General features: G+C 44.2%; 2 protein-coding genes across 7 annotated transcripts; one reads left to right on the top strand and one right to left on the bottom strand.

Moving 5' to 3' along the window:
- Positions 1–5220: 5220 nt before the first annotated feature.
- CTXND1 (cortexin domain containing 1) lies at positions 5221–193043 on the bottom strand. Of its 3 annotated transcripts, none has more exons than XM_083712982.1 (5): positions 192606–193043; positions 12018–12137; positions 9868–9939; positions 7853–7939; positions 5221–6890 (listed from the first exon to the last, which is right to left on the bottom strand). In XM_083712982.1, exon 5 carries the CDS (start codon positions 6834–6836, stop codon positions 6657–6659), a length of 180 nt encoding a protein of 59 aa, XP_083569108.1. In that variant the 5' UTR covers positions 6837–6890; positions 7853–7939; positions 9868–9939; positions 12018–12137; positions 192606–193043; the 3' UTR covers positions 5221–6656. The 3 variants fall into 3 exon arrangements, with proteins under 3 accessions (XP_083569108.1, XP_083569107.1, XP_083569106.1); XM_083712981.1 differs by lacking the exons at positions 12018–12137; positions 192606–193043 and adding exons at positions 14137–14490; positions 16582–16916; XM_083712980.1 differs by lacking the exons at positions 12018–12137; positions 192606–193043 and adding an exon at positions 42442–43217.
- ARNT2 (aryl hydrocarbon receptor nuclear translocator 2) lies at positions 62151–206923 on the top strand. 4 transcript variants are annotated; one of them, XM_083712633.1, is made up of 19 exons: positions 62151–62563; positions 97547–97658; positions 104809–104856; positions 110789–111002; positions 113631–113844; positions 135271–135373; positions 139785–139850; positions 142606–142691; positions 160225–160301; positions 165838–165972; positions 168219–168293; positions 172694–172845; positions 180105–180177; positions 182547–182670; positions 191689–191788; positions 196290–196428; positions 197839–198004; positions 205179–205315; positions 206381–206923. In XM_083712633.1, exons 1-19 carry the CDS (start codon positions 62533–62535, stop codon positions 206477–206479), a joined length of 2151 nt encoding a protein of 716 aa, XP_083568759.1. In that variant the 5' UTR covers positions 62151–62532; the 3' UTR covers positions 206480–206923. The 4 variants fall into 4 exon arrangements, with proteins under 4 accessions (XP_083568759.1, XP_083568758.1, XP_083568760.1 ...); XM_083712632.1 differs by having other exon boundaries at positions 142606–142700; XM_083712634.1 differs by having other exon boundaries at positions 62529–62636; positions 142606–142700.
- Positions 206924–207995: the final 1072 nt, after the last annotated feature.

Here is a 207995-nt window from a genome sequence, read left to right as displayed (position 1 = left end):
GAGAGAGAGAGAGAGAGAGAGAGAGAAGAGGAGTCCCTGAAAACTCTTTGGTATCATTTCAAAAGTGAGGAATTGTAGCTGTTTGTTGGATATCATAAAACCTTCTATTTATTGCCAACGCATTGAAACAGAAACATGATGCTTTACAGAGGGGAATTTTGGAAAAGAGCCGCCCAGATCAAAATACAGCTTCAGGCCTGCAGCTGTCAAGTTTGCAGATTTCTACTGGCACCAAATTGATTTTTCTAAACGGTGCCAAAGGAACAGAATGAATCTCCCTCGACTGGAGCGTTCATTTAGAGGATGCACAGGCTCTCTGAAAACACCGCCTGGGATAATTTCACAGCATGTGAGAGGTGCAGGCACAAACATCTGTTAAGCAAATAGCATTAAAGCTTCATCTAATGATAGCATCAAGGACCAGATAGCTCAAAGCTTCAGTACTTGCAAGGACATACGTCCGGCCAGTTTATGCGACACGGCATCCCCTGTAGGGCACGGAAATTGTGCTAACAGTACATTAGCAATATCTTTACATTTTGGAATGCCAGCGAGAAAGCAGACCTTGCTCTCGGTATTGGAAATCTGGTGTGCGGCATTCAATGAGCCTTTCCATGCTTAGGTGATGGCTTATTGCAGTTCCTCCTTGACCATGTACAGAGATGCAGGCAGTGGCGAGTCTTTGGTTGAAGGGAAGATAGATGTAATGTTTTTAGAGCAGTGGGATAGAATTGGAAGGAGCTCCACTCCATTCAGTGCAAAATTACCTTTTCCAAGAGAAGCCTGGAAAGAAAACAAGTTTTGCATATTTACATCATGCCTCGGTTTAAAAACGTCTCTCCCCGTCTCCTCGACACATGCTTTTTATGCTCACAAGAACGATAGTGTTCTTCAGGAGCTCCATTTGTGTAGTGTTATAAGAATTCTAAGATCCCAAATATAAAATAAATGTTCATAAATGTACAAGGCAAACACATAAGTATATAAACCACGTGTCTGAAATAGTACAGGAGTCCTGAAACCATTTTGACTCTCCCAAATTGGCCTCTAATATTTCTCTGCAAGGAGGAAGGAAATGGGAAAGCCTTCCCCTTTGTCTTTTTGCTTACAAATCCTGTCTTAATCCTGTGACCTGGTTTCAGGAATTAAAGTATTTACCATCACAAAAGAATGGCCAGGCTGCCCAGGTAAAGCAATCAGTGATCATTAACAGATATCCTGGTGTTATGTACTGAGTTGAAATGCAGCAGTCTGATTGGTCCTGAAACAATAGGATCCAAAATGCAGCAATCTGATTGGTCCTAGAACAATAGGATTCAGAATGCAGCAGTCTGATTGGTCCTAGAACAATGCAGCAGTATGATTGGTCTGCAGAAGCCACCCAATCCAGCTCCAGATGGAAGTGAATCCACAACCTGATTGGCCTACAGGAGAATTCCGGAATTAGCCAATCACGTGCAGCCCATTGTGTAAATAATGTATATAAAGCAGATACTTTGGGGAAACTTTCATTCCTCCTCACCACTATGAGCTGAATAAAGAGCATGAAATCTGCTCTAGACTCTGAGTATATTTCACCTGGCAAACAGGATTTCTGCTTTAGACTGCCTCCTGTGATGTATGTATGATGTTTTTGGGGGTGGTCTTGAGCTACAGGGTGGGCAATTTCAAAAGTTTATATAAGGGTTTGCACACCATTGTTCTCGGTCCCTCCTGCCTCCAGCATGTGATAGTGAGCACCCTGCTGCACCAGTTAATAAAGATCAGGATTACTAGCTGCCTTGCTTCTCAATATTATCTGGTTGGCCTCTGTTATTTTCTCCTACTGATAGGGGACCTATCTCTATATGGCAGCCTTTCTCATCCTTGGGTCCCCAGATGTTTTTGGCCTACAACTCCCATCATCCCTAGCTAGCAAGGCCAGAGCTCAGGGATGATAGGAGTTGTAGTCCAACAACATCTGGGGACCCAAGGTTGAGAAACACTGCTATATGGGCTCTTGGATACCCCATAAGGGAAAAGGAGCAGGTTTTTCTTATAACAGTAGCATGAAAAAATATATTGTATCTGGGGATGCAAGAAGGCAGCGATTTCTGTTCTGACCTGAACTTTGCCACTTATCACATTCCCCCACCTTTTATCAAGTAATAGGGACAAAAAAAAAGCAGTAACAGAATCGAGGGGAAATACACTGAGCATGCATCTACCTTTCATCTCATTAGCTCAATGCAACATACAGTGCTGTGTTTTGATCCCCACAACCACACTGTGAAACAGGTGACGTTGTTATCAGGGCACCTCTGGGATTTGAACCCAGGTTTTCATAGTCCTAGCCTAATCCTTTCCCCACCACATCGCACCATGTTCACTGTGTGTATAGGGGAAGATCCATTGATATGCAATGAAGAAAGAAAGGTGTATATGAGGTGAGGCTTCTTTTTAAAAGATTTTTGATAAATGGATGACAAAGCACTTTAGTTGTTGGAGGCCATTTATTAGATAATACATTCACTACAAGGTTTCTGCTAGGTGTTCTTTCTCTGAGTGCAACTGTCCCCAGTACGGAAGAATTATTTAAGACTTAAAATTCATTTTATTTTACATTAAAATAAAATTAGCAGAGGCACTTTGTCTCATGCAGTTCAGAATCACTACCTTGTCACCCAAAGCTGCAGCCCTTTCTGGATGTGAAACTTCCATTGATATATATATATATTTTCTTCAACGGAAATTTGCACCAACGAGAGGGCTGTCTTTGGGACTTGTCTGTGCGTTGAACAAGGCATCTTATGGAGGAGCATAACCAGAAACATCAGCAGATGAGGTATTTAGGAGGTCCAAAATTTGCTTTCCTCCTTTCCTACTGGTCTCCTTTGTGTTTTGTCCCCTGTGAGAGAAAAACCTGCCAGACAGCTGTTAAAGGCAAAGGAGCCCCCTGCCAGAAAAAAGTTGGCAACCCTCATCAGCAGCCACTGTTTTCTTCTTCAGCTGCTGAAGAAGGTTGCCAGCTTTAGTCTGCATTTAACAGCAGCCTTACAGGCAAAAAATTAGCAAGCAAAACTGAGCCTGGAGGTGGAACTGATGGAGAAAAAAATCCACCTGCTAAATTTCTGTCAGGCTGCAGTTAAAGGTGGAGGAGCCCTACCAGGAAAAAAATTGGCAACTCCTACCTACTAGGGTAGGAATCCTCATTCAGAAGGCATATGTCTGGCTGCAGTTCTGGATAAGCCTGAGTTGGCCTGATTCGAGTCTTAGGTGGAATAGAATTACTTAATTCCCCTACTCTCTCTGGGCTTCTCCTGGTAGAAAATGACATCCAGCCTACATAACAAAGAGTACCTAACCTGTGGCCCTCCAAATGTTGCTGGACTACAGTTCCCATCATCTCTGACCATTGGCTGTTCTCAAGGGGTGGGAATGATGGGAGTTGAAGTCCAGTAATAGCTAGAGCCGAGTTTCCCAAGTTTTTTGGACTACAACTCCCATCATCCCTAGCCAGCAGGTAAGGGACAATGGGAATTGTAGTCCCCAAACAGCTTGGAGACCCAAGTTTGGGAAACCCTGATCTAGGGGGCGCAGACTACCCTCTCTTCTCAACTTTACTTCTTAGAATTACAGTGGTACCTTGGTTCTCAAACGCTTTGGTTCTCAAACGCCAGAAACCTGGAAGTAAGTGTTCCTGTTTTTGAACGTTTTTCGGAAGCCGAATGTCCGATGTGGGTGTCGGCTATTGTTTCTGGGGCACCTGCACCAATCAGAAGCTGCACCTTGGTATTTGAACGTTTTGGAAGCCAAACAGACTTCCAGAACAGATTAAGTTTGGCGCTTTTGCGTTTTGGTTTTTGAGGCTTTTTTGGTTAATTTGTTTTTGTGACTGTGTGGAACCCAGTTCAGCTACTGATTGATTGATTGATTGATTGATTGTGTGACTGCAGAAATTGATAAAAGCCTCCCATCCAAATAATGACTATAATAGTGCAGGTAAGAAAAGAAATTAATTTTAACTTTTATCATCTACAATACTGTCTTATTTATTTTATAGTGCAGTACATTGATTATTGCTTTCTTCTTATGGATCAATGGTGTTGTTAGATAGTCAAATTCATATTAAATTACTGTTTAAGGGGTTCTTTTTTTAAGGTCTGGAACAGATTAATCTGTTTTGCATTACTTTCTATGGGAAAGCACGCCTTGGTTTTGGAACAGACTTCTGGAACGGATTAAGTTTGAGAACCAAAGTACCACTGTATGTAGCTGGAAGGAATGTAGGTGTATATGCAGTAGCTCAGCCCCTCCTGCACTGAACATGCCCCGTTAAACATGCCCACAGAGGTGCAAAGAGTTTTTCTCTGTGAGAATCCTCTTTGATGGGCAAGGCTGTGTCCCCACCCATTTGTGGTCCCGTATCTTTTAATGCTTATTTAGATGTGGCAGCCATTTTGCAATTTGTCACACTCTGCCACGGCAGCCATTTTGTTACCGGCACCCATGGTTCTTTCTCAGCAACACTGCAAAGGTGCCCACTGCCCCCCCCCGAGGCTGGCTTTCATAATTGTCATGTGACATGAGGCCCCCTCCCTGCTCTTCATCCAGATGTGGCAAGTTTGGTGAAGGCCATCTTGTCCAGGGGAAGGCAGAAGGCAGATGGGGAAGCTTTGCAAGGGCTTCCAGATGTTCAAGAACAGCAGTGACAAAATGACTTGGGCCCCATCTGCACTACACACTGAAAACAGTATCATAGCACTTTAAACAGTGGAGTTTGATAAGGGATGTTGAGAGTTGTTAGGAGACCCCTGTTTCCTTCACAGGGCAACAGAGTGGTTTAACAATAAATCCTTATTTACAGGGTACTCTGGGAATTGTAGGTCTCAGGGGGAGGGGGAAAGGGGGGTCACTTAACGCCTCTCAGCATCCTTAACAAACTACACTTCCCAGGATTCATTGGGGGAAGCCATGAAGCCATGTCTGTTTAAAGTAATATGCTTCTTTAAATGTAAACCAGGAGAGGACTTTTGTGTGAGGGGACTCCCAGTTCAGTTCTGGTACAGAAAAACACATTCATTGGCTCCAAATGTGCTCAAAGGAACCTTGCATTCCAATTGTGCATCATTTGCATCTGGCTCCAGTTGGTAGATCTTGAGAAGATGATGATGATGATAAAATAATAATAATAATAATAATAATAATAATAATAATAATAATACAGATCCTGGAGGCCTGAAGCCTGCTCACCACCCCAATCTAGTTCAACTCCTTGTTCAAGGTATGATTCTGGCAGCTGCAGCATCCCTGACAGATGACTGTCTAGACTCGGCTAAAAATACCTCCCGTGAAACTGGGAACAAGAGGGGAGTCATTCATTTTAAGATCAGCGCATGTTTGGTGGCCTATATTTTATAAGTAACCAATGCCCATCTCTTTGAAAAGCAGGATATATATGAAGGACGGGTTTATTTATTTCTAGGACTCAGGGGAAGTGGAGGGGAAATGTGTCTTTGGGTTGTAGCCACTCAGAGTTGACCCACTTAGATTAAGGAACATGGCTATCTTAGGTTCATTAATTTAAATGGGTCTACTCTGAGTAGGACTAGCATGGGGCACAATCCTCTGACCATTGGTGCTGGGCCTGCCATGGGCTTGCCCCCCTTTTGGTTTGTGTGGATATATAGAGATGCTTCCCTATACCTCAGGGTTCATCTGAAGATGCTGATACTTCCCTCTGGTTTCATAAAAGTCCTGCATCGACTCCAGATCCATTTGCATGGATCCACTCAGTTCACTATTGGAAGACGTAGCCAACAGCAGACTCTTCCTCAGAGGTCACCCAATATTAACAGAAGCTCCAAAGAGACTTCATAGGAGAGCTTCCAAGGAGAGCTCACCTAAATGCTATCAGAGATCCAAACCAGGCATTTAAACAGATGGCTTCCCTGGGAACTGCATTTTACTCCCCACACAGCTACTATTCCCAGTGCCCTTAACAAACTACAGTTCCCAGGTTCTTTGGGAGAAGCCCTGTGCTTTGAAAGTCAAGGAGCAGATGTCCATATTCTGCACATCTGTTACGACAGTGGTTTTTAATCAACCTTGCAACCCACTCCAGTTCCAACGCAGAGAAAAACAACAACCCTTAAGGTTTCTTTATTATTATTGCCAATCTTGTAAAGAGTGCCCTCGTTTTAAAATGCCAGCCCCCCTCGTCTTTGACCCTCATACCGCCCTGGTATCTCTGCATAGCATCTGCCTGTATTTATAGCATGTATTTGCCCATTTCAATTACAAATAACGATTTAAAACAGAGAGAAGGTGCTTAATAGAGATTATACTAGAAAAAAGCTTGGAAGGGATTTTCTAGTGCCTAGAGAGCTTTTGTGCTACTTGATATACAATCATAATCATTTCCTCATTAAAACCTGGAGGTCACTCCTTCGGAAGGAGAAAGGACACGGCGATGTATCGAGGCTGATAGGCAGAAAGCTATCACCAGTGTGCTCTCAGGGGGACCTACACTGCCCTGTGCATCTCGGAAAAGCTGTATAATATTTTGTGCCCTCCTCCAGGCAAGGCAGCTGTCCGTGTTGTGCTCTCTCGCGCAAGCTTTTGGTTGGTCCATGTGGCTTCATGATTGTTGCCCGCCTCCTCCCCTCTCTCCCCTGTCAGTCATCCAGGTGCTGTTCCTCCCACGTAGACGTCGGGATGGCGCTGTAAGGGTCCATGATGACTTTTGCGCAGCGGATAATCATGACGATCAGGAAGAGGCAAAGGAAGACGAAGCATGCTAGCGTTAGTCCTTTGTCCACGTCGACAAAGACGGGTTCGGGTGTTGGTCCTTCCATGGTTTATGTCTCTCCACATCAGGGTTGATTCCCACTGCTACCCTCATTGTACACCTGTGAAAGACGACAAGGAGACGGGACTGACTGAGCAAAGTGTCATGAAATCTACAGCCCATGTCCTTGGCTGGTTGTTGTTTTTTAAAGAAGCAAGTTAAGGTGCTTATGAACCTAAACATACCTGCCTAGACTTGGGACTGACTTCAGAGTCAGGACACCAAAGTGTGGGATAACCAGCCTCATATAACCAACATGCTCAAGTTTAATTAAGGCACGAAGGGGTTAATACCATAGAGTAAGCTGTCCTGCCAAGCTTAGATAATGTCCACTTTCCTCACCTTGGGAAGAAACAGGCAATAAAGCCTATTGTCTCCCACCTGTCCCCCACGGCCACTCTACCTGAGAAGCTCTGCATGTGAGGAGGTTGAGCTGGTCCAACTCAGCCGCATGGCTCTAACCAGCCACTCTTGAGTCCCTATGCCAATAATTTAGGAACTTTCACCACTTTTGCAACTAAGCCAAGTTTTACTGCCTGTGCATCCCCTGTCCCCGACTCATTAATCTGGCCTTTGAAGAGTTTGTAAGTAAACAATTTTTTGAAGTCACCAAGCATGTGACTTTTTCCTATGCTGCGGGAAGAGGGAAACTCTGAAAATAAACTTTTAAGGGGACATTTTGGATCTCGCTTTAAAGGGCATATTTTAAAGGTTGAACAGCCCATATTTTCATGCTTTACTTTGCTGCATATTTTGTGACTTTAAATCTCTGCTGGGAGAGATTTCGCTCACCAAAGAGTACTTGCAGCAAACTTGGATCTTGGTATCCAGGAATTATCTTTTTATACCTATTTTTTTCCTTGAACCAACATAAAAGTCCAGCCGAAACCAAGGCCCCATCTGATCTATGCCTTTCAATCATACCATCAAATCAAACAGTCATGGCTTCCCTCCCACAAGGTCCCCATGTCCCTTCACAGAGTTATCAAAGTGATTTAACAGGGGCTACACAAGGAAACTGACCTGATATACTAGATGGGCCACTGCTGTGTAAGAAATGTTTCTTTGTCATACGCTCCAGATCAGGCTGAAAGGCGATGGGTACGGCCCCTATGGCAAAAGGGACAAAAATGTTAATTTCACTCTCCTGTGGCCTTAAAAATGAACATTTATTTCTCTGTTTCAAATCTGTCGGGCTGCTACCCTGAAAATTATTAAATCTCTCGCTCACATTACATAAATAGGGCTGGCACTGGATACTTTTGTGAGGCGCAGAAATACAGTATCGAAACCATGTCAGCCTCAGGGATACGTCCATCAGTAAGATATGAGGGACAACCAGTGCAAAGAATTTAAAAACAGACAAATGTCAAACAGAAAGTGTTCCAGTTAAATCACAACTTTAGCCATCAATCAAAGTCTAAAAGACACCAAGAGGCTTATTCTGTGTTTTTCATATTAATATAATAACTTCTCTTTACACACCCTGATTTATTTTGCAAATGCTAGGATCCTATCAATATGTTCTAGCTAGGGCCACATTCCCACTATCCACTAAAGAACTATGATACCAGAGTGCTTAACAATCAATCTTTCTTCCCACGGAATTCTGGGAATTGTAGCTTTTTGGGGGAAGCCATAACTTTTTAAAAAGTGGTATCATTGTGCTTCAAATGGATGGTGGGAATGTGGCCTCAGGGTTGCCTTTATAGAGCTGGACAGGGAGGAGAGTGGGGAGAAAACTAGCATCAGTTGTGATTGCACCTGCCATTGGCTCTAGCGCCACCTACTGTTGGCCTCCCTGGCTTGCAGCCTACCCAATGGGCACCATGCAGCAATGCACAACCTTAAGCTTACAGTATTGGCAAATACTGCACTAGCAGATGATGTTATCACTCCTGCTATGAGCAGAAGAGTGACCGAGTGAAGCTCCCTCCCTGTTCCTGCACCACTGCTTTAAAGTCCCCACACACATAGGGTTGCCATACGTCTGGAATTTCCTGGATGTATCCGGAATACTGCAGCTGCAAGCAGTGTCTGGGTGGAGATCAGCGAAATGTCTGGATTTTCACTTTTTGAACTATGGCAACCCTACCCACACAACTATGTAGAAATGAATTCTAGGAGAAAAAAGACTCTCTTTGCTGTAACCCCCAAGCAACAATAGCAATCTGTCATGCGCCATTCCTCCTGCTGTTTCTGTAATCCATCAACCATAATGTTTGTCCCCAGCAACAAACAGTCTGCAGGCCTGGGCAGGGGTGAGGGAACTTGTCCCAGGCTTTAGAGGGCTAAGCCAGCCAGGGGCCCCTGCCAGGAACCAGCTGCTTTTTGGCTTGAGTTTGTAACTTTATTCTAACAAAACACCTTCAAAGAAGATGTGCAGAGGCCTGCCAGTCTGCACATTTCCTGACCCCAAACTGGTGACTACAGAGGAAGTGTCGTTTTTGTTACGTATTCTGTGGTCTGTGTTTGCCTGAGCTTGAGTCTGGACCAAGGATTCTGAGCCCCTGTGTTCTGATTTGATACATGATATCCAATCACAGAACATTTCAGGATTTGGGCCTCTGCCATTGGCCCTCGAACTCTGTCTGAGTTATGATTCACAGTTTGGAAGTTTAGACAGCCAATCACGTTGGGAGTGGGAGTGGCCCACGACTTCAGAAATGTATATAAGCAGTTGCTTTGACCCTGTTGTGCAGTTCTGTTCATTCAAAAATGGTTCTTGTTCTTATTGCTGTGTCTTGCCTCGTGGAAACCCACCTACACTTCAATTTCCCTTTCTAATTTAATACAGTAAACTCAGTGCTTTTCTCCTAGAAAAAAGGTGCCGGTATTCACCATGAAGTCGTTACTGTGTTTCATTTTTAATCAGTGCTTTTTTCCTAAAAAAAATGGTGCCAGGATTGTGTACCCTTGAATACCTTCAGGGGGAAAAAACAACACTGAGCAAATCCAATCTTACACAATTACAATTATTCAAACAAACTCTTGCATGTTGGAGGTGGGCATCTGAGCAAGTTCTGGTGCTTACTTACTCTAATGCTTGGTGCCTTTGCTTCTCAGCTTTCTAACATCGAGACTTCACAAAGATTCGTTCAGGCCAAGACCTGGAAGAATGGTAATATCATGTAGGTGTCATTTGTACGTGCACTTAAAAGTATGATAAATCTCATTCAATTACGAAAGCAATTAACGGATGACTGTCAAACATCTTGGTGATAGAGAGAATTAGTGGTAGAGCATGTGCTTTGCATGCAGAAGGTTCTGGATTCAATTCCTGGGCTCTCCAGGTAGGACTGTGAATGTCCTACCAATAACAAAGTACAGGTCCCAGGATTCTGTGGCAGAAGCCATGACCGTTTAGGAGGCCACAGTCTAACACTAGTAGCCATGCATTGTTAGAGATGATCGAAAGTGACAGGTAAGCTGCCTTTCCGACGAACTGCTACATCATCACATATCAGGAGGACTGCCTGCTGAGGGCCTGAAGGACCCTGCCCTTGCCTCTTTCCACCTGGCTTGGGGCAAGGCCTGAAAGTCTCCACGAGGACTGCAGCTACTTTTAAATTGTTTTAAATGTTTATCTGTGTTGTTTTAAATGAGACCATCTTGGCTGTGAGCCCTGGCAGACCTGCACCCTGCCTTGCTGACCCTTTCCCATCCTGCCTGTGAGAGTGGAGTGCTGACTGACTCCAGCTACAAAAGCTGAGGCTGTTGAACAGATTCTTGGGCTGGAATATTGTTTACGTTGAGAGAGCTGTCACTGTTATTGATATTATTGTTATATCTTTAGTTTTAGATCTTATGATTTACATGGAAATGGTTTCCATTTGGTTGTGTCCTTTTTGATGTGCTTTATTTATTGATTATGACTTCTGTTATGTTTGTAATTATGTAAATCTTGTCATGTTATAAGCCGCCTTGAGCATAGTTTCAGCTATGGAAAGGTGGCATACAGATATGATGATGATGATGATATATTTTCATTGAGAGGAACACCTGCTGAGTTTTTGAGGAAGAACACCATGTGCAAACCATTTATCTCAATAGAACTTTAGGAGCCAAATTTCCATATCCATCACAGGTTTATACAAATTCCATCCTAACACTGGCAACTCTCACCCCATGCAGACTTTAATGTGAAATGAATGTTCTCATGAGTCAGTATAAGAGCCACTTAATTATCTGCCACCTATTCAAAATTATACCAATGAATCTGCTTCTAATTTCAGTTCCAGGTCCATTAAACTGCAGGCCTGATGGTTTAATCATATTGCAGTGTCTGTAATCATCCTACTTTGATTTAAATAAAAAAATCTCAGGCTTCTCTGATTATGAAGCGAAATCCTGTTGATTGATATAGACAGGGTAGTGACTTCTACTGCCTAGAGAGAGCAATATGTTTGATCTGCAACATTCCCCAGCAAACTTAATTGTATTTTTTCTCCTGCTAAAGTTCTTTCAGGAAAGAAACCAGTCTATTATTACATCAGCAAAGCTGACGGCAGCTGTGGGGTTCCTTTATCTGTAGCCCCTTTGGGGCATTTTCAATTCTTCTGTTCGGCTTCTTCTATTAGCTGTGTAATTTGCAGAGCTGCATCAGCTCTTATATGCCTCATTTAATTCATGACAATTCTCTAACTCATTTTGTCTCTGAGGCCCAGAGACTTTAAATAGTGTTTCCCCTACAACCTGTGAGGTTTTTCCCCCTTCTTCTGGAAATGAAAGAGTATTTATAGAGTAGCTCGAAATTGGGAATTTCACAAATCAGTAGACTAGAGAAGGACATTCATTCATGTGATGCCCTTCGGGCAATCCATGCTAAAAGAAACTATGGCCTGTTGCTTTGAAAGCTCCATCTGCACTACATATTTAAAGCAGTATCATGCCACTTTAAAATCATGGCTTCCCCCAAAGAACCTTGGGAAGTGTGGTTTGCTAAGGGTGTTGGGAGTTGTTAGGAGACTCCGATTCCCTTCATGGCCGAAATCCCAGAGTTCCTTGAAAAGAGGCATTGGTGGTGAGAATGGTAGCTCTGTGAGGGGAATGAGGGTCTCCCAACAACTCAGAACCTTTAATAAACTACAATTCCCATGATTCTTATGGAGAAGCCATGACTGCCTAAAGTGGTATGACAGTTTAAATTTATAGTGCAGATAGGACCTAAACTTGCATTAATAGCTACCTTGATGGGTGCATCAGGCCTGGAGACATTTTTAATTTTCTACAAAAACAAACCTACATAATTCTGAATAAGTTAGTAAAGCAACAAGTCATACATAGATATATAATTTGTTTCGTATTCCTGTTCCCAACCTTTTTTTGGCCATGCCCCACCTAAGCATCTCTAAAATCCTGATGCCCCCCTTCCCTGTGATGTATAATTCTTCTTATTCAAAAAGTGAACTCCTATTCACATGGAAGAAGCCTAAAAGGCTTGGTCTAAACATTCTCAAATTGCCCACCTGTGGGGTGTGTGCCAGGATCCAAGGTTTTAGCCATAAATTCCATATTTTAAAACATCATTCAGAAAGTAAAGGAATACCAGCCTTTTCTCCAACAAATGCTGGTTTTTACAGCTGTTAGGTTAATTACAAGACGGATTTTGAATTAGTTAACGGCTTGTAGACAGGATTCTCAGAGCTCTTAAATGTCTAAGGACCAGGTTGTCTGAAAGACAACGTGTGCCCAGATGAACACCCCTACGCACTGAGATCGGCATTGGAGTTTCTGCTCTCTGGTCCATCATTAGCAAGGAACAGATTGGAGGTTACCAGGGGATGGGTCTTTTGACTGGTGGCACCACAGCCGTGGAACATCCATTGCCATGAAATCTTGTAATTAATGATGTGGGGCGGTGGGGTTGCCCCAGCTTTTCTGGGCAGCTTCCAGAAAAATATAAAATATATAAAAACACAATAAAACATCAAACATTAAAAACTTCCCTATACAGGAAGTTTAAAGTAAACTATGGTTATATCGCGAACAAGTGGTTAAACTATGGTTTAACAAAACGTGGCTTCACAAACTATGACATTTCGTGCTGATTTTGCTATGATATTAAAAAAAATACATTTTGTTTTAAACTGCCATTCATACTGTACTTCAGATTGCTGTAACCTGACCTGGGGACCTTATAAGAAATCAAACAAATAATAATGATAAACTTTCTATACTGATCCTTGTTCATTCTCTGATTGCTTGGCTGCCATTAGTCATGTCTAGAACATCTGCATTGTTCAAACGTGAGTATCCTTGAGTTCTTTTTCAGCTATAATTGGTAGCCAACCTCTTCTCTCTGTGTACCCAAAGGCAGACAGAAACAGCTCTTTCCTAAGCATCATATCTGCTATCCGTATGATCACTTGGCTGCTTTGTTGGACAAACTATTATTTGTTAAATTTTGCTTACAAATGGTAGTCTGGGTAGGGCCAGGGGATGGGGGGAGATGACGCTTCTTTTGCACTGCAGCCCTGGAAAGAATATCAAATGAATGTTTTTGGAAAGTTACATGCGTAGGGTTCAAGTTTCAGTCATCATATTACGAAATCACCACCAGTATCCTTTAAATCATTTCCTGGTAATTTGCTAAATCAGGATCCCCTTCAATAGTTCTAATAGTGTTTTGGGGGTTTTTTAATTGCTTTTCCAGCAATTGACTTAACTTGATAATTGAATTGATGTTTCCCAGCAACAAAATGGATTCTAGGAATGAGAGGTATGAAACCGCTCCAGTTGAGGATGGCTCGTTCTCCCTCCCTCCCTCCCCCCCCTCTCTCTCTGTGTGTGTGTGTGAGAGAGAGAGAGAGAGGGGGGGGGGAGAGAATTGTTGTTGTTTGCTTTGTATGATCAAAACAATACAGCTAACTATTAGGATTTCCTCCTCCAATTCAAGCAAGGGCGGGCTTTGGAACTCTGCTTCCTCTCTCTGTAAATAGGGGGTTTTAAGCACCAAGCTAGACATGATGTAGAATGCATAGTTGCATTGAATATGTTCTTAAAAATGCAAATGGTGCCACCTTTTGCGGGCGGGCGGTTTTACAATTGACATGTATCCGGATCAGAGGAGGTCCTGGTGGAAGGGACTTAAGCATTTCCTCCTTTGCTTCATTCTTGATGAAAATGCCTTGGTCCAAGACAAAATGATGCTCCAGGAATGGCAACCTGGAATACCGGGGCACTTGCTATGGAACCATGCACCTTAGCTGGGCCCACAAGGACCAATCTTATGGCCAGTCCCCATGTCTACCACCTTTTTGGCCCCCATCTTCCAGTTTCTCCTGTGCACTTGCTAACAGGCTTACCTGGTGTATCACTGTAAAGGGCCTGGAGCCAAGCAACCCATTATATGTTGTAATATACAGTTACCAACTCATACTTATGTGCATGAAGGGGTTAACCTGAGCTCCAGGTGCCAGTGGGTGGGGCTTAGCAGGCTCCCAACAACCTTTGCTTCCTCCCTTTTCTCTGCTTCATCAAAGAAGCCAGAATTTCAGCTGAAGAAAAACCAAGTGGATGGAAAACCTCTTTAACAAGAGATTTTTACTGCCTGATTCTTTTGTAAGGAAACCAAGTTATTTCCTTTAAGTCATTTGGAACCTTTCTTCTTCATTTCACCGCCAACCGATGAAGACTTGCTTGCTGTAACTCCTGAAACCCTGTGAGTAAAATCTTCACTTATTTGCAGAGTTAAATGTTTGTGATTTATTCTAGCCTAAGTAGTTTTGTGGGGAACATTTGTTTAGAGGTGGATGAGGGCAGATGCAAATTGTAACAAGTTTTCACGTGCTTGGAGCAATCACCATTGTGCTATCTCTGCTACAAAAGAGTAGGAATTTCTCTTCCAAACCTCCCTCTCTAACATTATAGTACTGCTTTGTTAGGAGGGGCTGATGCACCACACTGCTGTTGCACGCAAGTGGGCTTAACCAGTGACAGTGCTGGAATGGACCAGAAAACCAATTTAGCATCTCACCACAGGCAGCAATCCCCCAGGTTCCATCATTGGCATCTCCAAGTATGGTTGAAAAATGTCCCTTGCCACTGCCAATCAGGGTAGACAATACTGAGCTAGATGGACCAATGGTTGGACTGGGTATAAACATGGAAATAGTATTTTTTTAAAAAAAATATTCCATAAAATAAAATGTGTACTTCAGACAATTAAGAATGCCCTGCTAACATCGCTGGCAGAAATTGTCGCAGTGAAAAAATTAAATATGAAAGAAAATTGGGCTACCTATAAAATTGTATTAAAGGAAGAAAACGGAGAATTGGAATTAAAGGATTATACAGAAATTAAAGCTCATATTAGTGATTGGTTCCAATATATTCAAATTAAGTATAGATTAGCGAAAGACAAAAAGTTAGGATTTGAAAATGAAATATCAAAATTCGATAAATACTTAATACAAGAAAAAATATATATCTAAATTGTATAATCTGATCTTAGAGTGGGAAACAAAGGATGAATTAGTTAAAGCATCAATAATTAAACGGGCGCAAGATATTGGGGAAAATATAATGTTTGAACAATGGGAAAAATTGTGGAAAGAAGATATGAAATTCACTATGTGTTATATATTGAAAGAAAATTAGCTCAAAATACAACATAGATGGTATTTAACACCTGAAAGAATAGCAAAAATGAATAAAAATTGTAGTGATATCTGCTGGCGATGCAACACTGGAAAATGTACTATGATACATATATGGTGGAATTGTTTAAACATCAAACAATTTTGGGAAACAATATATAACGAAATGAAAAAAATGTTAAGCAAGTGCTGCTTAGAGCAGGCATGTCCAAAGTCAATATCGGGGGCCTACTCTGGCACACTGGTTGATTTAATCCGGCCCTTGTGGCAGTTTATTTCCTGGGGTAAAATCCTAAATATTAGAGGGGGATTTTCCTCTGGTGGCAGATGACAGAGTCTGTGACACCAGAGACCGGTGTAAAACCAAACTAAATAAAGGTTTTATTATAAAACAACAAACAGCAAAGCTTGTGGGTGTTTTTCCTGCAGGCAGAGTTCAAACTGCAGCTTTTCTCCTTTTGTAGTCATGGCCAGCTGTATCCAAGCAGCCCAGAGCTTACAGAAACTGTTCTTAAACCTACAAAAATTCTTACTGTTTCTATGCAGAATGACTCTCAACACTAAAATCCTAAAAAACCCTCAACAACTTCTTCAATCCTAAAAGAAGCTCAACAATGCCAACTCTAAAAAAAAAGCTTAACAACTTTGGAGTAAAATCCTAAAAAAAAAAAAAAAAAGGTCAACGGCCCTTCACTTCATCAAATCTGGCCCTCTTTGAAAAAAATTTGGACACCACTGGCTTGGAGGAATCAGCCAGTCGTCAGTGATTACCAGCTGCTATTTTTGCCTTGAAGTTCCTTGCAACGACTCTGCCTTTCCAAAGCTCGGACTTCCAAGATCTTTAGGAAGCCTTTCAGGGTAAACAGCCAGTAAGAGGCACAAGCAGATTTGGGCCATAAACACTGATGTGAAATATTTCCTTTTCCTCTGCATTTCCCATCTACTTCTGATCTGATTTTTTTGCTTCTCTACCTCAACCAGACTGGCTTGGAGATTCAGAAATTGGCCCTGGGCCAGGGAATCAGGACTTCGGAGAATGCAAAAGTGTTATTTCAAGATGGCTGGTGTGGAGGAACAGGAAGTGACATTCTTTCTGTTGCCTCGGCATCAGAAGTTGGTATTTCCGAGCAACTGTGAAGGTTCAATGCAAACCTCTGATTCCTGGCCCTGTTCCTCCTCTTCCTTGTTTTTCGTGCCTGTTTGCTGGTGCCCTCTAAGTGAGAATGGGGTGGCAAATCTGTCAATTTTAGTTTTTCTCAGTTTGTCATTTCCCCTCCAATCGCAAGTTGAGTTCTCCACATTTCAACATCATCTGGTGTGGGTTTTTCTTAAAAGGGCCTCACATGAAATTGGCAGCATTCTAGTCCAAGCTTTTTGCTGGGATTTTGTGGAATTCACAGTGGGGCCAACTGAACGTAAGACTGAAGGGGGAAAAAACCAATAAATGGAGAGAAACAAAGGCCCCATTTGCACCCTCAACACTGCAAATTGTTAAAGGTGCAAAGAGTTGTTAGGAGACACCTGTTCCTCTCAGAGAACTACAGTTCCCAGAGCTGTATTGTATTGTTATTGTATTTTAGTGTTTTGTTGGAAGCTGCCCAGAGTGGCTGGGGAAACCCAGCCAGATTGGCAGGGTATAAATAATAATAAATAATAAATAATAAATAATAAATAATAAATAATAAATAATAAATAATAAATAATAAATAATTATTATTATTATCCATGGCAAGAGAGGTTGGTTGTTAAATCACTCGGGCATTGTAAGGGTCTCCTGACAACTTTCAGCACCCTTAACTGCAGTCTCCATAATTCTTTGGGGAAAGCAGGGCTTATTTTTCAGCCGGAACTCAGTTCTGGCATCTCTCAGGTGGGCGCCATTATAAGAGAACAAGGGAGGCGTTCATGGTGACCTCTTTTCCTAGAAAAATAGCCCTGGGAGGGAAGCCACAACTCTTTAAAGTGGTATGGAACTGCTTTAAAAGCATAGTGCAGATGAGGCCCAAAGTTAACAGATTCATGTGTCCCTGGGAGCCACATAAGCGCACTCGCTTACTTTGGTGCAGTACCACTTTTAACCATGCTCATCCAGGACAACTGTTTTGTGGCCCCGTGGTTTTTGGCTCCTTACACAACGGATCAGCTTCGCGTTGGCAGTTAATGAGATCAGAGGTAGGAAACATCTATCATGCACAAATTAATAGACTAAAACCAAATCTTTAACGCTCCTTTAAAATACTCCTCATGGAAGACGGCACATCCATCTTAATTTTGTCATTAAACAAATAACTGTCCGTGGATTTAGGAAATGGACCTTTGATTCGCCATTTTTAAAATGAGGAAATGTCAACGCCTCTGTGCTGGGTTGCTCATAAAACCCCTTTTGAGTGATGGTCTGCTTTTGTCTGGTGCAGTCTGGAGCGCTGTCAGTCTTTGGCCTGACACAATTATTCATGTCAGTTATGTGCTATAGTTCATACATCACAATCAATCCGGTGCTTGCATTTTAATAATCCTTGGGGGTGATTCATAATATGTTTTCCATTCTCCAGCATTTAAAAACCGTCCAAGCATTGAGCCATTCAGGCCATTACTTTAGTCCACAGCATTATACAACTTGCCAAGATTAACCTTCTCTCCTCTTGATATACGGTTTGTTTACTCTGCATAATTCTGCAATATGGACAGCATCCCAAGTCCATTGACACATTGCATCCCGTCTAGAACAACTTTGGCTGATCCCCTGTTATCAGTGGGAAGGCCCATTGTCAGAAAATCTACCTGGCTAGCTGCTATTTTTGCCTTGCATTTGGGTTGGTTCAGTTCCTATTGAAAGTCCAACCTACTTAATTTGCATTTCCAGTTACATTACAAGAAACAAAATGCAACCATCCTTCAAAAGCCACACTTCTCTCACTCCTTTTCAATGCAGTTCTCCAACCAAATAATATGTACAATAATGCATATACTAAGATCCAGTGTGGTTTTAAAAAAATGCATGTACAGTGGTACCTTGGTTTAAGAACAGCTTAGTTTATGAACAACTTGGATGAAGAACGCTGCAAACCCGGAAGTAGGTGTTTTGGTTTGTGAACTTTGCCTTGGAATAAGAACATGTTCCATTTCCTGTTGAGTGTAAATTGAGTCCCCTGCTGCTATGGGAAAGCACGCCTTGGTTTAAGAACGCTTTGGTTTAAGAACGGACTTCCGGAACGGATTATGTTTTTAAACCAAGGTACCACTGTATTGGTGAAAACAACACTAAAATGCTTTTGTATAGGGGAAATTGCTTAGCCAAAAGGTGTCTTTTAGGCAAAGTTGCATATGCAAATGTATATATTAGAATAAATTTGTATGAAAACGCTGGGTGAGGTGAGAAATCTTTTTAAAATCCCAGAAACGTATGTGCAAATGTGGAGAATTGAACATTAGACTGGAAAAATGAGAAACCAAAATGACAGATTCATCCATCTCTAGGTTCTTGGTTTGTTTGTTTTGCAGAATATTACACTCCCCTCACAAATTGCTCCAAGCTCCACTGGTGGTTCTTTCCAAACTCTAAATGTCACACTTAGGTTTTTTGGTTTAAAATGCATTTAATGTCAATCTGTGCCAACAAACTGCAATTTTGTACTTTCCTTATCAACAAACGTATTCGGGGAAGCCAATATGAATGGTATGAAATAAAAGATGCCTCAGAAGGTCAAATGGTCAAAGTAACATGGAATATTCAGCCATCTTGTCCATCAATTAGACAGGAGTAAACTCTATCGTACTTTACTGTAACTTGTGCATGAGTAATCTGTGCATAGGTGAGCAAACTTAGGTAAAAAGGTTAATTGCTGGTCAATTGCAGAGAGCCTCTTTGTCAAAACAAACTGAGCACAGCTATAGAGGCAAGGTTAATGTTCTTTTAATGGGCAAGCCCTCCGGTTGTCGCTTTTGCATAGCGTGTTGGACAGACTGTCATCTAGCAGCACTACATTTCTCAGGACAAAATATATTTGGTCCCAATTTCTTCTTTTTATATAAAAAGGCAAGGAGGAGGCAGAGGAGAATAATTCTGCCTTCACTTGCTTAAAGGATACATGCTGCAAAGCCAAGTTGGCACCTGCGATATGTAAAGCTTGTCAGTTTCCTTCACTTTTTGGTGTACATCGATGCATCATTTACAATATATGATGCCAAACAGCTGATTAATGGGAGCCAAAATTGTTGCAAATCCAAACTGGTCAGTAAAGCAGTGGGAAAAACTTGTTTGATATACGCTGGGGAATAAATATTCTTAAAAGAAGAAGAAGAAGAAGTCTGGGTGTTGCTTGGTTCTAAGTTATTTATTATGCCTTTGTTAGAAGATGCAAAGAATTTATATGCCAGTACAATACTGTAAAATATGAAAAGGTAAATGACATCCACAAAAACATGGAGCGTCATTGTGGTGCAGTGGTTAGTGTTAGATTAAGACCTGGGAGACCAAGGTTTAACTCTCCACTTGGCCATTCAAGTATTTATGGATATATTTTAAGTCTCACACTTATATGGAATGGACCAAGTGAAGTGTAAGTGTGGGAAAATGAGCAACTGAGAGAAGGCACAATTTACAATTTCATCCATCCCATATCCATTTCATGCCAATCACTGGCATGGAAGAATGGCAGCTTATCACAGTTTGTATTTAACAACAATCATGCACTTCATGAAAAGAAATTGAACAGTTATACAGTGGTACCTCGGGTTAAGAATTTAATTCGTTCCGGAGGTCCGTTCCTAACCTGAAACTGTTCTTAACCTGAGGTACTACGTTAGCTAATGGGGCCTCCCGCTGCCGCCGCGCCACCGGAGCACAATTTCCATTCTCATCCTGAGGTAAAGTTCTCAACCCGAGGTACTACTTCCAGGTTAGTGGAGTCTGTAATCCGAAGTGTTTGTAACCCGATGTACCACTGTAATATGGTGACTCTCATAAAACGTGTGTGTGTTTGTTTACAAAAGCACCAAATCGACAGCATTTGTGGGTGAATGCTTATTGATGATTTCAGCTGGCTGTGCATACATATAAATTAGCTGAGATTCCTGAGTTGCAGGGGGCTGGAATGGATGATCCTTGGGGTCCCTTCCAACTCTGTGGTTCTGATTCTTGACGATTGCTTGTGCAACACCGCATGCCTCTCTATATGAAAAGAATCACTAAGTCTCCACCCCCATTGTTCAGGTCCAGCTCTGAGGGCCTTCTGGCAGTTCCCTCACTGCAAGAAGTGAGGTTACAGGGAACCAGCCAGAGGGCCTTCTTGGTAGGGCGCCCGCCCTTTGGAATGCCCTCCCATTAGATGTCAAGGAAATAAACCACTATCTGACTTTTAGAAGATATCTGAAGGCAGCCCTGTTTCACCAGTGTGGTGTAGTGGTTAAGAGCGGTAGTCTCGTAATCCTGGGTAACCGGGTTCGCGTCTCCACTCCTCCACATGCAGCTGCTGGGTGACCTTGGGCCAGTCACACTTCCTTGAAGTCTCTCAGCCCCACTCACCTCACAGAGTGTTTGTTGTGGGGGAGGAAGGGAAAGGAGAATGTTAGCCGCTTTGAGACTCCTTAAAGGGAGTGAAAGGCGGGATATCAAATCCAAACTCTTCTTCTTCTTCTTCTTTAATGTCTGATGTTTTATTGTGCTTTTAATTCTGTTGGGAGCTGCCCAGAGTGGCTGGGGAAACCCAGCCAGGTGGGCGGGGTCTAATTATTATTATTATTATTATTCAGTGAAAAGGCACTAACATCAGTGCCTTTCTGGAACAGTGCATGAATGATCAACTACGCTATTACACTATAATGGGCCGGTTGGATGTAGCGTCAAGAGTGTCATTCCAGATTGAGGGACAAATATCCACTCAAGCCATGAAGTTTAAGAATATCCTTCTGCCCTAGCTACTATCTCTCAGCCTAACCTATCTCACAGGGTTGTTCTTGTTGAGTGGAGGCACTTGTGTAGCCTTCAGGGCCATGTAGGGTAGCATCCAGTCCTGAAGCTTTTCACCCTTGGGTGGAGGGCTGGGATAAGCTTCCTCTTTGACCACAAGAGTCTGTAGTGCCAGGAATAGCGCCCTCCCAATTGTCTCTCCCAAGGCACCTCTTGCTTCTGTGTTCTATGGGAGTATTCCACTTTCCATAGATAACCGGTTGGTAGATGCTGAACTAGGTGGATCATTGGCCTGATCCAGCGGTGCTCTTCTTATGTCCTTCCTGATTTCAGTGCAAGCCATGTTGAACAGAATCTGCCCTCCGTTGCATAACCCCACCGTACGTCCCCATTGCTAGGTGCGACACCCAAGCGTGATTGAACATTAGAAGCTCACCTTTATATGCAGAGAGTAAGTGCGCTTAGCAGTGAGTTTAATGGACTGGGCGAAACCAGCAAAAAGCCATTAATCTTGAGCACAAAACATGACCCACTTAACTTCTCACCAAGGTTAGGGGCTCGTGTGGCGAAAGGGTAAGTGTTTGTGTTCAGAGTGCCCAGAGGCATCTCGGCCTGAAACATTGTCCTTGTACATTTCATCAACGCATGTGTTGACAGCAGACATTCTTCACCCTTGAAGCAGGTGATATGGTTTTACAAGCATATTTATGCAACTCTGCCTACCCTGCATGGATTGAAAACCAAGAGGGTGGGTGGGTTTTTGTTTTGGTTATAGGTTTACAATAAAGAACATAACTATCTAAGTGTTATGTGTTATCTAAGATGAAAGTGTACTCACTGCAAGTTGCCATTTATGAATCTCTTATCCTGAAACATCCCAAGGCGATTAACAAAAACAAAAGACTCAAATTTTTGCAAAGCAATTTCCCTTAATAGAATGCATTTAGTGTGTTATTTACACTAATAACCGGAATTTTAAATGCACACTTTTCACTTAGTAGATACATCTTTGTACACATTACTTGACTGGAGATATTGCAGTAAAATGGATAATTAGGAGAAATTAGCACTAAAATGCTGATAAATCTTTGTGAGAAGTTTTTTTAAAAAGCGTGGAGAACAGAAGATGGGAAAAATTAGAAGCGGAGAGAAATGAAAATGGACTAATTTGCCCATACTCAGCGACCAATGAACTGTAACGTGAAAGCTGGCAAAGAAAACTGAAATTCAGGGAATGAAGAGAGTGGAATGCCCTGCTTGCAGGGAATAACTGGTTATAACCCCCGAATACCCCCACTTTTTTCTGGAGCTCACCTTTATATATGCTGCAGAGCATTTGATTTCTGCTGTAAGCTGATAAACAGATTTACAGCCGTCGTGACTAATTCCACATTAAATTGCTAATAGTGTTTCAAGGTTACCTGCCTGGGAAACTTTGGAGGCTCTGTATAATTAGCGTGCACTAGAGACCGCCTTTGAGAAATGGACATAGGGCAAAAGTATTTAATTCATCGGGGGAACTACAGGTTTCAAAGCAATGTGGGAAATAAGAAATGACCTGTGTACACAAGCTTTTCCCTGTTTATTCCACAGAAGTTTCTGTTTTTGTTCGGGCTGCTTTAACTGATCTAATCACCAGGAATGATTAACTCAAAGCTTTGGTATGACACCTGCAACAACACCAGTACTTCACTGCACAGTGATATATAAATGTAATTGTGGTAATTTGCTTTCCGTGTAAGGTTACCAAATGACTTTTAAAAAAAGCAGCAGCCTGGCTCATGCGCTTTTAACAAGATCTTGGCCTGCAGACATCATCAGTATGTTTTGTGTCCGAAAAAGCCTCTCCTGCACATGGGTAGCAAATTATGGATCACCAAAAAGAGGAAATGCAAGATTTAGTCTAGATGCACACCTCAGCCTGCGTACCAGATGGAGCTGGTAGACCGATGCTATGGCACAGAAATTAACCTCCACCTCCATGGACAGCTGTGAGTCCAAAATGACTCCCAGACTGTGCACCTGGTCCATTCATGACCACAGAGTTCTCCTGGATATTACCATGTCCGGCCCCTAGGTCTCAGGTTTGGGCTCTGAAGTCTCAGGGTCTGGAATACTCCTGAACTGGCAACCCTAAAAGAGACAAGCAGGAACACATTTTGCACACAATCCAACAGGTAACCCAACATGCTTTGCGGTCCATTGGCACAAGACGGACTTCAGGGCGATGATGGTGGTGAGACGCTAGCAGCGCTAATGCCGTCTTTAATTTCCCCTTCCTCTAAGCTAATTGAATCAATCATGGATTTAATAATGCAATTCCAGGGAGGGCATCATAGCAGCTGCCCTAATTGCACAGCTCTAAAAGGGCTGACATTCAGTCAGCAAACCCAAAATCTGTCTCATCTGGAAATGCATCCAACAGTGCCTTAAAAAAACAACAACAGAGCAATTCTTTATATAAAACAAAAGAAGTAAAAGAGGAAAGAGCAATCTCTAGGTATTAACTTAAATGTGCAGTTTGGCTCTGCTGCGTCTTAACTTTAAACCTTTGTCAAAACAAATTTGCTCAAATGCTGCTCTGTTAGCCTGCTGGGGAATATATTACGGCAGCATATCATGGGATTATTCCAAACTTAAAGCTGGTGAATGAGAGAAGGGTCAAGCTCTTTTATCTATCACATTTATACCCCACCTTTCATCCAGGGAGCTCAAGAAGGCATACATGGTCCTTCCCCATTTTATCCTCAAAATAACCATGTCAGGTAGAGGTTAGGCTGAGAGTCTATGACCGGACCAAGGTCACTCAGTGAGCTTCATGGCTGATCAGGAATTTAAACCCGATCTCTCCCAGATCCTAAACCACCACTCTAACCATTCCAACTCTCTGCTTTCAGGGAGCAGAGTGTGGTTGTGGTAAATGGGAGTAATTATTTCTGTATGAGAGAAACTGGCAACAAAATAAATTCTCACCTCCTAACACAAAGCTCCTCTTCAGCCTTCTAGCTTGTCAACCACCCAACTGTGTTGTCCTCCACCAGATCATTTCATTCCCTCCCTCTAAGAATATGCTTTCCCCCCCCCCCAATGGCCGCACTACACTCTGTAGCTACTAAGCCTCCTCAGTGGTTATTGGACTGTATTGGGGGTGGGGAGTCCCTGTGTTTGTGTGTGTATATATAACATTGATCATCTATAGCCATTATTGATAAGCTTGACAGGCTGTGGTTTCCCCCCCCCCTCTCTCTCTCTCTGGGTTTCTTAAGAATGCTGGTCATGTGTCCTTATTTCTCAGTAGCCAAATATCAGCTGCATATCTGCCAGTACCCAGGAAATTATTCAGTTTACATTTAATGGCAGTCCTATATAATTGATATTTTCCTGAAACAATAAATGAACCAAAACACAGCTACCCATGGGAATTCCTTCTCCAAGTTTTGCTGTGCAGTTCTCCAGCCAAGTGATGGGTACAGAAAGGTGTGTATCAATGCATGTATTTGTGAAAAGAACATACAAAGGCACACATTATTAAGGGGAAAGTATTGCGAGAAATTGGCACTAAACTGCTGGTGAATTTTAATGAGGACTTTTTTAAAAAAATGAACTAATTTTCAAACTGATCTGGAAATGTGGAGAACCAAATTTAAGATAGGGAAAATGAGGATGTGAGGGGAAACCAAAACTGACAGATTTGCTCATCCCTACTCAGCACTCAGCACCTGAGTTGATGATTAGAGGAGGGAATTCCTAAAATATTCTGTACCGTGTGGACTCACATTGGCTCATAGCAATTTTTCCAAAGGCAAATCCTTCTGTCTCTCAAGTGGCTCGTAATCCAAGTAATTAAATGGTTTGGGGCAGAAAAGATGCCAAATGAAACAAAAAACGACAGTGTATGGACAAAGTATCTCTTTAACCCATGACATGCCAGTCTCGGCAGCAACAATGAAAAGGGTGTCCAGTCATCTGCTCCATGGATGTTTGCTGAAGAAGAGGTGCTTCTTGTTTTCTTAGCTGGTTGGGGGCTCTGAATACAGTCCAGGTGTTACAGTGATGGTGTGTCTGGAATCCTGCTGCCAAATGCTGTGTCCTCAGAAAATGAACCAGATGCTCCATACATCAAGGACCTTGAGGAGCAGGCAGGGAACTGGTGCTCCACATCCCTTAGAGGGGCACCCAGGTGAGATATCTCCTGCAGAAACCTTGGAACTGTCAAAGGAGGAGGTGGAGTCATCCTTCAGTCATCCAACTCCTTGGCTGGCAGCAGCGTGGCTTAGCAAAGCAGTGTCGCCGCCGCAGCTTCCCCTGAAGCATTCACTGCGATGCAAAAGCCGTTTCTGCACACCTCCCCAATCTCTCCATCCAGATGGAGGCATAACCAGGAAGGATGGGCAAACCTGTCGGTTCCAGTTTCTCTCCGTTCCTCATTTAACCATTCAGTTCTCCACTTTTCTGCATCAGTTTGTTGACTTTTTTTAAAGTCTTCATCAGCATTTGAGTGTGCATTTCTTTTATTATGGACACATTTTGCACACACGCACAATTCCCCCTGACATTTGTTTTTAAAAAATGTTTTTTATTGAAAGTTTAAACAAAACATATTATCCAAAAAAAATCATCCTTAATTTTTCCCAATTTTTCCTCCCTCCCCCCCCCCCTCACACAAACCCCCATCTCCCCGACTTCCAGTCTTTGGTTTCTCTGTGAATGCTCTTCTCGGCATGTTGCAAAGTTGTATAGATCCTTAAATTGTTTAACTGATTATTGTCAATAAAAAGTTTGCGAATGTTTATTCAAAACCTGCCAAGGAGTCTAATTCACTTTGTTGCCTCTTCAGATACTTTGTAAAGGGTTCCCATTCATCTTTAAAATCAGTTATCCTTGTCCCGTAGCTTATGTGTCAATTTTGCCAGTTCTGCATAGTCCATCAGTTTTTCTTGCCATGATTCTTTAGTTGGAATTTCTTCAGTCTTCCATCCTTGTGCTATTAGGACTCTCGCGGCCGTTGTCGCATACATGAAGATGTTTTTCAGCTTTTTTGGCAGGTCTTTCCCTACAATCCCTAACAAAAATGCTTCAGGTTTTTAAACAAATGTTAGATAGAACATTTTCTTCAATTCGTTATATATCATTTCCCAATTTTTTAAAAATTACATTACAGTCCCACCACATATGATAAAATGCCCCCTCCTTTTCCTTACACTTCCAACATATATTTGAATGAGTTTTGTACATTTTCCCTAACTACACTGGTGTCATATACCCTGTGCACATCATCATTTAAACATGAGCGGAAGTGAATTTCTCCCTAATTCCTAATATCACTGTTCAATAGCGCATTCCAGCCAGGCAAAAGGACTTGAGAGGGGCTGCAGAGCAAGACCACTGCCACTTGGGGAGGGGGGCATGTCTTGGGCACAATCTCAGCTCTCAAGGGTCAGGTAGGAAGGTGAGACTCCCCACGCTTGCCCTAGATTGAGCCTTGCTGCAGCTCCAGCTCATAGTCTTAGGAGCACTTTATTATGAATTCAGATGTGATGCTGTCGCCAGAGCGCACACTATTTGCTGTATCAAAAGTTCTGCTCATCAAATAACTCCCGGCGCATTAACTGTTTTAAATGACTTTGCGGATGGAAACATTTCATAATGGCTTTAATTACCAGTCTGGTTCAGTGTTTGGAACCAGTTAGTTGAACAGAAATGCACAAGGAAGGCTGCAGATCTAAACATTAAATCTGGCTTCATTGCATAGTAGGATAAAACTCTGTTTGCCTGGGGTGCGTCAAATCTCAATAAAAACTATAATTCACATGATGGAAGTTAGCAGGGTTGACTTGTGTGGGAGATGATGCTTTGGAGAAAGTTTAATGTTTAACTCCAGAACGAGGCAGGAATTAATTCAGAAGAGACCACCCATCCCATCCTGGTTACTGGGATTTTTGCAAAAGCGAGGCTTTGTCCTCAAACTCAGTGGCCCCAGGCAATTAAAGGTAAAGGACCCCTGACCATTAGGTCCAGTCGTGGCCGACTCTGGGGTTGCGGCTCTCATTTTGCTTTATTGGCCGAGGGAGCCAGCGTACAGCTTCCGGGTCATGTGGCCAGCATGACTAAGCCACTTCTGGCAAGCCAGAGCAGCGCACGGAAACACCGTTTACCTTCCCACCAGAGCGGTACCTATTTATCTACTTGCACTTTGACGTGCTTTCAAACTGCTAGGTTGGCAGGAGCAGGGACCGAGCAACAGGAGCTCACCCTGTCACGGGGATTCGAACTGCTGACCTTCTGATCGGCAAGCCCTAGGCTCTGTGGTTTAACCCACAGCGCCACCCGCATCCCCCCCAGGCAATTGCTTACCCCTAAATCTGGCTCTCCTATGATTTTGCTCTAGGGTGGCTTTTAAGCAGAGTTTATTCCAGACCTGCTTTATAATAATACAAGCAAAGTGGAATCTGAAATAAAATGCTACAGTACATCTGTGCCTTCCTGTTCTGGGTTCTAGCCAGGGTTCTTGCTCTCTTCCAGAATACTCCATTCCACCACCACCTTTCCATTTCCAGCTGATGCTCAACATACCGTTGCTACTGAGCAGATTTCCACATTCCTGTGAGAAGTATTTTGCAGCTACTTGATGGAATAATTCCTTCCTAAGTCAGCTCCTGGTTCTGCAGTAAGAAATAACTATTGTAGTCTAGCTGGAAGCCCCTCACTTTCACGATTTGTACAGGGTCTATCTGCACCGTCAAAGGGGGAGACCCGTTCTGCCCATGTTGTTTTATGGGCTGCCTCCTTAATGTCGCATTTGTGACATGCCAAATCAATTACAGGAGGAGAGTTGTAAGTGGCTTGGGAAGGGGAAACAAATCATGAGGACGCAGATGAGTTCTCTTCGATATTATCAATTAACGTGGGAAGATTAAGTCATTGATCACAGGAAGAAAGCAACTGAAAATAAGATTCGACACAAATAGCCTCCAACTGTAACTTTCAATAGTTCTGGCATAGATTTTCTTGCTGGGTGTACCAGTTACTAGGGCACAAAGCTTGTGGCCCTCTGAAAGGTGTTGGACTTTCAGAAATGGAAATTCCCACAATTTGCACGTTCATCCAAAGTCAGGAATGGAAAGCAAGCAAGATATATAAGCAGCATTAGCTATCAATCCACAAACATTAGGTAAGTAGCAACATTATTTTCTGCTTTGTTATTTGCTATTTCCCTTTCACTGAAATTAATTACATAAGTGTAAAATAGAGCAGATAGAATTACAAACAAGGTTAGTTTCAGCAGAAGCTAAACTGCAGCAGAACAGAAATGGTGCTGATTGCAACAAACCTCCTTGCCTCCTTGCATCCCTTGTTGGACCACAACTCCCATAATCTCTGACCATAATCTATATGGAGAACCACAGTTTTTTCATAGGAGACCCTTATTCCCCTCACAGAGCAGAGGTGGACTCAGGGGAGCACAGCTGGTTTGTCCACACAAGAGATGTCACAACAGTGACTTAGAACAGAAGGCAGAAGTTGGGGGGCACCAAGTTTTTGGCATTGCCCAGGGCACCACTGCAGTTCGAAAGCCCAAAGCCCACCAGCTCTATCTATAATTCCCAAAGGGTTTAACAGTCAGGCTCTCTTCCCAAGGAAGTATGAGAACTGTTGTTCTCTGTGAGGGAAATAAGGGTCTCCTAACAGCTCTCAACACCTTAACAAACTAGAGTTCCAAGGATTATTTCTCATGAACCATGACTGTTTAAAGTAGTATGCTAATGTTTTAGTGTATTGGGTAGATGGGGCGTGTGTGTATGTGTGTGTGAAAGAGTGTTAGAGGAGGCAGCAGGAGGAGGAGGAGGTGGTGGAGCCACCAGCCATTGAAGCTGTGCGTCTGCCACGTTTGGCTCCGCCCCTGTGTCAGGGACCGTGCTGAGGTGGACCGCACTGAGGAAGAATGGTTGGAGCCACCCCCTCCTACTGATCCTGAATCTTCCCAGGAGCAGGAGGACAGTATAGATTTGGAACCGTGGTTTGCAGATGGGCATAGATCAGATGGCAGAAGCTGGGAAATACTGGAGGGGAAACAGCTAGGAGAAGAAACACTAGAAGAGAGAGAGTTAACAGGTTCACAGTCTCTGGATAGTATCTGCCCCACCCCTTCCCCAAAGTCACGGAGAGCTCAGAAAGTGTCAGAACAGAAAGCGCAGAGGCTACAAGCTCAGATTACAAGACGTAGGAGTGATGTGGATTAATAGGAATGGAGGACGGGTAAGCCTTAATTGGGAGCACCGCCATTCTAGAGGGATGCGTTCTATTGTCTCTCACTGTGATTATTAAATATTCTAAGTGGTAAGAAGACTCCTTTCCCTTTGTTCTGCTTATCTACTGCCACGGGGGAGGAAGTCGATTCCCTGAAGCCTGGCTCCTCCTGACATCATGTGCATGATGTTGCCCCCCCAATTGCTCTTGCAATGTGGTGCCTCTGGACCTTGTAGGGAACATTTCCTCTCCCTGGAAACCTGATATCACAGTTCCGGGAAAAACACACATCAGGCAGATGGCTGGTGCTTGGAAAGTGGAAAGTGGAGTTCAAAAACTTTTGAGTTGCTATCATGCTGCAGTGGAGTTGCTGGCTATCGATTGCCCTTGCCTGTTGAAACAAGAATGGGGTTTGACTGGGGATGCAAACTGCCAGGCAACTGCAAAACCAATGGGCTGTGAAATGCTGACCTCGCAGCATTTCGGAGACTTTGATTGTATAGGTCCTTCCTCATTAAAGGAGACGGGAATTTTGTTTCGTCTCCTTGTTCAAGAAAGGCAATGCCATTTCTGGCTCAGTCATTAATTGTCAGCAGTGGTAGGCATTCAACCTTTGCTGACAGTGACAACCGGGAGATGCCATTATTACAAAAAAAAAAAAAGTATTTCTATGAACCTGCTGTGAGCTGGTTCATGGAGAAACCAAACTCCTCTTCCTATGGCAAGAATGTTAATAGAGCCGTATTTCACTCAGAGTACCCCGAGGCACCATTCCGAGTGCGAAGCTTGGCACCATTGATTTTTCCATTCTGCAAAGATCCCCTTTTGAATGGTTTGTAATTTACAGAAGCTAAAGGGTCAGCTCAGAGGCTTTCCCTTCCTGCAGCAGCTCCTCTATCTGCCCATAGCAAAGTTTCATTCAACTCACTGCACTTACAAGAGAGGTACTTGCGATATTTATCCCTCTTGCCTATTAAGAGCAGAACTCCTAAATTTGGAATATTATAACGACGGGCAAATTTCCATCTCTCGGTTCAGTTCCCCACATTTCTGCATCACATTACAGTTTTTTAAAAAAGTTCTCATGCAAATTGTCAGCATTTTAGTGCAATTTTCTCCTAGTGTACAATTTTTGTTTGCAAAAGGGGGTGGGAGGAGGTTATTAGTTTGTCAGGGTTTTTTCTTTTTTTTAATGTATTTTTATCTTGCATTTTTATGTTTTGAACCATCCTGAGACCTATGGATGAAGGGCATTCGTTGGCAATAAAAGTTGGGGTCGTGGCTAGATCCAAATGGCACTCAGTGTGTGCAACACGTTGTTTTATGAGAGCTTTGGCCTGTTCGTATCCCATGCTGAGTAGAAAACCTGGGGAGAAGCCCAGGGTTGAGATTTTAGAGGTGTTACTAAAACAGGCTCCTCCCATTTCAGCCTCACTCTGGGCTTGGTGGCGTAGGAAGGGGAGTGCGGTGGGTGTGGGCTGCCCTGGGTGTCATCACGGGGGGGGTGTGTGTGTGTGACAAAATGGCAAAAAATGTGTTTTTAAAATAAAATAAAAAAATTGGGTTCATGAAACTTTTTTGTGAAAAAATATTTTTAAAAACGAGTTTAATAACTTCACCTGACAATTAATTGACTTCAACAAATCAACATAATACGTACTGAAACTTTTTAGTTCAGTCAACAAATGCAATGAAACGCGGCTGAACTCAATGCTGTGTAGTGGAGAATGGATGGATAAGGAAGGGGAGGGGTGTTTCTTTCCGCTGAAGTCTGTCTCTGCAGTTTGTACTCGAGTGGGACATATTTTTCCTTCTTCTAATACAGGGGTCACCAACCTAAGGCCCATGGGCCAGATGCTGCCCGCAGAGGTTGTTTGACCAGCCCACGAGCCGCCCGCGAACTGAGCCGCCCGCTCGCACACTGTGCTAAACCGGTGCAGTGTGGCGCAGAGACTCTCTTCCACTGCGCCGGAAATCGTGTCTGCGCACACGCAGACTCCAAAAATGGCATCTGTGCAGATGCTGAAAATCGCAGGCACACACATGATCTGGCCCACAGAGGGATCTCCACGGGACAGATCCGGCCCAGGCAAGATAAACCTTGCTGACCCCTGTTCTAATAAATTCAATGTGTGTGGGGGGGGAGGGTGACAAGAAATTTTCCACACCGGGTACCACCTGACCTTGCTATGCCACTGTCTGGGCTTCGACCACCGGCACGCATGCCTCTGTTGCCTGCCTCTGCTCTTGCCACACGCAAACAGGTAAAAGGTGTCGGTGAATTCACTTTGCATAAAGAGACTATTATGGCTTGAAAGAACCAGAGTTCAGGGGCTTCCAGGCGGTCTGTTTGCTAAGCATTCATCCTGTTGCGTTTGTAGGGAAATCATGCAACGTCGCATTGTAGCAAGTGTTACCTCACACCTTCCGGTGCATTCCCTAGTCACTTTCCTTAAAATGCATTTTTGTGTGTGAAGCATGTTCGTTGTGCAAAAACCTCCCAGTCAACTATAATTGGACAGCGTGAGTTTGCCAGCATGTGACTGCCGTTGTTTTTGGGTGGGATTCACATTGGAAGCGCCCATAGGAAATACAGGCGGTTTTTCCTCAGTTGCCTGAAGGTCAGTTCATGGTCGTGTGAGGCATTCAGCTCAGGAATCATTAGCAATCACTCCTCTAGACGCTCCCTAATTCCCCCCACCCTTTTTTTTGCACATGAACTGTTATTCTGAGCGACGCTACAATTTTCGCTTAGAAAATGGAGAGTAAATTATTTTTTGCTTCCCTTTAGGGGAAACTGCTCAGTCAGCAACATTTGGAAAGTGTTCAGCGGGAGCCCTTTAATGCTCCTTGAACATTACTGCACTGCTGTTTGAAACACACCCTGTCTAGAGATTTATTTTTATTTTTATTTTTGCTTTTAAAGGGGGGGACTGTAGCATTAAAGGCAGTTGTAGGGGGTTGAAGTGAGTTGCCTTATTGGAAAGAATGGAACAGCAAACTTTGCAGCTGAGGAGGAAAAGCAATGATAATGGATGCATGCAGGTTTAATTAGCTAAAGAAGAATTGCTAAAACATCTCTTGGGAGCCAAAGACTCCAGATGGTTGTAAAATCACCCAGAAGTTCCCTAACGTTCAGAAACAGAATTGGAATGAAAAATGATTATTACGTCACACTCCCTTCTCCAAAGGCCGCAAGTTGTTATATGTATGTGTGTACAACTGCAACTTTTAGGCAGCTAGTCTCTGTTCAGACGTAACAGGAAACCAATAGTTTTGCCCCAGCAAATGAATGAGCCTGCCCAAGTCTTGGGCTTGCATATTTCTTTCCTTGCTTTCTTCCTCTTTCACACACTGGAGGAAAAGATTGGAAGCGTCCACTTTTAAACTACCTACAGCAGAGCTTTCCAAACCGTGTGTCATGACACATTAGTGCAGGGGTCAGCAAACATTTTCAGCAGGGGGCCGGTCCACTGTCCCTTAGATCTTGTGGGGGGCCGGGATATATTTTTTTTGGGGGGGGGAATGAACGAATTCCTATGCCCCGCAAATAACCCAGAGATACATTTTAAATAAAAGCACACATTCTACTCATGTAAAAACACCAGGCAGGCCCCACAAATAATCCAGAGATGCATTTTAAATAAAAGGATACATCCTACTCATGTAAAAACACGCTGATTCACGGGCCGGATTTAGAAGGCAATTGGGCTGGATCTGGCTCCCGAGCAGTGGCGTAGCATGGGTTGTCAGCACCCGGGGCAAGGCAAGTAATTTGTGCCCCCTAACCTGTGGATTGCGCCCCCTAACCCGTGGATTTGCGCCCCCTAACCCTAACCCCCAGATGTTGCGCCCGGTGCGGCCGGCACCCCCGGCACCCCCCACGCTACGCCACTGCTCCCGAGCCTTAGTTTGCCTACCCATGCGTTAGTGTGTCAGTTGCAGTGTGTAAGTGTCCCTCGTGAACACTCCCCACACTCTTCCCGGGGCTGGAAAGGGGTTAGTTTAACCTCCGATTTGCTAGTAAAACTGAATTACTGTGTCGCGAAATGATGCATGTCTAAAAAGTGTGTCACCAACACGAAAAGCCACCAACATGGAAAGCTCTGGACTACAGGAGACCATATAGCTGAACTTGGTGATTTGTAAACCATGGTTAAACCCAAGATCTGAAACTTGGAGCAGCCAACACAGTGCCCTCCTGATGTTGTTGTACTCCAACTCCCACCAGCCCCAGCCAGCATGGCCAACAGCCAGGAATGATGGGAACTGTAGTCCATCAATGCCTAAAAGGCCATAGATTTCTCATCCCTGGTTTAAGCAAACCATAGTTCCTTGGATTCTGACACTACGGTCAATAGTGGCTAGCTTAAAAGTGGGAGCTTTAATTTTGTTATCTGGAGTGAAAGATGTAGAGAGGGAGAGGTTCACCTTGGGCCATACATTATTTCTCAGTCTAATCTACCTCAAAGGGTTGTTGTGAAGATAAAATGGAAGGAAAACCTCATTGTTCACCATTCTGAGCCTTTTGAAGGAGGATGGGATGTGACCATAATAAATAATGATGATTCCCTGGCTAGAAGGCAGAGCTTTGAATTGGAAAATCCTCTGTTTGGTAGGGAAAACCCTCCCCCACAACTCAGTAATTCATTAAATGCTTTTTGCTTATCTATAGCAATAAATCATTAGTCTACAATCTCACCAATTTTCTTTTCCTCTGCCTGCATTATTTATTTTAATTTTCTTTCAGTAGATTTATAGCTATTTTTTTTCTGCCCAGAAAAGACAAAGCAGCTAAGAATCTCATTACATCAACCAGACATACAGTAGAAACATTTAAGATGCCATAACAAAAACAAGTAGCATTAGCAACAAGTTGTTTGCAACCAAATAAAAGGAGTAATCAATCACAGGCCCAGAAGCTGCTAGAAAATGATAGGTACGTCTTAACTGTCCATTAAAAAGCAAGCAAAGATGACACCTGGTGGATCTCCCCTCAAAAGTGTTCTACAATCTTGGGGCCACCACAAAAAAGACCCCATCTCCTCTGCCCATCTACCCTGCCACTCATGATGATGGGACTCAGAGCAGGATTCCTGATGATCAGGAACTTTTATATGGAGAATGGTGGTTCTTGAGGTTTCCTGGGCCTAAGGAAGTTTAATTCAGTTTGCATTTTAAGTAGAACGTTCATAATTCACACTTTCCCAAAACGACAAAATAAGCGAAAAACAGCCATACTTTGAAGCTCGCACTTCTCTAAATATTGCACATGTCAGTTGTGCGTAAGTGGGGAGATGCGTATACGGTATGCAAATTGAGATCTCCGGTGTTGAATTAGGATGGCTATGTAGCCAAAATAGGGCTGCTAAGACAATAGGGAGTGTTGCATCCTTGAAGGTGGAGACCCTAGATTTCTGCAAGTAGGAAAAAAAATAGTGGGGAAACCTAAGGGGGCTACTTTTCTCCTGGGGAAAAAAAAAAGAAATAGTGTAACGAGGGCTGAGCGTTCTCAGTGACCACAGAATGCTGGGTGTCTGTTGTGGGGAGGTGAAAGAAACTACCCTGGAATGGAGTATCCCCCAAAAAGGGCTTGGCTGGCTGGTGCCTTAAACAGGATGCAATATTAAGGAAGTTTCGACAGCAGGCAAGTTTCCTTGAAAGACGGTTTGGCTGCTGCTTGTGATCTTGTTCTGTCTGCTGGGGTGAACTTGCACAGCTTACATGATTTATGTAATTAATTAACGTAAATTAGATCAGTTACATTGACATTAACATTATTCCAACCCATTTCTATACCATTCCATATGCTTAAACCAGACTTCAATGGCAGTTCAGTCTTAGTCATCTGTGATGGGACACCATCCTCTGCCACATCTAATGGCCACAGGCAGGCATTCGGAGCGCCGGACTGGCCACATGGCATACACACCGCTCTGTTCTCCTATATTTTGCTGCCTTTTCTGCCCCTCAGCCTCTGCCAACTGAGGCAAACACCTCACTCTGTCTAACAGTGATGCCATCCCTGGCACAAACTGGTATAAATTTTTCTTTTCTTTTTTCTTTTTTGGTGAGCCATTTGTTTTATCTATTTACTTCTAAAGAAAATACCATACTTTCCTGTATATTAAAGGTAAAGGGACCCCTGACCATTAGGTCCAGTCATGGCCGACTCTGGGGTTGCGGTGTTCATCTCGTTTCATAGGCCGTGGGAGCCAGCGTACAGCTTCCAGGTCATGTGGCCAGCATGACTAAGCCGCTTCTGGCGAACCAGAGCAGCACACGGAAACGCCGCTTACCTTCCCGCTGGAGTGGTACCTATTTATCTACTTGCACTTTGACGTGCTTTTGAACTGCTAGGTTGGCAGGAGCAGGGACCGAGCAACGGGAGCTCACCCTATCACGGGGATTCGAACCGCCGACCTTCTGATCGGCAAGTCCTAGGCTCTGTGGTTTAATCCACAGCACCACTTGCGTCCCTTTTCCCGTATATTAGATGAGGGTTTTTTTACTCCAAAAGAAAGTAAAAAATGGGTGGGTCATCTTATACATGGGTAGTGCAGAGGGGGAAAGGGTGATTGGTTGCATCCGCAAGCAGGATCTAGTGATTGGGTGGGTGAATGGTGTCTTCTGCAAGGGCTGCTTAGGATTGGCTGCTGCTTTGTCAGTTTGGCTTGCGACACTTGCGATTGTGAGCGTTTGCCAGTTGGGTGAGTGATATTCGGGGTTTGGCATCCACCCCCCCCCCCAAAAAAAGCTCAACAACTCTGGTCAATTCCCTCAACAACTCTATGCCATCTCCCCCCATTTTCTTGAATTTGAGCCCCCCAAAATAGGGGGTGTCTTATACACGGGGGCGTCTTATAGACGGGAAAGTACAGCACTTATATACAGGGCTTTTTTTCAGCCGGAACTCGGCAAAATGCAGTTCTGGCACCTCTCAGGTAGGCACCATTGCCATTCTAAGAGAGCGAGTGGGGTGTTCACAGTGAGTTCTGACACCTCTTTTTCTAGAAAAATAGCACTGAATACACACAGAGAGAGACCGGAGTTATGTTGCTTCTCTAGTTTTGAGAAGGCAACAGAAATTTAAAGCCCTAAACGGCCTCGGTCCTGTATACCTGAAGGAGCGTCTCCACCCGCATCGTTCAGCCCGGACTCTGAGATCCAGCGCCGAGGGCCTTCTGGCGGTTCCCTCATTGCGAGAAGTGAGGCTACAGGGAACCAGACAGAGGGCCTTCTCGGTAGCGGCGCCCGCCCTGTGGAACGCCCTCCCATCAGATGTCAAAGAGATAAAGAATTACCTGATGTTCAGAAGACATCTTAAGGCAGCCCTGTTCAGGGAAGTTTTTAATATGTAATGCTGTACGGTTTTTAACACTGATTGGGAGCCGCCCAGAGTGGCTGGGGAAAACTCAGCCAGATGGGCGGGGTATAAATAATAAATTATTATTATTATTATTATTATTATTATTATTATTATTATTTAAGTGCTTGCACTCGTCGAATAGGTCAGGTCCAGGAAAAGCGAACAAGTTGTAATATAATGCCAACAAAGAGTCACCTATGGAAAAAACAAATGGTTGCAAGTTCCCTCAGTTCAAATTGCATGCAGATTTGACATCCCAATTTTTGCTTTGCTCCCCACCCCCGCACTCCCAATCACTTTAATGATTCACATTTCATTTCCCCCATCTGGAGACTTTCAGCCGTATAAACAGTTTTACCTGTCTTTCCTAACTCTCCTTCTGTTTCCTCAGGTCACAACAGATTTGACTTCTAGAGAAATGCTTTTCAGAGGTAAGTGATACATGGAATAATCTTTTGTACAATGTTGTTCTTTTCCATTAAAGTACAGTGGTACCTCGGGTTGCAGACACTTCAGGTCACATACGCTTCAGGTTACAGACTCCGCTAACCCAGAAATAGTGCCTTGGGTTAAGAACTTTGCTCCAGGATGAGAACAGAAATCACGCCGTGGCAGCAGTGGGAGGCCCCATTAGCTAAAGTGGTCTTCAGGTTAAGAACAGTTTCAGGTTAAGAACAGACCTCCGGAATGAATTAAGTACTTAACCAGAGGTACCACTGTACTGAAGCCACCAGATCATCACTTACACCCAGTGCTATTTTTCTCAAAAGAGAGGTGCCAGAGTTTACCATTCATTAATTCATTCATTTATTGAATTTATATACCGCCCTATACCTGGAGGTCTCAGGGCAGTTCACAAAGAAGATCACAATATATAACAATGAAATAAAAACAATAATCCAATAACACCCCCCCCCCAAAAAAAAGAGCCACCTTTTAAAGGCTATAGGATGTTGACAGTGCTGGATTTACGTATAAGCGAAACAAGCTATAGCTTAGGGCCCCACTCTCTTGGGGGCCCTCAATAAATTTAAAGGAAAAAACAACTGGATATAAGATAATATAAAAATAAAACCCACATACAGCAACAGTGTAGGCTCCTATGATGTAAGTAATGGGCCCCGCCTGCTAGCCTGCTCCCTAAAATATCACTGGTTTGCTATTATTATTTTATGTTATAGCAAGTTTCTAGAGACTAGATTATGAACCTTTGTAAATTGTGTTTCTAAAGGAACTTTTGTTATTGCCCAATGCCAATGTGTTTGCATTATTAAATTTGTTATGAATAAAAAATCATTTTAAATTAGAGCTTAATTTTTCCCCCACCATTAATATACTTCTTATTTGTATTTCACTATTAATATACTTCTTCTTAATTGTATTTCAGTTCAACAATTACTTTGATAAAATACATATTTTGTGATGTGCAAATGGCTTTAGATACCTATTAGGTCTATAAATTACCATACAGCATATATTCAACACACAAAAAACCAGCAACAATTTGTTGTTGACAAAGGACAGCTGGACATATAAAGGGCCCCATTATCTTCAGTAGCTTAGGGCCTCATCAAACCAGTGGCGTAGTGTGAGTTGTCAGCACCCGGGGCAAGGCAAGTAATTTGCGCCCCCTAACCCGTGGATTTGCGCCCCCTAACCCTAACCCCCAGATGTTGCGCCCGGTGCGGCCAGGCCCCCTGCACCCCCCCACGCTACGCCACTGCATCAAACCTAAATCCAGCCCTGGTTGTTGATCAGGTCAAGGGAAGACCTGGTAGAAAAGGAACATTTTTGCCTGGTGCCTAAAGATGTACAATTAACTCTTCCCTTGTTATCATTATCTAGTTCTGTATTGACTGGCAACAGCTCTCCAGGGCAGGCTTCCTCAAACTCGACCCTCCAGATGTTTTGAGACTACAATTCCCATCATCCCTGACCACTGGTCCTGCTAGCTAAGGATCATGGGAGTTGTAGGCCAAAAAATATCTGGAGGGCTGAGTTTGAGGAAGCCTGCTCCAGGGTTTCAGGCAGGGTTTTCTCCCAACTTTACCTGGAGATGCTGAGAGCTCAACCTGGGATTCCTTGCAGGCAAGGCAGATGCTCCAACACTGAGCTATGGCCCTTTCTATCAAAATTCTCCAACCTATTTGTGGGTGGAGAAATTGGGGGTGCCATTTCACTGAACTTCTCCAGGGGAAGGAGAAACTCGCCAGCACTTTGTCAAAGATGGAGGCTCACCATTAGCAGGGACAGTTATTGCTGTTTTTTTTCTAAAAAAGACCTAACATTTGTTTTCACTGCCACTTCAATGAAGGAGAGAATCAGCAAAGGCGTTGGCAGCCTGGCAGCTATTTTGCTTCCTCCACAAACTCCCCAAACCTTGCATCATTTTGGGGGTATCGTTTGAGTGAAATGGTCACCACCACAAAACATGGTGAAGAATATTCTGCCCAGTGACCACCTTTTTTCTGGAGCAGGGAGGGGGGAGAAGGAGAAAACTATATCTCCATAAAAAGGCCTCTGTGAAATGTTGAATCAGATCCACTTGCAACTCAGGGAGGGGGGCCTCCAACTTTTGTAGGACTCCCCCCAGCAAGCTATTTATTTATTTAACAAATTTTATATTTCACTTGATTGTAATAAAACCTCTAAGCACCATACAAAACTATTTAAAAAAAATGACCTATGAATGATGGGAGTGGGAGAGCTCCCTGCTGTAATCAATAAAACACATTGATAAATTGTGTGTTAAATGGTTATTCACTGCTGAATGTATAAAACACATTCAGAGACCCTTGTGCATGTTAATACGTATTGTGCAATACGATAAGCCGCAGTCCCATGCCCACAAAAATGGGAGTAAGGATGGAAAGATCTGCCCATTGTGGTTCACTAAGTTTCTCATTTTTCCAATTTTAAATTCAGTTTTCCACATGTTGCAGCCCTTTGTGAGATATATATATAGACAGACAGACAGACAGACAGACAGATAGATGATAGATAGATATAATCCTCATGAAAATTCACCAGCCTTTTAGTGTGATTTTTCCATAACAAACACACTTTTTTATGCAGTTTTGACCAACGTACCCATTTTTGGCGAGCAACCTTCCCTAATAGAATGGCTCTTGTAGGTTATTTTCACTAATATATTCATTTGTTATGCACACCCTCCTTTGATATATGCATTTTTGTAAACGTTGGCTGGGAAACTGCGTCGCGAATTTGGATAAGGGCGAATTTTGAAGGATAGCTGTGTTTTGGTTCATAAATAGTTTCGGAAAGTGTGGATTTGATGGGTTCGGCTTGCAATGCATTTTCAATCAAATTTCTCCTGCATCCCTAACTTGGGGGTAAACCCCACTGAAGGCAATGTGAATAACATCTGGCTAGGCATGCATAAAATTTTGTTGTATATTATCATCCTGCATTTAAGCAGCATCCAAACCCTGGCCATCCTGGTGTCTCTGAGAAGCTAAGGGCATCAAGCAATTGGACATCATCTTCTCATCCCAATGCCCACAATTCATAGGCACCCTGCCTCTGAACATGAAAGTCTTATCTGGGTACCCTGTTCCTCTTAGACCATGAATCCATTTAACTCATGGTCATCCATTGCTACCTCTTAAATGAATTAACGGCACATGTCGAGTATGCACTGTGTGATTATCAGTGGGTAGTTAAGGACATAGAAAGTTGCCTTATACTATGCCAGGCAGTGGATCTCTCTAGCTCCATCATTGCCTACACCAGCTGGCAAAAGCTCTGCCTATGTGGTCCAGCTGAAGATTGACGCTAGGACCTCTTGCGTTCAACACAAATGCCCTACCACTGAGCTAATCGCTCTCTCTTCTCCAAATGAAAGGAACATAAGAAAGTGCCTTATATTCAGACCATTCGTCCACCTGGTTCAATATTCTCTATACAGGCTGGCAAGGTTTCTTGGGGGTTTCTAGATTACTTTCTCCACCTTACCTGGAGATGCCAGGGATTCAATCTGACACCGTCTGCAAGCAAGGCTGCAGCTCTAACCACAGGTGCATTGCAACTAAACTTGTTGTTCCACAGGGCAATACAAAATGTCACCAGATTCTGTGGAATCAACTCAGTAAATCTGGACTAGGGGAAATTAACATATTCCTTTGCAACAGATGAGGAGAAGGTCCATTGAGATTCAGATTATCACCCTTTCTACTTTCTCATTGTTACTTTCACTGTTGCAGTGGAATAACTTTAATGTCTGACTTTTTCTTTTTCTGCAGTTTAATGGGTTTTGTCAGACCGGGCTATATACAAAGTCCCATTTGAAAGGGAAACCTTTTCTTATTTCTCCATCACAGGAGAAAAGCTATTAAAAACTTCCTTATAACCACTTAATTAAAAAAAAGAAACTGGTTATACACACAGTATATGAGAAGAAATAGCTATAAGCCCTTGATGGTGTAGTTTCTCACTACAATTACTTCTTGAGAGAATCCATCTGCAATCGTGTGAATATTTACTTTGGAATAAGCTTTGCAGAAAACAGAGGCATTTGTATTCCAATATAAAGACACAGACTCAGGCTGTAAAGCTAAATAGCATTCCCTTCACAAAAATAGATTCGAAAGACTAACGTTATTGTTACATTTAATGCTCCTTGCTGAATTTTGGCAGCCAAAACAAATACATTTGTGTAACAGGAATAAATACAGATCATTCACTTTCATTGTGTTGAGACTTTAACAGTGTGATTTCCTCTATACATTTTTTAAAAAATGGCTATGTGTGGTTTTAAAAGATGAACATATTTCAAGCAGTAAGATGTTCTTTTTTAAAAAAAGAAATCCTCATGTTGGTCTCTTTAGTGATGTAATGATGAATTAATATCATGAATTCGTAATAAAATAATTCTAAATGGGTTCTATAGTTTCAGAGTTAGAGACACACACCCCAAATCATTGAGGCTGAGATATTGTTGCAGGCCTACTTTAAGAATCCAAACTCTTATCTTCTCTGCAACACCTACTTCATTGAAAAGAAACAGATTCTTTGCTCCATTACAAACTTTACATCCCACCATGACCCACTCTCTGTCAAAACACTGGTAATGCCATTTCTGAACATCTGCTTCAGTACACAAACATGCATTTGCTTGAAGTATCCTTTGCGTGAAAGCTTATAACAAAATTCACCTGCAACACACACCCTCAGGTAGAACAAACTGGAAACGGATCACAGGCACTGTAGTCAAATACAGAATCTCATTCTCCATCAAAGGAGCCATTCCCGGATATTGACAAATGGAACTCAGCGACTGCCTGTTTTTCAGTGGCAAAGTCCTTGTACAGTCTCGGAGCTTCAGTGCCAATCCATACACACAGTTTTGTCTCACAGTCAACGGCTTTTGCTATTTGCAAAATGCAGCGTACAGGTGAGCAGAGCTAGCAGGCTACAAAGCAACCCCTTTTCTCTAGGAAACAACTGGGGGGAAATAAGAGTTACCAACCTCTCAGAACTTGTTCAGTCCAGGAGTGCCAAGCAGCGAGCTCTTCCCTGCGACGCGTCGACGCGATACAGAATCTTTGAGCATCCTTGCGTAGCGGTGAAATTCCTCCAGCTGATCCAAGAAACCCCAGAGGACCAATGAGAGATTCCCCTTCTCCTCTTGACACCAGCCTAGTCTGGAAGCTGCCTCCCCACTCCCTTTGTTGCCACAAAGCAGCCAGGTTTTCCCAGTTGCTAACTAATTGCAGGAAACCGTCTCTGCTGCAATATCAGAATCGCTTGCTGCATTGGGCTCGCGGTGGATCGAGCGGGGCTGATCTTCCGAGCGACACCTGCTTGTGTCAAGCCAGAGGGGCTCTCCCTCCTCCTCCTCTTCTGTTCGGCACAATTCACCTCCTGGGGGGCTGCGTGTTCCTGATTATCACATCCACGCCACTGTCCAGGGCTTTGCTGTCTGCAGTCCCTTGCTTGCCCTAGCCAGAGGCTGTGCAAACAGCCCATTGAGGGGAAAGGAGCTAGATGCACAGCACTGAGGACCAGATAAGAAAGATGGGGAGATTTTTAGTTTTGCATCAGCCCAATGGCATTGCCGTGGTACCATTTGAAAAAGACCCTTCGCCTGCTTTATACCTTTATCCCTCTCCCCCACCCCCTTATAATTTGCATGCAGAGCCAGAAAGCCCAATTTTCCAGCACTTCCCCCTCCCTACATCATAACAAGCAATAGAGAGCAAAGGAGGAGGGTTAAGTCTTGTAATGCATTGTATTTTGAGTGAGGAGGAGGAATTAGAAGTTATTTCTTTGTCCAGGCTTGTGCACAGTGAACGAGTACAGGAGTGGAGGGGTCAGGAGGAGAAAGCACATCAGACAAAATCGAAATTGAAATCCAAGGACCAGATTACCATTTTGTGCTCTTTAATACATGTTTGAAAGCTGGCGACTTGTCTCTTGAAGCAGCAGCGGCGGGTCCCCGATCCAGAGCCTGCTTTTAACAGCCGCTGTGAATCATGTAGCAATCTATTGTGGATTTACACTGCAATTCTATGCATATGTTTTTTCCTTGTAAGTCCCTCTGTGTTCATTCCTAGTAAGCATGCTTAGCATAGCAGCTTCATTGTCCAAGGGCCCCTCCAAACTGGTGTCTTGTGCAACGTGTCACGGACACAATCATGGTGCATTCATGCCGGAGTTAAACGGGACTATTCACACATCATTTCGCTTTATTTGTTGGCTCTGTGATGCTTCCCCAATGTTGCTGCAACATTGCCATCATTGCCATCTGGAAGGGCAGTCTTGTACTATATTGCAAAAAACCAACAATCCAGTACAAAATTGTGGCATAAAAAGTTACAGGATTTCAGCAGGATGTTATGGGACATGCACTGATCGAAAACCCAGCAGTGTGTCAACCCCAAAACTTTTGCAGGAACATACTGCAATAGTGTGATGACTTATAACTGCCCAGATGCCATCATGATCACAAATATTCATGGATGCACAGTAGAAAGGATACCTAGAGGAACCCTAGCTTGAATAATAAACTCTGTTTTGTCCTCCCCACTTCCTTGAGTGGAGAGAAGTTCCAGGACCACCTTTTGGCATCCTTTCCCAAGGAGAGATCACAAGACGAGCTCAGTATTACAAAGCAGAGCATATAGGGGCAAGCAGTAAAGCAGATCTAAGATACAGAGGAAAAAATCTGCCCCTGGCTTGGTGCCTTCAGCTCAAAACTTCTCTGGCTCACTCTGTTTCAAAAGTTGGGTTGCTACCAGACGGTCAGCATTTTGAAGGAGGGATTTAAGCACATCCCAGAAATGTTGGCTTATACAATTAAAGGGAATCGGAGAGCTCTGTTACCCTGGTGCAACAAATCCACTTTAGAAAAGGAACATGCTTTCTGCGGCTGAGATTGTGACAGGGAAATGCATTGTAAATGGTGGAATGAATGAAGAACAGAAAAGCATATAAAGCACACACACACATAAACACCCAAGCAAGGAAGGGCTGACAGTGCATCTGCCTCATGTGCAAAAGCTCTTAGGTTCAAAACTTTGCAAATGCCCCCTTTCTGAAATTCTGGAGAGTCGCTGCCAGTCAGTGTAGACAATACTGATCTAGATGAACCTATTCCAGCCCACTATATACCGTAGTATGACTCAACATAACGTTATTGCCAAAAACCCCAAAACAAAGCAAATTTGCATAAAAGTGGCATGTGCTAATTGATATGAATAGATGCACATTTTGCAATAATTACTGTAATTTAAGTAAAAATGCAAAAGCTGTCACCACGGTGGGGAAGAGTGATTAGGTGACCTGGGTCCAGGTGTTGCCAGCTGCTAATGGGCCATGCCAATTACTCTGATGTCCTTTCTTACGGTTCTTGATCTTTAAACCAGACTTAGACTGGGGACAACTCCGAAGAAGAAGAAGAGTTTGGATTTGATATCCTGCTTTATCACTACCCTAAGGAGTCTCAAAGCAGCTAACATTCTCCTTTCCCTTCCTCCCCCACAACAAACACTCTGTGAGGTGAGTGAGGCTGAGAGACTTCAGAGAAGCGTGACTGGCCCAAGGTCACCCAGCAGCTGCATGTGGAGGAGCAGGGAATTGAACCCAGTTCACCAGATTATGAGTCTACTGCTCTTAACCACTACACCACAGTGGCTCATGTCAAGAAGTGCATGGATGGGCAACTGAGGGCCAAGTGGGACTTTCTCTTTGGCCCATGGACTCTCTCCAGAGTATGCCTCTCCCCAGACCTGCTTTGCCCCCTCGTTGGGTGTTTTTGTCCGGCTGGAACATGTCCTTGAGCTCTGATGATGCTTCTTCCCTGCGTTGATGGAGAGAGATGTGCGGGGTATAAAGATGCTAGCCTAACAAACGAAGGTAAGATCAACATCTGTGGCTTCACCTTGTTTAACTCCAGCCCTGCTCATAAATGACACATGACCCTCAGGACGTTGCCCATAATGCAGCCCTCAGGTTCCCTACAGAGCTGTCCTCTGTCAAGTAGGACCCACAACTAACTTATTGGTGGCACAGAGATCTTTCTTGCCTGGGAAAAGCAACGGAGAAGCCTCAGACTGCCAGAACATGGAGAGAGCTTGTTTTATTAAGGGAAACTTGCCTTTTGTGTTGCTGATAAGAGTGTTTCTCATATCTTGGCAGCAGTTGCGAAGGGTAGGGAGAATACTGTGCCTTCTAGTAAGTGTTGCATTATTTGAAGGGGAAGAGATCCGTATTTCGCATCTATTTTTCTTTTTCTTTTATTATTTCGCTCACTTGCTTCTCATGATCAGCTAACTGAAATGGATGCCTTGGCACATAGGGTCAGTGCAACATTAATCCAATCGTAGCCCCTGGCCTATTAGTGGGATTTAGCTTTAGGGATGTTTTGAAAAACAAACTGAAACGAGCTCTGATTTCTCAATTTGTGCCTTGAGACATAGCTTTACGCCTGTGGTATGGAAGTTCGAGGGCCGCATTCTAACATTCCAAGGGCCACATGTCAGTGCTGTGCAGGGCCAGGGGCAAAAGAAGAAGGAGCAACAAATGTAAAATTTGCCTTCCTGAGTTAGGTTAGTTGTTAGGCACACGCTCACATACCTCCTGATCCTTCTCTCAACATCAATTGGTACCACAAGGAGCCAGTGTCTGGCTGACAGTATCCTACCTTTAAAAGCAGCAGGTATCCTGTTCTGTTGGGTCTTGAGGTCCTTGAGGTGGTGGACATGGTCTGGCAGAATCAGGTCAAGAAAAGCAAAGTGACAGAAGCCAAGCCAGCAGTAAATCACACCAAGTAAACTGGAGTTAACTCTTTATTAGCAAAAAAGCAATCTGCACATGAGTGCAGCAATCCATCTCTGGTAGGTCTTACCCCCATGAAGCAGGTGCTGAGACTGCCTCCCCACAGCTGCCTAAGTCTCCTACCCTCCAGGGTTTCCCCCCAAGCAATCAGAGACTGCGCCTGCATGTCTGTATTTGCTCCTCTCATTTCATGCCTCTTCTGGTTCTGGAAGACTGGGAGCTTGCTGCAGCAGGAGGGGTAGACATCTGTGACTCTTCACCAACCTGACTCACCTCTGCCTCTTGGTCTCTCTTTCTTCAGCTTCTGTCTCCAATTCTGGACTTCTCTCTGCCACAGACTCTCCCAGCTCACTAAGCCTTGTAACCTCTTCAGCTTCCAGCACTTCCTCTTTCCCATCTTCCCCCTCTTCTTCCTCTGCCCACTCATCATTGACCCACCACAACTCCCCAGGCTCTGAGCCTTCTTCCCAGCTGGTTCCTCCCACCATTCCTCTGCGTCCAACCAGTCCATGCCTCTTGCTTGCTTGCGTGGGTGGAATTGCGAGTGATGAGGTGAGCTGGGTATAGAAGCTGCTGACTTCTGTGGGGCTGGAATGTCACCTGCTGTACAAAGGTAAGAGTCATTCTGTTGTCCCACCTGTCTTTGGCCCTGGTCCCCCCGCCCACCCTTGGCATGTGGACCCTGGAAACTTGGCCTCGAGGGAGCCCTCCTGCTGAAAAGGTGTAGATGTTACAAGAACTGAAGGCTACATCTTTCTTAATTATGGAAATGAGGTCTTGATGCATTGCGTTTTTACACCGTAGGCAGGAGACTTTACAAATTCTGTGCCACCAGGGACCTACAGGCTGTTTATTCTGAATCAATATTTGCAGAGGGGCTGCATTTCAGTGATAAAGCACTTGTTTTGCATTCAGGAAACGCCAAGTCAAAAGGTGATCTTGGATAGCAGAACTGGGAAATACCTTCTCCTGATGCCTCTGCCAGTTTGAGTGGTCAATACAGGGCTGGATGGACTAACGGTCTGATCTGGTGGTCTAAGATCAGCTTCGTAAGTTGAGCAATTCTTCTTTGTTTCATTCATTACAGTGGTACTTCAGGTTAAGTACTTAATTCATTCCGGAGGTCCGTTCTTAACCTGAAACTGTTCTTAACCTGAAGCACCACTTTAACTGACATGGTGGCTTACGCGCCTGCAGATTCCGTGTTGCCTGAAACGGCAGCGCGGGACTTGTGTCTGCCTACTGCCTCTCCCTCAGCCACCCTACAACTGAGGGGGAGGCGGTGGAGAGGCTCCAAGCTTTTTGGGGGGGGCTTGTCCCACCCCCACGGGCGGCTCGCCCCACCTCTAGCTGCAGGACATGCCCTGCACCAGGCACCTGAGCGACTAGCTACGCCGCTGGCTCACCGTCCTCCCTCTCCCATTTCATCCACACAACAACCCTGTGAGGTAGAACAGTAACTGGCCCAAGGTCACCCAGTGAACTTCATGGCCATGTGGCGATTTGAACCCTGGTCTCCCCAGTCCTAGTCTGATCCTCTCACAGTGTCTTCAGCACGCACTCACAGGCACTACAGTGGTACCTCGGGTTAAGTACTTTATTCGTTCCGGAGGTCCGTTCCTAACCTGAAACTGTTCTTAAACTGAGGTACCACTTTAGCTAATGGGGCCTCCTGCTGCCGCCACGCCGCTGGAGCACGATTTCTGTTCTCATCCTAAAGCAAAGTTCTTAACCCGAGGTACTATTTCTGCGTTAGCAGAGGCTGTAACCTGAAGCGTATGTAACCTGAAGCATAAGTAACCCGAGGTACCACTGTATAGCAAACTTAGATGCTGCTGTTCCTCCATCAAGTACACCTGCTCCCCCCTCCCAGCATGTTTTTCACAAAGTTTGGGAAAGTGGCTTTGTTGTTATTTTTTGGTTGGGGGTATGACTGCTTTTTTTTGTCTATGACTTTTGAGAGAGAGGTTATTCTGCCTGGTGTGTCTGTGCATATAGATGTCAAAGCTTTTCTGTATAATGGGTATTTTATGGTTGCCCATGACAATTCCCCACCCCACCCCGATTTCTAAATGGGCCCTCTGGGCTCAAAAATGTCTGGGTTCCCTCATCTCTATCCGCTATCCTATAGGTTTAGGATTCCTACGCTGCACCATCCCTCCTGTTTCTGGGTCCTGTTCTCCCTTCCCTTGGGTCCACAGCAGTCTTTCTGCTGACTGGAAAAGCCTTATATCTTGCCATCTCTGTATTAGAAGGTATAAGCAGATACAGGCTCATTTCCATTCAAAGTGTCGAGCTTAAGAACTTCCAATTTCTATAATCCACCCAGTTTGCGAATGCCGCATGGAAAAGATGAAATGAATCATAGCATTTCATTCCTGTTAGGGATGTGGATCGGTAAATACTGTGCCAGGTTGTGTGAGCTACATTATCAGTGAGTTGTCAGGTAGGGAATTACCTCTTCAACTTGATATAGGTTGAATATATTCACCCACGCAGAAGAAGAAAGAGAGAGAGAGAGAGAGAGAGAGAGAGAGAGAGAGAGAGAGAGAGGAAACACTATTTCCTTATTGCGAAGTGGCTTGGACCTGACAGACACTGGCCTTTGCAAGAGATTGCTAAGATTCATCACAGAGTAAGGAAATTCAAATGGAGATAATCTTTATTTCTTGAGTCTGCAGAGTCAACTTATTGTACTGATGATCTAGAGTGGTGTGTGTGTGTGTGTGTGAGAGAGAGAGAGAGAGAGAGAGAGAGAGAGAATGAATAACCATGAAATTGGAAAAGTTTCCTTAAAATGCCTGTTGACATTTAAAAAGCTGCTCCCAGACTTTGGAACTCAGTCCCTAAAGAAGATAGACTGGCTCCCTCCTTGTTGTCCTTTTGCTGGCAAGTGAATACTTCGGAGACCTGAGTTGGTGTTATGCTGTTTTTATTGTATTTGTATACAGTGGTACCTCGGGTTACATATGCTTCAGGTTACATACGCTTCAGGTTACAGACTCCGCTAACCCAGAAGTAGTGCTTCAGGTTAAGAACTTTGCTTCAGGATAAGAACAGATATCGTGCTCCAGCGGTGTGGCGGCAGCAGGAGGCCCCATTAGCTAAAGTGGTGCTTGAGGTTAAGAACAGTTTCAGGTTAAATATGGACCTCTGGAATGAATTAAGTACTTAACCCGAGGTACTACTGTAGTTTTCTTTAGGATAGAGAGAGAGATTTAATTCCATCAATATTTGTTTTTAATTATTGTTTTTCTATGTTTTTAGCTGTTCTTATTTTTACCTGTAAATCACCTTGAGTCCCTGTCAGTAGGAAGGGTGGTGTGTGTGTGTGTGTGTGTGTGTGTGTGTGTGTGTGTGTTCACCAAACAGGAAGTTGGCCTGTCTGATCTCAGCCAGAAGGGAGTTCCACAGAATTCATTAATGAAATTTATATCTTGCACTTGTTGGCAAACAACAAGTGATAATGCAATAACAACATATTTAAAATAAATCCAGTACAGATGCAGATGGGAAAATAACTCAACTTAAAAGGTTTTCTGGAAGGGGAAGGCTTTTGGTAGGTGCCAAGAAGACAAGTGAGATGGCCCCTGTCTAATATTCCAGGGGAGGGAATTCCAAAGGGCAGGTGCCACTACGCTAAAGCCATAGTTCCTACATTGTGCAGAACTGGACCCACAGCACTAAATGCTTCTGGTGGATGCAAGTCATACACACAAGCCCTTCACCCAAGACCTTGGTGATCAGGCAGAGATATAAGGCATCAAGCAGTCCTTAAGGTATCCTGAACACCAACAGTCCACATGACACACCTGGAGACTCCCATTTCCCAAACCTAATGGAGAAGGAACCACAGATCAGTGGTAGAACATTCAGTGCTTTGCATGCCAGAGGTTCCAGGTTCAGTCTGTGGTGCCTCCAGTTTAAAAGATCAAGCAGCAAATAACATTTATGGTTTGCCTATTGCATTTTTAAACCACCTTTCTGTTGGAGGAAAGCAAATACATTTCCTTTTTTTTGAGATTCTAGTTAAAACATGTGTTAGTTTAAATCACACAAGGGCATGGTTTTGTCTAGCAAGCTAACCAGCGCTTGTTTGTAAGCCTCTATGTCTTAAGTTAGCCCCACCTCTAAAAGCTGAGCCATTTTTTGTCTGCTGTTCTCTCCAAACAAGATGTCTGCTATTTCTCTCCTACTGTCTCCACTTATCCTGTAAATATTTCCTGCATGAATATAGCCTTTGGTCAACAGAAACTATTGATTATTCTGACCTAATTCAACCAAGCTGCAAGGTCCCTAACACTTTCTGATAAGGTGCCCTAGGTGGTTTAGTTTTAAAAGACTAAAAAATATCCAATGGAAAGACTTCTGACTGAGACCCTGGACGGGTGCTGTTTGAGTAGACAACACTGGGCTAGATTGGGGAGGAGGCTGGTCGAAGGCAGCTTTTATGTTTCCAATCCAGCCAGCACTTACAAATAAAACTAAACCTCTCCTCTTTGATCAACCTATTTGTTCTCTAAAGCTGAAAAGTCCTCGCGTTTGATCTTTGCTACACTCAGCTACATAAAAAGGCATGGTAGAAAAGGCAGTAAATGTCAAAAGCCTCTTCTTTAATGGATATTGTCTAATGAAAGGCTTATAATTAATGAGAAATTTATATTTGATATCTTGTCCCAAAAGGATGTTTGCGAGATAAATTGCTTCTCTCCCCCCCGCCCCTACACAGACCAAAATGAACTCTGTGGAACGTTTTGATGTGTGAGATCTATATTTGCATATGGGCTGAAGTGATTGTGGCTCCCTCTCGCCACTTCCCCAAAATGTCAGGCTACAGGGAAATTGCTCAGGAAGCACAGGCTGTGGATGGAGAATCCCGTTGTCAGCTGAGGGACTGGTCCTTAATAGGATAACGTGAGTAAATGAAATTACTTTGTTCACCAAGGAAACAGGGAAAGACTCGCCACAGGCTGAAAATGCTAGAAAAGAAAGAGAAAAACCGAGCAACCTTATTTCAGTTTATCTGCACAAGCGATTCTCCCCATCTGCGTGCTTAGCCTTCCTGGGCTCCTTTGGGAGGAAGGAGGTGAGATATAAATTTAATAACTAACTAGTAAATACTTTCCTACCTTTAAAGTTAAGAACATATGTAGAGCCTTGCTGGATCAGCATTTTGTTTCCAACATTGGCCTAGCAGATGGCACCAGCAACCGCCCTCCCATTTTGCTAAGGTACAGTGGTACCTCGGGTTACATACACTTCAGGTTACATACGTTTCAGGTTACAGACTCCGCTAACCCAGAAATAGTGCTTCAGGTTAAGAACTTTGCTTCAGGATGAGAACAGAAACCATGCTTCAGCGGCGCGGCAGCAGCAGGAGGCCCCATTAGCTAAAGTGGTGCTTCAGGTTAAGAACAGTTTCAGGTTAAGAACAGACCTCCGGAACGAATTAAGTACTTAACCCGAGGTACCACTGTACACTGCTTCTGACCATGGATGTTCCATTTACCAGTCATGACTAATTGGCAACGATAGGTCTATCCAATAGAGCTTGTGACCCCAGCATGGGGGCAGGCGAGTGGTGTTGTTGCTGCTTAGTCCTTTAGTTGTGTCCAACTCTTCGTGACCCCATGAGCACGCCAGGCACTCCTGTCTTCCACTGCCTCCGGCAGTTGGGTCAAACTCATGTTGGTAGCTTCGAGAACACTGCCCAACCATCTCGTCCTCTGTTGTCCCCTTCTCCTTATGCCCTCCATCTTTCCCAACATCAGGGTCTTTTCCAGGGAGTCTTCTCTTCTCATGAGATGGCCAAAGTATTGGAGCCTCAGCTTCAGGATCTGTCCTTCCAGTGAGCACTCAGGGCTGATTTCCTTCAGAATGGATCGGTTTGATCTTCTTGCAGTCCATGGGACTCTCAAGAGTCTCCTCCAGCTTCAAAAGCATCAATTCTTCTGCGATCAGCCTTCTTTATGGTCCAGTTCTCACTTCCATACATCACTCCTGGGAAAACCATAGCTTTAACTATACGGACCTTTCACCTTGCCAACAAAGGCGAGTAGTAGAGGACATTAAATCTTTGCCCCTTTCTTTTGACCTGACCCTGATTAGGGCAATTTTTCTTCAATAGTGTAGGATCAGGGCAGCAGCCCATTTTGTCCAGCATTCTGTTCTCACAGTGGCCAATGCCTCCAACATTGGAAACAGGTAACAGCCATCCAGGTAGCCACTGATTTTCTGGAATTTGAAAAAAACCTGCTTGTTTTGGATGTACTGAGCGAAAAGTTTGCCATTATCTGCATTCACTGAGCAAAATAACCAAAGGGATGGGTGGAAATAGGAGGCACAGATCTCAGAGAGAGCCACTTTCTGTAAAGATTGCCTATCTGAGTTTTCAAGATATTGGATTCTAAGCCATGCAGAGCAGATAGGTTTCAGCTTGTAGCTTTGTAATAGGGTTGGTTTTAATTGAAGACAAAGCAAACCAAGTTAATGCCTGTGAAATGAGGAGGTGGAAAGATGACAACAAACTATCCAATAGGGTAGCACTTTTGCCTACGCAAAGAATGAAAAAGGGGACACTGATTTGCATATGCTAATTTATTTGAATAGATGCAAATTTATAATTTAAATAGAAATACAGGTGTAGTGACCAGGTGACTTGTGTCCCTGCTAGGGATGGGGGGGGGGGGTTGAATGTGATTCCCTTCACATTTAAAGACAAATCTATCTAATATGCATTTTGGAAACCTTACACAAACTGAAATACATCCATCCTTTGAAATTTACACTTCTCTGGGTTCTGCAATGCAGTTCTCTAGTCAAGTAATGCGTTACAAAAATGCATATGCCTCTGGTAAAACATCCATAAAAACACTCTCATTAGTGAAAATGGCACATAGAAATGCATCAAATTAGGGGAAATTGATTTGCAAAAAATGTGTAGATTTTAGTCAAAATTGCATACGAGCACATCTGTTGGAGAAATTCACACTAAAGCACTCATGAATTATTCACATGGGCATGTTGTTTTTTAAAAAATCCCAAACTAATGTGGAAGCATGGAGAGTTGAATTTAAGGTTGGAAAAATGAGAAACATGGAGAAACTGGAAGTGCCTGCTCATTCTTCTGTCTTGCAACCGCTCACTTCTGGTGGGAAGGTGTGAGGCCCCTGCTCTTCCTCCTTATTCATTTTTCATCTCTTTGCCTGTACAGGCCTTCAAACAGTGGGCCGTCCTGTGTAAAGCAGGTCAGAAGGTCCCCTCTGCTAACCCAATGTCTCAATGATACCACGCAATGAAATAAACATACTTAAGAAGTAAAGCTACTCTGGTCTTTCCAACAATCCTAGCCAATGAATGCAAAGACGCTGGGAGATCAGTCAAGCAACAGACTTTTTGTTTCTAAATATTATGAAATTTAAATGAAACATCTGTCTCCTCATCAATCTCCCTTAACGTGGGATTTATTTATTTATTTATCAGGATTTATATACCTGCTGCTCGAGCATCAAAACCCATAAACAGCTGATATAAAATATGCACTCCAATTGCCGATAAAAATCGGAAACATGTCGGAAACAAAAAAATGTCGGAAACAAGCCTAACGTTTTCCTTCTCAGGTGAAAGGGTGGCTAATTTTCTTTTCTTTTCTAAATAGAGTTAGCAGGTTTTTAAATATTTATTAAAAATGCGTTATAAGAAAAGATTATATATCCCACCGCCACACCGCCACCCAAAAACCGAAGAAAAAAGAAGAAATAAAAATAAAAGTATGTACTAGAACGTGCATCAAATTTGCATCCCTGGGTTTACCACACACACAAAAATGGTTTTAGCAGGTGCCCAAAACAGGCAGGGAGTTCGAAAGTAAGGTTAAAAAAAATTAAAAAGGTAAAGGACCCCTGGATGGTTAAGTCCAGTCAAAGGTGACTATGGGGTTGCAGTGCTCATCTGGCTTTCAGGCCGAGGGAGCCAGCGTTTGTCCACAGACAGCTTTCTGGGTCATGTGCAATGGAACACCCTGACGGAAACCAGAGCGCACAGAAACACCGTTTACCTTCCTGCCACAGTGGTACCTATTTATCTACTTGCACTGGCGTGCTTTCAAACTGCTAGGTTGGCAGGAGCTGGGACAGAGCAACGGATTCAAACCGCCGACCTTCCGATCGACAAGCCCAAGAGGCTTGGTGGTTTAGACACAGCGCCACCCGCGTCCCTTAGTCCCAAAGGATAGGTGCTGCCACAGCAAAGGCTCGGTTCCTTGCAAATGCAGAACAAATATTATGTGCCACTTGTAAAATGCTGATTCCAGTGCTATTTTTCTATAAAAAGAGGTGCCAGAACTCACCATGAATGCCTCCCTTGTTCTCTTAAAATGGCAATGGTGCTCACTTGAGCATTGCCAGAACTGAGTTGCAGCAAGTTCCATCTTAAAAAGAGCCCTGCTGATTCCACAGACCAAAGTACTTGTGTGGTCACAGATGTAGTGAGGTGGTGATGATGATGATGATAATAATTTATTATTTATACCCCGCCCATCTGGCTGGGCTTCCCCGGCCACTCTGGGCGGCATCCAACCAAATATTAAAATACAGTAATACATTAAACATTAAAAGCTTCCCTAAACAGGGCTGCCTTCAGATGTTTTTTAAAAGTTTGGTAGTTGTTGTTCTCTTTGACATCTAGTGGGAGGGCGTTCCACAGGGCGGGCGCCACTACTGAAAAGGCCCTCTGCATGGTTCCCTGTAGCTTCACTTCTCGCAATGAGGGAACCGCCAGAAGGCCCTTAGTGTCCGGGCTGAACAATGGGGGTGGAGACGCTCCTTCAGTAGAAAGGAGCTGCAATGGCCTCTCTGCTCTCCCTTCTGCTATGCAGGGGAAGGGAGACTTGGATTATAGTTTCAATTTTTAATGTCCACATATTTATTTTTTAAGAGAGTAAAAGAGTAAATAAGTGCCAAGTCATAGCATTCAGCACACTACATTCCACAATGTTTTATATTCTCTCTCTCTCTCTCTCTCTCTCTCTCTCTCTCTCTCTCACACACACACACACACACACACACACACACACACACACAGTATTTGTGTCTTGATCCGACTGCCTCTGGTCATGCAGAGCTCAGTTAAATTATTCCATTAGAGCAAGACAGGTTGTTGTTGTTTTTTCTGGGGAGAAAACATATTAAGGTTCATGTAGCTGTTTATGTTGTTACACAGTCAGATGATCAGGAAGCACCCCAAAGAACCTGGATTCATATTTAATGATGTGCAATAAAACTGCAAATTATTCATCGTGGTCACCAGCGTAGGCTGCCTTTGCCTCTTGGCTGTTGGCTAAGGTTGAGTGTGGGTAGGGTTGCCAACTGGCAATACAAAACTGCCGAGCTATTTTATTTATGTGCACAGTTATAATTTCTTACACCTCCTTTTTCAGCCCAATCATCTGCATGTCTGCCCAGAGGAAAATCCCATGAAGGGGATTTTCAAGGGGTTTCCTTCCAGGTCAGTATGTCTAGAGACCATAGCACCTATCTCTTGGGGAAGGGCCACAGCTCAGAGGTAGAACATCGGCTTTGGGTGTTGAAGGTTCCAGTTCAATCCCCGGCACCTCCATGTTTATTTCTATTTTTTTAAAAAAAGATAATTTTTATTTGATTTTAAAAGTATAAAATTATAACAATACAACCATACACATACACATTTGGAGATTCCTCTGAATCGCTGGACTTTCAACCTTACCCTCCGTGGGTCCTGTTATTAAACCTTTTCTACTGCATCTTTTTCAATAGTCCATATTTTATATAAATCCATTATCTCCATAGTATTTGCTACATTACGAGTGTTCTTGCAACCCTGCTAACGCTTTCATCTCCTTACAGTGGTCTCCAAGATAAATTCTTTGTTAAAGTTCTGGTCTTCCTAGTTCCTGAGCTTTCCGGTCAGTTTTGCCATTTTGGCATAGTCAAACAGTTTAATTTGCCATTCTTCTCTGGTAGGGACTTTATCTTCTTTCCATCTCTGGGCTGATAGCAACCATATGGCTGTCGTTGCGTACATAAAAATTTTCTGCTCCTTTGGAATATTGGTGTTGTGTATTGAGTCAAAGGATTTTATATCTGTATTATTATTGTCTGTATTTGCATTAGGGTAAAGTAACTGCCTTTTGGTTCCAGAGGGTACAGCTACTATTGGTTCATTTAAGCTGCTGTATTTGGATCCTCTGTCTTATTGGTTTCCTCCAACAGGCAGGACTGTGATTGCCTGATATTGTTCCCTCCAAAATGTATCCTTTCTAGCTAGTTCCCTGTCCCTATAAATGTAGCTCTCCCCTCCTCAGGTCTTAGTCTTGTTTGCTTTAATAAAGAAGTGTTACTAGAGAACTGTCTCCAGCATATTATGTCAAGAGAGCTGAAATCACAAACCCCACGTCATAACAATTGGTACATACAATTCCTAAAAGAAAAGCTTCTGGTTTTTTTGTAAGACATAAAAGTAATTTAAACATTATTTTTTTCAGTTCGCATTTTATCCCCTATGTTGGAGCAGTGAGGTTACTTTCCAAATCACCTGCTGGCTTATTCTATTCACTGCAAAACAGCTTCTCCTGAGTGTCACCCATTCCTTTCAACGAGGGTTGCACAGAAGAACTTCACAGGTGATTGGGCCCCGTGGAACGGGAAGGAGATGCCTTTTATATTATCGTGCAGAGACACAGAAATGTCTTGCAACTGCCCTAGGTGGAAGCCCAAGCCTATGTCCCTTCACAGGGGTAATGTTTGAGCATTTCTATCCCACGAGTGCTGGCCCAGTTGCATGCAGCATTAGCATGCCATTGCCAAAGGTCCTCATGCATATCCGAGGGTGGCACTGTAGTCTAAACCACTGAGCCTCTTGGGCTTGCCAATCAGAAGGTCAGCGGTTCGAATCCCCCCGACGGGGTGAGTTCCCGTTGCTCTGTCCCAGCCCCTGCCAACCTAGCAGTTTGAAAGCACACCAGTGCAAGTAGATAAATAGGTACCACTGCAGCGGGAAGGTAAAACGGCATTTCCGTGCGCTCTGCTTTCCGTCACGGTGTTCCGTTGCGCCAGAAGTGGTTTAGTCATGCTGGCCATGACCCAGAAAGCTGTCTGTGGACAAATGCTGGCTCCCTCAGCCTGAAAGCGAGATGAACACTGCAACCCCATAGTCGCCTTTGACTGGACTTAAATTTCCAGAGGTCCTTTTCCTTTACCTACAGTAATGCTGCATGCAACTGAAACAGTACATGGAGGAGGAGAGCTCGATGTGTTTTGTTGATGTGCACAAATGAGTCTTTTGCAAGGAAACCCCGTATGTTCATTGAGGCGTCAATGCAGTTTTGCAAAGCTGCTACTACACTATGTCCTATCATTATTAGTATTGATCAGCATCACACATTGATTAAGAGACTAGTTGGTGTGTTTAGAATCTGTCCCTGGGTATACTGAATATATTGCCATACATTGGGGTGTCTTGGTCAACATAAATGATGTCTGCAGTGGATCGATCCGCCTTCGGTAAAGAGGTGGAAATGCTGTGCAGGTCAATGGCGATTTTCTTTCTAGCAGTTACACAAAGATCCCTTTGTTTCATATATTTGATTCAGAGGCTAACTCTGCACTGCAGAATTTCTCAAGGTATATAGTATGCAATTTTAATTCACTTTTTTTTTAGTTGGGGGAAGTAATCTCTATCTCATGCATGTTTACCAGTTGGGTCATAAATAAAGAACTCTACTGCTACACAGTCTGCTCAAGATAAAACAATACAACTGAGGGGTTTGATTAGGACTGGAGTGTTGTTGAGAGTTTTTCCTCTCTCCTTTCATCTACAAGGCTAAATTGAATTACGCATGAAATGTCATTGGCATCATAATAAGAGTTGCTGTTAGAAAGATGGAGAGGCCAAGTCTCATTTAAAACCAGATTTCCAAATGCTTACATCTTATAAGGGACTTGTTTACAGTGCTGCTAAGAAGGGGCGGGGGGAGTCATTACTTTGGGACAGGAACCCCCAAACTCAGCCCTCCAGCTGTTTTGGGACTACAACTTCCATCATCCCTAGCTAACAGGACCAGTGGCCAGGGATGATGGGAGTTGTAGTCTCAAAACAGCTGGAGGGCCGAGTTTGGAGATGCTTGCTTTAGAAGATAGATACAACCTTTAGAAGACATCTGAAGGCAGCCCTGTATAGGGATTTTTAAAAATGTTTAATGTTTTATTATGTTTTTATATATGTTGAAAGCAGCCCAGAGTGTCTGGGGCAATCCAGTCAGATGGGTGGGGTATAATAATAATAATAATAATCCCTCACAATATTCTGGATCCCAGCTGGCAGGGAGGATAATCTGTTGTTGGACTACAGTTCACATCATTCTTGCCAGCTATCTGGCTGTGGATGATGAGACTTGTAGTCCAACTACAGAGACCATCTTTGCTGTACACATGTAAATCCTATAGAAATATACCCAGATCTGTGAGTCTTTGGAAATGTTTTGTTTGGTGGAACAGTCATGGGAGTCCTTCTGACTCCTGCCCCAGAACTGCAATAGATTTGTAGTTCTAGGGGATTGGGGGCATTGATCACAGATCACCCACATCTAATTTTGTTCGGCTGTTTCTAAGGCAAACCCCCTAGTTTAAAGGAAATACTGTATATTCATTTCTCCTTTTATAATTTTCGAAAGAAGGAAGTTCATTAACCTCCCAAAGAGAGCGGTGCAGAAAATATATTGTGCAATATTCAATTGTTTTTAATTAATCATTTTCTTAAAATTGTATATATATAAAACCAATAAACCACCAAGGGGCTAGAGTTTAAGCACTTTCTCAGGATGGTGCAGCTCATTATTGTTCTGCCAAAGCTGACCTAGTGTGCGTGATGAAATATAGCCCTCTATACCAATTTGCATCTTAATGACTAGGAGACTGTAGGTTACTCATCCAGTAAATGAAAGGCCTATCCTGCCTTGCATTGCTCCTTACTCCTGTGAGTTGGTTCGCTTCTTTTAGCAGCACCTACTAAACTCCATTCCTTATGTTTAAAGCAGTCCACTTTAAACAGCCGCTGCTTTCTGCAAAGAATCCTGGGAACTGTAGTTCGTTAAGGATGCTGAGAGTTGTTAGCAGACCACCTATGCCCCTCACAGAACTGCAATTCCCAGAGTTCCCTGAGAAGAGGGATTGATTGTTAAACCATTCCAGGAATTGTAGCTTTCCAAAGCATAAATAGTAACACATTTCAGACTTTTCTGTTTGTTAGAATTTAAGTTCAAAGTAAATGCTCTCAACAGAGCAATAATTTTAACAGATCAATATGTAGTTAAACAGTAAGCATTGATTTTGATAATGGGATAAATTTTCAACTAAGCAAGTTTAGGATTGCAGCCTTGTTTGGATTTTTGAGTTACATAAGGTCTCTGAATAGTGCCCTTTCTTTAGTTAAATCCTGGTGCTGCTGCAAGGGAGAGGGTGGGACAAGCTACCGGTTTGGGAGGAGGGCTTCTGGCACAGCCTAAAACAGCAGTTCCCAAACTCCACATCTGTCTGCCCTGCTGGACCACTTGAAAATGATTGATGATCTTTGAGAACTATTTAATGAATTTTCTGCCTATTGTAGCACTTTTAATGTGCCATGCTAGATGCTGCATGGTTTTTAATTATATTTTTATTGCTTCTTTTCTTTGTTACCTTGTCTTACAATTTGCATTTAAAATCAATATGATTGATATATATATATATATATATATGCAGGTTTTGGTGTCCTCGGGTGTCTTCCCGTGTAAAAGTTGGGGTGTCTAGGCGACGTTTCGACGAGGTCTCACTCGTCATCTTCAGGCTGGTGCTTTCGGCTTCTTGTTACTGGAACAGAGCGGGAGAAGAAAAGGCACACTAGCCTGGGAACTTCCTCTCTGCCCAGAACATTGGAGGCTAGACACCACACCCCCTCTACAGTATTTATAGGAACTCAAACATTGAGATCCCGCTCTGTTCCAGTAACAAGAAGCCGAAAGCACCAGCCTGAAGATGACGAGTGAGACCTCGTCGAAACGTCGCCTAGACACCCCAACTTTTACACGGGAAGACACCCGAGGACACCAAAACCTGCATTCCTGTACCCGTGAAAATCTACGAAAGCATATATATATATATATATATATATATATATATATATATATATAATGCCTTTATATTTCATGTTTCCTCCAAGAAGCTCAAGGTGGCCTACAAATTATTCCTCCTCTGCATTTTACTACTCAGAACAACCCTGTAAAGTAGGTTAGGCTGAGAGGCAGTGACTGGCCCAGGGTCACCCAGTGAGAGCTTCATGGCACAGTGGGGATTTGAACCCTGGTCTCCCACCTGGTCCTAGTCCAACACTCTAACCACTACACCACACTGCTACTCTCATTTAATGCAAACACACCGCAGACCACCTGAATGAAGCTCACTGACTACTGTGGCTCACGGGCCACACTTTGGGAACCCCTGTCCTAGGATAATGAATGGCGCCCCCATTTTATTATTTACACTTCCTTTTCCACCAGGCAATGAAGTTCTTTGTGCTGTTTATCAAATCATAAACATAGTGCACTCAGAATAAACAGGTTCAGAAATGCAGGATATTGGCCTATATATACAATGTGAGCCTATGCTGGAGGGGCTCACAGGATTAACACACCAAGAGAGCCTTGCTTCTCCCATAGCCACAGCCTTGGATCCCAGCAGAGATCAGGCATGGCTCTGTCGCTCCAGTTGCCCAGCCTGCTTCCAGCTTCACGCTTCTAGTTCACACACCAACTTTTGCCTTTGCCTTCTGACTAACAGAGAGCTGAGGGAGGCCCCCCCATCTATTTCTTTTCTGGCACAGAGCCACTTCCTTTGCTACCTTAATGAGCCATACTTAAGGGGCCATTACCTCCCCAAGAAGCTGCCCTGGCTATTCCAGCAATTGAATTCTTGTTGGATCCAGGAATTAGAAAGGGGACTCAGGCATATAGCCTAACCCTGCCTCTCAAACTCACAACGTTAAGTACTATAATGAAATATAAATTTACTTGTTTGCGTATTATATTTAAAGCACTTTCATCCCCTCAAGGAATTCTGTGCCTCGTAGTTTGTTGAGGGTTGATGGCAATTGCAACTCCATAAGGGTTTGCGGGTGGTGTTGTGGGTTAAACCACAGAGCGGGTGGTGGTGTGGGTTAATCCACAGAGCCTATAGCTTGCCGATCAGAAGGTCAGCGGTTTGAATCCCCGCAACGGGGTGAGCTCCCATTTTTCGGTCCCAGCACCTGCCAACCAAGCAGTTCTAAAGCACGAAGTGCAAGTAGATAAATAGGTACCATTCCAGGGGGAAGCTAAACGGCGTTTCCGTGCGCTGCTCTGGTTCGCCAGAAGCAGCTTAGTCCTGCTGGCCACATGACCTGGAAGCTGTACACCGGCTCCCTCAGCCAGTAAAGCGAGATGAGCACCGCAACCCCAGAGTTGTTTGCGACTGGACCTAGTGGTCAGGGGTCCCTTTACTTAAGGGGTAAACTACAGTGCCCAGAATTCTTTGCAGGAAGAATGTGCTTCAAAGGTATAGCGCTCGCACACAACCGTCTGTATTAAGTTTTCTGCATTTGATACTTTTTTTTGCTACGGGGTAAAAAATAAATCAGCAGGACTTTAGCAGTAAGTAATGACACTACTGTAAATGCATTAAATATTACAGCGTTTGAGGTTATTTTTTATTGCGTATTAGCGGCATATGACACTCAGCGGCAGCGTGCGCCCTTGATGGAGAGGTACCCAAGCGAGCGAGGCTGAGGGCGCAAAGTGAGGGCAGCAGCTTCACTTGGCCAGCGCACATGTGCGGCTTCTTGGCACATGCTCACTTCGGACTGAGGTGGGCAGCGAGGGGAGGGGTGCTCGCGCGCTGAGCATGTGCAGAAGCAATTGCAAAAAAAAAGGTAGAGGGGAAAAAAAGGGATTCTCATCAGATCAGACATCTTGGCTAACCGCGCGCAAGCAGCCCGCGCGCCCCGAGCTGCATTTCCCAGCCTCGCCGCGCGCGCGGATCCCCTTGCGCGGACGCCTGCCTTTGTGTGGCTGCGGGCGGGGAGGCGGCTCCGACCCGTCCCTCCCCATCTTCCTTGGGCTGCGCGGCAGAGCATCAGCCCTCCTCCTCCTCCTCCTCCTCCTCCTCGGTGGTCCACCTTATAGCCAGCCCCCTCCAGCTGCCCCCAGCTCGCAATTTATCTTAGTTCTTCCAGAGACAAGATGGCAACGCCGGCGGCTGTTAATCCACCCGGTGAGTAGCTGTGGGCGCTGCTGCTGCTGCTGCTCCTGCTGCTGCTGCTGACAGAAACGCCTTGGCTCGGAAGGTACCGGTGCGATCTGGCACATACACACGCACACCGGCCACCCCGCAGGGGTGTCCCCCCACCCCCACCCCGAGGGATGGCCCCCGGGGGGAAAGCGCCGCCGTGTCACCGGCCCTCACCATCTGCGCCCTTGGTTACTGTCGCCCGTTGCTGCTACTAAGGTTCCAGGCGTCTCCTCGGGAGAAAGCCCCGCTGGACTCGGTGGGGCTTGCTTCTGAGTAGGCATGCTGATGTTCCCACGGATGCATCCACAGGGGGGACATTTATAATGCTCTAGCGGAGACCCAGGCAGCAGGTAGCCCCAGACTCCTTCCTTGACATATCCAGTTCTTTTGTCTGTTCTGATTGGCCCTTTGGGTGTCATCTTTCACACAATCTGATCTCTTTCTGGAAGCCTGAAGGTGAGGGAGATGGAACCTGGGATGTTCAGCATGGGAAACATGTGTTCTGCCATCTGAGATAATAGGCCCGTCCCCTTACAGGTGCCAACTGATAAGTTAAAAACAAATCCCAATCCTGTTCCTTTCTTGTACGTGCTTGAAGTGCAGGATCTAGCAGGTGGAGCTTTTTAGTGCGAGGAAAGGTTGAAAGTTGCCAGCTGCTAATCTCTGCAGATCAGGTATCTGTAGAAGGCACAGGAACTGGGGATGCTTAAAAAGTTGGCAACTTTGCAATCCACTTCTTCCTCCATTGTTTTGGACAAAACTGATCAACAGGACTGGCACTTAGCCCAGAACAAAATCTGTAGGAGCCAGCCTCCTGCAGCTATTGAGAAATGTAGGCACCAGCCTTTACATTGGTATGAGCCCTGGAAGAAATGTTGGCCTTTTGTGATTATGTTCTCAATTTGTTGACCCAGAAACCCCCTCAGACCTTCATGTCCTCCTTTGATGGGAGGCAATTTCTACACTAACTTCATCAATAGTTTCATGCATTTTTAGAATTCAGGAGGTTTGATGGATACGGGACCTAAATCAATTCTGCCATAACTTTATGCTTCTGTCTTCTAATAATTATTATTTTGGGGGCAGGGAGAGAGAATTTATGACAAGTGTGTGTGTGTTTGAAAACTGTTACTGCAGTATGGGCCAGCTTTTATGGCAAGTGTGTCACGTGTTTTCCAAAGCCTAGGATGGTGGCACTTTGATTTTAAGAGAGGATTGGACAAAGGCATGGAGGAGAAGCCTGTTGGTTGACTACTAGCCATGATGGCTGTGTGTTACCTGCAGCACTGGAGGCAGTATGCCTCTGAATGCTAGTTACTGGGTACCAGGGACACTGGTGGCACTCTGGTCTAAACTACTGAGCCTCTTGGGCTTGCTGATCAGAAGGTTGGCGATTTGAGTCCCCGCCTCGGAGTGAGCTCCCATTGCTCTTTCCCAGCTCCAGCCAACCTAGCAGTTCGAAAGCACGCTAGCACAAGTAGATAAATAGGTACTGCTGCGGCGGGAAGGTAAATGGCGTTTCCGTGAGCTCTGGCACTCATCACACTGTCCAGTTGTGCTAGAAGCAGTTTAGTCATGCTGGCTACCTGACCTGGAAAGCTGTCTGTGGACAAACACCAGCTCCCTTGGCCTGAAAGCGAAATAAGTGCCTCAACCCCATAGTCACCTTTGACTGGACTTAACCATCCAGGGGTTCTTTACCTTTACCTTTTTTACTGGGGACTACAAGTGGGAAAAGAGCTGTTCTGCTCATGTCCTGCTCCCTGGTTTCCCACGGCCATCAGGTTTTGAGAACAGGATGCTTCCATTGGTTTGGTCCAGCAGCCAGCCTCTTCTGTGGTTCTTCCAAGTTTTGGTGCTTTTCAGTGCCTTGGCTATTGAGCCTGGAAAATGCCACCAGCAGTTCACTCCAACTCTATGCTTCAACATAGCCTATGTTCCCTCATGCTGTAGCCTAGGAGTGCCACTGCCTCCCTCTATCCCTGACACAGGTTGCCCATCCATATCTTATCAAGCTTCTCCTTAACATCCTCCCTCCTTTCAAGCCAGGGGTGGGAAACCCTTTTCCAGCCTGAGGGCCACACTCTCTTCTAGGCAACCTTTCAGGGGCCACAACCCAGTGGTAGTGGGGCTAGAAGCAAATGGGGGTGGCCCAATGAATGTACATTTGTATACCTTTGTACACAGTGTTCGAAATTGGCCAGGTGCCAGGTGTATTTTGCACCTGACTATCGGCCACTTGCAACCAAGTGAAGATACCCGAGCACCAGGATGGCACCTGACATCTCCACCATCTGGAGCAGGGCTGGATTTAGGTTTGATGAGTCCCTAAGCTGCTGAAGGTAATGGGGCCCTTTATATGTCCAGCTGTCCTTTGTCAACAACAAATTGTTGCTGTTTTTTATGTTGAATATTTGCTATATAGTAATTTATGGACCCAATAGGTATCTAAAGCCATTTGTTTAATGTTTGATGCATTACTGTATTTTAATATTTTGTTGGAAGCTGCCCAGAGTGGCTGGGGAGGCCAAAACTAATATAATTATGTTAATATTATTATTTCTTGCCACATTGTTTTTATCGGTTTTCCAAATTTTTACGAAATCAGCCATAAATTGAGACACATTTTAAGTCAGTTTCCCCCAAAATTGGTTTCCCACACTTGGTTCTTCGTGTGTCCAAGATTTCCTCTTGTCGCTGCCTTCAATTGATTACCGGTATGTAATTCAATGGACTTCATTGGAAGGAAAACATGAAAACCATGCACAAGACAACAACGTTATTTATGGACTGAAACCACAACAGTAGTTTGCATTGGCTTACATGATTTGGGTTCCAGACTATGGGCGATCATGTAGATTATAGTGGTTTTTCTCTCTCATTTCTGATGGAATTCTCCCAACATCCCTAGGTGTGGCCAGCTGATTCTCTCCAGATGTTGTTGGAATATGACCCCGTCATCCCTGAGTCCATTGGCCATGATGAAGTCCAGTGTTCTTTCCTCTGAAAGTTCAGGAACAAGCAGCCTAATTAAAGGGTCCCTGCTCCTGCCAACCTAGCAGTTCAAAGTGCAAGTAGATAAATAGGTACCGCTCCAGTGGGAAGGTAAACGGTGTTTCCGTGTGCTGCTCTGGTTCACCAGAAGCGGCTTAGTCATGCTGGCCACATGAACTGGAAGCTGTACGCCAGCTCCCTCGGCCAATAAAGCGAGATGAGCGCTGCAACCCCAGAGTCGGTCACGACTGGACCTAATCGTCAGGGGTCCCTTTAGGTAAAGGTAAAGGTACCCCTGCCCATACGGGCCAGTCTTGCCAGACTCTGGGGTTGGTGCGCCCATCTCACTCAAGAGGCCAGGGGCCAGCGCTGTCCGAAGACACTTCCGGGTCACGTGGCCAGCGTGACATCGCTGCTCTGGCGAGCCAGAGCCGCACACGGAAACGCCGTTTACCTTCCCGCTGGTAAGCGGTCCCTATTTATCTACTTGCACCCAGGGGTGCTTTCGAACTGCTAGGTTGGCAGGCGCTGGGACCGAACGACGGGAGCGCACCACGCCGCAGGGATTCGAACCGCCAACCTTTCGATCGGCAAGTCCTAGGCGCTGAGGTTTTACCCACAGCGCCACCTGCGTCCCAAGACAGGGGTCCCTTTAACTTTACCTTAATAGAACAAAAGCCTCAACGATTTAACACAAGTCTAGGGCTATCATTGTTGGGGTCAAATCCTCTTGAATTCCGTGGAAGGACTTAGTCCTATGTAAAAGTGAAGACTGGATTGGTCTTCAGAACTGCAATCCTAATGCTGTGTTACTAGCTGAACACATTGGGACTTACTTCTGAGTAAACACACTTAGGATCAGACTGTTAATCAAGGAAGAATCTTGACATTTGCCCGTTTTATGACCCTTAAAAATCTGCCAAGGTTGAAGCGGAGCCAGTTCTCTCGGTAAGGAGTCCTGCGCCATGACGATTAGTCCAAAAAAGATCACTGGCCTGGAGATCCATTTTTAATTAGAAATCTTTAAATCTTTAATTAAAATCAATATTTGATGAAAAGATGATGAAATGCATATTTCCTAGCCTATGTTTTCATGCCTTTTTTTTTTTTTTAAAAAAAGAATATTTAAAAGGTGGAATTCGTTTTACGTCCATAAAAGCCAAGTAGATGCAGAAAAGCGAAACGGTGAACGGTTTTGTTTTTCCTATTCTTAATTGCAAGTAAACCTCACAAGATCAGAGATCTTGTTCCAGCAGCTGATCTTTACCAATTTAGCATGTTCATTTGACTTATATTTAGAAAGCAGAACTAAACAAAAAAAGCACACCACATTAATTTCCCCGTGCTGTATTATATTTTTCTTTCCCAGTGGCCAAAGTAGTTGTGCGAAATGCATGGCTGTGATTGGGGAAAAAAATAAAAATGCATTTATAGTATAATCTTATGCATGTTGGCTACTCAGAAGTAAGTCCCACTGAGTCACTTTACTTAGGTTGCAGCCTTAGTGTGGTTTAAATGTTTTATACTAAAACAAATTCAAAACCCTACTTGGAAATTTATTTTGATTGGAATGATTCTTAAAATATTTAAAGACTTTCCAACTTAATAACACAAATTTCCCTTGTTCAGATTTTAAGGGTGAAAGGCCATGAAAGCTGATAACATACTTATTTTAGGGACTTCCTAGGGATAGGAAGGACGCGGGTGGCGCTGTGGTCTAAACCACAGAGCCTAGGGCTTGCCAATCAGAAGGTTGGTGGTTCGAATCCCTGCGACGCGGTGAGCTCCCGCTGCTCGATCCCTGCTCCTGCCAACCTAGCAATTTGAAAGCACGTCAAAGTGCAAGTAGATAAATAGGTACCGCTCCGGTGGGAAGGTAAATGGCATTTCCGTGCGCTGCTCTGGTTCGCCAGAAGCGGCTTAGTGATGCTGGCTACATGACCTGGAAGCTGTACGCTGGCTCCCTCGTCCAGTAAAGTGAGATGAACGCCGCAACCCAGAGTTGTTCGCGACTGGGCCTAATGGTCAGGGGACCCTTTCCCTCTAGGGACAGGAAAACTGAATAATTATAGATTTGACTACGATTGCATCCATTGTTTTATTGATTATTTTAATGAAATGATTAATGCATTTCTAAAAATGGAATTCATGTAGGTTCAACAACAGTCTTTTGTGATGCTGAGCTTGTGTGGTTGGGAAACTTGCATGTAAGGCATAGTTTGTGTGTGTGATCCTGCAGTTTGATCTCTCATCAAACTCTCTCATGTTTAGTGATCGGGAAGGAATCACAAAATTTTGCAGAGTTTTCTATCTTCTTTTGATCCAGATCAGTTGAAATCTTGGGTACAACAGACTTTTCTTCATCTCCAAGTTATGCTGAAGTTGGTAATAAAATTTTAAAGTGTGTAGGAAGCCTAAATATGTGTTCTTATAAAGACTGAGATTTCTCTCTCATTAAATTAAGGGTGAGACATGAAATGAAAGACAGGTTAAATGCAGCCTGCACAAGAAACTCATGAAGGTGTGGCTGTTTTTTCAAGAAATTGTGCAATCATTTGAATTTTCTCTGGGTTCTGTGGTTCAATAAAAATTTGTTCAGGCCATAATTTCTCTCAATTTGAGAATTAAGCAAATTTGCTTAATTTGGGAATTAAGCAAAATGTGATGGGTTGCAAATGGCAATCTAAGGTGCAAGCCTATACATGTCTACTCAGAAGTAAGTCCCACTGAGTTCAACAGAACTTACTCTCAAGTAAGTGTGTGTAGGATTCCAGCCTTAGGGTTGGATCACCCATTGTTAGTTCTGCTCAGAGTAGAGCCATCGAAATTAATGGATGTATGGTAAGTCAGCCATGCCCATTCATTTCAGCAGGTCTACTCTGAGTAGGACTAAGATTGGCTACCATCTTTTGTATCTTCCTTGGTCTTATGCATGGGTAGGCAAACTAAGGCCCGGGGGCTGGATCTGGCCCAATCACCTTCTAAATCCGCCCTGCGGATGGTCCAGGAATCAGCGCATTTTTACATGAGTAGAATGTGTCCCTTTATTTAAAATGCATCTCAGGGTTATTTGTGGGGCATAGGAATTCATTCATTCTCCCCCCCCCCCCAGAAAATATAGTCCGGCCCCCGACAAGGACTGAGGGACAGTGGGCTGGCCCCCTGCTGAAAAAGTTTGCTGACCCCTGTTATGAAACAAGAAACATGGGGTTGTAGTCAACCTTAGTCCTACTCAGAGTAGACCCACTGGAACTAATGGATGCAGCTAACTTAGCTCTGTCATGTTCAGTCGGTCTGCTCCAAGTCAGACTTAGTTGGCTACAACTCAGAGCAATAAAAAGTGAGATAGTATACCTGTTAGGTTTCTAGGTACATTTTTGGGCTACATAGGACTGTTATTTGGGCATAAGGGTGGGGCCAGGGTACCCCCCCCCCAGGACCACATGTCGCCTCCAGCCTCATTTCATGTGGCCCTTGGCCCAATACCAAAAGCTCTCTGCAAGTAGTTGGTTCAGATCTGTCGAGAATGATTGGGCAAGGCCTGTAGCTCAGTGGAAGAGGGTCTGCTTTGGATGCAGAAAGTGCCTGGTTTATTTCTCAGCATCTCCAGATAAGGTTGGGGGAAGACCCTAATCTGGAATCCTGGAAAGCTGTTGACAGTCAGGGTAGACAGTACTGAGTTATATGGATGAATGGTCTGACTTGGTAATGGGAAGCTTCCTATGATTCTGGGTAGCTTGGGAGGAAGAGTTTGGCACCATCCCGTCTGCAATCAATCGCAGGAAGCAAGTGCTATCCCATAATGTTCAAACCCCTAAATGTTAATTACAGAGGACACGCCAACAATTTTAATTTTTATATTTAAAGCCTTGTTTTATTCATATTGTCCCTTGTATTTCTGATATTTTTTATGATCTGTGATATTGTGTGTGTTGACGCTGGTCTGTGACCGTATTAATAAATTCATTCATTCATCCCGAATGACACCGCCTTCCCCAAATTTAAGACCCAACTCATCAGAACTTGCCATGTCTTACATGTTTGATTTCAATATATGTTTATATATCAGTCTTCAATCATGCTTCAGTTACTGTCCACACCCAATGGTGCCTTTTGTGCTGAATATAACCAAGGAAGTATTATCAAAGGCATTTATTAGCTGATTTCCCAAGGTTTAAGGAGTTCATAGTTTAAAACAGAATTTAAATAATGCAGAAAATGCCGATTTAATAGCACCAGGAACACCCAAGTATACTAACCAGCCAAGCCAAAAGTTACTGTTTTGGTGTTTTGTTTTTAATTATTTACTTGTTTTTATCTTGCATTCTGTCAACCACCCTGAGATCTTATGATGAAGGGTGGTGCATAAAACTAATAAATTAAATTAACTTAAAATAATTACAGTGGTACCTCGGGTTAAGAACTTAATTTGTTCTGGAGGTCTGTTTTTAACCTGAAACTGTTCTTAACCTGAAGCACCACTTTAGCTAATGGGGCCTCCCGCTGCCACTGCGCCACCGCCGCACGATTCCTGTTCTCATCCTGAAGCAAAGTTCTTAACCTGAGGTACTATTTCTGGGTTAATGGAGTCTGTAACCTGAAGCGTCTGTAACCTGAGGTACCACTGTACATGGCGCCTAGGTCAACTTTCATGAAGTCTAGGACCAGCCTTAGAACCTTGGAATGCTCACCTTTAGAAGACAAAATGGTCCCTCCAGAAGCAGGTTAAACCATTCTTCAGTTAATTAGGCTTTTGTAGAATTTGTTAGCACATTTCCCCCCTCCTTCTCTGCAGTTTCTGCTTTTGTGTTTTGCACAGCATCAGTGGCGTAGCGTGGGGGGTGCAGGAGGGGCCGGCCGCACCGGGCGCAACATCTGGGGGTTAGGGTTAGGGGGCGCAAATCCACGGGTTAGGGGGTGCAAATTACTTGCCTTGCCCCGGGTGCTGACAATCCAAGCTACGCCACTGCACAGCATAACTCAGTGGTAGAGCACCTGCATTGTGTGCAGAAGGTACCAGATTCCATTCCTGGCACTTCCAGGAGGAACTGGGAATGTCTATTGCTGGAAACCCCGAAGTACTGCTGCCAGCCAGTGTGGACAGTAGTGAGCTAAAGGTAAAGGGACCCCTGACCATTAGGTCCAGTCGTGGCCAACTCTGGGGTTGTGGCGCTCATCTTGCTTTATTGGCTGAGGGAGCCAGCATACAGTTTCCGGGTCATGTGGCCAGCATGACAAAGCCACTTCTGGCGAACCAGAGCAACGCACAGAAATACCATTTGCCTTCCCTATTTATCTACTTGCACTTTGACATGCTTTCGAACTGCTAGGTTGGCAGGAGCAGGGACCGAGCAACGGGAGCTCACCCCGTCGCGGGGATTCAAACCACCGACCTTCCGATCGGCAAGTCCTAGGCTCTGTGGTTCAACCCACAACGCCACCCGCTTCCCCAGTAGTGAGCTAGATGGTCCCCAATAGTGTGCTAGATGGACCCAATTGACTGACTTGGAATAAGGCAGCTTCCTATGGTCCTATTCAATTTTAAAAATGTTTTCGGAGAACATTCTGCGTTTTTCAAAGACCATTGTTGCAGTTTCCTATTGAAAGGCAGTATGCAAATCTTCTTAGTTAAAAAAAATATTAAGAGCAGTTGGATGGGACCTGTCATGTCTTATCTAGGAATCACACAGTTTTCACCTCTGCATGGGATTGTCCGCAAGAAGCTCAAATACGAATTTATTGTATTGCTGTTGTTGTAGCGTTGTGACTTGGCTTTTAGCACAAACCATCCAACAACGTCCCGAAATCCACTGAACTTCGTCCTTGGGGCTTAAGCAGGGTGCTCTTATCACATGAAATATGAGCTGTGATGTGGCTCAGTTGCAAGCAAAAAGACTTGCCAGTTTGCGAAATAATATTTTTGCTGAGATCTTGCCAACTTAGCATGAGCAAGTGAAGAGGCTGTGAACAGAAATATTTTCTGCCTAGGAACTTCATAACTGCCCCTGTGTGTGTGTGTTGAGTCCAGCCATGCGTTACTCCAAGTCATCCAGTGATATAGCTTTTAATTTTAAAACTGTCAGCAAAACCATAACTTGTGATAAAGGGCAGCAATTTCTACTGACATTTTTGATTTACAGGGTAGGAGAGTGAGGGGGGGGGGGGCTTTACAGCTTTTTCCTTTTTTAAAAAAAGGAGACACAGGCTCCAGAACCTTCTTGATGCATGCCCATTTTTAGAGCTTTATAGCTGCTGAGAGCAATTCTTAAATCTGGGCGTATAATTTTTATTACAGAGGCCTAAATTAGGCTCAGTTTTTGAGGAGCGGTGCAGATGTTATGGTGATTCCTTAACCATGTTTGAATAGCCTGCAAAAAATGGCCTTGTGGTGTAAGGTCCATTGGACCGTATGTCTGAGTAAACCCATAGCCGAATTGACCTCATGTCAAAATTACACCACTAATTTAGACAGTTGTTTTAAGGTGGCAGATTTTTGCCATAATATATATACTTACATATCTTACATTTATAGCTCATATTTCTTCCATCGAGGAACCCAAGGCAGCATACGTTGATCTTATCACAGAATCATAGAATTGTAGAGTTGGAAGGGAGCACAAGGGTAATCTAGTGCAACCCCCTTTTCACCCAGTGCTGGACAACCCCAAGATTAAGAGTCTCATGCGCTGCCAACTGAGCTGTAGGTTTGCACAGCAGGGTTTATTATGCTTTAAAATGAAGCATCGGTACTCTTAATCAATGTGCTGAGGGTAGCATGTGTTTTCCTCATGTGTTAGGATGTATACATTTGCCTTTTTACAAAATTATGAAAACCATTTTTATTTTGAAAAAGTGGATTAGTTGGCGCAATAGCAAATCACCCACCCCAACCCCCAGGAAAATGGAAGGCCTCTGAGTTCAAATACAAGGCTATTGTGGGCCTTATTAATCCTTGGGAAACATAGAGACTTTTCTCCATTCTTTCAACTTTTGCCCAGTTCTGCAGTGCTACCTTACTTTTTCTCGCCTCTTTTTCTCTGTTCCCATTTCCTTTTTTTCTGCAGTTCTCTTTGCTACAATCTCCTTGCTATTTCCTTTCTCCAACTTTCTCCCTGCTTTTTTTGCTCAATTCCTACCTCCCCCCTCCACCGCTCCTTATCCAAATCCTTTTACAGCTACTGTAGCTACCTGCCAGAAGTTCTTGCAGGGATTGCAGCGCCAAGCTCAGCAGTCTTCTCTCTTCTCTGTTACCATTGTTTAAATATAAATGAATGCTTGCCTTGTACTACAGGCCCTCTGGAGTGCTTAAACAGCACTTAAGGAAGTCCCAGTTCTGATCAGCGGGGAGAGACGGCCAGCCAGCTTTCTCCCAAGGGGAAGGAGAAAGTTGTTCCTGAACACCGATTTCTTTCACCCCCTCCTTTTGAAATAGATGACATATGTGCAAGGTTTTTATTAACTGTTGGCCCAAGATCAGGAATGGCCTCCCAGCCTAGATCTGCACTCCTCAGATGTATTTATTTGCTTATTTTGTTACATTTATATCTCACCTTTTCCTCTAAGGCAGTACAGTTATAGGTAAAGGGACCACTGACCATTAGGTCCAGTCGTGGCCGACTCTGGGGTTGCGGTGCTCATCTCGCTTTATTGGCCAAGGGAGCCAGCGTACAGCTTCCGGATCAGGTGGCCAGCATGACTAAGCTGCTTCTGGCGAAGCAGAGCAGCGCATGGAAACGCCGTTTACCTTCCCGTTTACCTATTTATCTACTTGCACTTTGACATGCTTTTGAACTGCTAGGTTGGCAGGAGCAGGGACCGAGCAATGGGAGCTCACCCCGTCACAGGGATTCGAACCGCCAACCTTCTGATCAGCAAGTCCTAGGCTCTGCGGTTTAACCCTCGGGTTAAATATGCTTCAGGTTGAGCGCTTACGGGTTGCGCTCTGCAGCGACCCGGAAATAACGGAATGCGTTACTTCGCCACTCGGAGATGCGCAGACGGTCAAAATGACGTCATGTGCATGTGCGGAAGCGGCAAATCGTGACCCACGCACACGCAGTCGCGGGTTGCGTTCGCTTCAGGGTGCGAACGGGGCTCCGGAACTGATCCCGTTCGTATCCAGAGGTACCACTGTACAGTTGTACCACAAAAGTCGAACAGAATCCGTTCTGGAAGTCTGTTCAATTTCCAAAAAGTTCAGAAATCAAAGCGCAGCTTCTGATTGGCTGCAGGAAGCCAACTGGAAGCCCCATTGGACGTTCGGCTTCCAAAAATAATTCGCAAACCGGAACACTCACTTTCGGGTTTGCGCCGTTTGGGAGCCAAAATGTTCGAGAACTAAGCTGCTCAAAAACCAAGGTACGACTGTAGGTTCCAAAGTGAGTGTTACTGCCGGGGGGCGGCAGTGGGATTATGTAGGAGAGCACTAAGAGGTAAAGGGGCAGCAGAGGGGCTCTGCCGGGGCAAATTACTATCAGGTTTTGAAAAGCTGGCATCAGTGGATCGAGTTCATCAATTTTGTTGAATCAATTAAACCAAACAGTTTTAACTGGGCTTCGAATAAATGTGCAATTAACTGTTGCTGTTTTGAATTTTTCTGTGTCGTTATATTCCTTAGTGGGTTATGAAAACTGCTGTTCTGAATGCTTTTTATAGCGTAGGTTAGGGGGCACTGGGGATGAGTTTATGGAACCAGTGGGGCAGTGGGCTGAAAATAGTTTGGGGACCACTGCTCTCAGGAGTACATGGTTCTTCCCTCCCCCACTTTATCATCACAACAACCCTGTGAGGTAGGTTAGGTTGAGAGTGAGGGACAGGCCCAAGGGTACCCAGTGAGTGTTCTGGCTAAGTGGGGATTTTGAACCCAGGCCAGACACACTAACCACTTCACAACACTGTATGCTGGTGAGAAATACTGAATTCTATTAGCGTATGTTGAGTTTAAACCACAGTGGTCTCCTGGGATTGGAAGAAGCCCATCTTCCGAAGTCAAGAGTGGCTTCTTCCTCCCTGGCCCTCCACATGTTCCCTGACCACAGCTCCCATCACACTTACCACTGGTGGTGCCAGATTCAAATCCTGCTCTCCAACACTTTTATCCGTTACACCACTTGGGCTCCCTCTATGTGTGTGGTTTGAAAGCTTTATGTTTATTTGCACGCTGTTAGAAACTTAGATATATAAGCTAAGTGCCAAATGTCTCCTTAAACCAAACATGCAGTTGCCAATACTGAATGTCTAGTTGCCATTCTGGGGCAGCCCCGTGCAGAACAATTTCTTGAATTTTGCCATTTAGTTCTGCAGTAAAAAATAAATAAATAAGCATACAGAAATGCGTATATTAGAAAGTGCACAGAAATGCATTTATGGATAAATTGCTTGCAAAAATGTGTATATTAAACCAAAATGCATACAGAAAGCATGTATAATAAGAGAATTGCAGAAAATGTATATGAATTTTGTGCATTTTCAAATTAAAAAAATGCAGACTGATGCAGAAGTGGAGTGAACTGAACACAGGATTGGAAAAAATAACAACTGAGAGAAACTGAAAAAGGCAGATTTGTCCGCTCCCAGCTGCAGGACAGTCTTTTCTTCTTGTGCACACGTACTAGGGGCTACAACCACACTGTGTATTTGAAGCACTGTGATATCACTTCAGCCATCATGACCCTAAGGAATACTGGGAACTGTAGTTCATTAAGGGTACTGAGAGTTGTTAGGAGACCCCTATTCCTCTTACAGGGACGTGGGTGGCACTGTGGGTTAAACCACAGAGCCTAGGACTTGCCGATCAGAAGGTCGGCGGTTCGAATCCCCGCGACGGGGTGAGCTCCTGTTGCTCAGTCCCTGCTCCTGCCAACCTAGCAGTTCGAAAGCACATCAAAATGCAAGTAGATAAATAGGCGGGAAGGTAAACGGCGTTTCCGTGCGCTGCTCTGGTTCACCAGAAGCGGCTTAGTCATGCTGGCGACATGACCCGGAAGCTGTACGCCGGCTCCCTCGGCCAATAAAGCGAGATGAGTGCCGCAACCCCAGAGTCGGTCACGACTGGACTTAATGGTCAGGGGTCCCTTTACCTTTACCTTATTCCTCTTACAGAGCTGCAGTTCCTTGAGTGCTTTAACAATCAATCCCTCTTCCCTGGGAACTCAGGGAACAGGGATCTCTTAAGAACTCTCAGCACTCTTAAAAAAACTACATTTCCCAGGTTTCTTTTGAGGGAAGCCACGAGTGTTACAGAGGTATCATAGTATGTTAAATGTATAGTGCAGATGTGATCCATGTTTGGGGGGGGGGGATTATAATTTTGCTTAAGAACATGCTGCAGGGTTCTGCATACTGTCCACCTGACATTTAGTGCACAAGGCACTTATGTCACTTATTCCACTAAAACCGGCAGAGAGGAGGAAATGTTTAATTACATGGTTTCCTGGCAGACACTTTGAAACATTTATGGTGTCCCTCCCTTGGTGCTCAGAGTGGCACACTATTTAACAACTTTCTTTGTACCATTGTTTTTAATTAAATATTCTAGCTTGACGTTTTATTTTTATTATTCGTTGAGGGTGCTGCTGCTGCTTCTGGTTTAACTGCTCTGCTTCCTCCCAGCCCAGTCGTAGGTATATTGGCTCAAAAAATATCTTGCTGGGTTCAATGGAGCTTATTCCATCCCATCTTAGTGCCTGTAGAGCAGCAGCCTCGGGGCGTTTGCTTTCATTTAGGCTTGATTTGAAGAGGCGGTTTCTCACTGTTGGAAAGATGAAGTCCTGAAATCTTTTCCTCACGACAGTCGGTAGAGCAAAGAACCCTGCAAAGATAACCTGTTTGCCTTTTTGGTCTGTTTAGAGCGAGGGTGGGAAGGACTGGTGGCAAGTTGGGATCTACTGGTAGATCTCGTAGATCTCTGGGTGATTTGCAGTAGATCAGCAGGGGCTCCTGGCTCCCATTTGTCTAAGGAAGCAACAGGTGGGTCTCCAAATGCAAGTGTACATGTGTAGCTTCCAGATAGACCAGGCATGGCTAACCTGCGGCCCTCCAGATGTTTCTAGAAGAAAAGAGCAAGAGAGATGGACAAGGGACAGCACCAGGAACTGCTCCAGCACCACAGGGCCAATGGTCAATATCAGGAAGAAAGGAAGGAAGGAGGGTTGGTTAGAAGGTTAGACAAAGACAACATTGAGGCCTGCTCATGCTTGGCTTTCTCCTTCCACCACATGCCCAGTGGGAAGGAAGACGAGAGCAAGGGAGGCAGGCAGTGACAACATGGAGGCCTGGTCCAGTCAGGTTCTTCCCCACCTCAGCCCCAGTACTGTCTGTCACCATCTGCCCTGTTGGAAGGAAAAAGAGAGCAATGGAGGTGGGCAAAGGCAGCATAGATGCAGACAGACAGTGTCCCTGGGCCAATTTTACATTTTATGTCATGCATTTGTTTTAGTACTTTAAAATCAGAAAGACAATCTACAAATGCAATAAAATAAATGAAATGACCACCTAGTTGGCCATGCTAGCTGAGGATGATGGGAGCTGTTGTCCATCAACATCCAGAGGGACAGGGGTGGCACTGTGGTCTAAACAACTGAACCTCTTGGACTTGCCTATCAGCGGTTCGAATCCCCACGGCAGAGTGAGCTCCCGTTGCTCTGTCCCAGCTCCTGCCAACCTAGCAGTTCGAAAGCACGCCAGTGCAAGTAGATAAATAGGTACTGCTGCGGTGGGAAGGTAAATGGCATTTTCTGTGCGCTCTGGTTTCCGTCACTGTGTTCCGTTGTGCCAGAAGTGGTTTAGTCTTGCTGGCCACGACCCGGAAAGCTGTCTGTGGACTGTTATGTATTGAAGTTCTCACCCTGGCCACCAGGAGTATCATGTACAGTGATACCTCAGGCTACATACACTTCAAGTTACATACGCTTCAGGTTAAAGACTCTGCTAACCCAGAAATAGTGCTTTAGGTTAAGAACTTTGCTTCAGGATGAGAACAGAAACAGCAGCAGGAGGCCCCGTTAGCTAAAGTGGTGCTTCAGGTTAAGAACAGTTTCAGGTTAAATACGGACCTCCGGAACGAATTAAGTACTTAACCCGAGGTACCATTGTATATAGTTTTCGCTCAGGTCCACGTCAGTTACTTTAGGCGGGAAACCCTGGGTTGTTGTTGCTACAACGTTGACAGCCGGCTGCCTATAAAAGCAGGCTGGCTGAGATGTTTGCTGTTCAGTTCTGTTCCAGCTTACAAAATAAAGAGCTGCTTTGGAGAAACCGCTGCGTCGTCTGCTATGTCTACCCACTATTTAACATGGACAAACGATGGCTCCCTCGGCCTGAAAGCGAGATGATCGCTGCAACCTAGAATTGTATACTCTTGACTGGCAGTAGCTCCCTAGGGTTGCAGGCTAGGGAAAGTTTTTCCTGGTTGACTTTTAACTCAGGATTTGAACTTGGGCCCTTCTGCATGCAAAACAACAACAACAACACAAAAACCCCAACATGGCCAGCCATGGCATTATATAGTCCTTTCCACATGTTTTTACTTGTGACCAATCACTATGGCCATTTAGCCACTGGAAAACTGTTCCAGAGCACACAGTAGAAGGAGCAGCTGCCTGCTACAGACTAATGGCCCCCTCAGATTTTGTGGGGCTTATTGAAAAAGGCATGTTCTATGGTCCTTGGCGCAATAAGAGCCAATGGACACGAGCCAGGATTAATTCTGTTTTCTGTTAGATCCTCATTTAGGATTCCAGAACCATTATTGGCGATGCTAATGTGAGAGCGCTCCTTGATTCCCGGAGAAAGTTGGTTGACCTTAAAAGCGCTGCTGACTATGAATAACTTGGTTCAGCTTGCGAAAATGCTTTTACCTCTTTGTTTTGTGGATACATCACTCATGTAACAGTAAACACCGAAGTCAGCAGATAGGGTTTGGCCCTTGAGGCAAAGTTTGTTACCTCACAAATACTCAGTAGCCATGAAGGCTACTCTTGCAAAAAGAAGAAAAACCTCCTTGCCTCAAAATGTCGACTGGTATGTGGTAAGCTGAGGTGGGATTCAAGACAGAACTAAAATAATAGCATCCAAATGTGTTTCAAGCTTGTGTCAAATAATGTTTTGTTTTTATAATGGGTGGCATTCAGTGCTAGTTCTACTCAGAATATGCCCATTAAAGTGAAAGGATGTGGCCAGTTTAGGTTCATTTATTTCAATGGGTGTACAATGAGCCAGTGTGGTATAGTGGTTAGAGTGTCAGACTGCAACCTAGGAGACCAGGGTTCAAATTCCCACTTAGCCATGATGCTCACTGGGTACCCTTGGGCCTCACTCTCAGCCTGGCCTACACACAGGGCTGTTATGGGGATTAAATGAGGGGAACAACCTTGTATCCACCTTGAGCTCCCTGGAAGAAAAAGGTGGGATAGAAATGCAATAAATTAAATAAAACACTCTGGGTAGGACTTGTATGCATACAACCCAAGGTATACAAATTGTATTTGTTTATGAATATCTTCCCATGAGGTACCCCAAAACAAGTTACGGTGCAATATAATTCTGCCAAATTCCTCCCATTTCCCTGTCGAATCTTCTTTCTTTCACTAGAACTAGCGTTCATTCGTTCTTTGCACACAACTCTCTTCGCATCTTTTTGCCACTTGAAAATGTTGAGTTCTTTTGGCATGTCATTATCTAGGATTTCTGTGTGTGGAGTGGTAGTTAGAAGAATGAAATTGCCAAATCTGACAGCCTGTGGTGTTTTTGTGTGTGGTTTTTTTGGTTTGTCCTTTGCTCTTGTTTTGCATGTGAAAAGGCTGGTTTGCTTTTTTTTTTTTTTTTTGGGGTGTCCATTCTGCAAACAGAAATGGGGGAGGGAAGGGCCTGTTCTGTTGATTTATAGATGAGTATTTAGCTTGCCTGTAGCACCTTATTTACATTCGGATGCTTTTAAGGCCTCTATAAAAGTGCTGTCTTTATGCCTTTTGGAAAGGGAAAGCCTCTTTTTGAATGCAGCCAGAATCATTTCCAGAAAATTGGGGTGGGAAATAAATTTTGGGAGCCATAGCTCAGAGCATTTTCCAGTGAAAATGCTTAGTTAGTAGGTACAGTGGGAAACTTCAGCATGAGAAACCTAGATTGCTCCTGGCAGTAAGAGCAGGCAATACAGGCTTACATGGCCCAGTGGTCTGTTTTGTTTTAAGATATCCTTCAATGCAGTGTTCAAATGCGTTGTATCACAGTTAGACAGAATACCTATCCTAGTAATACAGTTATTTTTACTGGAATGAATGGGCAGTCTTGACAAAAGCGCCCTGTTTCAGCAATTGGAATCAGTACAGTGGTACCTTGGTTTTCAAATATAATCCATTCTGGAAGACTGTTTGACTTCTGAAGCATTCAAAAACCGAAGTATTTTACTTCTGGAAAACTCCATACGGAAGCCGTGTGGCATGTTCGACTTCCAAAAAGTGTTTGAAAACCAAAGCAGTTACAGCCGGGTTTTTGTCATTTGGAAACTGAAACGTTCGACTTCTGAGACATTCGAAAACTGAGGTACCACTGTATTGCAAAATATTCAGTTTCATGGGCCAGGAGTCGGCTTCACCTGTTGAACAGCAGCCTGAAGGAGCAAAAGGCAAAGTGATTCCACCTGCTGCTGATCAGCCTTCTTGCTCCTGATCAGAACCAGCTGGCTTCAGCTTTCTTAAGAAGGGTTTCCAGCCTCAGTGAGTTGCTGGAAATAACATTTGTCGTTCCTGACCAAGACCTTGCCGCTCCTTGATTCGTGTGACCTTGGACCCTCAGGTTTCTTGATCCCCGGATCATCTGACTACGTGAACTGAGATACTCCTGACCTTACCACTGGACTGGACCTTGTATATGGACTCTGCCTCCAGGAAAGTACCCCCCTGAGACTTGGCTGATGGGCTGGTTTCTCTCTCCACTGAGCTTTGCCATGACTGGCAGCTCAGGATTAAGACAGCCATATTCTGTCGAAAAGTCATTAACCCTAGGCTTGCTATTGTTCTTCTGGAAGGAGAGTTATTTTGTCTTTATGTTTGAAAATATTTGGGTCCTCAAAACTGGGGGCTGAATATGTGAGAACAGGATAGGCATCAGAGTGTCAGTTGGAAGACACCAGCTGATGGCAAAGCTATATGTGATGTTTCTCACAGAGGACTGTATCCAACGCTAACCCTACTCATAGTAGATCCATTGAGGTTGATCAACACAACTGCCTTGAGATCATTAGTTTCAATGGGTCTACACTGAGTACAACTAGTACTGGTACAACCAGTAGTTTGCCCTTGTGCAGTTATTTTTTCCTAAAGGGAAATAGTTTGTTTGGGAAACTGGATTGGGACCAAGCAGGAGGGAAACTTTAAACCTTGGACATCACTGTGGTTCTGATTGAAATCTTCCCCCTCTGCTTGCCTCCTTTCCCATTGGTGTTAATGGGACCTTTCCTCTTAATGTGTGGGACAGCTGCACTGAGTTCCGCTTGACATTGGGGGGCTCATCATGTGCGTGTGACATCACGTGCGCAACACACACGTGTGATGTCACACACATCGGGAGGAGTCTGCGAGGCCTGCTGACGCTGTGGGGGAGGCTCAGGGAGGCCTGGCCCCTCATGATTGGGTGGGCTCGCCCACATGCTTTGGGGGTGGCGCATAAGGTTGGTGCCTATGGTGTAGGATGATTTTGATTGTGAGAGTATAGTAAAGGGCTCTCCCCCTGCATGCAAGTCCTGATCCAGCTTGTTCCCGCTCCCCCTCAGATACTTTTTTTTTTTAAATTCTATACAGAGACAAACTACACAAGCAACATAATGTTTAATGCAGGGTAGATAAAAATAAATGATTTCTTAAAAAATAAAAAAATGGACTTTTAAAATGTAAATCGGATTTTTAAAATGTAAATCGGATTTTTAAAATAAAATGGTTTTGGAGGAAAAATCTTTCTAAAGATAGTTTTCTATTTAAGTTACATTATAGTCCAAAGGCTACTCATCAGGAAATAAGGATTTGTTTTAAGCTTTTCATGTGTGCTAAGCCTCAGTCTAAGGTGTGTTGTTGTTTTTTTAAAAAAAATTGTTTAACCACATCAGTTAACAAACATGGATACATATGCTATAATGTTACTGTTTTAGTTAAATAAATCTTGTAAATTGTTATTAAGGAAATGGTTATTTTTCTCTTTCCAATAAAGTACAGCAGAAAAGTTGTCCAAATATAAACAGTTAACTTATTAAACCTCACAATCATTTCATGATTTTCTGTCTATGTGTTTCTAATAGTGTAACCAAATCAGTAATTTTTGATATAACTGTAAAAACTACTCTGAAAATTTATTATTCCAAAAATGAAACCTTCATCTGGTTGTAAATATTAAGATTATACCAGCAAGAATCAGTCTGTCTGTAAAAAATGATTTAAATCAAGTCTTACTGACTAGTGATTGAAATCGATTTGATTTAAATCAAATCCACTCTGGTTTAATGTGACTCTCAGAAGAGGCATTCATCCCAGGGGTGGCACCATTTCTGCTGTGGCATCTTCCTCAACAGACACATGCGCACTAAGAATTTGGAAAGTCTTTGTGTGCCTCTCCCCCGCTTCAGAACAATTCCCCCCTCATATACTAGCTTATGCAGATTTAATTGACCAATTTAAACTCTTTTATTATTGATTTGACAAGACTTATTTAATTGCCTGGCAGTCCTATTATTAACCTTTATGACAAATTCCTTGCTGAATAATGAAAGACTCAAGTGGCTCTGGGGATTCTCCTGCAACACCACAAAACAATAAATGTCTTTCATTAGATGGCCGTGTTGTGTATTTACCGGACGTCTAGAGCAGTGTTTCCCAACCTTGTGCCTCCAGATGTTTTTGGCCTACAACTCCCATCATCCCTGACCACTGGTCTTGCTAGCTAGGGATGATGGGAGTTGTAGGCCAAAAACATCTGGAGGCACAAGGTTGGGAAACACTGGTCTAGAGAGCCTTCCCTGAAGTCATATTCTGAAGGTTGTTCCCTTTGAGCAAAGAGTGGAGTGAAGATTCTGAAGGTGTAATAAAAGAGTGTTGCTACCTTCTGAAAAGTGCTGTTCTCGATTTCCACCCAGACACCCCCGACCAGTGGGCGCGAAAAGCAAATTTGAATGCAAATATGGGCTCCCTTAATGGAACGAGAAATGCCACCGAAGTATTGAAGCTGCTGCAAAGAACTTAAATATTGCAGAAAATGCCGATTTAACAGCACCAGAAACACCCAAATATACTAACCAGCCAAGCCAAAAGTTACTGTTTTGCTGTTTTGTTTTTAATTATTTACTTGTTTTTATCCTGTATTCTGCCAACCACCCTGAGGTCTTATGATGAAGGGTGGTGTATAAAACTAATAAATTAAATTAACTTAAAATAATTACAGTGGTACCTCGGGTTAAGTACTTAATTCATTCTGGAGGTCCGTTCTTAACCTGAAACTGTTCTTAACCTGAAGCACCACTTTAGCTAATGGGGCCTCCTGCTGCTGCCATGCTGCCGGAGCCCAATTTCTGTTCTCATCCTGAAGCAAAGTTCTTAACCTGAGGTAATATTTCTGGGTTAGCGGAGTCTGTAACCTGAAGAGTATGTAACCTGAAGCATATGTAACCCGAGGTACCACTGTATCTGAGTATGCATCTGTGTTGGAATTGTTTTTAAGAAGGAGTTTAAGGCTCTCGATGACTACTAGCAACAATGCTTATGTTCCGCCTCCACTCTTGGAGAAAGTATGACAGTTGCTGTGAATTGCAGGTGAGGAGAGTGCTGTTTCCACTCAGAATTCCACTTGCAGAATTCCCATAGACATTTGATTGGCCACTGTGAGAACAGGATGCTGGACTAGACGGGCCACTGGTCTGGCCCAGCAGGGCTCTTTTTAAAATTTTCTTACCTAAGTACAGTCATGCCTCATGTTACATTTGCTTCAGGTTGCAGGTTTTCAGGTTGCGTCCCACGGCAACCCGGAAGTACCGGAAAGGGTTACTTCTGGGTTTCGCTGCTAGTGCATGTGCAGATGCGCAAAATGATGTCACTTGCATGCGCAGAAGCGGCGAATTGTGACCTGTGCGTGTGCAGATGCGGGTTGCGTTCTTTTCAGGTTGCGAACGGGCCTCCAGAACGGATCCCGTTCACAACCAGAGGTACCACTGTATAAAGGTTATGGTAGGGTTACCAGACGTCCCCGGATTTGCAGATCTGTCCCCGGACAAATTCTGTCCCCGGAATGTCCTCAGATTTGCAAATCTGTCCCCAGGAAATGTGACAGCGGCAGCCTCAGCAGTCTGGAGCCAGCCTATTAGTGCAGTTGGCTTTGGCTGGCTTCAGGAGCTGCTCGCTGCCGTGGCGCCCGCCATTCTTCCTGTGCCACGGCAGCAGGCAGCGAGCAGCTCCTGAAGCCAGCCAGAGCCAACTGCACTACCAGGCTGGCCCCTCCTGGGCAACGACCGCCCACCTGCGTCTCCCAAGCCTTCCCTGATCTGTCAAAACAAAGGGGGAAGGAGATCAGGGAAGGCTTAGGAGTCATGGGTGGGCGGCACGCCAATGCCCAGTTTAAAAAAAACCTGTGCATTTGTTTCACAGGGTGCAAAAGAAGGGCTTTGCACCTTTATACAATATGTATGTGTGCTTGGGCCCAGAGTCTTTTGCCTCACCATCCCCCATAGGTGTCAACCATCCCTTATTTGGGGGGAAACTCCCTTATCCCAGCGCCGTTTCCCACTGCTGTCCCTTATTGATGATGTCCCTTAAATTTCCCAGGTTTCAAAGGAAGCAGCTACTATCCCTCCCTGCCTGCCGGCCAGGGAGGAGGGAGGCTCCAACTGTGTTGCTTGGCTGCATTGCTCACCCAATAAGGAGTCTAAGAATGACTGGGGGGTGGAGCTTGCATGCCTTGTGCCAATCAAATCGGCCGCGTTGCCTGGGGACTCGCCTTTGCTCAGCGCTTCCCAGCGGAGAGGTGACGGTGGTTTTCCTTGCTGCATCCCCTTTGCCGGGTTGCTGCGCTGTGGGAACATCCGCTTGAGGCTTTGTTTGGCTGCTGGCTGGGCTTTCTGCCTTTGGCTCGGAGAGGCTCAGAAGTTGAACATACCTGTTCCCGGAAAATCCCTTATTTTGGCCGCTGATCCCTTATTTTTGAGGCTGCTGGTCCCTTATTTTCAAATCTGTAAATTGACAGCTATGCCATCCCCACTACTGACTCCCTGTTGCTACTCAGCTTAAAAAAAAGAAAAGGAAAAAAAAGTGTCCCCGGATTCACTGGAAAAAATCTGGTAACCATAGGTTATGGTGCTTCCAGGTGTGGAGCACCTTTGCTCCTGCAGATGTTGTTGAGCTACAACTCCCATCACCCTTGGCCATTGGCCATGCTTGCTAGGGCTGATGAGAGGTGTAGTTCAGCAACATCTGCAGGAGCAAAGGTGCTCCACTACCTCATCCTCTGTGGGCTGAGTTCCTATGTAACAGAGCTCTATGCAGAGGGGGATCCCTCTGGGTTTCTGTTGAGCCCTTTTCTTCCCTTTGCCCTCCATCGCTTGTCCCCAGCCAGGCGGGTTCCTGCTGTGCAGGCTGCAAAATGATGCTTGAAAATAGGAGATCCTCTCATGCCTCATATACACTTGATTTGGCAGGCTGTACTCCTCCAGGGTCCTGGCGTGCAATGCAAGGTTTCTCCTGCAAAGAGCATAAACACCCTCTCTGTGCTCTCGGAAACATCATGCCAATTTTCTCCCCCTTCCCAGATTAGGTTTGTTGCATGTGTTATCCACAAAGGAAGGATTCAATTTTAGATTAAGCAGGCGGTGGGGGGAAATGAGTCTATGCCTTTATTTTTTTCTCAGTAGGAAAAAAAAAGTTGATCTATTCAAGGGTGGGGTGGCGGGGAGAGGTAGGGAACCCTGGCAGCAACTGTAGTATCATATACCTTGATCAGAATTAGCTAAATAACTGCATATTAGCATGCAGGCTTTCAGGTTCAGCAGAGTATGTCTTCAGGCTAGATGTAAAGCAAGGCTGCCATACAGGCAGTATTCAGCCCTCATAAGCAGTGTCCAGGTGGAAATTGCTTGAATGTCCTGGAAAATCTGCATAACAGTCAGCCCACCTTTGGAAATATGTTGGGTGGCTACCACAGAAAGACCTGTTTGGTGGTGGCACCGCCTTTTCTGAAACCCCTTTGCCATGTCTGCCTGCTAGGCTTTAAGGTCCACATTCTCCTCCTCCAACTTAAGACTGACTAAATGCAAACTCTGTGGGTTCAGCATCAAGCTAAACTTTGTTTAACATCGAGCCTGAGGAAGGATTCTGGAGAACTTGAAAGCTTGCTCACTTGCATGACAATTGGATTAAGTACTAAAGGCATTTATTGCCCGTCGGTTGATTTTTGGCTCGTAAGGACTAGCATGGCTTCTTTTGCTTTTAGGGGTTTTGTTTTGTTTTTGCTGAGGCAACTTAAAATGAAATTTATGCTTGTTGTAAACTCAGCTCTGTCTTTTCCTGTGCTCCATCTTGGTTATCTTATGTAGATAATTGATTTTAGTTAGGAGTTGTAAGCTGCCTTGGGTGCTTTGCAGTTGAAATGTCATAACCCTCAACTGTCCTGGGAAAACCAGGACATCCTGTTTTTTTCATGGCGGCCGTTGTGGGCACTGCGATCTCATGCTTCCTCATGATTTTGTTGTTGTTGTCATAATAATTTCAATTTATTACCTGCCCTTTAGCATCAGATTCAAGGAATGGTTATGACAATTAAAATCCAGCATTAAACATAATTAAAACAAATTACAGTCCCAAGAATAGGGTAGGCCCTGAAAACAAATATCCCTGGTCAAAGGCCATGGTTAACAGATGTGTGGTAAGCCTACACTGGAAACTTTAGAGTGTTGAACAAATGTTTAATATAAAGGGGGGGGGAAGGATTTTGTTTATGAATAAAATAAGATATAAGCAGTTATGGGTGGGAGGGATCAGCACAGATTTTCAAAGAAAAGATTGGTGGCCATTTTTGTGGCAATGGAATCAATGCAAAACAATGTGATGATTATTGGATGGGTTAAGTATGACATAATTAATTGAATTTCTCTATGGTTTTGAGTATTACGGAAGAGGGGGAAACTAAATCACAAGGCAAAGGAGGGGAAAAAGGGAAATAAAATCCCACACACACTCTCAGCGATGAGCTTGCTCAAAAACACTGTGACAACTGAAATTCTAGAGAAATTCTGAGGTGCCCGTGTATTGAGGCGCAAAAAAGGGAAACCTCTTTGCATAGGAAAGAGCACCATTGCTTTGCTGGTTCCTGTGTGCAGAGCCTTTTGAGTCTCCCTGTTAATTTAAATGGAAAGAAGTGATGTACGGGCAAAACAACAGGCCCTTGCTCATCTTCCTGTAGGGCAGGAGAACCCCTTTGTGTGCGCATTTGTGAGCTAAAAGGCCTTGATATGCACATCACAAAATGAAGCTATGTAAGGAATACTACATCATCTTTTACACACACACACACACACACACACACACACTCAAAAGATTCCACTTCAGAAGTTTGATTCAGCTTGTTTATGTTGATGAATAGGGCCTTAGATGCAGATAAAAGGCGGATTCATTTATTCTAGTGTCAAGCAAGATGCACTTGGCTTGCTGATCCAGCAAGACAGCTAGAGCTTTCCATAAAATATTCATGTGTGTCCCAATATTGTTCTCTCTTTAAGAGTATCGTTCTTTGTTTTTTAAAATGTATAGTGTAACAACAATGTGTTCTCCCCAAATGCAATGAAGGTTGTGTCCCAAACAAGAGGCTAAATTGGCATATGAGAGCCAGTGTGGTGTAGCCGTTAGTGTTGGACAAAGACCTCAGAGGCTAGGGGTTCAACTCTCCACTCAGCCTTGAAACTTAACTTATCTCACTCATTGTTGTGGAGATAACATGGAGAGGAGGAGGAGACACACACAACACCACCTTGAGTTTCTTTGGTATATGAATGAAACAATAACTACTTTATTAAGTCATGGAAAGCTGCGGAGCAGAGAACAGAAATGCTGCTAAATGTATGACGAACCATAATACATGGTACGGTCATTGTGGTTTGTGGGTGGTGATCAACTACATGTTACTCAGAGCAGACCCATTGAAATTGAGGAACATGACTTGGTTAGATCCATTAACTTCAGTAGGTCTACTCTGGAGTACAGCTCAGTTGGTTACCACCCCCACATCATACCCTCCCAACATTTTTCTGATAAAAATAGGGACGTCCTATATTATTATTTTTTATTATTACCACGCCCATCTGACTGGGTTGCCCCAGCCGCTCTAGGTGGCTTCCAGCCTATATAAAAACATAATAAAACATTAAACATTTTTAAAAAGTCCTTCTACAGAGCTGCCTTCAGATGTCTTCTAAAGATTGTATAGTTTCTTATCTCCTTGGCTTGGGGGTTCCATAGCTCCATATAGTCCAACATTTTTCGGATGAAAATAGGGGCTGTCCCACCATACCCTTCAACATTTCTCTGATGAAAATAAGGCCATCCTAAGGAAATGTGGGACATTCCAGGATCAAATCAGAAACTGGGACGGCTTTGGTAATACCAGGACTGTCTCTAGAAAATAGGGAGACTTGGACATATGGCTGAAATCCACCTCTTATCAGCCCCGGCCAGTATGGCCAATGCTTAGCAACGATGTGCATTTTCAAGGTTCAGATCAAATCTGCTGGATAGAACTTTTACCCAGATCCCTTGGGAAAGTGAAGTCCATCTCTCTTTCTCTTTCTCCTGGGTAGTACAGGGACTGATCTAGAGGAGGGGAGAGAGAAATGATAAGCAGGGGTGGTGCCCACAACGCGCACTTGAAACCACAGATGTGTCTAGGACACGTAACAGTTGGCAATCTCAATAGAAGAGAACACCAACTTCCTCAGAATGCCAGGCGCACAGGTATGGGGCGGGGCGGGGGGAGAGTTTATTTTCTTATCAGGGAAACCACTGTTCTTTCTGGAGTTTTGGCAGAGGCCCACATTGCTGGCTTGGCTTACTAGACCGCCATTATCTGTGGTCACCGCCAACTCCCTTTCCAGCTTTAAGTCCTCTGGCATCCAGCAAAGACTTGTGGGTTAGGCAAGGTCATTTCTGATTTCTGATTTGTGCAAGGTATGGGGAAAGTAAGAGGCAAGGGGAGGTCTCTCATGCCATTTGGAAAAGACTTCTGGATTTGAGACCTCTGCGGTAAGGACAGAGGAGCCAACTCTTAGAGGCCAGGGTTCCTTGGCCACCCCATAAAACATTTGAGGGGACCAGGGCCCCCAAAAGTTGATAAGCATTGCAATTCATATGGTGTGTGTGCACTGCGTCTTGTGATAGATTGTGTGGGGTGGGGCTTACCTGCCCCCCCCCCCATTTATTTATTTTTAAGTTGGTACCATTGGGTAGAGAACTGTAGGAACAGGGTGTCCCTCTTGCCAGAGGGCTCAGTGCATTTACACTGGCAACTGGATTTGTGAGTCCCTGCATTTTTGGAAAACTGGCTTGATGCACATTGAGAGGCCCCCCCCCCTTTTTTCCATCACCAGAATGCAAATGGTTAATGCAGAAAATGGCATTAATTTTGCCTTGCAAATAAATTGATCAGTATGCAAGACGCTTGTCACCAGCTGAATCATGGTCCACAGTTAAGGTAAACAGATCTGTGATGACACTTTCTGAGCAGAATACCAATGCCGTCGTATTTCTTCCCAGAGGTTTTCTGACATTTCTTACGAATTCCTTTTGAAGGAGGGTTCGGCTCCAAGAAGAAAACAGCAGTTTTGCAGGACTTCTTGCCTATGAAGGTGGGAGACATTAGGGTGGATGGGATGTGATCTATTGCATAGCATTGCTGAGTCTGGATTTGCTTATTAATTTGTGTGTTTTACTTGTGATGAAACAGAGGTAATTTGCTGTATAACCTGTTTGTCGGTTTGGAGTTTTCTTTAAAGGTATATGCAAAAAATATTCTGTGTCCGTTCATCGTTCCATTGCGCTTGCAGGATTCATTTTTATATTGTGCTGGTAAAGTGCTATGTGATAAAAGCTGGGATGTAATTGCAACATAGCCTTCTGCTGAGTCAGACCATGGATGTATTTTCCTCTGTACTCTCTGCACTGACTGCCAGTGGCTCTCCTGGCTTTCAGGCAAAGGTTGAACCTCGGATCTTCGATATGCAAGGCAGATTCTCTATCGCTGAGCTACAGCCTTTTTTGGAACAATCTTTTACAGTGGATGTTCTCTTGATGCTTTTATTTCAGTGAGTTCTTTGCTGCCAAGTGGCTTGGGAGACTCTCTCCCTCTCTCCCACCCTCTTTAAATCTTTGTGTATTAAACTCTTTCATAAAACTGCTGGCTATTGCTGGTGGCAAAAGGCCTTTAATTTGCAAGGCTCAGAACCCAGTATTATTAGTCTGACTTTTTTAAAAAAAGGATAATTTCATGTGCTGCTGATTCAAGCTAAGAAATATTATCTCCTTGGCATTCATGTAAAATGGAGACTTGTTTGGAAGGAATAGGTAATTCAGGGCACGCAGCCAGATATGTTAAAATTTGTATTATTTTTTTTAAAAAACACACCCCAGATTTATATGCTGCAATCACATGCATGTCTGGGAATTCCATTGAACTTCCACGTAAAGACGTATAGGATTGGGTTGATAACCTGGTTAATTTAGGCTTGTAAACAGCCATCCACAAAGTCCTAAGATTCTTCCTGGGGCACATCAAAGAGCCAGCTTTTTTATTTAACTGATGCCTCTGTACTGTAACACCTGATTACCTGATGTGAACAGAAATTGATTTCCAGGTGACCAGGCCAAAACATAAATGGTAAGAGAGTTTTTGCTCTTAAGGCCGCCGATGGGCCACAAATGAGAGAGGTAGAGGTATCGAGGCAAATGGGATACTTAAGGTTGTTTGTAGCTTAGTAACTATTATGGACTTAATTGCAAAGTTTAATTTTGTGCCTGAGCTCTTGGCATGCAGCACTGGGATCTTTCATCCCAGGGTTCAAAATTCAACAGGTGCATTTTGCACCTGGCTATCGGCCACTTGCAACCAAGTGAAGATGCTGGGACGCCAGGATGGGGCCTGGTGTCTCCACCATCTGGAGCTGCATATCTGGAGATCCTTGGATTTTGCTAGCAACACATCCTGTAGATATTTTATCTGCACAATTGGAATGAATTTCAGGAACCAAAAGGTTGCATTGAAAAATACGGCCCCCACATGGAAGAGACTTAAGGGCCTCAGACATAAGATCACCAGGTTGATGGACTGGATGGAATGGACAGTAAGGGCTGACATAACCCAAGACCAGGAGGAAGGGATGTTGGATGAAAATTAGAAGAAGGTCTATAAAGAAAAAACTTTTTATTTTGGGAATTAGTGTAAAACTAATGAATATTAGGGAAAATGTTGGAATTAAATTATCTGGCTTTAGTAGAAATGATATAAGGAGTTATGTATAAATAAGTATTAAATTTTAAACTTTAAGGTATTTTATGGTAAGATAAGGTCAAACAAATTAAGGTAAATTGAATAACAGAATATGGTGAAAGATGGAAAGGATTTGCTGAGTTAATTAATAGGCTAGACTGTCAAGATAAATTATTCAAATAAAAATTGAGAAAGATGGAAAGAATTTGCTGAAACAACTAATTGAGTTAGAATACAAAAAGGGAGGTGTGAGGAGGTCAAGGAAATAAGCAAATGAAAGATGTAATATGGGATTTGTATTTTTCTTTTTTTGTTGTGGTGTTGCTGTAATGCTTTTTCTTTTTTTTTGTTTTTTTCCTCGTCTTTTCTGTATTATTGAAATTCTGAATAAATATCATTTTATACAGAAAAACATGGCCCCCAAATGGCAGCAAGGCATTCTGTTTTGGCGACTGTAAAACTGGTTTAAGTAGCCATTTGGCGCCTAAGCTTAGTTATCTGAGTTTCTAACACTGCTTTCAGTTCTTATAGATGTAGTATTAGAACATAACAAAGGCATGAGAAGATACCCTTTTCATACCGAATTATTTCCACCTGTCTCCTCCCAGGATCTAGGAAAAGTGGTGTGCCAGCTGACATACATACCTGAAACCCTGCCAACTTTTTTCTTTGAAATTAAGAGCAGCTGGCAATATTGCCTACTGTAGCACTATATATAATTTACTAGAAAGGAAGGTACAGTGGTGCCTCGCAAGACGAAAAGAATCCGTTCCGCGATTCTCTTCGTCTAGCGCTTTTTTCGTCTTGCGAAGCAAGCCCATTGACAGCTTAGTGGATTAGCGCTACAGCGGTCTAGCGGCTTCTAGCGATCAGCTGTTAAGCGGCTTATCAGCGGATCAGCTGTTAAGCGGCTTAGCGGCTTAGGAAAAGGGCGAAAAAAGCGGGGGGAAACCCACGGGGACTCGTAAGATTTTTTCGTCTTGCAAAGCAACCCCATAGGGAAATTCGTTTTGCGAAGCGCCTCCAAAACGGAAAACCCTTTCGTCTAGTGGGTTTTCCGTCTTGCGAGGTGTTCGTCTTGCGGGGCACCATTGTACTCCCCCCCCCCTTTAAAAACCAAACCCAGAAGTTTTCAATTAACCTCAGTTTCCCATTTTATCCAAGGTTAAAAGCTTCAGAACAAGCCAGCATCTTAAACGATTATTTGAAGTTGGTGTAAAATCTTGTTCTGACTCTGATAACCAGGTTGTTGTTTTTTTAGTTTGGAAGAAGCAGGCAAGCACGATTAATCAAAGACATCCAAATTTTATTTTGGTGCGCCAAGAAGAGAAAAGGGAGCGGACTGTGTGTGTTGTCTCAAGGATTGTCCATATCGCAACATCTTTGTTTATATTATTTATTTTGTTATGTGCTGAAGTTCTCACCCTGGGCCAGCAGAGGGATACTGTAGATAGTTTTCACTCAGGTCCACATATGCAAATAAGGGATTGAAACTGACGTTCAGTGATTGGATAGTTACAGAAAATGGTTACTCTTGCGTTCTAGTGAAGCTCTATATAAGCAGGCTGGCTGAACCCTTCAGTTCAGTTCTGTTCTGGCCTGTGAATAAACAAGAGCTGTTTGAAGAATCGCGGTGTCGTCTGATATGTTCACCCACAACTTAACATATTTGGTAATATTTATATACTGCTTTATAGAAAAGAACCCTAAGCGGCTTACATAAAATAGTATATTGAATCAATATATGCAGGCATTGAATTTAGTGAGACTAACAGAACGATCCTAACTATAAAGAGCTGGTGTAAATTACACTGGCATAAGTTTCCTCTGTTGTGAACTCTGCAGTAGGTTTTTGGAGAAATTTGATATACGCTACCCTTTTTGCTGGCTGAGTTCTGCTGGGTTGCTGAAAAGTGTTTAAAATAGATGTAAGTCTCTCTCTCTCTCTCCCATACCTTCCATCTCTCCCCCCCCCCCAGTCCTTTTTTTGGTACTTACAACAGAATAAGTCTCACCTGGTTTCCCTGGCTGAGTCCCTGCTGACCTGGGGTGAGGGACATATGCCAGTTAAGCCCTGGTTCAGCTGGGACAGCCCAATATCCACCAGATCCAAACTATCTCATCTTGGAGGATCTTGGGTTTGGATTGTGCTGCTACCTAGAAATACAGTAGTACCTCAGGTTACATACGCTTCAGGTTACAGATTCCGCTAACCCAGAAATAGTGCTTCAGGTTAAGAACTTTGCTTCAGGATGAGAACAGAAATCGGGCTCCGGCGGCGCGGCAGCAGCAGGAGGTCCCATTAGCTAAAGTGGTGCTTCAGGTTAAGAACAGTTTCAGGTTAAGTACAGACCTCCGGAACGAAGTAAGTAAAGTACTTAACCTGAGGTACCACTGTAAGTGGCTGTAGGATTGCAGCTACAGTATGGCTTCAGTTCAAACAAATGTAAAGCTTTGCTTTTTAAATTAACTTCATTTGAATGCTTGTAAATGTTAATGAAAGCGTGACAGCTCAGTAGCGAGCACTTCCTTGACTTCAGATTTTAAGGTTTAAAATGAAGGCGTCAAAAATGGTTACCATGCCAATTTTAGCATAGATGAATTGCTTCCTAGACAAGTGCATAAAGAAACATTTTTCCTATGTAGAACCACCTGGGGAAAAAGTCAGTTACAACCTTGGTTTTTTTTATTTGACTCGTATCATATATCCATTCCGGTTGCTCAGTTTGACTTGACTTGAGCTTCATGAAATAATCTATTTCTAAAAGTGGAAAATGTTCTGCGGGAAAAATATAATAGCAGAAAATGTTCCGCCCAATGTAATTGGTTCTGAATTGTGCTCATAGAGGACATTGCAAGTATTTCACTTATCAGAGATTTCAGTTGCAGCTTGACTGCACCTCCTGGGCATAAAAGGGAGATGTTTCTCACCTGGATTTCCTCTTAAAATGCATTGTTTCAGTCTTTCTGCTCTGTAGCACTTTTGGCTGATGAAGAGTTCCCCTAATAAAACCTAATGTACCAGGCAAATTTCCTCAAAGTAATATTCAGTAGCAATGATACTACATAAAATGCCCATCATTGCATGGTGACTGGGTACAATATAAGTTGACTTTAAGGAGTTCTCCAGACACAGTGGAACTGCCATAGATACGTGTTGAAATACTGCACTTCTTTCCTTAGTTCAGATCGTTAATTAACTGTGGTTTGATGTGACGCCTGGACTGATAAACCATGGCTTCATTTGGCCTGCAGAGCAAAGATAACATTGGGCTGTAGCCTGACACTCTAACCACTACACCACACTGACTGCTACATCACCCACTATACCACAATACAGGCAATCCTCATTTTGCATGGGGGTTATGTTCCGGACTCCCATGTGCATCTGTGGGGCCCCTGTTCCGCCCTACTAGTGACATTTTCAGGTCACTTTCCGTTATTGTATATATGCATGTTTTGGTGGTTTAGTGACAAACATGACCACTTTAATGGCCTTATCCCAGATGCAGTTACCATCTTGTTGCTTTTCTTTGCCATTTTCCATTGGCTCTTAAAACCACTTTGTTCCATCAGGCTTTTAATAATGAACTGTTCCCCTATGGGCCTTTTCTGTCTGCGTGTGAATTGATCGCTTGTTTTCATTTGAGCTCTTGTCTGCATTTGATTTGTGCCTTTTTTTGATGGTTGCTGTTAGCTTTTGACTTGTTTTAAGGTAAGGTAAAAGGTAAAGGACCCCTGGACGGTTAAGTCCAGTCAAAGGCAACTATGGGGTGCGGCGCTCAACTCACTTTCAGGCCAAGGGAGCCGGTGTTTATCCACAGACAGCTTTCAGGGTCATGTGGCTAGCATGACTAAACCGCTTCTGGCGCAACGGGACACTGTGATGGAAGCCAGAGCGCATGGAAACACCATTTACCTTACCGCCACAGCAGTACTTATTTATCTACTTGCACTGGCGTGCTTTCGAACTGCTAGGTTGGCAGAAGCTGGGACAGAGCAACGGGAGCTCACCCTGTTGCAGGAATTCAAACCTTTCAATCAGAAAGCCCAAGAGGCTCAGTGGTTTAGACCACAGCGCCACCTGCTCCTTTTAAACCTTTATTGTACAGTACTTCATTTCATTTAAACTAAATTATAACATTAGAAAGTTATAATAATTGCAACCACAATAATAATCACCACAGCCACCACCATCATAATAATACCATCAGAATAGCTTGTGATGCAAATTAGGAAAATGATGCAAAGTGGGAAAGGAAAGTAGTAGAGGAAATGCTTTGCACTCCGAAGGTCCCAGATTCAATCCCCAGAATCTCCAGGTAAGACTGGGAGAGACTTTCGCCCGAGAGAAACCCTGAAGAACCATTGCTGGTCAGTGAATTTCTTTGATAAGATTGTTTTTATCCACCCTTTACCACATGTTTCCTAGTTATGGCAATATAATCATACAATTAAAAAAAAAAAAGGTAAAGCAGTTTCTCCAGTTATCTATAAAAGTGAAACAATTATAAGCAAAAGCAACATAGTATAAGCTAAACAAAACAGGTGTGTGTTCCACAAAAATATCTTACCTGTCAAAGGTCGGGTAAAGAGATGTATATTCACACAGCAGAAGCTATGTGATGAAGAAGCTAGAGATCTAAGTAGCATTGCAGGGGTTTGGACCTAGAAGACCCTTGAGGTCCCTTCCACCTCTACAATTTTATGATTCTAGCTCTCTGTGAAGGTTCCTCCACAATTTAGGGGCTGCCACAGAGAAGGCCATCTCCACACGCTTCTTAGGCAGTGTTAGAAACTCAGCTATGTAAGCTCTTCGCCAAATGACACCTTTAAACCTGGATTTCGGTTGCCACAACATAGGCACCACGTTTTCCTCAATGAAGTTTTTTTGTCATTATTAATTTCATTTCCATATACCACTTTACATTTTACAGAAAAAAATCCCAAAGCACTTCACAGCACATTGAAACATCAAACAAAACCATCCAGAATAAAGCAAATTCAAGCTTCGAGGAAAATATTTCAGATCCTTCTCTAAGTGACATTTTGCTTTCCCCATATTTAGTTGCCTACTTGATTTATATGGCTGCTCCGTAGCAGATGTACTCTAGTGAACCAGGGTGGGGTACTGGTTAGAGTGTTGGACCAGGACCTGGGAGATCAGGGTTCAAATCCCCACTCAGTCATGAAGCTTACTCCTTGGAGGAAAAGGTGGGATATAAATGCAGTAATTAAGCCCTTGTGCTTATCTCCTTAAAAAAGCTGGAGGGCCAACCAGGTGGAGATGTCAGTGGTCAACCTGGCAACCAGAGGTCTTCACCTGGTCGCAATTGGAGCTGAGCCAGTCGCAAAAATGCACCTGGCGCCTGGCTAATTTCTAACACTGTTCTGAGGATAGCAAAGCCCAATTTTGCATAGACGGCACTGCACTAAATGAACCAACAGTCTGACTCTCTATAAGGAAAGGGGTCAAGTTCACTGCATGCACGGTGTTAAAGGAAAATATTATGAAAATGATGTATAGATGGTACTTAACTCCTGTAAAATTAGCAAAGATATATCATAATAGTGATAATCTATGCTGCAAGTGTAATGAAAAAGAAGGTACCTTTTATCATATGTGGTGGACCTGCCCCAAGGTGAAAGACTTCTGGGAGAAGATTTATAATGAATTGGAAAAAATGTTGAAATATACATTTATTAAGAAACCAGAGGCCTTTCTTCTTGGAATAATAGGCCTGGAATTGCCCAAGAAAGATGTTAGATTGTTTTTGTATGCCACAACTGCAGCTAGAATTTTGTTAGCTAAGAATTGGAAAACACAAGAAGTCCCAACAGTGGAGGAATGGCAGATGACGATGATGGACTTTTTGGAGCTAGCTGACCTGACTGGAAGAGTCCGCGACCAGAAGGAGGAGGAGTACCAGGAGAAATGGATGAAATTCAAAGACTATTTAGTTAAATATGTTAAGATAACTTAAATGGAAAAACTTGCAAATACCAGATAGGCTTAGGATTTAAATATGTGATGTTAGAGAATAAAATGTTTAAAGTTAAAATGAACAGAAAGAATGATGTTAAGTGATTAAGTTAATTTTATGAGAAATTTGGTTTTGGAAAACTGTTACAATGATATACACTGAAACTCAGCCAGAGGGATTAGAGGAAGTCACCTAACAATGTTACGAAGATTGGATTTATGTTTGTTTGTTTGTTTAAAATTTTTGGAAAATAAATAAAAAAATTGGAAGGGAAAAAAAGAGCCTGACTCTCTATAAAGCAGTCTCCTGCGTCCATAAATGGCTCAGGGCAGTTAACCATCGACACAACCTTACTTGAATATATGGGAGGGGAACCATGTTGTTGGCTGAAGAGTAAAACTGGGAGATGCTGGGTTGGGAGTTTGACTCTCCCCGTCCCCTGCATCAAACTCATTTTGCTAAGTCAGCTCTTTCTTTCCCGACTCCCTTGCAGAGATGGCGTCGGACATACCTGGGTCGGTGACGTTGCCAGTGGCGCCGATGGCAGCTGGTCAAGTGAGAATGGCCGGGCCCATGCCTGCTAGAGGAGGAAAGAGACGCTCTGGGTAAGTTGATTTAGTGTGGTAGGCCCTGCCCTGCCCTGTGGGACTCCCCACCAATAGATGTTCGGCAGGAACCATCCCTGCTTTCTTAAAAACGCCATTACTTTTTATACAGGCCTTCACAATATGAATTTCTCTTTTTAACCAACCTGTGTTTGCTGATGTTTTTTTATTGATGTTTTTGTGTTAAATGGATGCTTATGAACGGTTTAATTATATTGCAAACCACCTTGATAGGCTTTATGAAGATGCAGGTTATAAATATATAAATATTTATGCTTGAAGTAAAGCTGAAAATTTCTTTCCTACAGAACCCCCCACTTCCTGAACAGCACTGACTTGTTTATTTGGCTGTTTTGTTGGGTTCAGCTAGGTTTTACTCAGGGTAGAACCGTTAAAATTCATGGACCTCTGTATGATTATCGTAAAATGGCTGGTTTTATTTATATTTATTTTTTTGTATGTTGCTTTAAACGTTTTGCTTCAATGGTTATTTCAGATGGTTCTTTATAAACTGCTTAGAAGTCTGCTGTCAAGTAAGCGGTATAAAAACTTTGTAAAAAATAAAGTATAATATATAATATGTAATTTGTGATATAAGATTGCTTCCAGAGGAACTCTGGGCAGACTATTCTGGCCTTTGAGCTTGAGGCACAATCAATTTTAGGTTACTAGGTACTAATATTATAAACTTTGGGACGACTTTTGGACCTGAAGTTGTTGGGTAGCTTTACTTAACCTTTGGTGAGCTTTAGGCTAACGAATTATGATGCAACAATTATGTTGTAGTGATATTATACTTCTTTATTATGCACTATTATTGTAGTACTGCATTTAGACCGGGAGTTATCCAAGTGGCCCTGTTCCCCAAATTAGCTCCGGAGGGTTGGCTTAACCCCCAAAACAGATTTAGTGGTGCATAGGCGGAGGAAGGGAGCGGAAATCCTCATGCTCACAGAACACTGGCTAGCACTGCGTTGGAGTCAACCCACTTTGCAGGGACCATTTTGTGCACAGATGTGTTTGTGAGGAAATGGGGCATATCGGTAAATTAACTATGACCATAGAGTCCAAACATGGACCTTTGCTCTTCCTGGATGTGAGACAGGAGGGGGAGTGGAGGTTTTGTCCTAGGTGAGAACTGGGGTGTGAGTCACGTTTTATTGTCATCTTTGTCTCCTTGTGGGTGTTGTTGTTTTTTTTAATTTAATTTTCCCCCCTCAACAACCAAACACAAACAGTGAAACCCTCCAGGTGGCTGATACATTAGGTATGCATAATCAATAATAACATATCCAAATCAACCATATGTGCAATTTTATATATGTTAACACTCCTCCATGCACAAGGTTTATTTAACTTTCAACATTTTAATTGCCCCAAATTGTTCAAACCTACCCAAATAATTCAATATTTTCTCAAACCAATCCTCCTTTTCCTCACTGATCTTAAACCAGTTACAGATAGGTAGCCGTGTTGGTCTGCCATAGTCAAAACAAAAAAAATTCCTTCCAGTAGCACCTTAAAGACCAACTAAGTCAGTTCTTGGTATGAGCTTTCGTGTGCATGCAGGCATCTGAAGAAGTGTGCATGCACATGAAAGCTCATACCAAGAACTGACTTAGTTGGTCTTTAAGGTGCTACTGGAAGGAATTTTTTTTGTTTTGATCTTAAACCATTTCATTCTGTGTACCTTCACAGTTAGATATTCTAAAATTATAATATTCAGTTTTTTCCTCCATTGGTTCACCCCTAGCTCTTCTGCATTTTTCCAATTACTCGCTATAACCTGTCTGGCTGCAGTTATCATCAATTTTACCAATTTACATTCCTCTTTTGTTTTTAACCCGGTGCTACTCAGACTAATAAGAACCATTAATTTAGATATTCCCACCTTCCTACCCACAATTCCCAATATTTCTATACCAATCTGTTTCCAAAATTCATTAACTAACGGACAGTCCCACCACATATGACTGTATGTTCCCATCACTTTTGTGGGTGTTTTTCCTGATGTTCCCCTCTGCTGTATGTCTCTAGTCTTTGTGGGTGCATCAGTGATATTGTGTGTCTTGGTCAGGGTTAGGAGGGGTTATGGGAGTGGGGCAGCCATCCCTGTGGTAGGCAGGGGCGTAGGAAGGGGGGCAGTGAGGGCAGTCCGCCCCAGGTGCCCTCACTGAGGGAGGTGACATTCAGTGTGCCACCTGCCTGCGACTCCCAAGCCAATCTTGAGCCGTGGAATTCCCCCCTTCCCCCTTAGCTTTGACAGCTTGGGGGAGGCTTGGGAGTTGTGGGCTGGTGCTGCCCCGAATGTTCGCCATTGGTGGCTCGCTCCGTCCCTGGCTGCAGGGCTTGGACTCCCAAGCGGCTATCCCATGCCTGGGAGGGCATCCTCTGCGCCACACCCTCCTCGGGAGTGCGCCCACCCTGGGCAGCGCGGGCATATGATCTGCCCCTGGTGGTAGGGGGAGATTCAGAGGTAGAGGAAGATAAACAGGGGAAGGAGGAGGGCTAGTGCATCAAAACCCTTGTCCGCTCTGCTTTGCCAGCTGTATTTAAGTATCTGGGGGTGCTGGCCAGCCTCCCTGGCCTGGTTGTCGTTGTTGCTAAATGCCAGGTCTGTCCAGAATAAAACTTAGATAGTGTGCAGTATGCATAACTGAGACTTGGCTAACAAAAAACAAACAATTAATGTTTTAAAAGGCATTCATTCGATAACACAGAGAAGCTATGCAGGTGAAAGAAATTTGCCTCGTTGATGCTGGTTTTACCACTCTTAGGAAGGGGCAAGATGCCATGTAAGGCTCTAAAGGGAAAATGCTGTGGCTTTTGAACTTTCCACCAGGGACCTCCCATACTAATTGAAGGATGCATCTTTAAACCACAAGGGTCATGTACCTGGTGTCTCTGTGTGTTTTAAATCATTGCTTAGGTTCTCCTCTTACTCTGTACATTCACTCAGACATGACGTCATCCAGGCAAATCCTGGCTTCCTTCTCTCTACCTATGTTTTCATGGGGAAGTTTTCAAATGTTCAAGTCTCCACCTGCAGCCTAGAGATGGAACTGGCCTGAACAAAGCTTTCATCTCTTGACTGTGTATCAAGAGATGGAACACTTTCCTTAAATGTCTTTAAATTTCACTCTAGTGACATTTTAAACAAGTTTTTCCTGCCCTCTCACATAGTATCAAAGAGAACTTTATAATACATGCCTCTCATCCTTGCATCAGTTTACTGTTAATCCTGTACATGGAAGTAGGTCCCATTGAGTTCAACAGGGTTTTCTCCCAGGTAAGTAAGTACCGGTCTATATTACTGCAATCCAAAAGGCTTTGTTTGCTTTTTTTAAAAAAAAATAGCTTGCATTTTTCTTATATTTAATACATCTAGCAGCTTGGAACTGAAAAATTCAAATTAATATAATTATTTCTCTGGTTTTTGGTCAGTCCTTTCGCAATGGGCAATTAGTGTATGAAATGGGAAAGAGAATTATTCCTTCATTTTGAACAGTTCCATTTTTAAAAAGGACCTGCCTGCCTCTCTCTCTCTCTCTCTCTCTCTCTCTCTCTCTCTCTCTCGTGTATTTTGGAAAACAAAACAAAATAAATGTCTTTCTCTGCAGTGATACCATTTGTCTTCTTAGAATTACTTCTGCCGCTGTTGTGTGGTGTGCAATTTACTCGCTCTGGCTAGGGGATCTCATCTGATGTGGTCAAGTGAGATAGGAATTGCATTTCACACACCATGTACTACGATCCTAAAGGTTAATAGCCCAGTCTTCAAAACATAATGGAACGCACCCCACTGATGCAAACATAGCTTCTGTTGGGATGGAATTTTGAGAATCTGGGGTGTGACTCATGTTCTGGGGTGTGACTCAGTTTCCCCCAGGGCAAAAATGAGGTGTAGAGCTTGTTAACTCCACCTCCTCAAAGACATGCACAGCCTCTGATAATGTGTTCTGAAACATTTCCCACCGGCCTCAAATCCTTTGCTATGCCTTGTACAAGTGTTCCTCAAAATACAGTGGTACCTTGGTTTACAAACTTAATCCATTCCGGAAGTTCGTTCTTAAACCAAAGCATTCTTAAACCAAGGTGTGCTTTCCCATAGCAGCGGGGGACTCAATTTACAAATGGAACACACTCAACAGGAAGCGGAACATGGTCTGCTTCCAAGGCAAAGTTCACAAACCAAAACACCTACTTCTGGGTTTGCAGCGTTCTTAATCCAAGTTGTTCATAAACTAAGCTGTTCTTAAACCAAGGTACCACTGTACATTGTCAAATGAGAGAAAATTCAAAGAGCAGCAATAAAAGCAATCAATGAGTTGAAAACCAAAAGATAGCGAGGAGTAAATTATAAGGCCTAAAAATAAAGCGCATATGTAAATACAACTTTTAAAAGCTTTTCAATTTCCCTGCTCGGTATTCTGTTTCAGCGATTTGTTCCAGCACATTGTTGAGATTTTATTGTGTTTTGATGTTATATTCGATAGTTTTTAGTTTGGGATTGCACGATTGTAATCGTGTGAACTGCTTATTCGATTTTATTTATTTATTAAATTGATTAGTTGCTTTTTCTTGCCAAAGGCAACACATTTCCCCAATTAGAGCACTGAATTTCAAGAGGCCATTTGCCCTTGTTCTTTATGGAGGAAGCATCAAATATCTCAGCCAGTCTTAAAATGCATTATATATGCATTTTTTTGGCACTAAACTTTCCCATCTTGTGTTTTGTTGAGGAAATGGATAGATCTAGATTCTTCATGGTAAATAAATGACATACAGTGAAATATAATTGATGTAAGGAGGATATTGAAGATGAAAATAAACGATACTGTGAATATGATTGTTGAAGACCGTCAGAGAAGCAGACATGCTGTCTCAGTTTGACTTAAAATTATACAGTGTTACCTCGGGTTAAGTACTTAATTCGTTCCGCAGGTCCGTTCTTAACCTGAAGCACCACCTTAGCTAATGGGGCCTCCCGCTGCCACCACGCCGCCGGAGCATGATTTCTGTTCTCATCCTGAAGCAAAGTTCTTAACCTGAAGCACTATTTCTGGTTAGCAGAGTCTGCAACCTGTGCGAAACAAATTTCACTTTTCAGTTTGCCAAACTGGCCACTGGATGTCACTGTTTCTTCACCAATATACGTACAGCCACAGCTCCCACTGAGGACTTAAAAGGCTTTTTTGAAAGAATTTGATTTGATGCAGAGAGTGTCATTTTCTCTCTGTGTCAAGGAAAATATAAATGATGGAATTGCAAACTGCGAGCATAATCTAGTTGAAGTTTCAAGTACTTAAAGGCAATATAAATCATTGTGTGGTAACGGTTAGAGTGTTGGACAAGGACCAGGAGACCAGGGTGCAAATCCCAGCTCAGGCATGAAGCTCACTGGGTGACCTTGGACCAATTACTTTCTCTTAGCCTAGCCTACCTTGCACGATTGTTGTTATAATGAAATGGGAGAAGCAGAACCATGTACAGCACCTTGAGTTCCTGGGGAGGCGTTAGAAAATAATAATAATAATAATAGTAATAGTAATAATAGTAGTGGCGCTGTGGGTTAAAGCCTCAGCGCCTAGGACTTGCCGATTGAAAGGTCGGCGGTTCGAATCCCTGCGGCGGGGTGCGCTCCCGCTGCTCGGTCCCAGCGCCTGCCAACCTAGCAGTTCGAAAGCACCTCCGGGTGCAAGTAGATAAATAGGGACCGCTTACCAGCGGGAAGGTAAACGGCGTTTCCGTGTGCAGCTCTGGCTCGCCAGATGCAGCTTTGTCACGCTGGCCACGTGACCCGGAAGTGTCTCCGGACAGCGCTGGCCCCCGGCCTCTTAAGTGAGATGGGCGCACAACCCCAGAGTCTGTCAAGACTGGCCCGTACGGGCAGGGGTACCTTTACCTTTACCTTTAATAATAGTAATAATATGATATTTTTTTATTTGTACCCTGCCCTCTTCAGCCAGAGCCAGGCTCAGAGCAGCTAACATCATAGAAATAATACAATATGAATTTAAAATGAATGATGAATTTTAAAAATAAACCAGGGTAGCATAAGTCCTAAGACAACCTTTACCAACCACTTCAGACATTTTGGACTGCGACTCTTATCAGTTACACAGACTGGGGCTGATGGGTGGGAGTTGTAGTTCTGAAGCCCCTGGAGGGCACCAGGTCAGCGAAGGCTGGCCTAAGCGTTCCTCGCTCGTATTTCATGGGTTTTGGTTTCTGATCTCCACATGGCTGCGAATGTTTCCCTGCAGTTATAAAACCGCCCCGCATTCTGGGAGTTATGTCTGTTCTTGAACCCTTTAGAATCCATAGGAGGCAAAAAAAGAAGGGGACGTAGATGTCAGAGTTTTATTTTGGGTTCTTGGAGTTCTTCCACGAAAAGTTAAAGATATTCCAGACGGTGACTAGAGAGCAGAACAAGAGTTCATTGAGGAACCTTGAGGAAAGCTGTGGGCAAAGAAACTGGTCCAGGAGTTGAGAGTTGGGCCCAGAACTCCCCGAGAAAGATGCTCTGGGGACCACACTGGTCATGTCCTCCTGCCCAGAGCGCCTTGGCCATACCAAGAGTCTAGGCAGAGCCAAACTCTAGGTGGAAGCTACTGACCAGCTTTCCAGCAGTTTCTTCCTCCTTCCTTATGGAAGGTGGAAAGCAGGAACTAAGGAAACATGGGAAGGTCATAGGTGTTCCTGTTTTTGGAAACTGGGCTGGGCTGAGGTAGAATGATTCCTTTACATGGCCATGCAGTATCTGTTTCAAATTAGTTCATTAAAATGTGGTGTTTGGATCAAATCTAGCCCAGTCTGTTTTTTCCTTTTCCTTCCTTCCTTCCTTCCTTCCTTCCTTCCTTCCTTCCTTCCTTCCTTCCTTCTTTCTTTTTCTTTCTTTCTTTCCTTCCTTCTTTCTTCCTTCCTTCCTTCCTTCCTTCCTTCCTTCCTTCCTTCCTTCCTTCCTTTCCTTTCCTTTCCTTTCCTTTCCTTTCCTTTCCTTTCCTTTCGGAAGCAGCACTAGCAAACAGAAAAAGGGGGGAAAGTGTTTTCAATATAAAAAACTGGAAACAGACCACATTGAAGCCGTTGTTTTTTTAAAATCAGAATTACTCATACAGAAAACTTACCATTTTTTCTTTTCCCCTAGGATGGAGTTTGATGATGAAGATGGTGAAGGACCCAGCAAATTTTCAAGGTGAGGTTTTTTCGTTTTTTTAAGGGTTCCAAAATGGGACGTGTTAGTGGAGTTAGCAAACAAACTTGGATTATTGGTCGTCAGGGTTGTTGCTGAAATTTATTACACTTAATAATAGGGCTGCCAATTGAAGATGTCATCGCAAGTTTTAATCCATCAGTTCTACATAAATTTACAAGTGAGGAAACAATACCAGGGCCATGTTTCAGTGATAGATCATCTGTTGTGCATGTGGATGATCCTAGCTGGATGAACTAATAGTCTGTCTGAGTCTCCCTATATTCCAGATAATTCTGAAGCCCAGAGTGTGCCCTGTAGTATTGTAATTGAAACACCGCTTGGGGTTTTGCAACTTTTAAAAATTAACACAGATTCTGGGCAGAGGCTTACAGGCTGAAGATTTTGAGGTGATGCACTCATGTTTTATGGCAGACATTCCCTTAAAAGTGACATTCCCATTTTCATCATACATAGGCCAGGATGTGCCTCTTCTGAGGGAGTACTTTTTATAAATTATTTTAAACTTTTTGAACCTTATGGCGGCTATGATACCACTTTAAACAATTATGACATCTGAAGGCATCTTTTAGAGGACATCTGTTTAGGGAAATTTTTAATATTTGATGAATTATTGTATTTTAATCTTTTGTTGGAAGCCACCCAGAGTTTCCCCAGCCAGATGGGCGGGGTATAAATAAATGAATCATTTTATTTATTTACTTATTTATTTATACATACATACATACATACATACATAAATACATACACAGCTTATAATTGTCAATCTCATTTAGGCACCTCTTTGGACATAAGGACTGCTTATATCAATCAATATTTTTGAATTAGAATTAAAGGAGTATTCTCATTGTTAATGTCCACTGGCAATGTTTTCATCTTTCAAATCATTTTTTAAAAAACTTACTAGTTAAAACAATTTCAGTGGTACCTCGGTTTAAGAACAGTCCAGTTTAAGAACGATTCGGTTTGCAAACTCCGCAAAACTGGAAATAGTGTCCCAGTTTGAGAACTTTACCTCAGTCTAAGAACGGAATCTGAACGGTGGAAAGGCACCAACGGCCAGAGGCCTCATTAGGAAACGAACGCCTCAGTTTAAGAACAGTTTTGGTTTAAGAACGGACTTCTGGAACAGAATAAGTTCATAAACCGAGGTACCACTGTAATACTTTATTCAGCATCACAGCCCTATTTTTATTTCATTAGAGAATTTTATACCTCTCCAATTTCAAGAAAGAAGAGCTCAGTGTAGTAGGTTTATTTGGATATAATTTTCCTATGCTTTGGCAACCTACAGTGCTGCAGTGTATTGAAAGTAAATCAGAATGACCAGGGGTTGTCTTCTGTAATATGTCAAACTTTGTAAGCTTTTATTACTGTAGTTTTACTGCACTGTCATCGCACAACCTGAGACAGCAGTTTCTCTTGAAATGAATGGAATGACAAAGGAGCATTTATCTTAACAGCTTCCCAGGAGCTCTTAGATCCATCAGCAGCATGCAGCGTTAACAACCTCTTGGCTGCTATTTTTTAGGCTCAAGTTTTTGCATTGCTCAGTGAGTCTAATTGCAGCATCATGGCAAAATTCAAAATGTTCTCGATTTCCACCCAGACACCCCCGACCAGTGGGCGTGAAAAGCAAATTTGAATGCAAATATGGGCTCCCTTAATGGAACGAGAAATGCCATCGAAGTGTTGAAGCTACTGCAAAGGCATATACAGTGGTACCTTGGGTTAAGGTCCGTACTTAACCTGAAACTGTTCTTAACCTGAAGCACCACTTTAGCTAATGGGGCCTCCTGCTGCCGCTGTGCCGCCGGAGCACGATTTCTATTCTCATCCTGAAGCAAAGTGCTTAACCTGAAGCATTATTTCTGGGTTAGCGGAGTCTGTAACCTGAAGCGTATGTAACCTGAGGTACTACTGTACATGGTCGCACTAGCCAGGCATGGCCAAACTTGGCCCTCCATATGTTTTGGGACTACAATTCCCATCATCCCTGACCACTGGTCCTGTTAGCTAGGGATGGTGGGAGTTGTAGTCCCAGAACATCTGGAAGGCCAAGTTTGGCCATGCCTGCACTAGAGGAAGGAGTGTGTGAATCGGAGACTGTGCACACAACACTAAACAGTGGTTTGCCATTACGTTCTGAAGCAAGACAATTGTAAGATTGCCAGATGTGTTAACAACAACAACAGTAATTTATTTATACCCCACCCATCTGGCTGAACGTGAGTACATGGTGATATCTTTGTCATGCCTGTCCTCTGGAACCCTATTTATTTATTATGTTGTTGTTGTTTTCTTTTACAGGTATGATGATCAAATCTCTGGGGATAAGGAAAAATACTCAAGGTAGGCGTTGAGAGAACAGTGAGGGACAAGCCTGTCTTATAACAGAACCAAGCTTTTCAGTGAAAAATAAAGTTGTGAACAAAAACAAACTAAAAACTCATCTAGCAACACGGATAACTGCCAGAGCATATATTGGAACGTTAACAATTAAAATAAACAGTCAGAAGATAATGGTTGTAAAAAAGCTGGGATAAATAGAGGGACATTTGGGAAAGGTCTGGCGCTCAGCTGTAGAACTATTGCTATGCATGCAGAAAGTCCCATGGTTCAGTTCCTGGTAGCTCAGTTGGTTAGAGCATGGTGCTGATAATGCCAAGGTTGCAGGTTTGATCCCCGTATGGGACAGCTGCATATTCCTGCATTGTAGGGGGTTGGACTAGATGATCCTCAGTTTCCCATCCAATTCTATGATTCTCATGGTATGGCTGGGAGTGAACCCTGTCTGGAATCCTGGAGAGGAGCTACCAGTCAGTGTAGACAATGCTGAGCTAGATGCACCAGTTGTGTTCTATGCTGACCAAGGATCTCACTTACGGCCATCCAGTAAGTGAATAGCTGGCCTAGCTTCCTGCTTGCATCTTGCAAACCACTGTCTAGACCCGGCTAAGCAATTTTCGGGAGGCAAAATGATTTTAACACTAAAGGCAGCGCGTAGGAAACTGTGTATGGAACCATGGGCGTTGTGTCTGGGATCTGCAGCAAAGACGTCACTGCAATATCTAAATGTCTCTGTGCTTTCAGAAGGCGGGCTCTGGGAGATCTCTGCTGCCGAGGGAAGGGTAAAGAGGAAGGGCTGTAGTTCCGTGGCAGAGCCAGAAAGCTCCTGGTTCAATCCCCAATGGGTTGGACTCTGAGAGAGATCTGTTTGGAACCCTGGAAAGCCATTGCCACGCATTTTAGATAGTATAGTGCTTGATGGACCAGTAGTCTGACTTGTTCCTTTGTTGAGGCATCACTCAATGCTCGGATGCCATCGATGCAAACAAGTGGTCTTGTTCTGCAGAAGGGTTTTGGTGAGAGGAAACTTATGGGATGTGGGTGGAGCTGTGGGTTAAACCACAGAGCCTAGGACTTGCCAATCAGAAGGTCGGCGGTTCGAATCCCTGCAACGGGGTGAGCTCCCATTGTTTGGTCCCAGCTCCTGCCTACCTAACAGTTCGAAAGCACGTCAAAGTGCAAGTAGATAAATAGGTACCGCTCCAGCGGGAAGGTAAACAGCGTTTCCGTGCTCTACTCTGGTTCGCCAGAAGCGGCTTAGTCATGCTGGCTACATTACCCGGAAGCTGTACGCCGGCTCCCTCGGCCAATAAAGCGAGATGAGCGCTGCAACCCCAGAGTCGGTCACGACTGGACCTAATGGTCAGGGGTCCCTTTACCTTTTTAACTTATCATGCATGCAGAGCATTTAAATTCAGGTATACCAAGAGACTAATACCTCTCTGATACCTCTCACAACTCTCTCTCCCATACTCGGCTCACATCTCCCCACCCCACAGGTACCCATTTCAGCATAAGGCACCAATGTCCTCTGTGATATATGTTCTGAAGGCAATAAAAACATATATATTTATAGAAAATTTCTATTTGAACTCTCTTGTTCTCCCTGGAGGGATTCTATGTTTAAAATCTGGCAGAAATTCTGGAATGCATTTTATCCTTTCCTCCCCATTTTATAGCTGCCCCTCACTTAAGTTCTTGGAACAAAATGCAAAAAATGTTTTTCAGCCATTTTAGAGTAAACCCCCCCCCCCCAATATTATTGGTCCTGCCTCTCTCTTGCAAAGAACTTACGATCCAATGCATTTATCAACAAGATACAAGTTTGAACATCATAACCTGCGTGGCTCTGGGCACGTGGCCATTTTGTGTGGTGGCACAAAAAGCGCAAAATGTGTGATTAGGTGCAGAATTGTGCTTCCTGAGAAAGGGCCACGCCTGAACAAACCTTGCAAGCCGAAGGGGTGATGAGATAAAGATTTCCAGTCTTGCTTAGGTTGCCTGGAGTTTCACCACTTTCCATAATTTCCTGTCCCCTCCCTGTGATCTGCAAAACTAGAATGGATTATGCAACTAAAATATAAATAAACTCTGCTCAGTTGTATAATTTATGCATGTTGCAGAATTTGACTTTTCATATTGCATAATTTATTTATTTTTCATTTGGGCTATTTTGATACTTCTTAATCACTGAATTTCTTATCTGGGTTGTCTGGGGGCAGTTAAAAAATAGCATGGAGTTCACTTTGCTTGGAACATAACATTTCTTTCAACTGATAGAAGGTTTCGCTGGACAGATTGGCTCAGGTATGGGGAGTCCTATTTATAAGTGTTTCAAAGCTTCATTTTCAAGCTTTGTAACCCTACAGCTCTCTTTGAAACTATTGGTTCCCTTCTCTCCCCACCAGCTCAGATTGGTTACGTGACCCAAGTGTTCACCAATTTATTGTCTCAATGTCGAGCTCCGTGTTTACTTCAAGGCACGCATGGAGCTCCCCGGCCTGCAGAGACCCATTATTCACTTCAGTGGAGGAGGAAGATCTGCCCATACAAAGAAATGTGAACGTGGATCTACTTCCTCCATTAAAAAAACCAGGCTTTGTGGACGGGGGGGCTCCATCCGTGCTCCTGTGCCTGTAAGAAATCATTAGGCTTGGGGTTGCTTGCCTTAGTTTTCCCAAAATGCAAAACGGAAGACAAAAAAATGCTTTACCTTGCTATGCACTTCGAAAGTCCCTCAGTGAAAGGTGCCTCGATAAATTTTGTTTTCTACCAACATGGCATGGCTCGGACAGGCTGGGACATTGACCTGTGATGTAGGGGAGGGAGGTGCAATGAATCTCTCCCTCTTGGTGGAAATTGGGCCACCCATTGCCAAAGGTCCCTTTGGTCCCCAAACCATTGCTTATTTTTGTAAGAATGGATGGCAGCCGTAAGAAGGCTGTAACACAGTGGTGGTGAACCTATGACCCTCCACAGCTTCCATCATCGCTGACCATTGGTCATAATGTTTGGGGCTCATGGGAGCTGAATTCTGGCGCCATCTGAAGGACCACAGGTTCCCCATCCCTGCTGTACCAGGATAAATGCAGAGCCATCACTGGGATGGTGCTAAAGCTGCCTCAACCTGGTATCTTCCAGATGTTGTTGGATTCCAACCAGCCCAGCTGGCATGGTAAGAGGGGTTTGGGAGCTGTAGTCTACCAACATCTGCAGGACGCCTGGTTGGGAAAAGTTGCCCTAGCCTAGGGTTGCCCAAACTTGGGTCTCCAGCTGTTTTTGGACTCCAACTCTAATCATCCCTAGCTAGCTGGAACAGTGGCCAGGGATGATGGGAATAACTCGAGACCCAAGATTGGGAAGCTCTGCCCTGGTCCATAGAACATATTTGGAACCCGACAGTCTCCATAGCCTTGTCCTTTGGGTTCTCCGTCTCTTGGCCGTGCTAGAGTGTGACGCAACCCTCCTACGTGCTCTGACTATTGTAACGATTTCCAAGCACTGCATCTTTTACCGACAGCATCTCGCTTTCTCTCTCGGTTTGCTCCTTCTTATGTGCGTTTAGGGAGAACCATAGTGAGATCGAGAGACGCAGGAGGAACAAGATGACCCAGTACATCACCGAGCTCTCTGACATGGTGCCCACCTGCAGCGCCTTGGCGCGCAAACCTGACAAGCTGACCATTCTCCGCATGGCAGTGTCACACATGAAGTCCATGAGGGGCACTGGGAACAAATCTACCGATGGAGCATATAAGCCTTCCTTCCTCACTGAGCAGGTGGGTGGCTTTCTTTGGGGGGAAAGGCTGTGGCCCTGAACAAAGGGGTGGGAGCCTTCAGTGCAGTTTCACACTCACGGCAGCAAGCATCTGTTTGCCACCAATGGAGAAGCGCAGTCAAAGGTTGCTCCACTTTGACTGCACTTCCCGGATGGGATGGCAGATCTAGACTTGTTGTTGTGCAGTTGGTGGAAACTGCCCTTCGAACCCCTGTGCCTTTCAGTCTCCAGTCTACTAGTCTTTCCATCTACTAGTGTGATGCAGATGTCTGCCATGCTTGGGGGTGGTGTGATACGAAACACACAGCTGCCACGGAAAATGTCAGCCAGGGACTGTCTCTGGTGTAGCGCTAAGTTCAAGTAACTTAGCCGTTTACCTCTGCTGGTGTGAAATGTTTTAAGCTAGCAGAATGTCATTGTGCAGGAGAATACCGGTAGTTTCGTTGCGAAATATGTGCAATCTGTTGCGCAGCAAGTTTCCACGTGTGCACTTGTTGCATTTGGTTCCCCTATTGCTCAGTGTTGAAATTCACCCGTCTGCTTGTGAATGAGCCCTTGCACTAGCAGAGAACATTAGATACAGGCCCTTATGCCCCCAGCCGCCTTCTGTATGGTATTTGTGTCATGGCATGCCTTGCTTTCCTTGCTCCATGGAATTTTATTTGAGGGAGCGGGGGAGAGAGAAGTCTACATCACTGCTATGTTGCATTGCGAGGTGATTTGTACAGATTAACAAAGGATAGAGGGGTGATCATACTTGGAGTATAGTAGGTTCCAAATCCTGGGAGAGCTGACTGGCTGGTTATAGGGCCATTGCCTTGTGCTGTAGACTTCTGTGAAGCTGGGTATACTGTGAGGGGCTCCTTCTCTTGAGTCAGAGGATGGTGCCAGGGTGGATCCTGAATAAGGTACTGGCAGTTCTCCCCACAAGGAAGTTGCCTGAACCTCATTAGAGGGGTCATGAGAATGTGTAGCCCCAGACTTGCACTTCCTGGTCTGGCAGCACGTGCATAGAACATCTTAGTCTGCATTAAAAACATAAGGTAAAATGAAGGGGACTTCATGTGCACATGGGACTTACCACACCTGCTCCACAGTTGTGGAATACTCCCTTCCTCTGCAGACACATGTCAGCATTTTCAGAAGCACCATAAAAAAATCTTTGTTGTTGCGGCAAGCTTTTGGTTGCTGTGGGTTGAGCTTGAATGAGTGCCACCCTTTTCATATTAGTTTTAGTTTTGTTAGCGATATTGTGTTATCACTAGTTTTGGGAAATGGCTTCTGCATAGTTAAGTCTTTGGTTGTATACTTCAGAGGTTTTCAAACTTTTTTGAGTCCATGGCTCCCTTGACCAGCTTTCTGCGGCACCCCTGTGGGGCTCAGGAGCCCAGTTCTGTCACCCGTTGCGCGCAGAGCTGGTAGCCCCTCACCCTTTTTCAAACACCCTCCCTTGTGGATGGTTCCCTCAGCCTCCTCTCCCCTCTCCTTGGGAATCCTCTGGGCAGCCGCAGCTGCCTCCCCCAGTCTCTGAGCTGCCCCACCCACCCCAAAGAGAGGTGCCTCCTCACACTGCCCCCACAGGACCCTGGGATGCACCCCCTGGCCATCCCTAGAGGCACCATTCCTTGGTAGCTTGTAGCCAGGGCTGCTGCAACAAACAGCTGTGCAAGCCTTTGGGAGGCAGAGACACAAGAGGGCATCAAGGGAGGGAGGCAAGGAAAGAGAGATAGAGCCTGGTGTTGACTGCTGCACCCCTGACCATCATTCAAGGTACCCCAGGGTGCCGGGCACACTGGTTGAAAACCACTGGTATACGTCTTCATCCGTTGAGATCAGTAAGGTAAGCCAAACATATATGTGACTTCATCTGTGGCCCAGAGTTATCTCCCCTGCATTTGATCCAAATGAGTAGATTGTATATGTGTAAAAAGTGGGCGTTGGGGATGCCACAGGTAAGACTAACCTTAGTTCCAGATTTGCACATAATTGCAAACTGTGGTTAGCTGGAGACAAAAGCTTATGACTTCCTTACAGAAGGGGAGGGAGGCAGAGCTTATACATGTAACACTAAACCATGGTTTCGCAGAGGGACAGGGAACCCATGGCCCACCAAATGTTGCTTATTTTGTAGCCTTTGACTTTTGTGAGGCCAGGGATCCATCATCCATACATTTGAAACGTGACTTGATATCCTGACTTGCTATTGTTGTTGTTGCTATTGTTATTAGTATTATTATTAATTTCATTTCCATACAGCTTTATGGTTTAAAGAAAAAAAATCCCAAAGCTCTTTACAACACAGTAATTTTCCATGAGCACAGCTGCTGTGTTGGGTTCCTCTGTTTATCCACATTAATACTTGTCCTTGCGAAAGTGGACAGGGAATATTGAATGCAGCCCAGTGAACAGGAATGACAGACTGAATGCGAGTAAAAGAAAGCAATACACTAAACTACTGCAGTTTTATCTAAATACGTTGGCCGACAAAAGCCGGCCTTTGCTAATGGAAATGAATGCAGTATTGAAAAGAAGTAACACAAAAATAATTAGGCACTCCTGTTAAAAATTGCTTTTCCTTTATTTAGGCTTGCTCCCTAAATTACTTGTTTCTTCTCCTTTTCTTGACAAGGAACTGAAACACCTCATTCTTGAAGCTGCAGATGGCTTTCTCTTCGTTGTTGCCGCTGAGACAGGCCGAGTGATCTACGTGTCTGATTCTGTCACTCCTGTTCTCAACCAGCCCCAGTCAGAGTGGTTTGGAAGCACACTCTATGAACAGGTTCACCCCGATGACGTGGAAAAGCTGAGGGAGCAGCTCTGCACATCCGAGAACTCAATGACAGGTCAGCTGTTTCCTTGAGCTGTGCACCTATCGCTTGGCATTCAGGACAGAACTTTTTCTTTTCTTTTCAAGCAGTATAAAGTTTTTGGCTGTTTTCTGTGTGATATTCCAGCGTGCTCTGGCATCTTTGCTTTGAATGTTGCCGATTTTTGAAGGGAATTTTCAAACGTTCCTTGGGCACTGTTCACAAAATGGCGGCCGTGAGGCTGTAGCCTGTCACAAAGAGCCTGCCACATAGCAGAAAAGAAGACTGGGTCAGAAAAATGTTATGGTCATCTCCCCCTCCACATCGAAATGCCCCAACCAGTAATCCAACCGCAAGGCCAAACAGGCCTGATGGTCAGGTTCTTGAGTAGGTGAGGCAAGTCTGCTAATCATGTTCTCTCATTGGCAAGTTGCTCAAGTCAAGGAAACAACCTTGGGATAGTTGTTATACAAGGCCATCAAGGTTTTCCTCCTATTGGTTTCTGCAGCCAGCTGTGGTTGGTAACCAAAGCTGATGACCACCATTTCTTAGTTAGGATAAAATGGAAAACTATGGCTGAGGCTTCCTGATTTAATTGCTGCATGTGTATAGGCACTCCATGTGTAAAAAAAAGGTTTGTGCATTATCTCTGCTTATTAAGCCGAGATATTATCGTCTGAACCAGCTTGTTCACACTTTTAGAGAAAGAAAATGCTAAAAATTGCCACTTTTCTTTGGAAGAAAAAGCAGGTGCAGGGCCCTGATCCGGAGCATGCCTGTTTCAAGGTGTGACTATAAATTGAACATATAGTTCCGCTGCCCCACACACTACCCTTTGGCCTCTGTTGCTGCTCACAGTGGGCGTAGGCAGGGGAGTAGCCGCCCCCCATCAAAAAAATAAATAAAAACACTTAACTAAGGTTCTTCCCCTCCTAACATGAAGCCTCCCCCCCCCAATAAATCATGGCTATGCCCATGCTTCTTGACTGCATCTCTCTGCTGTCTTCCTCATTGTGAAAATTTAGATAATTGGCTACTTGGGTTTCTCATCTCCCTCCCCTGCCTCCCTCTCTGGCTACGATCAGTCTCCATCTTTGCTGATATAACCATGTTTTATTTCTAAATAAGCAAGTTTTAAGCAAGTTGTTTTGTGGGATTGTTCTTTTTTTCTTTTTAAGTGTGAACAATCTAATGTATTGTTTGCCCTTAAGAAGGGGGACAAGATAGGTATTTTCTTCTGTGGTTTTAATGGGAAATTCAGGTCAAGGAGGACAAAGGAGCAGTCTGACATTTTCTTTCTGTTGGTTTAATGCTGATGTAGGTAGTTTATAATGGTTATCCTTTTTCTCTCAGCCACTGTCTCAAGTTTATTTTGGCTGCTGCCTTCCCATCGACTTGGCTCCGTGACTGAATTTCCATCTAATTGTGTTTGTGTGTGTGTGTGAGAGAGAGTGTGTTTTTGTCTTTCTAGATCTGTGTACATGTTTTCCATTTTATGATTCCATATTCTGTTTATGGGTTTAACTTCCTTTTCCTTATGATTGTGACCTTGAACTTAGTCTGTTTTTGCTGTAAAAAAATTCTTTCAGGCAGTTATAAAAGGGCTTGAAAAGATCTAATTCTTGGCAATTCAGGTTCACATGTGGCTCTGGCAGTGTAAGCGTTCCTGCTCTTCCCTATGCTGTATATCTTAACACAGTCTTTGGTTTTCTTCTGTGCTTCTGTTCATTTTATTTATTACGTTATTTCCCTCAGAGAGCTTAAAGACGTTTACGTGGTCCTCATCATTCTCATATTGTCTTTGCAGCAAGCCTTCCAGGTAGGGTAGGCTGAGAGAGAGAATGGCTTGGCCCAAGGTCACTTCATGACAAGGTTTGAAACCTGGGTCTGCCCAGTCCTAACCCTTCACTCTAACCATTGCACCACACTGACTCCTCATCCATGTTGTGTACCACAGGCTGTCTACAATGATATATCGCCAGCAAAACATCGCAATGTCTGAAATAAGGACGGAGCTATGTCGAGGTGTTGGCTGGCTTCATGGTTTGTCCCACATTGTGTTTTTTGCATAGCACACACATCAAGATTCGCAAAATACTGCCAGGTCAAAAACTGAAATTGATATCATGATAATGGACTTCAAATGGGTTTTGGACGATATATTGCCCAGCCCTAGCATATTCCTGCATTGCAAGGGTTTGGACTAGATTATCCTCTGGGTCCCTTCCAACTCTATGTTTCTGTGAGAGAGACGTGGAGGGTCACATTTCTCCCCCAGGCCTGAGGTTTCCCATCCATGTTGCAGATTGTGCTGGTCCCTCACTGCATCATCCCTGATCTATGCCATGCTGGCTGGAGCTAATGGGAATGGTTGTCTTAACAACAAGTGGAGGACGATAGGTTCCCCACTGCTAAATTTGTTGTTGTTGTTGTTTAGTCATTTAGTCGTGTCCGAATCTTCATGACCCCATGGACCAGAGCACACCAGGCACTCCTGTCTTCCACTGCCTCCCGCAGTTTGGTCAAACTCATGCTGGTAGCTTAGAGAACACTGTCCAACCATCTCGTCCTCTGTCGTCCCCTTCTCCTTGTGCCCTCCATCTTTCCCAACATCAGGGTCTTTTCCAGGGAGTCTTTTCTTCTCAGGAGGTGGCCAAAGTATTGGAGCCTCAGCTTCACGATCTGTCCTTCCAGTGAGGACTCAGGGCTGATTTCCTGAATGGATAGGTTTGATCTTCTTGCAGTCCATGGGACTCTCAAGAGTCTCCTCCAGCACCATAATTCAAAAGCATCAATTCTTCAGCGATCAGCCTTCTTCTCTCCAGCTTTCACTTCCATACATCACTACTGGGGAAACCATAGCTTTTACTATACGGACCTTTGTTGGCAAGGTGATGTCTCTACTTTTTAAGATGCTGTCTAGGTTTAGAAACTCCTAAATTAGAGTTTCTAAATTCCCCTTTCAAAGCCTTCTGAGCTTGTGCCCATCACCACACCATGTGGTAGAGCATCACAAGCATCTCCTCATTTCCAGTCAAATTGTCCTTCATGGATGGAGAAATCTGACCTTACACTGAGTCAGGTCACTGGACCATCTAGCTCAGTGTGCTCTACAGCTGGCTGGCAGCAGCTCTCCAGGGTTTCAGAGAGGCGTCTCTCCCAGCCCTACCTGGAGATGCCTGGGATTGAACCCGGGATCTTCTGCATGCAAAGCGGAAGCTCTGCCACTAAGCTATGGCCCGTTTCCTTTAGCTTCCATCTACTCAGGAAGTAGGTTTTGTTTGGAGCACAGTGGAAACGACCTACTTGTCTTTTGGGGCCCTGTCCATCACACATGATGTCCACTTAAGCCTTGCACTGCAGTTGTCCAGAGAGAACGGAACCGTGTTCCAGCATGCTCTCATGGGCTAAAGTGGCTGGTTTGGGGAAACTGCTGAAACATTCAAATAGGTAGTATAAGCAACTGTTTCATTTTGTACTTCTATGGTTTGGCAAGCTGTGGGAGAGCAGTGGGGTTAACAATATCAAATGAAATGGTTTGGGGAGGGACGGAAGGGAGAGCTACGTGGATGCCTGGACTCGGAACTTTGGCAAACCATTTGGGCAGCCCCTGGGCCTTTCTCATACTTTTTATTCCCCAGGGAAACTAGTTTTTGTACTGAAGGAAAGGTCAGCAGAAGCCTTGAAAGAAGAAGCTTCTTCTTTCAAGGTCAGCAGAAGCCTTGTTGTGTAGCCAGCTGTTTTGTTTTGCTTTTGCCTTTTTTTTTTCTTTCCTTACTTACACACACACACACACACACACACACACACAAGTCCTGTTCTCCACAGGCTGCCGGAAACTTGAATGTGCTCAAAGGCTTCTCCGTGACTGGCAGCTATTCAGGATATAAAGGCCATTCAGGGAACCAACTGGGTTCAGTTTTTTGTTTTCTTCTGCCTGCAGCAGTGCTTTTGACGTGGAACCTGAGAAGGCATGTCCCAAGTGCTGTAAGAATGGAACTGCTGGTTATTTTATTTACAGTCTTGCTCTACCACTTTGCTGTGGCCCTTCTCCTGAACCTTAGACATTTTGCTTCCAATGAAGGTATCCTGCCCATGAACAATGGTCTTTCCCTTAAGCCAGTACCCTGAGCCTTTTTTCAGATCTTCAGCAAGGGGCGAACAGTTTGTAAGGCTTGGAGAGATAATATATGTGAAGCACCTTAAGGCAGGTAGCATAGCTCAGAAGTGAAACGCGTTTCTGTGTGTTCTGGATGTGTTTATTTAAGGAATTCTTACCTTCAACCTCTTTTGTTCATGAAAAAAATCCAAAGGCAGCTTATGGTGAAGTTAGAAACAAACAGTAGGTGCCACCACCAAGAATGTCCTGTCTCAACTACCTGCTTCCTTTACCACAACTGGTGGTGGGAATGTAGAGCAGAGACTCAGAAGATTTGAATATGTAAAGGAGTTTCATGAGAAAGAGATGATTCTAGTAGGCTAGGGTGGGGGATTTGTGGCCTTCCAGATGTTGCCAGACTAAAACTCTCCATCATCCCTGGAGCTGATTGGAATTGTGAGTTTAACAACATCTGGAGGTACACGGTTCATGACAATTCATCCGCCTGTGCAAGACAGCTACTTCCATGTTCTTCTAGGACATACCATGTTGAGTGTTCTTTTATTGCAGGCTAGTGTCAGTTGCTGGTTTTCAAGGACTGATGGGGGAAAATAATTCTAATCCATATTTATGTGTATGATTTATGCCATCTGGATTAATTTTGGAGGAGAATAATGTGGGGGTTTTTTTGTGAACTCTTCCCCTAATCAAGCTTGTGGCTTTGTAGTGTCTCCTTGGAGAAATTTTGATAGGTTTAAGTTTCAGGAAAACAGTTGATCAAAGACGTAAAGTATCTGCGCCTTTTTCCTATTGTGCAACTGAAAAGCATGACTAAGCAGATTTAACCAATCTTATTTTGCTTGGCACGAGCCTGATTGCGCTCCCCATTCACAGTTATTTTGTGAGGAGCTATAGCAGGAAATAAGCTTTTATAATGGAAACAGTGATAGAGAGTGAAGACTGGCTTGTTTTGATTAGACGCCTTTTATTGAATTAAAGAGCATAAGTTCTGCAGTGACTTTGCACAAAAAGCATTAGACTGTAATATTGGAATCTGAGCCTTGTAAAACAGTAGGGAGTTTGCAGAGATCTGGACAAGAGGCGGGGGGGAAACCTTCCATTTGGAAACCATGAGAACTGCAGATGTTGATAGCTTCAACAGCTGCACCCGGGTTCAGTTTTATGTCCAGCTTTCAAGGAATGCTGTTAGCAAGCAAAGTTTGTGCACCCAGAGAGAATCCAGATGTTGTCCGTGGAGTCAGATTGTCTGTGCGTGGTGCAGGATTAATTAATCAGCGGAGCAACTTCGAAGCGATTTGCAACATCAGGCCAGAAAAAAAAGGATGCTATAAAGAGGACGCTGTTAGTCATTGTTGAATAAATAGCACCAGAGATGGAAATTTGGAAATAGTTTTGTTGTTGTCCTTTTAAAGATCAAATAAAGCCTTTTCTGCAAATATTGTTTACTCCAATGCTGTTTCTACACTTGTGATTTTTTCCTCCTGGATGCCGTCTGGTGTAGAGGAAAATGATAATTTACAAAAGAAGTTGTCTTTTACCAGATCCAACCATTGGTCCATATAGTCCTGTATTGGCTATTAGGTTTGAGGGAACCCCCTCCCTGCCCCCTTTTGCCTGTTATTCAGCAGTTTTGTCCAGGACAGAGAGGTATGGATGCCCTTGAACTCTGAAGCCTGCTACCTTTTTGGTTTCCCTTAGCACAGATATTCTGTGAGCTCTTGAATCATATAGGCAGTTCCCCGAGGAAGCGTCCAGGCTCTTCCAGATTTGAAAAAGTAAGAGGAATAAGATTAAATAATTGCTGCTGTTTGTCAAGCCACCACCCCAAGACTTCACCAGCTTGGACATTGATGCTGAGGTAGCAAAGTGTGGCAGATTTCCCAAGGTAGCTTCTGATTTGGACAATTGCCTTCCATTCTCAATGGGCACCACATTTATCAAAACAAAACACGCCTTCGTTATTCCGGAGGCACTTCCCAATATGATTACGGCGTTTTGAAGCAAAGCGATATCTAGGAAAGTCAACGCCAAATCAAAGCTCCACCGGATAAAAACCAGCTCCGGAATCACGCCCAGTTCCAGCAACAATGGTCGCAGGGAGGGAACTTGCGATACTGGAGCTTTCCCATTTTCAGTCCCAGGTGGTCATAAAGATACAAACAGCTGCCTGATGTGCAAGGCTGGTTTGGACATGACACATCCTTCAGAGGCCTATGCCCAGTGAGTTTCCTTTTCCGCAGGGAAGGGGACTACATCTTTAGAGACAGAGTAGAGACTTTGCATATAGGAAGGACCTGTTCCAATCTAAAAGCTGGGGAAATCCTTGGTATTTGCAGGTGCCCATGTGCTTTTAAAACATATTCCTGTAGTATGGGGATGTATGTGTGCACACGTGCTTTTAATCAAACAAATCTCATCTGTAAAAGAATTGTTATTTGGAAGTTCAGGACTAGAAAATTGCTAGAAGAATCTTCATGTTGAGGTACCTGAAGGTGGAATTGTTTTGTGTTCAATAGCAATGAAGGATGGTTGGTTTGATTTTAGGGGAACTCAAGCCCTGTATCCTGCCAAGTTTGACACCAAACTACAGTGGTACCTTGGTTTACGAACTTAATCCATTCCGGAAGTCCGTTCTTAAACCAAAACCGTTCTTAAACTGAGGCGCGCTTTCCCTAATGAGGCCTCCCTCCGTCGGTGCCCTTCCACCGTTCAATTTCCATTCTTAGACCGAGGTAAAGTTTGCAAACCATGACACTACTTCTGGTTTTGCAGAGTTCGTAAACTGAATAGTTCGTAAACAAGGCTGTTCTTAAACCGAGGTACCACTGTATATGCTCTTCCAGGAAACTCCATTTCCTCTCAACAGACAGACAGCATTTTGTGGCCACTGAGCATGATCAGCCTTCATTGTCCCTCCCTCCTTCCCTCCATTATGCTTTGCTTTCTAAAAAATACTTTTGTACTTGTGCAAACCTTGCGATTAGCCCACTGATTACTAATTGTGTGTGGTGGAATTCTGGCTACATCAGAATCCATATTCAGGCAATGAGATTGCCATTAGTATATAGAATAGGAAGGTGCCTTGTAATTGGCCAGTCTATTTGCAAGGTGACTACATCTCTGTTTTGTTGTGTTTTAATTCTCGTGTTCTAGTTCAAATTTCTGAGGTTTAATTTGTGTTTTGAAATTCTGTATGTTGTATATTTTTGAATCACTTTACACCAATTTGAGACCTAGATGGTAAAAAGTGGGACATGTGTTTTTAAATTAAATAAACAAAATAAAAAAATAATTCGGCCACCTCAGGGAAATAGAGCTTCTGTGTTCAAAACAAACATACCTCTGAATGCCAGTTGCTCAAGGAGGGAAAGAGAGCTGTGGGAGGGAGCTGTTGCCTTTATGGTCTGTTTGTTGCCTTCCCAATAAGCCAATTTTGGGAGAAAGTTACTCTACTAGATGGGCCGTCTTCCAGTTGGGCTCTCCTTAGGATGTCAGTGAATGTATTGTGTGCTTCTATGGAGCCTGACCCAAATTCCTACTTGCTAAAACCAGAGAGAGTTTTTGAACCAACAGTTCACATAGCTTAAACACTCACGAGAATGGTGAGTTTAGAGCTTTTTGCCTGGCTTGCTTTGTTGTTGCCTTTTGGATGTAGAAATGGCCAGTGCTGTCCCAACACTACCACATCAGCACATGATACCTGTTTTTCAGCAGAGTTATGAGCCTCTATGAGCTTTCTGGCATAGTTAATAATTAAAAAGATATATAAAAAAGTAACAGTTTCCATATACGCTGGCCAGTTGCCCTTGTTCCAGCCTGAAAAGTGTTTTGGAGCTCAGCGCTGCTAGATTTTGTTCCTCCTAGGCAGGAATGTGTGTTTAGAGTGGGTGCCTCCAGAGTGTCACGCTTTTGCAGGAGGGATTCCAGTGCAAGCCAGAACTTTGGGTTCACACAAATAAAGTGGATTAAAGCGCTCTGTCACCCTAGCACAGCATATCCACTTCAAAAGCAAAAACTAAATAGACCTATTGCAGATGGAGAAGTGATGGGGAATGGTATTGAAAAGCGTGGGGTGAACAATTGACTTAATGGAAAGAAGTATACACACAACACAAGTAAAGGGGGTAGAATGCTTGTCATAGACGATCCCTGCAAATAAATCAGGACAAATGGTCAGGAAAGACTGGGCATAATCTGACCACTGTAAACTCTGAGCAAGCAAAACAGACCAAATACTCAACAAACAGGTCAGCTTGAGGAATCCAATATCCTAACCGTTATCCTATTTAAGCTCCTATAGCTTTGATTAGAGCTCAGCTTCAAACTTGTCCATCTATAATTAAATTACCTGAGGGCTTCCCATTTCCCCCAAGCTTTGATTGAGGTTCTCATGGAACAAGGCCTTTGTGCACATAATAGACACTTTAGAGCCTTCTGAAACTCACAGGGGGTCTATTTAACAAATCATGGAGAAATGGTACCGTGAAGGTAGGAACAACTATGTTCCAAGCCAAGTGTGAGGAACCTTTTCGTCCTCCAAATGTTGAGGACCTGCAACTCCTATCAGCCCCAGCAGGCCTGCCCAATGGCCAGAAATAATGAGAATTGTAGTTCAGCAACATCTGGAGGGCCAAAAGTTCCCCATGCCTGTTCTAGATTAAGTCCCAAATCTGTGATGCATTATTGAGCCCTGATGCAATTCTCTCTTCCCAGACGCAACGGCATTTAAACACAGGATATGAATTCTGAGCTTAGCTTCTTTCCAGCACTGTGTATCTTTTTGGGTGTGATACATGCACAAGATAGGAGAAGGTATTTTTCTGAAAAAAAAATCTATTGCAAGACCCCAAAGGCCATTGGGCAGGTAAAGGTAAAGGGACCCCTGGCCATTAGGTCCAGTCGTGGCCGACTCTGGGGTTGCGGCACTCATCTCGCTTTATTGGCCGAGGGAGCCGGCGTACAGCTTCCAGGTCATGTGGCCAGCATGACTAAGCCGCTTCTGGCGAACCAGAGCAGCGCACGGAAACGACGTTTACCTTCCCGCTGGAGCGGTACCTATTTATCTACTTGCACTTTGACGTGCTTTCAAACTGCTAGGTTGGCAGGAGCAGGGACTGAGCAACGGGAGCTCACCCCGTTGCGGGGATTCGAACCGCCGACCTTCTGATCGGCAAGCCCTAGGCTCTGTGGTTTAACCCACAGCGCCACCCGCGTCCCAAGGCACCCATAGCGTTCTTCTAATTTAAGAATGTAAGAAGAGACTGGTGCATCAGACCAATGGCCCATCTAGTCCAGCATCCTGTTCTCACAGTGGCCAACCAGATGCCCCAATGGGAACTAGCCAGCAGGATTCAAGAACAAAAGCACTCTCTTCACCTGCAGTTTCTAGCAACTGGTATTCAGGAGCATTGCTGCCTCTGGCCATGGAGGCAGAACATAGCCATCAATGGCTATCAGCCATTGATGGCTTTATCCTCCATGAATGTGTCTAATCCTATGACCACTGTCTCCTGTGGGATCACATTCCATGCTTTATTCCATAATTTCATAGGAATTATGCTTGCTTGCTCTAAATGCTTAGAGGAATGACACAACCTTGGTCCATTTGTCAAAAGTCATATGTACTTGGAAAGTCCCTTTAGCCTTCAGAGCAAGATGAAGAAAACATTGGAACGGGCATCCTTGAGGGGAGAGGTGGGGGAAAGCCTGACATAAAAGGCTCCTTTACAATTCCCTTGCTCCAGTTCAGCTGTAGTGGCTGCCAGCAATAGCTATAAATATGCCTGAACTATGCTACATTTCAGTCATGTTTCATTTTGCTTTTATTGCCCTTGATAAGGATCCATGCTTCCTTGGAGCAGTGGGAAAACCATGCCAGTAAAAGTTATACAATGTCCAATCACACACACACACCCAGCCTCATTCTTTCCTTTGCAATCCAATGAGGTCACTGCAAATAACACCAGAACACATGGAGGGCCAAACAGTTCCGCCGAGAATTGGTTTGGTGGTGGATTGTTGGGTCCCATGGTGGTTGGCTACGGTTTGCCTTGTTTTGGATGCACTGAGGAGGGACAGAGGACTACGAGACAGAGGAAGTTTTGGTTCATACAGAAAACTTGGTCCATTGGCAGGGCTGATATGGGGCAGGTAAAATAAAGTTCCATAGTGTCAGCTCTTATATTGGAGGAGCAAATGTTGGAGCCCATTGGATGTTTGTGTGGACAGGTGTGTCTTCTCTGCACCTGCCCATGTTACAGTTATGTGTAAGGGTCAGACTATACTGCAGGGGCTACCGGCCATTTGCAAACCAGAGAAAGTGTTGTGAGAAGGCAAATGAGCATAAATGGTCACAAATCCAATAGATTCAGGATTGGCACAGTCCATAAGAAATTCAGTTGCAGCAGACGTAACCTAAACTTACAAGAACATATAATAAGACTAAACCTTATCATTATAGCACACAGAACAGAGCACTAGAACAAAGAGATAGAAAGAGAAAGTGAGAAATCGGGCTCCTTCTAGTCTGACTATTATAGTCAGCATGACCTTGACAGAAAGGATAGCAGAACCAGCTTAAACCAGATGTACTCAGCTTCCCAGAAGGAACAACCCAAACATCAGACGCCTTCTGCCTGTTTCTTTCACATAGAAAGAAACCACCTAGAACACTCTGGAATTAAGTAGAATAGGAAAGTTCTCTACACATCAGAGCAATACTTTCTGTACTAAGAAATGCAAATTGCCAAGAACCGCACAAACACTGCAACCTTTTCTATTTGCTACAAAAAAAGGATACAATACATTCCATCCTTTCTTCTGGGTGAGCTTGGAAGAGCTTGGGAATTCCTCCTCTTTTTCTCTAGGTAAAGGTAAAGGTACTCCTGACCATTAGGTCCAGTCGTGGCCGACTCTAGGGTTGCGGCGCTCATCTTGCTTTATTGGCGGAGTGAGCCAGTGTACAGCTTCCAGGTGATGTGGCCAGCATGACTAAGCCGCTTCTGGCAAACCATAGCAGCGCACGAAAATGCCGTTTACCTTCCCACCGGAGTGGTACCTATTTATCTACTTGCACTTTAACGTGCTTTTGAACTGCTAGGTGGGCAGGAGCAGGGACTGAGCAACAGGAGCTCACCCCGTCACGGGGATTTGAACCGCCGACCTTCTGATCAGCAAGCCCTAGGCTCTGTGGTTTAGACCACGGCACCACTCATTTTTCTCTAGGCAAGTGTAAATGTCTACATTTTCTTCTCATGCAACTGCTTTAATCTACTTCAAAGCTAAAGTCGTTTTGGGATGATCTTTTGGGGTGCTCATTATGATTGTAGAGAAGCTTATAAACTATCAAATTAGAGACAAGACATTCAGATTTGCATACAGTAATAAATACGTAGGATGCAAATTAACCTCACATCACCACCACTATCACCAAAGTAGCCTGTTTGTGGAACTACGTATCTGCCCCTTGAGATTAGGTCAGATATAGCCAACATGGTGACCTCCAGATGTGCTTCCCTCCATCATCCCTCAACCATTCTGGGTGAGACTGATGGGAGTCCTCCAACATCTGGAGGATACCATGTTGCTGATTCTGGATTAGGTTGACCAATGGATGTATCCTCCGGAAGGTGGTTCAAAAGAGAATGTGACCCTCAGGCGGAAAAAGTTTCTTCATCTCTGCTTTGGAAGCTCCCTGTTTTCCTTTCCTGCTCTCTTGCTAGACATTGTCCAAGGGACTAAGAACAAGACGTGTTTTTGAAGGTTACTAGAATGCTTCTTAGAAGCACAGATGTCAATTAGTACTTTGGTCCAGCCAGCCTTTGAACCAGAGGTCCACTTCTAATTGGAACCACATCAGATAACGTTTGTTGCTGAACATTTTGCTCCCGTTTTTGACCATTTCCTCTTGTTTTGCTACATCTCCGTCTTGGGGGTTCCCCTCTCCCACTTCCCCACCTTTTCTTCTTGCACCAAGAGAAAGATGTTTTTGGATCCTACCAAGATTCTTATGGTAGCTTTCATTCCTGTTTTCTGTTTGTCTTTTCAGAGCAGCCTGTGGAGTATTTTTCTTGGAGTACAAAGCCATCTTTTGTTATCTTGTCCAAACCAAACTAATTTGTCAGTCTTCTTATAACAAGTGAAGGGAAAGCTGGAGGGCAGAAGATCAGGAGGGTGCAAGGGTTGAGATGCGTCAGGATACTTGATGGGAGATTGAGCTTCCTTTTCTTTCTTTGTAGTTAGGTACAAGGACACTGAGTTCTGCTACAGAAGGTGGGGTGATTTTTCTACACAGATTAAGGACTGTTTTACAGAAATCCTGTATAACCCTGGTTGGTTTTCCTCTGTTGTTGCTAAAGGTTGGCTGAAAACTAGGCTAGGAAACCATGGCTTGAAGGTGGTTTGCCAAAAGCTATTTGTCCTGATGGAGGCAAAGTGTTAATGTCTGCGACCGGCAAACCATGGTTAAGGCAGTTCTCCACCTTCTGCTGGAATGCTTCTGTATGCTCTCTAGGGCTAGCTAAACCATGGTTTGGCTGTATGTCTGGGCTCTTGACCAGAATTGAAATTGTTGTTCTTTAGTCATTTAGTCATGTCCGACTCTTCGTGACCCATGGACTAGAGCACGCCAGGCACTCCTGTCTTCCACTGCCTCCCGCATTTTGGTCAAACTCATGCTGATAGCTTTGAGAACACTGTCCAACTATCTCGTCCTCTGTCGTCCCCTTCTCCTTGTACCCTCCATCTTTCTCAACATCAGGGTCTTTTCCAGGGAGCCTTCTCTTCTCATGAGGTGGCCAAAGTATTGGAGCCTCAGCTTTAGGATCTGTCCTTCCAGTGAGCACTCAGGGCTGATTTCCTTCAGAATGGAGAGGTTTGATCTTCTTGCAGTCCATGGGACTCTCAAGAGTCTCCTCCAGCACCATAATTCAAAAGCATCAATTCTTCGGCGATCAGCCTTCTTTATGGTCCAGCTCTCACTTCCATACATCACTACTGGGAAAACCATGGCTTTTACTATATGGACCTTTGCTGGCAAGGTGATGTCTCTGCTTTTTAAGATGCTGTCTAGGTTTGTCATTGCAGAATTGAAATAGCCAAACATAATTAAGTGTTATGCTATCAGTTCCATCGCAGCAGGTGTAACTGCATTGGTAGAACACTTAGACTCTTAATCCCCAGGGTCATGGGTTCAAGCCTCACGTAGGACAAAAGATCCCTGCATTGCAGGGGGTTAGACTAGATCAGTGATGGCCAAACTTGGCCCTCCAGCTATTTTGGGACCACAATTCCCATAATCCCTGACCACTGGTCCTGTTAGCTAAGGTTGATGGGAGTTGTAGTCCCAAAACAGCTAGAGGGCCAAGTTTGGCTACCACTGAACTAGGTGATCCTTGCGTTCCTTTCCAATTCTACGATTCTATGTGTCCCTGGCTTGCATGTGGCAAGGTGGAGAATTTAAGGAAGAAGTGGCTGTTTGTGAAACGAAAGGCTTCCTGGAAGCTTATTTTCTTTATTTATAAAACAAAAAGTATATACTGTAGTGAATTGAGCAGAATGGAAGGTGAGAGGTTGGGGGGGTGCTGAATTTTGGCCTTGTACAGGGCACCACTGAAATTTGAAAGACCAAAGACTGCCCCTGCTACTTTCTTTATTTTGAAAAGCACTTTTCTATCCCTAGTGGCCACAAAGACATGCTTGAAAGTGTGTGAGAATTTGTAAAGGCAGAGAGATGGCTGGGTAAGTTCTGCAGTGGCTGGGAACAAGAAGTGTGTCTTGCAGAGGCTTGTGTTACTAACAGCAGAACACATCGTGCAAAATAGTTTCATAAAATCTTGGGGGTGGGGGTGAATCTGGAAAAGGTGATAAAACTATACAGTTTCTTAGTTTGCAAAATTTGGATTGCTTTGATACAGAATCTTTATTTTAAAGCTTGAGGTATGCACAGTTTTTCAGCAGTTCTACTACTTGCAATGCACACAGAAAATACTCTATCCCAAGTCCGATTGGTCCATCTCACTCGCTACACTGACTGGCAGCAGCTCTCCAAGGTCTTCCACAAGGATCTTTCCCAGCCCTAGGTAAAGGTAAAGGGACCCCTGACCATTAGGTCCAGTCGTGGCCGACTCTGGGGTTGCGACGCTCATCTCACTTTATTGGCCGAGGGAGCCGGCGTACAGCTTCCAGGTCTTGTGGCCAGCATGACTAAGCGAAACAGAGCAGCACATGGAAACGCCGTTTACCTTCCTGCCAGAGCGGTACCTATTTATCTACTTGCACTTTGACGTGCTTTTGAACTGCTACGTTGGCAGGAGCTGGGACCGAGCAACGGGAGCTCACCCCATCGCAGGGATTCAAACCGCCGACCTTCTGATCGGCAAGTCCTAGGCTCTGTGGTTTAACCCACAGCGCCACCCGCGTCCCTACCTGGGGATTAAACCTGGGAACTTGTGTATGCAAAGCCTGCGCTCTACCACTGAAGTGCATCCCTTCCCCCAAATTGGGAATCAATATTTTTTTTTCCCCTTGGGAAGCAGGGAATTACATCTGATGAAAGCTGGCTTGTTGTAGGTGTGCTCTACATTCCTCCCTGTTTTTTCTTCTTTTATCTTTTGGTGCTAGGAAGAAGTGTCATAGAATCTAGGAATTCTAGAGAGAAGGGTGACTTTGAAAAGGAGCTAGATTTAGCTGCCCAGTGGGGGTTGTAGAAGAGAATGGAAACCTAGGCAATAAAACCTGGGCTGCATTTTATTATCAGCCTATAAACTTCAACATGGCTGTGTTTAACCTGTGCTTCTATTGTGTCAAGATGGGCTGGAGCCAGATTGGGAAGAATCCCCCGCTATTAAGGGGGCAGCCCAGCTCTTGATGGATGGACTCCATCTCAAGTGTTGCAAAGCGATAAAAAGAACATTGGAATATATTGGGTGTTCTTTTATATATGTTCTTCAGTTATTCCAAGGAGCCAAGTGGAGAGCGTTTGGCAGGTGACCTACAATTTTGGAATCCCTGGCTTCAGGTCTCGTTCTATCCATGAATTCACTAGGCTGTGTAAGGCAAAGAACCACTATTATTATTATTTATTGCATTTATTAGTTGCTTTTTAAAACAGGAAACTCAGAGCAGCTTACAAAAATGAACATTAAAAATAAGTGTAAAACAACCTAAAATACACAAGTAATATATTTTTAAAAAATCAGGTCCAGCTCCACCACAGTAAATGATAAGGAGAAGATTAAGATCCAAAGACTAGGGTAAATAAGACCATTTTTTTGCCTGGCACCTAAGAACAGATAGTAATGGCACCAGACATGCATCCCTACAGAGACAATTCCATAAACAAGGAGCCACCATATCTCTCAGGTCGAACTTAGCTGTTAAGTGGGGGGAGGAAATAAGGTGGGGAAAGGGGAGAAAAAGTATCAAAGGGATGCTGGGAAATGTAGGGAATTTTAATAAAATGGTAAATTACCCAATGTGTTTCATTCGAAACTTTCCTCAGAGGCACTGGAAGAACAACAAACTGTAATTCATAGCACTATAGAAAAACATATTCATAACATATTTTTCCCTGTATAAGACAATGCTTTTTGCTAAAAAATATTAGGCAAAAATTGGGTGTTGTCTTATACACAGATAGTGAATGCAGAGGGGGGATGTGCGATTAATGGCAGCAGCAAGCAGGAGATTGGCAGTGGCGATTGGGCGGGTAATTGATGGGCTGTGGCAATTGGGCAGGCGATTGGCAGCTATGGCAATGCAGGCAGGTGATTGGCAACTGTGGCAAGTAGGTGGGTGGGCTGTTGGTGGCAGCAAGCGGACAGACAATTGGTGGCTGTGGCAAGGTGTGCTATTGGCAGTGGCTGTGGCAAGCGATTGGCAGTGGCGGCCAGACGGGTGAGCGATCGGCGGAAGTGACCTCCCCCACCCTCCAAAAAAGCTAAACAACTTAATTTCTTATACAGAAAAATACGGTAAGTTGTGTATGATATCCATAGGTGTTAATTGAAATCAGCCTGACCATATTAAATATCATAAAGTGATGCAATATTAACCGCATCTTATTAATGTGTTTTTCACAGCACAGTTCTTCAAAGGAGGCCTCTGTCACTGCCCATCAACAAAGCAGCCGTTACAGAAATCCTCTGTGAACGCTGACAAGTGTTAACAACCTGACTTGGTTGTGATGTCAGGTGATTGACAGGCCAGTGGTTTCGGCCACTTGTCAGAGTTGGCCACCACGAAGAGTGGGGGGGATTGAGGGATCTGGCCCATAGGCTGGATCTATTTCTCCCCTGCCTCCTGCTCTTCAGTTGCAGCCAGCAGTGTGAAGTGGACACAGGAAAAAACCAGGCACTGTGACTAAACTCTGCAAAATTAGACTGGGGAGCAGAACATGCAGCTTCCATTTTGTTTTACCAGTTTGGCCTCGTGCCATCTGCAACACGAGGGAAACATTAACCTGCCTCACAGGGTCGTTGTAACTGAGGTAATGGATGTAAAATACATTGAACACCAGATGGATATATAAATTATTGCAGCAGCAGTATTATATTTATTACACGGAGGGCAGATGCTCCTGTGGATGATGTTGGATTGATGCGAGTGCTGCAGTCCACTGATGCAAACGCACAAATAGTTTACTGGGCTGCAATTTCCTTTTAGCATCTTTATCTGCCCACCCCACCCCCAACCCCCTGAGGGCTAGACACTTCAGAATCACAACTGGATTCTTGGAATTCTAAAAAGCAATTACAGGCCATGTTAAGCACTTTAGGGGCATCGAGTCCAGGCTATATAGCTTGCACCTTGCCAGCCATTGTCATACAGTGGCACTGTGGGGGGTGCGGGGAGGACAGCTGGTTAATTGCTGATTACATATCAGGCTGCATGTCAGTCCCGGACTATCGAAAGCAATTTTCACTGTTATAAATTAGACCTAAATTGAGACAGTATTTTATTTTTCTTTATTAGCCATCTGTTTGTCTATGATGCAAGGAGCAATATAATTTGGGCTGTGCATCTGCTGTGTTGATTATGGGCCTCTCTTGCGATGATGGAACGAGTGCTGTCATGCTGGACTAGGTACCAAACCAGGAAATGGACCCAGCGCTCCTTCCATCCAGGGAAAACGTTTAAGGCCCTAGGAAATCATCATGGCAGAAGCTGCCATCCGACATGTGTCAATTAAAATCCAAAATTCTCATGTTTGGATTTACCTATCTGTTGGTTGACTACAAGCATTTAACTGCCGGTGCAAGTGTTTAGCCACTCGTGCAAATTATCTGTTTGTGTGAGTGGAACAACGTTGGAGGGAGGGGAAATCCCTGCTCCCTTGTTCACTTGAGTTGACCGTACGGTAGGCGGTTAAATTGGTGTTTTTTCATACTTCCTGATAGGTGACGGTCAATTCATTTGATCACCTAGAAGGCTAATACAGTGGTATCTCGGATTACATACACTTCAGGTTACATATGCTTCAGGTTACAGACTCCGCTAACCCAGAAATAGTACCTCAGGTTAAGAACTTTGCTTCAGGATGAGAACAGAAATCATCCTCCAGCGGCGCAGCAGCAGCAGGAGGCCCCATTAGCTAAAGCAGTGCTTCAGGTTAAGAACAGTTTCAGGTAAAGAACAGACCTCCAGAACGAATTAAGTACTTAACCCGAGATACCACTGTACTTCCACCTACCAATCCCCCTGGCATCTCCAGTTATGTGGATTGGGTACCAGGTCGTGGAATGACCTGTCTCTCCTGGAGAGCCACTGACATTCCAGATAGACAGTACTGTGCAAAAGGTCTGAACTGCTTGTAAAGGCAAGATTACTCTGTACTTTTGAAGTGGACCAGAGTAAGAATGACTTCACCCTTAGAGGAGTCTTTATTTTTACACTGTAGCATAGCTGCTAGGAGGGACGCAGGGTGGCACTGTGGTCTAAACCACCGAGCCTCTTGGGCTTGCCGATTGGAAGGTTGGCGGTTCAGATCTACACGATGGCATGAGCTCCCATTGCTCTGTCCCAGCTCCTGCCAACCTAGCAGTTCGAAAGCACGCCAGTGCAAGTAGATAAATAGGTTCCACTGTGGCGGGAAGGTAAATGGTGTTTCCGTGCGCTCTGGTTTCTGTCACAGTGTCCCATTGCGCCAGAAGCAGTTTAGTCTTGCTGGTCAGATGACCTGGAAAGCTGTCTATGGACAAACGCCAGCTCCCTCGGCCTGAAGGCGAGATGAGTCCTGCCCCCCATAGTCGCCTTTGACTGGACTTAACCGTCCAGGGGTCCTTTACCTTTACCTTTAGGAGGCCCTTCTTGAGAAAAACTGTAAAGGCAACCTTCAGCAACCTGCCCTGTAGATGTTTTGGACTATGATTCCCATCACCCCCAGGCATAGCCATGCTGACTGATGCTTGTGGGAGTTGTAGTCCCAAATTTCTGGATGGACACCAGGTTGGCGAAGCAGGTATGGATGAATGTGTGGATGAATCTGTCAGTTTCCTTTTCTCCATTTCTATTTTTCCATCCTTAAGTTCAGTACAGTCATACCTCGGGTTAAATATGCTTCAGGTTGAACATTTTCAGGTTACACTCCACGGCGACCCGGAAGTAATGGAACGTGTTACTTCCGGGTTTCACCACCTGCGCATGCGCAGACGCTCAAAATGAAGTCACGCGCATGCGCAGAAGCGGCGAATCGTGACACACAGGTGCGGGTTGCGTTCTACTCAGGATGTGAACGGGGCTCCAGAACGGATCCTGTTCGCATCCAGAGGTACCACTGTACTCTGCATTTCCACATCAGTTTGCAATTTAAAAACAACAAGCACTCATGAAAATTCATCAACATTTTAGTGCAACGTTCTCCTGGTGTACACATTTTTGCATTCAATTTTGTACAATATGTACCTTTTTACAAGCAAATTTCCCGAATTAATGCATTTTTAGTGTTATTTTTCAGTTATAGCGTATTTTTATGCACGCTTTCCACTAACATATGCTGCGTTTTTGTCCACGTTAGTTGGTTTTTAGAACAGCGCCACAACTTTCAGAGAAGTGCAAAATTCACATGTTAGCTGTGCTTTGGTTCGTGTATTGTTTTAGGAACTGTGATTTCGACAGTTTCATATTAATAGGGGAATCTCCACCCCCACCCCCAGTTTTAAGGCAATTCCTGCCCCTGAGCGAACTCAGCACTTTAAGTAACGGTATCAAATCAGATGAATCTGTATTTACATTTTGCATTGTTTCCTTACTGATATTTCCTTGATGCATTATGACCAGATTTTAATACATATTTTGCACCAATGCTGCTCATGTGAGGTCTTAGGATTTGCATCCGTTGCAAGTAGCGCTTCAGATGTAGAAGCCCACAAGAAAGATGAATGCTTTGTGGTCATTTGACAGAATCGTAATCAGAACAAAGTTTACTGCCTCCCTGTGCTCAGCCTCTCATGTGGAACACAGCTGTCCTGTTATTTGTTCTTGATTTGCAGTGCACTATACACCAGTGAAAAGGACTTGGAAATTAAAAATGGGAGATGAGAAAACAGATGGAATTGAGTGGGGAGGGGAATTAGTAAGGGAGGAGAGAGCACTGTGGTACAAACATGTGATTCAGTAGTTGGGGAGAAGCTCATACTTTTTGAGATAATAATAATAATAATAATAATAATAATAATAATAATAATAATAATTTATTATTATTTATACCCCGCCCATCTGGCTGGGTTTCCCCAGCCACTCTGAGCGGCTTCCAACAAAACACTAAAATACAATAACCTATTAAACATTAAAAGCTTCCCTAAACAGGGCTGCCTTCAGATGTCTTCTAAAAGTTTGGTAGTTATTTTTCTCTTTGACATCTGGTGGGAGGGCGTTCCACAGGGCGGGTGCCACTACCGAGAAGGCCCTCTGCCTGCTTCCCTGTAACTTGGCTTCTCGCAGCGAGGAAACCACCAGAAGGCCCTTAGCGCTGGACCTCAGTGTCCAGGCAGAACACGCTCACTTGACTGATGCGGTTTCCTGCATCATTCTGTATGCAGTGGGAGTGAGGCCCATATCATGGCAGGTTGAGGGAGGCTGAAATCTAAAATGATTAGGATGTTAATCCATGACTGGCTGAGTGTGTTGTCTAAGAGTTGATGGTCAAGGAGAAGAGACAGTTGACCTTTTCTTGAGGAACATTTTTCTGAACTATGGTTTGACCCTATATTTTGGGGTTTCTTTTGGATCTTAACTTCTGGCTTGTCCTCTGGTTCTAATTTGCTTTTAGTGACTGCTTGCATGGGCTCCTTGGCTCACACCAAAAAGCTGCCCACAGTCCAGTCCTGACGCCCTGCTTGCGTAATGAGGAAGTTGATGAAGCCATCTTCCCAGATGTCTCTATGCAGGAGACAACGAAATGTTGAGAAATCAGATGTTATCCAAAGCAGGACATTGTGCCGTTGAGTGTATTCCCCATTTGAACCTAGCAGTCTCTTTGGGGGATATGAATGATAGCTGTAAAATTGTGAGGTTGGGGCAGGGGGAGTCAGAGTGGATCCTGCACTCAGCTAAAGATGTATCAGTTGTTTAACCTTCATACCTCAGGGATTCCTGCGGAATTTGATTTGAATGACTCTTGCCTTCATCAGCTGCAGGGAGAGAACTGGCCCTTTGCGTCTCTGGGTGAAGAAATGTAACAACCGAAAACCGGATTGTTTGAGATCACTGTCATCTTTTCCCTTGTCATAAATAGTCTTCTGAGTCACACCTCTAAACTAGGTCACGGGGTTGCACGGGTATACTTCAGGGCAAGATCTGGCTCGTGCAGCAACCTTTTGAGGCATCTTCTAAATGCATTCCAAAGTGAAGATGTAATTGTCAAAAATATGACTGCGGGTAGCATGCTTCATTAAGGTGTCCCATGCCAGAATATCACATGGATGCAATTACGACTTTCATAACTGTCTAGCGTTGGGAGCAGAAAGGGAGGGGTTTTTCCTAAGTTTTCCAGTATGTGACTTGATCGTAAAATTAAAAAATGTTATATTGCTTTATTTGAAATACCTTTTTTATTATTAAGGTTTGAATAATGGTCTTGTTGAAGTCATGTTCATTGGTTAATTACAGTTCTACAAAATGCACACTTGTTTTGATTTTAGTCCTTTATTACTATCTCCTTTAGTCCTTTATTACTATCTCCTGCTAGTATGTATAGGAGATATATGCCCCCAGAATCTTTCACTACACACTTAGGCTCCATAGCAGATTAACAGGTACAGAAAAAGGGATGATGGGTGAGTGAGTGAAAATGGTAGACTTGTGACTCATTCTTCTCCTTTGCCCTTCCTCTTCTATCTTCTTAGGGAGGATTTTGGATTTGAAGACTGGGACAGTGAAAAAAGAGGGCCAGCAATCTTCAATGAGAATGTGCATGGGATCAAGGCGGTCGTTCATATGCAGAATGAGGTATACCCTTCTGTTCAAACATGCAGTGCTTCATTGCTTTTCGGGTGCCTCCAGAAGCAGCAATATGGTGGAATAGCCTGCAGTGGAGATTAGCTGCAAAATATTTGGGTAGACTTGATGAAAAAACTGCAAGGACTTGGTCGAGTTCAATTGAGTGGCGTTGCCAATTTGCAGTGGTAAAATTCAGATTTGTTGTTCTGCCCGCTTTTGCCTCTTGCCCTGCCCACCAGTTGTGTGTGGTACCCAGAAGGAACCCTTGGGTTGAAAAGGGTTCCCCACCTCTGTTTTTAACCGGAGATCCTTGGGACTGAACTTGGAAGCTTCTGCATGCAAAACAAATACCCCAATTTCCCTCCTATGGGTTTCCCATAAACGCTTGGAGGTCCATTGTAGAAAGCGAGGGGAGGGGTGTTTCCCTAGACCAGCAAGGATTCCTATGAATTGTTCCTCTAAAAGAACAAATAAACTTCTAATAGGGTTTCAGACTTTCCTGCAGACCCTTGGAACTGAAAAGCACCCAGATACATTGATGGGTATCTTCCCTTGAATTCAGCCTGTGCAGTAAAATATGGGGAACATAAATGCTTGGCAAAGTTAGGGGCCATTTCTCTGGAGTTAAAGATCTGACTGGGACAAACCTTGCTATGCTGAGCTTGTATTTTGCACAATTTGTATACGGTGTCTGTTTGATAATGTGTGGTTTGCTATGCCTAATAAAGGTTATATATATATAAAGTTAGGGGTCTATGGCCCCATGATAGACCTTCAGATCTGCAAATGTTCTCCCTCTTGAGTGGCCACCTGGAAGGGTTCTATTTTATCTCCATGCTTGGCATGTGAAAGGTCAAAGAACCAGCTCCCAGCATCTCCAAGCTGTAAACTGGACTAGTGAGAGGGCATGGCAAGGTCAGGAAAATTCAGAGACATTGGAGGAAACTCTGGGTTGGCTCCACTGCTGCACTATCACTGCTCCAAACATGTCCCTACCTTGCAGCAGCAACCCCTCACCACTACCTGCTCCTCCCTTGCAGAGACACTACCAGACAGCACAGCCAGTGCTGAGTTAGATGGATAAGTAGCCTGGCTCAGTATCATAAGTCAAGTTTCCGTTCAAATATGAGTCTCCATATTGGTGGTTCAGCAGGCCATGAAAAAGAGGTTTAATCGTTGCTTTCGATGTGCAACGAACACATCATTTTACGAAGGTGGATTTTTGCCAAGCCATGAGTAGCATGTGCTGTTCAGTGAACTCTCTGGTGCCTGCTTTCATTACCATGTCAATAAATCTGAATTTTGCATTTTTCTGCCATTAATAAAAGAACCAACAGCTCATATCCTTTCGACAGTCGTGTTTACCAGAACTTAATTTTCCCCTGTACTTCTTCAGGAGGAAAAAAATGATTCAAATCAACCACTGGAATGTGAGCCTTTGTGTCACCCTAATGTGTGACTATTGAAACCAACACTTTAGGGCCCAAACATTCCACAACAGAATGGAAATGGGGACTGTGTTTGTGTTTCACAACAAACCAATGTTATTATTTAAAAGCATGTTGAAAGGCAAGAGGAATTAATCACCAACTAATTTTAGCAGATGAGCAAATCTGGAGAACATCTTCATTTTGCAATTTTCAAACATTTTAGGTGACTGCCTGTTAAATCTTTTATTGTCTCGGTCAAATTGCATTTGCAGTAATTAAACATCCCATGGGTTTTTGGCTTATGATTTAGCCATTCTTTGGCCTCAGAATATATTTGGGATTCTTTTACTCATTCTATCCTCATACATTGTTTTTTCAGCTTGAGGTGCTGAACATCATCATCACAATCATCATCATCATTTAGTATTTCTTAGATTTCTATACCATCCTTTATCTAACGATCTCAGGGTGGTGTACAACATTAAGAACATAATTTAGGGGGTGCAATAATATAAAACACAGAGAGGAAAATACTAGGCAGCATAATGAAATAATAATAACAACAACAGTCTCTACCCCCCCCCCCTCCAGGCTATAGATTATTTAATGGCCAAAGGCTTGAGTAAAGAGGAATGTTTTTGCCTGGTGCCTAAAGACATGTAATGATGTTCTTGTGTTGTAACCCTCCAAACTTCTTGGGGAGTGGGGACATAGAGAAGGGCCTTGGATGACAAGTGCAGGATGTGGGTTGGCTTCTATGGGGAGTGGTGGTTCTTCCTGCCATGACAACTGCTGGCAGCCATTTTGTATCTTTCCAGAATCATACAATTGTAGAGTTGGAAGGGACCCGAGGGTCATCTATTCCAACCCCCTGCAATGTGGGAATCTCAGCTAGATCATACATGACAGGTGGCCATCCAACCTCTCCTTTAAAACCTCTGAGGAAGGAGAGTCTGCCACCTCATGGGAGTATGTTCCATTACCAAACAGCTCTTACTGTCAGAAAGTTCTTCCTGGTGTTTAGGAAGATGTTTAGGACTGTACAAAGGCAAAAGAAGAGGTGACAAATATTCAGAGGAAGTTCTGTAAAGAAGAACCTTATTCTTTTGCGGGCCTGAGGTGGGGAGAAGGGAAAGAAAGAAAGAAAGAAAGAAAGAAAGAAAGAAAGAGAAAGAAAGATAGATAGATCTTGGAAATTTCCTCAGAAATAAATGTCTTCAGATAAATTCCAGCTCAGCTCTAATTGAAAATCCTTGTAGTGTGCGTTCTCCAAGTACAGTGGTACCTCAGGTTAAGAACTTAATTCGTTCTGGAGGTCCGTTCTTAACCTGAAACTGTTCTTAACCTGAAGCACCACTTTAGCTAATGGGGCCTCCTGCTGCTGCCGCGCCGCCACAATGCGATTTCTGTTCTCACCCTGAAGCAAAGTTCTTAACCCGAGGTACTATTTCTGGGTTAGCGGAGTCTGTAACCTGAAGCATCCGTAACCTGAAGCATCCGTAACCCGAGGTACCACTGTATTGGAAATGAACTTCTGTGAGTTGTTATATTTACTAGTCAGTCTTGCCAAACAGTCAGCCACCTGGAGATAAAATCGATCCCTTCCAGGTGACCACTCGAGAGGGAGAACGTTTGCAGATCAGAAGATTCTTTTGCTTTCATTCAGCTCACCACAGAATGACTAGCACAGGCATAGGGCTTGTAAAAATAATGATTATTGGCTAGTAGAAAAGAATTGTGGGCTAGGAACTCCTTTACCAACCTGCTGTTGATTGTGCAGTTTGTATTTTACCCTTTTTCTTTTATGAGTTACAGTTTTTTGGTGTGTGTTTCCCTACCCCTCCCTAATTTGAACAATTGGAACATCTAGGGCAACCTGGTGTCTCCAGAAACTATTCTGAACTAAACAAAACTGGTTGGGCCTGATAAAGATCCCCATGTGCGCTATACATTCAAAGCGCTATTATACTGATTTAAAAAGTCATGGCTCGCTCACAAAGAATCCTGGGAACTATAGCTTCCTAACTATAGGTTGCTAATAGCCTCACAGAGCTACAATTCCCAGAGCTCCTTGGGAAAAGGGATTGATTGTTAAAGCACTCTGGGAACTGTAGCTCTGTGAGCGCAAAGGGGGTCTCCTAGCAACTCTCATTACTTTTAACACACTACAGATCCCAGGATGGTTTGGTGAAGCCATGGTTATTTAAAGTGGTACAATGTTGCTTTAAATGTATAGTGCAATGGGCCTGAAGCTGTAGTCCAGAACATCTGGAAGACAGCCGGTGTATTGGGTGGAAACAGGCCAAGGGACAGACAGCTTCAGGGAAAATAGGCTACAATTCTCAATCTGAGCCAGTGTGGTGTAGTGGTTAAGAGTGGTGGACTTGTAATCTGGTGAACCGGGTTTGATTCCCTGCTCCTCCACATGCAGCTGCTGGGTGACCTTGGGCTAGTCACACTTCTTTGAAGTCTCTCAGCCTCACTCACATCACAGAGTGTTTGTTGTGGGGGAGGAAGGGAAAGGAGAATGTTAGCCGCTTTGAGACTCCTTCGGGTAGTGATAAAGCGGGATACCAAATCCAAACTCTTCTTCTTCTTCTGATTAGGTTTGCTAAAAATCGTCTACCCCAAAATATTCCTGACGGCAAATACCATATTGGCCTGAATATAAGCCTCACTTTCCCCCCAAATTCCGACTGTGAAAAGTTAAAGTATGGCTTAGATTTGTGACCTTACAAAAATTGGCTTTTACGATATTGCTGCTGAAACAGACATACGGTAAAATGGAATGGGTGTGAGTGCCTGCAGAATTTTAAGGGAGCGGCTTATATTCGGGTATTGTCTTTTTTTCTTCCCCCCCCCCCCATGAATTTTAAAGGTGTGGCTTATATTCGGGTGCTTATATTCGGACCAATACGGTATTCTCTCTCCCCTTCCCTCTGCAATCAAGTGTTTTTACTCAACTCGTTGATGTTCTGGTTTGCTTGCAGGTGTGGAAATGCCCCACTAGATCACTTGCCTCTAAACAGAATAACCACCATGCGAAAAAGATACAGGTAGGTGTCTTTCCTTCGCTGGTTCGACATCCGGTTGCCCGTTTCGTTAGGTCTCCTCTTGGGACCCTGGAGAGTTGTTGCTTTTCAGAATAGACATTTGGGTAGATCCAGACTTAGCCACGCTTAGAGTAGTCCTCTTGGAATCAGTGGGACTTTGTGTGCAAGTTAAGTCACATTGAATTCAGTGGGCCCCCTTCTCTTCAGGTTGACTCAGAGTATGTTCACGTTTGCAGCTTAAGACACAGCGAGGTCATTCCCACCCCTTGCATTTGAAGCAGGGTGGATTTGATTTAAATCGTGATTTAAATCACGAATTATATCTCTAGTCAGCAAGACTTGATTTAAATCAATTTTTTTAACAGAGAGACTCATTCTTGCTGGTATAATCTTAATATTTACAACCAGATGATGGTTTCATTTTTGGAATAATAAGTTTTCAGAGTAGTTTTTACAGTTGTATCGAAAATTACTGATTTGGTTATACTCTTAGAACTACATTGACAGATAAGCATGAAATTATTGTGAGGTTTAAGAAGTTAACTGCTGATATTTGGACAACTTTTCTGCTGTACTTTATTGGAAGGAGAAAAAGAATCATTCCCTTAATAACAATTTAACCAATTTATTTAACTAAAATGATAACATTGCAGCATATGTATCCATGTTTGTTAACTGATGTGGTTAAACAATTTAAAAACACCAACAAACCAACCTTAGGCTGAGTTTTAGCATACATGAAAAACCTAAAACAAATTCTTGTTTCCTAATGAATATAATGTAACTTAAATAGAAAACTCTCTTTAGAAAGATGGTTCCTCCAAAACCATTTTATTTTAAAAATCCGATTTAAATTTTAAAAAAATGATTTAAAAAAAATATATATTAAAAAACCATTGATTTTTATCTATCCTGATTTGAAGCTGCATATTCATGGTGGTGTTCAGATCAGAGGTGGGTCAGGGATGCCTTCCCCTGATGCTCATTACTGTTTTGGTTCTTCTATCCAAATGTTTTAATGCTGTATTTTAATCTTGTTTTTAAGTTGTATTCATTCAACTTGTTTTTATTATTGGTTGTTAGCCACCCTGAGCCCAGCCTTGGCTGGGGAGGGCTGGGTATAAATAAAATATTATTATTATTATTATTATTATTATTATTATTATTATTATTATTTATGATTATTTATCCCTGTAACCCGTGTGGAACTCTTATTCATCAAACAGCCATCTGCACTTGTGCACTCATGCGCAGAAGAGTGCACAAGTGCAGATGGCTGTTTGATGAATAAGAGTTCCACACGGGTTATAGGGATAAATAATCATAAATAATAATAATAATAATAATAATTATTGTGCACATTGCCACTTAATCCACATCCAGTTTTCTATTTAGACTGAAGCTGGTTTGAAGGGGGGTGGAACCCCACATCAAACAGCAGTATTTCTCAAAGAATTTAAGAGTTGATTTGGATTGGGGCTAACGTCATATGAACGTGGCTTCTAAAACTAGCAATGGGAGTGTACTGAATGTGGAGTTAGTGGTAATGTGAACATTTGGATCCACCCCAATATTAGGCTACATAGTGATGTGATTCGCAGTAAGGAAGGCAAGCTCATATGGGCCGTTACTGCTGGCCAGTGATCATATTTGCGCGGCGAGCAAAAGAGTGTTAATTGCTTGATATGTGGAAGCTAAAGAATTCAGTAACTTTGCCAGCGTGCTGATTTAATTTTAGCAGAGCAATTGAGCTAACAACTGGCAAAAGAGTGGAATTACGATGAGCAAAGAACTGATCTCATGCTCTGCGTTCTAGTGAGGACTGTGATTCTTTCTAGTGTGGGGTGTGCCTGTTCCTTTAATTTACACAGCTCTGCCTGCACTTTTAATTAGTACATTTAAGTACATTTAATTAGAAATATAATTTTTTAAATGCCAGTGTGTTACATCCCTATTTAGTTAGATAAGACTTAATCTTATATGCTATCCAGGTATTCATCTTTTGAGTGAAATCAGTGAATGAACTGGGAGGAAGGGAGATGAACACCCTTTCTCCATCCTATGCCTCCATCTGCTCTGGGGAGTCCGTTCTAATTGTATACTGGTTATTAAACTAGTGGCTCAATTCAATCATCATGACAAACCATGGTTATGGAAGCTTTAAGGTTTGGCATTATGCCTGATAAAGAAATGAAATTAATAATAGTAATAAGAATAAGAATAAATCCACAGTTTGCAGTTGGCCAACAAATTCAAATTGAAAATGGTGGCTTGAAGTAGCTTTGCAAACCATGGTTTGTCTTGATTCTTGAGTTAACAAACTATAGTTAAGGCTGTTGCTCCACTTCCAGATGTCACCGTCTAGAGAACCAAGTGATGATTAGAGAGAGAACGGAAGCAGACAAGCAGCTGTAAGCCATGTTTAGGGTACTTAACTATGGTTAGCATAAACTATGGTTCAGTGTGAATTGTGCTAGTGCTGCTGAAAAGGTCCTTAAATGAGAACGCAGGGCTCAAAATTGAGAGGGGCATAATTCAGCCTCCAAACAGGCAATGTTGAGGAGTGTGAAAAAATATTTGGATGTTCACACGGAAGGGATAACATAGTTTGAAGATGGATGTAGTCTGGCGTTACTGTGGCAATAGCAACAGTACCCTTGGGTTTGTTTGGGGTTTTTTTTTTTGGTTTGTTTAATGATTCCTTTGAGCTCTGTCAATCACAAACTTAATGATACAAGTGTGGTTTATTTCCATTTAGGAATGGCCTTGGCCCAGTGAAAGAAGGAGAGGCCCAGTATGCTGTGGTCCATTGTACTGGTTACATCAAAGCCTGGCCTCCGGCAGGTAAAATAGGCAAGGCACATATTTAATTCTTTCTATATGAATGTTTTTGGTTTGGGGAGCGTCTCCTTATGCTGAAATGGATGGGAGCATATCCATGCCCAGACAGCCTTAATCCCTCTGACCACTCATCGTTGTCCTACTACCACTCCCTGGGCTCTGAACCTTCTTCCCTTGGGAGTTCCCCAGCCAGTTCCTCCCACTATTCCTCCATACCCAACCAGTCCATAACATCCCCCTTTGGCTTCCATCAAGGGCCCCTGCTAATCTCAATAATGAGGCGCTTTTGTGTTGTTTGGTTGGGTGGTTGACTTTTGTGGGTAGCGTTGCTTTTTTTTGGTCTATGCTATACCTTATTTTTCGCTCTATAAGACGCACCAGACCATAAGGCGCACCTAGTTTTTGGAGGAGGAAAACAATATTCTGAATCCCAGAAGCCAGAACAGCAAGAGGGATCTGGCTTCTGGGATAGCCACGCGAAGCCTCTTCAGGGCAGTGGGATGAAGGATCAGAAGCCAGAACAGCAAGGCAAGGCAGAAGCCAGCAAGGCAGAAGCCAAAACAGCAAGCGGGGCTCCGTTCCTCCTCCCGCTTCACAGGAGAGGTGCTGCGCAGCTCTCCCTCTCTGCGCAGCACCATTCGCTCCATAAGACGCACTCACATTTCCCCTTACTTTTTAGGAGGAAAAAGGTGCGTCTTATGGAGCAAAAAAATATGGTATTTGTTTTGTATTACCATAGGTGTTTGAGGGGAGAGGGTTCTAAGCATCACCTTCTGTAAAATGGCAATTTCTTGGTGCTCATGGCGATTTATTAGATTTCCAGATGTGCCCCTCGGCCCCCCAAAAGGGTTGGGTACTCCCTGAGTCTAGGGGATGTTCTCAAGAAGTACGAGGGCTTCCATAGCCAAATGTCCCTGATTTATTTCTGCAAGTTGAATCTAGGCAGGTGTTGCAGCCCAACTCAAGAGCGTAACCCACCCCAATGCTGCTTATTCCCATATATACACTCTGCCAGCTTGTTTTGGTTCTCAATGTGGGGGACGTTTACCTGGGCTCCAGGCAACCAATAGCAGCACTGCATCTCCTTGTGGGATGAAAGTAGCCCCCTCCCCCCATGCTGCTTCCAAAACCATAGATCCTTGCAATGTCTTGACATTGCAACATCTCCTTCCTCTCAGGACTGGTGGGGGGTAAACTTTAGCTCTCATCATCACTGCCCGAAAATGCCACACACACACACACACACACACACACACACACACCCATCCTTTGAGCAGGGATGTATTGGCAGGCAAGTGAATGGGGAAAGAACTGGGCCTGGAGGTGGCAATGGGAAATCAGTTTGGACAGTGAAACGTGACCAGAGTGGAGACGGAATTGAGCTGATGGGTGGGGCCCCTCGAATGGCCCAATCAAACATGGAACACCCCTCTCCCCAAAGGGTTTTTGATGTTTGATTGGGCCCCCACGAAGGACTCTGATTCATTTTCAGGGCAAGCAGCCTGCAGCTCACCCATTCTTATGGGCAGGTCAGCTCTCGTCATCTTGTCATCCAAGCTTTCGAATGGGCTCAGTAGGGTTTTTCTTTGGAAAAACCTGCATTCCAACAGGATATTGTAATGCATGCAAAGGAAAGAAGCAGTCCAGCTGCACAGCCATGCCTTGGCCCTCTGTCCCCAGCCAGCAACCACCTCTGATGCTGAAGTGGTGTGGAAATGCAGAACTTTGGGATCTAGCTATGGTCGCAGTTCACACCGTGCAAAACCCTGTAACAGTCATGGGTTCGCCACCACCAATGAATCCTGAGAACTGTAGTTAAGGGCTCTTCCACACACTGAGCTGCAGTTCCCAGTACCCGTAATAAACTACAGTTCCCAGAATTCTGTGGTATAAAAAAGTAAAGGGACCCCTGACCATTAAGTCCACTCATGACCGACTCTGGGGTTGCGGCGCTCATCTCACTTTATTGGCCGAGGGAGCTGGTGTACAGCTTCCGGGTCATGTGGCCAGCATGACTAAGCCGCTTCTGGTGAACCAGAGCAGTGCATGAAAACACAGTTTACCTTCCCGCCGGAGCGGTACGTATTTATCTACATGCACTTTGACATGCTTTCGAACTGCTAGGTTGGCAGGAGCAGGGACCGAGCAACGAGCTCACCCCGTCGCGGGGATTCGAACTGCCGACCTTCTGATCGGCAAGTCCTAGGCTCTGTGATTTAACCCACAGCGCCACCCGCGTCCCTTATTCTGTGGTATAGGAGTGTTTAAAATGTATATAATAGTTCGCTGGTAGCCATCAGGTTGCTGTCTTAGATGTTTGGGGCTGCACTTCCCAGAATCCCTGAATGTCAGGTGTGCTGGTTGGGAGTTGTAGCCACAACCTCTGGAGAGGTACCCCACTGACCACTCCTTAATGAGACCATTCTGGAGGCAGAGGACTTAGGTAAACACAAGGCTGCTGTTTCTTCAGCTTCTCGCTTGTTGAGTTTGACCTTGTTTTCTTCAACACACAACAGCCATTTATCTCTGATGTCAAACCTGTTTTGGAACTGAGTGGAGCTTCACAGGCAGCTTGTGATAACAGCATGGGGGGGGGGGCGGCAGTGCTGATGATGAAGAGCATTGCATTTTGGCCAAAAGAGGCCTAAATGAACTGGGTGACTTCTGTGTATCCTTGTAGACAGCTCAAAAGTATCTAGTTCAAAGTCAGTGAGAGTTTTGCCTTGCAATTTGCTTCAGAACTGATGCTTTTGAGCATCAAACCCCCCTAGGACATCCTGTTCCCTCTCAGTCTGACTCAGTACAAAACAGTACCCTGTGTTCTGGCTGAAACACACTATGGAAGGTGATGTAGCTCAGTGGTTAGAGCATCAGCCTTGCATGCAGAAGGTCCAAGGTTCAATCCCTGGCATTTCCAGGTAAGGCTAGAAGTATCCTCTCTCTGAAACGCTGGAGAGCCCCTGCCAATCAGGGTGGACACCACTGAGCTAGATGGGCCAATGGCATGACTCGATATAAGGCAGTTTCCAATGTTCTGGCTGAACCACATTGGGTATCAATAGAAATGCAGTACAGTGGTACCTCGGGTTACATACGCTTCAGGTTACATACACTTCAGGTTACAGACTCCGCTAACCCAGAAATATTACCTCAGGTTAAGAACTTTGCTTCAGGATGAGAACAGAAATCGTGCTCCGACGGCGCGGTGGCAGCAGGAGGCCCCATGAGCTTAAGGGGTGCTTCAGGTTAAGAACAGTTTCAGGATAAGAACAGACCTCCGGAATGAATTAAGTACGTAACCCTAGGTACCACTGTATGCTTCAGCATCTTGAAATGAGTTCTGCTTTTTTCTATTTCCCATCAGATGCTTCGCTTTTGTGTGTCTGTGTATGTACATTTTAGAATAACAGAATAATATAATTTGGGACCATGAGGGCCATCCAACCCCTTGCAGTTCAGGAATATTTTGCCTAACGTGGGGGCTCAAACCCATGACTTGGAGATTAAGAGTCTCACAACCTGTTGTTGTTGTTGTTAAAAATTATATACCTTCCTCCGAACAAGGGTCACAAGGCGGTTTACAATATAAAAACACAAAAATGCACAACACAGCAACAAACAAACAGCAATAAGGAGACACAGACGGAGATAGTTTAAAAGGTCATGGATTGTTCAGTTGGCCAAAGGGCTGTAGCTTTTTGGAGCCTAGGCATTCTAACCTCTGCAGTAAGTCAATCCTGTTTTGAATGAGGGCTTCTGGGAATGACATTTCTTTTCCCCTTTTTTGGTCCATTGCACCGTTCAAAACACACACACCAGTAACTCAATCGCTCGCATGGGAATATTTCCATATGGGAAAATGTGAAAAACAACAGGAGACCAAGAGTAGAATCCAGCATTGTTAAGGGGTGGTTTGGCTGACCTTACCACTTGGATGAGCTGAAGAACTCCTCTTCCCTCTGACAGCTCCTGCTGATATGAATCAGAACTGGAGTTATCCTGCCCTTTTGTTGCCTGAGTTGGAACATACCACAAGCACAAACTGGTGGCGGCTTTCTTTTCTCTGCACCCCCCTCCTCCCCAAAGAATGCAAATGCCCTCATCCCAATCACACCACAGCCATAGGCTCTCTTAGCCAATTTTAACTTATGGCCGTACATCTTTCTGGTGGGTAGTGCTGTCTTCTCTATTGCATCTTCTTGACAGTTTTAAAGATAGCTTGATTATTGTGTTTGTGTGTGTGTTTTTGCATGCATGCACGTAGATGGTGCACAGTACGTTCTTCTGGCATTTCAGAAGCCACTTAAACCAAACGAACCTAATTCACATCACATGGCTGCAGCGATGGAAAGTGCGGTGGGGCAGGGGGAGGTCAGAATCCTTCCTTTGTGTTTCCAGCTGGCATTTAAGAAGATGGTTGGGTTATTGTAAATCACAAAACCGTTTCAATTTTGCTTTTGGATTACTGTAAATAACAAAACAACAACAACAACACACCATTTAAACTGTGATTTTAAAAGAAACAGTAGAAACACAGGAAGCCGCCTTTGTACCAAGTAAGCCTTTTTTGTCTATCCAGCTAGTATTCTTTACTCTGGCTGGCAGCAGCTGTCCAGGATCATAGGGCAGGGGTCCTTCTCATGGCCTACTACCTGATCATTTTAACTGAGGTGCCAGGGATTGATCCCAGGTCCTTCTGTATTCAAAGCAGGTGTTCTGTCGCCTATGTAACTCAGTGTTACATACTGCAGCTGGCAGCAGATCTTCTGTATTTCCAGACTGGGGTCTCTCCCAGCCCTTCCTGGAGATGTCAGGGGTTGAACCTCTAGCCTTCTGCATGTCAAGCAGTTGTTCTAATCACTTGAGCTATGGCCTTCCCCAGAAGCTGCTTTAGAAGTCAGACCAGTGATCCACCTAGTTCAGTATTGCATGCACTGACTGGCAGCAGCTTCATGGGGTTTCAAGCGCAGTCTTTCCCATATTTTCTTTCCTGGTCCTTTTAGCAGGGTGGAATATGGGATATTCTGCATGCTGTGGTCTTTCACCAGTATTCAGCCAATAATCACAAACCATACCTGAAACTTTCTATCGATCCCATTTACTAAACATTCGCTGGTTGCCATTGGCAAGACAGTTTGCTTATAACTTTAGATACTGTGTTCAGTCTGAACGGAGACAAGCAACACTGGAGGGCTTTGAGTGACCGCTCCAGGGTCCACCTAAATCAGGGTTTCCCAAATTTGGGTTTGCTGCTGTTTTTGGACTACACTTCCCATCATCCCTGACCACTGGCCCTGCTAGCTAGAGATGATGGGAGTTGTAGTTCAAAAACAGCTGGAGGGCCAGGTTTGGGAAATCCTGACCTAAACAAAGCTTGCAGACCGCTGGTGTTGTGTGGACCATAGTTTGGGAACCCTTGGTTCTCGTCAAAAGGGACAAGCAGAAATTGGAATATAAGCCCATTGGTTGCTAAATCCACAGAAGCAGTCTAGAACAGGGGTCAGCAACCTTTTTCAGTCATGGGCCAGTCTACCGTCCCTCAGACCATGTGGTAGGCCGGACTATATTTTTTTTTGGGGGGGGGGGATGAACGAATTCGTATGCCCCACAAATAACCCAGAGATGCATTTTAAATAAAAGGACACATTCTACTCATGACAAAACACGCTGATTCCCGGACTTTCCATGGGCTGGATCTAGAAGGCGATTGGGCCGGATCTGGCCCATAGCTGTCAACTTTTTCCTTTTTTTAAAGGGAAATTCCCTTATTCTGAATAGGATTCCTCGCAAGAAAAGGGAAAAGTTGACAGCTATGATCTGGCCCTTGGGCCTTAGGTTACCTACCCCTGTCTAGAAGCTTAGCTAGCAATCAATCAATCAATCAATCAATCAATCGCAAGTGCTGACCGTCTTGTTAACAGCCTCATCCCACTTCCTTCATTCCGGCTACTGGTGATTTGAAGTTGGGCCAGATTAAGGGTGTCACTCTGCCTGCTTATCATAAGGATACTCCCACCCCTGATTGCAGGAGGGTAGATTTGGGAGCAAGTGCTGACATTGGCTTAAAAAGTTATTGGGCAACTCCTGCAGCAGCCAAGAAAAATATTGACTTCTGATGTTCCATGCCAATGTGAGTCTTCTCTGTCCACCTTCTGCCTCTGAACCATTTCGCTACTGGCATGGGCCGGAAATGTACGGCTGGAAAGGTGAAATGAAGGGATGGCTAATAGAAGCTGTCTTTCAGGGAGCTTGCAGCCTTTTGGGTGGGAGAGAACTTCCAAAGCCCCCTTCTCTCTAAGAACTTCACTGGGAAATGTTTTTTGCACTTTCCATTTTTAGGGGAAGCCATTGGGGCCTTTATGAAACCAGTTGCTGATTACACTGTGCATATGCTCCTCTCAGACCTATTTGCATGCCTAGCAACCGGGCAGGTTTCAAGCTAAGGCCAAGGACAAAGGCTTTCCATGCCTAACAGGCCTGGAAAAAAATGGTTTCTATTCCTGTTCTTTGATGAATCGCGGCCATTTCGCCCTGGTGATTGGAGAATCTTGGCCAGGTCTAAAAAGTCCAAAAATAATCAAGGCTTTGAATGCTTCCTTCGACTGGGTGTTACTTAAAACAGGGCAGAACTTTGCATCTTTTCAACCATGCTTTGCCTTGTTTCTGTATCAGTCTGTGGCTCCTTACTTTACTGTAGATCAGAGGAGGGGAGCCTTTTTCAACCAAGGGCCACAATCACTTCTGGGCAACATTCTGGGGCTGCATGCCAGTAGAGGTCTGGGCCAGAGGCAAAGCGAGCGGAGCGAAGATTGCAAATTTTACCTTTACAGATCCTCCATACATGCAGTGGGTGGCACTGTGGGCTAAACCACTCAGTCTGTTGGGCTTGCTGATCGGAAGATTGGCGGTTCGAATCCCCGCAACGGGGTGAGCTCCCGTTGTTCTGTCTCAGATTCTGCCAACCTAGCAGTTCAAAACCACGCCAGGGCGAGTAGATAAATAGTTACCGCTGTGACAGGAAGGTAAACGGCATTTCTGTGCACTCTGGTTTCCGTCACGGTGTTCCATTGCGCCAGAATCGGTTTAGTCATGCCGGCCATGTCGGCTCCCTCAACCTGAAAAGTGAGACGAGTGCCGCAACCCCATAGTCACCTTTGACTGGACTTAACCGTCCAGGGGTCCTTTACCTTTTTGCCTTACAGGCAGCAAAAAGCACTATCAGAATTCAGTGACACATTCCCGCCAGGCAAAAATACTTGAGGGCATGAAGCATGGCTGCTGAGGTGTGTGGCTTGGGGAGAGATTGTGTAGCTGTGATGAGGAGGTCTGCCCTGGGAGTTTTCCAAGGGCCTGACGGAGTGGGTTGCAGGGCTGCATTCAGCTCTTGGGCTCAAGGTTCCCCACCCCTGCCATAAATTGCTCAGAAGAAGCTGGCTTTTTGGACTGTGTAGCTTTTAGCAGCGTTGCCTGCACACCATACATTTAAAGCACGTGAGTTCCCCCCCCCCCAAGAACCCTGGGAGCCGTAGTTTACCATCACAGTGGTGACGTGTTAATTCCCTAGCCCGCCCCCCAGCACACAAAATAAAATTAAGGGCAGAGGAAATTGAATTTCTTCACATTCTTCTGCCTTGTAATAAAATTACAGCTGTTAAGATCAGGTATGGAGAGCAGCAAACGGCTGGCTTTGGCTTGCTTCGCGGGAAACTTTAGAACAACCTGTTCTGAACGCTGAAGCCAGTAACCTTGAAAGCAGGCCCCAACATGGCCCCCACCTCGCTGCTTCTCCTTGGATTCACACCAGAAAACCGAGGAATTCAGAGCAAGTTCCTCATATCTGAATAAGCTGTTGCTACTGTTCTTTGGAAGCTAAATGTGTACAGCGTTTATCTCTGAGGTATTTAGCGCAAGTAATTAATTTGAAACCTCCTCCTTTTTGCATACCTTGCAAACTGGCCTGCAGTTTTCCAAAGCCTATCTCGGGCTTTTGAGAGCTTTATCAGAGGCTCAGCTGGCTGCAAGGGGGGACCTGCCAATTGCTACTTGCCATGATGGCTATGTTCCACCTCCACTGTTGGAGGCATTATGCCTCTGAATTCCAGCTTCTACGAATCACAAGCAGGGAGAGCATTATGTAATCTATACAGGATATTGAACAGTATGAAATAGATGAAATATGCACTCTCTGCAAAACCAAATAAACAGAAATCTTATAAATCTCAGAGCTCTTTTTGTGTTCTTAAGAAGGAAGCAGCAGACTTCCCTTCCATCAACTTCCTTATCTTAGCATCAGAGCCAGAGAACTTTTTAATATATGTGGTCCTCCCCACCAGCAATCCCAAACTATACTGTTAATTCTGCATCAGGATCTCAGCTCTGTACCCTGCATGGTGCTCCAATGGTCACTGAGCAGCCATTTTAATTTCCCAGAATGCCGAGGAGCACCCCAGTGTACCATTGTGGGACATTAAAATAGATGCCTTTAGTGTTGCCATTTAAGTTTCCCACAATGCCCCAGAACAACAAACCCGCCAAGTGCCCCTATTTTCCAGGGACAGTCCTGGATTTTCAGTAGACGTCTCGGTTTCTGATTTGATCCCAGAATGTCCCACTTTTCCTTAGGACGTTCCTATTTTCTTTGGTGAAATGTTGGAGCGTTTAGAATAGGACATCCCTGTTTTCATCAGAGAAATGTTGGAGGGGATGTCTCTATTTTCATTGGAGAATTGTTGGAGGGTATGGAATAGGATGTCCTTGTTTTTCTCAGAAAAATGTTGGAGGGTATGGAACAATGCTACATCAGTGCATGGCACTGTAAAAAGCTGAAATGGTAACTCCAAGTCACCTGGGACTCATCAGCAGGCTGCTGTCTTCTTCCAGGACTTCTGGTCAGGGGGAACGCTGTGCTAAGGGCCCCCACAAACCTAGAGTTTGCCCTGTAGACCAGATCCTGGCCTTTCATGACCGAAGTACTCGCATGTGCCCAGATCTGGCGTTGACCTCTCAGAGACCAACCTTTCCTCTACCCTCATCTCTCTATCTATTTTTTACGTGTTTCGCCTGCCAAACATTCCTCATGGTCCTATGCTATTTATTTATATAGTACCAAACAGATGTCTCCAAGCTAAATGAAACCAGACTTCTTTGTCTCAGAATCATCTAGATACACACTCAGCTTTCCAGCAGTACGGGAGGCAGCTAATAAGAGTTTCAGGGAAAGAAGAAGAAAACATTCCCCAACTCACCCCCAGCTAAATACACTTAGCAGCAGGTTTTGGGGGAGTAAGTAGAGGGTTGGTTTATCTCTCCCCCACCTCTTCCCAAAGCTGAATGCGCCTGAGATCAGAGTCACAAGGATGCTTGTTCTAGTGAGCAAACAGATGACCTAATTTCACAGTCTTTTCACCTCCTTTTGTCTGGAGGTCATTACGCTAGGGAGTGGCTCTTTGATTCCCTCCATCCATTTTGAGAAAAAGGCTGGCACGCTCCTTGAAGTCTTCCTCGTGGGTGGAAGGAGATGCAGAGCGTCGGCTCTTTTCCAGAACTACCTCATGATAATTACTTCAAGTCTCCGTGGCCACCTCTCTGGAGAAAAGCCCTCAAACCCTTCAAAGTTCATATAAGGAATTTGGGGGTCATGTTTGGGGCAGGCGTGGCCTAGTCAGTCAGTCATTACACCTTGGCACAGGGGCACAGGTGGGGAACTGGCTGAGGGCAGACGGACGTTGGTGGGACAGTGTCCCCTTCACCCTAATGGACCAGCCTCCAGTGGGGAGACCTGGGTTCAAATCTTCATCTAGCTATTATTTTTTGTAATGCTTATTTTTACCAGTTTTCAAATTATTATGGAACCATAGAGGCAAGTCGACCGTAACAAAAATTTAATAATGCATCCAGCTGAAGGCAAGGCATACAAAACCTAAACGTATTAAATGATAATACCCAGTCTAAAATCATAACGGCCATATTTCTCTAGATGGCGGCGTGGGGAGAGATACAGTATCAGTATCTGTAAATCTGAAACTAAACTATATGAAATATAATCCCACCATATTGAATAGAAATGATCAGGATTTTCCTGTCCCTTAGAGACCCATAACTCATTTTTTTCTGCAATAACCGAATTCCAGAGATTTTTATACCATAAGGATATAGTCAGATTTTATAACTATTTCCACTGTTATGCTATAGAGATCTTGGCAGCTGTTAGCATCCAGTTCCTTATGGCAAAATGTCTTCATAGTATCCCCACTTACATTTAAAGCCCAGTAAGTAACCTTGACCCTCTCCCTACCCGCCCTCCCCAAAATATCTTAACCTCCCTCACAGGGTTGTTGTGAGGATAAAATGGAAGGGTAACCTATGCTTCCTTGGAAACTCCTCTAGGATAAAAATGTAATAAGTAGCAGGCCTGAAAACCTTTTAACTATGGATCGCTATGACAACTCTCATTTTAAATACCCCTTCTATATGTAGGCTATAGAAGCTGCGATAGATCGCTAGTAGCAATGTTCTTAACTTTCAGCAACAGCAAAATAGTAATAATAATACATATTGCTCCCTCACTTGCCACATGAAATTATTTGGGCTCACGTTCACATAACAATTTATTAAACTGTTTAACATGTACATATGGGTTCTCCTTAAGGGAAGGGGGTGTTAACTCTTGCCCTCCCAGGCTCCTCTTATAGCTGAGCCAGCATCCTTTTCGTTCAGCCGCAAGAGAAGGGATTTACACAGTATGTGGCCTGTTTAAGATGCTGCTCTGTTGTGATTCTCCACTGCAGACTAGCTTAGCTGGGTGCCTTAGATCTGAGTCTAGAAAAAAAATCTTGGGTTACTGTAAACCAAACAAAAAACCTGGACATTTTGCCAATCTTTAAAAATCTGCCCAGACAGAAATGTTTATCCTGAAAAAGAGGTCGTATTCCGGAAAAAGAGGACCATGTGGCAACCAGACCTGGTAAAGAGGTCGTGTCCTGGAAAAAGAGGACACATGGCAACCCTACGAAGGCGTCTCCTAACAATTCTTGGCACCTTTAACAAGCTGCAGCTCCCAGGATTCATTGCAAAAAGTCACGACTGTTTATCATGCTTTAAATGTATGGTGTGAATGTGGCCTTGGCTGCCAAGGAGCTTTAGCATGTTTATGTGGAAAGGTTTTTCTCTAGCTGAATGTAGGGTTTTGTTTTGTTTTTAACCCCATTGCCCTACAAAATAAACTAAGTGAGTGTTAATTCTGCACCCCAGGAGGGAAATGTTTAAAATTGCCTCATGAAAACCCATACTCTTGTTATCCAGCTATTTCGGTAGGTTATTATGACATGCGTAATGCATGTTTTGGTAGATTGTGAAACTGAGCACTGGGACCTTAGTAGGAAGAGACGCCTTCGATGAAATGAGCCCTTTGCCTAGACCTTTGATCATTCATTTGCTTTGTCTGCTTGGCTAGCTGGCTGGACATATTAACTTTGTATAAATTGTTGCATTAACCCTGCCCACGAAGTGCAGAAATGAAGTGCCCCCATCCCTCAGTATTTGTCGTTCTAAATTAAATTTCAAAAAGTTTTTGTCTCCCCTTCATCCCGCTCAATTAAGGGATCTCATATTTCTGAGAAGGAAATGAATTTTTATGCAGTCCATATGATGTTTTTCCTAATCGGTTTTGTTCATCGCATAACAATTGATGGAAAATATTTGGTTGAGAGAAACTGTAAAGTGTTTGTGTGTAGGAAGTTTTATAAGTGTTAAAGCAAAGCCAAGAGTAGTGTTCCAATCCGGAGAGTTCCCAAGTGCACGTCGCACACAGAAAGACCCTCAACCCACCCAAGTGTCAATAAAATAAAAGCACATATTTCTTTTTCAGTTAATTCTCTCCAAATTGTCACTTTTTGTTTTTTCCTAGCTATACAGGTTCTGTTTGCCATCAGGGCCGGCTCTACTATTAGAGTGAGGCAGTTGCTTCAGGTGGCAGATACTGGGAAGCAGCAGTAGCAGCCTCCATTCCTCCTATGCTCCCTGGCTATTCCCCTCTGTTGGAAATTTGAGTTGTTTGTGCCACAGAAACTATCACCCCCCCCCTTCCCCATGCAGTGGTACCTCGGGTTAAGTACTTAATTTGTTCCGGAGGTCCGTACTTAACCTGAAACTGTTCTTAACCTGAAGCACCACTTTAGCTAATGGGGCCTCCTGCTGCTGCTGCTGCGCCGCCGGAGCACAATGTTCTCATCCTGAAGCAAAGTACTTAAACCAAGGTAATATTTTTGGGTTAGTGGAGTCTGTAACCTTAAGCGTATGTAACCCGAGGTACCACTGTACTAGGAGAACATTATTATGATGTTTCTTGTTTTGAAGTAAGATTCAACTGAGGGGTGCCATCTTGTCCCATTACGTACAGTGGTACCTCAGGTTACATACGCTTCATGTTACATATGCTTCAGGTTACAGACTCCGCTAACCCAGAAAAGGTGCTTCAAGTCAAGAACTTTGCTTCAGGATGAGAACAGAAATTGTGCTCCAGCGGCGCGGCAGCAGCAGGAGGCCCCATTAGCTAAAGTGGTGCTTCAGGTTAAGAACAGTCTCAGGTTAAGAACTGACCTCCAGAACGAATTTAGTACTTAACCCGAGGTACCACTGTACTGATGTTCTGTGAAATCATAAGGATTAGCAGCTTTCCCCCACTAAAAGCCAGGCTACTTAGGATTTTGTGGGATCTATTGAATTTAGAAATGGACACCTTGCTCCAGAACTTGTGGCACATCTGTGTCCTAGACAGAGCGCCCCTTGCCCTGTTTTGCCTCAAGCAGCAAGATGTCTTGAGCTGGCCCTGTTTACCATTACTGCTTAACCAGTGTTTCTTTTGAGAGCCTTATAGTCCAGCAACCTGCATCTCCATTTTTGTTTCAGTGACTTTCCCCCCCTCACAGAGCTACAGTTCCCTACGCCCTTAACAAATTAACAGTTCCCATGGTTCTTTTTGGGTGGTTGGGTGGGTATTGTGCTTTTAAATGTATGGTGTGTAAACAGCCTAAGTAGCTGGAGACATAGCTGTCAACTTACAGATTTGAAAATAAGGGACCAGCAGCCTCGAAAATAAGGGATCGGCAGCCAAAATAAGGGATCGACAATTACTTTGATAAAATACATATTTTGTTGCATGCAAATGGCTTTACATACCTATTAGATCCATGAATTACCATATAGCATATATTCAACACAAAAAAACAGCAACAATTTGTTGTTGACAAAGCACAGCCGGACATAGAAAGGGCCCCATTACCTTCAGTAGCTTATTTAAGGGACATCATAAATAAGGGACAGCAGCGGGACATGGCGCTGGGATAAGGGACTGTCCCGCCAAATAAGGGATGCTTGACAGCTATGGCTGGAGATGGAGGAAATAATTGAATCAATTTGGGTAGGAAATTTAATGTTCACACACACACACACACACACACACACACACACACACCTCCTCACACACACCTCCATGTAAGCAGAAAACTAGCACAGGGTGGAACAGATTGTGCTATCCACTCACAATACTCTTCAAAAGCAAACACTCATTGTCTCTATCCTTTGACTACTCAAAGTATATTATCTACATTAGCCCAGCCATCTTTACAACAGCCCTGAAAAGGAGCTCAATGATATTATCTCAATATTTGCAAATGGGAGGGGACACCGAGGTTAGGAGATTGTTCCTTGCCTTTAGCCACCTTTGCGGAAGAGCAAAGGACAAAAGAAGACAGGTCTGCAAAAGAAATTGCATGGACTAATCCGTATTTAGAAATAGCTACTGTCATTTAAATAGAAGCACTACGTACATACCCCAAATGGTAAGCCCACTTCCACAATAACAAATTCTGCCCATTGCACAATATGCAAAATACCACACCTATATGGTGCTGTGAAATGGGGTGTATGGGGCTGGCATTTGGGTTCAGCCTTGTTTCCATTATGAAATAATGGGCAGGCATCAGTCTTCCTGGTATTCCCATATATGTATGCAAAATTATACGTAACATTACAAAAGTGGTAATCCACCTTAAATCCTTGTTAATGTTCAAAAGTTACTTTTTTGCAACTATCAGCCAGGAGAAGAATGACCTTTTTCCCAAGCCAGAAATATAAATGGTGGACTTTTACCAATAGTAGCACCTGAGTTGTGACTGGGTTAATTTTTTGGCATATTTGCTCTGAAAGATCTATCGAGTCATGAATTGATTAATACCAGACCAATTACTTGATTTCTTATGAGTTGTGCATATGATGGGATAGCACAGCTAATAAATTTTCCAACATGGTGTTGCTTTAATAGTATCTGCTACTTAGATTTAATCTACTTTTCCCCCCCTTGCCAGTACTCCATCTATCAAAAACCTCATTTCTCAACAAGGTTTCAATTTTGGACATTTATTTATGTTTCTTTGCATTTATAGTAGGCAAACTGTTTTTGAAAATGTCTGCCTGGTCATTTGCACTGCACACACTCTGTTCAACGGACTTCATTTGCCTTTAGTGAGCTCATCTCCTAGTCCAATCTGATTGGCTTTGTGGTGTAGTGATGCCATCATGTTCACTATATGATTCCCTCACTGGCTGGGAGCATACATGTGACTATACCAGGAATATGACAGTTCGCTAAGGCCATGGTGATGTGAATAGTGCATCAGCAACAGCAGCAGGAAAATCTCTGACGTCAAACACTACTACAGTGGTACCTTGGTTCTCGAACTTAATCTGTTAAGTTGCGGAAGCCGCATTGGACATTCAACTTCTGAAAAACATTCGCAAACCGGAACACTCACTTCCGGGTTTGCAGTGTTCGGGAGCCGATTTGTTCGGGAGCCAAGCCGTTTGAGTACCAAGGTACCACTGTGAATTTTTATTATTTCAGTCACAGACCAGTTTCATCCCACATACAATATCAAGGAAGTCACGATAGGGATACATTTGAATTTGCAATTACAGTGGTACCTCAGGTTACATATGCTTCAGGTTACATACGCTTCAGGTTGCAGACTCCGCTAACCCAGAAATGGTGCTTCAGGTTAAGAACTTTGCTTCAGGATGAGAACAGAAATTGAGCTCTGGCGGCACGGCGGCAGCAGGAGGCCCCATTAGCTAAAGTGGTGCTTCAGGTTAAGAACAGACCTCTGGAATGAATTAAGTACTTAACCTGAGGTACCATTGTAGGTATAACAGGGACAATAGGTATAAAAAGGTAAAGGTACCCCTGCCCGTACGGGCCAGTCTTGACAGACTCTGGGGTTGTGCGCCCATCTCACTTAAGAGGCCAGGGGCCAGCGCTGTCCGGAGACACTTCCGGGTCACGTGGCCAGCGTGACATCGCTGCTCTGGCGAGCCAGAACCGCACACGGAAACGCCGTTTACCTTCCCGCTGGTAAGCGGTCCCTATTTATCTACTTGCACCCGGAGGTGCTTTCGAACTGCTAGGTTGGCAGGCGCTGGGACCGAGCAGCGGGAGCGCACCCCACCGCAGGGATTCGAACCGCCGACCTTTCGATCGGCAAGTCCTAGGCGCTGAGGCTTTAACCCACAGCGCCACCTGCGTCCCTATGACAATAGGTATAGCAAGAGTTAAAAAATATATAAATTGAAACTTAGAAGGTACCACTGTATATCACACTGGCTCACTAAACTTACCATTATGCCAAATGACTGGTGCACACTTGGCTCCTCCTCTTCCAGAAGTGCTACGCTCAGCGACCATTCCACCCGCTCACGAAACATTCATGTAACTTTGAGGAATAACTGTCCTTTAGTTCTTGCTCTTCGACTCATGCCAAAGGCTCACACGTTTGCCAAGGCACTAGCTGTATAAGAGCACTGCTGGATCAGATCAACGACCCAACTAGTCGAGCACCTTGTTCTCACAGGAGCCAACCAGATGCCTGTCGGAAACCCACAAGTAGAAGCTGCTATTGTTACCTTTACGTAACCTTTACCATGCCCAATCTGCCAAGGTGTATGTTGTTGCCTGGTATTTAAGGGAGAGCAGTGGGCAGTGGCAGGGACCTACGACCAGCAAGAGCCTGATAGCGCTACCATTTCCACTTTGCACAGAATACAGTGGTACCTCAGGTTAAGTACTTAATTCGTTCCGGAGGTCCATTCTTAACCTGAAACTGTTCTTAACCTGAAGCACCACTTTAGCTAATGGGGCCTCCCACTGCCGCCGCGCCGCCAGAGCACGATTTCTGTTCTCATCCTGAAGCAAAGTTCTTAACCCAAGGTAATATTTCTGGGTTCGCGGAGTCTGTAACCTGAAGCGTATGTAACCCGAGGTACCGCTGTATTCAAAATTCAGATGCAACAGAATTCTGTTTGCATGGCCTGATTCTTCCAGGTGAGGGTGCTGCATGCATGGTTCCCCCAAATCCTCCCTCCCTCCCTCTCTCTCTTACACACACACTACTGCCCATATAGAAGAGATTAAAATACTTTGAATTGAATTTCTTTTCAAAATATTGGCTTTCTTTCTAATCCACTTGACTAATATGCCAAAATATGTTTCTGAGCAATTCATAACTCTTGTGCGACGTGAATCTAAGAAACTCTGGGGAATGGGGCTTTAAATAGCTTAGAATCACTCAAGCATTTGTAGGAAGTTTATGGCCCCAAAACACATTTTGGGTAATCTGATTAGTTAAAGATTTAGAAAACTAGTGGGCAGCTAATGTACCCAACATCGCTATTTGTGCAACCCCGAGGCACCAAAAATAGTATTCTGGAATGCCTTTCTATTCTTTTCATGTTTAGAACATAAAATCCTATTTAAAAGGTTGGAAACACACAAAGCGTAATGAAACACCCACATATTTTTTCAGTTTGCTGGTTCCTTTTCAGTATGACAGAATATGTTGTTGATCCGTTTTTGTTTTTTTAAGAAAATGCGGAGTTCTTGTTCTACAGTAAAAGCAAAAAAACTAAACAGCCCTAATGAAGCAAGTATGATACATGAACGCACCCTGGGAGCACTGGGAGCAATCTTCATTGATCACAGCGATGCTGTTTGACTTGTAAACTTCGGACGTCAATAAAATACATTAAACCAGCTGAAATGCAACAACTAGCACTTAATTAAAATGCAAATAATTTTTTTGCAAAAATGTGTTGCTATATAAACTGCTAGCATGAAGTGGGAACCCCATAAAAGAAAAAGATGTACCCAGCCTCTTCTGGATTATTTCCTTCATTCCCTGACTTCCTCTGTGCTTATCTTAAACCAAAATAAACCTTGATAGCTTCTATCACCTTATTCACTTGCTAGAGCAAGGAGGGTCTGTCAGTTCCCCTGATGTTCTAGTAAAGGACATGATTACTCTGCAACTATATATATATATGGCCTGGGCTCCCTTTCACTACTGCACTGCTTTTAGGGTTGGTGTGAAGGAAAATGAGGGGCTCAGAGCTGCTGTCTGCTCCTTGGAAGAAAGACAGCATACAAATGTAAAAAAAAACAACCTGTATAACAGTGGAATTATTACATTGTTGTTGTTGTTGTTCTTAGGAATGACTATACCAGAAGAAGATGCCGAGGTGGGACAAGGCAGCAAATATTGCCTGGTGGCAATTGGGAGGCTTCAGGTAAATACTTTAAAATGTTTTCAAAGGTGTCTGTATGTTTTATGCCATGGGCTGCTGGAACTCCACATTAAATCTCACCTATGATGTGATCAACAGGCCTTAACAAGAGGTTGTTGAAATCCAACAGTGCCCTTTCAAAAACCCTGATCCTAAATCCTGTCTTGTTTGAAAATAAAGGCTTTCACACTCATTGCATTGCAGCGGTCATGAACTTGTCCCTGATTATACAAAACAGGTGGCTTCATCCTTGGAGGGTGCTTATGTGTGGAAATGTTATACTGGTGCTTCCACATAAGATGCAGCTAATTGTAAGATGAAGCTACCTTTTACATCGGGGTCGGCAAGGGTTACCGGGCATGGGCCGGATCACTCCCGTGGGGATCTTCCATGGGCCAGGCCGGTGCAGTGCGACACTGGAAATTGCATCTGCGCATGCCCAGACGCCGAAAATCACGCCTGTGCAGAAGCAATTTTCGATGTCTGGGAATGCGCAGAAGCAATTTCTGGCGCCACAGACATGCACAGACATGATTTCTGGCATCTGGGCATGCGCAGAAGCCATTTCCGGAGCTGCGGAAGTGAGTCCCCACGCTGCCCTGCGCCGTTTTAGCACAGTGCGTGGGGACTCGCCGAGCAGGCGGCTCAGTTCAGGGCAACTCGTGGGCCGCTTCCGGCCCATGGACCACAGGTTGGGGACTCCCATTTTACATGGATTCTTCAGAAGCTGTTTTATGCTGGCTGTCTTACTTGTGTTGTCGTCGTACTTCCACGCGAACCAACCACACAGTCCTGCCCAACCGATTTGCCATCATTCCCACCTCTTTCCTCTCCGCTCCCATCTTTTAAACTTTAAGCTCAGGCGGCTGAGAGTGAATCTAAGGGATGGATGTTTTATCATCTCTCTTTATCTTAACAACTTGAAGGTGGCCGTATTTTTTTATAGATTTTTTGGGGGAGATGCTGCTTCTCTTATGGACCTCTGCAGCTGTGCTTAATTTAAAGCCCATTTCCCTAAACCTTCACTGTTCGCTGGGGAGAGGAGGGGGATGTTTGTGATTGTATTCCAAGTTCCTCCTCCTTTTGGCAGTCAGGGGGTCTTTTTTCAACACACTCTGTACTGCACAGTTCTCTGCGGTCAGAAACCACAAATGGAAAATGTTGCCGGTGCTACAGATTATGTATGTGGTGAGTGTTCATTAGTCCATTGTACCATGCATTACGTACCCAATTTTTCGATTGTCCATACTGACGGATTGATAATAGCTATATGCAGGTCCTTCTCCCAGCAGCAAAAATGAAGGAACACAAAAGTACACGATGGTCTTCCTATACACCCCTTCAACCTAACCCAAATCGCATCCTCCTCATTACGTACAAGTAGGGGGTTCAACTTGAGAATCACCTCAATATTCATTTAATATTAAATAGTTATGTTGAGGTGGACATGCATTAAGCAGCAAAAGCAGGAAAAGGTTAGCACATTCTATATACAAATGCCCGTTTGCGTAAAAAATACCTTTCAAACACCACCCACTGCCCGCACAGTTATAACCGTCAGCGATGCGTGTCACACAGTTGCGTGATCAAGAAACACACAATTACCCCTGAGCGACAGTTGCATTTGTGAAAAATACGAATACAGCAATCCCTCACAAAGCAAAAAGCATCAGTATGGGTGGCACCTTAGACGTGCAGCTGAAAAGGGCTTGGTTAGGTTATTTCACCCTCTGGATTTGGAAGAGTTTACTTCCAAGTAGGAATGGACAAACGTCGATTTCACTTCTCCCAGCTTTTCCAATCTTAAATTCAGTTTCCCACATTTCCTCATCAAACCGCGCTTTTAAAAACATAATTAAAATCTTGAGATTTTAGTGCACTTTTTTCATATCGCACATATTTTTTCTATGGGATTTTGACTGGCATACGTATTTTTCAAGCAAATAACCCAAACATAAGCCCCCCCCCCCTAATACATGTGTTTTTGTATACACTGTTTAGCTGAAGAGCTGCATTGCAAAACTTGGAGAAGTTCCTACTTTCCTTGGAGGTTTTTAAGCAGAGATTAGATGGTCATCTGTTATGGATGCTTTAGTTGAGATTCCTGCATTGCGGGGGGGGGGTGGACTAGAAAACCCTTGGGATCCTTTCCAATTCTATGATTCTAAGTGCAAATTTTTAAGGGTAGTTGTGTTTCAGCTCACATGTTGGTTTGAGAAGTGCAAAACAGATGATTTCTCATTGAAATGCAAACAATTCCTCTCCCATCCGCACTTCCAAGGAAGTACATCTTTGCACTGCGGTCTTAATCACACTTGAAGATCCCAAAGTGATGGAGATGAAGGGAGCCAGTGTGGGTGTTTTGCAGATGATACAGCTGCCAAAACAAACTGTGGCCCATATGGAGCAACCAAACATCTCTTATATAAGGCTCACTGTGAGCAGCCGAGGAGATCATGGCATGCGATGGGATAAGGGCAGGTTTAATCACAGAGAAGTTGGAGGGGGCAGAAATTATGAACTCCTTTTCCCCAGGAAGTAAATCATTCAGCTGGAAGTCTTGTTTTTCCTTAGACTGACATCCTGACACTTGCTCTTTAGGGGACAGTTTTAAGGAAAGGAAAGGAGCATTGTACGTGCTGTCTGTACCTGAGAAACCAATCTGGCACTGTGGGGTATGGAGAATATGTCATAGGAAAGAGATATTGCTTGCAGCCTGAAAAACAAATTGCTGATTTCCTCGTAAAGTCCTTTGCATTCCCAGAACTCTTGAGTGGCCATGTTGCTGCCACAAGAAAGGGTTAGAGTGGACGGTGCTGACGGTGTTTTCAGTCTGCAAACAATACACAACAACACAATATGCTATCAATATGCTATTTAAATATGCTATCAGCTAGGGCTGTCTATAAAAAGGGTAAAGGGACCCCTGACCATTAGGTCCAGTCATGGCCGACTCTGGGGTTGCGGCGCTCATCTCGCTTTATTGGCCGAGGGAGCTGGCATACAGCTTCCGGGTCATGTGGCCAGCGTGACTAAGCCGCTTCTGGCGAACCAGAGCAGTGCTCGGCAATGCCATTTACCTTCCCATCGGAGCGGTACCTATTTATCTACTTGAACTTCGTGCTTTCAAACTGCTAGGTTGGCAGGAGCAGGGACCGAACAACGGGAGCTCACCCCGTCACGGGGATTCAAACCACCGTCCTTCTGATCGGCAAGTCCTAGGCTCTGTGGTTTAACCCACAGTGCCACCTGCGTCCCTTTAGGGCTGTCTATACTATGTCGTTAGGGACGCAGGTGGCGCTGTGGGTTAAAGCCTCAGCGCCTAGGACTTGCCGATCGAAAGGTCGGCAGTTCGAATCCCTGCGGCGGGGTGCGCTCCCGTTGCTCGGTCCCAGCGCCTGCCAACCTAGCAGTTCGAAAGCACCTCCGGGTGCAAGTAGATAAATAGGGACCGCTTACCAGCGGGAAGGTAAACGGCGTTTCCGTGTGCGGCTCTGGCTCGCCAGAGCAGTGATGTCACGCTGGCCACGTGACCCGGAAGTGTCTCCGGACAGCGCTGGCCCCTGGCCTCTTGAGTGAGATGGGCGCACAACCCCAGAGTCTGGCAAGACTGGCCCGTACGGGCAGGGGTACCTTTACCTTTACCTTTATACTATGTCGTTAAGGGACGCGGGTGGCGCTGTGGGTAAAACCTCAGCACCTAGGACTTGCCAATCGTATGGTCGGCGGTTCGAATCCCCGTGGCGGGGTGAGCTCCCGTCTTCCGGTCCCAGCTCCTGCCCACCTAGCAGTTCGAAAGCACCCCTAAGTGCAAGTAGATAAATAGGGACCACTTTATAGCGGGAAGGTAAACCGCGTTTCCGTGTGCTGCACTGGTGCAGGCTCGCCAGAGCAGCTTCGTCACACTGGCCACGTGACCCAGAAGTGTCTTTGGACAGCGCTGGCCCCTGGCCTCTTAAGCGAGATGGGCGCGCAGCCTCAGAGTCGGTCACGACTGGCCCGTACGGGCAGGGGTACCTTTAGCTTTTATACTATGCCCTTAATTTTTTTAATTAAGTATGAAATACACACAGGCCACGGTGAGCTTCCTCCTTCCTTCTCCTCTTTCCCATGCCCAAGGAAGAGATCAGAAGCACCCACATTCAGTTTTAAACTGTCCGCAGTTATGCACGATGCCCAAATTCTGGGGACTGCAGTTTATTTAAACCATGATGTCAGAACAAGCCAGGATCTGTAACCACAGTTCAGTCATGGCTAATGAATATTAACCATTGTTTAAACAACTCACAGTTCCCTGAGTTTGGACGTGACATGGAACTGTAGATTGTTTAAAAACAGAAGTGGGACCCTCTAAACTCATTGCATGCACAAGGCAGGATGGGGGGAGCATATGAGTTCAAGTCTCGCCTTGGCTCGTTTTTTGTATTGTTTGAATGTGGCTATACCCTCAGTTGCAGCCATTAGTTGCAGCCTTTCATTCCTTGGAGCAAGGCATGGATAAAGGAAGTCGCACTTCTATCTCATGAGCTGCTTTGGGGCAGAGGAGAAGTTGTGTTCAGCCTGGGAAGTTCTGTTCAAAGTGCTTCCGTTAATATGAAGTACATTTGGACAGCGCCGAGGGTTAGGTCCTCACCAGCAATGGCCCAGTCCTCTAGAGCAGGAGTCACCAAGATTTTGGGGCCTGTGAGCACATTTGCAAACTGGAGAAACTGCTCCCACAACCAAATACCACAACACCACCCATTATGTTGGCTACATAAGAATGATTCTTTCAAACCTAATTTCAGTCAGGTGAAGGGACCCTGTGGGGACCAGAGAAGGCTTCTGCAGATAAATTTGCAGCTGTGGGTGCCATTTTCGCAACCCCTGCTCTAGAGTAGCTAAGTGAGAGAGTTCCACCTTTGGTTTTAAAACAAGTCCCTAGCTGTTTTAAAACAGGTCCCTAGCTGGCTCAATAAGAAATATTGTGTGTAAATGTGAGGCAATGTGAGCATGAAAACACTGCATGCTTTTTATAAAAAACAAACCTCTTTGACTTTTATTTTATGCGGTTGATTACAGTTTGCATAGCTCAAAATGTAATAAAACTATTTTAAAATTTGACTCCAGGGTTTATTTAGACCGCTTTCAAAGACCTTTGATTATTTTAAACAAAACCATTTTACTTTGATGAAGCAGTAGCTTTCAGATAAACACTTGACATCCTGAGAGTCTTAATCATCTTACAATAAGTGTGTTGACTTAAGATTTATTTCTGTATGGTATTTGTTTACTGTGTGAGACACTTGGAACAGCGCAACTTGAAAACAGCCTGTGAATTATTCTTCCTTAATTCTGCTGGACACTAGATATCCCTTGTGCTTTTTGCTTGTGTGTTTGAATGACGTTACCTGCTCTAAGACGGAAGTCACATGACTGGGGTGAAAGTTTAAAATGTGGGCAATACCACAACAGATTTTATTGCAGGCAGAAATCGGACTCTGCTTAGAGATCTTCTTACCTTTCCATGGAATTGAGCATGTCATATTGTTTCCACCAGGTTACCAGTTCTCCGATGTGCATGGACATGAATGGAATGTCTGTCCCCACAGAATTCTTGTCCAGACACAACTCAGACGGGATCATCACCTTTGTGGATCCAAGATGCATCAGTGTCATTGGCTATCAACCCCAGGTCTGTTCGTTACCTTTATGGGAATTGTAGCTCTGTGAGAGAAATATAGGTCTCCTAACGTAGGGCTGCTATACGTCCAGGAATTGGGCAGGAAAACGGTGTCCGGGCGGATTTTCGGCAAATCAGCAAAATGTCTGAGGAAACCCTGACGTATGGCAAGGGGGGTTAATAATTTTTTAAAAGGCCAAAGACAGGGGGGGGGGAGAGAGATGTTCCCAAAACAAGCTCAAAAGCTTCAAGAAAAAGGGAAAAAAATAAAGGGAAAAAAGGGGGGAAGAAAAAGCTCAACACTTTGGATTTACACTTTGGGGAATATGGCAACTCTACCTAACAGCTCTTAGAATCCTTAACAGCCCCCATGAAGGGCAGATGGTGTCATGAAATTCTATTCAATATTGATCCAGAGTAGATTCCAGTGTATAGTTAGCAGAGTAGGAACTTAAACACTCTGCAGGATTCCCCCAAAACAGACCAGAAGCAATTGTATTTCATCTAGTAGAGGTTTACTGCTTCTGAAGGCAAATGAGCATAATGGTCACAAATCCAATACATTCAGGATTGGCACTGTCCATAAGAAACCCAGTTGCAGCAGACTTAACTTAAACTTACAATTACTTATAAGAAGTCTAAACCTTAACACTATGAACAGAACACCACACAAGAAGGAAGAGAGATAGTAAGAGAAAATGAAACCCAGGCTCCTTCTGGCCTTACTTTTATAGTCATCCTGACCTTGACAGAAGAGATAACAAAACCAGTTTACACCAGCTGTACTCAGCTTCTCTGAAGAAATAACCCAAACATCATGAACCTCCTGCTTCTTTCTTTCACACAGAGAAACTTCCAGAACGCTCTTGAATTTATTAGAATAGGAAAGATCTCTACACATCAGATCAATACTTTCTGCACCAAGAAATGCAAACTGACAGATGGGACCTTAACTGACTGCAAGCCTTTGAGCCAAATGTGTTGGGGAGTGGCTTGGGAGTCCAAACCTGGGTCTTTTACAGGGGCCCCCAACATTCCCACTCCTTCCCCACTTTTTAGAAACTGCTTTTGGGTGCTGCATAAAGCATAGTTCTGATGAGACCTCAGCCACCCACCATCTTGATTTCCCAGAGGCATCTATACATATAAATTAGCGTATTGGTGCAGCTTACTGCATAATACCGTCAGCGTGAAGTATTCGTTAGAGTTACAGATAGGTAGCCGTGTTGGTCTGCCATAGTCAAAACAAAATAAAAAAAAATTCCTTCCAGTAGCACCTTAAAGACCAACTAAGTTAGTTCTTGGTATGAGCTTTCGTGTGCATGCACACTTCTTCAGATACCAGGTTGATGGACTTCCATGTGCATGCACACGAAAGCTCATACCAAGAACTAACTTAGTTGGTCTTTAAGCTGCTACTGGAAGGAATTTTTTTATTTTGTTTTGACTATGGCAGACCAACACGCCTACCTATCTGTAACTGGAACTATGGAAGGCACCACATTGAGCCGCATGAAATGAAAGTCCATCAACCTGGTATCTGAAGAAGTGTGCATGCACACGAAAGCTCATACCAAGAACTAACTTAGTTGGTCTTTAAGGTGCTACTGGAAGGAATTTATTTGTTAGAGTGTCAGACTAGGACTTGGGAGACCAGAGTTCAAATCCCGACTCAAGTCATGAAGCTCACTGAGTGACTTTGAGCCAGTTACTTTCCCTCAGCCTAACTTACACCACAGGGTTGTTTTGAAGATGAAATGGGGAGAAGAAAGAACCATGTATGTCATCTTAAACTACATGGAAGAAAAGTAGCTGTAAAGTAAAAATAATAATACAGTGGTACCTCGGGTTACAGACGCTTCAGGTTACAGACTCCGCTAACCCAGAAATAGTACCTCGGGTTAAGAACTTTGCTTCAGGATGAGAACAGAAATCGTGCTCCGGCGGCAGCGGGAGGCCTCATTAGCTAAAGTGGTGCTTCAGGTTAAGAACAGTTTCAGGTTAAGAACAGACCTCCGGAATGAATTAAGTACTTAACCCAAGGTACCACTGTAGTACTTTCACTGCATAGGTCTTAAGGTTGGAGCAGCTGAAAGAATACAAATCCTGCTTAGAGCGGCTGTTGCATTTTGTCTCTGACTCTATCTATCTATAATAGATATACTGATACTGAAACTTATCTGATGCCTTATGGAGTTTGGAAACTTGTTTGTAATTTTTACATTTCTGTTTTTCTCCTTTTGTGGATGCTTTACTAGGACCTTTTGGGGAAAGACATTATAGAATTCTGCCATCCAGAAGATCAAAGCCATTTAAGAGAGAGCTTCCAGCAGGTAACATTTTACCTAGAAACTGTGCCTCATTCCCCGTCCTGCTTTATACTACTTTTAACACCAGTACTATTGGGTGTTGTGTTATCCAAGTGTATAGATACATTATACATATATAACTATAAAAGTATAATATAGACAGACAAATATATAACCCTTGGTTATAATACAAAGAAAAATGGGTAAATTAGGTAGCCCGGGTCTCTCTCTCTCACTCTGTTAATGCTAAAATCCTAAAACAGACTCACTCGTGAATCACTGTAGCTTTTATTAACACACAGATGGTTGCTGGATGACTATCTTAAACAGTCATTGTACAATCACATTACACATATGTCTACACCGGTGGTGGCACTAAGGGGTTGGTATCACATTGAACCAACAACACTGGCTTATAGTTTGAATGTTAAGTATCGGTGTGGTACAGCAACTGCAGTGTTGGGTTTCCATGGGGAAAAATCAAGTTGGAATCCATGTTCATTTGTAAAATAATAATTGTCCAGTGGCCTGTAACAAGTCAATAGGCTAGGTCACATCATGCCAAGCCACAGTGTAGGTCTACCAAATACCATCTGGTGGAATTCAACATGTGATGCAATGTCATTGTGCTCTGAATTATCCCCTGCCCACCCATGGCCCATGGAGACAAGGAAACTCACAATATGATGAGGTCATGTCACACTGTGTTTCCTTAGGCATTTTCTAAAACAAATGGAATCCCATGGCAGAAATGGCTAAAAGCAGCAAGCAGTGGTAATAAACCAAGGAGGAGGAACCCGTGGCTCTGCTAATGTTACTGGGATTCAACTGCCATCATCCCTGAGCATTGGCCATGCTGGCTGAATCCAATGAGAGTTGGAGTCCAACAATCTCTGAAGGGCCACAGGTTCCTCACCCTGCCATAAAAGAACAGTAAGAATATCCCTAAAGGCCATAAGGGGAGAACTGAGGCGGGCATCCCTGCAGAAGGAGTTCCATTGCTTTGGAGCCACCACGAAGAAGTCACTGTCCCTTGTTGCTACTTGAGGCTGTTGACCAGATTTGATAAAAGGCAACGTTTTGAAATAAACGCTGTGTTGGCTCAACTCTCGTTGCAGGAGTCAGTGGGTGTTTTCCTGCCAATTTAAACAGAGCCAAACATACTTAAGCTGTCAATTAACATGTTTAGAAAATACCACCCCTACGATATAATTGATATTTTTTTTTAAAAAAAAAAGTTGTTTACTTAAAATCACCAAGAATAAATGTATAGTTTCTGAATATTTTGGCTTTCAATACAAAGAATTCAAATGTAGCATAAAGATTCTCCAGCAGAAACAGGCAAACATATGGAAGCAATTCCAAGCCTAGTTTTGGGTTTCTAGAGCACCAGTGATATATAATCAGAATTCATGTCATTGTACAACAAATTGAATCTGATTGATCCAGCATGTGTTTTGCCAAGCAATTTGGCATGTTACCAGTCACACCTTCCAGATGCTTTTCTTGCCATGTTTAACAGCGAGTACTATGTATCAACTTCGGACGGATACTGGAATTCAAATTTTCCAGTTGAAATGTGGACGGCTAATTTTAATGGGTTATATAAGTTAGCAGAGTGGCTTGAAAAACGCAAATGAAGTTCAGAGAGAAAAGAAACTGGATAAAGTAAATCGGATAGAGTAAATAATAGGAGGATGAATAAGCAGAGAGGTTTTATGTTTCTTAGGGATTCATGCCTAGTTCACAGCAGGAAGATATTCAGCAGCACATACAGGAGGAAATTCCCTCAGAACTACACAGCCAATCAGTGAGCGAGCTACCCCAGCAAGAATCATGGCATTCTGACTGGTTGCTGGCAACCAAAAGGGTCTGGTGACTTAAACAGTTAGCAGAAATAACCCCAAGGTTACTTCTTAAATAATCCCTGCTGTTGTATTTCCAACAAGATATAAAGGGTGAAAAGTATTCCTAGGATTCAAAATACAATGTGAAGTAACTATTCAAAACCCCAATCCTTGCAATAATTACACATCCTCTTTGGCTGATAAGATCCTGAATATCAGCCAAAGAGGATGTATTTTGAATCCTAGGTAATCTCCAATAGTCTTTGTTTCCCCATTCATGTTACTGACTGGCTTGCTATTTTACAGGCTATTTCTTGCCGTTGTTCACCATTCAAATTGCAAACAGTCCTGCTATTCCTTACCAGTGCCAAGCTCTTGTACATCACCATTGGCTCATTCAGATTGGTGGCCAGCTTACCGTATTTTTTGCTCTATAAGACTCACTTTTCCTCTCCTAAAAAGTAAGGGGAAATGTGTGTGCGTCTTATGGAGTGAATGCAGGCTGCGCAGCTATCCCAGAAGCCAGAACAACAAGAGGGATCGCTGCGCAGCGAAAGCAGTGATCCCTCTTGCTGTTCTGGCTTCTGGGATTCAGGATATTTTTTTCTTGTTTTCCTCCTCCAAAAACTAGGTGCGTCTTATGGTCTGGTGCATCTTATAGAGCGAAAAATACGGTACTTTTCCTCATCCCATGTTGGGTCCACACTCTTGCACACCTTTCCCCACTCTGCTCACCTCACTACCCTTCTCCCTACCCTCTTCATTCTGCAGATCTGCAAAAAACAAACAAACTCAGAAATGTTTTGTTCTATTAGGGACATTTATCCATAGCTACAATTTTTGCTTCCAAAAAAATGAAAGTGGGATGATAATAATAAAGTCAGGGAAGGATTGATCTCCCAATATTTTTGTTTTAATTTCTGTGATTTGTTATGCAGGGAGCCTTTTAAGATATAACTCTGAGATTATCTCATCAAAGGCCCTGACAATCAATACATTGTTACAGGATTAACAGTGTGTATAATAAGCCACTGAAAATTAGATGTTTTTGAATTGCTGGCCTTATCAGGAGCTGTTTAAGGCAAGATTGTGTGGTGAGGGATTTTGGAGTGTTTGGCCAGTGTCTGTTTCAGGGTTTTTACTTCCTGTCAAAGATAAAGTCGTTCGTCAGGGGTGGGAAAAATTAAGTCTGAATGAGGCACTTGGAGGCCAAAAACAACAAGCAGAATTTTGTATCAAAAGTTGGAGAGGATGGCTATCTAATAATACCCATTAGGAAACAGTTCAGCTGGCCATTTACACACTGTTCTGTTTCATTTTACGATCCCATTGTTGGGTGTGGCATTAGAAAGTTGTTGTTCAAAGGATATGGCTCATCTGATTGAAGCTAGAGATTTATTTTAAATAAAGCATGAGCTCTTTGGGGGGTTTTTTCTCCCAGGCCTGAATTTCTGGGAACTGTAAAAGGGGAAGAAAAAAAAGAAACTGCTTTCCAATTCTGCCTGTTCTATTGGCACTGAAGATTCCCCTTCACCCATAGATCCCCAACCAGTATACAGCAGGTCCCTCGACCAATTAATCCCAAAAGGCAGTGTTGTGTGGTAGAAAGATCTCCATACTTGGAACTGGAAAACCTGGGTTCAAAATTCCTATTCAGCCACGATTCACACTCTCATAGGATTGTTTAAAGGGGAGAAAAGCAGATAATCTCTTTGAACTCCAGGGAGGAAAAACAGGATACAAATGCAAAAATATATAATAATGACTTGCTGTGAGGATGTGAGTTCTCTTCAGGTAAACAAGATGGAATGAGTCTTATTTGGAAACCCCAGTGCAAATGGCTAAAGGAAAGGACTCCACAGTGGGAAGTTGGTGGCCATCTTGAAACTGAGGCTTATGCCAAGACAGGTCATGCCTTGAAAATTCATAGGCCCTGTCTGTTATTTCCATGAAAAATACGCACAGTAGTAGGTGTTAAGGTTGAACTGTGGACTGTATATCGAAAAGGGCCTATGGTACCAACCACCCATCCATGCCAGTGCCCACAAAGGGGCCATTTGTGTTTATGTGTACTTAAAGGATCTGTCTACCAAAATGTTCTCTGTCGTTTTTGCTGGATGAGGCAAGCTACCCTTCAGTTGTAAAAGCAGCTTGCCTCATCACCTGAAAGATCTACAGAACTATGCAAAAAGGAGGAGAAGCACCTTCTGCTGTATATCGGGCTCCCCTACAATCACATATATTGCTCCTCGGGAGCACAGCCCATATCAGTTACTGATATCACCTCTGCCACCTTCTCTCCGTGAGAGCCAGTGTGGTGTAGTGGTTAAGAGCGATAGACTCGTAATCTGGTGAACCGGGTTCGCTTCCCCGCTCCTCCACACACAGCTGCTGGGTGACCTTGGGCTCATCACACTTCGCTGAAGTCTTTCAACCTCACTCACCCCTCAGAGAGTTTTTGTTGTGGAGGACAAAGGGAAAGGAGATTGTTTTTTTGGCCGCTTTGAGACTCCTTAGGGTAGTGATAATGCGGGATATCAAATCCAAACTCTTCTTCTTTTAAAATGGTCTCTGCAGGTTGTTAAACTGAAAGGACAGGTGCTCTCTGTGATGTATCGCTTTCGTACCAAGAACCGGGAATGGATGCTAATCCGGACCAGCAGCTTCACATTTCAGAACCCTTATTCAGACGAGATTGAGTACATCATCTGCACCAACACTAACGTAAAGTACGTGTTTCACCCTTAAATTTATGGTTTTCCCTATCTCCTTCCCTTCTCTGAAACACTTTTGTGCCCTGCTCCTTGTGGTTTTCTAAAGATAAAAGTTATGCTGTCTGCGCTAGACCTTGCTTAAAGCCATTCCGTGTATTATGACAGAGTAAACCCAAGCTTCTCACTGAATGTACTTAAGAACATAGTGAGCTCCCTCATATCAAGTCAGACCACTGGTCCAACTAGCTTAGTATTGTCTGAACTGACAGGCAGTGGTCCTCTGGGGTTGCAGGTGATGACCTCTTTAGGTCCTACCTGGAGATGCTGAGGATTTATCATGAGTCTTCCTACACTCAGTGGAGATGCTCTATAACTAAGCTATGCTTCTCCCTTGACAGCTCAGCTAATCCAGCTTAACTGATATGTTGTACCTGTATGCTACATGTGTTTCCATTCATGCTTACATTTTAATGCGTATGCTCAGGTGGGGCGGGGATGTTACACATGCACCTAGAAAAAACGTAATGTGTGAAATGATCCTCCTTTTCCTGGGTGTCAGAGTTCAGCAAGGCCAGAGGCAAGCCGTATGGTCCAAACAAGCACCATTGGTGCTGATCCCTGCTGCGAGGTTTGTTTGTTTAATGATACACTGGGAAGGAAGATTGCTTTGCACAATCAAATGACCACCTGCTATAGATGCTTTAGCTGAGATTCCTGCATTGCAGGGGGTTGGACTAGATGACCCTTGGGGTCCCTTCCAACTCTACAAGTCTATGAAATCCCATGTATGCTTATGGAGCTCCAGCAGCCATTTCCCAAGCTTTCTGGTCTGCAACTTGAAAAAGGGGCCTCCGGTGCCTTAAAAAGTCTTAGCAGATTTGTGGCATAAGCTTTCAGTGGACCATATATCACAGTTCATCTGATTCTTCAAGTATTGTCCTCCATTGGTAGAAAGAATCATGAGTACAGGCAGGGAGTGGATGGGATGATGGAAACACCTGCAGGCCAACCTAATATGGAATGAAATCTCCACCTCTTCTTCCCTGCTTCTCATTGCCTCACTCTGAGAAAGAGACTACTGGGTCCTCCTTCAGAGCCAGGCATTATTTTTTATTTTTTATTCTTTATTGAAAAAGAAAAAAAGTACAAAATTACAAGTGCACTGAGTAAAATATGACACAAAGAAGAAGCAAGAAATAGTACCCATGTTGAAAAAAAACCAAAAAAGATATTGAGTACATTACAAAAAAGGGGGGAAATTGTTCCTGTAGTTCACTAGACCTTAACCTAATAGAGCATTTATAAAAATGAATCACAAATATTGTTAAATTTGTCTGTAACAAGACTACGTTTGTAAACAACTTGTTCACGTGTAGCGAGTTTGTACATATCTTTAATCCAATCATTAAAAGGAGCTGCATTTTTATTTTTCCAGTTCATCAATACCAAAAAGGTAATCATACTTTTTACTCTAGTAAGGGCTCAGAGAGTCCATTCACATTTCCCCTTTGTTAGATTCCATGTGTTGGGTATATAATTCAAAAGAACCAGGCATTCTTGGCGAGGTGGTAGTGTGCATGATGGTGGTTTGCCAAAGCAGCTAGGAAGGCTTTTGAAACAGATTTTTTATATATATATATATAGAAAGCTTTAAAAAAATAAAATAAGCTTTAAAATACTTGTCGCTGCTGCAGCAACGCAGACATCCTCCTTGGCATCTTGCCCAGAGTGCCTCGCTCTGGAGAAAGGACCACCTTGGCCTTTATCCAGAGCAAGGTGAGGCATGACTGAGGAAAGAAGATGGAGAAGCCTTGTGCTAGGCCTGAACAACTGCTTTCAGGTTAGATCCATACTGTACATTTAAGGCATATTTAAAACACATTACTCGCCGCCCCCCAAGAATTCCGGGAGCTGTCGTTTTCTTTTTTCTTTCTTTCTTTCTTTTTTTTGGAATAATATTTATTAAAGTTTTAACAATTACAGAAAGAAAAAGTAAAAATACCACATTAAACAAAAACAAAACAACACATCACAATATAAAAAAAGAAAAAACACAGAGAAATAAAACCCATTAAACAAAAACAAAAACGCAAAGAAAAATACATCAGATCTCCTCGTTACTAATCTTTCATTAGCTTACTTCCTTGACCTCCTCACACCTCCCTTTTTTGTATTCTAGGTCAATTATCCATTTCAGCAAATCCTTTCCCTCTTTTAAAAGTTTTGTCCTGTAAATTGTCTTAATATAATGTAACTTTACTTTTCCTCCTTTCACCAATTAACAGTCAGTTATTCCCAAATCCTTTATATCATTCCTGCTAAAATCATATAATATTATTCCAACACCCTTCTAACAAATCTTCCAATCTTCCTCCACCGACTCTTCTCCCTGGTCTCGGATTCTGCCAGTCATTTCCGCCAGTTCCATGTAGTCCATCACCTTCATCTGCCATTATTCCCGGGTGGGTAAATCTTGTGTCTTCCAGTACTTTGCAATAAGTATTCTTGCTGCTGTTGTACCAGGAGCTGTAGTTTTCAATGGGTGCTAGGCATTGTAGCTCTGTGAGGGTAAACAATAGTTACCAGGATTCTTCGGGGGAAGTCATGTGTTTCCAATATATACTGTGGATGTGAACTCTTTGTCACCTGAGACCAGACTGAGGATCTCAAGGAGGAAAGTTTTCTCAGTGATATTGCCTTCACTGTGGAACTCTTGTCTGTATGGAAGCCTTCCAAGCTAGTGGTTCTTTTTAAAAGGCTGACGGGGAAATGTTTCTGTTTTGCTTTGGAGGTGGGTGGCTAAACTGCTTGTGGTGTCACTGGTGTTTTTTTTATCCTCCAAGATCTCTGTGCTGGTGTCCCCCCCCCCCCCGATTTTTTTAATGCCTGCTGCTTTTTTATTGTGTGTTGTTCCCCCCCCCTTCTCCTTTAATGCGGTTTTAAACATTATGTTGTTTTGATTGGTAAGTCATATTGAGGGGCCTGACTTGGGTCCAAGTGCTGGTTAGGAACTTGACAATAAATCAATGTCTCTTCCACATCAGCGAACTGGAGGAGCAGAAGGGGCCAGCTCTGACAAACAAGTTTCTGTTTCCGCACCGTCCAGAAGGCTTCAAGAATCTGGCCTTTAAATTAGTCGGTGTTGACTGTTCTGCCAGCCTTTCCCTTTCAAGGCTGCATACATAGGCACGGCAGTGCATTCTGAGAGAGATGATGCCGCGGGGGCTTTCCTTGGATCCTGTTATAGCTATCCTCAGTTGGCTTCGCAAAACAAGCCCGACTTGTTGCCCAAATATGGTGGTTGGCTACTACCAAGGTCTCCGGTTAACGCATTGTTATTATTCTTTCCTAGTGAAATGGTAACGTCAAAGAGGATGTGGCAGCCCTTTTTCTTTTTCTGCCTGTAGAATTATAAATATTAGAAGGAGCTAGGATTTTCCACATGTTGATAATTCTGGCAGATTGTTCCTCTTTTGAGAGCTCCGTCCGTGAACTTGGAAAGCCTGCTCCGGTTGGCATTTGCTCGCATCTCTGTCGAAATGAGCCAAGCAGTTTTCTGACAGTGATGGATGATTCAAGGCCTTGGACTGCAATTGGCGGAGTTATTCTTATCCTAAGGTTGGCAGGTGGTCATTGGTTGAATTGCCTAACAGATGACCTAACAGATGCTGCATTGGGACGCGGGTGGCGTTGTGGGTTAAACCACAGAGCCTAGGACTTGCCGATCAGAAGGTCGATGGTTCGAATCCCCGCGATGGGGTGAGCTCCCGTTGCTTGGTCCCTGCTCTTGCCCACCTAGCAGTTCGAAAGCACATCAAAGTGCAAGTAGATAAATAGTTACCGCTCTGGTGGGAAGGTAAACGGCATTTCTGTGCGCTGCTCTGGTTCGCCAGAAGCGGCTTAGTCATGCTGGCCACATGACCTGGAAGCTGTACGCTGGCTCCCTCAGCCAGTAAAGTGAGATGAGCGTCACAACCGCAGAGTCGATCACAACTGGACCTAATCTGTTACCTTTAACAGATGCTGCACAAGCTGCCGAATCCCCAGTGCTCTGGTAGGACCCGTTATAAAATTATGCTGCATCTGGAATATAGTGGGAAATTAGCGTAGTGGCTTCCTGGTACCAGTTGGGAGAGAAAGCCCTAAACGGCCTCAACCCAGTATACCTGAAGGAGTGTCTCCACCTCCATTGTTCAGCCTGGACACTGAGGTCCAGCGCCAAGGGCCTTCTGGCAGTTCCCTCACTGCAAGAAGTGAAGTTACAGGGAACCAGGCAGAGGGCCTTCTCGGTAGTGGCACCCGCCCTGTGGCATGCCCTCCCACCAGATGTCAAGGAAATAAACAACTATCTTACTTTTAAAAGACATCTGAAAGCAGCCCTGTTTAGGGAAGTTTTTAATGTTTAATGCTCTATTGTGTTTTTAACATTCGGTTGGGAGCCGCCCAAAGTGGCTGGGGAGACCCAGCCAGATGGGCAGGGTATAAATAATCAATATAATTAGTTTTAGAAATGCCCCCATTGGGTAAATCCAGGACCACTTCAAACCTGGTGTTAGCCCTGGCTCTGCCACTGGGCCTAGGTAAATACTAACCAGAATTTCAACATTTCTCAGAAGCTATGTGATGCCATCTTAAGTGCAGTTATTTTAGTTCGATAAACAGCATTTCTAGGAACTGTTTACATATGAAGTGCAATTACCCATTATACTCCCTTAGAATTATATTTGTTATTAAAAGAGGCAGATAAATAAAAATGTGCTTCAATAATAAATATAGGTAGTGAATGCTATTTTCTGATACGAACACTCAGACTGGAAAACAAAAGAAAGAATAAGTGAACGGTAACATTTTCTTAGCAAATATCAATAGGCTGGGATTTGCTGTTAATAGAGGCAGATAGATATAACTGTACTTCAATAATAAATCATTTTAGTGAGTGCTGTTTTCTGTTAAGAACACTCAGACCCAAAAAAGAAAAGGAGGAAATAATGATTTTTTTTTAAAAAAAACCTAACCAAAAATCAAGAGACCATCTGTATAGAAACCAGGGTTTAAAAAGCTATCCATAACCATCAGATAAAAAAGTAAAGCAAATGCATAGATTTGTTTTTTGTGTTTTTTTTTTACAGAGAGCTGTAGGGGGAGCTGAAGATTGCATTAGTTGGTTGTGTTTATTTGATACTGCCTTCCGGCTGGAAGCCATCAGCTTTCCAGATCTGGTTTCCGAGTGGAAAGACAACTAAACATTAGGTTCAAATGTTCACTTATTTCCCTGCAAAAGAAAATAATAATAATAAAGATTATTTTGGGCACAACCATCCAAAATGAACTTCCTGGAGAAGCGAAGAGTTTAATGTTTAGCCCTTTGTGCTTTGTTTTGCTCCAGAGGAGAGTCCCATGTAAAATTTTTGCCTTCCCACCAACATTCCCATCTGTGTTAACTTCCGTTGACTTTCGGCAGAAGAAAACATGGCAAGTGCACTGGTTCCATCCAAAATATGAGACCCAATGATATTGAATGGGTTTTATGCTTTACGAAGTGGAATGAGAGATGTGTCCTCCTAATATGATAAGAACCCATAAGAAGAACTGTGCGGAGTCTATCCAGTCCAGTATCCTTTTTTCCACCATGACTTATCCAGATGCTTATGGGATGCCCACAATATTGATGCCCCCCCCACTACTGTGGCTCCTCAGCAACTTGTGTTTGGAGGCATACCGCCATTGATCCTGGTGGTTCAATATAGCCATCATCGCTAATGGCCATTGATGGTCTTATTCTCCATGAAATTGTCAGATCCTTGTTTAAAGGCCAGCCATCTAAATTGGTGGCTGTTGCCACATCTTGTAGTAGCAGATTCCATAACGTGTTCCATGTTATGTCTGTCCTGGATATGATCAGGGCCAGATTTAGGTTTGATGAGGCCCTAAGCTACTTTATATGTCCAGCTGTCCTTTGTCAACAACAAATTTTGTGTTGAATATATGTTATATGGTAATTTAGGGATCTAATAGGTATCTAGAGCCATTTGCCACTGTTGTTGTATGAAGGTTTTATTTTTTTTGTTTTTATTTTATTTGTTTTTTATCTCATATTTTGGAAATGTACATCCAGGTTTTTTCCTTTAAATTTTTTTGGGGGCCCCCAAGAGATATGATGCACCTTTCAGCTTCATTGGCTAAACCAGGGCTTTAGTATTATAAGAGGTGAATATGAAGGGAGCCAATTTCATAAATTTGCTGTCCTGATAGATAACATGCAAGGTGTTCTGTGAGCAATACAAATATTATTGAAGATGGTCTTTTTTAAAAGAGAGAGAGAGAGAGCACTGTATGCCATCATCTTTAGAGTTGATTTTATGAGTGTAGAAATCTATGCAGATCTAATCGATTAAAGAATCAGTTGTTCGATTCAAACTTATGTGATTAATGGACTAAGATTTCTTTAATTGGGTAACAGACCCAAGGCGGACCCATGCCAACTGGAAATATTCATGCGGAGAGAAAAATGTATGGTATATGAACCACCAGCCTCGTTGGTTTCAAATAAACTGACTTTTGGCATTTCCTAAAAAGCACCTGACAATGGACACAGATTATGTCTGCATCCGAGAGATTTATACAGGCATTTTTGACATATTTCTCTTCCTCATTCTGATTCATTTCACCTCCCCGGTATTGAATGTGTCAGTTTCCTTTGATGTAGAGGGCCTTGCTACTGCACATTTTAATTTACTTCCAAAGTTTTCCTAATTGGATTAAGGCTATCAGCCACAGGGTGCCCCCCTCATGCATTCAGATGGCTTTATTTCCTTCAATCTTAGTAGGTTGCAATTGAGAACTTCAAAAAATTCTAAAATTGCCTGCCAGAAAGAAGCAGGAGCTCAGGTTTTCTGCAGCTTCCATCCCAAATGCCCTTTTCTTTAAATTGGAAAATGATTTATTGCTTGAATACCTTACAGGGGAAGAAGGTTACAAACACCTGCATGTCTCTAATTATGGTTCTGCATACCCAGACATCTCCTGCCTTGTTCCTTCCTGGTCCCACCAGTCACCCATCTTTCCTCTCCTGTGCTGGGGCAAAATTTAAAAGCATGCTTGCTTTATCATTGGGGAAGGTGAACAGGTTGGACCAAGAGGGTATAGGGCAAGGAGGCGCACGTTGGATATTAAGCTGGCGAGTCACAGCCAGCCAGACAATCTTCCTGTCTGTTAAATATAGTCCTGCAGCCTCAAATGAACCAGCAGCAACAGTTTCTCTTTCCTGCTTCCAGGCAACTTCAGCAACAACAAGCAGAGCTTGAGGTGCACCAGAGAGATGGACTATCTTCATATGACTTATCTCAGGTGAGACATAGCTGGCGAGGTAGACTCCCTGTTTGTTTGTTTGTTTGTTTGTTTGTTTGTTTGTTTGTGTATAAAAATAGGCAGGAATTGGAAATCTAAACAACACCACAAGCACATACTGGCCTGGTCTACCCATTTTGTTGCTTAGTCGTGTCCGACTCTTTGTGACCCCATGGACCAGAGCACGCCAGGCACTCCTGTATTCCACTGCCTCCCGCAGTTTGGTCAAACTCATGCTGGTAGCTTCAAGAACACTGTCCCACCATCTCGTCCTCTGTCGTCCCCTTCTCCTTGTGCCCTCCATCTTTCCCAACATCAGGGTCTTTTCCAGGGAGTCTTCTCTTCTCATGAGGTGGCCAAAGTATTGGAGCCTCAGCTTCAGGATTTGTCCTTCCAGTGAGCACTCAGGGCTGATTTCCTCCAGAATGGAGAGATTTGATCTTCTTGCAGTCCATGGGACTCTCAAGAGTCTCCTCCAGCACCATAATTCAAAAGCATCTATTCTTCGTCGATCAGCCTTCTTTATGGTCCAGCTCTCACTTCCATACAAACCATGTGAGGTCTACCCATAATACTAAGCTAACAGTTTAATGGGAACAAGCAAGTACCGTATTTTTCGCTCTATAACACGCACCTGACCATAACACGCACGTAGTTTTTAGAGGAGGAAAACAAGAAAAAAATATTCTAAACGAAACAGTGGATGTATGATTTTTGTGGTTCATGCTGTGGCCACAGACGTGATCTGACGGTGAGTTTGGGGTAGCCCAATGCAAAAATCCTGAGGATCCATATGGATCCATGCTTTGTAACCACGTTTTTGCGCCATTGCAGACCCATGAAACAGTGTGTGTGTGTGTGTGTGTGTGTGTTGGTGCAGGCTGTAGCCATGGATATGCTATGTGATCTGATGGTGAACTTGGGGTGACCCAGTGCAAAAATCCTGAGGATCCATGTGGATCCGTGCTTTGTAACCACGTTTTAAGTGGGGAGGGAAGGAAAAGCATTCAAGGGACAAGGAGCACACGTGGGGTGTGTGGAGAAGGATGCTGCTAATAATGCAAGAGAGGGGTTTAAGGGGAGAAGGAACACATGTGGGGTGGGTGGAGAAGGATGCTGCTAATGATGCAGGAGAGGGGTTTAAGGGGAGAAGGAGCTCGGTGGGGTTTGTGGAAAAGGAGCTTTTCGGCGAGCTGAGCAGGGAAGGGGGAGGGAAAGAGCACTGTTGCTTTAAAGTAGCCAACCAGACAGCAGCCACTTACAGCAGTGTAAGCAGCTCCTTTCCTCTCCCGCTTTGCTCCTTCTCTCCCTCTTTGCTGCTTTACGCAGCTAATGGCGAATCCCCTGCAACCCAAGTCCTGCTCAGCGGATCAGCTGAGACGCTGGGAGAATCGTAATTTCCCCCTCTCCCTCAACCTGTGCCCTCCTGTCCCCAGCAGCCTTTTTAAAAACCTTTTTACTGGTTTTCACTGTGCTCGTGGCTCAGAGCCCTCCTGTACCCTGCCGTCCCTCTGCAGCCTCATTGCTCCGTTTAGAGAGCGGACCTTTGCTAGCTGAGGCTGCAGCAGCTGTTGCTGGCCACAAGGCGCTTTTTCCGGCTCGCTATGGCTCCCGTCTGTCCCTCCTCGCGTGTAAGCGGCTGCTGCCCGCTTTGCTGCCGTGGCTCTCCTTCCCTCCCTCCTCCTCGGCTCCTCCCCCTCCTCCTGGCTGTAAAGCAAGCAAAGCAAAGCGGGACAGAAGCCCTGCAAGCGGCTCCCGCTTTGCTTGACTGATGGCAGCCATGGCTCCGGTCGAGTGCATTCGCTCTGTAACACACACAGGCATTTTCCCTTACTTTCTAGGAGCAAGAAAGTGCGTGTTTTGGAGCGAAAATTACGGTATGTTGTTGCACAGGGAGAAAATCATAGTCATGAGAGCTAAACCATGATTTATCTAACCATTACAGGTGAACACGGGCTTGTGGTTTGTCTCACTCCAAGCAAACCATGAGCTGTAATCCAGGTTTGTTCTTGGCTCTACCACTCATGGCTTGTTTGGTAGAAATAAATCATTTACCCCAAGTTCTGATGCAGCACTAAGACAAACCATGGCATAGTTTTCAGTCACATGGCAGCAACATCAACCACAGCTTTCTCCCTGTCCACCGGAATACTTGCTGCTACATGATAAGCCCTTGTTTGGGAATGAATGCCTAACACAGATGACCCCTGATTCATGTCCTGAAGAGCATTCAAATGGGCCTGAGTTGCTCTGTGGCAGTACAGAAAATCATAAGACAATTGAATCTTGAAGCTTACTGCTGTTTGAAAAGGTGGAAGCTTAGCCATAAAGGGGTGTGTGACTTCCTTCTCTCTGCCTGTTGCAAATAGGTACCTGTTCCAAGTATACAGTCTAACGTTCATGAGGGTGGGAAGCCAGTGGAGAAGCCTGATGCCATCTTCTCCCAAGAGAGGGATCCAAGGTTTGCCGAGATGTTCGCTGGCATAACTACCAGTAAGTAAACTCTGCTCTTAAGATTGTTATTGGTATTGCTGCTATTTGTGATCCTCTATTCTGACAAAATACTTGTATCTTGAATAAATACTGAACCAAACACTCCCTTCCAGTGTGCATACCTTGGTGGGAAAGGGGTTGTGGCTAGTAAAAAAAAAAAAGGCAAAGGAGCCCTGGACAGTTAAGTCCAGTCAAAGGTGACTGGGGTTGCGGCACTCATCTCACGTTCAGGCCAAGGGAATCGGCGTTTGTCCAGAGACAGCTTTCTGGGTCATGTGGCCAGCATGACTAAACCACTTCTGGCACAACAGAACACCTTGATGGAAGCCAGAGCGCACAGAAACGCTGTTTACCTTCCCACCACAGTGGTACCTATTTATCTACTTGCACTAGTGTGCCTTTGAGCAGGTAGGTTGGCAGGAGCTGGGACAGAGCAATGGGAGCTCACTCCGTCACGGGGATTTGAACCGCTTACCTTCCGATCAACAAGCCCAAGAGGCTCAGTGGTTTAGACCACAGCACCACCCGCGTTCCTATAGTGGCTAGTAGCTGAGGATGGCTAGCAGGCCCCAAGCAATTAGGTTTCCTTATAGCAAGGGGAGAATCTGAGTCTGATGGCACCATGATCAAGTAGCACAGCTCTTCAGGGCCTCGGATGTTCTCTCCAAGCCCTACCTAGGGATTAAACCAGGGACCTTTTGCATGCAAGGCAGATTCTCTGCAACTGAGCCACAGGCTCCTGCCTAGGCAATAACAAAGGATTGTATCCAACAATGTTCTGCTGACAGTAATGGATTTAATGGACCTATGTTAGCCATATCCATTAATTTCAATGGGTCTGCTCTGAGTAATACACTGTTAGGTGCAGTCCGTCAATCATTTTAGCCAAGTTCTTACAACCACATTCTGTGCTGCTTTCAGCAAAAGTCACTCAGTAAGTAACTCTGGTCTCATATGCAGCAGATTAATAAAGAAAGTTTAGTTTAGTTTAGTAAAAGGGAAAACCAAGGGGCTTGCTTCTCAAACGGTGCCTGTACGCCTGGTGGAGAACTGTACAGCAAGTAGCTATTCCATCCATAAACAAGCCTAGTCTCTTCCTGGGTGGGAGGAGTGCTGTGTTTTTTCAGTAACAGTTTAAAGAAGTGATGTTTTCCCCTTTTTATTGTTCCTAACCTTCCCTGCTGAGGATGAAGTTTTTACATTTGTTTTGAATTAATCATCGTGCAAGTAGCTCTCAGCTAAGTCCGAAACATCCCACTGTTTGCAGCTAAAGAGAAATGAGGAGATAGCCACCAGGGGGTCCTTTCTAGGTACACAATGACCTTTTGCCAACAAGGAAAAACATTAGGTCTCCCTGAACTTCTTGTTCTGCTTACCTCACCCTGCCCTGACTTTTCAAAGTCGATCTGGGTCACCGTAGGAACGGTCCATTAGCAACCAACAAGATTCCAACCTACAGCATCAGCCTGTGTCATCCCAAGCAATAATTGTCCCGTGCTGCGTGGAGGCTCCCAAATATTGGAAGAATTGTGGGAGTGGTAGCAGTGGGCCAGGACAGCTATAGCCAGTCATTATAGACAAGTTGTGAGCTAGATGGACCAATGCTCTGACCCAGGCTTCCTCAACCTCAGCCCTCCAGATGATTTTGGCCTACGTGATTTCTGTTCTCATCCTGAAGCAAAGCTCTTAACCCAAGGTACTATTTCTGGAGCGTATGTACATACCTGAAGCGTATGTAACCTGAAGCGTATGTAACCTGAAGCGTATGTAACCCGAGGTACCACTGTAGTCAGTGCTGGGCTAGATTGAATGGAGGAAAACAACAATACAGTTGAACCTCAGAAGTCGTACGGAATCCGTTCCGGAAGTCCATTCGACTTCCAAAAAGTTTGGAAACCAAAGTTCCTGCAGCCAATCGGAAGCCCCGTCGGACGTTTGGCTTCCAAAATTAGTTTGCATACTGGAACACTCACTTCTGGGTTTGTAGCATTCGGGAGCCAAAACGTTCGAGAACTAAGCTGTTCGAAAACCAGTGTATGATTGTATAAGGCAGCTTCCTGTTTTTAGAGAAAGTGCACAGCTCACTGACATAAGGTTCCGTCTCTGGTATCTTGAGCTGGGCAGAAAAAGATTCCTCTCTGAAACCCTGAAGAGCCACTGAGATAGATGGAGCAATGGTCTGGCTCAGTGGAAACCAACTTCCTGTGTTCTTATTATTTACATTTTCCCGCAAACAGGATTGCAAAACTGGGATTTGATCCTACTTTACAGGGCAAGTGCAAACTATAGTTTGCTGTTTGTATGAGTTTTGCATACCAGGAAGGAACTAATTAAAGCAAATATGCAAGGGGTGGAGGTTGACTACAAGACTTAGATGAACGGCACGAGAGATGTTTTCATTTGTGTGTGTGTGCGTTTAATAAGTTCCACCTATGGCTTTCTCTAGATTAGGCACCATTTATAATTCCGTGTCCTTTTTTCCTTAAATGATAAAAAGTCGCATTTTTCACTTAGGTGTGATCAAAAATATACAGTCAAACCTGCACGTTACTTCTAGGATTTAGCATTGTGTTGATTTTGGACTGGTTTTGTGCAAATAGTCCAAGCTCATGCAGAGGGGCCAATCTTGGTGGGGACGTTTGCTCTGCAGCCGTCAAGCACGTATCTTAGCAGGAAGAAAGAGCCATATGTTTATAAGCAGCATGTCTTACGAGACAGATTATATATATAAAACTGTTGAGGACATGGGCTGAGGTCAGAAGTTCTGCACTTGCTGAGAGTCCAAATTCGAAAATAAGGAACTCTCCTTCTACCCCCTGCCTCTGTGGAAACACACAGCCGAATACCAGAAATCAGATTTTCTGGGGGAAATCCACTAGATGGCTTTCCGTAGGCGCACAGCTTGGCCTAGCAAGTGGGACCTACAAGCAGATGTTACAGTGCAGAGTGTTTCTGTTCTGGATTCCAGCCACTCCACCCCCCAAAAAACCCCCCTGTTTCTGCCTCCCCATCCCCAGTCAACCTTCCGTTGCCACTAGAACAGAGGAAGGTGCTTTCTAACAAATCAGGCCATTGACCGATCCAGCCCAGTATTGTCTGCACTGACCTGCAGTGGCTCTCCAGGGTTTCAGGCAAAGCCCTACCTGCAGCTTTAACATACAGAGCAGATGCTGTACCACTGAGCTCTTATTGCCTTTCCATATGACGAACAATTGGATTGCCATAGAACATGTTACATTGAGTCAGATTACTTGGTCCATCTGGCTCAGAGTTCCTTACACTGGCTGGCAGCATCCCCAGCCCTACCTGGACCTGGGACCTTCTCTGCAGACAAGACAGGTGCTCTGCCACTGATCTAGCTTACTTCCTACTGGGATGTCTGAGTTTTTCCCATTAAGGTGTTCCCCCTCCCCTAATTTTTGTTGTTCTTCTTCTGCAAACTACTTGGGGTTTCCCTGAACCAGCTGGTGCCTCCCTCTTGGGTGTAAAGGTAAAGGGACCCCTGACCATTAGGTCCAGTCACAGATGACTCTGTGGTTGCGGCGCTCATCTCGCTTTATTGGCCGAGGGAGCCGGCGTACAGCTTCCGGGTCATGTGGCCAGTATGACTAAGCCGCTTCTGGTGAACCAGAGCAGCACACGGAAACACCATTTACCTTCCCGCCAGAGCGGTACCTATTTATCTACTTGCACTTTGATGTGCTTTCGAACTGCTAGGTGGGCAGGAGCAGGGACCAAGCAACGGGAGCTCACCCTATCGCAGGAATTCGAACCACCGACCTTCTGATTGGCAAGTCCTAGGCTCTGTGGTTTAATGCACAGCGCCACCCGTGTCCCTCCCTCTTAGGTGTAGGTAGTGTCATTTTGAGACCTTAAGCGGCAGCTCTTACAACCACTGAATATCAGCCCGAGAGAGAGAGAATGATGCCGCTTCAAAAAGAGAATGTAAAATTGAGGGTCCACAGTGTGTCCATTCCATCCACTTTTGTCCCCTAAAATCATTTCGGCGAACCTGCTATCATCATCTGAAGCCCTTCTCTGTGCGCCCCTTCCAAAGGATGGTGGCAACAGGCCTTTTCGGTGGTGACCCCCACCTGCTTGTGGAATGTTTTCCCTAGGAAGGCACACCTGGCAATATCTTTATTTTTACATGCCTGGCAAAGGCTTTACTCTTTACCCAGGCTTTTAACCCTTAGTTTAAGGGGTGGCATTGTGGCTTTTTTGTTTGTTTGTTTGGGGTGGAATCTGTAAGCCCTGAGGAGTTTTATCTGTCTAGCTGTGTTTTTAGATTTTTATTGGATGTTCTGAACTGGTTTTTATGTAAGTTGTGTTGGGTCACTGTGAGAAAAACAACCAACAAATATTATTCTTATTATGTGAACTTGAGAACCTTATATGCTGCAGTTGTCAAAATCTTATTAAGAAGAGATTTTACCCAACTTAAATTTCATTTCATGCACCTCGGAAGTAGTTTCTGGATCAAACACAAAACATCCCTTTGTTTTTCATACAATTGTTTGCGGGGGATTTCCTTTCTGTAGTAATGACGATATATATTACTACGTGTTCATGTCCAGTTTTAGGGAATCTAAAACAGAAGTTGTTTGTTTTTATACAATCATTTGCGGGGGATTTCCTTTCTGCAGTAATGACGACAAATGTTACTACATGCCCATGTCCAATTTTAGGGAATCTAAAACAGAAGTTGTTTAGCAGTTTGTGGAGCTTTGGCATGTATGTGAGTCTAATGGACAAAAGCTGATCTTGAGAAACAAAGAGGTCATGTTAAAAAATCATTGTATGTAGTTATTAAGCTTTTCCCCTTATCTTTCCTCCAAGAAGTTCAAGATGATACAATGAATTCTCTCTTCCCATTTTATCTACACAACAACCCTGTGAGGTAGCTTAGCCTGAGGGAGAATAACTGAGACTGGGTCTCCCTAGTCTCTAACCTACTGCTCTTCAACCTTGGCTCCCCAGATGTCGTTGGACCACAACTCCCATCATTCCTACCATTAACTAAACTAAGCTGGTTATGATGGGAGTTACAGTCCAACAACATCTGGGGACCCAGGGGTGAAGAACTGCAGCCCTGACACCTTGACCTCCACACGGTGCTCTAGTGTCACCAGTTTTGCTTTGACAGCTGCTAAATCCTACCAGCTGCCCACCGACTCGTCTCCAAATATCTGAGATCAAGCTCCGAGGAAATGCTTTTTAATTGTTGTGCAATGTCTTCAGGTCAATTTGCGGCTCTATGTAATGTTGCAGTTGTTGTTTGCAGTGTGTTTTAGATTCCCGAGATTTGTTAATGGCCAAGGGCCAGGAAGACAAATAAGCTTGAACTGAACTGAACTAGATCCATCCCTGGTCAGCAACTAAGTCTTTAACTGCCTCTGACTCACTTCCAGGAGCCAGGCAAATGGCTGTTTTAGCATACACATTCTGGCGGTGAGGCCAGCCCTCACCTCACATGCTTCAGCTGCTGGCTCTGCAGTGCCCGTGCCACAACTCCTGCACAGAAACTCACATTTTGAACCTTGTGGGCGTGGAGAATAGCTTGCGGCTTGTGAACAAAGCAACACAGGCTTATATCAGGTCTGATTTTTTAAGAACAGCGGGAGCTGTCTTGTACCAAGTCAGACCATTGAACCATCTAAAGGTAAAGGGACCCCTGACCATTAGGTCTAGTCTTGACCGACTCTGGGGTTGTGGCGCTCATCTCGCTTTATTGGCCGAGGGAGCCGGCGTACAGCTTCCGGGTCATGTGGCCAGCATGACTAAGCCGCTTCTGGCAAACCTGAGCAGTGCATGGAAACGCCATTTACCTTCCCACCAGAGCGGTACCTATTTATCTACTTGCACTTACATGCTTTCGAACTGCTAGGTTGGCAGGAGCAGGGACCGAGCAACGGGAGCTCACCCCGTTGCGGAGATTCGAACCGCTGACCTTCTGATCAGCAAGTCCTAGGCTCTGTGGTTTAACCCACAGCGCCACCCGCGTCCCATTGATCCATCTAGCTCAGTATTATTTACACTGACTGGCAGCAGCTTTTATACAGGGTTCTCTCCCAGCCCTGCCTGGAGATGCCAGGGATTTAACCTGCTGGCAAAACACAAGTTCTACCACTCTGCTACGGCCCTTCTCTTTTCTGACTGACAGCAGCTTGCCAGAATCTCCTCCAGCAGAGAGCTGTCTTTCCCATCACTTCCTATGTGCCTCATCCTTCTAAACTGGCGGTGTCAGGGATAATAATAATAATATTATTATTTTTTATACCCCGCCCTCCCAAGCCAAGGCCAGGCTCAGGGCAGCTAACAAGCAATAATTAAAACAAGTTGAATGAATACAGTGGTGCCTCGCAAGATGAATGCCTCGCAAGACGGAAAACCCGCAAGACGAAAGGGTTTTCCGTTCGCGAGTTGCTTCGCAAGACGAATTTCCCTATGGGCTTGGTTCGCAAGAAGAAAACCCATAGGGAAATCTCCGGGGACCTCTTTTAAATGCTGGCGGTGGGGAGCCAAGCCTTCCCCCCCCTCTGGCCTTCAGAAGAGGTCCAGGAAGGCTGGCGGGGGCCGAAAGGCTTTGCTCCTCACCGCCAGCATTTTAAAAGCGGTCCGGGATAGCAGGGAAGCGCTTCCCGCTATCCTGGACGGCTTTTGAAGGCAGGCAGGGGGGGAGCAAAGACTTTCGGCCCCCGCCGGCCTTCAGAAGAGTTCCTGGACTGCTGTCCGGGGCGATCTTAAAATGCTGGCGGGCGGCAGCGAGGCCTTCGCTGCCGCCCGCCAGCATTTTAAAAAAACCCGGGACAGCGGAGGACTTCGCTGTCCGGGGCGATCTTAAAATGCTGGTGGGCGGCAGCGCTGCCGCCTGCCAGCATTTTAAAAAACCCCGGGACAGCGGAGAAGTCCTCTGCTGTCCCGGGGTTTTTTAAAATGCTGGGGGTGGGAAGAAAAGCCCTTGTCCCCCCCCCCCCCAGACTGTCCCCAGACCTGGTCTGAAGGCGGTTTCCATAGGAACACATTGATTGATTTTCAATGCATTCCTATGGGAAACCGTGCTTCGCAAGACGAAAAACTCGCAAGACGAAAAAACTTGCGGAACGAATTAATTTAGTCTTGTGAGGCACCACTGTACAACTTAAAAACAATATTAAAATACAACATTAAAACATTAAAATGCAGCCTCATCACAGGAGGAGAAAGGAAAAAGAAAGAGGGGGAGGGAATCAAATTGACTCCAAGCCAAAGGCCAGGCGGAACAGCTCTGTCTTACAGGCCCTGCGGAAAGAAATCAGATCCCTCAGGGCCCTGGTCTCATGAGACAGAGCGTTCCACCAGGCCGGAGCCAGTGTTGAAAAAGCCCTGGCTCTGGTTGAGTCTAATCTAACTTCCTTAGTGCCCGGGACCTCTTAGGGTGTTGCAATTTATGGATAGAATCCAGAACCCTATGCATATAAGGAACGTGCTCACTCACTGTGCCACAAAGCAGCTGCTGTAGATGTTAGATTTTGAGCACTGTTAAAGGTGCCAAATTGTACGTACTGTATGTTTTGTATTGTGATGATGCACCTGGAGAGGGCACTGTTTCTACTTCCCTGTTCAAGGTCCAAAATGAACAGAGGAAGCTTTTTCCAGGTCAGACATAGGGGTACATCTGTCTACACTAGAATTATTGATTCCGACTGGCAGTGACACCCCAGGGTCTTAGTCAGAGAGAGGTATTCTCCATCACTGGCTACCTGATCCAGGTTTAATGCTAAGAATTAAACCTGGAGGCTTTTGCATCAGAAGCATGTGATCTACTACCAAACTATAGCATCTCCCCAAAGCAGAGAAGCAGCAGACAGGGATAGTGCTACGTGGATAATTGAGTGTGTGCTGCTACACTCCAAATCCCCATCTCTTGCAGCGGTACTCCCACCTCCTGCCCCCACCGCACCTTTTTTTTAGGATGATACAACTGTCTTACTGTCAGACTACTGCCTCGCAACACAAGGCCAACAGTCTTTATGCAGGCTAATAGCAGTTCAGGCTCAGTAGAAAGCACAAGGTCCAGGAGCCAAGAGTTCAGGATCTGTGAGGAAGGGAAGAGTTATGACAAAGGCAAGACCCAAACAGGAGCTACAGAGATGTCCCAACAACTGCCATGCACCTCCCACCAAGCTTTAAAAGATAAGACAGGGTGTGCTCACGCATGAGACTCTCACCCTATGAGCCTGCTGAGTGTGCAGCTGCCTGCTCCTTCAGGATAGGTGCAGCTGTTGCCACCTACAAAGGCAGCCCTGGACTCACAGTGACAAGACCTCCCCTTCTACCTCCAGCGTCTCTTCTTCAGCTCCTCCCCTGGCTGGTCACAGTCCCTCCCTACACACACACACAAAGTTTTGATGGGATGTGCAGAGCTTCCTGGTGGGTTATTTTTAAAGGAATGTGGTTAAAAAATTGACCTGACTGTATCAGCCTTGCACATAAGGCCACGAACATTACTAGCCTGAAAAAGTGTGCATTGGCATAACTGTGACCTTGGGAGCAGCCCCGCTAGTATAACTGGAGGGCAAGATTATCTCATCAGGCCTGAAGCAAGTTGTTAATTTCCACATTGTTTGTACAGTGGTACCTTGGGTTACATACGCTTCAGGTTACAGACTCCGCTAACCCAGAAATAGTACCTCGGGTTAAGAACCTTGCTTCAGGATGAGAACAGAAATCGTGCTCCGGTGGCGTGGCGGCAACAGGAGGCCCCATTAGCTAAAGTGGTGCTTCAGGTTAAGAACAGTTTCAGGTTAAGAACAGACCTCCAGAACGAATTAAGTTCTTAACCCGAGGTACCACTGTAATGGTATTGTTGAAAGGGAGCCCTACCAACTTTTGGTTTTGGTTGTGTGCGTTTTGTAGTTGTTGCTGTTTTGCTACAATAGACTGTTAAACTATTTTCCCATTGCCGCGCAATGTGCATTTCCTGTGCGTTCCCATCCCGTTATCCTGAAATGGCTTTTTCTGTGCTTGTTCTTGCAGCAGATAAAAAGATGATGCCTTCAGCATCCACAGCCGGTAACCAGCAGATCTACTCTCAAGGGAGCCCCTTCCAGCCGGGACATTCTGGAAAGTCGTTCAGGTATTATACATGACAGCGGAATGAATCACAAAAAAGGAAACGCAATTGTGTAAGAGTCATAGATGACGACAGCCCTTGATTCTTAACAGCATCATGGCTTAATTCTCCCTATAGGAAAGAATCCTTGTGGCCACTTTCCAGAAATCACTTTGCCCTGGAATCATCCACTAATAGGATTTTTCGGGATCTGAAATTTTGTATATGGGCCGCATCATGGTGTTTTTGCAAATGTAGTTGACTTGTGCTCACCTTCTGGGAATGTTGATACAATACAGTTAGTCGCAGTCTAGGTCTCTTGCCCTGATGTATATAGCTGACAATCATTTTTTGCCATTTCTTGAGTTTGGAATAAAAATAAAAAATTGGGAAATGCCTTTTTAGAGAGCGACTAATAAACTTGGCTCAGGGCGCAAAAGTATAAATCTCACCTGGATGCAGTAAAGAAAAGACAGCCAGTAGAATGCGGGGGGGGGGGGGGATTAAGACAAAATGCAAAGAAGCGAAAAGTGGACTGCAGAGGAGGAGGAGGAGCAAGATGGAAACGGAAGCAAACCAAAAGAGGGGCATTATAATAGTAACAACAGCCGGGGGGCGGGGTTGAAATACAAGGTAAAGTCTGATGCAGCTTAATAGATTTATTAGTTAGATAAATTGATTAAAAACTTTTTGCCTGATTAAAAAAGTGCCCTTTTTTATTTAGAAAAATATTCATATATTTCATCGTTCAGCAATATAAAAACATTAAAAAGAACACAGAATAATAATAAAAATGATTATATTTCTTTCGTGTGTGTGTGTGATATAATTTTCATACAACTAGTTTTAAAACAGTGGTTCCCAACCTTTTTTTGGCCATGCCCCACCTAAGCATCTCTAAAATCCTGATTGCCGCCCCCCCATGACATATAATTCTTATTATTCTAAAAGTGAACTCCTATTCACATGGAGGAAGCCTAAAAGGCCATTAACTTGGTCTAACTCATTCTGGAATTGCCCTTCTTAAAAATCAAATTGCCCCCCTGTGGGGCGTGTGTCCCATGTTGGAAACCGCGGTTTTGAAAATTGCAGAAGGCAGACACCATCTTAGAAGAGGCAACCCCCTTCTCTCTCTCATTCAGATAAAATGCCTCTTCCAAAAAAGGGATGCCTGTTCTTATACACAGATGTGCATCGTTTAAATGCACATTAAACAGCTGTAACTCATGCAGCTATTCAAGTAGGATTTCATTGAATTGTGTAGTGACTCTAAATTTCAGAGCCGCTGAACAATGAACAAGAAAGGAGAGAGGGTGAGAGAGCACACCATTCACCAGTTAGGTGCCCAGGAGAGGGAATTAGAAATCAAATGCCAACTATGTTTTTGTAGAAACGAGTGTGGTGTGGTTTGTTTTGAGCATATAATTGATAGTGTTGTTCTTGGGAAGGAAACGCTTTTCTTGGAAAGAAAAAACCTTCCTTGATGTTTATTGCCTGAATGAAAAAGCAATCAGTAAGTAGCCTAGAGGATATTGCCAATATTAAAATATGCTTTAATTAAATCTGATATGTGAAGCTAGGACTACATTACAGTGCAACTAATTTCCCGTGGCTGTTCTGAGGTTTGGGATTCCTGAACTGTTTTCTTTGAAGGTTGTGTGTAGATTTCTATGCTATTCTGTTGGGTGTCTCCTGCAACATAAAAGTGAGGCCGGTATAGTTAAGAAGTATTTATTTGCTTTTGAATGTTACATAATCATGAAAACAGACACAGCACAGAAGATCTCTGATCTCCCTTTTCTGTAGTGTTAGTAATCTGTACAGGGCAAATTTATTACAGTACATAATTTATTACATAACATAACTGCACAGCTAGTATATTTTGAACGAGATTCAATTCTCCATTCAGGGAAATTCCAGAAAGGTACATCATGTCATAGAAGTCATAACAAGACAGCGACCATGCAGTACAAAGTAGTTATGTATTTTATTTTTCCCAGGTTCTTTGATCTTAAAGACTCAAAGTCTGTAATGGTGAGGCTTCCTAAGTTCGCAATCCTGCACACTTCTACTTGGGAGTAAGCCCCATTGAACTGAGCAGGGCTTACTTCTGCGTTTGCTTGGATATTAATACTCTACAACCCCTCAACTTGGGATAGCTCAGTTGGTACAGCCTGAAACTCTTTATCTTAGGGTCGTGGGTTTGAGCCCCACTTTGGGCAAAAGATTCCTGCATTGCAGGGGGATGGACTAGAGCAGTGTTTCCCAACCTTGGGCCTCCAGCTGTTTTTGAACTACAATTCCCATCATCCCTGACCACTGGTCTTGCTAGCTAGGGATGGTGGGAGTTGTAGTCCAAAAACAGCTGGAGGCCCAAGGTTGGGAAACACTGGACTAGAGGATCCCCGTGGCCCCTTCTAACACTGTGATTTCACAGTCTTAAGGCTGTATGCTTTTGAATACCGGTTTCTGGAAACCACAGAAGAGGAGAAAGTCCTCTTGTGCTCAGGTCCTGCTTTCCAGCAGACATCTGGTTGGCCACTGTGAGAACTGTGGTCTGGGTCTTGTCACTGTTTTGTTACAGTGATCTGATTTACTTGGCGTGTGGACTTGGTCCAGAGAAACATGTTGGGTGGGTCTTGCCTGCCTCCCATGACCCTTAAAATGTTACACATGGGCCCTGGGGCACATGACTTTGCCGCATCATCTGACTGCCCACCAATGAGGGTCCGTAGCTCAGCAACAGACCACATGTTTAGTTTTCAGGCAGGAGTCTTTCCCAGCCCTACCTAGAGGAGCCAGGGATTGGATCCATATGAGGTGTGCTCTCTACCACTGAGCTATGGCCCCTCTAGAAAGGTTTTAAGTACGACTGAGAGAATGCCTGCAAAGCACTCTGAACCCTTGGCCTTTGTTAAACAAATGCTGTGTGTTGCTATTTTTGTTTTCTGGAGAGAAGAAAGTGGAAAGGAAAAATATATCATGAATTGAGAAGTGGGGAAGGAAATATCCTCTAGGCTGCTGCATAGCACTTTTCTGTTTGTTTGTTTGTTTGTTTTTTGCAAAGGAAACAAAAGTTTCATATCTCTTTTGTAGGAAAACTATACTTTTTGAGCATTCTGCAATTATGAATACCATCCTTTTTGAAACCAACGCAGGAGGAGGCAATATCACCCATAGCAAATATATTAATTGCATCCATCCTTCAGTTATATCTGGACTGATCCATGTAAAACGAAGGAATGGAGGTTGCAGGGCTCTGCTTAAGAAGACTGTTGCCCTTTGTGTGTGCTCATGTAGGCTGAGGAGGATCTCTTGGAGTTTAAAAACACCTGCAAAAGGCTGGGGGGAGAGTTGTTTTCATCTTCTCCTTTATGGTGCCAAGATTTGAGTCCCTCAGTTGGCACTTTCTGGCTCTGTTACTGGAGCAATTCCCCAAAATTGCTGCCAGGGTACATTTGTGTGTGCCGTGAGTGCAGTGCTAGCATACCATGAGAAATAAATTAAATAATTAAGAGTGTTTTGCAAGCCCAAAATATGTGCCTGTTGCGTTTTTGTGTGTTTCACTGCTCCTGGCCATGCCTCCCCTTAACCAACCTGGGGGGGGGGGGAATTCTGCTGCAATTCTTCATCAAATATGACTAGAATGTTCAGAAACGTTGCTGAATTGGTTCATCCTCAGATGAACTTGCCTGTTGCATCTCTGCATGAGTAATTGTTCCAGGTTTAATACTTCCTTCTGGTAGGCACATCCAGGTTAGTGACTTCTGCAGAAAGAATGAGCAGTGGGCATCTCTGAAGGCAGGTATTCCTTCCTCTTGCACACTCTGAAAGTATCTGTGTGCATATAAGCTACAGTGGTACCTCTACTTGCGTTCACCTCCGGTTACGTATCCTTTGGGATACGTACATGGCAAACCCAGAAGTATTTTTCCGGGTTTTGCCATGCACAGAAACATTAAACCGCGCCATGCGCAGAAGCAGCACCTCCAGTTGCGAATTCCTCAGGATGCGACCGGAGCTCCGGAACGGATCCCGTTCGCAACCAGAGGTACCACTGTACTTACATTCTTGTTAATTCCTTATCAGGGTCCCTCTTCAGCTTTCTATATATCTTCATTGTTGGTTGATATAGAATACCAGGCAATTAAAAAAACCCTGTATACTTTTAAAATATTGCCATTAGTCCTCGGAAGAAGTTTACTTAAGATCAAAGGGTTATTCTGGGATGTTCAATGCAGCAAAAGTAATAGTCTGCATTTTTTGCATTTGAGTTGTAGTCCATGTATCCCAAAACGTGATTTGTTTAACTGATTTACTGGTTGATTGGGAGGTTTGCAAACTGTAATTACAGGTGTTCTTGTAAACAGTAGTTTGCATTCAACAACGTTTTCCTCAGAGCCATTAAATGAATGGACCTAAGGTATTTGTTGATTTTGTTAGGTCTATTCCATGAGTAACATTGGATGCAACCCCATGAGCATCCTTATAGCGTCAAACTCATTCCTGTTCTCTCCCTTTGAAGCTCGTCTGTGGTCCACGTCCCCGGCGTCAACGACATCCAGTCGTCCTCATCAGCTGGTCAGAACCTGTCCCAGATCTCACGCCAACTAAATCAGAGTCAAGTTGCCTGGACGGGAAGTCGCCCTCCATTTCCAGGACAGGTAGGAGAGTTATAGAAAAAGTTATAGAAAAAGTTTCACTTTCTGGGCCCAAAGAAAGAAGGCAGTAGAGACAGGAATCTTCCTCTGAGAGGGGACCTTCCTGAATGCATATCGCCTAGCCTTGAGCCAGCACTAGCTAGCCTAGGAGAGGAGTAGGGAATCTCAGGCGCAGAGACCAGAGGCAGTCCTCAAAGTCTCTTGATCTGGTCCTTGAAACAAACCCCAAGCCCCATCTCTCACTGGCCCTGTTTGTACACGGAATGCTTTAGCCTGGTTGGATGTGTTAATTACTGATTTATTGTGGATTTGATCAATTGCGGAGTAACCTCACTTGTAGTTACTGCAATTGTTAAAGTATTGTACATGCAGGAATTGGCAAGTGAATAGCTGATGGTTAAGGATAGGTGAGTTTAACGGAATGTGTATTAGAAGCAACTAGGAAAATAAATCAGCAACAAGAGGAAACTTTGGATGCATCAAGAACAGTGTGTAGGAAACCGTTTTTTAAAACAAAAAAGGATTAAATTTATTTTAATTTGTGGCTGATTAGGTAAAAATTAGGGACGCGGGTGGCACTGTGGTCTAAACCACAGAGCCTAGGGCTTGCCGATTGGAAGGTCGGCAGTTCGAATCCCCGTGACGGGGTTAGCTCCCGTTCGGTCCCAGCTCCTGCCCACCTAGCAGTTCAAAAGCACATCAAGTGCAAGTAGATAAATAGGTACCGCTCGGGTGAGAAGCTAAACGGCGTTTCCGTGCGCTGCTCTGGTTTGCCAGAAGAGCTTAGTCATGCTGGCCACATGACCCATTTGTCTGCGGACAAATGTCGGCTCTCTTGGCCAGTAAAGCGAGATGAGCACTGCAACCCCAGAGTCGTCCGCAACTGGACCTAACAGTCAGTGGAACCTTTACCTTTTTAGGTAAAATTTGGAAAAGCAATGAAAGCAGTTTGGCAAACTTTAAAAAAAGCCTGGCTGAATGTGTCCTTGAATTCAGATAATGCCTCTTCCTTCCCTGGATGGAGGATGGGGTGTGTTTTTGTGTGTGCTGTACAAAGGTAACATTTACATTCATTGCTGCACCCACTTTTGCCTCTGGTCTGGCTGGCCACTGGCATGTGGACCTCCCCCCCAATTCCCACCCAGGAGGGAAATGTGGCCCTTCGGACAGAGAGGGGTTCCCCACCATTGGCCTGGGAAGAGTTTGTAGCACAGAGCTATGCTTTGGGTTTCTTGAAATTAAACAGCCCAGAACCCACGTTGCTAGAGCACAGCAACCCACCTAACTAGCTCTGTAAAGACGCTTGTTTTGCAAAAAGAGATTGAAGTCTGTTGCGCCACTTTGTTCTTGGGTCAAATGCCGCGGGAAGGATGATAACGCCTTGATGTTGTTGTCTTTCACTCTCCCATTCAGCAAATTCCTTCGCAGTCTGGCAAGGCTCAGTCTTCTCCCTTTGCAATTGGAACCAGTCACACTTACTCTGCTGACCCAGCGTCGTACAGCCCCCTGTCCAGTCCTGCTACCTCCTCTCCGAGTGGGAATGCCTACTCCAGCCTAGCTAACAGGACAGCAGGATTTGGTAGGTATCAAGCCTGGCTGCCTCGCCTAAAACAAAAGCGCCACGAGGTACAATGAGGTCTCTTTGACTTACTACGAACATATCTCTTGTGGATCAGGCCCATGTCCATGGCCCACCTAGACCAGCATCCTGTTCTCACAGTGGCCAACCAGATGTTCCAATGGGAAGCCCACAAGCAAGACCTGAGTGCAGCTATGATGTTCAGCTATCACGGTTCATATGATCTGGGGGCCCAGCAAGCAGAATAGCCAGTTAAAGAGGCTAGACACTTTCAAAGCACATTTCTACCACTGTAACAGTTGTGATTTCCCTTTCCCCTCCACAAACGAATCCTAGAAACCATAGTTTACCCCCTCGCAGAGCTACAATTCCCAGAACTCTTAAAAACCACATTTCCCAGAATTCTTTGGGGGAAGGTCATGTGCTTTATATGTATGGTGTGGGCATGTAGCTTGCTCGACTAAACTGGTGAGCCAGGGTGCACAACCAGAAAGCAGCTTGGTTAATAATAATAATAATAATAATAATAATAATAATAATAATTTATTATTGATACCCCACCCATCTGGCTGGGTTTCCCCAGCCACTCTAGCTGGCTCCCAACAGAATATTAAAAACATAAGAAAACATCAAACATTAAAAATTTCCCTACACGGGACTGCCTTCAGATGTCTTCTAAAAGTAAGATAGTCATACCTCGGGCTACAGACACTAAAGGTTGCATTTTTTGGGGTTTCGGAAGCGCCAAAACCCAGAAGTACCGGAACAGGTTACTTCCGGGGTTTTGGTGGTCGTGCATGCGCAGAAGCGGTAAATCGCGCTATGTACAGAAGTGCCGAATCGCAACTCGCGCGTGCGCAGATGTGGCGCTGTGGGTTGCAAACATGCCTCCTGCACGGATCACTTTCGCAACCTGAGCGTCCACTGTAGTTGTTTATTTCCTTGACATCTGATGGGAGGACATTCTACAGGGCGGGCGCCACTACCGAGAAGGCCCTCTGCTTGGTTCCCTGTAACCTCACTTCTCACAGTGAAGGAATAATTGCTGAAGGACCAGGGTTCAGATCCAGCACTCAGCCGTGAAGCTCTTACTGGGTGATCTGCGGCCAGGCATTCTCTCCCAGCCTAACCTACCTCATGGGGTTGTTGTGAGGATAAAATGAGAAGGGGGAGAACCATATATATTGCCTTGAGCTCCTTGGAAGAAAGGTGAGATATAAATGCAGAGAAATGAGTAGGAGACACGACTGTACATCTGCAAGCCTAAAAGATGATAGTCAAATCCATTCTTCTTCTGTGTGTGTGTGTGTGTGTGTGTGTGTGTGTGTGTAGAGGCAGTTGTCTAAAGCAGGGGCAGCAGCCAACATGGTGCCCTCCATATGTTGCTGCACCCTAGCTCCCATCAGTCCCAGCCAGCAGAGCAAAGGGATGATGAGCATTGTGGTGTGACAACATATACAAGAGAGAGATGCTGACTACCCCAGTCTATAGGAGATATATGACACTCTTTTGTCATCACAAAGTCCATCCACCTTGAGCCCTGAAACCTGGCAGTCTTTTTTGTTTAGTTTGTTTGCACTTGGAGAAAATGCTGTTGTGTTGAGTGGGGAGAGCTTGAATTTATATTTTCTCGCGTCAGCAAACTGAAGAGCATATCTCAAGCCCGGAGTTTGTAGCAGATAATTCAGGACAGGCTATGAATCAATTTCTGCGGTTTGAAGGCGAGTGCCAGGAACAAAAGGTGAAGAGAGATCACTTAGATACCAAAGCCTCCCGTAAGCATGGGGGTTATTAGTACTGTTTTGTTTTTGTTATTTAAGTCACACTCAGAGAAGCTCAAAACTCGACCAAAATATTCCCATTGAGGAAGGGTCTTTTGCTTTGACCTTACCAGACTTCGTTCAAGTTTCCTAATTCAGTTACAGTGGTACCTCGGGTTAACAACTTAATTCATTCTGGAGGTCCATTCTTAACCCGAAACTGTTCTTAACCTGGAGCACCACTTTAGCTAATGGGGCCTCCTGCTGCTGCTGCGCTACCAGAGCACGATTTCTGTTCTCATCCTGAAGCAAAGTTCTTAACCCGAGGTACTATTTCTGGGTTAGCGGAGTCTGTAACCTGAAGCATCTGTAACCCGAGGTACCACTGTATTATGAATTGGGTCCTTTTACATAATAGATGACTATAATACCCTCTTTAACTTACCTTCCATGAGCTCAAGGGACACAGAGGGACTTTCTCATTGGGTGGCTCTCACCTTTGAAATTCTCTCCCCTTTTACAGGAGATTCACCAAAGTCTGAGTCTCTTCACCTTCCAGAATCTGTGGAGGATGTTCTCCTTCAAAGTAGCTGTTCTGTCCAGGGATGGGGTCAGGTTGGGCCAGATGAGATTGATTTAACCAGTGCAAATGGTAGGGGTGGGTTATGCAAGGTTTTGAGATTAGGCAGGCAAATTGCATTCACCATGGGATTCCACAGCACTCTAAGCTAGGTCATTTTAGACTGTACCTAATGGTCTTGGGGGGGGGGTGCTCTTCAGAAGATAATGCACAGGATTACTTCACATTTTAAAATGTGTCAAGTCAGCCCACCTGCATTGTGGGGAGGGGCTTCCTGTTCATTCCATTAAGTGAGACCCTTGACCTCTGCCCTAAAGTCCTGCTCTCCCCACGCGCGACTGCTGGGATTCCAGATGCAGCTGTTCTGCCTGTGCTCTGTTTATTCAGGGCATTACTATTATGATTAAGAAAAAGGAGTAAATTTAACTCTTGCACAAAAGTGCAGATATGGAACCAGTTTTTAGCTATGGCATTTGGCTTTTTTTTTTTTTAAAAAAAAGATAAAGTTACGCATTTGACCCATTCCTTGATTTCAGACTAGTGGGATTAGGTGATGAATATTATTTATATGTTTATGTAATTGTTGTAACTTTTTACAGTGGTACCACAGGTTACAGATGCTTCAGGTTACAGACTCTACTAACCCAGAAATGGTACCTCAGGTTAAGAACTTTGCTTCAGGATTAGAACAGAAATTGTGCAGCGGCAGCAGGAGGCCCCATTAGCTAAAGTGGTGTCTCAGGTTAAGAACAGTTTCAGGATAAGAACGGACCTCCGGAACGAATTAAGTTCTTAACCTGAGGTATCACTATATATACATAGCATTATCCTTCCTACTTTATCAAGATGCTTAAGGCAGCTTTCAAATTTAACCAGCAGAAACCAGTGAAATACAGACTTTAAGCATATTTTAGAACCCATCTCATTGGTTGATACAGTAATACAGAGCAAAGCTCCTAACAATCTGTAATGCCTACATAACTTACTTTTTAAAAATCTGGTTTCACATACCTGCTTAAATGATTGCAGTGTGGGGCTTTGGTACACCTGTCTTTTCCAGTTTCCGTCTGGACAGATGCCACATCCGCACTATACATTTAAAGCAGTATCATACCAATTTAAACAGGCACGGCAAATCCTAGGAAGTGTAGTTTGTAAAGGCTGCTGAAAGATGTTTGGAGACACCTATACTCTTCTCGGGCCGCAGGTGGCGCTGTGGGTTAAAGCCTCAGCGCCTAGGACATGCCGATCGAAAGGTCGGCGGTTCGAATCCCTGCGGAGGGGTGCGCTCCCGCTGCTCGGTCCCAGCGCCTGCCAACCTAGCAGTTCGAAAGCACCTCCGGGTGCAAGTAGATAAATAGGGACCGCTTACCAGCGGGAAGGTAAACGGCGTTTCCGTGTGCGGCTCTGGCTCGCCAGATGCAGCTTTGTCACGCTGGCCACGTGACCCGGAAGTGTCTCTGGACAGCGCTGGCCCCTGGCCTCTTAAGTGAGATGGGCGCACAACTCCAGAGTCTGTCAAGACTGGCCCGTATGGGCAGGGGTACCTTTACCTTTACCTTTTATACTCTTCTCACAGAGCTACAATTCCTAGAGTGGTTTTAACAGTCAGTTCCTCGTCCCAGTGAACTCTGGGAATTGTAGCTCTGTGAGGGGAATAAAAGGTAAAGGTACCCCTGCCCGTACGGGCCAGTCGTGTCCGACTTTAGGGTTGTGCGCCCATCTCACTTAAGAGGCCGAGGGCCAGCACTGTCCGCAGACACTTCCGGGTCACGTGGCCAGCGTGACAAGCTGCATCTGGCGAGCCAGCGCAGCACACGGAAATGCCGTTTACCTTCCCGCTAGTAAGCGGTCCCTATTTATCTACTTGCACCCGGGGGTGCTTTCGAACTGCTAGGTTGGCAGGCGCTAGGACCGAGCAACAGGAGCGCACCCCGCCGCGGGGATTCGATCCGCCGACCTGACGATCGGCAAGTCTTAGGCGCTGAGGTTTTACCCACAGCGCCACCCGCGTCCCGGGGGTGAGGGGAATAGGGATCTCCTAACAACTCTCAGCACCCTTTACAAACTACAGTTCCCAGGATTCTTTGGATGAAGCCGTGGCTGTTTAACGCAGTATCATAGTGCTTTAAATGCATAGTGCGGATGGAGGCAGAACAAGAACAGAGCCTCTCCTTTAGCCCTTGACAGGCAATGCATGTGAATGTGCGTGTAACTTTATTTATTTTATTTTTTTATAATTTTTTATTGGATTTTCACATTTTATAAAGACACAAACAAAAAACACACATAAATGCTTTCATATCCTTACTTTCATAACCCTCTTTCCCTGACTTCCCCCCACCACCCCCCATACATCCCAATTTCCATGTTTAATTCAGCAAGTTCTTATTCCTCTCCTTAACCTATTCTTGTTATGTTTAAACTTAATTCTTTTTGTTAGGCCTTATTTTATTGTCCCGTTCTCTTATATACATTAGATCCTTTTTCTAAGATCGATCAAGGTTCTTATACCATAAATTTCCCCTTTTTTATATTAAAATATAAATCAAAATTACAAAACCCAAAAATCATAAAAAAAATATTTTTGATTCTGTTTTCCCCCTCCCTCCCTGCCCAGGTATCTGTCCCTTCCCAAATAACTGTCCTCCCATGAAACTCCTAGCCCGGATTCCTCACATCAGAGGCCTTTAAGTCGCTATCAGACTCTCTCTGTCTATTCTGTTGGTAGTCCTTTTTGTTGGTCTTCAGATCTCGAGGGATGTCTGTCGCAGTCAGTTCATCTTCTCTCAGTTCAAACCTAATTGAAGAAACTTGCTGCCAAGGTTCTGCCGAAGATCCCCCAAATTCAAAATCATAAAGGCCAGAAAAGAGGAGGAAGTCCCAGTTATGTTTCTTTGCTCTTTTAACTTCCAATATTCCATAGTATCCGGCGACTTCCTCCTTTACTTTTCTCCTCTGTCTCGTCTTTTCATAGTTTATAATCCAAAAAGCTTCTTCTTTGTTTCCTGACCGCGTAAATTTCTGTTCAAATTTTTTTATCTGTACTTTTTCCCCTCCGACCTCCTTTTCCACCAGCTCCAAAGATGTCCTTTCTAGTTCAGCTGCAGAGTCTTTTAGAGTCAAGTCCTTATTTCCATCAGCAGGATTGCTTGTTTTAGAGATCAAGGTCGTGAGTTGTTAGTCCATAACCAAAACCTGCTCTTGCAAGGTTCCCATGAGAAAAAAGGCTCTTTCTATTTCTGCTAGTAATTTTCCTTCTGCAGCCATTGTAATGTCACTGGTTCCCCCTAGGGGGATTGCCATTATTCAGAGTTCTTTGCCAAAGTCTTTTACCCTGTTATTTACTTTGTTTCCAACCACTTCTAGTTAAATGTAACACCTTTAAACCAAAGAGATATAAAGTAATACAGTTCTTATCTTTATCCAACCGTTTGACAGCTCGATTGACAGCTGTCAAACTCCTGTTCTTTCACGCTAGGTTCATGCGGGACGCTCCCGGATCCGGGGGGGGGGGGGGTGCACAAAAGTTTTCAAAATTCACCTCTTCCCTCCAGCACAACTTAAAAAGAAATAAAAGCTTATTCTTACAAATTAATGGAATCTCTTGTCAGTCTCAAAAAACACGAGGTTTTTTTCCCCCGATCTTAGTTTTTCGCTCCTTGCTTCAAATTATCTGTATGTAGGGGGGTGCGGACTTCCCTTTAGCACATCCCCCCGTTCGTTCCAAATTAAAGGTATAAATTTCTTTTAAAGTCCGAATTTCCTTCTACTCACGGGGTATTTGTTTCCAGTCCAAATATCGAGAAGAAAGTTGACGCTCTCCGGCAATGGCTTGCGGCTTCACTCCACTAAAGTAGCGGTCTACTCCCAGCACCACGCCACTCCTCATACCCTCTCCGCAGCCTTTAAAAAGGCTCTTCGATTGTCGAGGAGGGCGCTTAAGGTGCCCACTGAGTCACCAAGTCCACAGGTATCAGCACCTGTGGTTTCTGAGGGTCCCCGCGTCGCCGGCGCGGCAAGACCCGTCTTCAGCGGAGCCGATTCCCTCCGGAGCTCGGAGGGAATCCGCCATTAGACCGATCGCGTCAACCTGGAAGTGTAACTTTATAAAGGAGAAGTTAATCCTAAATGCATGAAGGAACACTGTTCAAACCTCAGGTACAGAGGACTAGACTTAAGGTAGGCAGGAATGAATATAACACCCATCCCGAAAGACCTACACTGGCTCCCAGTACATTTCTGAGCGCAATTCAAAGCACTGACCTTTAAAACCCTAAACAGCCTCGGCCCAGTATACCTGAAGGAGCGTCTCCACTCCCATCGTTCTGCTCAGACACTGAGATCCAGCTCCGAGGGCCTTCTGGCAGTTCTCTCTCTGCGCGCTGTGCCTCCCCGCTGTCCCCCGAGCTTGCGGGGCTGGCGGCGGGGAGAAGCGGGCTTCTCCCCTCCGCCAGCCTCCAAACCACGTCGGGAGACAGCGGGATGGCAGCGTTCCGCCTCCCCGCTATCCCCCGAGCTTGTGGGGCTGGCGGTGGGGCTCTCCTGAAGCCTGGAGAGCGAGAGGGGTCGGTGCGCACTGACCCCTCTTGCTCTGCAGGCTTCAGTGAAAGCCTGCATTCGCCCCATAGGACGCACACACATTTCCCCTTCATTTTTGGAGGGGGGAAAGTGTGTCCTATAGGGTGTAAAATATGGTATTATTATTATTACTACTACTACTACTACTATTACTATTATTATTATTATTATTATTATTATTTGTTTAGTCAAAAAAGAAAAGAAAAGCAGAAGTACATTTTAAAAGACCCACTCTTGTAACTTTATTTTCCAGCTGAAAGCAGCCAAAGCAGCGGGCAGTTCCAAGGGAGGCCTTCGGAGGTGTGGTCCCAGTGGCAAAGCCAACATCACAACCAGCAAAACAGTGAGCAGCATCCTCACCAGCAAACCAGCCAGACAGAAGTGTTCCAGGTGAGTCCCTGGACCCCTGACTCAGCATGGCAAGTTGATCCGTCTCTTGCAGGTGACCTTTTGGGTCCTGTTAAAAGGCAGCAAACTGTCAACAAATATCCTTTTATCCAGGAGTCAGCAACCTTTTCCAGCCATGGGCCGGTCCACCTCCCCTCAGACCATGGGGGGGGGGGCAGACAATATTTTTTTGGGGAAATGGAACAAATTCCTATGCCCCACAAATAACCCAGAGATGCATTTTAAACAAAAGGAAGCATTCTACTCATGTAAAAACACGCTGATTCCTGGACTGTTGGCAGGCTGGATTTAGAAGGCAATTGGGCCACATCCGGCCCCCGGGCCTTAGGTGGCCTGCCCCTGGTTTATTCCTTATGGAAAGAAATGGTCGGTCATGTGGTCACATCCAAGCTAGATGGTAGCATGATGCTGTATGTGGAGCTACAAAAACTGAAGTTTGGTGCCAGCTCCAGGTTTAAGTGGCCCTACGCAGGTGTGGGCCCTGGTGGCCTTACCTGGCTGGGCTGGCAATGCGCTACACCAGTCCTGAGATTTTGTACAGGGCACTTCTTTCCTTAAATTGTGAGCTGACTTTTCCTTGCTGCCTTTGCCGTTAGTTGCTGTACAGCAGGCTTCCTCAACCTCGGCCCTCCTGATGTTTTAAGACTACAATTCCCATCATCCCTGACCACTGGACCTGCTAGCTAGGGATCATGGGAGTTGTAGGCCAAAAACATCTGGAGGGCTGAGGTTGAGGGAGCCTGCGGTACAGTTAACCTACAAAGGGGGGAGATGCTAAAGGCACTTTGCACTAGATAAGGATACAGTGGTACCTCGGGTTAAGAACTTAATTCATTCTGGAGGTCCGTTCTTAACCTAAAACTGTTCTTAACCTGAGGTACCACTTTAGCTAATGGGGCCTCCCGCTGCCGCCATGCAATTTCTGTTCTCATCCTGAAGCAAAGTTCTTAACCCGAGGTACTATTTCTGCGTTAGTGGCGTCTGTAACCCGAGGTACCACTGTACAAGAAAAATCACCTTTCCCTTTCATTTTCTTTTATCATCCAGGATATGCTGCCTATTCCAGGAGATCCAACCCAAGGGACCGGCAATTACAACATTGAAGATTTTGCTGATTTGGGAATGTTTCCTCCATTTTCTGAGTAAATTTTACCTAGCCAGATAACCTCTGCAAAGGACATTCTGGGAAAGGAAATCACCATACCAGGGTAGTATGAGATCCACTTTCCCTGTGTTAACATTATCATAGAAGCTATAAAACAAGAAACACCCCCTTCTCGTACTTCAGATAATCACTTGCGCTTTTTCCAAGTGTTGACCATGCAAGTTCTAATGAAATAACCTAACGCCACCTGGTTGGCATTCGCCGCGAGGATTCATTTTGTATTTCATTCCCATTTGTGGTAGGGTTTTGAGCTTGGGTGGGGCGGGTGGTGGGGACGAGCAGGGAGGCGCTTTGATTTTTAACTTCCTCTCGGCTCTTAATATTTGAATGTGAACCATTTCTAACTTCCCTCCTTAGAGAAAGCTGCTTGTGTGAACAGATAATAAAATAAACACTCCAGTCCTCTGCTGGCTACTTGAAGATAAGACTTCTAGTTGTGAGACTCCCTAGCTGTGACTCATAGACCATGGGGGGTCAGAGAGCTCCATTCTGGTGGTTCTTGGAAAGGTAGCAGAACAGCTGAGAGTGTCTATACATGGTTGTGCAAATGGTCCCCTCACCCCATGACAACAGAGATTGAAGCCATTTTGATCCTTTCTATGGTCATTTTAGGCCAATTTGAATGTAAGGTTGTGTAACTATAACCTAGTCCTTTCTGGCAGGAGATTCCAGCGCCTTTCCTATCTCATTTTAACACAGCTAGGCTTGAATGTATGTACATTTTAGTACTATCTGTATATCTGGTGTTGTACAAACTGGATCTTGAGTTTTGGATTTGTTATTTTACCATATACAAGGGAAGTCTGTGAGAAGGGACAAATGTACCTGAAGAGGGTAGCGATATATTTGGAGGTCTTACAGTCCAAGCTTAAGGGGACAGGTTGCACATGTATTTTGTTTTGAAATCCCTATATGCCCATTGGGGCTCTGCACACCACTCCATCGGCTATATAAATTAATGTGGCTTTGGCAATCTACAGTTTCATCTACTTGTAACACTCAGCCAAACCATTATGATAACATTTCTGTGCAGTGCTCCTTTGCACCCTACAGCTGGATTGTGACCATAATACTGCTTGAAAGTGGTTTAGAAAACAAACAAAACATGTGGGTTGTTGTTGCTTTTTAAGCTCAGCAAGAAATTGGCAAGCAACGTTGCAGCAATAGCTGGAGTCAACAGCTGTGTTGGGCCAATGGTTTCTGGAAAGCGGCAGGTTCTAATGTGGAGCCTAACTTGCTTCCTAGCCATCTTTAGCTAACAAAATGATGGTGGTGGTGCTTCTGTGGGAGAGGCTAGTTCAAAATGCTTATCAAATGGAAGGTGGAAAGACATGTTAACTCTGTGCTTGGAGCTGCTGTCAGATCTCCCACTTGCAACTGTTAGAATCAGATTTCGCCCCCAGTCCTGCTCAGCTGTGATGTGTAGGATCAGTTATCTATGGCCATGAGGTCATATTGTGGAATGCTTTCCTGCCCATCATTAGCCACTGCTGGCTG

This window comes from Podarcis gaigeae (genome assembly GCF_964106915.1).
Source record: "Podarcis gaigeae genome assembly, chromosome: 14".
Lineage (NCBI taxonomy): Eukaryota > Metazoa > Chordata > Lepidosauria > Squamata > Lacertidae > Podarcis > Podarcis gaigeae.
The sequence above is the reverse complement of the archived record's forward strand: the minus strand, read 5'-3'. Positions and strand labels throughout refer to the sequence as shown.

Bases quoted from the DNA above. Each gene is read 5' to 3' on its own strand.
- CTXND1 (XM_083712982.1), bottom strand. From the start codon at position 6,836: ATGGAAGGACCAACACCCGAACCCGTCTTTGTCGACGTGGACAAAGGA.
- ARNT2 (XM_083712632.1), top strand. From the start codon at position 62,533: ATGGCAACGCCGGCGGCTGTTAATCCACCCG. The intron at 139,851-142,605 runs GTAGGTGTCTTT...ATTTCCATTTAG, and splicing joins ACCATGCGAAAAAGATACAG to GAATGGCCTTGGCCCAGTGA. The intron at 168,294-172,693 runs GTAACATTTTAC...TGGTCTCTGCAG, and splicing joins TAAGAGAGAGCTTCCAGCAG to GTTGTTAAACTGAAAGGACA.